General features: G+C 46.1%; 1 protein-coding gene across 1 annotated transcript; it reads right to left on the bottom strand.

The window, feature by feature from the left end:
• Positions 1–74,307: 74,307 nt before the first annotated feature.
• CCR7 (C-C motif chemokine receptor 7) lies at positions 74,308–244,478 on the bottom strand. The gene is made up of 3 exons (XM_078641422.1): positions 244,320–244,478; positions 137,051–137,097; positions 74,308–76,530 (listed from the first exon to the last, which is right to left on the bottom strand). The coding sequence occupies exons 1-3, from the start codon at positions 244,333–244,335 to the stop codon at positions 75,448–75,450; spliced, it is 1,146 nt and encodes a 381-aa protein (XP_078497548.1). The 5' UTR covers positions 244,336–244,478; the 3' UTR covers positions 74,308–75,447.
• Between the last annotated feature and the right edge of the window lie 43,880 nt (positions 244,479–288,358).

Genomic DNA, 288,358 nt, shown 5'->3' with positions numbered 1-288,358 from the left:
ATTTGAGAGTTGCCAAAGAGAGTTTCATGTCCCAGGCAGCGACCAATTCCAATATCTCCAACTCAAACATTGGGTATCCCAGTCTTGGATAAGAGAAGCCACCACCAGAGAATGTACCCCGGTAGAACAGTTGGAACAGAGGGTGGGCAGTATGGAAGGGGCGATTTCCCCTCTCTATGCTTTGCTGCTTGCTACAGTACATGCGCCATGGGCGCGCTACATGCCTTTTTGGGAGCAGGTGGTCGGGAGGGACATTACAAATGAAGAGTGGAAACACTTATGGTCGGATATAACCAAGAGCAATCATTCAGTGGCCTTGAGAGAGGCCCATTACAAAACCCTTTTTGATTTGTACCTCTACCCCACTAACCTAAAAAGATATTTCCACACATCTCCAATCTCTGATGGCAGGGCTGCGGCCTTCTCGGGGATTTCCGCCACATATGGTGGGATTGCCCTACTATCCGAACCTTCTGGGAGGAGGTCCTAACACACATTAAAGACATGCTGGGCTACCCTATTCCGACATCCATTGAGGGAGTGCTCTTGGGCATCAGGGATCCAGACCTAGAACATCGGACAAAAGCAGATAAGGCAATAATGTGGGCCTGTCTAGGGGCGGCCAAGATGACAATTGTGGTGGCTTGGAAAAAGAGGCACCAGCCTTGTCGTTGTAGCACTCCCGTTTATGGGGAATTCTCACTATGGAAAGATTAGCAGAGATTTTCAGCGATGAATATAAACATTTTGAATATAAATGGGGCCCACAGGTTTCCTTTCTCTCACGCGGACTACCCTCGGCAGTGTGCCCGCCTTCTGTACGAGCCATGCACCTCTTCCAGTCCTTGATTAGTCAGGGTACAGGTCCGACTATGTCCCTACGCACATGAGGTGGTCCCGGGCGTTACGGAGTACTAGTTGAGCTAGAGGAGGGCCCTATCATAAAGAAAAACTCTTGTCTGACCTATATTGCTTTGTAAGTGGCCTCCAATAGGCTGATACTCAAGGCAGGTACACAGCACAGCACTTGAACAGACTGATTATTTCAAAAAAGATACATTTATTTTCTTAAGTGTACAAAATATTTTTTTAGAGGTTTTTTATATAAATAACTTTTTTCGTTCTTATCAATACAATTGAACAAGAATATACAATTATTTCTTGTTGTTAATGAACAATAAACAACATGTCATTAATCACAGATACAAAGCTTGTAATCTCTACATCATAATATTGCCTAAAGGACAAAAACAGAGTGACATATACACTGCAATAAATACCACCATAAAATGCATTAACTATGACCCCACTGACAAGCATCCATCAGTCATACTGACCAGTCAAAACCCTCTTATACACGCAACACATTCACACACAGAAATAAATAAAATTATCGTAGGGAATCCTATTCTTTCAAATGACATACACCCAACCATTAATTATGTGGTATGACTTAATCAAGAAGTTATCCACTGGTGTGTTGTCATAGACAGACTTCCCATATGGTTGGTCAACGCACGTTTCGGTGGGTTGAGATTATTACCACCTTCATCAGGACCTTTTTAATAAAGAAGGAATCTCAAAGGTGGACAGGGGTTCTCTTATACAATAAGGAATGCTTCTTCCATCTGAGTTGAGACCAGTAAAGCTTTGGAGCCTATTCAAGGAAGTTGCAGGACCCGACCACAGCGGTGCAATCTGGAGTGGCGGTAAGATAGTCTTAAAGAACCGCAAAGTCACATTCTGCCCCACTGAGAGTTTGCTGATATAAAAAATTTGGAAGCACGCCACAGCAAAAATACTAGGCAGAGGCATATTTAATAGAAGAGTGGGATATGTTCTTCATATTCGGAATAGCTTTACTGGTCTCAACCAGTATCGATTTGATACTAAGATGAAAGAAGCATTCCTTAGTGTATACAAAGCAATATAGGTCAGACAAGAGTTTTTCTTTATGATAGTTGCTATTTCCTCCGTGCTCTTGGACCTTATAGTGTATATAGGGGATACCTTTTTTCTTATCTAGAGGAGGGCTCTATCCTTCTATCTGACACAAGTCTAACTACTCATCATCACATTTTAGAAGAATCACCACCACCAGGGAAGGGGCGGGGTGGGGGTGAGGCTTGGGGTTTGTTTACAATACTTGTTTGTGTTAGTAGCCTAACTGCTTGATGTAACAAATTAGACATGACTTGAATTGAGAGAGGAAGGTGTTGGAACTTCTTAAAAAAGAGAAGCTGAATCTCCATTAGATGTTACTGCTTAAATGAAGTTCTGTATCTTTTCAATACGTTGTATGTCACTTAGAAGTCATGCTGAATAAAAAGATCTTTGACAAAAAAAATCAGAAATACATTTACCTATCTACATAAAATAAAAATCTGTCATTTGAATGTAACACAATGTGCTTTGTAGGAGACGCATTAAACCTCCATGTTACTTTGAGTCAAAACTGTGACTAAACAAAACACTGATCTCTCCAGAAAATGCATTACCCACCATAAAAGATTTTACCATTATTATTATTCTTTCTGATTTACTAGGCACACAAATCTCTACAGCAGATGACGCAGCCTCATAAAATATTTGAAAATTCGGTTTTTGCAAGCATTTAAGCCAGAACAGATTTACTCTCACGTTACTTTTTTTGCTAGCAATTGCTTTGTGGCAGAGTGTTTTTTTAAAATAAAAGTATAAGTTGACTGTCAGGCTGCTTTTTTTGGCTCAGTACAGTGACCCCACCCCCTTTTCATTGCCACACCTTGACCCCCAATTTATGGGTTAATAGAGAAAAGTTTTTCCAATTCCAGCACTGCTGTAAAGGATCACACATAGTAATATTAGTAAGGTTGGAAAACTATCTTAAACAAAGGTTTAAAAGAAGGATGTGAGCTGGTGCCGCACCTTTTTAATCTATTTGTGTCTGATCTGGCACAAAGGCTCAATAAAATCAATTCTCACCCACCGCATCTATTGAAACTATCATTATCACATCTCTCATATGCAGAGGATATGTTGCTAATGAGCCTAAGACTGGAATCCGAAGATCTCTCAAGGAAATGAGGAAATATATTTTAATGAATAAATTAGAAATTAACACATTAAAAACCAAGACTATGCTCATCAGCAATCATCCAACTGCCAATCAGAACATATGGCTAGAGGGTTATCAGCCAGAGGAGGTAACTCGTTATAAATATCTGGGGTTCTACATGGACAACAGACAAAAACCATCAAGCGCACAAAACGTATATGACACAGATAAATAGTGCACTAACATTCGCCTTCAGGACCCTGGAAAAAAATTGAAGGGCATGTCATATAAACCTTTGCTCGTAGTGACTTCAGCCAAAATTCTCCCGACAATAACGTATGCCATCATCGCTTTACATGGTAAAGATTCTGATCAATGAAATAAATTATTGGTTTCAACAAGCATTTGCAATGCAATAGGTCTCGCATTATGAAAGTTTGAGCTATTGGTCTTGTAAATGACAATTTTTTTATTTATGTGTTGGTTTTGAAAATAGCTAAATTAATAGCTTTGTCATTTACAATGCCAATAGTTATAACTTTTGCAAATGTGACACCTATAGCATTTGTAATGCAATATGTTTTGTATTTACGTGACTTAGATGTATTGATATTACATATAACAATGGCTTTTAATTTTTTTAAATAATTAAAACTTAAATACAAGTGATTGTAATTTATAATGGCAATAGCTTAAACTTTTGTAAATATCTTTTGTGAAGATTATGTTCAGTGTATTTTATTGTGATGAAAATCCAAGAACAGAAGTGAAATATTAACATCTTTTTGTGACATTTGTAATAAAGCTTGAAACATTGAGAGAACATATTTGAACCAGTTGTTGTTGAATGGTTGCACAGATTGATGCTGTGATGGTGCTGAGTGGTGCTGTGGTGGTGCTGAGTGATTGGTGGTGCTGAGTGATGCTGTGGTGGTGCTGAGTGATGCTGTTGTGGTGCTGAGTGATGCTGTGGTGGTGCTGAGTGATAATGTGGTGGTGCTGAGTGATAATGTGGTGGCGCTGAGTGATGCTGGGGTGGCGCTGAGTGAGCTGGGGTGGCGCTGAGTGATGCTGGGGTGGCGCTGAGTGGTGCTGTGGTGGCGCTGAGTGGTGCTGAGTGGTGCTGTGGTGGTGCTGAGGGGTGCTGTGGTGATGCTGTGGTGGTGCTGAGTGGTGCTGTGGTGGTGCTGAGTGATGCTGTGTTGGTGCTCAGTGATGCTGGGGTGGGGCTGAGTGGTGCTGTGGTGGTGCTGAGTGGTGCTGTGGTGGTGCTGAGTGGTGCTGTGGTGGTGCTGAGTGGTGCTGTGGTGGTGCTGCGTGATGCTGTGGTGGTGCTGAGTGGTGCTGTGGTGGTGCTGAGTGATGCTGTGGTGGTGCTGCGTGGTGCTGAGTGATGCTGTGGTGGTGCTGAGTGGTGCTGTGGTGGTGCTGAGTAATGCTGTGGTGGTGCTGAGTGGTGCTGTGGTGGTGCTGTGGTGGTGCTGAGTGATGCTGTGGTGGTGCTGAGTGATGCTGTGGTGGTGCTGAGCCTGGCTGGAGACCAAAGTTTGTTTTATCAACCACTTGTTAGACAATTCTCCGATTTAAACAACACCTTTATTGAGCCAAGCACTGGACATCCACATGGAGTTGCCTAAGGCGGAGGAGGAGGGCTTTCTGACCTGTTTCACATGTCCTCCACTCCTCCCACAATCCTGGAATTTAGTAACCCACGTGCTACATTTAGGTATGAAGTCTTGGCGGGAAAGTTCCACCCAAAGCGGGCCTGGCTAGGGGTGTCCGTTCTCTTGACGCACACAAATTCTATGAACAGAACTGCTGCCAGAACAATCCACGCATCAGAGATGTTCAGTCTTGAGCACATAACACCACCGCCATCATTACACTGCGGGACACATCGAGTGCCCCCGGAAATGACTCATCAGTAATTCCTGTCGAGCACGATTAGCTGTGGCACGGGCGGAGGGGAGGGGAGACGGGTGTGCAGACATGTTCCCATCACCATACTACTGCAGGTGCAGAGGAGCAAGGATTTGGGGTAATTTAGGGAAAAAGGGTGGAATAATATAATAGAGGTCGAGGGGAGCGATTCATCGAGTGCTTTAGAGAAAGGGAAACAGGGAGTGACCAAAATAGTGTGAAAACTGGTGGAAACGCATCCTTGTTTATAAAAGGGGTGGGAGTACTGGTGTCCCTTTGCAGGTGGGCATCCACGCGAGCCGGACAAACTAAGCAGAGGTTTACTTTACTGTCCTCGAACAGCTGAGCTAGACGCGGCCATTAAGAATCAGGTGAAAAATGAAGGATATTTTCCAATGCAGCCTTTGCGTTCTGGTACTTGCTCTTAAATGGAATGCAAAACTACAAAGACCAGAATGCAAGGCGAAAAAAATGATTGGATAGTTTCCGTCGCCAGTCAGGCATCAAATAACTCGATATCACTGGTCAAATAAAATTCGATTACCAACGAAGTTTTTTTGAAAATGGGTTTCTCAAGCTCTGCCAGTTAGCTTTAGCTACATTTCAGTGACCTGCCTGCATCTGAAATACATTAAAGCAAAACAGTAAAAGCGTACAACAACACATTTCAGAGACATTGAAAAGTCCCCTTTCTACCGACACACACTTTTTAAAAGAACATCAGGTCCTAGAGAATCATTCATAAAAGAGTAGCAGCATCGACACTTACTCTCTGCAGCCAGAATGGCACTGGAGCTGATGAAAGTAGCCAAAAGTGCCCAGCGGATGCTGGGGCCGTGCGCAGCCATGGTGCCCGCGCTGTGTTGATGGCAGCGGCCGAGGTCCTCGATGTGTCCGCCTGTCCTGTGCGTCCAGGAGTCTGGGGGGTACGGGCTCTCTCGGGACGGATCGCAGCCCGCTGTCTTCTGTCTCTCGCGAAGGCTGAGCTTGCAGATTACAGACCCACGTGCCCCGCTCCCTGCCCAATGACACACTCCGCTCTGAGGCGGGCTGAGCTGGCGGGAGGGCGGTGTGACCTGCGGCAGGCTGCAATGAGAGCCTGATTGCACAGCCTGAGAGCTGTAGGGATGCTGTGAATCAGCTGTTCCCAGTACTGTGATGCACTCTGCGGGAGTCTGGAGCTGTCAGCCAGCTCGGCTTCCTCTGCATATTGTTATAGTGGTGATTTTGAATCAGAAATGCAGTACCACGAGTCCAGCAACAACTACTTTGTTCATGTTTAAGTCAACCCGTTCCATTTTAAAAACGTGGCCGCGAAATGAAAGTAAATAAACGCGGCCGCGAAATGAAAGCCTTTGATGCAGCAGTGGCCGGAGCGGATCCCTTTGATGTAGCTCACGGCCTGGCGGCCGTTAAAGTGCAAGCAATTAGGGGGGAGGAGAAGTGAGGCCAGCGCGCACTGTGCACGCTGGGGAAGCCTGTGGGAGGGAGGCTGATGGCTTTGATGTGGGGAAATGCGTGTGCTTGTGTTCACATGATTTCACGTGAACTGTTTGAAATCCGCCCGATGGTTTGAGAACTTATTTTGCCCACTAAAATTCTCCCCTATCCATTCCTGAGGAATGGGACAGGCTCGACCTAAAAAGGTCTTCCAAATACACCAGTCAGCTTCCCCAGCCCAGGTACGACTTGAATTTGGCCTCTTAAATGAAATGATAGGGAGAAAGTATACCACAATAATGCTATGGTATTAGCTGAAACAGAACACGGCTAACTCTCAACTCAACAAGGCCCTCTGGCCAGAAATGGAAAAGGATAACAAAATCACCATATAATCAATAACCTTTATAACACCTTAAAAATTACTTGCGGAACAAGAACCTGCCCTTTCTGTCCTTCAAGCAAGTGATATATAAATCAGCTAAATGTAATTCATTACTACGCGACAAAAACACGTTCAGTTTGAGCACATACAACTAGATGGTGATAAACAGCTACTAAACACTGGCCCCAGCACCCTACTTAAATATCAAATTTTTGATTCACTGAAAAAACAACTGATGGCCTTCCGGCTTGGGAAACTACCAACGATTGCGGACGAGCCAACTTGGATATATAACGGTCCCAAAACATGCCAACTTTGAGGAAGCAACAAAGAGACTTTATCCACATAATTTGTATATGTTCCAAATTACACATAGCACAAGTTTCAATGTTAAGTAAAGCCTTGACTCTTAGAGGAATAAGGACATGTAGAGCCCTATAATAACAGGGCTAGATCCTGCAAACCCTCGAATGAACTGTAAACTGATTACATTTTTTGACTCTTACGAAGAGGTCCTGAAAATTGAAATCCCATTGTCGAAGCAGAATGAGAAAACTACGAACCTTCGGAACTTCATTACATAGAATTTGCGAGTTTTAAAATCTGCTAATAGAAGCAAAAGGCACAGGAATTGAATAAGTATTATGAATTATAGAACGTAGAAATTTAATTTCGTAGCTCTTGCGAGTTTTAAAATCTGTTAATAGAAACAAAAGGCACAGGAATTGAATCAGTATTTATGAATTATAGAGCATAGACATTTTTTAATACAATAATAGTCTTCAGTATAGGGTACGAATTGTATTGAGGTAACACAATTATCAATCTAGGAATGTATTGTTAATAATGTTGACAACAATTTGAAAAAATGTAAAACCCACAAACTTTTTAATTATTTAGAGATTTTATTGTTCCTTTTTTTGCGAAATATTGTTAAGGTTTTAACTAACTAAACAATAAACATTTACTTACTATCTAAAATCTGCCTCATGTCTACTCTGTGAGTTTTCCCAGCAAGCCCAGTGCCAGAAGCCTGGCAGTAATCAGCAGGAAGAACGTAGGAAAATGTTCACCCAGAATGCAGTGCACCTAAAAACAGAAAGATCAACATTTGTTGCACACCATTTGAAAAGGTGAGCCCCCAGAATGTTAGTCTTTTTGTTCCTGAGCCCCTGGGCCTGCCTTAGCCCCCTCCTCTGCCTTGCCTTGCATTGAAGGAATCTGTAGCACACAATGTATAAGAACAGAAAGAGGAAGAAAGAAGCCAGGCAGAGATTGTTGGTGGAGAGGAGTCGGCTGTATCCAGGTATTCATTCCAACTCTTGGTAAGTACTACAAATCCACCCAGAATTCACCCCGTTCCACTGCAAAAGAAATACTGTGTTTGTCTTTCAACAAAATGCTGCCCCTGTGTTGTGGCATCTGTATGACATGCAGCTCGATCCCAAGGAAATGTTTCCAACTCCCAAGACTGGAGCCAAACGTACTATTACAATCATCTAAGCCCCAGCCTTGCTTGCAAACTATAGCTTCTTTACAAATGGCCTGGCTAAACATTAACAGAAAGAGACATAAAACTGGCAAGTAATTCATGCAACCAAATTTGCAAAGTTGCTTCACAATTTAAAATAAAGTGTATTTCGATAAAATATAGGAACATTTCATCATAGTATTTCAGATTACATCACTGCATTGAAAGACATTTACCAAAAGTGATAGCTTAAATTTTGTGTAAACTTAGAAACATTCATGCCCCCGCCCTGACAACAATACTATTAATAAACTAAGAGGCAGGTCAGTTCTCATAAGGAACATTATATTCTATTAAATCAGACACAAGAGAAACATTCTGTAGGATCACACAATTTGGTCTAGCGAGGAAGCCGGGATTTAAGATTTTCTGCTTTCACGTTGTGTTATTCTGCTACTAGATGGGGCAGTGTTTTATTCCTCCCTTTTTACATGAAAAGTAAATGATTCGTGGTGCATGAGGGTAGAGCATGTGTGGCCAGCAGAAGCTACAGGCAGGTCATTTGCCATGTGCACCTTATATGCTTAGAATTTTACTATACATTGAGCAACATTAAAGTCTATTAAATTAAACACAAGATAGAGATCTGATACAATTTGGCCAAGTTTGGAAGCTAGGATTGATGCCAGGTTTTCTGCTTCCAACTGTACAGTTCAGCCACTAGAAGGACATCTCTTTATTTCTCCTGCTTTACATCAGAGTTTAATGCTTTATCTTTAATTCTTGCCACATGAGGTTGGAGCGAGGGTGGCAGGCAGAAGCTACATGCAATTCAATTGTCATTTGCACTCAATATATGGCCTAGATTATTTTTATGTATGGAACAACATTATAGTCGATTTAATCACTCAAAATAGTCATTGCATACTATTCAAGCTCCAGTTAAGCTTCCACTTATTGCTGTATGTTTGTGAAAGTGCATAGAGCAATGTATGTCACATTTGTCAATTTGAACAGATTGTTTCATATTTGGTCAGCACCCAGATTAATGCACACTTATTTGCCAAATTCTAGAACTCGTGTGCTTGTTTCTACTCTCATCCATGCTGTGAGTGTGGATTGTTCACTTCAAATAAGGGCTGTTCCATAATCCTGCTTGTTCATCAATTACCTAAATATTTCAGATTCGTGCAGGAATATCTAAATGTAAATGTGTTGTATTTTGTAAAGCCCTCAGCTGCCCATGCGACGGGGCATCCCAGCGCTGCACTCATACTGCTGTAGAACCCTTCCTGGCTTTTCCAGGTGAAATGTCCACTCCTGGGCACCCCCATAGTGAAGCCAGGCATCCAAGTGCTGCTGGGGCAGTTGTGGAGATTAAGCAAGCTATTGCCCAGAGTCACAGAGTGGGACTAATGATTAGACTAGGCACCGAGGCGAGATTTATCAGATCCGGGGAGATTGAGTCCAAGAGCCGCCGAGGCGGGAATTGAACCCTGGTCCCAGGCCAGACCTCTGCATCAGGGTCTGCCGCTCTAACCATTGAGCCACGCTTCTCTTCTAAATCTGTCTCATCAAAACAAAAATGACTGGCAAACATTTGAAATTATGTAGGCTTTTTACCAATTCCAATCACTAAATGTGGAAGAGCTGTTTTCTTTGAAAGGAAGACAAGTAATTTTTTAATGCCCTTGAGATTCAAGAGCACTGCATATGGCTGTGTGAATGTTTTCCAAGTTGTTGCCCTGCCTCGGTATGGCTGGTCTTGTTCTTTCGTCTTCTCACAACTACTTGCTTTAGCGATGCTGCCCAATTTGCGGGGTACTGTATCATTACACAATAACACAGGGTAGGTTTGCTGTTACAATGCTCTTAGGTCTTGGAGGCTGATGTAATTCATAGTTAGGCTATGTATGAAGTGAAAGACCATGTGTGCCTCCATAGGTCTGGCTCCTTAAGGATGAGGTTACAGTTAATAGATGAACCCACGGTCAGCGTTACTATGAATAAGTCGGCCTTCTCAGGTGCTCCATGTTGGCAGTAGAACATGTCTAGAATATGCCAAGTTCTTATTAGCAAGCTTAACATACATTCTGATCAGTTGTTGTTTGGTGTGTCTCTCACTGTTCCTACATTCCCACACGTGGGTAGTATGCAAACTAGCAATATTTCATTACAAAGGCCAATTTTTTGTCAGTTGGGACTGGAATTGCGTATGCCCATTTCTTGTGAGTTAACTTTATCACCATTTTCTTCTCATCCTTGGACACGGGGCGGCTTACACTTATTTTGATGTAGTGCTGATAATTCTTACAGTGACATTTATGGTCCATTCTTTGTGTGTGTATTCCTAGTGGCATTGATTCCAGTGTAAGCTCCTTCTAGGTTGCACTGGTGAATGTCAGGGTAGTTTAGATATAATAATGCCAGCAATAAGAACATGAAAGATGCCTGCTGCTAAATATAAAACATAAATGAAGAGCCCCAAACCTTTTCTTATGCTCCTATTGCTGCTGACCAGGGTTACCATTACCTTTTTTCATTACCCTACACAGGCCCCCGCAGTCCCTGCAGTGCTGGAGGCCCCAAGCTCCAGGGGCCCCCCTCAGCACAGCACTTTGGCCAGAGAGCTCCTGATAGAGTCCTTGTAGGGGGGCCACCTCAATTATCGTTACGTCATCGAGTGGTGCCAATGCTGTGCTCTACAGATGCTTATTGATTGACTGACTGCTATTGCGGAGACCTTGCTGGAAACCCATCGAGGGATAAGGGACGCAGATCAAGATTGCATGCTGTACCGAGGGGAGTGGATGTTGTTTGTGTGGCAACCTGGGAATGTGATGTGGGTTCATGGCCTCTCACTGGTGAAACTTGAGGTGATGCTCAAAAAGATGGGTCCTGTCTGTATACATGCCCTAAGGGCAGTATAATCAATCAGGAATACAGACAGGGCCTATCACAGAATCCTTTGATATGTAGAACCCAACATTAATAAATAAAGTTTTCAGTGGTAATTCTGAATGTTTCATATCCAATATCTAAATAGTGCAGTTGATGTAGGAGACCTTCTGATGAAAGTCTGAGGTGTAATGCGAGGGGCAGTATGGGAGGCGCGGGGGTTGGGGGTGGGGGGGGGGGCGACCGGCACGGCGGGGAGGTCATTCGGCGGTGTGGGGGAGAGGCGCACCAGGTTTCTGGGGGGGAGAAGGGGGTGAGTTTGCCTCGGCATGCTGGACTTCCCCGCTTTTTTCTTGGCAGGAGCAGTTGGCAAGGGGCTCGGGTGAGCAGCATGCGGCTCCAACCCGCCGAGAGGATGGGCCGACTCTGCCTAGTACGGGCGGTTGCGCTCCAACGAGGGACCATGTACGGAAGGACAGCGGATGGCAAGGTCGTAGGTCTCCAACGCCCCCCTCCCGATGGGTCGAGCCGGCCGCCGGGGGACGGGGATGGAGTACCAATTTGGCAGGCTACTCGGATTACCAAACAGAGTGTAGGAGGAGAGGGAGCGTGGATTTGGGGGCGCTGATGCAGGCGTGTCGGGACAAGGCGGGTTTGAGCAGGGTGAGCACGGGAGGGGTCCAGGCAGAGCGGTGGGGGGATGGAGATGTAGGTGGTGAGATGGAGTCAGAGGAAGAGGGGGCGCTTCGGGAGGGGGAGGGGGAAACGGTTAATGCTGTTGGCAGTGTTTAACAGGTACGCCCCCGGCAGACGGTGCCGCGAGTGACGGCCCCCCCAACGGAACTGGTGAGGCGGCGGGATCCGGTGCGGACGCCAGCCTTGACGCCAGGTAAGGCGGGTACACGGTTGGGGAGTGGCTCGGGCGGGCCTCATAGAGGCCAGGCGTCTGGTGGTGCGGATGGCGGATGCCAGGTGTCTGTGGGAACGGATGCTGAGGGTGGGGATGTGGTGAGATTGGTGAAGGGCAGCTATGTGGTGGATGCCGGGGTGGGTACGGAGGCGGCAGGCGATGTGGCGGCGGGGAGTACGGGGACGGGAAACGCGGTGAAGTCCGGAGGGCCGGCGGCGGCCAGCGTCTGGGCGAGGGAGAGTTGTGAGGTGCCGGTCAGGAAGCTGCCCTATATGGGGGTAGCGAAGCCGCTGGGGGCGCACCTGTCGCTGGCGACCAAAGAGAAGATCTGGAAAGGGGAGTACGTGGAGATTTTGAAGTTGCTCCACAGGGAATTGATGGCCAAGGAGGGTTCGAAGGAGGAGGAACAGGAGCTGGCCAGGCGACCTAAAGTGCCGGTTACCATTGAGAATTGGTCGGCGGCTTTCCTGATATACGCCAGTGTGTACTGCGAAAAGTACCCCGACAGGTCGGTCGCGCTGTTCAAATAAATGGATGTAGTGCGGCGGGCGCAAGTGACGTACGGAGGTAATGCTTGGTCGCATTACGACGAAGAGTTTCGGGGGCGCATGGCGTCGGATACGGAGGCCAAGTGGGGAGAGTTGGATGCGGACTTGTACCAGCAGACGATGAGTGGGGCAAAGTTTGGCCGCACCATATACACGGCTAGTGGTTTGCCACTGGCGCCGCCCCCCTTTACAGCCCGCCCCACCTGTGGGGGGGTGGGGTCGGCGGACGCCGGGAGTTCACACAGCGTCGGGGCCTGCTGGGATTTCAACAGGGGTTCCTGTCTCCGGCAGGTGTGCCGTTTCAGTCACGAATGCTCCAAGTGCGGGAGAAGACACCCGGTGGTACCCTGCTGGGGGTTGGGGGGAGGCCCCGCGCAGGGCCAGCAGCCGGCGGCGGCGCCAGGTGGGGGGAGAGGGGGCGGTAGAGGGGGGGAGTGCCCTGGGAAAAGGCTCGTACACCGGTTAGGCTAGACAGACTCGAACCTCTTTTGGCGGCTTATCCGCGGACGGACGATGCGGCCGTGCTGTGTCGGGGTTTCAGGGAGGGTTTTCGGTTGGGTTACGAGGGTCCGCGGATCGCTCGGTGGGCAGAAAACCTGAAGTCCGTGAACGCTCACAGAGGTATCGACCGGGAGAAGCTTTTCAAGGAGGTGAAGGAAGGGAGGATGGTGGGGCCCTTTCAGGAGCCGCCATTGCCGGATTTGATCATTTCTCCGATTGGGGTGGTCCCGAAAAAGGAGCCGGGTCAATTTCGGCTAATTCAGCACCTCTCGTGGCCGGAGGGCACGTCATTGAACGACTATATCTCGGTGGAGTTGGCGTCGGTGTCGTACTCGTCCGTGGACGTTGCGAGGCGGCTGGTGACGACGGCGGATCGGGGTGCGCTCATGGCAAAATGCGATGTGAAGTCCGCGTTTCGGTTGTTGCCGGTACATCCGGCGGATCATCAGTTGCTGGGGATCCAGTTTGACGGCTGCATTTTCATCGATAGAGCGCTTCCCATGGGGTGCTCAGTGTCGTGTGCATTGTTTGAGAGGTTCAGTTCCTTCTTGCAGTGGGCTTTTTCCTGGCGCACAGGCTCGGAGGCGATAACGCATTACCTGGATGACTTCTTCCTGGTGGGTCAGCCCAGTTCGACGGACTGCAGGCGGGGACTGGACCGTTTTACAGACTTGATGGGTTACCTTGGGGTGCCTTTGGCGCCAGAGAAGACTCAAGGTCCCAGCACGGTGCTGTCGTTCCTCGGGATAGAGCTCGACTCAGCTGCCATGGAAGCACGCCTACCGGAGGAAAAACGGTTGGTGATGATGGAACTGGTGATGGGCATGTTGGCCAGGCGCAAGGTGATGGTGGGAGAGGTGCAGGTGTTGCTGGGACATTTGAACTTCGCGTGCCGCGTGGTGCGGGCGGGGCGGACCTTTTGTCGTCGACTGGGGTTGGCTTTGTCCGGGTTGTCGTTGCCGCATCACCACGTACGCCTATCGGCGGGCTCGAGAGAGGACCTGAGCATGTGGCTGGCTTTCCTGGGGCGTTTCAATGGGGTGCCATGGCGCCCCCGGAGGACTGGGAGTGGGACGTCACGATGTCGTCAGACGCGGCGGGGGTCGGAGGTTTTGGTCTGTACTGGGCAGGCAGATGGTGTGCGGAGCAATGGCCGGATCACTGGCAGGCGGGGGGCAGGAGCATCGCATTCCTGGAGCTGTTCCCTTTGGTGGTGGCTATGACAGTGTGGGCGCAAGATTTGGCACACAAGCGTGTTTTGTTCAGGGTGGACAATATGTCGGTGGTGCAGGTGGTGAATCGGCAGTCCGCAAGGGAGCAGCAGGTACTGAAGTTGATGCGCGTTTTCGTCTTGAAGTGTTTGGAACATGATATTTTGTTCCAGGCGCAACATGTGCCGGGAGTGGACAATGACATTGCGGATGCTTTGTCCCGTTCACAGTGGCAGAGGTTCCATAGGCTAGCCACGGAGGCGGCGGCGGTCAAGACACAGGTGCTGGAGGAGCTTTGGTTGGTGGGAGAGCGCGGGTCGTTCAGTTGGTGAAGTCGTCCCTGGCCGCGTCCACGTGGAAGAATTATGAACAGGCTTGGCTGGAGTTCCTACGTTTTGGAGCGGTAAGGCAGCGCAGCAAGTGGCGTCGGGAAGAGCAGGTGGTGCAGTTCATGCTTAGTCTGATGGACAGAGGGCTGGCTAGAGTGACGATTGCGGGAAAATTGGCGGGGGTGGCCTTCATGGGCAAGCTCTGGTGAGGTTATGCACCTTCGGCGGGAGAGTTGGGGGGGCGTCTGCTGGAGGGTTGGGAGCGGGAAAAGGGGGCAAGAGTGCGGCAGAGACGGGCAATTACGGAGGCGATGTTGGTGGTCGTAGTGCGACGCTTACCGGCGGTGTGCAGGGACCAGAGGGAGACGGTGTTGTTCTCCACACTGATGTCGTGGATGTTTTTGGAGCCTTCCGAGTGTCTGAGCTGGTGGGATTGAAAGGACGTCCGGGTGTGACATGGGGGTAGGTGGAGTTGCGTGGCCGGGAGGTGGCGGTGCGGCTGCGACGGTCAAAGACAGATCAGCGTGGGGAGGGTACTTGGGTGGTTTTGGGTCCTAGGGGTTCGGAGGCGGTGTGTCCGGCGGCATGGGGAAGGCGGCTGGCGGACGGACAGGTGCAGGAGGGTGAGGAGGTCTTTGGCAGGGGAGAGGGCGGTCGGGTGACGGCTGCCCAGTTGCTGAGGGTCCTGTGGCACGCCCTACGGTCAATGGGTGAGGATCCGAAGGCATTCGGGACACATTCCTTTCGCATCAGGGCGGCGACGGAGGTGGCGCGTAAGGGTTGGGGGAAGGAGGACATTAATAGGCTGGGACGCTGGAAATCGGATTGCTATAAGACATACGTCAGGATGCGGGGGGTAGGTGTGGAATAGACTGGACATGTTAAGCCTGTTGCTGACATATGTATCTTTGCAGGTGCGGTGGCGGGGCCTACTGCGACAGCGATGAGCATATATGTGGTGGGACATTCCTTTGTTAAGAGAGCGGAGAGGGCCGAATGGGAAAAACACAGGACCCTCAATTTGGAATTGGACGTGCAGTTGTTTAGGTGTCATTGGAGGGGTAAAGGGGGCATGCGTTGGCACGAGTTGGTGCCGGTTTTGAACAATGTTGTGCGGGGGGGGGGGGGGGTTTGTCCGGATGTGGTTGTCATCCATTTGGGTGAAAACGATTTGGTACAGTGTAAGGGGCTGGCACTAGTGAAACACATGAAGAGGGATTTGCTGGAGATCAAGAGTAAGTGGGCGGGATGTTACGTCATTTGGTCCGAATTCATTCCCAGGAGGGGCTGGAGGGGGACGGAGAGGCCGGGGGCCATAGACAGGACGAGGAGGAAGATTAACAGGGAGATGCAGGCTTTTTGTGAGAAGGAAGGTTTGGGTAGAATGGAGCACCCGGAGCTTAGATATGGGGCAACATACTTTTTCATGGAAGATGGAGTGCATTTATCGAGGTATGGGATGGAGCTCTATATTGTGCAACTGAAGGAGGCAGTTGATTGGGCGGTGGGGGTGCGCAGGTATCCAAAAGTACAGGGGCCCTACGGGGGGGGTTGAAAGCCGTATGGGGCTTTCGAGTGGCGCTTTTTCCTAGTTAGAGGGGGGGGTAGGATAGAGGAATGAGTTGTCCTGGATAGAGGGTGAGGGAGTTTACATAGGGCAGGTGTTTAAACAGTTGGGGCAGGCGTTTTGGTACTTGGTAATTATGTTTATGTGGTTGACGGGGGAAATGTTTAGGGGTGGGGGTGGGTGTGTTGGTCAGGTATGTGTATTTTTAGTTAGGCCTAGTTTTGTACGGCAAAGGCCAAGGATGGGGTATGTTTTCAGGATGCACCTGTTTCCCAATAAAGCGGCCTTTATCACACTTTATATTGTCTCCAGTCGGTTCTTCCCCTCCCCGTCTCCCGATGGGCCCCAATGGGGCTTTGCGGGGGGTGGCCGACCGGAGGGAGGCTCGCGCCCCGGGGAATTTGGGGCCCCGGGAGGAAGGGTGGGGGGAAGAGATAGGCTAGGGGACAGGAAGCGAGATTGGGCTGGTTGGGCTGGCTAGGGGGATTCGGGCTGCTTTTGGGCTCTTTTTTGGGCTGGGGGCTATAAGATCGGCCATTTTGGGTCACTGTGCACCATTTCATGGGACAGTGACCCAGCAGCCGAAGGGCAGGAGAATTGTTGTCCTGGATAGAGGGGGAGGGAGTGTACATAGGGCAGGTGTTTAAACAGTTGGGGCAGGTGTTTTGGTACTTGGTAATTATGTTTATGTGGTTGACGGGGGAAATGTTTAGGGGTGGGGGTGGGTGTGTTGGTCAGGTATGTGTATATTTAGTTAGGCCTAGTTTTGTACGGCAAAGGCCAAGGATGGGGTATGTTTTCAGGATACACCTGTTTCCCAATAAAGCAGCCTTTATCACACCTTATATTGTCTCCAGTCGGTTCTTCCCCTCCCCATCTCCCGATGGGCCCCAATGATGATGTGTGTGTATTCTTTATGCATATGTATATAGGTAAAATGCATCATTCAGAGAGTTCTACTAATGGTTCAGTTTAAACTTCCATTAAGAATCCCTGGCAGGATTGCCAAGAAAACAAATTAGCAGACATGTTTAAAGAACAAAAATCTGGCTGCTTTTAGATGTGAAAAATAATGTGAATTTTGATTATGATTCACATGGGACATTTTAGATACAATTACTATCAACCATTCAAAAGTATTACTCATTTTATCAACCTAGGAACGACGAAAGACTTATCAACCCTGCTGGGATTCAAACCATTGTCCTGCAAAGCATAACAGCTCTCAGCAGCAAACATCTAAGTCACATGTATGTTATATTTTTTTGTACAGGGCACTAATCACTGCTGTACGCCTGCACCCCTGTAAGCTACCTTAGCACAAAAAATTAAGTGATATATAAAATTTGGTGGTTAAATTGCACTTAGTTGGCCATTTGACGAGATCAGACTGCGTTTCATATTGATCACATCCCGAGTTTGCTTTAAAGCTTTTCATTTTGGAGCCGAACTCGGGCAAAGTGTTCTAATGGTAGTTTTCATAATATAAGCTCCCACAGTGAAAAATATGCTGTGAAGATTATGTACTCACACCGCTTCCTTCAGGTGAATGCAGAATGCCTTCTACCTTCCCTGTTTTCATGCAGAAGACGACTATTTCGGTTTCACTTTTGCATCCATCCAAGAAGGAACCAGTAACCCGAACAACCTCCAAACCCTCTTTTTGAGGATAGGAGAGAGCAGCTTTCCGGAGGAGCGAAAATTGGGGTTGGGGATTGGGAAAGTATGTATATATCTCGCCTCAGTTTGGTTCATGTCAGTACATAGACTGATCCCTTTCGGAAAATTTCTGGATTTTATGTCCACCGTCAATGAGGCTTCTTGGAGTGAAATAACTCAAGTAATTGGACTGGCACCAAATAAATGTTATTAATAAAATGTAAAGCACATTCTTAACATGTCCCTCGCTTGCTCGCCTGATCTGTCAGCGCTTTCCAATAAACAACAGGACTGTTTAAAAGGAGGCATCTGGGGGCATATTAACAAGGGCTTTATCTCCGCTTTTTTGGCTTTAAATGCTAACAAGCATAATCGCATGTTAGCACCCTTTTTCCCGACGCCTTCCTTTGCATCTCTAATGAGATGCAAAGTGGGCATCACTGGGCAGCACAGCCTTGCAAATATCGCTGATGTGCACATCGCGATATTTACAGGGCTGCCCCAGCATTTTAGCACACGTTAGTTTTTGGAGAAAACTGCTGTTTTCTCAAAAACTAACGTCTGCTAAAAACCTGACTTACCCATTCCTAACATAGGGGGTGGATTATGCTGCTACAACCACAGGGTCGTATCAGCAAGGTTATCGCCCTTTTGCAGGGAACATCGCTGTAAAACCAGCGATGTTCCCTGCAAAACGGCGATTTACCCCTCTATCTCTGGAATTTGTATCGCCCTGGAGATAACGCGCTACCAGGGCGATAAATTCCAGAGATAGACGGTGATGAATAACAAAGGGCTAAGCGCCCTTTATGTTATTCATCGCCGTTCCTTGCTGATATGCCCCCTGGTTTTTTACAGGTTTGGAGACGCACAGTTAATAGTGGGCCGGTAAAGTCTACTAGAAAGCTCTGCTCCGGGCTCGGCCCTTATCAATTACAACACTTTAGCCAGCCTTGCCTCCCCGAAGCCCAAGCAATTACAAGTAAACACGCCAGCAGAAAAAAAACAAAATGATATGAGGCAAACTAAAAACGCCCCACGCTTTTGAAACTCTCTCTCAAAAAACAAAAGTAGTGCAGAAACAATACAAAAATGTTTATGCACATTGTTAAAAAGAAGTGAGGCCGATCGCTCGGGGATGGCTAAACTTCGGAAATGCATGACGTATGCATGCCTTAGCAAATGGGGAAGAAGACAAATGGATTAACAATGGTGCAAGCCAATGGGAAGGCTGTAGGTGGGTTGAAGCCTACAACAGTAGTAACACCAGCTCTCGGTTCGAGACTGCGCATGTCTAGAGCCGAGACCTAACAACATCTCTCCACACCTCAACAATCTACAGTATCTCCCAGTCCATGAAAAATGTAAGTTCAAGCTACTCATGCACGCCTATAAAGCTCTATACATCAGCTGTCCAGCTTACCTCAACCAACATCTCAACTTTTATCAACCAACCAGACACCTTCGATCTGCATCCCAGGCAAGAGCACACCTCCCTCGCACAAAGATCAGAAGCGAAAGTCGCTCCTTCTCATATGTCACAGAAAAGACCTGGAACTACCTTCCAAAACACATCACAACTTTCCCCTCCCTCATGAACTTCTGAAGAAACCTCAAGACATGGATCTTCCAGACGAAACAAGCCTGATCTCCTCCTCCCCCTTCAGGCCTGCCCTACTCAGCACCTGGACACCGTCACAGGTGATTAGCTGCGCTCTACAAATTCACATAACATAACATTTAACCAAGATCAAGTAGTGTGTTAAAGAACGAGACCCGAGACTGCAGCTCACTACTACATGCTCTAAAGGTTATAAATGTACAGCTGTACAGAATTTGGGTGAAAATACTATGAGATTCCCCTCTTCTCCCCCAGTCAATATCTACTTCCTTTTTTAATGACAATCTTTCTAAGAGCTTTATATTCATTCTGAATACTCCCAATCATTCCACAATAGGAAGCAGAGGAATACATTTGAAATATCATTGACCAAGAGAACACCGTTTGGCCAAAAGGAAGGGCCAGGAGTAAAACGCACATGATCTCCTAGTTCCAGAGTTTCCAACACTTTCCAACTAGCCTCTTTAAAGGAACTGGGGTGGCATGATTCTGATGGCACGGCCAAGAGATCTCATGGAAATGTCACTATATTTTCAGCCTTACCTAGGCTTAAAATACAGGGTATAACATAAGTATTTGTAAAGCGCATGTTCACCCCAGCAAAGGGGCATCTTGGTGCTGAAATAACAGATGTATATATACTGTTATCCAACTCAATGGTACTCATTTTATCAACCTCAAATGGATGAAAGGCTGAGTGGACCTGCTGGGATTTGAACCTGTGACCACGAGGTCAGACACAGGCCCCTGCAGTGGATGCATTAGTCCACTGAGCAACCAGACACAAATAGTTTGGTAAAGTGGTAAATCTGAGATTATATCCATGGCTAGAACGTACCCAGCAGATCACATTTAGTTCTAACATCTGTCCATCCCAGTGGCGTGCTCACCTTGTTATGCTTCTTGTAAAGGTTTATTAATACCACCATTACCTTTATTGAGCATGTTTTTAGGCTCCCCTCCCCCAATATTTTCATAAACCAGGAAACATATTAGTAGATTATGAGGCCTTTTCTTTAAATCCTGTGGAAATGGGTCAGCATCCATGGTGGGTACTGATACTTACCATTGGTGTTTCAGGGCTTACATCTATTTTATTTCATATGGACAACAGAGGTATTTATTTTATGAACTTGTCTCTAAAGTGTGGCAACAGTGAGCACTCATGCCTTACTCCGGCAGGAGGTAATGGAACTGGAGCAGTAAGACAGAGCAATCACACTCCATAAGCTGAATAGATTCTGATATAATCAACAAAATGTGTTCTGTGATTCATAGCCCTCAGATCACCAACATACATTTTCACACGCTAAGTATCATGCAAAAGTTCCATGGAAGAGGCGTGGCTTTGGCACCAAGAGGTGTGGCTTTGGCGCCAATACGAGATGGCGACTCTCCCGTAAGCTCCAACACAGACGCAGAGCTTTTATCATTGTGGTCCGCAGCCTCTCAGCGCTGGTGGTAATCCTGCATGCCGTTTTGCACCATAAGTGTGCATTTTGAGACCTGTGTGCTTCGATGGAGATTTTCTCCACATAGACATGAGCGGCTGCCATTTTAGACCACGTCGCTCGCATCAGAGCTTTTTTTTTCTTTCTTTTTTCTTTTTGACAGTTTTCAGTGCTTATAAATGCTGTCTAACTCAACTGGGACCTCTTTATTTGCTACAAATCTCAGACCTGGTTGCTGCAAGCGGCGATTTTGTTCCTTTTGACTACTGGTGCTTCCTCTGTGAAGGCATGTCTCCTTAGACATTTCTGTTCAATGACTTTCTCTATTCATAACCTGGGCCTGCATCTCTGATACTCTTATTCTTGCAAAACTACCGTAGCCCTACTCCAGGATACCCTCCAGTTTTTTATTACATACAACATTTGGGAGATCAGGCTTAATGACCTCCGTTTCCTGAATACTTCGTCGTATACCTTTTTTTTTTACTGAACTACTGGGTCTACTATTCACTTCACTGGTGTATGGGCTGGATTTGTTCCTTTCAACTGTTTACGCGGCGTTCAACTCATTATAGCAAAATGGCCAGTAATTTACAAGTGGCTTCCAAATCATCTTCTTCAGGTACTAAACCAAAAAGAGCAAAGAACAACCCTCCTTCTCCTATTTTATCATCCCAGAATCCTGTATTAGACTGTATTCTAGATGAGGTACGTGGTCTGCAACCATTTATGGTTACTGCTAATGGAAAATTTCAGCTAATTGGGGATCGATGGATTGTTATGGAGGGCAAGATATCGGAGTTGGAACAACGTGTGGGAGACCTTCAAGATATAACTACCAAGATACCTATGTTGGAACAAGAAATTCAGAAACTCAAGCTTCACACTGAAGACCTTGAAGATCGAAACAGACGGAACAATCTTTGCCTTTGTCGTCTTCCAGAAATCATTGAGGGCTCTGATCTGATGGTCTTCCTGAAGAAATCTCTTTCAGACTTCCTGGATCTTCCTCCTACACCACATCGTTTGGGATGCCATCAACCTCATTCAGCCAAGCCATGTGGCATCATAATGCTCTTTTTGGAATTCACTGATCTGATGCTAAAGTAAAACGCTGTCTTATTTGGTCTGGTCCTAACCTGTTTATCTCACAAGATGTCTCCAATGCAACCAATGCCCGTCGTAAAGAATTCTTAGCTCTTTGTCCCCAGATGAGACATTTGAGCATTCAATATGGCATTCTACATCCTTGCCTCTGTAAGATCACCTATGAAGGCACCTCAAGTTCTTTTGATGACCCGGTTAAACTGAAAAATTTTCTGCAAAGTATTACAAACCACAATATGGAGACTACTGCTTGATATTTTCAAATATGCTCAATTTTCTTCCACCGAATTTTTTTCTTTTTCCTTAAAATTTGTACTTCTCTATATCTAAAACTAATATCCCTTTTGTTTTGTTTTCTTGTATCTTATTACGAACATTACTAATACTCTTAATTTTCCTACATGGTTGTGCCTCATTTTACCCCTTTGTCTCCATATTTCCCTTTAGTCTGTGGCCACTTATACAACTTTTATAGTCTTTTTCTCTGTTGCTGTTCTTATTCTCAGTGTAAACATGCCCTTAGCTTACCCTTTAACCTTTTCAATTCAGATCTGGATTTTTATCCTTGATCTGTCCTTCTTTTCCCATTTTCTTATTTCCTTTTCCTCAACCCACCCTACCCTTTATTTGACTTTTTAGGTCGAGCATTCGAGACCTCTTGTATATACTTTAGTATATACTTATATGTGTATGTACTTTGTGGGCTCTGGAGATCAGCCCTAGGACTTGTCTACTTCCGCTTAGGGACTTTTTCCATTCAAATGCCTCTATTTAACTGTCTTGATAGCAAATGACCTGCAGAGGTCAGTAAAATGCCAGAATTGCTTTCTGCTGAGGGACTTTCTTTTTTTAATTTTTCCGGCAACTGCCTCTATTTAACTTTCTTGATAGAAAACAACCAGCAGAGGTTAGTAAAATACCAGAATCACTTTAGCATTCCCTAGATTCCAGTCCATAGAAAGTGTCTCCCACGAGCACCCATAGACAATAATCTTTTTTTCAAATCTTGTATTTTCAGTGAAATGACCACCAAAGGCCCTGATTTTATATTAAAAACAGAGCTTTGGACTATACCATTTCCTGCTGAAAAGCGATATTTCACTCCATGTGTTCCTATACCTGGCGTGTCATGCAGTTTGGTGCTTACTTTCCCTCCATGTTAAAGAACAGAAGATGTTTCAGCACCCAGGCTATTGTGCTGCATAGCGAAATACATATAAGGTCCCAAAGGCGAGACCGAATACATTGCAAATGCTTGTTTCCTTCTTGTCTCCCCCTAATACTATTCTTGTCCCTATGTGAGTGTTTTCCCTATTCTTGGTTTTCTTCCTATCATAACTACCTTTTTATATTCTTTGATGGTAGATAAATGGTGTCTCTTAGTCTCTTTTATTGGTCTTGCAGCCTTTTGTAGCTGCTCTCATATATTTTCCCTCACCTCACAACATGTTTAATGTTGTCGCATGGAATGTCCGTGGTCTGGGTCATCTTGTCAAACTGCAAAAGGTACTTTTTAATTTATCTAAGCTTAACACGCATGTTGCCTTTTTACAGGAAACGCATTGTACTGTTGTTGAATCACTTAAACCTCAATGGGTTAATCAGGTTATTTTCTCTCCTGCTGTTAGTCGTCATGGTGGTGTTGCCATTCTATTCCACGAGTCACTGAATGTGCAAATGTTATCAACTGACTTTGATTCGAATAGACAATGGGTTTTGGTTGATGCTGTTATATTTCAAAAGCAAGTCACTCTCTTCAATATTTATAGCCCTGTTAAATGTGACCCTGAATTTCGACAAAATGTTAAATTGAAACTTTCTTCTATTTCTAATCGCAATATCATTGTTGGTGGTGATTTTAATGATTGGTTAGACCCATTTACTGACAGAAAATCTAAGTGTAAGTTTAAACCTGATAAGTCTCACAAAGCCTTTTAATCCGCCATCTACTCTCGTTCATTTGTTGAGGTATGGAAAACCAGTAATCCCGATATATATGAATTCACATTTTTTTCTAATGTACATCATACTATGTCTCATATTGATTATATTATGGTTTCCAAATCATTACTCCCCTCTATTCATACATCAGAAATTGGTTCTATTTTTATTTCTGATCATGCTCCCGTGTTATCTTATTTTGATATGTCTCTCAACACATGTAAACAAGGCTGTTGGTGTTTTATGAATTCTTTACTATCAGACCAAACCTTTATTTTGGAAGCAACCTCTTTTATTAATACATTTTTTTAAATCAATCATTCTATAGATACCTATGTTCATAATAATTGGGATGCTTTTAAGGCTTCCTTCAGGGCTTTCGCTATTGCCTACTCCGCCATAAAGAAAAAGGTATTGAATGCTGAGTGCCTCTCAGCACTCCAAAAGATAAAGGCTCTGGAACATATTTACTTCACCTCTAAATCCTCCTCAAACCTACAGGAACTGATTAAAGCCAAGTCTGCCCTGAATAAGATTGCTACAGTTGCCGCTTGTAATGTTCTTCTTAAAATTAAGTCGAAATACCATGGAAGCCAAAATAAGGCTGGTAAAATGTTGGTCAATTATTTAAAAATCAAATCGAAATGGAAAACTATTGGTCCTATTCACTCTGAACAGAACAACAAGATGGTGTCCTCTGACTCTGAGATTGTAAACACCTTTCAATCCTTTTATGATCTACTATATACAGAAGATATAACTCCTTCTGAATATGATATCAAAACCTTTTTTCAGAGACTCCCTAAACCTCCCTCCATTCCTGGTACTCTCTTACCCCTTGAAAAAGTTATTTCTCTTCAAGAAATTATTGTTGCTCTTAAATCTTTTTAAAAAGTTAAAGCTCCTGGCCCTGGATGATTTTCCGTTGAACTTCTTTCATCCTTTTCCTCTATTTTTTCTCCCAAATTACTAGAACTTTTAAATTCATTTTTGTCTAATTCTAAACCTAGTGGTTCTTTTTTGGAAGCCCTTATGTCATTATACCCAAACCCTGCCCTTTGTAAAAACTACCAACCCATCACGCTAATCAACTACGATTGTAAAATCTTTGCAAAAATCTTAGCATCTCGTCTGGAGAACATCATACCCCTTCTTATTAAACCTGACCAGGCTGGTTTTATTAAGGGCCGACTTGCATCTGACAATGCCAGAATGTTTTCCAACATTCTTGCCCTTGGGAAAAAATATTCCTCTCCCCTAGCAGCCCTGTCGCTTGATGCTGAAAAAGCTTTTTATCGTATAAACCGGCTATTTATGTTTTCTACTCTTCGTTGGTTTGGTTTTGGTCATAATTTATTTCTTACAGCAAACTACTGTATGATGAACCATGTGCTTGTGTGTTTGTTATTGGTCATTTCTCTCCCTATTTTAAACTACATAGAGGCACTAGACAGGGTTGTCCTCTTTGTCTGTTACTTTTTCTCCTTTATTTAGAATCCTTTCTTGAACATATCAGGTATAGCCCCGATATAACGGGTTTTAAATTCAACTCCCAAGAAATTAAACTCTCCGCATATGCAGATGATATCCTAATCTATATGTCCAACCCTGGATCCTTTTTTTACAAGAAATTGCTTTGTATTCCAATGTTTCTGGGTACAAGTTACATTTTTCTAAAACTAAGACTTTATAGCTTAATTCCTCTTGTTATCGCTATATATTTGATAGGATGTCCCCATAAGATTAAATACCGGGGGGTATAGTTTTCCCCCACCATACCTGTTACACTAGCTCATAATTTTACCACCTTAAAACTTAAACTCCATAAGTTATTATCTTTCTTGTTTCCGTTATTTTTATCCTGGTGGGGTAGATTAGACACCATAAAAATGATGATTGTCCTTCATGTTCTTTTTATGCTTTTGAGGTTACCCTTTAAAATTCCTAATTATTATTTTTCCCAGATCACTTCTATCTGTACTAAATTCCTTTGGAATAATAAACATGTTCGTAATGCTCTATCTAAATTAATTCGACCAAAGACTGAAGGCAGTGTACGATTTCCAGAACAACACAAAAGAGAACGGGTGAGTGGGGAAAGTTTGCGCTGGAAAGAAAAGATTATTAATGCAAGACACTATTTGGTAAGCTCAAAAGGATCAGATACTGGTCACCCAACCAGGATCAGACAAAGTGTGACTCCAAAGGGGCCACTTTTGTACAATTTAAACCATGAACATTAGATCCTGAGCTAAAGAACAGTAGTTCAATCAAGATATCAAGTCCCAATTTTTGTGAGTTTTTCCGTTTTATTCTTCTTTGATCTTTTAGTAGAGTTAATCCAATCTTCACACGTACAACAACAACCACTGCCAACACGTGTTTCGTCAAGGTCATCCAAACCAAATGACTTCGTCAGGGCTGTAAATATTACAATAAATATACATAATTACATTCCACTCAAGAAAGGTTGTCAAAAGTCAGAAAAACATTTGCTATTTACATGAAGTAAGCAAAGTGGCTTTCGTTCAAACCCTAAAATAAAATTATTTATAAGGTTACACCACACACCAATTTCACTAAGAGTATCTCCAAATATTCTTGAAAAAACTCCATTGCTTAATATACCATAAGGGTTACAAAGTTCACGTAAAGTGTCTCAAAGTTATTTTGAGAGCATTTCATTGACAAACCATCCAGGCAGGTCAAAGTTCTTATGCAAATTTTAATTCAAAATTCAGTTAGACCCATATCGAACACTCCCAAAGAGAGAAAGGTAAATGAACCAAGAGAAAGAAGAAACGTCTGTGCAAGGACAGATAGCGCTTCCAAACATAAAAATTCAAAAGCAGACACCGTAAAAGACAGAACCATTACGTGACAAGTGACACACGTGATGTTGTTATGAATAAGGGATCGTGTTTCACATAGATTATCATAATACGTTATAACCAGAGTTTGTTCAGAGGGCAAGGGATAGTCACCACACCCCGTGTAGAATGAAATGCAGTAAGCGTGAACTGACTAAAAAGGGATGGGCTCACCCTGGAAATTTCATGAAGCTGTAATGTAGTAATCCAGAGATAATAACTCCCAATTCACAATCTGCAACAAAACTACATACAAAAACATATTGGATGACCCTTCCAGTATCAAAGAGGCACGAAAAAGAGGCAATTTAATAAACACCAACAAATCATATGTATAAATGAAATGTTGCACTTACTTAGTCATGCAACATATGGCGTCTTAATCAGTTTCAAAAGTGTCCTGTCTGTCCAAACACAAACCAAAAGGGCAGATCTTGTCCCATATATCCAGGGACTAAGTAATTCAATATTTTCCCGATAGGAAGGTTACCTAAAAGTCAAATATAATGTAAGCTAGATTAAATCGTCCCCCTTCAAAAGCTAGCGTCAGCACATTACTGCTTCCAAGGCGATAGTGAAAATCAATCGCAAGCATAGTTAATTATCGAAAAAAATACAAGAATACAGCGTTCCTTGAGCAATTAATAACTCTGGAGACGGGCCAGAAGCCAAGAGGAAAAGAAGCGTATATATACCCATATCATAGGGTCGTTAGCCCGATTTATCTACTTAATGCACTTGCCAAATCACTATTGTAGCGTAAGTAGTTCAAATTCAGTTATAAAGCGGCCCCACGTACCTCCGAGTACAGAGAACCACAGGGACAGATTCCTCAATGTAAACCGGCGTGCAGCTACCGCGCCATGTTGCTAAAGCTGTATAAACGTCCAAAGCACGCGACATCAGACCTAGAGATAGGACTAAACGCTATCCAGCTACAAATCTCCGACATCTTGTAATGTCCCAAGTTAACACGCAAGGTATTGAAAATTTCAATAAGGAAATTTAAAAATATCTCAACAGGCACCGTAAGTTGTGCAATCATTAGTTACAAATTCTATTGTGATAAAAGTAGTCCGTCACCACAGCATGAGTGAGCCCAAGTATTACAGCCATACAAACGTTTTGAAGACGGAAGGTAAAACAGAGAATCCATAATTTTCAATTATGTACAAAGATAACATTATATATCTGTTGTGCACGATTTGCTATACATATACAAATATAAAACACAATTTACAAAGTACTTTGTAAATTGTGTTTTATATTTGTATATGTATAGCAAGTCGTGGATTCTCTGTTTTACCTTCCGTCTTCTCTAGTGGGAGTAACTTATATGACTGTTTGTCTTCACAGACTATTGGTTTCCTCACTTTGGGTGTATATTTGTTTTCCCCCTCTTCTTTCTGATATTGTAGTGTCTTTTATCTGGCTCTAATATTTGGTTTTACCTGTGCCTTATGGACGGACTACCTTTAGGATGATAGAGAAAAAATAACTTACAGTTGCACGAATTACGGTGCGGTTTTGGAAAGCTTTTCAGCTCCCCTTACTAAATTTCCCAACACCTTGCATCTTACTCTGGGCATTACAAGCTGTCGGATGTTTGGAGCTAGATCCCGCTCAGCTATTGCAAAACGTTTGTATGGCTGTAATACTTGGGCTCACTCATGCTGTGGTGACGGACTACTTTTATCACAATAGAATTTGTAACTAATGATTGCACAACTTACGGTGCCTGTTGAGATATTTTTAAATTTCCTTATTGAAATTTTCAATACCTTGCGTGTTAACTTGGGACATTACAAGATGTCGGAGATTTGTAGCTGGATAGCGTTTAGTCCTATCTCTAGGTCTGATGTCGCGTGCTTTGGACGTTTATACAGCTTTAGCAACATGGCGCGGTAGCTGCACGCCGGTTTACATTGAGGAATCTGTCCCTGTGGTTCTCTGTACTCGGAGGTACGTGGGGCCGCTTTATAACTGAATTTGAACTACTTACGCTACAATAGTGATTTGGCAAGTGCATTAAGTAGATAAATCGGGCTAACGACCCTATGATATGGGTATATATACGCTTCTTTTCCTCTTGGCTTCTGGCCCGTCTCCAGAGTTATTAATTGCTCAAGGAACGCTGTATTCTTGTATTTTTTTCGATAATTAACTATGCTTGCGATTGATTTTCACTATCGCCTTGGAAGCAGTAATGTGCTGACGCTAGCTTTTGAAGGGGGACGATTTAATCTAGCTTACATTATATTTGACTTTTAGGTAACCTTCCTATCGGGAAAATATTGAATTACTTAGTCCCTGGATATATGGGACAAGATCTGCCCTTTTGGTTTGTGTGTGGACAGACAGGACACTTTTGAAACTGATTAAGACGCCATATGTTGCATGACTAAGTAAGTGCAACATTTCATTTATACATATGATTTGTTGGTGTTTATTAAATTGCCTCTTTTTCGTGCCTCTTTGATACTGGAAGGGTCATCCAATATGTTTTTGTATGTAGTTTTGTTGCAGATTGTGAATTGGGAGTTATTATCTCTGGATTACTACATTACAGCTTCATGAAATTTCCAGGGTGAGCCCATCCCTTTTTAGTCAGTTCACGCTTACTGCATTTCATTCTACACGGGGTGTGGTGACTATCCCTTGCCCTCTGAACAAACTCTGGTTATAACGTATTATGATAATCTATGTGAAACACGATCCCTTATTCATAACAACATCACGTGTGTCACTTGTCACGTAATGGTTCTGTCTTTTACGGTGTCTGCTTTTGAATTTTTATGTTTGGAAGCGCTATCTGTCCTTGCACAGACGTTTCTTCTTTCTCTTGGTTCATTTACCTTTCTCTCTTTGGGAGTGTTCGATATGGGTCTAACTGAATTTTGAATTAAAATTTGCATAAGAACTTTGACCTGCCTGGATGGTTTGTCAATGAAATGCTCTCAAAATAACTTTGAGACACTTTACGTGAACTTTGTAACCCTTATGGTATATTAAGCAATGGAGTTTTTTCAAGAATATTTGGAGATACTCTTAGTGAAATTGGTGTGTGGTGTAACCTTATAAATAATTTTATTTTAGGGTTTGAACGAAAGCCACTTTGCTTACTTCATGTAAATAGCAAATGTTTTTCTGACTTTTGACAACCTTTCTTGAGTGGAATGTAATTATGTATATTTATTGTAATATTTACAGCCCTGACGAAGTCATTTGGTTTGGATGACCTTGACGAAACACGTGTTGGCAGTGGTTGTTGTTGTACGTGTGAAGATTGGATTAACTCTACTAAAAGATCAAAGAAGAATAAAACGGAAAAACTCACAAAAATTGGGACTTGATATCTTGATTGAACTACTGTTCTTTAGCTCAGGATCTAATGTTCATGGTTTAAATTGTACGATTTCCAGACTTTAAATTATATCATACCGCCATTTTAATTCGTCAATTTTATGCTATGTCTAAAGAATAGCATGACTATTCTATCTATACCAACAAGGGTTGTTTTTGAACGTTCTTTCTTACATGACCTTTCTTTTCAGGGTGTTGTTTTCATGTCTAAGTGTACATTCATATCTAAATACCCAATTTTAAAGTATTCCCATCATCTATTACACGCACTATTTACCCAAGGGTATGATTTTTTGTCAATCACTGCTTGTTTCCTCTATTTGGTATAATACATTTGACAAATTCCACCATAAATCATTTTACTTTAAACATTGGAAAGAAATGGGTATTTTTTATGTGTATCTTTTGGTCTCTCATAACTCCATTATATCCTTTCCTCAGTTGCAGGAAAGATATGGCCTCCCTGATTCTTGCCTTCAGCAATATAACCTATTGTTTCATGTACTTCAAGCCTTTTTACTAAACAATAACTTTAAATCCGATGTTACTCCAGTTACCCCTATGACACCTTTATACAATAGTACTTCTATAGATGCATCAGGGCGACGCCAGGCACCCTGAAATTTATCTTGCAAAATACATTAAAAAACAACAATAACCCCTGGTCCATCTACCTAACAACGGCGACAGTCACCCTTCTCATCGACTTGACCGTCTTGAACACCCTACTACTTATGCATCCTGCAGTAAAAAGCATATTGAAAAAACAGATCAAATTCCTCTCGAAGTCTGCGGACTTGGAAAATATTAAGTTCACCCCGTCACTAAGGGCCCCGGCACTATCATACAACAACTACAGCCAATTCGGTCTTCAGGCTCAATCGTATCTCAATTGTACAATTGGGAAAGCCTACATGACGCAAATTCTCGCAGTACACATTAAAGATGGGAAACACCCAACACATCAGGGTCAAAACATCGCGGTGCTATCGCAACGCGACTTTGACATCGCATGGTCGTTCACATCGCATGCTATTACTACGCATGCTACGACCGCGCGAGGCCATTAACATCGCATGCAATTACAACGCATGCGATGTTAAGGTGGCTATAGAAACGGGCTTTTCCGAAAGAAAATTCAAGGGATGCAAACAGTTGTCTTTTAAACGGGCGCCAAACAAATACAAAAGAAACGCAGAAACGGGCTTTTCCAACAGAAATTTATCGGATTAAATTAAAATGCTATGTTAAACAAATGCAAAAAAAAATGCAGAAACGGGCTTTTCCATCAAATGCAAACATACAGCGTGTATTATGCAGTTCCAATGAATGCTATATACAATGATACCTGTTCTATCACATTGTACTCAGTCAATCTACGACATGTGCTAAAATATGACATTTCACAACCCAACTGAACTCAGTCTATATGCACTTAATTTTCCTTAAATGCTCAATGTAAAAGGTACCCACTGAGACATGTCGCAAGCTGCGATGACGTAATACTGGATCGTGTAATGCTGGACCAATCTTTTACTGAAGCCTTACTGGATTCTATACTGTTCTCGACAGGGCAGACTCCAAAAAAAATAAAGACTAACCTCAGGAACACAAAAATAATAACTTCAAAGTCCCTGTCAGTGCGCAGAAAAACATACGGTTTACACAAGACAATCTATGTGGTATCAATCTACTTGCGACACCTAGAACTTTCTCCAAGACTCCTTAGTATGAAACTGCATCCTGTGACTCGAGCAAAATCAGACATAAAACACAAATTTGCGGAAGAGAATCTTGTCTGATGCACATCTCTTTAACGCTTTCGTGCATGAACCAGATCATAGTAGACGCACTGCTTAGCCTCTGGTCTGGACGTTGAGCGTACTTGGCAAAGAATAGACTGTCGATGGCGGTGCCAAGTAAATGGCTGGTGGTCCACTGCACTCTATGGGTTACATCTGGTTAAGTAGATTTTAGTCCTGGCGCGGAATTGTGGTCCATCAGATGTTGTTTAATTGTTCTTTTTCGAAGGTGTAGCTGATGATCATTATATCACTGTAGACTAGTCCCAGCTTTGTAGGAGAAATGAGCACAGAAGCACACCTGACACGAGCACAGAAGCACACCTGACACATGGCGGGGGATGGATGGTGGATGGATGCATGGATGGGTGCTGGGTGGGTGGATGGATGAATGGATGATGGCGGACCGTATGGTGGATGGATGCATGGATGGGTGGGGGGGATGAATGGATGGATGATGGCGGACCGTATGGTGGGTGGATGCATGGACACCTGACACATGGAGGGGGATGGATGAATGGGCGGATGAATGGATGGATGGATGAATGGATGGATGGATGATGGCGGACCGTATGGTGGATGTATGCATGCGTGGGTGGGGGGGATGGATGAATGGCTGGATGGATGAATGGATGGATGGATGAATGAATGCTCAGTCTCGCATGGCGGACCGTATGGTGGATGGATGCATGGGTGGGTGGGGGGATGAATGGATGGATGAATGGATGGATGGATGAATGGATGAATGGATGAATGGATGAATGGATGAATGAATGCTCAGCCTCGCAGATGGGGACGGGGGAGGGGGAGCAGGCATATGGGGTGTGAGCGTGCGCGCATGGCCATACAACATGCATTGTGAGAAATGCCCTTGACATATGAAAAAAATAAGCCACATACAAAAACACACGGACTGTTTTTGGAACCATTTCCAATATTTATTTAACCCTTAGTGTATTTTCCCCTTTCCCCTAAATCCTTAATGTTTTTTCGGGTGGTGCTAATACTAAGTCAAAGGTTTCTTCAATTCTCGTAAGTTTATGTTTTATGTTTGAAACATAAGCCTGTCCTCCCAATTTGCAAATGTCTTTAGTGTTTGGCCTTTCTTTGTCTCATTGACCTGCAACTGTATTTGCACTTTATTCAGAAGGCCGCTGTCATCACACTCGCAAAGCCTGATGTGATTACATTATGCACTTTATCAGGCTCTGACTGGGCTCACTTGAGAAAGAGTTAGGTTAAACATGCCAGTAAATTGATGCGTCCACACATGGGAATGACTGACAAAGAACACTGTGCATGCTGCCAATCTCTATGGCGGGAAGCTACACTTTCCAGGCCAGATTTACTAAATGTTTGGTCTCCTGCAAAGGGATGAAATGGGGATCAAACATCACTCACAGGCAACTTTTTGTGCGCATAGAACTGCTTTGCCTCCTCCCCCTTATTATGTTATGCCAAAGGCCATTCTGGGACGGGCAGCGCAAAAACAATAGGTTTTTGGCCAAAGCCAGATATAATAGTATGTGATTTGGTTTTACATGTAACTTATGTGCTATACCCTCGAGCACACATCTTACATGTTTGACTCCTGTGCTGTCGTTTACAAGTAAAAATGAATATTTATACGGGGGGTGGGAGGCTCCTAGATTACACACCCTATGCCAGAAAATGCTGGCTTGCTTTAGCGACACAGTTCAAGGTGAGCAACACGCATATTATCAATCATTTTTAGTCTGAGCATCACCATGTTTTCGGCCTTCTCACAAGGCGAAACTCCAATTTTTCACACAACGCTCCATTTCATGAAGGATAGGGCCTCTGAGACTGTATTTGTTCTTACTAACATTTCTCTTATACATTGCCCTTATCATTGCTCATTCCATATTTATATAGTTCCACACCAGCGTGTGTTTACGTTTACTGTCACTTATCCTTAGGATTCAGGCCATCTTCATTCGTGTCCACTTCCTTGATTTCTTCATTGAACTGTCTCACTTTTGCCTTGGACCTCTCTCCCTCTCCTCTCCCCTCCCTTTCTGCCCTACCCCGTTGTTTGCTTCTTTTTATTGCTTTTCACTCTTTTCTCCCCCGTCCTGTCTTCTAGCGCTGTCTCCCTGCCTCTCTCTTTCTGCCTCCCTTTCTCCTCCCTCCCTCCCAGTGATGCTCTGGAAGTACATGCCGGATCCGCCCTAAGATCTGTCCATCTAAGCAGCGGCGCATCTATCAGTGTCACCCCCACTGCACGATGCAGCAACAGTTGCACATGGCAGCCGAGAGCCGTGGTTCAGTGGCAAACACTAGCGTAGAGCGCTGTGCACGGATCAGTGAGCGCAGTGCACGGATCACTGAGAGCAGTGCATGGATCACTGAGCACAGGGCGGGCGCAGTATGCAGATCTAAGAGCACAGCAAGCCTTGTCAGGAGCGCATGGTGCACAGTTCAAGGTGTACAGATTCCAGGGCGCAGTGCGGTGCTCCGACCTCTCTTCACAGTGTACAGGTCAGGGCTCAGTGCAGTGGAGCGAACATTTACTGTGTAGAGATTCCAGAGGGCAGTGCAGTGCTCCGTACTCACTTCACAGTGTACCGGTTACAGGGCATATTGGAGTGAAGCAGGCGTAGCCCCGTAGCACCGTAGTGTTAAATAACTAGAACCAATAGAAGTTGGCTCAGGGCACAAACATCGCATCGTTATGTTGCGCGATGTAATGTCGGCGATGTAACGCGCGATCCAATTAAAAGGCCGCATTAGCGGTGCAACAACGCGCGATGTTTAAATTGCCAATGTCATTGCCGTTGCGATTTAAAAGCCGCGATGTAAATGCGCGCGATATCTATGTCCGCGATATCGCGTCATACAACCATTAAAGACTTCAACCCCAACTGGCCAATGCTTTCCAAGATAGTCAAGTGCAGACTCTGTGGCTACAAATCCAAAACCTTTTTACATCGACTTAGCAGTTGTCTGATGTTGCTCGAGCCCCGGCGAACATTATTAAAGCCACTTTTTTTAACCCATGGCATAAGTACATGCAACAACGCAATGAAGTGGATTTTTAGTACCATGGTTCCCCTTGAATTGGCAAGAATAGGCAAATGTTTCAAAGCTGTGCAGGACCTTCTTAAAAACACACAACCAAGCAAAGAGATGCTTGTGGATTGACACTTCTTAGTTCTTGCACCTCGGACATTAGGCATAGTAATGTTTGACCTCCTTGCACTTGAGTTTTAATATCTGTCATGCATTCACTCTATTTTGCTGTTGATTTAAAAAACGTTTACTTCTTGTATAAAAAATTTAAACCTGCTTTCTCATAACAGTTTTTAAATAGTCAAACACCTTAAATTTACCTTGAATGTTACATTTGGGCACCAAGTGCCAGCTACTGCACGGACCCATCATTCGACTATTTTCTATATATGCCTTTTAAATGTTTTATATTGTCCTGGTTTTAAGTAATCTACACAATAAACTTTGTATTGCCTTGCCTACAATAGCACAACTGATTCCACCCCCAGAGCTTCCTTTGTATATAAAACTATGTCTTCCCCTATCACTACGAGGAGCAAATCCTCTTTCGAGCTTTTGTGGGAGAATGATTTATCCCAATCACTATCTATTCATCAATGGGATCAAATGTGGAAAAGCGTTTTAGTACCTCTAAAGGTGCCAATATTGCACAATCTTCATTTTTTATATACAACTAGCAGCCCGTCCCAACGTTGTCCGGGGATGAATTGCTGCCGGCCAGTAGTATATTGTTTTGTAGGATTTCGTTTTGATAGCATTTCTTATCTGTGACAGGCCTGTGAAACGCTCCGATTCACAGTGCACTGCAAATGCACTTAAGAGTGCGCGTTCAGTAGTGTGTGAACTCGAGTTTCCCTACTTTGTTTTTCCTTGCAATATTATATAGCGCGAACTCAACAACATGGCATGAGCACAATTTACATTACAGAAGAACACAATCATTTGTGGTAGGCATGGGGAGACAAAGCGATTTGCCTGGAATCACAGGATGTTGAGCTGATGCCGAGATTCGAACGTAGCTCCCCAGCTCTAAAGTTCGCAATTCTAGAACTTGTGGCGGGAGGTGTGTCTAAAAGTGTATGTCGGTGCTGGCCATCAATGAGAGAGACCTGTGTATTTTTCAAATGGGTGGTGAAAAAATATGAGTATGTTGCTGGAGATGTGGACCGCCGTGCCACCAATGTACTTACCGGGGGAGGGTAAACACCCATTATTCCGCAACTTTCTTTCCGCATACCATCACTCCGCATACTTTCATTACGAAAGTATCATGCCTCCGCAATGCCATTATAACTCATGGCATTACATTTTATATGCTTTTACCACGCATACATTTACAACAAAATTTGTTGTAAATGCATGAATGGTAAAAGCATGTTTTTTTTAATGTTTGGATAAGGTAAGTATGGGTATAGGGGTATATGTTTTGGGGTACTTAGGTATATGTTTTGGGATGTTTGGGTATTTTAAGGGTTCAGATATAGTTTTGGGTTACGGGTTACAGGGGTAGTTTCAGGGTTTAGGGATAGGTATGGGTTTTGAGGTACAGGGGTATTTTTAGGGTTCAGGGGTAGGTTTGGGTTTTGGGGTACAGGGGTATTTTAGGGGTTCAGGGCTAGGTTTGGGTTTTGGGGTACAGGGGTATTTTTAGCGTTCAGGGGTAGGTTTGGGTTTTGTGGTACAGGGTTATTTTTAGGGTTCAGGGCTAGGTTTGGGTTTTGGGGTACAGGGGTATTTTTAGGGTTCAGGGGTAGGTTTGGGTTTTGGGGTACAGGGGTATTTTAAGGGTTCAGGGCTAGGTTTGGGTTTTGGGGTACAGGGGTATTTTAGGGTTCAGGGGTGGTTTTTGGGTACAGTGGTATTTGTAGGGTTCAGGGCTAGGTTTGTGTTTCGGGGTACAAGGATATTTTTAGGGTTCAGGGGTAGGTTTGGGTTTTGAGGGACAGGGGTATTTATAGGGTTCAGGGCTAGGTTTGGGTTTTGGGGTACAGGGGTATTTTTAGGGTTTAGGGATAGGTTTGGGTTTTGGGGTACAGAGTATATTTATAGGGTTAAGATGGGTTAGTGTTTAAGGGTGTTGGGGTATTTTAAGGAGTAAGGGTGGGTTATGATTATGGGGTGCAGGGGTATTGAAAGGGAGTAGGGTGGGATTAGCACACGATATGAGACATGGCATGAAGGGCGAAACGTACCACATGCCCCCAGCGTTTGTCACGCCCCCAGCACACGCCCACAGCACAACGCAGACACGCCCACAAGGGACTACTTTTCTGGCACAGTTCTTTTACCTTTTAAATGTATATGGTGGGCGTCTGCATAGCCTATGTCCTTCTGCTGCAACTGCCCTTTCCAACACTGTATTGGGTGTTGTGATTGGTGCTGTGGTTCCTGAGATTACCCGCCTCAAAGGTTTGGGCTCTCTCTTTATTATATTAGAATAGATAGAGTTGTTATTGATCCCTCCTTCCTTCATACAATTGACCCCTCTATTTCTCCCTTATGCTGGTCATGTCTCTCCTCAGATGGTACTTTGAATCACCTACTTTATTATTGTCCTAAAGTAAATGAATTTTGGAAAGCCATATGGTCTAAATGTTTAATAATGTTTTCATGTAATATTGCATTCTCTAGCCAAAATATTTTTGGGGGGGCTTTATCTGCTGATTTTAATCATCTTTCTGCAAAAACTATTTTATTCGACCTTTTTATTGCTCTTGCATTCAACGTTATACTAACCTGTTGGAAAGATACTTCTAAACTATCTTATTTGGTTTGGTGCAACCTTATTTGTGATGAACATAGAATATCTTTTGTCTCATCTTTTCGTTATCTCCAAAAATTAAATCTGATTTACTTTGGTTACCTTTTACCACTTTTCTATCCTCACACTCATCATTCTCCTAACACTCATGATTTTCTTTATATGTCTTATCTTTTTCCTCCTCTCTTCTCTTTCTCCTCTTTCATCGTTCTTTCCCTCTCCATATTTTTGTAAAAATCTCACATAATATATGTAATACTTTCATTTTTCTTAGCACTAGATTTGTATTTCATTTTTCTATTTTATTAAGGGATTTCTTGTTTAAACAAGTTTATTAACCCTTTACTCTGTTTAACTTGTTACAGCTTCCTTAACTACTGTATTGTTTATCCCCTTCTCTGCGGCGGCTATTCCGCCGCAGCGCTAAGGGGGTGGGGCGGCCGCGCGGCGGTTCCGTGCTTGTGACGGAACCACTCCGTCACGGCTCGCGGGTGAGCTGTGCTTGTGACGGAACGGTTCTGTCATGGCCCCGCCCGTTCTTTAGAACGTCAGCGCAGGCGCGGAATTCGCGCCACGCAGGCGCGGCGGCAGGGCCGTGACGGAACCGTTCCGTCACCAGCACAGCACACCCGTGGCTCGTGACGGAACGGTTCCGTCACGAGCATGGAAGAGGTTAATATCTTCTCATTTTCAATAAAAAAATATTTAACTAAAAAAAGAAATGTGTCATGGAAAGTTGGCCACCCTGGTTATAAGTTGACATCTAAGTGGCTAAAATTCTTGTATATGCGCCATACAGTCCATGTTTTAAGAAACTTTCCATTTAAGAAACTCAAGAATTTAGACAATAGCACATTAAAAGAAGGTAGGTATATATGCATGAGAGACAGTTGCATTTCCCAAGAGGATAGTACCAGCATTATAGGGTGCATTTTTAGTTGGAGAAGAACCCCGTAGGTAAAGGTCAGGATAATAGGCTGAAAGGGGCAGGATCAGGGCTCTGGTTTGACAATGAGAATATTGGTGCACAGCCAGGAAGAGCAATGCATGGGGTAATCACTTGGCAGAGATGTTCAAGGCAAAAATAAAAATAGCAGGTTCCAGCACAGTAGAATAACAGTGAATGAAGGTAAAGATGGATTCAGTGGAGAGTGTTAGCAGTATCAGAAATCGCCTAACTATAGAGATAGGGCTTGTTATATTGGGTGTTTCTGTGATTTGATGTGTTTTCCTTTTGTCAATTACTTGTACAGCTGTCATGTGACCCTGTGACATGGGTGGCAACCAGTCCTGGTTTAGCACTTTAAATGCAGAGATTACTGATAAAATAGTTTAAATATAAAATCAAACTACATGTCCCAGACATTTCACTTTTCGTGCAAAAGATAGAACTTGCTCAGGTGGGTCAAACTTGATGAGGGTCCCCTTGGCAACTTTACATGTATTGTTACAGCTGCCAAGCTGCTGCCGCTCTATGTGTGTGAACCTTTAGCAAGGAGGCCATGACATCTAGTGGACAACTTACCATATGGCACCAGAGATTTCTCACTTTAGCTCTAGTGATCTCATGGGCCCCCTCTTTCTCTCGGTTGTTGAGCCGGGCTGAATAGAGCTGCGAGTGGTAGGCACTTCCTAAGTGCACATGACATTTTGGCCGGCCGTCTCGGCCCGCCAAACAGTCATGTACTCTTTGCATGTTGTCCACCCAGGCTGGGTGGAGAACATGCACAGCCTCCCAGCCCCTGTCTGAGTGCTGAACCACGGTGCTCAGACCATACAGCAGCATTGTGATTGGTCAGGGGAGTCATGGAGACTGTGTGCTTCCTGCTGCCTGGGAGAAGACAAGAGGATGGATGGGAGGCAGTGGCCTGCCGGCCGCATCCAGGTAACTGATTTCTTTTATTCCTTACCCCTCTCCGCTCCACCCACCCTAACTACCCGCATCCCCACAGCTCGTTCGGTAGCAGCCGCTACTATAGCACCTACTTCCATGGACAAGGCATTGAAGCGCTGTACGCCGGGCAGCATTCTGTTGTGCAACTCAAGGTTAATCCTTATTCCAGTATTGTTGGTTATTGTTGGTGACTGGGAATATTATTTTGTGCCCAAGGAAACTATTCCATGTTGTCACTCCAGTTTTGTTGTGGTGGATTAAATTAATAGTAGTGATCTGTGAATTAGTGGGAGGTATGTGAGCTCACGGGCATGGTCAGTGGGATTACTTAATGAGCTGGAGGAGACACGGGATTACTAGGTTACAGGGGTCATGATTCGAAAATATATTTCCGGGATTGCCCTAAATATTATCTGATGACACGAACAGTCTATCTGAATCAAGCCTCACTGAAGGAAGGCATTTACTGTAAATGATTTACGAAAAAAGGATGGATCTACAAATACCAAAATGCATCATGATGGACAAAGGAGGGGGTAGGTAGGCGAATCCTTGCCTCCTCAATCCTTTTAATTCACCCAGTGTAATGGCCGCCTGCAGTCGGAGAGACCGGCAGCCCCGACATTTTGTAAAGCTAACTGCAAGTCACACATAGACTTCATATTAGTCTCCTTGAGTTTATGGTATTTACTCATTGATCTTAAAATAGATGCCAGGACTGAGAGTGATCACTTTTCACTCCAACCGGAGCAGCTTGCCGCCCCTGGAGGGGCTCACAGCCCTTGGGAACTTGCGTGCCGCCCCTGGAGGGGTCCATAGCCCGTGGGTCTTGTATGCTGGCTATTGCACGGGACTCCATTGTCCAGGAGTCCGTGCGTTGAAGACCGGAGGTCCGCCCCCACACACACCGGCGCTATTTAACGTCTCTCGTCTCCCGCATCGCGGGACCGCGCGCGGAGCAGCGCCGGGCCAAGCCCGGGCAAAGGGCGGGCCCTCTAAGGCCCTCAAAGGCCTGAGGAGGACGGGACGGGCCACCTCCCTTGAAATCCTGATAAGAGAAGGTACTGTGATCTACTCTACATTACTCCGTGACTTTCCATGGACACTCTATCTCCCAGTTAAAGACTTTATTTTTGATTAAATTATATCATACTTGTCACGCAAAGGGGGCTTACAATAAATCTATCCCACAGTGGGGCCCGGAGATGGAAAAGTTAATCCCGAGTAGGATGAGATTGCCCACTCTAACTGAAGTTGTCACTGACGAAACTCGCCAACCCCCAGACACTACTCTACCCCTCCAATCTCTCCCATTAACCCCGGATAGCCCGCAAATCTTGTCTTACTGGGAGGATCTCAATGCTTTGTGTGGCACGAATTTCTTTCCAGTAGTAACCCCTTCCCCTGAAAAATGCTCCAGCATCGACACCCCCGTTGATAGACTGCCTGAACCATCGCTATCATCTAAGGGGGTCAACTTCCAAAAAGAAAAGAAGCATGTCGGGGTTAATGACTATGGAAATCAACCTAATGTACAAAAACTATGTGTTGGTCCCTTATCACCCAAAATTAACTCTGTCTTATTTAAGGGGGACGCTGAAAGATTGGATGACCAAGTATCATCACCCCAGTTGCCACTACTGCTTCAGTTTGAGCGAATGTTAAGAATTACAATAGCTCCCTTGGTAGAAAAAATTAATATCCTGGGGGATAGGCTGACAAGCATAGAGAGAATACTTAAAGTTAACTCTTCACCCTTTATAAAAACAGTTACATCCAATTGTTCCAACTCACTCACCGCACCTGAAGTGCTTATGCCAATTAATACCAGGAAAATTGTTCCAGCTGTAAGTCAAACCCCAAACATAAAACTTACAACTGTTACCAAAATTGCCCCCAAATCTGTTCCAGCCGTAAGCCAAACCTCAAACTTAAAACCACCAACTGTTATCAAAATTGCCCCCAAATCTGTGTCAACTAATTACACTGTTGCCAGAGCGGAGCGAAATAGAGTAGCATGTATACATTTACCTCCGGAAGCAGCCCCCTTCGTGCTTGTTCTCTCGGGAATACTTGCACCTACCTATGGGAAACCCGAAAGACATCAGGACCTATTAAATAAGGTCATATTTTGGCTAAACAAAAACAGACCCCTGTTACCCAATCAAGATGGTGGAATCCTGAGCGTTAGAAGGGTGGGTTGGCTAGGGTCACTACCTAAAGATATCCCTGGGGACTTAATTTTAGTTAAATTTAGAAATCGGAACATTGTCCCCCATTTACGTTCCTCCCAGCCCCAAGAAGGAGATGGCCCTATTTCCATCTGGGACTTGCACGATTTTTACCCAAGTACCCCACATATCCCCCTACCAAGATCAAAGGCAGTATACAAATATCTGATGGGAAGGGGACCTCGTGCTTTTACTGGTAGAAGCTCTTCTGCCCCCAATAGATTTGATTTATAGTATAAAAACTGTAATTTCTAAAGACCCCATTAAAGAGGGAATAGCTCACGTATTAACTCAGACGATAAATGCTAATGTTATGTACAGTGCGTTACAATTAAGGAAATGTTTTAACAGGCTGGGCTCATGTCCTTTTTTAACTTGTAGATATATTATTGTATGTATGTTCCTCTGTTTTTATTCTAAAATTGTCTTTTTTATCTGTATGCTTTTATGATTTTTTCATTCAAAAATCGAATAAAGCTAAGTGACACTCCAATTATGGTTAAACCCACAACCCTTTATATCCAACCGTGAAGAGGAGGTCGCACTAAATAGTTCCCCTGTTGATCTTCAGATATCTAACAACAGACGTGCACTAAGATGGCCCTATATCCTGGCTAAAGAAGATGTAATGATAAACATTTACAATACCTTCTCTGATACTGTTGCATCTTGTAAGGAACCCTTATTGGGCAGTCAGGGTGTCCTAGATCTACATTACAAATTGGTTGATGCTCTAGGCCCCCTTCTGAGTAAAGCTTGCAAAAGGGAAAAGACTCCAAATTACTTGGAGTTGGTTAACCCCTGGTATAACAAAGAATGTCGCACAGCAAAGTATCATCTGATCCAGGCTGTTAAAACTAAAAACTCCCATTCTATAAGAGAAAGCAGACATGCATATAACAAAATTCTGACCCAAACGAAAAAGGCATGGGATGATGCAATATGGGAAGATTTACTAATAGCAGCTAAACTGAGAGATCAAGGCACCTTTTGGAGTTTAATTTCAAAAGGGAACAGAAAGGGCAGATCACCCAAGGATCTTTATTTAGATAAAAAACCTGTGCGACCATTTTGCTAAACTCTACTCAGAAGACGAAGAGGGGTCGCTCACACAAAAATTAGAGTGCAATTTAGAATTGAGCATAGCGCCATTAAGATTTAGCATAGAGGACACTATGCAGGCATTAGGGGCTACTAAAGCGGGTAAAGCTCCAGAACCGGATAGGATTCCTGGAGACCTACTAAAACACGATGTGGAAGTATGGGGGCCATACATCAATTTTTTATGTAATTCTATAGTGGCTGGAATGCCAATTCCTGAAAGTTGGAAAGGGGCAGAAATTGTAACAATTTTTAAAAAAGGTGATCGATACGATCCGGGCAATTATCGCCCAATCAGTTTAATTGACCTTTTACAGAAGGTTTTTGCCAGACATATTTTAAATAGACTTACAATATGGATGGACGAGATACAAATAATGTCTAAATATCAAGCAGGGTTTAGATCAAAAGTCAGCACGGTAGATCAAGTGTTTAGGTTCACGTGCATCTGCTGGAAGTATATCAACATAAGGAAGGGCAGTTTGTACGTGGCATTCATAGACTTGCGGGCCGCCTTCGACCTCGTCCCACGGAATCTTCTGTGGATTACACTAAGAGATTTGGGGGTCCCAGGCGAGCTACTTAATGAACTCATCCGACTCCACACAGGGAATTATGCAAAAGTTAGATGGGGAAAGGGAGGCGAAATATCGAAGCCCATACCTGTGACCCGTGGTGTACGGCAAGGCTGTGTGTTGGCGCCCACGCTCTTTTTATTGTACGTTAATGATATACCTATTTATCTAAGGGATTGTGATCATGACTCTCCGAGGTTAGGAGATGAGGCAATTACGGCATTGCTTTTTGCCGATGACACAATCCTCATCTCACAGACCCCGAAGGGCCTTCAAAATCTGGTGAACACTTTTTATGGTTACTGTGTAAAGAAGGGGTTGGAAATAAATTCATCTAAAACAAAATACATGTCAATAAATCCGCAAAAGTCCTTTAGGAAGAATTTGGCCTTAAATAACCAAAAATTGGAATATGTAGAGAGCTTTAACTACCTAGGTATTACACTGGACAGTAATTGTTCATGGAAGGGACACCTGACAAAAAGTAGGTTGACTTTCAAGCAAAATTCGATGCCCATTCTAAAAGTGCATGGAGCTAGTGACTCCAAAGCCATTACGCCGGCACTAGAAGTCTTTAAGGCAAAGGCCCAATCAGCTGCACTTTACGGTGCTGAGGTCTGGGGGCATTGCTGTAAACACAATTTTGAACGTGAAGAAAACCACTTTTTGCGCAGGTTATTAAAATTACCAACTAGAACCCCCCTAGTTCCAGTATTTTTGGATTTGGATCTCAAGCGGACAGATCACCAAGCAGCTCTTAGGCCATTGCTGTATTGGGTAAGGTTATGGACAACCCCGGAGTTGTGTAACTATAAAGATGGACTGATAGAAATTATCCAGATTAATGAGTACAAGAAAATTGCGTGGTTAAAACACATTGAACTTTGGTGTACCAGGTTAGGGCTGTCCCACTTTTGGGACGAACCCAGAATATGAGTTCAGCGTGTAAAAAGTTCTAAAAACTACTTACTGGTCTCATGTTAACGACGTGCCATCTCACTGCCTATCTACTGGCACATTGACTCCGAAATTTTTGTCCATAAAAGATAACGCTGCATTTGAACCGTTTATGGATGAGATAAATCCACCATTAGCAAAAACCTTATATTTGCAATTTAGATATGGGGTATTACAGACTAATGCTCATACATGTAGATGGGGAGGCAAAAATGAGGATAGCATCTGTACCCTTTGCTCATTAAAGGCTAAGGAAGATGATGCGCATCTATTGTTTTTTTGCTCCGCTTATGCGTTACCTAGACAGCGTTGGATAAAACCCTTGTGTAAAAATATGGGTATCAGGACGCATAAAGAGGCTGAGCGTATCATCAAGTCTAATACCTCACAACTTATGGTTTTTTGCATAAGCAGGTTCCTATTCAATGTGTTTCTTATTAGAAAACGTCTTGGTCACAAATTGTAATATAATATTGGAATCTGCAGTCTTCACGTATCGAATTAAACATTGCAGAATGCACTGAGTCCATTTTTTGTAAAATTTGAATGATCTTAAAGTTTTTAAATCTAGGTTTTAATCTGGCTTTTTATCAGGAATTAACCTTTTTTATGGTTTTATCTGGATTTTATGAAATATATTTAATTAATTGTTACAGAATTAATTGTTGCTCTGCCCCACTATATTAACTGTAAAGTGTTATGCAAGTAACAGTTGTTAAGGGTATTTCTATATTTGTCTACAAATGTTTTCTTCTTTGTACTTCCTGCTTTTATGGCTATATTAGCCGAAATAAAGTTGAACTGAACTGAACTGAATTCACCCAGTCATTACAGAAATGAGGATTACCTAAGGAACAAGGGGGGCTTGACGTGAATGTCTGCAGTTACCCCGGAAGTTTAGAGAAGAGAATAATACGCCCCGCCAACCACCCTCCAAAGTGCTTTTGGTATTATTAACTGAATCTTATGTCTGTTGCCTTGCTTGTGCTAGGGCGGTGTTATTACACACACTTCCAATATAGCCTCACAGCGGGTGGTGGGTGGAGTTAAACTGCCCTCGCAACGTCCTCCCTAAGGCTGATTTGGTGGGAACTGCCTACCATTCACCAAGGGAGAGAATATCTACCAAAAAATACGCTAAGCATCTTTTATTTCTCCTCGAAAACTGCAGTTTGTTTTACATTAAACTGCCCTGTGTAGAGTGACCGTATTTGGAAATCTAAAAACCGGGACATTTTACAAACAAAGACTATAATTTTGCCTCGACATAGCTGCACGAAATGACTTCACTAACTGCGTGTTTTGACTTAGAGACCAATTATAATTAGGCATTAAGGCGAAATTAAATGCACTATTTTTCAGACATCTATGTTCATTACATTGCCTTTTGATAAGAGTTGCTAACTAATCCTGCAATCGGAAGACATAAAAAAAGCTTGCCTTCCTCTGTGTTCAGTAAACACTTTCTAAACCGGGCACATGTTGAATTCACTGAAATTTACCAGGGGAGATGGTGAAAGATCCAGGACTGTCCCAGGAAACCCAGAATGTCTGGATATCCTAGCAGAGTATTGCTCGTGTTTTATCCCTTTGAGGTATTTCTCAGATGAATTACTCCTTTATGCTTGGTAAACATATATTTGATTACCAAAAAGTGAACATTTAAATAAGAAATGTTTTTTTACATCATTTCTTTGTCTGATTATTTTTATTGGCTGTTTTTGTGAAGCACTCTTGCAATGAAGATGCTTCTTCTAACAAAACATACAATCACGATCTTCTTCGCTTAGAATGAATATTTTTAAAGTATCACAAAACATGCCTTTGTTTTCATACTTCATCTCTGTTATCATAGGCACAGCAGCATGTGTGTGCAATGAACTGGCTATCCATCGGGTAAAATGACAACCCTTCCCATTACATGTAAATACTGGATTGTTCCTTCTGTATGGGGCCCCAATGTATAGTCCCATTATTGGCAACACACCCCACCCACCACAACACAGTATGCATGCATAAATAAATACACAACACAACTTTTGTTTGGGAAAAATATTGCTGCAGGTTTATTCCATACAAAAGTATGAGATATGGTGGGTTATCTTACGGGCGATCCAAGGGCAGGCAGTTTAACCAACCTATGCTGCCCTGCCCGCCTGATGAACCAAGCACTGTGGAGAACCCAATCAGCGCTATCCTTATGGATGACGTGACACATTGGTCCATTATTACTCAAGCCCCTTTCAGGGCGGAGCGTAGCAAGGCAAGCCCCCGGTTGTTCAGGCCCACAACCGCCTGAAGGATTAACGGGGTGCCAACGTAATTGTTCCAGGACCCTCCCATGAGGCTCCTGGTATTTAGCTCTGGCACCCCTATTGTGGTCTTGCAGAGGTACCCTTCTGTACCCATGTGCTTTCAGATCACTATGTAACTCTGCCAAAGCTCTGGAAGCGGCCCTCGTCGCCTAAAGAGCCCCCCACCAAAACAGATAATTTCTCACCTGCAACCTGCTATTTCCAGGGCCTTCTGTATGTCCAAGAGGAACAGATCCATTCCCACTTGTGACAAGTGAACCCCATCCGTATCAAAATCGCCCTTCACATTCATTTGGATCAGCTCATGTCTGATATAACCAAAGCCCCTTTGGTCTGTGAACTTGCACATTGCACTATTCACCCTATTGCATGAATGTTCCACTGCCTCACTTGACTTGGCCCTATGCCAAACCATGTGCCTAAAAAGCTCACATTGCACCATGTACCTGCTGATCTCCCCCAAGTCAGTCTTCATTGCTTGTAAAGGTGAACCCCAGCCCATGGCAGTGAGGTTGTTGCCTCCTAAATGGATTATCAAGATGTTGGGGAACCTTCTCCTCCCAGTCAGTCCTTGCTTGAACTTGTTCAGGAGGCTACTCCATCTCATCCTGGGGAATGTTCCACTGCCTCCACTGACTTAGTCCCGTCCCACAGTTTGCGGGGATAATCTCAGACCACCAGAGCTCACATTGACCCATGTATTTGCTGATCTCACCTAAGTCAGCCTTCATTGCTTGCCACAATGCCCCTCTATCCACGGCAGTAAGGGCGGTGCCTCTTAAGTGGATCAGCTTGTGTCTGATGAAACCAAAGACCCTTTGGTCTGTGAACTTGTGCATTGAACTATTCACCCTCCTGCGGGAATGTTCCACTGCCTCACATGACTTGGCCCTGTGCCAACTCTGCGCGGGACGATTTCAGACAACCATGGCTCACATTGCCCCATGGCAGCGAGGTCGGTTCTTCCTAAGTGGATTACACAGTTGTTAGGGAAACCTCCCCCCCAGCCAGTCTCTGCTCCGATCTGTTCGGAGCTGCTCCATCTCATTCCGGGGAAGCCTATCCAGATAAACTGTGTCTGGGAAACCGCATGGAGCTATTTATCCTTCTCTGGGAGGTACAACTGCCTCACATTATCTGTAGGAATTTGATGGCCTCCCAGGAGGGAGCTCTACTCTTATCAAGGCTATATTATGGGACAGCAGCACCCTTGTTAGATGACCGCTTTTACAACCAGCCTATCTACTGAGGCTATCAGGGCTAGGAATACTGTGCGTAACTTAAGCAACCCGAAACCTGCCCCCAGAGCAGGCACATACTCCGTTGCAGTTGACCAGACCTTTGCACTGGACCTGTTAAACCATGGTGACCTGGAATGCTCATATTGTGATCCCCAATGCAGTCGCACCACCCTGTTCGGAGTGCCAACTTCCTCCGTCTGCCAGGCTTGCTTAACTAAAGCTTGATCCGTGACCCCTGGAGCTCAATCCAACTGGAGACCTAGTTCACTCTGTTATCCCGGGAATGATTTCCCTCCACAAATTCAACTCCACATTCAGCTTACCTTCTAGTCACCTTAAAATTCCGGGTGGGGCATACATACCCCCCTTGACCGGGGAGTCGTGTGTATATTACCAATGATACTTAGTAGAATCTAGGGTTCCCAGTGTCAATTGGTGATTATCCCGCCATGGAATATGTGACATTGAGCAAGGGAGTCTTCGTTTACTTGCCATTTATCCCTCTTTTCGTACTGTAATTTGGCTTTTACAGTTTAATCGGTGGTATTCACCCTCAGACTCCCAGGCTGCGTAACACTGGTCATGTGCCCAGCTGCTGACGTAATGAGGGAATCTCACGGTTGCAACTTGCAATCAAACAACACCCGCCTGAATGTGCTCAGTTGTAAGCGATTAAGTGCCTAACTTATATCTATTCCCCTTGTAAAGATGCCGTAACCGCATTGGTCATGAGAACCTTAAGAAGCACACAATTTTCACTGGGGCGTATCTCTGAATGAAGAATGACCCAAAACCGCCGTAAGGCCAGAGACACAAATATCTTAAACATATTTACTGGTTTTGCCATTTGGCACCCTACTGGTTGGTGATACGGAACTTCCTACCCAGCATAAGCTGACAGTTTTGCGTTGCCGTCACCCCACCTGTGTCCCTTGAATTACCCTCCATCCTCCAGTGCACCAGTCATACTGCTAAGTGGCCGATTAATTAAACACCCCTCCTTTCATGCCAGACTGTTGCCTGTTTAATCTGTGGCGACTGCACCCAGACATCCCAGGCAGTTGTATTGCTGACAATGTGAGCAGTTGTTGACACGGAGGGAATCTCACGCTTGCACTTGCAGCGATTATTTACATAAATATGATACTGTGTGTCTGAATGAACTATGCACAGGTAATGGATACTCTCCCACATGCATTTGCTGTGAAACATTTTGGACTAGTCCATCAAATCAGCCGTCAACCCCCCTAGGTGGCATCTTGCACTCCCTAACTTCTGTTAGTGTAAACCACGGTCACACCTCCTGTTCAGTTGAATTTAGTAATTCACAACACTGACAACCACAGGGGCCTAATACCGGGCTGTGTATATGCGGCCCAGGATGACCTTAAACAATTGGCTTGGTGTGGATGGTGTTGACATTGCCTAGCTGAAGTGCAATGCCTTTTACAATCACTCCTGACAAGAAGTGCCAATGCAGGTAAAAGTAAGAGTTGTCCGGTCCGCCTTACTTCCTCTCCCAGTTATCTGTGTATAGCGCCTGTTGGAGCATGACGTTTGTGTATTTTGAAGTGCAAGTGTTCCCGTAGGCATGCTGCCACTGGATCAGAGATATCTCTTACCCCGCTTACTGATATTCATTTTAACAGCCACGGAAGGAAGAATGGTTGATTGAACACCACGGGGGTTAGGTCCTAAGACCATGAGGTCAAGTCACCCCCAGACCCAATAGCTGAATCGGTCCAGGTATTCTTTACCATGACCCCGCCTGTGCCCTTTGAACTCACCTTCAAATCCATAAGTGGCCAATTGGCTGACACACCAGCGGGACCTGGCAGTCATATCTAACCTTTATATCCTTACAGCATAGCAACCTCACCGCTGCCAAATGCCTAAGTGCTTGAACATCCGCTGGTCGTGCTAGTCAATACATCTATTATTTACATTAATAATACTGTGCATATGAATAAAACTATGCACTGGCAGCTGAAAATTTCACATGTTAGTACTGTGACACCTATTGGATTTGTCCATCGAATTAAGCCAGTTACCCATACTAGTGAAGTCTTGCTCTCCCAAACATCTACTAATATAACAGGGAGCAGGCAAGACAGTGGGAACAGGAGGACACCACCTGCCTGACGCGCTCCGCTGCTGATTGCCCATAGCTAGCATAGCCCTTCATTTTCCAATTCAAATAAAATTACAATGCTGGTAATTGCAATGCAACCTACTGGTACTAATTTTTATCACACTCACTGAGTGAAAGAATGAGCTAGCTCCGTATGCACTGAACACTACAGATGGTGTTTGCAGCAGGCACATACCCCCATTGAACTGTCTTGTTAGGAAAGGATCTTTGCCTTGAGGAATACACCTCGAACACTATGCCAAATGCAAGGACACATAAGGACATGTGCTAGTGTTCAAATGTGTGACCTATAGTTTATGCACAGTGCTTTGCAGCAGAACCTGGCCCATATCATCAACTTTACACACCTTGGAAGCAAACCTTTGTTACTCACAGATCCTTGTGGTGCATGTCTTAACCCACTGAGCTCTCTTCCAAACGGAAGCCTTTGTCCACCGAACTGCTGTTAAGGTAGCACAAAGTGTTTGTGTTCCTAGAGTGGAAATCTGTAGACCTATTGGACGGGAAAACCTCACCTGATCAAGCACTTAGATTGCAGGCAGCTACAATGCCCCTTCATCACTGTGGGAACGCCTTTATTAAAGCATGGAGACAGAAAATCAAGTGGCATTTAACTGGGCTTTTGAAGTACTGAAAAATTAAAGTCACCTCTTTTAAAGCCAACGTACATAAATAAAATGAAAGGCACCGATTGAAAGACCCTTCCCCGCGACACACGGTCTCAAAGGCCAGATGAAAATGTGAGTCGGATACAAAGATGCCGACTGATTGCCAACCAATCCTGAGTAAGACAGCCAGCTGAGTCCTAGGAGGGACCCCTAGGGACAGTTCGGCGTTGTGCCTCTAGGGAAGGGTACCATCCATTACACCCAGTTCTGAGTGAGCAGCAGCAAATAATGGTCAAGGGCCAGTCATCCGGGATAAATCAGTATGTAGCTCTAGTCTAACATATGCCCCTTGCATTGAATACCAACCGTACCACATCTGGCTGCAAGCTTCTCAGTGCATCCGTGCTCACTGACCCATGGCCAGCTCCCCTGATTCCATCCGCTCATGACTAGGCTTAACAGTGCGATGATAGCGCAAGACTACTTGCCACTAGTCTTTCAGCCAGGCCCCACCACAGGAGCCTTCCACAAGCCATGTGGTCTAAGACATTTGCCTGTGGGGCAGTTGCAACAACACTGCACACCACTCCTGGGCATTCTCTATCAATATTGTATATGGAGTTTCTGGTTGGCCAGGGTATGCACCCAAGCCAGGCAGAACCCCCCACTCCCGTCAGCGAAGCCAGTGAGGATAATTTGCCGCGCCCGAAAGCTGCAAAACGGCCTGTGCTGCAACGAGCCAAAACATGCCTCAACATGGCACAAGACCAGTCTGACCCAGGGTGAAAGGAACCTGCATTTGTATGCCCAGGGTAGCATTTTCTACAGTCCTGAAGATGGTCAAATAGATGACAGCCCATCGACCAAAGCATCGATATTTGTATAGGCAACACTTGTTTGTTATAGTCTCTTGTTTTGCCTGACCTCTATTTCAGAAAAAAGTGTACACAATTGTCAATGAGAAGCCTTTTTTTTGGGTTTTCCTCATATACCATTTTGGGCATTCTTGACGGGAGATAACCTTTCCCCTCACAGTTGGTCATCCTGTTCCAACCCTGATGTTATAGACCAGTACAAAGAAGGGGAGGCTAAATCGCTCAAGTCGCTACTGTTTTCTTAGTCCACTCCATTTCGCACCATAAACCCTGTGTTACTTTGGAGAAAAAGAACCAACAGTGCCCCAAAGAATCATTGGAAGACCAATTACCTGTTACGCCAAGCCACAAGGGCCGCCCAGATCTTATCAAAACTTGTACTATCACATGCCAAATCAGACTCACACGTAAAAATTATATGTTTTAGGCATTCTGAAATGGTTGGAGGATTGACCTCTTTCCAGGCTCTGCATATTTCATGCCTTTAAAGAAGAATAACATAAAAGATGAATCGTTTGGGGAGTTCTTTAAGATTATAGTCTGTCCTCAGTCCAGAGAAGATAGTCCTTGAGGTAACTACCAGTTGTTGTTGGAGGACATCTTACAGAAAATCCTGAATCTTAATCCAATAGTTTCTTATCTCTGGACAGTCAACAAACATATGGAGATCATCCGCAGCAGGGTGCCTACATCTTGGGCAAAGGTATTCCATACTGGTGAACTTAACTAATTTTTTAGGGGTTATGTAGACCTTATACATAGTGTATAGATGATTTATTTTTAGCGCGGCTGGCTTAACCACTGTCTGTAAGATGGTAAAGGAATCAATCCATAGCTCCTTTAAGTTATCAATTTTTGGACTTAACGGGTTACCCCAAAGCTTTTGTAACTCAGAATCCGTTACAAATGAGAAGCCTAGTGAATAATTGTTTTAACATAGAACTTCCTGTTACATTGTGAGCTTGAAAAATTCCAGTACCCCTTGATTTTCAATATGATAACATTTATTTTTCTACTATACACCCGTGTTTAGAAGTATTATTATTATTTTTTGACTAATTTGTTGTATATATTCTTCTGACTAAAGCTGACCTTTTTATAAGTATAGGAACCCTAAACTATAAGAGTTGCTTTATTGACAAAAGAGATTGAAAACTATTTTTTTGCAAACATATAATGAAAGTTTGCTAGAAATGAAACAACTTTAATAACGAAAATTAATCTTACAAACAAATCCCTTGTTGGCACACTGACCTGTTTACTCTCTAGCAAAGTGGCATGTTTGTGTGTCGCCAGACCTAGGAGCATCAAGCCTACAGCAGACGTCCAAGGTTGCCTCTCAAGTTGGAGCAGCATCCGTTCCACCTGTAAGACTTCATGGTCAATCTTGTGGGGCATATTCAGGGTATTGCCCAGACAATGTCGTCTAATCACCACACTGAGGGCGTCACACTCGGTCAGCCGAGAGGTGGCAGTGTACGCCTTTACACCAAAATAGTCCAATATGCTATCATTAAGGGAAGCCCGAAATGGTGGATCTTCCAAAGCAGTGGCTTGTAAGAGCCATGTTGGAAGGGGGAGTGCCATAATCCCAGCAAAGTCATCGAGTTTGGAGATTATTGTCAGAGTGTGTACTACCAAGATGGTCTTTGTGTGTAACATGAGGGATTAGATCTGGCGTGCTAACAAGGTGGTCTACATGGACATGTAGGCTGTGGGCATGGGAGTAAAATGGATATACTCTTGTGAGACCACCAAATGTCAAATAGGTTCCAGTGATGTAGCCGGTTAGCTAAAACATGAGCATTTGAGTTGGCAGTGATGTGGAGGAAAGGTGGGAAGGATCTGTCTAAGTCTACACTAATGACACTGTTAAAGTCACTGCCCAGTAGCCAGGGAAGTCTGCCACATAATGACAAACCCTCAAGGCACCCAAGAACGCCTCAGAGTTAGAGGCATATATTGCTCCAAGCGGCACACAGTACATTTCCAGGCAGCCCTCAACAAAGACATAGCGACCCCCGTGTCTATGACAGTATTTTCTGCAACGAAGATGGCCCCTGCCTTTATCCACATCAAAACCATGCGAGTATAAGTAGAGTAGTTGGTAGAGTATACTTGACCCCTCCACTATTTCTGTAACTGCATGACCTCTACCTGTGAGAGGTGGGATTCCTGCAGGAACGCTATATGCTTCATCCACTGGCACAAGTATGAATACACCGTATATCTACAGGAGCATCCCCTGGACAGTCCATGTTAGTATACCAGTGTCAGTCATTGTAATAGCCGTTGAATGTGTAGAATCCGGCTCACGCGGGGCTAACATAATAGTCTTGATAAAGATGGTTTGAACCTGGACGATACCATCGAAACCCGTCAATGCCTTTTCTCTTATTCTGTGAGATTGGCTGGCACAATAGATGAAATATTTTCAACATATCGAGTTCTAGCTGGAATTTTACCTCGTTATAGATAGGTTTTCATGATGACAAAGTGTATTGTCTTGTATATACTCTCACTTTCTTCTTTTAAAATATTTTTCCTTATTTCCTTTTCCTTATTATGTTTTGTTTCCTGTATATGTAATCTGTGCAGGATATTACCCTGTATTTGTATGTAACATTTGGGATTTAATTCCCTTTGATAATGGGTTTTATTGTATTGAATTAACAATTTTTTTAAAGCATTTTTAATAAATCTATTTACATGAGCTGATTATTACATCCGTGTCACACTGTATTTAGCAAAAGTTGGGAACTTTCCTTTGGACTATCTTTGTGTGAAGTGACGTACGTGGTTTGAATGAATGTGAAGATCAGTTTGCATTATATGGTCCACCAAAGGATACACTGATGTTTATTGAGCCTAAGACGGAACCATATTCCTTTATTGCAAAAGGGGTCCCTCTCACTTGTTTTTGAGGCACCTCATGGTGCCTGACACACGATGCAGGAATGTTTAGGGGGGCACCATAGTTGCCCCCAGGGCAGTATGCGGAGGCCATGGAGGGACCGGGGCCCTGCTAGGGCCCCCAATGTCACTTTTCGACAGCCTTTCCATGTCGGAAAGGTTGACATGGAATGGCTGTCGGAAACCGACATCATAATCCAGACGGGAGAAAAGCTGTCCTTATGGGATTATGGTGAGTTTCCTACCGACCAACAGGCTCCTGGAGCACGTCGGAAAGTGTCAGTCTGTCCCTCCGACTGCTGCCTCTGACCACACACACATCATAATCGTCCGCAGCAGTAGACGGCGGTTGGACCACCATCGTAATTAGGCCCTATATTTTTTTAATGCAGTATAATTTGTAATAAAGCTAAATAGTGTGGAAAATCTGATTATGATGGGTAGATTAGTAAAATGTATGCATTGAATGTATTTATTTGGTAGTTTTATAGTGCAAACATAAGCCAAAAGCAGCAGAACGCTGTAAATGGTCAAAGGCAACCTTAAAATGTCATTACAAGACACGGAGGCTAACATTATGCATTAATCCTCACAAGCAGCCACTTACATCATAAAAGAAGAATTAGAATGCAATAACAGCGTGACAACAATATAAGGCATGAGCAACAGCAGAGCTGTGCCAGATAATCATGCATGCCGACTAACCCGGTATCCTGGCCAGCCGACGGAATCTACATTGTCCGCGGCCGCCGCGACCCGATTCTGGGTTATCGCGTGCAAATCTTCTGCCCGAGGAGCCAGCCTCTATCTAACGAGGCGACTCGGCATTTAGAGGCTTAATTAACCTAAGGCTTTTCATTGAATTTGTCCTGATGATGGTCCCTGATATTTTATAGGGGTCCGAAACGCCGTCGACCTTTTATGCACTTGAACTTAATTGTGATTACTAATGAAATGTCTAGTGCATGTATGTTATACTCTGTACAATTGTACTGTTGATAGAGTAACGTTGTTTCGCCTTACAAAGCCCTTCTCTGCTGTCTACATCACCTCTTGTACTCGCTCTGTCAGTACTGGACACAGGCTTGTTGTCCACTCTGGTTGATTGTTGGATGGTATTTTTATGTGAATTCAATACATAAATCTTGAGTAAAATCTCTGGAAGACCCCTGTCCGGCTGGACATGTCTGTCCTAAAAATATAGATTGACTCTGTCTATATTTTATTCTCGTGATATTCCTTATGTTTGGGACCGCTGTTGTTGTTCAAATGTTTTAAATGTGGCCCGCAAGCAGATAAGTTGCTCCTTTTGCTCTTATATATTTTTCATTGAATGCTTCCTTTTCTCTTATTGATTGACTATTTATGCTGGCTTATATTCATTGAGCTTTCTTTAACTGTATTTGTCTTGTTTTTCCTTTTTGCTTCCTGCCTAGTTGCCTTAGCCCCTGGTCCGGTTCTCTCATGAACCCTTTCTCCCTTTCCCCCCTCCACCGACTTCCAATTTATGGTCGTCGGTAGCTTCCCTTCCCCCTCCCTCCTGTCCTCACCGGATGTGTCTGTGGGCCGTTTCCTTCCTTGCCTCTGGCGCTCGATCGCCAAACATCCTTCCTTCCTCGCTAGCGTTCCCTTGTTTAGTTGTTTTGGCCAGGGTGCCTGCTCCAATTTTTTTCCTCACATTTCGTTCTTCCCCTTAGACGCGCTCACTTCTACCCCTCGCAAGCGCGTCTCCTGTTTCCTTCAAGGAATGGACCTCGGCAGCGGCGGCGTCGCGCATTCTGCCTCACTAGGTCCATTCCTCTGATCTCCCCGCTCTCGGAATACCGATCAGCGGGGAACATCCTTTACCACGAAACTTTTACAACGTGGTACCATTACCACGCAACTTTTACAACGCAATTCGTTACAACGAATTGCGCTGGGGGGCGCTCTAGGATAGGGAATAGTTTTATTTACTATCCAACACCTTACCTACTATCCACGGGGACTGGAGTTGGAATAGTAAATTAAACTATTCACTATCCAACGCCCCCCAACTCAAGTCGTTGTAACGACTTGCGTCGTAAAGGATTCAGAGGGTTCTTCAGAAAGTGAGACAGGACCAGTGCTCCCTGGTCCTGATAACTCCCTTCAGGCCTTCTCAGGCGTGGTTCCCCACAACTTTGGAACTGTCCTGAGACATCCCCTTCCTTATTCCTGCAACTAAAGGCCTGGTTTCAAATGCAAACGGGGAAGATCACCACTTAGTTCTTTCAGGGAGTTTGAACCTTCTTTCTTGGAAAGTGTCAGGCAATCTAACGAGTTGTCCGGACTTTCGTCATCAGCTCGCACTCTCTTTGGAGAATCCTGGGCACCAGGGACTCACTACAGATACAATAACATTTGGAGAAAATGGTTTTGTTGGTGCATGGAGATGAACTTGGATCCCGTGGAGGCTCCTATCGTCAATATAGTTAATTTCCTTGTTGAATTATTCGACAAGGGCCTCTCCTATAGATCCATTAATTGTTACAGATCCGCTATCTCTGCTGGACATTCTCTCGTCAACGGTAATACGGTAGGTAAAAATGTTATTATTTGTTGAATTTTAAAGAGTATTAGACTAAGAAGACCTCTTAGGCCTAAATACCAATCTTTGTGGGATGTTAAACTTATCCTTGACCTCTTTTGCTCATGGCCTGATAATTCTCTTCTTAACAGGAAATATCTTTCCATTAAACTTGCTACTCTTTTATGTTTGATTTCTTGTCGAAGGGTATCTGATGTTAAATCTCTAGATATTTCTAATAGATGTTATGACATGTTTGGTGTTAAGTTTGAAATCCTTAGGAGAACTAAAACCATGTCAGAATCTATCTTCTACCTTCGTTTTGACTTGTTGATTGTATGAAAGAATACGATTCCAGAATGAAAACGTTCGCCCTCAGGGTGCCAATCAACTTCTCATTTCCTTTGTCAAACCTTTTAAACCTATCTCTTCCTGTTCTATCGCCAGATGGGTCAAGTTGGCTATGAGCTTTGCTGGTATTGACCTTTCTAAATTTCAAGCTCACTCTCTTAGAGGTGCTATGGCCAGCAAGTCCTTTTGGTCTAGTGGTAAGTTAGATGTTATCCTTAAAGCTGCTGATTGGTCCATTGCCTCCACTTTTGCTCGTCATTATTGTAAACCCATTGAACACATGTCTGACGTGGTACTTCAAGGCTACCAACATGCATAATGTAGCCTCCTGTCTTGTAATGAAATTGCGATTCTCCTATTAAAATGACCAGAGAATCTGGATTTCATTAAAGACCCGGAGGCTAACATTATCCCACCCGTCCCTCCCTTGGTCGGAATATATTTTCTTATGTTGTTGACTATTTGCATTTATATACTGCTTTATTATTGGTCTTGTTGATGTTTACAATATACATTTGATCTTGCGAGGCTCTTTCAGCCCCCCTTTTAATTTTTTTCCTTTTCTTTTCAGATAATTCGACCTAACGGATTTTCATGGACTTATCTTCGTTCCACACCTTCATCGCTCTCTAGTCCAAGCTTCACCTCGTACTTCCGACTCTTCTTGCTTCATTACATTTAAAAGATGCAGCTCTGTTGTTGCTCATGCCTTATATTGTTGTCACGCTGTCACTGCATTCTAATTCTTCTTTTATGATGTAAGCGGCTGCTTGTGAGTTGCATTAAAAGGATTAATGCATAATGTTAGCCTCCGTGTCTTTAATGAAATCTAGATTCTCTGGTTATGTTAAATAGGAGAATCGCAATTGGCGAATAATAGGAAAGGAAGCTGAGTTGTAGACAATAAGAGCATTGTGATGCAGCATTCTGTAAATAGATGAGTTTTCAACTCTTTCTTAAATTGGAGCAGCATGAGGGCTCTCCAGATGGATACGGGGATGCTATTCAGGATCCTGGGAGCAAAAATGGAAAAGGCCTGTTGTCTCGTATTTTATTTGTTACACTTCTTAACCTGCAGGCCAGTGGTGTCCTGCCTGCTTGTGTGCTGCGACCCATCACAGATGGTGAGCTTCTCTGTAAGATAATTTGGGGTGCTAGATGTGATGGCCTTGTAGATGATGCAGCTGGTATTGAAGATGGTCTGAGCTGACAAGGGAAGTTCCATTAAAACACTTTTAATACCTATATTTTTAATGTTTAATTGCGTGTCTCTGAAGTTATATGATTTTACTGTTAATTGAATTAGGTGACTGACTGACGAGACCTGGTTGCTGCGGCTTCTCTATTCTACAGGATTCGCCTCTTACTAGCAGAATATTAACAGTTGCACAAGAAGTAGTGGAATTAAATAGTCACTATGAGGAAACACTCCCTTCTTTCACTTCACTAAGTGAAATAATACAGAGGTTATGCTATCCTTGACTCGATCCCTACAACACTTGCTTCATGAAGAAAATTTTGAAGAAGATTTTTATGAAAACGTTTTTTTTCATTAAAATTGTTTCGAAAAAGGGTATTTTTTCTTTGGGATGCTTCAGAAAAACTACTTTTTACCAGACTTCAAAATGTGCTTTTTAAGACAAAAACGTTGCCTACATTATGAATTTTGTTAACAAAAATCTTCAATAAGTTTGCAAAAACAAATTTCTCAAACCTTTCTTTATTGATCATCCTTTTCTTGAGAGCCAGGCCAGGCCATGCAGGGGTTATGATACACAATGGGGTATGCAGGGCTCAGGATACATGGAGAGGAATGCAGGGGTCAGGATACATGGTGGCATGCAGGGGTCAGCATACCTGGGGGCATGCAGGGGTCAGGATACATGGGGTATCAGCAGACGTGGCCTCTTGCTCATTTTGCCACTGGATTCAAGCTAGCCTGGCTGATGACGGCTGATTAGCCAGAAACCGGTCCCAGGTTGCTTGTTTCCGGTCCAGGGAAGACATGGCTTGGCAGTTCGGGTTGGACTGTTCCCATGAGGCACAGGGTCAGACTGATTTGCATATGGCCATGTCTGAACTGGGGTGGCGGAGTGAGCTAAAAAATGATGATGGATTAAACCCAGATCAGTTGACTGGGGGTGAGTGCTTGCAATGTTCAACACTCCGTCCATCATCCCCTTTGGTTTTGCTTTGCTCACCCTAAGTTGGCAGGGTATGCCCAGACGTGGGTCCCTTGCTCACTTTGCCACTGGATTCAAGCAAGCCTGGTTGATGACGGCTGATTAGCCAGAAACCGGTCCCAGGATGCTTGTTTCCGGTCCAGGGAAGACATGGCTTGGCAGTTTGGGTTGGACTGTTCCCATGAGGCACAGGGTCAGACTGATTTGCATGTGGCCATGTCTGAACTGGGGTGGCGGAGTGAGCTAAAGAATGATGATGGATTAAACTCAGATCAGTTTACTGGGGGTGAGTGCTTGCAATGTTCAACACTCCGTCCATCATCCCCTTTGGGTTTGCTTTGCTCACCCTAAGTTGGCAGGGTATAAGCCCAGACATGGGCCCCTTGCTCACTTTGCTACTGGATTCAAGCTAGCCTGGCTGATGACAGCATACTTAGCCAGAAACCGATCCCAGGATGCTTCTTTCGGGTCCAGGAAAGACATGGCTTGGCAGTTTGGGCTGGTCTGTTCCCATGAGGCACAGGGTCAGACTGATTTGCATATGGCCATGTCTGAACTGAGGTGGCTCCGTCGATCATCCCCTTTGGTTATGCTTGGCATGTACGGGTCAGCATACATGGGGGGCATGCAGGAGGCAGGATACATGGGGGTATGCAGGGTCAGGATACTTGGGGGCATGCAGGGGCCAGGATACATGGGGGCATGCAGGGGTGACTGCATTCTGTAGTTTGCAGCATCTAGCACACTATATTGTGCATGATCCACAATCTACATGACTGTGTTTTCCTAACTTCAACAGTTGAACAATCTAACCAAATACACAACCACACTTCATCTTTAAATAACCATATTAAGGAGAGTAAATAGCACTAGTATATGTAGTCGACTCTAAATAACAAATGTGCCCATAAATAATAAAACGAAAACAGCGCATGAATGACAAAAACAGTATAACTACCAATATCTGTAAGCATGGCAGTATTACTGATAGTTTGTGAAGCATCGCATTAACCTGTGTGCATGGAAATGAGTGGACACCTATGAAGTCTGCACATTTTGCATGATAGGAACATGACAAACTGCATGACATAGAATCATAACAGCCTGCCTAGCTGTAAACTTGTATACTTCACCAAATCCCAAACCATTGGCGTCCCACATAGTAGCATTGTGCCCATTCACAAAGCGCTCCAGTTCCTCATCAAAGGGGGTAAGCTCTATTGAAAGGCCAAAGCAGTACAGCAGAATCAGTAATCATTTGCCCAACAAGGCTGATTTTTTTAGATGATATCCCACAGATGTTCATAGGTCTCCTTTGTGGGGTAACCTTCAGTTCCAGATGTCAGCATCAGCAGTTGCGGTTGGTGGCAAATCACATTTGGAGGGGGGGGCAAAAAATATACACATAACATATACACTAATATACACATTAACCGAAATATGCACATAAAAAAATCACTTACTTTACACTGCCGCTCGATGTTCTGCAGTACGACCTGGTTGTTCCGCAGCACGTCCTCTGAGCGCGACGCCCACAGCAAACTCTCTCATCCAATCAAGACGCTGTTCTAAAGTGTCTTGATTGGCTGGGGTAGGCTGGCTCCACGCTCCAAACGGCACTGTAGGTCTGTGCCTGCTCTCGAACCCGGCTGTCCAAGACAGGGTAGGAGAGGTTTGAATTGCGCGTGTCGTTTTGGACGTTTCAAGGTAGCCGGCCAAACCAACATGCACAATATAAACTTAAGTGGCCACTCCTCACTGCTGCCAATCATTGGCATTGATTGGCAGCAGTTACGCACTGGCCTGCCCTGCTCTCACACTCTGTTTGCTGGCAGCAAGTGTCAAAAGTAAAATCATTTTATTACCATTTCATTATTGACGCTTTCTGTCCAGCAGCGTGTGTGTGTGTGCGTGTATATGGGGGCGACGCTTCTCCCCTCCCACGGAGGAACCGCAGCTGAGCTAGGCCTCTTTTAATATTGTCTTGAACATCTCTGTTGTGCTGTGCTTTGCCTGACTGATTACCTTGCAGAAGTGTTGTGTTTAGGATGTCCTTCTATCTGTCCTATGCATATATTTTTCCCTTCCACAATAAAGATAGCCAAGTTAAGAGTTTACTGCTGCCGTCTGTGTGACTTCTCCAGGTTAAGAGGTTCAATCCTGGCAAATTCAATCTGGTGTGCCCAGGTTAAAGCTAGGGCTGATAAACTAAGAAGATTTCAATTAGGTTGCAATAACACCTGTTATTTATACTCCTTTGAAAGAACTTCAATGTGAAGTCATAGTCTAAAGAAAGTTAGTGTTATTAATTTCTAACTCATGATACATGTTGGTGGGACCGGTCCGACTCTTTCTAGCATTTAAAGCTCCTACACTAATCTTATATGTATGATTAAAAAGCAGAACGTATCCATAAAACCATTGTTATAACAATGATGTGTATGTAAAACACACAGGACTATAATTCCCTGCACAAAAAATGGCATATGTGCATGCACACATGCAACATTCCTCCTGGGTATCTGTCAGCACGATTTTAAATTGGCCTAATGATCAGGAACCTCAGATCACACAGCTTCTCTTGTTGATGTCATTTTCTTGCAGCTGGGTCGCAGCAATGATTGTATGGCATCAGTGGGGGCCTGCAGGCTTGATACCGCTGGTGTCTTGTATATCATACAACATTTTCCTGATTATGAAAAGGCAGCACGTTAATTTACACAATCGCAAAAACAGAAATGAGCATTATCGAAAAAATGTAGCACTCGAGGGTCCCATGCACTTAGAACTCTTTAATTTGGGCGGTCATTTCTGCCTGGGACATTTTTAGGGCTCGGGCTCTGCGTACGCTGCACATGCAGTGTCGCGCAGCGAGAGTCCTATTCCGGGCAATTTGAAAATGGACTTTGAAATTCCACATAGCTCGTGCGTGTGGATTTCCAAGGTCCATTTCCATTGGCCTTTGCGTGCGTGCTGTTTTTAAACAGAACACGCAATAGGCCATAGGCGGTCGCGTAGCTCCACCTATGGCCTATTGGTGTCTGTTACGCGCACCAGAGGCCATATGTTTTGAATTATCGCGGCTGTTGAGTTGAGACTGACCATCTTGGAACGGTAAGGTTACCACTCTGCTCCGTGTCTCCAGGATACAATCTTTCCCATTTCTGTGCTTTGACACTCTTACTTTTGGGCATTTTAATTGATTGCTTCATTCCACCAACTGAACCAATGCCTCTGAAGAAAATCCCCAGGTCTCGAAAAGTGTTCTCCTGATTACCTTCAATGAGGGGTCAAGTGTACAGAATTTTCAACATTCAGAACAATTTAGATATTTGCAACACTTCAGCAGTATCTTGATAATTAAGATGAACAATAAAATTATCCTTTGTGTGAATTAAGATTTTAATTAAAAATAAAATGTCAGTTGCTGTATCTGGGAAAAGGTACACTGCACTTTAAAGGCTGCCAGACAGAAAATGCCCACAATGCTCTGCGCCAATCCTGCAAACTCCAGGCTCCACCAGCCCAGCTCTGTCAGCTGTATTTGTTAAATGGATACCTGAAAACCGGAGGCTGAGATTAAAACAGTTGTTCAAACAGAAGATGAACAAAACCTTATTTTTAGGTCTGTTTTTTGTCTTTTCCTCTTGTAGAGCATGAACATCAGCATGGGGTAGCTAGTACCCAGTTCCTACTGCTGGCATGCCCTTTGGTACCTCTGATACTGCCCTTGTCCACCCTTCGTCTCAGAGGTCATGGACGCAGCATCTGGAACATCAAACCCTGTAAAAGCCAATATGCCTGACTTACATTCTAACACTGAATTTAATATTTATAAAGCCTGCTACAGTATAAAAAAATGTTTTCTGTATAAGATGCATTGGTTAGATAAATAATTTCATGTAAAATGATTCAGTGTACTTTTCAGATGTAAAATAGTCCTTGCATTGCAAGCTCTCCATAGGAGGCGGAATGATACGCCAAACAGTCAACGGCATGAGGTAAGAGATAAATACTAATCTGGTTGGATCCGAAGCCCACTCTATGTATATTTTAAAGGAATCAGGTCTTGCAAACGGCCGACTGCTAATGGAGACCTTAAAAGTGAAGAGAGCTTTTAGAACCCTGTTTATTTTCTGAAGTGGCCATTCTTGTAGCTCCTCAGTGGCAATAAGAAGGCTGTTGTTGGTGGTCAAATGGTGCATGATATCACTACAACCCCAGGAATTTTAGCAAATTGGTGTCTTTTGATACCTCGTTTTGCATTGCTTTATGATTCAAATGTATCGTCGTCACTAGCATTGCGGCTGCGTCCGGTTGAAACGCTGTATGAATTCTAGAAGGCTCTTTTTACCTTCACCTCTGCTCTTCTTTCGGCATCTTTGTGTAGGCCAAGTTCAAGATAAGGTGAGGAGATGGGCTTTCTGAATGTCTTTTCTGCCTTTCCAGTCAACATAAGGAAGTGTAGGCATTGCAGAGCTCTGCCATACAGCTACCTGCAATAGAAAGTAAATTAACTGAAAATTGGCCTGCTAAACAATGGATATAGACATGGCATCTATCTATCTACAGGGAGAAGGTGACCACCGCGTTTTATCTGCGCTCAGAGCGTATTACTGAATTGCGCTGCGCTGTGGCTCGCGCTTCGCATTTTTAAAAACCCTATTTTGTATTTTCGTTTACCTGTGTTTATTCTGCCCTGCTTTTAGCTTCGCTATTGCTGCGACCCCCCTGGCCCTCACAGCACTATAATACAAAGTACTGCACCGCTACTTAGCGGGTCCGGGCTCCTGGGTTCCTTGAGTCACGTGACTACATCGTGACGACGCCATCTTGGGAAGGCTGGTTCCTTCCTTCCTGCTGGGGGTTAGCGCGCTAGCGCTTGGTCCGCCACTCGCCTACTTAAGGTGAGCTTCAACTCGGGGTCAGCCTGGAGAAGGTGACCACCGCGTTTTATCTGCGCTCAGAGCGTATTACTGAATTGCGCTGCGCTGTGGCTCGCGCTTCGCATTTTTAAAAACCCTATTTTGTATTTTCGTTTACCTGTGTTTATTCTGCCCTGCTTTTAGCTTCGCTATTGCTGCGACCCCCCTGGCCCTCACAGCACTATAATACAAAGTACTGCACCGCTACTTAGCGGGTCCGGGCTCCTGGGTTCCTTGAGTCACGTGACTACATCGTGACGACGCCATCTTGGGAAGGCTGGTTCCTTCCTTCCTGCTGGGGGTTAGCGCGCTAGCGCCTGGTCCGCCACTCGCCTACTTAAGGTGAGCTTCAACTCGGGGTCAGCCTGGAGAAGGTGACCACCGCGTTTTATCTGCGCTCAGAGCGTATTACAGAATTGCGCTGCGCTGTGGCTCGCGCTTCGCATTTTTAAAAACCCTATTTTGTATTTTCGTTTACCTGTGTTTATTCTGCCCTGCTTTTAGCTTCGCTATTGCTGCGACCCCCCTGGCCCTCACAGCACTATAATACAAAGTACTGCACCGCTACTTAGCGGGTCCGGGCTCCTGGGTTCCTTGAGTCACGTGACTACATCGTGACGACGCCATCTTGGGAAGGCTGGTTCCTTCCTTCCTGCTGGGGGTTAGCGCGCTAGCGCTTGGTCCGCCACTCGCCTACTTAAGGTGAGCTTCAACTCGGGGTCAGCCTGGAGAAGGTGACCACCGCGTTTTATCTGCGCTCAGAGCGTATTACTGAATTGCGCTGCGCTGTGGCTCGCGCTTCGCATTTTTAAAAACCCTATTTTGTATTTTCGTTTACCTGTGTTTATTCTGCCCTGCTTTTAGCTTCGCTATTGCTGCGACCCCCCTGGCCCTCACAGCACTATAATACAAAGTACTGCACCGCTACTTAGCGGGTCCGGGCTCCTGGGTTCCTTGAGTCACGTGACTACATCGTGACGACGCCATCTTGGGAAGGCTGGTTCCTTCCTTCCTGCTGGGGGTTAGCGCGCTAGCGCTTGGTCCGCCACTCGCCTACTTAAGGTGAGCTTCAACTCGGGGTCAGCCTGGAGAAGGTGACCACCGCGTTTTATCTGCGCTCAGAGCGTATTACTGAATTGCGCTGCGCTGTGGCTCGCGCTTCGCATTTTTAAAAACCCTATTTTGTATTTTCGTTTACCTGTGTTTATTCTGCCCTGCTTTTAGCTTCGCTATTGCTGCGACCCCCCTGGCCCTCACAGCACTATAATACAAAGTACTGCACCGCTACTTAGCGGGTCCGGGCTCCTGGGTTCCTTGAGTCACGTGACTACATCGTGACGACGCCATCTTGGGAAGGCTGGTTCCTTCCTTCCTGCTGGGGGTTAGCGCGCTAGCGCTTGGTCCGCCACTCGCCTACTTAAGGTGAGCTTCAACTCGGGGTCAGCCTGGAGAAGGTGACCACCGCGTTTTATCTGCGCTCAGAGCGTATTACTGAATTGCGCTGCGCTGTGGCTCGCGCTTCGCATTTTTAAAAACCCTATTTTGTATTTTCGTTTACCTGTGTTTATTCTGCCCTGCTTTTAGCTTCGCTATTGCTGCGACCCCCCTGGCCCTCACAGCACTATAATACAAAGTACTGCACCGCTACTTAGCGGGTCCGGGCTCCTGGGTTCCTTGAGTCACGTGACTACATCGTGACGACGCCATCTTGGGAAGGCTGGTTCCTTCCTTCCTGCTGGGGGTTAGCGCGCTAGCGCTTGGTCCGCCACTCGCCTACTTAAAGCTCGCTTGGAACGTAGCGGTCTAGCGCAGCGGTCGCGCCCTCGCTACGCCTGAGTCTCGCCAGAGTCCTGCCCGTCTGCGCCCGTCAGCGCTAAGGCAGGGCTAGGGCAGGGGACTCTGGATTACTCAGGATGATATCTGTTGAGAACCTGCGTAGACTGCGACACCAGGTACGAGATTGCTGTCATGGCTCCTTGGACCCTCTTAGTGGGCCTTTCCAATGCCCCACTTGTTCTTTTAAACTTCCTATACCGCTATGTATTAACAGTCTCCAGTCGAAGCTTTCGGCGGACACTCAATCAGCCGATACTATAGGCACAGCTAATCAGTCCATCCTTAAAGTTATGCATTTGAATGTTCGATCATTGTCTTGTCACTCCCAAGAAGTCCTTTCGCTGATTTCTGATGACAATCCGGACATCTTTTTCTTTACGGAAACTTGGCTGCACGACCAGTCCATGGCGGTCATTAATCTAGCCCTTCCTGCGGGCTACATTATGCACTCTCTCCCTCGCAAGGCCAGAGGTGGAGGTATCGCAGTTGCGGTAAAAACTTGCTACCCCTGCATCTGGAAACCTATCACCATAGCAGGTTGCGAGAGTGCTCTATTTAACATCTCAGTGAATCCCCATTTCACCTTCACGGGACTTCTAATTTACAGACCACCTGGGCCTGATGCGGCTTTTCGTCAAAGCCTTCCGGAGGTTATCTCCTCCTTAGCTTTAAAGACGGCCAACTTTACGATTATCGGCGACCTCAACCTGCATATGGACGCTCCATTTTCCAACTCGATCCATAGCTTGTTGGCCGATCTTGAGGCGTTCCAACTGATCCAAATGGTGCAATCCCCAACTCACATAGGTGGCCATCTTTTGGATCCTGTTTTGACGAATCTTTCTACGAATATCTCAGTGCTCCATCCCAGACCCATGGCATGGACTGACCACCATCTCATTGAATGTCGTATTGCAACGTCCTGCTCCCTCCCCAAAAACAATCCCTCAGCCAGTCTTAGACGCCCTTGGAGAAACTTAAATTTAGAGCATTTCCATCAGCTCCTGATGAAATTCCATCCTCTACCCCCCACTGAAGTTTCCCGCGGCTACGACAGCTTCTGTGAGTGGCTAAATCACTCACTAGATTTACTCATTCCGGCTAAGTGGAGTAAGACGAGATCCAGTCCTTCTAACCCCTGGTATAATGATTCCCTTAAGACACTCAAAATCTCCTGCAAAAAGGCAGAACGCGCCTGGCGCAAATCGTATGATACTGACCTCAAGGCAGCCTATAGAGCTTGCACTAGAGTGTATCATCGGGCTATATGTACGGTAAGGGCGGCCTTTTACTCTCAGGAGATAAAGAATAGCACCAACCCCACCAAGGTCATCTTCAGGGTGTGTAAGGACCTTACTAGTAAAAGGGCTGATACTGCTGCTCTTCAACCTTCCATGACGCATTGTGAGGATTTAGCCTCATTTTTTGTCCAAAAGGTGGAGGCTATCTATAAGTCATTTGCCCAGCTTCCTATTGCGGAGACTAGCCCTACGTCACTGGTTCATAAACCATTACTCATTATTCCTAGTCCAACTTTGGATGAATTCTCTGCCTTGACGACTAAAGTTAAATCCGGCTCCCCGGACGACCCCATGAAACCCTTTCAATTCCGGGATTTTGCTGAAGGCTGCTTCCCTGCTCTGCATGGCCTTATTAATTTGTCCTTCAGCACGGGTAGTGTTCCTAATGCTTGGAAACAGGCGACGGTTATTCCAATTCTCAAAAAACCCGCCCTTGATCCTACCAAGCCAGAACACTACCGACCTATCTCTCTTCTTCCTTGGCCAGCTAAATTAGCAGAAGCTCATGCCAACGCTATTCTATCTGCTCACCTGCAGGAAGCAAACATTTTGGATAACTCCCAAAATGGGTTTCGTGCAGGCCACAGCACAGAAACTGCCCTCCTGGCTGTGGTGGAACACATCAGGCATCTGTTGGATCTGGGTCAGACGGCGGCACTGATCCTCTTGGATCTCAGTGCCGCCTTCGATACGGTGTCTCACCAGATTCTTTTATATCGCCTGATGGAAGCAGGAGTGGGAGAGGTGGCACTTGAGTGGTTTCGCTCCTTCCTAAAGGATCGAGCCTTCAAGGTTTCCACACCCCCTTTTGTTTCTGCTTCTCACCCCATACTTCAGGGTGTTCCCCAAGGGTCGGCCCTAAGCCCTACCTTGTTTAATTTATATGTTCAGCCATTAGCGGAGGTAGCCCATAGGTTTGGTCTCTCCTTAGTGTCATACGCCGACGACACGCAGTTGGCGGTGGCACTTAATGGCGACTCCAACATGGATGCCCCCACCTTTCAGTCAGCTCTAAAAGCTGTGGCCGGCTGGATGGCGAACAATCGGCTTCAACTTAATGCCTCTAAGACTGAGGTCATTATTTTCGGTAGGGAAAGTGAATTATGGGGAGATCAGTGGTGGCCTTCTGATCTTGGCCCCGTCCCTTCCCCAGTGACTGAGGTTAGAAACCTTGGGGTGTGGTTCGACCATAAGCTCACCTTCACTGCCCACACAAAACGTGTAGCTGGCACCTGTTTTGGTACCCTGCAGTGTCTCCGACCAATCTTTAAGTTTTTCGATGCGGAGACCAGACAGATTATTGTTCAAGCTCTGGTCCTTACCAGACTGGATTATGCTAGCTCTCTGTTTCTGGGCCTTAACCAGGCTGAGCTATCTCGCCTTCAGAGAGTTCAGAATGCGGCAGCTAGGATGCTTGTTGGCCTTCCGAAGTTTGTCTCGGCCCGTCGGACTATCCAGGATCTCCATTGGCTGCCGGTGGGGCAGAGAATTAAGTTTAAAGCTCTTTGCTTAACTTTTAAGATTCTCAAAGCAGCCTCCCCTCCTATTCTTGCACAGACTATCCAGCACTATGTCCCTGCTAGAGCTCTTCGCTCTACTGGATCAAATTTGGCCATTGTGCCACGCTTTAAAAGATCTAGGATGGGCGGACGCTCTTTTTCAGTGTTGGCAGCTACTCTTTGGAACTCTTTGCCTGCCTCTTTGCGCTCTATTCCTGAGCTGCTTCCTTTCAGAAAGGCACTAAAAACCTTCCTCTTTACCACAATCTAGGCCCATTTTTTTTCCCACCTTCTTGTCGTGTTGTGTTATTACTCTCCAAAGCGCCGGGACGCCACTTTGCTGCGGCATCCGAGCGCTATACAAAAATCATATAACATAACATAACATAACATAACATCCCCACCGACTGTTGGAGAAAGTAGGCAAGTAAATAGCTTCTTCATTATTAATAATGAAAGGATCCCCAGTGAGAGCCCATAAAGGCAGATTTTCAGACCTACGTCTCCAAAGAGGCACCTTTTTGTGCATTACTTGCCAGAGATCTTTCCTTTAGGTTCTGAAGTTCGGGTACTTGTGAAAAATAGTAAATCCTGCTGTAGGCGTATACAAAGGGCACTGGAATTATGCGGCAGGAGAGGGCCAAATTATGCGGCAGGGTTGAGTAAATTATGCAACAAGAAAATGCAAATTATGTGGCATAATGCGGCACATTTTGTAAAAGTATTATTTTGTAGTTTTCGAACTTGGTAACCCTGTCCATAGGTTGCACCCCATTAGAACCAGTTTAACACCCAAAATTGCAATATGCAACCGAAAGGTGACCAGTCCAGCTTTGCAAAGGGCCTTCCAATGCGTATCAACATTTAACTGTTTGAGCTAGAAGCAAACATTTTTGGGGGGATAAAATCTGCAGACAATCCAGCTGTTGATGTATTATGTGTCAAATCTATAATTATGTGAAAGTCGCCGTGGCTGCACAAATGCGTGATTCCAGTGACCCTGACTATTACCTTTGCAGTACATTAATAATGATACATTGCAAGTACTGCCCCCACTTGTGGCACAGACCTTTTAGTTTTAAAGGGCCCTCCAGTTAGTGATGTCACAATAGATCTAAAAACAAAATAAAAACAGATGTTTTAATACAAAAGGGTGTTCTGAGATAGTCATCGTTGATGTTTTGGGGAGGATAGAGGATTGCAGAAAGAGAACTAGATTGTTCTCTTTTCCCTGCATGGCCACTTTAAATCATTAATAGGTTTGATGTCTTGGCCATTTTTCAATGCAGGGATAGATGACCCTGGAGGTTTTGAATAGCTTCTGAAACAATTCATCTAATTTTCCTGTCCTGGAAATCAAGTGGTTACTCCATTTCTAAAAGTAAGAACTATGGGGCATATTATCAAGAAGGGCATTAAAATTATCGCCGCTTTAGTGGCAGGAAACTGCCGCTAAAGCGGCGATAATAGCAGTGGCGGCTGGTGACATTTGAAACCGGTAGGGCGTAAACTTTCTGTCGGAGTGCACCGTGGCGAGCGAGTGTAGCGAGCGAGCACGAACATCTTAAGAGGTGGTCGGGGGGTTCAAACGCGAGAAAATTTTGCAAAAAGAGTGGGTAAAGGGGGCATTTTCAAGGAAATTTGAGAAGCAAGATGGTTAATAAAGCAGTTGTGAAAGTGCAGTTACTACATTAATAAAGGGAGCCATATAACAACATGTAGGTACTGACACAAAGTTGGTTTTATAAAAATGGGTCTAATTGGTAAAAATGATAGCACAAGTAATCGAATACATTGGCTTGCAGCCATACAATATTCAGTCAGGTCTATGGGGGAAAGCATGTAATATTGCAATAATTCAGGGTCTGCCACATTACCTAGGAGCTATATATTTCCAAAGCTGAAAATCCTCTGCATATAAAAATGTTGTGCCAAATAGAAAAATGGATGCAGGGTGGTGGAGCATTGCTGCTACAGAAAATGCAGTGCTGGCCTAACTAATACAGTCGGCCTAGTTGCATCTCCAAAGTTGGAAACTTTGTGCCAGTATCTAATAGCCAACATTTTACATGTGCATTAATAACGTGGGTTGCTTCTAACGGTATGATGATACACCAGCATACCACACCCTGTGACATCACAGACCGAATGTTCACTGATGCTCATTGGGACAGAAGACAGCTCACTGTGCCAATCAGCCACTCAAGCTGGCTGCTTTGCAGTTTGTGATGCAATGACAGGTGCAAGTAACCAAATATACAGGTTCCAGTTTCACACATTATTAGCATTCAGTAACTACACGTACTGCTATGAAGCCAGCACCCACTCTGCTAAAATTGGAAAAACAAAGATTAGATTGACATTGCAGATTCTACAATTGAACATGTGTAGTAAATAACACTGCCACGCCTGAAACCTAATTGTGAAGTTATGCTAAGGACCACTGTTCCGCCATAGTATATATTAAACTGCATGCAAAGGACCATTGTCATTCCAGAAAACATGTTATCCCACAGCAAAAGCACAATTACCATGCCGGAAGTCGCATTGCCCAGGGAAGGAGCACAATTCTATCATGCCAGATGAACTAACATGGAAAGGGTACCAGATAGGTTTAATTAAATAAACTCTACCCTGGGAACACATATGAAGCCCTCTTGAGGGGAACCAACCAGATGTTTCGACCGTCCGTCACCTCTTCACACAGCTTTTCTTCCTGATCCAAACATCAACATTCCATGGAAGGCATCACACAACCACTCAGCTAAGGCGGCTCCCAGAACATTCTCCGCCTGAGCACGCACACAGCAACGAATACAGGCAGCACCTCAGAAAAATCATCACACCTAGGCAGAGGCTTTAATGCTGAGGAATTAATATACAGTCCACCAAAACTACGAGGCGCACAGTCCTGCTGTACTCTGCTCCTTTTTCTGAGAACTTCCCTTGCACAAACATGTCTCCCAGGCAAGTAATATACACAACTCCTATTTACATTTAACAGTAGTCACTCTGAGCCCACGAATTTTTGAGTAGTATGGTGAGCATGGCATACTTGTGTGGTGGACATTTGTAAAAAAAAAAAAAACTGAAGCTAACATTTGAATATTTGTCCATCATATTCCTCGTCCTTACTTCGATAGCGCGCAAGAGTCATGACAGTGGCAATAAACCTTGTTACACTGAAATTATGAAAATGTCACACTCACACATAAGCAATCTGAACATGGGATAATGTACATATTTGTTTATAGGCATTCATATTAATAATATATGTTTGGGTAATGAATATGGGGCACTTGTATATATACAAACAAAATTATTAATTTATCTGAGAAGGTGCAATGCAAAGGTTTTCCCAATTTAGTGGTCGCAATGTAATGACTCCCCATGCAATTAATGCAGACTACCTCTCTTTCACGAGACGCCAAGCAGCAGCGTACCCAGGAACAGCCAGGCATAAACCATGCATGCAGATCCACAGACATTTTTATACTATTACTTTTGTTGTGGAAGAGGCCAAGAGGGCTTTGCCTCTTCTGGGTCATGGCCTCTCCCAATTCCAAATGTCGAAATACTACATTGTACTCTTTGCTTCTGCATATATTCTACATATTTAAAATTACACATTTATACATATTTATATATTTTAAAATAGGCATGTAATTCTTTGAATTGGTGTAACTACTAAAACCACCAACTTAGATCTACAGCTAAGGGCATAGGTGATTGGCAGTTCACTTCGCAAAGTGAAAGGTCAAGGATCTTGTTTTAAAATAAATAACCTGCACAGAATTAATGTTTTCACGGATGCTGTTCACAGTTATCCATCTGCCTTTCACTGGCCCTGACTACCGACCTGCAGGAGGCGGAACCATCGTCCTGAAGACTTTCGGTCCGTTTCCAGATCCCACTGACACGCTGGATGAACATGATAAAGGAACGTGCACAGCACTGCACACAATACCGGCCTCGGCATCACTAGGTGACCTGCATCCGGTCTGGGGTAGAAACTTCAGAAATAAATTATGGGCGCACTTTAACCTGCGATGGCGCTGCGAGGCCCCAGCACTGGCAACACGTGAGCTAGTAGACACATGCCTACAACATGAGAGGAATGGCATGCAGGCCAGCAGCTAATGCTGTTACCCGTACTCGGAAGGGCCAAGGGCTGAAATTAAATAATATATGTGAAAATAAAATAAAAAACGTACCGGGTCCGCGCTGGCTGCAGCCTCTGCTCGGGTCCCGTTGGCGCCTGAGGAACAGCCTCTCCGTCCTCTCCGTCCTCCGTCACTGCTGGCAACACCTCGCTCTCAGCCAATCCGATTGACATAGGGCAGTGTTACGCTCTGCCCATTAGGAGACCGAGGCCTTTGCTCAACCCTCGCTTTCATGCCCAGCAGAACAGACACTAGTGCGCATGAGTGGGCACGGAGGAAAATTCGACCTCCGTCCCCACTCATGCGCACTTGTGGTGACAAACAAACATGACGTGGACCGCCCACCCCTTCCGACTCTGAAGGGGTGGGCGGTCCGAGTCATGCTGACTGACATGATTGTTGTCAGTTCAACCTCGGCGTCTTTTTGAACTTGAGTAACCTCTGAGAGTTTACTTATGAAATTGACGCCGAGGGAGCTGCGTGTGCTGGCGGCTTGTGGGGCAACGCCCCAGCGCCCTTAATGGACGCACCGCCACTGGATAATAGGCTTGATAATATGCCGTTGAGAATTGCCATAGAAGCCCATGTTCACACCAGAACATGGGCTTCTATGGGAATTCACAGGGGCATATTATCAAGCCCATTATCGCCGCTTTAGCGGCAGTTTCCTGCCGCTAAAGCGCCGATAATTTTAACGCCGTTTCTTGATAATATGCCCCTATGTCTTCTGTTCAAGAAATTTTGGAAGCATGTCGAGATTTGAGTTCTCCCTTTTGCAATGGACTTTCATTCCGGTTTTAGTAAGAGGCAGCTATTGCTTGCATTGCCCTCCAATCCAGATGTGGAAAGTTCTCTTCATGCCTTTGAAAATAATGAATATTAATTCTATTAACATCCAAGAAAAAACTCTATCAGAAAGTTAGAGATATTGACAACCTTAAAACATTAAGCATGCAGCAACAGATCTTTGAGTTAATATAAAATATAGAGCGTTAGCTTATATTGTTCATATTGTTTCTAGAAATTCCCATTACAGTATGGAAGATTGTCTTAGTTCATGGGTCTATTTGGCACCCAAAGATGCATGATGATTGGTAGCTCACTATTGTATCTCACAAATGGCATGATCAAAATAAAAATGTTGTTTTGTTTGTACCATTGGTCGGATTAAACAGATTTTGCATATCCCACATTTTCTCATTTTGGTACATCACATGCTGCCTCTGCAGTTCGAACATTCAGACCATATTTTTCTCCACTGCAACTTAGACCTTGTACTTCCAGTAATGCAGACAATCTTATGTTATGCTTGTAGATGTAAGTGGGATATTGTGAGGGGAGAGAAGCCTATGGTCCATGTCTAGGCATCAGAGCAAGAGCTTCTCATGGTTCATAGTTAAATTTGCATTAACCGACCCATGAAAGAATGATGACAATATCGATGTTGGATCTGGTCCAACCCTTGGATCAGCTCAAGGTTTTATGAAGCATGATTGTCTGAGTCCGCAGTTCAAGATGATATCTGGATTTAAAGATGTTTTGGTTCTCAAGTTCATTGATACCATCTTCGATCATGGTCTTCCATGGTCATATCATCCATGGTCATTAACTGACAGTCCTTTTTCCACAGAATGTTGTGCATTCATTCAACCCATGTAATCATATACATCAGCAGTTCAATGGAATATCCAGGAGATCAACTTGAGGTCTTTGAGAATTTTTCTTCTCCTGGTGTCAGGTTACTGGTCCACTGAAAAACACCTGTCTGAGGCCCTTTTCACAAACATAATCAAAAGAGACTCTTTCTTTCAATATCTGTGGTGGCCATATTAGAAGAGAGTAACACTTTGGGATCTTCACAAGCAAAAAAGGAGGACTAGCTTGTGCAGAATCTTGTTAACAAGTTTCTAAAGCATCCAGACTTTCTAGATAAGTATAGATGTTTTTACTTCTCTTAGGGGGAAAATGTGGTTGTTGTCTCTGTCTCCATTACAACAGAGATTCTTCTGTGCTGCCTGCAGGTAGACCATTGGAGCAGCTGTTCTTGGTTCAGGCATCCAAGCTCCTTCAGGAGCTTGAATAGGTCATTGCGGAACTTCACACCGATGAAGGCGTAGAGGAAGGGGTTGAGGCAGCATCGAAAGCAGGCCAAGCTATAAGTCACATCGTCTGCAATATCCATCTGCTTGCTCCTCTCACAGTCCAAAGTTGAGTTAAATGTCGAGATAGTCTTGGCCAAAAGGACACTGTTGTGGGGAAGCTGAAAGAGAATGAAAACAATGACCACAGCAATGATCACCTTGATGGCCTTGTATTTCTCAAAGTTCCGTGCCTGCAGGAGAGTCTTGATGATCATGAAGTAACAAAAGGACATTACCAGCAAAGGAACGAGGAAGCCAAGGATGATCTGAGATACTTTTAGGCTTGTTGTGAAGTTCACAGTGTTGATGGAAGTGATGGTGCAGTGCTCCAGATTGTTGGTTTTTTTCACTCCACTGTGGACCATCTCTGGGATAGCGAGAATCAAGGCTACAATCCATATGAGGATGCAGGAGAGCTTTCCAATGAATGCTGTCCGGGGGCGGTGGCGGTGTGCCGAAGCCGCCTGGACAATGCAGAAGTAGCGGTCAATGCTGATGCCCATGAGGAGAAGCATGCCACTGAAGAAGCTCATTTTGAAGACACAGTAGATCATCTTGCAGAAGAAGTTACCAAACCACCAGTATTGTGCAATACTGACAGCCCAGAACGGGAGGGTGAGGAGGAAGAGGATATCTGCCAGGGCCAGGTTCAGCAAGTATAGGTCAGTCATAGTCTTCAGTCTCTTGAAGTAGATGTTGGTGAGCATCACCAGGCCATTCCCAGCAAGGCCCACGAAGCAGATGCCAGCATACATTGTTGGCAAGAACACCGCCCTGAAGTGGCGCACATCCCCCTTCTGACATGGAGACTCATAGTTCTTATAATCTAAGGTGGAGTTGGGATCATAATCATAGTCGTCAAATAAATCAGTAGTATTCTGGACACCAGCACAAAGCTACAAGGAGAAAAGAAGAACATGTTCAGACAGACATTAATGGTATTATATTTTATATCATTATGAAGCGCACAGTTATTCAACCGCCAAGGGAGGAGACAAAAGCAGGGAGAGGCGAGTTCAAGACATATGCAGAGTAGTGAAGGGAATACAGTATACGTCACAGGTACGCCTATTGCAAGCTCCACGTGTTCCTTACTCATTCATTGTGAGCAGGGATCTACAAAATGGAAGTCCCCAGAACCTATGTGAGAGAGCTTGAGCCAGCACCTTGACCCCCAGCAAGGTGCCTACACCTGAGCCGTGGCTATTTGGCGATGATGGTGGGCAGCAGACTAGCTGAGTACTACACCTCCCACTATTATGTTATGCAAAGTCCTGTTATAGGGCTTGCTCACATGCCAATTACAACCACACAGTTAAAGAAACTGAGGGGCATATCAACAAGTGTGCGTTAAAAAATTATCGCCGCTTTTTCAGCCGTTTCGGCCAAAAAGCGGCGATAATTCTAACGCCCTATTAGCAAGGTCAGGCTAATGCGTGAATCCATGCTTCTTCGCCCTTTCCCTTAACGCCCAGCTTTGCATCTCTAATGAGATGCAAAGTGGGCGTTCCTCCCCAGGATAACAGGAGAAATGCCGCTAAGCGACATTTCTCCTATTATCAAGCCTCACGCAAAGCAGCATAGCGACAAGAAAGGTCGCGATAACCTCTGTTATTGCTACTTTCCTTATGCCTGCTTTGAATCTGACTTAGAGGGAATCAAAAAAAGGGATAGAAGAGGTGGTGCTGGTAGGCACCGAGGTGGGCACGTCCTCCTCTTGTCAAGGTATTGATAATCACAAAGGTCCACCTCCTAGAAGGTTCTTGTGCATCCTGTTGGTGTTGGAATACACATGATGTGTTAAAATACCCCTCACACACCAAAAGGGCCCTTGGTGTCATGCTTCATCATCGGGGTCTTTCCGACATCACCTTTTTTTTAATAATACCAGCCAGTGCCTAATAAATAATTTTTCTTTACACTAGGCCAGGTATTTTTTAACATCACCCTATCACCCCTTACCCTACTGACACTCACTCCCACTCACTCACATAGCACCTTCACTCGAAAAGATGCTCCGGCGTAGTCGCTTGTTGCAGCACTGCCCCGTTCGGCAGCCGAGCGGGAAGACCCCGATGATGAAGCATGACACCAAGGGCCCTTTTGGTGTGTGAGGGGTATTTTAACACATCATGTGTATTCCAACACCAACAGGATGCACAAGAACCTTCTAGGAGGTGGACCTTTGAATCTGACTTAGCCATGATATCCAATGGAAGGTGGATATCATGGCTAAGTATGTGAGGCCCTATCAGCAAGCTATCTCCAAAAGTTGTGCGATTATATATATAGTCAATAAAAAAAGGCTAAAAGGCTAAAGATTATAGTTAGGGACATTTTATTTATTCTTTCTATACAAACCAAACTTAAACTACACAAACATTAGAAATTCTAAAGCTATAGTTATACCTCAAATTTACAATTTGTACACCACCTTCAAATTACTATAACTCGCTCACATCCGTACACACTATTGTCAACTCGCTAGCTTTTATTGTTTGTATATTTGTGTTAAGAGTTGTATGGTTATTTCTATTTCAGAAAGAATGGAAGGAAATCTCGTCTAGCTGTGGTGTTTCCTCTTGGCGGGAGCCCCCCTGCCCTTCTCTTCTGAACTGCACCTGGGTATTTGGCTCCTGCACAGATAGAATTTTGTTAAACATTTTTTGTAGGGCATCGTATCTTTGTTTATCTTTTGTCTATCAGTCAACTGTTCTATTACAGGGGATGTTTGCAGTGTGATCCCCCTTCCTTTTTGTTTAATGTGCCTAAGCCCACTTGGTATTTATTCTTGTATGATCGGTCTAATTTGTTGATCCTGATTGGTGGTACACTTTGCTGCATCGATTTTTGCCTGTATGCAGATCCTAGCGCAGTTGTATGTGTATGTGCATTATATATATTGCCCACTTGGGCTTGATGATGTATTTTGAGTTTAGATGTTGTTTGTCTTCTTATGTTATGCCTTATCATTCATTTGATTTTTGACAACATGTTATACACACCACTTGGATAAGTCCAGGCACGATCATTATTATGATTCGTTAGAATAAATTGTATCTACACACCAGTATACTAAGATTGTCCAAGAGGAATATTAGGCGGACCGCATGTATTTTGTATTGCTTTTATTATGTTACTTAAATACTTCCGTATGTTTGGCAGGCAGTTCCAAGATGGCCCCCGTTTTCATATTTACCCAGTCTACTTTATATGTCCTGTATCTTTTGCACTTGATTTATGGTAGCACTGAGCTCTGTTGATCATGTGATCAAGGCACTTGTTGGCCGAAACGTATCATCAGTTTCGTCTATAAATCACACACTGCCACACCCATTCCTGCAAGAGCATGATATTTGATTTTCTTTACAATTGTTTTGTCTTACCATTCCGCTCCTACCCATCTTACACTCCACCCTCACCGGTCTGAGGGATATATATATATATATATATATGATGTCATGAGTGATGTCATCAGTGATGTCATTTGAGATGTCATGAGTGATGTCACTGACCATGTCATGAGTGATGTAATATGTGACATCATCAGCAGTGCATTGCAGACACGCGAGTTATAGTTAGCTGAACTAACTATAAAGAGGGAATTTCAATGGTTTTGTATGAGTGAAATGTCCAGGTAACTATAACATGTGTGAAACCTATGTTTTTTTCTGTGAATTTCTAAAGTTTTCTAAATGCTAATTCCTAACTATAACGTGTGTGAAACCTATGTTTTTTTTCTGTGAATTTCAAAGGTTTTTTAAATGCTAATTCCTAACCATAACGTGCCTAAAACCAATGTTTTTTTGTGTGAATTTCATAGGTTTTGTAAATGCCAATTTTTAAATGTATTAGTTGTTATATTTTTTTATACTGATTTACTACATTGTTTTAAACAATTTATTTTTAGATATTTTATTTTTTTTAAATTACATTACATATTTTTAATGTAAATTGAAAAAAAATGTTTTTAAAAATATTGAAATTGTAATATTTGTTTTTTTATTTTATATTTTTTTAATTTATATATATTTTATATAATAGGCAATGATATACTATGGAAGGAAATTCAAGTTACTGGTAAGTATGGTTAAAATTACTTTTTTTAGATCCATACTGGGCTGAAAGATGCAGCACTGAGGTATCTTCTGATAACAGGTGAGTACATCGGAATTTGTAGTTCGGCTGATTTTAGAGGAATATTTGAAAGTTCCAAAACTCCACACTTAGAAGAATTTCCAAGTGAAACCAGTCAATGTTGGCCTATGGAAGGAAATTCAAGGTACTGAAAGTATGGTTAGAATTACTTTTCAGGATCAGTACTGGGCTGAAAGATGCAGCACTAAGGTCTCTCCTGATAACAGGTAAATAAATCGGAATTCGTAGTTCGGCCGACTTTAGAGGTATATTTTAAAGTTCCAAAACTCCACACTTAGAAGAATTTCCAAGTGAAATCAGTCAATGTTAGCCTATTGAAGGAAATTCAAGTTAATGTAAGTACGGTTAGAATTACTTTTCAGGATCAGTAGTGGCTTGAAAGATGCAGCACTGAGGTCTCTCCTAATAACAGGTGAGTAAATCGGAATTCGTAGTTTGGCTGATTTTATATGAATATTTTAAAGTTCCAAAACTACACACTTAGAAGAATTTCCAAGTGAAACCAGTCAATGTTAGCCTACGGAAGGAAATTTAAGTTACTGTAAGTACGTTTAGAATTACTTTTCAGGATCAGTACTGGGCTATTTGGCCCTCAGGGACCATCAGTATTGAAAGAAAATTAATTCCTCAACTTAAAACACGCCACGGGCGCGTTTGCACAGTGGTGAAGGAAAGGGGCATGGCCTGAAGTGACATGTCTGCAAACACGCCCTGTGGTTAAGTAGGGGAATTAATTCTTCCTCAATCCTGAGGGTCTCTGGGGGCCAACTGGGCCCTGGGTACCCCAATTTTTTCCATTTTTTTAATAAAAATATGGGGATGAGGGTTGCGTGGTCCCCCTCCTGAGGCTTCTTTTTGCCCCGGGACCCTATCCCCAGGGGAGCTGCCTCGTTTAAAAAAAGAAAAAAGAAGTTGTGGAGGGGGGCCACGTCGCCCCCCTCCCGGGCCACCTATGGCCTCGATGACCCCATCCCCGGGGCCTGGCCTCTCGTTGGGGACTGTGGGGGGGTCCCTAATCCCCCCACAGTCCCTGCCGGCTGCCAGCGTCCTGCGGGAGCCGGCATTGCTTTTCTACATGGGGATAAGCTAACATGCTGCTCCCCATGAAGGAACGCAATAGTCTTTGGTTCTTGGAAGAGAGAGCAGGTTTCCTGCTCTCTCTTCCAAAAACCGAAGAAGTTTGCTATGGTAGGGCAGAGGCCGCGAGGCTCCCACCCAACCACCATAGCAAACTACAGTGTCCCGGGGTGGGCTCGCCGGGACACTGCAGGCGCCGGCCCTGGGGGTGGTGGTCCCCAGGGCCACCACAAGGCTCCAGGAGGGGGGCCGCGCGGCCCCCCTCCCAACATTTAGAAAGCCTCGGGGGTGGGGGTGTTGGTCCCTGGGGCTGGGGGGGTCGGTCACGGACCCCCAATTTAAAAATGTAGTGCCTTGGTGAGGGGGCGGTCCCGGGGCATGTAGGGGGGCTTGAGCCCCCCACAAAGATTTTTTTATTTTATTTTTTTAAAAGAAGCCCCGGGGGTGGCGGTCCCCGGGGCTACGGGGGGCCGTGAGCCCCCCCGCATTCATAATGTAAACATCTGCTAAGGAAGGAACAACTGAAGAGACTACTGGGGAAAGACCAATCCTTGCTTCATGATCTGGGGCTGGACTGCAGTTTGCTGTTTTAGCCAAGAAAGAGGTTGTTGGGACTGTGCTGTGTGCGCTGGGTCCCCCTGCTTAAAGAAGACTGTGCTTTGTGCTGTGTCTTGTAACTCCAAGGGCCCGAGGTGAGCTGGCTCCCTGTTTGGAAACACAAGAACATAAATGTTTCTGGAGAAGTTTCAAGCGATGCGGTGAGAGCGTGTTGTGGCAGCTTGAGACCCTGGGAAGGTGTGCCCTGTGATCTTGGAAACACCGAGGACAAGAGAGACTCGGATGTGCTGGGAGCGTGTCATGGTGCATAGAAGACATTGGTGAAGAGCGCCTGCTCAACGTGTGCATTGAGGGTGAAGCGAGTCTCAGACGCACTGGGAGATTGTCATGGTGCACCGCAGGCGTTGGTGAAGAGCGCCTTGTCAGCGTGTGCATCGGAGGTGGAGTGAGACTCGGACGCACTGGGAGCGTGTTGTGGTGCATCACAAGCATTAGTGAGGAGCGCCTGGTCGGTGTGTGCATAGGCGGTGAAGTGAGTCTCGGATGTGCAAGGTGCGTGTCGTGGTGCACAGGAGACGTTGGTGAAGAGCGCCTTGTCAGAGTGTGCATCGGAGGTGGAGTGAGACTCGGACGCGCTGGGAGCGTGTTGTGTTGCATCGCAAGCATTAGTGAGGAGCGCCTGGTCGGTGTGTGCATAGGCGGTGAAGTCAGTCTCGGATGTGCAAGGTGTGTGTCGGGGTGCAGCGGAGGTGTTGGTGAAGAGCGCCTGGTCAGCGAGTGCCCCGGAAGAGAAGTGAGGCTCGGACACGGTGAGCTTGTTGTGGTGTCGGGGGTGCACCGGAGGCGTCGGTGAAGAGCACCTAGATATCGGGGCACCAGAGTTGGAGTAAGTCTCAGTAAAGCAGTGCGCGTGCTTTGGTATAACCTGGGACTGTGGAGGTGATCAGCTGATCATCGTGTGCACCGGAAGAAAGTGAGCCTCTGCAGTGCAGTGTGCGTGTCTTGGTGCCCACTGAGACTGCAGAAAGGTGTGCCTGGTGAGTGTGCACTCAGAGTCGACGTGAAGTCCCATCAGCGTTGTGTGTGTGGCTTCGTGCCATAGGAGACCCTGAGGGTGCTGTGGTGAACGTGCATCCGGAGTAAAGTAACCTCAGGGGCATGGGGTATGTGTGTCCTGCGGCCACTTGAGAGCTTCCTAACAGTTGCAGCCCCGACCGGCAGCCCTGGAGGAGCTGAGCTGCCCGGCCGAGCCGCTCAGGCCCATTGAGAAAGTTCTGCACAGAAAGCCCAGTTCGGGGAAGGAGGAGAGGAGAGTGGGGTCCCGCCCCAGGTAACGTGGATCTCTACCTGGGTGGGGTGCGGGCTCAGACGAACACTCTCTGGGCCTCTCAGCCCATCTGGTAACGTGAGCCTTTGCTTCGGCTCAGATTGGGGCCCATACTGGTCAACAAAGTGGCAGTACTGGGGCCAGAGCGAGAAGCTGCACTTTATATCATCGTGGATACGTGTGGGGGGCAACTGTTATCGAAGAGGCTGATTGTCGTAATACACTTTGCCAATATTGCTGCTAACGAACTGCCGGACTGTCTTATGATGCCTGACATTCTTCCTGCATAACGAAGTATACGATTGTAGCGCTACGCATTGCATTATTTCTCCCTTGCAAAGTACAGGAATTACAGCGGCCCGCATTGCATTATTTCTTCATTGCAATGTACATGATTGTAGCTACGCATTGCATTATTGCATGATTGCAAAGTACATAATTGTAGCATCGTAACCGGAATGCTGCCCAAGACCCAGTGTGGGTTGAATAATTGCATAAATAATGGTGGATTTTACGGGACCCAATGAGGGGAACAAAAGTAATTGACGCATACTATAAAGACCATGATGCACTGTGAACTCACTTACTAAAGAAGTCCTACTATAGGCCAATCAGCAATCACGAGAGAATATAAAGAGGAATGCGTCAACAGTGCCATAAATCCTCCTGTTTTGCCTTTGAAAAAAAAGTGAAATACTTTGAAACGCGGCAGGTGATAAGAATCCTGAAGTGCATTTGCTGGTTTGAGAAATAAAGGTTGTGGGAACCATCTGTTCATCGAGTGCATCCTTGACTCTGAGCAATTCGTTGGAAAAAGTTTACACAGCGGCTCCGACCGTGAAGGACTGCACCACCACATAACTGTAGTGTGGGGCCGGAGGGGCTGGGAACCTTGCAGTACCTCATCGGTACAACAGATTTCATCAAAAGGTAACCAGAATGCTGCCCAAGGTCCACTATGGGTTGAATAATTGCATTAATAATGGTGGTTTTTACGGGACCCACTGAGGGGAACAAAAGTAATTGACATCAGATATCAGATGTCATCAGTGATGTTATCAATGCTGTCATCGTACGTGTCATGAGTGAAGTAACATGTGAGGATAAAAACAGTGCATGACGAGGTCGCAAGTTAAAGTTACCTCATGGGACGAGTTATAGTTACTTCAGTGGGAAATTACCTAGTGAATTTCAGTGTTTTTTTTAGTTTAACATTTTATGTTGTAAGTGATATTTTCACTTAACTATAATGTTCCTTTAAAATGTGTTCTTTTTGGTGAATATCTAAGGTTTTTTTACTATATGTAACTATTACTGTCACTTTAACCTTTGTTTTTTCAGTGAATTTCTAGTTTTTTCAATATAAATTCACCACAAAAGACGACAAAAGGCAAGCCGATTGTCTTTGTCAAGTGGTGCCTACATCAACATAGGAGAGAAGTATATTTTCTTTATCAAGGAGTCAGGACATCTTTGCAATGTCTGTCAAACATTTAATAAAGCAAAACAACAATAAACATGTGTTGGAGTCTTTCTTTTACACTCATCAAACCACATAATGTAGCTCTATGACCAACCGCAAGTGGCCCTTGCATTCCCAAGCTGAAGAGCAAAAGCTCAAGCTCTGGTAATGGTTAAACATGTTAGCAACCTTTCCTGGGGTCTTGTTATATAGACCTCAAGAAACATAGGGTTATTCCTTTTTTTTAATCTCAGGAGCTGCTGCATTCCCTGCAGCCACACCCCCACGCAAAACACTTGAATAATATGTCGATGATGCCCCTGCCCAGATGGGGGCATCACCATGAACCTAAATATATGTATTTCAAACATGTGTATATTTTTATTGCAGGTGTCCCAGCTCCACAGGCTCAATGCCCACAACCCCTATGGTACAGGGGTTGTATGATAGAGGCACGCATAGTTAAACCACATGTGCCTCTACCACACAGCCCAAACCACAAATGCTACTTAACCACGCATTCCTTTACCACGCATACGTTTTCCATGCAATTTCGTGCTATAGGCATGAATGGTAAAGGGGTATGTGTGGCTAAGGTTGGCACTACCCTGACCTCACCACCCCCCACACAGTCCCTAAAACCCTGCTCCTTGACAAACACTACCAAACCCCGACCTGTCCCTAAAACTACCCTGTCTACCCATTCCCATCTCCCTGCCCTAAGGCCTACAACCCTGCCTCTTTATTACACTATACCGACCCTCTCACCCTGTGCTGTCCCTTAAACTACACCAACCCCTTCCCCTGACACCTACCCCGACCCCCGGCCTAAAAATCACCCCAACTACCCATTCCCTTCCCCCCTGCCCCTTAGCTTACTCTATTCCGACCCCCACCCCTGCACTGTCCCTAAAACTACTCCAACTCTTCCATTGCCCTAAAACCTACCCCAACCACTCAGCCCTAAAAACTACCCCGACTACCCATTCCCTTCCACTGCCCTGTGGTCTACTCCGACCCCCCAGCTCTAAAAACTACCCGGCTACCCATTTCCCTCCCCGCCCTAAGGCCTAAACCCTGCCCCTTTGCATATACTAACCCAGGCAAACCCACACTTCCCACACTATAAACCCTGCCCCTTTCCATACACTACCCCGACCCACCCCGCGCTGTCCCTAAAACTACTCTGACTCCCCCCTGCCCCACAGCTCTGAAAACTACACCTCCAGCCCCACTTACCTCACCGCGTATCTTCCTGGTGTCTTCCTGCTTCCACCTTCACCACAGCAGCAGCAGCCAGCAGCTAGACTGCGTACTGCCTTAACCACGCATATTCGTTGTTAAGGCATATGCGTGTTTAAGGCAAGCATTGCTGAGCTTGCGTAGTCGGAATACACATGGTTAAGACTGTTTCCCGGGATGCAGGAGCCTGCAACACTTTTTTTTTGTGAGTGGGTGCCTTGGTCCCACTGTGGTAAATAAATAAATAATACCCTATTTTTGACTGGACATATATCATAACAGATAGCTCAATAAATAAGAGTCAAGATTCGAGGTAGTAGGAGTTTTTGCAGGTTTAATACAGCATAAGGACAGGAACAGGACAACCTGCATAGGAATAGGATTCAGGGCCCAGCAGCTGCTGGGGCTGGGTCTGGGATGAGCGCGCTGCCTTATTTTAACAATACATGAGCATATATACATAGCGCAAACACATAGCATTACATTGCAATAGGCGTAGCAGTGGGTGGAGCAGAAGGCGTGACGCGTAGCAGTCGCGAAAGATAAGAGTAAAAAGAAGGTGTAACTCAGACATGTGATGCAAACGTAACAGAATATGTCATGAATGGGCGGAAACATAGGAGGGGGCTACCTAAGGAGCCGGGGCCTCTAACCTGGTGGTGCGCGCAAACTGGCAATGACGTGTTACGAGGAGAAGCTGGGGGCTATGAACTCTGTGCTAGGAGCAGAGACTAAAGTCTGGAGGGTCGGAGCGACATGTACCTAAACCCTATCTAGTATCTGATGTTTAGGGAACATGTTGATATAAACTAGAAGTCATGAGGGGAAAAGCTAACTGACTCTAAGACTGGAGCATGCATTTATTCTACATATAGTGCGTGATGAAGAATATTAAATGACCATTAAATACAGTATTTCTCTTAACATGGAGCCGCATAGGCTAGACAATGACGGAAACTATTGATGTAGTTCAGTAGCTTAGGAATGCAGAGAAGGAGGACTAAACTGATAGCTGGAATCATAACATAGTCTTGGCAGACTCAGAGGCAGAGCCAAGCTGCACCGGGCACTGCGAGGCAGGAAGTAAGTGAAAGGTCGAGGATACAGGTGGGGGCTGTATCGCTCCTCAGCGAGGCTTCAGGAGACAGGAGCTGAATCTGGTGTCCAGGCCCTTTTGAGGCCTAGAAACGGGGACTTTATAATAGAATAACGTGCACACTGAGAAACGTGGCAACGTAGCTTTACATAGGCCTGATATTCGTAGTATTCACGAGGACTGGAAACTGGCATACTAGAGGAGGACACAACTGTAATTGCATCATTAATCGAACATGGGGAATGCATATGCATATTTAATCATGCACACACAACATATGATGGATGACACGTAGGGACACAGAACATGGCAAAATTTACTTTTCCACATTCCCTCCTTGTCACTACGTTTCCATCAGGAAACATTAATATTCATGATACCATCTATCATTTCATACAGTATCATTTGTTCGTCTCGAATTATCCTGGAACGGGATTTAGAACGGGGCTTGGGACTAGGAATACAAGAGGTAGCACAAATGCCGCAAATCGCAGGGCCACATTGTATACAGAGGCAGCAGCTGAATATGATCGCTACTGCGATACCTAGAAAGGACAGGACTTTCCATCCCCAGGCGGAAATTATATTCCAGAACCAACCGGACCATGTCCAGGTGCCTGGATCTTGGTGTAACAGATGGGCAATTTTATGAAGTCTGGTTATAGCTGAATAAACAGACGGCGCGTTATTTGGAATGAAAATGCAGCAACTGGATCCGATGAGTCTACAGGCCCCGCCCCTATCGGCCAGTATGACGTCAAGGACGAGACGATTCTGGAGCACAACAATTCTCATAAAGGATTGCTCTTCGGTTAAGTTACCTAGAGCGGAGGCAGTCTCATCTACTACAACTTCAAGGGTTCTTGTTAACCTACGAATTAGCTTACTGTTTACAACTGTACCTAAATAAGGGAACACACCTTTATCAATATCAATGAATTGCTCTGCAGCAGTTTCAGTATAATCGACAATCGGGAGGTTTCTCTTGTGTCTAGTATGTACTAGGAAGGAATTCCTATGGTAGTCAGGTGGGGCTAGGAAAACAGGTGGCAGTAGGAAGGCAATGTAACAGGTTCCCTCCCAATCGAGGGGCAGACGAACATATGCGGTTTGACCACAAACAAAATAAGAATGACGTGAAGCTTTAAAAATAGATTTCCCACTGTCACTATACTGGATAATAGTAGTACAATCACTATGTCCTACGTGTACAGAACCATAATTACGGACACATAATTCGCCTTTGACTGGTAATACTGAAATAGCAGGTGAGTCTGGAGTAGTATCAGACTGAACATTCAGGACCATAAAATTCGACGAATAATTACCTAAATTGTACACTTCATTTTCTAGATCTAAACCTGTTCTGTGGGGGAAACCTTGCTTGTCTGGGAAACATGTGCTGTTAAGAAAAGACATATCTGTTGAGGATGACGTTAACGTGGACCATGCTCCACACGAACCATTATGTGAAAAAGGATAAGGAAAAAGTGGCAGAACTCCCTTTGACGTCTGGAAAGGGGGGAGTCGACCACACACCCAACAATTAGTGGCATTGCTGGTCTGATGTGAATAATGCAACATGCGGATAAATGTATTGTTACGCATAGCGAGGCGGTATGAATATTCGTGAGGAGGCAGATCACTAAACGTGTGCTCTACTGTAACATTAGAAGGCTTATTTACATGTGAAACTGGGAAACACAGGTAAAATGCGTAACTAGTGCAGGAAATCATTATGCTGATGAATAATATGAAACTTAGAAAAACGATACATCGGATTGAGTTTTGACTAACTCTCTCACTATGGGGGTCTATTTTATACATGTCAGAAACAGTCTAACCGTTTCACCTAGGGGAGGACTTATACAATCAAACTGACTGACTTATTTTACTAGACCTTAGCTTTTGCTTATACTCCTGCTGCGGAGTTTTCTCTAACAGGGGAGGGGTTGTGTCAATGTCATTTGCGGGACAGTCCTTAGGAACAATGTTTTGACAAGTCTTGATATCCTGGGAAATGTTCTTGGAGACCGGTTTCAATCCGTAGAATTTCTTGACGTGCGAAAGGTGCACCCAGCCGCGGCGTCCTTCCAATTTCACAGCTGTACGGGTGGTGAGGAGGACCTGACGGGGCTCCTTCCAACGTGGCTCCAGCGGACTTGATCTGTCGAAGTTACGTACGAGCACCATCGAACCTGGAACGATTTCATGCGGTGCCACCTCGGTATTGTCTGGAAATGCGGCGGCAACCTGTGAACGACATGAGTTGAGGGCAGACATCAAGGAAGCTAGGTAATCTGTCAGCATATTACATGAAACATCAGTAATACTTCGGGGTCTAGGAGTACCCCACATGTTAGGGGGGCGGCCGAAAACGACCTCATACGGGGACAGACCTGATCTGGAATGTGCGACCATGCGCATATAAAACAAAGCAACTGGCAGAGCTACTAGCCAGTCCACACCTTTCTCTTTACATACTTTGGCGATTCGGATTTTCAGGGTCTGGTTATGTCTCTCTACGAGACCGGCTGCTTCAGGATGGCGTACACAATGAAACTTCCACTGGTACCCCAACAACAGGGAAACGTGCTTCATGAGTTCAGATGAGAATGGCTGACCGTTATCAGAATATACGACTCTAGGGAGTCCATATCGAGGGAAAAACTCACGAACCAACTGCTTGGCAGTGGTCGCGGCTGTGTAATCTGGGACTGGATATGCTTCTGTCCATCTGGACAAAGCGCATACAACTACAAGAACATACTTGAAACCTCGACATCGCTCCATCTGAATATAATCCATCTGGAGGACTTCAAAAGGGTGGTCAGGGGGCTGGAAACCACCTTGTTCCACCGGGACACTTTTACCTGGATTAAACTGACAACATATCATACAGGTACGGACTTTCTGCTTGGCTGCAGCTCGTAAATGCTTGTTGAACCAAATGTTCTGGATACTGTCTAACATAGCTTTTTCTCCTAAATGTGCTGGACTATGTGCGGTATTAATGATGACTTGAACCATAGAGTCGGGGAGAAACCATGTGGCTCTACCCTTTGTTAACCATCCTTGATCTGTCTGGACCCCTCCTTGTTCGGACCATTTCTTGATTTCTTCGGGAGTAGCATGTAACTGGATATCTATGACATCTTGTGTAGGGTCCTTAACTGTCATACATGTAATCGGATCTGGAGTGTGTGTCATGTTAACTGGAATGTCTAGAGTCTGTGCTGTAAGCTTGGCTGTGCGATCTGCTAGATCATTACCTTGAGAAATAATGTCAGTGACTTTCGTATGTGCTTTGCATTTCATGATAGCGATAGATGTCGGTAAATGTATTGCATCTAACAGAGCTTGGATAAGGAAACCATGCTGAATTTTGGTTCCATGAGAAGTCATGAAACCTCTCTCCTGCCAGAGCACTCCAAAGTCGTGTACAACTCCAAATGCGTAACGTGAATCTGTGTAAACATTAACTTTCAGGTTCTTGGCGTGTATACAGGCTTGTGTCAGAGCAACTAGCTCTGCTGCTTGAGCGGACAGGGTATCAATACGGTGTGTTTCAATAACTTCGGTGTCAGTAGTCACTGCATACGCGGCTACTAGTTCTCCTGTACTAGTTCTCATACATGAACCATCCACATAAAGTGTCAGGTCAGGGTCTGGTAATGGAATGTCTGTCAGGTCTTGTCTTGGCTTTGTCGTAATGTTGACTACTTCCACACAGTCGTGTGCGGCAGAATTTGAATTAACTGATGGTAACAGTGTAGCAGGATTCAGGATGTTGCAGCGTCTGATTTCTATGTGTGGTTGGAACAGTGTCAATTCATAACCTGTTAAACGTGCAATTGTCAAGTACTGAGTTTGTGTTCGGTTTAAAAGAACTTCCACGGAGTGTGGGACTTGTACTGTCAAGGTATGTCCTAAGACTATGGAATCACTTTGTCTGATAGCTAGTGCTGTGGCTGCAACTGACTTGAGGCACGCAGGCAGAGCCTGGGCGACTGGATCTAGTGTGCTAGAAAAATAAGCACAAGGCTTGTATTGTCCTGCTTGATCTTGTGTAAGAACAGATAATGCTGTACCTTCACGTTCTGTGACGAAAAGTGTAAAAGGCTTACTGTAGTTCGGTGTAGCTAGAACTGGAGCTTGACATAAAGCTTTCTTTAACTCATTGAAACTAAGTGTATGTTCAGATGTCCAAGGGAGAACAGTCGATACGGCTGCCTCCTGTGTCGTTAACTGTATCAGTGGTTTAGCTAGAAATGCATACTGAGGAATCCATTGTCTGCAATAAGAAGTAAGGCCGATAAAGGCACGTACCTCCTTCTGGGTCTTGGGCTGAGGAAGACTCGCTATTAACTGGATACGGTCTGGTGTCAACTGCCTACCCCTCTTGGACAGTAAGTGTCCTAAGTAGACCACTTGCTGGACACAGAATTGAAGCTTCGAAGGGGACACTTCAAAAAATGGGATACAAACAAACTCAGGGCGCTCCTCTTAATATCAGGGAAATGTGTAACTTATATTCTTAGTCAGATTTGGTGCATCTAGAGGAAGGGCGTGTATCCAACACCCCCGTCTTTCTGTACAAAACAGAAATAGAACAGTACTATACGCCCCTGAGCACACAATTAAATTATAATCATTATATCCAGTAGTCCTTGTGCTTCCAATCAATCAGTAAACCACAAATAGTATAGGAATTGTCATCAAATTGTCCTTCCAAGTTTTATTCCAAATGTTCCAAGTAGATCAAGTTCCAATATATATTTCTTCAATACATCAATTCAAATGGTGAAGGTAAGGTTGCCAACACGTGTTTCGTCGTGTGTACATTCCACACTTGTCGCTATCACCTACATGTTGTCAATTCATATCCACCGATGCATAGGGTGAGTGGAGAACGAGGCGCAAGTCAGTAGCCTCGATAAGTCTAAAAAATCCTATGGTTGTTCAATTAGATAACAAATCTAACCACTGCCAATGCATAAGGAAATAACGGACGCGTTCCATAGTCGAGTCCAAGCCAAAGTAAAATAATTAAACACCTTGTGTAGCCAAGTGTACTATGGGATACCATAAATAAAGAAAGAAAAGGTGTACAGGCAGATTACCCACCAACAGAAGGAAAGACAATTTCCTATTGTAACAGTTATCTAACTATACATTCCGTAACATACACTGAAACATATCAGTAAAACATAATATTTGCTTGCAAAGTTCAGAGGAAAGTAAAGATCCTCTCGGCAGAAAATATCTACAGTTGAGAGAAATACATAAGACTAATATTAGGATCCCAACATTTCTCAACCCATACATTGTCTAGTACATAGAAACAGACACAGTGCATAACATATTTCTTCTCTAATAGTATCACATACATATTATCCTATATGAAGCCAGAATCCTCAACATGGACAATGTTAATCCTGCCCCAAGTAATATTGATACTCATTGTCAATATTCAAACCCCTACTTACTGCCCGAAGCTTCATAATCCAGATTACCTCTCTTCTTCTTAACTTGAGTTGTCTGTTACCACCTCTAGGGTCTACTGCAACATGATCTATTCCATGGTAACTGAATTGGTGTTGTTCCTGTTTATCATGATGTTGTACACTATGGGCTGCAATAGGGTATCTGGTGTCCCCATTCTTCCACGCTCGGAAATGCTCTACCATTCTATCCCTCAGTCTCCTAATGGTGCTACCCACATATATCTGACCGCATGAGCAGGCAATGACATATATAACATAAGTCGTGTCACAGTTGATGAATACATCGATGGCATATGTGTCTGAGCCATTGTAGCTGAATCGTAGTACTTTCTTCTCTGCCCATCTGCATGAGTTACAACGCCCACATTTATGGAAGCCCTTCCTCAGATCATCAAACCACACTTCTCTCCTTGTTTTGATGGGATAACTTGGGCTTAAATCGCTGGCTAGTGTTCTGCCCTTCCTGTACGTAATAGAGGGTTTGGTAGTTATGAATGGCAGTAAATCCTTATCCGCCTTTAGTAGGTGCCAATGTCTGTTAATGATAGAATACAATATACTGGACTCAGTATTATATTGTGTGATCAGCCTCACTTTATCTATACGATCACCAATTGTCTCTTTACTAGCTAGAGTATGCTGCCTCTGTAGATTCTTAGCCCTCCTCCTAGCCTTGCCAATTATTCCTCTGTTATAACCTCTTGCCATGAATCTATTTGACATGTCCTGTAAATTATGTTCAAAGTCCTCGTCTTCCGAGCAATTCCTCCTTGCTCTGGTCATCTCTGAATAGGGAATAGATCTTTTCTGACAGTTTGGATGACAGCTAGTTGCATATAACACCGCATTGCAACTCGTATCTTTCCTGAACATCCTAGAGCAGAGTCCCATATCCTTCACAAATAGTTCAACATCTAAGAATTCTATTCTCTTCATATCAAATTTGGTAGTAAACCGTAAATTAACATCATTCCCATTTAGGTAGTCAAAGAAACAATGTAAGTCAGCAAGCGAACCAGTCCAGATCATGAGACAGTCGTCGATATATCTGCCCCAGTATTGGATATATTCTATCCATCTCTGTCCCCGATGGCCCCAGATCCACTCCGCCTCAAACCACCCCATAAAGAGGTTAGCAAAAGACGGAGCGAATCTGGAACCCATCGCGGTCCCAAGGCGCTGTCTGTACCATCTCTGATCAAATAAGAACACATTATTCTTCAAGACAATATCAGTCATGTCTAACAGCATCCCCGTGTGTTCAAACAACTCTACTGATCTCTTGTTGAGAAAGGTCTCTATTGCTGTAATACCAAGGGAATGTTCAATGTTAGAGTAGAGAGAAACCACGTCTAATGTTACCAAGTACATCCCTTCCTCCCATGTCACATCCGACATAATATTGAGCACATGCTTTGTGTCCTGAATATAAGAGGGCAACGATTGTACATATGGTCTTAAAAATACATCAATATACTGTGAGATCTTTTCAGTGGGTCCACCTATCCCTGAGATAATCGGTCTCCCTGGTGGGTGGTCTCTGTTTTTGTGGATTTTAGGCAACGTATACATACAGGGCGCTCTAGGTGTCGAGACAATCAAATAGTTATATTCATCATTATCCAAAAGAGTCAGGTCATACCACTTCTTGAGGTTGATATTAATACTGGTTTTTAATTTGTCTAAGGGGTTCCCATTAAGTACCTCATAATAACGAGAGTCATTTAATTGAGTATAAATCTCTGCATTGTACTTAGTGGTATCCATGACGACAATATTACCACCTTTATCCGCCATACGAATGGTGATGTCGTCATTATCTCTCAAGGTCCTCAGTGCCGCCCTCTCTGAGCTAGTCAAGTTATCTGGCTTTCTTTGATGTCCGCTCCTAGAGCCCCTATCAATCAATTTATCTATATCCAATTCCACCATCCTGTGAAAAGTATCTATTGTATTGCCTGTACTCAGTTGTGGTGTCCACTTAGATTTTAGTTTCAAGCCACTACTCTCACTCATAAATCTATTGATTTCAAGGTCGTCCAATAGCTTGGCCATCGTGATAGGATCATGTTCGTTTTCTGTTAGTGAAAGTAGTAGTTTGGTTGCATTCGCTCCCTCTATACTCAGATCACTAAGGGTCTGTGAGTATTCAGAACTTATAGCTTCAATAGGTACATGCACAAAATGTTTCTTGATTTTCAACAATCTCACAAACTTATATACATCAATTTTAGCATGATACCAATCTGACGATACATTCGGACAGAAACCAAGACCCTTTTTCAACAAAGAGATCATATCATCAGTGAGAATCAAATTTGACAAATTAATAATCTCCAATTCCCAATTCGGTACATTGGGACTCTGAATTAATCTTTCCACGACCTGAGTCTCATTCCTCTTCTTGGAGCCTGCTGACCCCTTGCCCCTGGATCCTCGTCTTGTCTTGACAGTCCCCCACCTCTGCCTTTGAAGGTACTGTCCCGATTCCCTATTCTTACCCGTTTCACTTCCTCTAAAAAATTATTGCTGTTGTCCTCCACAACTCCATCAGCCTGCAATGCACCTCCCACCTCCTCACTCTCACTGCTAGCCAGCGAGGATAATTCCGTCTCACTCGCACTAGCAGTGGCAGTTGACTTCTGTTTAGATCCCCGGGATTGTTGAATCAGATAATCAAAACGTTTTGCAAAGGTGAAAACGCGGCCTGCTTTATAATCCCTTTCATCCCGTTGTAATTTACGTGCCTTCCTACGTTTAATGTCAGCCTGAAGATCGTTTAAATAATTATCAAGAATAGTATAATTCTTGACAGTAGCCTCAGGCATATTGAGTTCCTTAATCTCCTCCTCAAGTTTATGTATTTCCTCCAGTAATTTCTTGATTTTACGATCCGCATTTTCAATTAGTAAATTCATCAAATTCCTGGAGGATGAGGTTAGTTCCTTTTCCCATCTGTCTAATAGGTCTAATTCCAGGTCTTCGTAGGTAGGCATAATCTGAGATCTGAGACCCCTAGGTATTCTGTTGAGGATCAGATACTGCTTAAGGGTGGCCGCGTCCCACCATTTATTCAGTTCTTGTTTCTTAAGATATTCTAATCTCTTAAATTTCTCCTTAAGTCCCACATTCTTAGTAGGTTGTTGCACATTTGTGGGCTTACTGGTTCTACCAGTCTGTAAATTATTAAACAAATCTTGTGCTTCCTGATCTCTATTCATATTGCTGCTTCCCAATGGGTCTGCACCTGAATTGACAATATAACTTCAAAAAATGGGATACAAACAAACTCAGGGCGCTCCTCTTAATATCAGGGAAATGTGTAACTTATATTCTTAGTCAGATTTGGTGCATCTAGAGGAAGGGCGTGTATCCAACACCCCCGTCTTTCTGTACAAAACAGAAATAGAACAGTACTATACGCCCCTGAGCACACAATTAAATTATAATCATTATATCCAGTAGTCCTTGTGCTTCCAATCAATCAGTAAACCACAAATAGTATAGGAATTGTCATCAAATTGTCCTTCCAAGTTTTATTCCAAATGTTCCAAGTAGATCAAGTTCCAATATATATTTCTTCAATACATCAATTCAAATGGTGAAGGTAAGGTTGCCAACACGTGTTTCGTCGTGTGTACATTCCACACTTGTCGCTATCACCTACATGTTGTCAATTCATATCCACCGATGCATAGGGTGAGTGGAGAACGAGGCGCAAGTCAGTAGCCTCGATAAGTCTAAAAAATCCTATGGTTGTTCAATTAGATAACAAATCTAACCACTGCCAATGCATAAGGAAATAACGGACGCGTTCCATAGTCGAGTCCAAGCCAAAGTAAAATAATTAAACACCTTGTGTAGCCAAGTGTACTATGGGATACCATAAATAAAGAAAGAAAAGGTGTACAGGCAGATTACCCACCAACAGAAGGAAAGACAATTTCCTATTGTAACAGTTATCTAACTATACATTCCGTAACATACACTGAAACATATCAGTAAAACATAATATTTGCTTGCAAAGTTCAGAGGAAAGTAAAGATCCTCTCGGCAGAAAATATCTACAGTTGAGAGAAATACATAAGACTAATATTAGGATCCCAACATTTCTCAACCCATACATTGTCTAGTACATAGAAACAGACACAGTGCATAACATATTTCTTCTCTAATAGTATCACATACATATTATCCTATATGAAGCCAGAATCCTCAACATGGACAATGTTAATCCTGCCCCAAGTGTCCTCCTGTGTCGTTAACTGTATCAGTGGTTTAGCTAGAAATGCATACTGAGGAATCCATTGTCTGCAATAAGAAGTAAGGCCGATAAAGGCACGTACCTCCTTCTGGGTCTTGGGCTGAGGAAGACTCGCTATTAACTGGATACGGTCTGGTGTCAACTGCCTACCCCTCTTGGACAGTAAGTGTCCTAAGTAGACCACTTGCTGGACACAGAATTGAAGCTTCGAAGGGGACACCTTGTGCCCCATCTCGGCTAGGAAATACAGAACCGTCAGTGACGCTCGCTCGCAGTCACGTTCAGAACGAGCTGTGATCAGTAGATCATCGACATACTGGAGCAGGGCAGTGTCAGTTGGCATGTGAATATTGTCTAGTTGTCTCTTAAGTGCTTGACTGTAAATACTAGGACTTTCTGTGAAACCTTGAGGAGCGCGTGTGAACATATAGCTCCTTCCATTTAAACAAAATCCGAAAAGAAACTGGCTGTCTGGATGAATTGGAACACTAAAAAATGCGTTCTTGAGGTCTATGACAGTGAAGAACGTGGCTTCGGAATCAATAGCAGTTAACAGGGAAGAGATATCTGGGACAACTGGGTACTGCGGAATAATACATTTGTTAAGTTCCCGTAAATCAATCACTAATCGATATACTGGGGGTGCATTTGGATCAGTACGTTTCATGACTGGAATGATCGGAGCATTACATACATTGGAGTCAGTTTCTACAACTACTCCTTGAGCCATGAGCTCGTCTATAATTTTGGATAAGGCTGCTACAGCCTCAGGTGGCAATCTATACTGCCTGATTCGTGGTAACACTACACCTGGTTTGAGAGTCACACGATGGGGTGTGATTTGCATGTAACCTACATCAGTTGGACCTTGCGCCCATAAATGCTGCGGAACTTTAGACAGTCTGGAATCAAAATCTCGTAATACATAGTGACCCTTAAAGTCACGTAGGAACAATCGTATTCCCTCTGGGGAACAACATATAACTGCACCTAACTCTTTCAGTGTTTTAATGCCTAATAGATTTTCTGGACATGACTTAGTAAGTAACAGATCAGTAGTGCGGGACAATGGACCTACTTCTAGAGTGACTGGCTTTGAAATCTCATTAACGATAGGCTTTCCTGAAAATCCAAGGGAAACATTTCTTGAGCCTGAGAGCGGAGCCCCTGGAACTTCGGCATGACTAATTGTGGTCCTACTTGCCCCTGTATCAATCAAAAACTTTCTGTCTTTCCCTAATACTTGACTGTGAACATAGGGACCTTCTTGATCTACAGGTATCTCGATGAGAGGCAAGCCTACCTCCCTCTCTAGGCTGTTTCATGAATACTGCTGGTACTCTGGATACTCAGACTGTGCATACTGGTACATCTGCGATGTGACATGCTGTGTTGCAGCAATAGGCTGCGGTGCTGTAACTGTCTGTTGTGCATTCTGTGGCTGAAGAGTCTGTGAAACTTGCTCTTGTCTAGGCGGACGTGGTCTTTCTTTAGTCTTACCAGTAGCTATGTTATGTTTCAGAACTGCACACTCATTTATAAAATGACCTGGCTGTTTACAATAATTGCAGTTCCCTTTAACGGGAGCTGCAGGATGACTGACTTGATTCGGACCCCTCTTCTGACTGTCTTGGGGAACAGATTGTGCAACTAGCACTTTCATTTTCGTGTCTTTCATACGTTTTCTCTCGTGTTCTTGCTCTTCCCTGATTCTATTCTGGTGGTACTGGAGCATCTGGAGCATCTGGGACGGAGTATTTGCTTGCCAGGTACTTTCGACTTTCAGAACTCGGTTTTTAATTGGTGGACTTGAATTCTCGACTAATTTGGTAACGAAAAGGTGAGGGTATGACTCACTACTTGTCTTGAGACCACTGTTGATACTAAAGCACTTTTCAAACCTAGAATAAAAATCACTAATATCTTCATCTTGTTTCTGTTTACAGGCTGAGATTGCATCCCAGTCTTCTTTTCTCGTTGTTAATAATCTGGGTAAAACTTGAATTAATAATTCTGGTAATTCTTTACATTTCTCTCCAAGACCAGTACCTGGTACACGTATCTTATCTTCAGCTTCTAGGACTGCCCAATCTATCTTTTTCTCTCCCACCTCCCATTCTTTTTCCTTTAGCTTTTCATACACCCCTGCGGGCAACAGGACCTTTAACATTTTAATGATATCTGGGTAAGTGTATTCTCCCATACGGAGCATGTCTTTTAATTCTCTATGGAACCCTGCTGGATCTTTGTCATGACAGGGAATTAATTTCTTCATCTCTAGAAGTTCCATCTTTGTGATCGGAGTGTATACAAACACTCGTTGCATTTCGCCACCCGCTCCTCTGACTGGGTGGACTTCTCGTAACGGATTCTGTCTATCTATGTAGAATGATTTACTTTCTGGGGGTGAGACATGAACAAAATGCGGGTTCAAGAATGTTCTATATTTATGACGTTGTTCTAGAATGACACTAATTAAATCGGTACCTAGACCTCTCCATCTATACTGGAGTAACTCGTTCAGGATATCATGTAACGGACCTGGATCAGAATGTTGACCCTCATACAGAGTAATGAGGTGCTGAATCATATACATACCCACCAGTCGTTGCTCGGCTGGGGGCAATTTCAGAAACATTTGTGCCACTATTTCGTCTGGAAAAGTGGTAGAATCAGTAATCCATCGGACTGCTGATCGGACTAGCTCCTGTTCATGCATGGTACTTAACTCACTGTAACCGATTCGTGATTTCAGAATGTGATCGGTAGCTTGGAATACTTGTTCTAGGGAACCTTGTTCTGGTGCTGAATGATGGAAAATTGACTTGTGTTCTAGGCGTAAATGGCGATCTGGAAATCTAGGTTTTCCTACATACGCTATTCTGGCGGTATTCTCATCGTCTTCCTCTTCAGGATCGGAGGTACTTTCTTTCTCGCTTACTTGTGCTGCTTTACGCTGTTCGTGTATCTTTATTATCTCTCTACGGATTTTCTTGTACATACTTTCCATGGCACCAATGGTATTGTGCTTTCCTTCGGCTATATTATCACTCCACTTTGTTAGAGTTTTCATTTCTTCCGGGTCTTTAGACGGGTAATCCTGTTCTCTTATTAGACAGTTAATTAAGAACTTTAATATCATGCGCTGAATCTCGGCTTTCCTTTGAGACATGGCATCACTAATACTTTGTGGGTCATCCCCTGTACGGATGAAACGATATATCCTGTCTAGATCTTCTTTCATATTCGGCAGGGTGACTAGATACTCGGTCACTCTCCTTACGCGTACAGAATATAAAACCATATTAAACTCGCCTGGAACTGGGTCATAGACACATTCGCCAAGGGTTTGCCTGATCTCTGCAACAGACTTATTACTTTTAGGAGTACGCTGTGATGCTTGAGCATGTAATTCGAGTGCTGATAAACGCTTGTATGGCGGCGGGGTTTGAGGAAGACCTCCTCCTGCGGCCCCTAAACTAGAATCATCAACTGATGCTTTCCGTCCTGGCAGGGTCGGTAATTGTAACGTGGGCTGGACTTGTATGGCGGGCTGACCCGGGGGGGCTGTTAAGGGCACCCCGGTGTCTGGAGGAGCAGGAATTACCTGATTTACAGGGACTGACGGAGCGCGAACAGGATTTGCATATTCGGGGACTGTGTCGTCCAGATAGGACGAAATAAAAATATCAGCTGCGGTCGGTTTGTGACGTAGCTTGGTCGGAACTAACGGTGGCGGGAAATTACTGGATGCCTCCGGGGTCGCTTTTGGCAAGCCTTCGGCAAGAAGAGGATACATACCCTTAATGAGGGCATTCCTCTGTCTGTCTGATTGCTCAGTTCTAACTCGTTCACCTATCTCGATTAATTCTCTTTCTTGGGCTCGTTCTTGGGATTCTCTACTTAGTTCTGACTTTCTGATTTCTTTTTCGGTTCTTTTATGAGCTTCTTTACGCCATAACTCGATGGCGTCTTTCTGTGATTGTCTGGCTTTCTTTTTCCATAATGCTTCCTCTACTCGCATGATGCATTCGGCATCCCATGTACCCGATACGGGCCATCTATACTTTTCTTCTAACTGTTTGGTATACTCTACCCATAAATCTAGATACAATATGGCGCTTATGCCATGCTTCTGATACATAAAATGACCTGGACTGTCCCTAGGCGGGACGGGAACTGCTGCTTCCAGCAGACCCTTTCTAGTTTTTAACTGACGTAACTTGGAAAATATGGGCATGACTGAACTGTAATCTAGACACAATACAATACACAATAAACACGATACTTATTTCCCATTCATACCACGACATTAGAATACATGAAAAACATTTAAAATAACAGTTCGGACAGAATACTACCTGGAAATACTGAGAACAGAACACATGAATTTTCTCGAGAACAGAAACTGACTAGAACAGAAACTAGATGCACTGCTGAAACAGTACGAAACTTACCGGTCTCTTAAAGAGACACGTCAGGACCCGTATCCACCGAAGTGGACACTTCGTTTGTGGGACTGTGTACCACCAACCCACAGACCAGAGTCAATTAAATTGACCCTGTCTAGATACCACCCCAGTAACGGTACTCACCGGGCAGCAAGAACGGAAAGCCTCGGACTGGACTGGACTGCTATGACGACGGACGACGAACTTCGGACTTCGGACTTCAGTTACGGGTGGACCTCCGGATACCTCGGACCTTGGACTCTTGGCTTGGGCTCTGGTCGGGACTCGCCGCGTTCCTCCACCGTCTCGTCTGGATGCTGGACCGCCTCCTCCGTCTCCTCCGTGGGCCTGAGGGATACTTGAGCAGAAATATCTGCCACTGCGCAGAAGAGTTCCGTCACGACTGCAGAGGGTCAGGGGGTCGGCGTGGCTTCACCGACGCGTGGGGAAAGGGCAAGTCCCTATTCGGGCGCCATTATGTGGTAAATAAATAAATAATACCCTATTTTTGACTGGACATATATCATAACAGATAGCTCAATAAATAAGAGTCAAGATTCGAGGTAGTAGGAGTTTTTGCAGGTTTAATACAGCATAAGGACAGGAACAGGACAACCTGCATAGGAATAGGATGACAGGGCCCAGCAGCTGCTGGGGCTGGGTCTGGGATGAGCGCGCTGCCTTATTTTAACAATACATGAGCATATATACATAGCGCAAACACATAGCATTACATTGCAATAGGCGTAGCAGTGGGTGGAGCAGAAGGCGTGACGCGTAGCAGTCGCGAAAGATAAGAGTAAAAAGAAGGTGTAACTCAGACATGTGATGCAAACGTAACAGAATATGTCATGAATGGGCGGAAACATAGGAGGGGGCTACCTAAGGAGCCGGGGCCTCTAACCTGGTGGTGCGCGCAAACTGGCAATGACGTGTTACGAGGAGAAGCTGGGGGCTATGAACTCTGTGCTAGGAGCAGAGACTAAAGTCTGGAGGGTCGGAGCGACATGTACCTAAACCCTATCTAGTATCTGATGTTTAGGGAACATGTTGATATAAACTAGAAGTCATGAGGGGAAAAGCTAACTGACTCTAAGACTGGAGCATGCATTTATTCTACATATAGTGCGTGATGAAGAATATTAAATGACCATTAAATACAGTATTTCTCTTAACATGGAGCCGCATAGGCTAGACAATGACGGAAACTATTGATGTAGTTCAGTAGCTTAGGAATGCAGAGAAGGAGGACTAAACTGATAGCTGGAATCATAACATAGTCTTGGCAGACTCAGAGGCAGAGCCAAGCTGCACCGGGCACTGCGAGGCAGGAAGTAAGTGAAAGGTCGAGGATACAGGTGGGGGCTGTATCGCTCCTCAGCGAGGCTTCAGGAGACAGGAGCTGAATCTGGTGTCCAGGCCCTTTTGAGGCCTAGAAACGGGGACTTTATAATAGAATAACGTGCACACTGAGAAACGTGGCAACGTAGCTTTACATAGGCCTGATATTCGTAGTATTCACGAGGACTGGAAACTGGCATACTAGAGGAGGACACAACTGTAATTGCATCATTAATCGAACATGGGGAATGCATATGCATATTTAATCATGCACACACAACATATGATGGATGACACGTAGGGACACAGAACATGGCAAAATTTACTTTTCCACACCACCCAGGAGGGAAGAGCCTGGTAGGAGCATATTATGTTTCTGATCCTGTTTGGAAGGAGCAATCATATGTTCCCTGCCCAGGAGAGCACAGGCAGGGACTTCCACTTCTGTTCCCTGACTGCGCTGTCCCAGGCAAGAAACAATACAGTGTCCCGGGTCATGGGGTCCCCAGGACACGGGCAGCATTGGGGTTCCCAATGCCATATTATAGCTTGGGGAGGGGAGGCCATACGTTCCCCCACCAACTTAATTGTTTTATGGGCCCCGGGAGATGGGGGACCCAAGAGCCTATTTAATTGCTTGGGGAGGTGGCCACATGCCTCTGGGAATCACTGCCAAGTATTGAGAGTCCAGGTATCCCTAACTTGCTCCCCTTTTTTTCCAAAACATGGGGACTGAGTCCCTGAGCCCTACATCTTTGTTCATGTTGTGGCAGCCAATCAGATCACTATCTTTTGATCTGTTGCTTCCGCAGATGTTTTGATTTGCTAATAACTTTAATGCCATTTGGGAAAATTCCCCAAATAAAATTCCCCAAAAAAGTCTTAACATGTCAGCTCATTGCTGGAAATTTTTGGGCTGGACCATCAAGCATGCACTGAGAAAAAGGGGGCCTCCCAAAACCATTACCCCCATGCAATTTACCATAGGAAATTTGAACAGCTTTGCCGCAAAAAAGGCTGAACGAAATTACACCAAACTTTGTAGAAAGCCAGATCCTGATCCCGAAAGTGTACTTTGTGGTGATTTGATGTAAATCCATTCACTAGTTTTTGAGAAATTCAGGCTGCAAATGTAAGTAGATTTCATGCCACTGTTCAACTGTAGATACACCATGGTGGATCCGCAAGCTTAAGCATACGTTGAGATTGGCTGGCTTCACCCTGAAGGAAAAGTTGCAGCCGCCATCCTAGGACTTTGGGACTTGGTCTACAAGTTTAGCAAAATTAAATGAAACATGATATAAGGAGGCAGGATAGCGGTACGAGACCGTCTGGGCCTTGTGGGGAAGGGGCAAAATAAAAAAGACGTGGAGCCATTGCCAGGCCTATTGCGGCCCCTGAAGAATCAAGACAGATCCACAGTGCTACAACATTTTTAATAAGGGGAGTTGGAGGGATGGGATGTTTGCCAAAGGCTGTGTGCATCGGGGAGCTGCCCATTCGCAGAGGTTGGGCACAGGGTCTGGCCACAGAGAAGGAACTGCTCCCAACACCATGTTTCACACAGTGGACATCTCATTTTATTGCTTTGATATATCTATATATCGATCTTTTTCTCTATATACATGTATGTATGTGTATACATATGTGTGTGTATGTATATATATATATACATATATATCGCTCCCCAGTCCACTTGTAGGCAGCATGTGCACTCTTACTGACGGGTGCGACCCTGTGGAAGTGGGTCCACACTTTAAATGCACGCTCAAGTTTCCAAAAAGAAACACGCCGCACTCACGGGACCTCTTTGCAGACTCTTTATTTACAAGGACACGTTTCGGCGTTGTGCCTTCCTCAGCTTGTTTAAAGTCAGCGCAGTTTTTCCTGATGAAGATTTAAACAGGTAGAAGTGATTCCATTGGTGCTTGCTGCTTAGACATAAAAGAGGGCTGCAACCTCGGGACAAAAACTCCTCCCCCTTAGGTGTATTATGGGATTCGAAGTCCGTGAGTATTCACAAAGGGGGGAATGGTTTTTGTCTTGTTTCCACCCGCCTCCACATAGGCATAGCCCCCATTGTCCACAGTTGTCAAGCAGTCCAGGTAACTCTTTACCTTCCCTCTTCGATGACAGATTCCAAGCGCCAAAGTACGTTGCACTGTTCTCAGAGTCTCCTCCGGGGCCCCTCGTCACACCCCCAGGTTCCATGACACTCGACGCAGGAGGTGGTCGTATGGCCGTTGGTCCTCCAGTAATTATGACTGACGACAGTAGTCGGCGGCGGTGCCAGCAATCCCTGTTGGTGGTGCAGCTTGCCTTCATACATATCGCTCCCCAGTCCACTTGTAGGCAGCATGTGCACTCTTACTGACGGGTGCGACCCTGTGGAAGTGGGTCCACACTTTAAATGCACGCTCAAGTTTCCAAAAAGAAACACGCCGCACTCACGGGACCTCTTTGCAGACTCTTTATTTACAAGGACGCGTTTCGGCGTTGTGCCTTCCTCAGCTTGTTTAAAGTCAGCGCAGTTTTTCCTGATGAAGATTTAAACAGGAATCCCATAATACACCTAAGGGGGAGGAGTCTTTGTCCCGAGGTTGCAGCCCTCTTTTATGTCTAAGCAGCCAGCACCAATGGAATCACTTCTACCTGTTTAAATCTTCATCAGGAAAAACTGCGCTGACTTTAAACAAGCTGAGGAATGCACAACGCCGAAACGCGTCCTTGTAAATAAAGAGTCTGCAAAGAGGTCCGGTGAGTGCGGCGTGTTTCTTTTTGGAAACTTGAGCGTGCATATATACATATATATATACACACATATAAATATAAATATTATGTATCAATGTTTTTTAGTTTGATGCCAAAGTTTACAAACAAAAGCAAGGCGTAGCAATGGGGGCATGCTTCTCCCCCAGCTATGCATGTTTACATGTAGGTTGGTGGGAGGAGCATGTCCTCAAAAGGGAGCACAAAGCACTTTATGAACAACATGTTATGCAAATGTGGAGATATAAAGATGATGTTTTCATAATTTGGAAGGTGACTGAGGCTGAGGCAAAGGCATTTGTGGACCTCATAAATGTAAATGAGCTCAATTTGAAATTCACATTTCACATTGATCCTTACACCACCACCTTTTTGGACATTAGGTGGAAATACACAATGAGGCAATTGAAACTAGTCTATATAGGAAACCAACAGCGGGCAACACACTTTCTGCATGCCTCTAGTTTCCATCCACATCATACGATTGCAAGTCTGCCTTATGGGGAGTTCTTGAGACTGCTAGAGCGGGGTTATGACTCTCACAAATTGGATCTTGCAATGAAAAAGGCAAACAGAAAGGATAGGTCCGAGTTGATACAAGTTCCATCTAAAACTATGGCAAGCACCCGCACTTTGACGGATACTCCTAATAATAATGAAATACCATCAGTGAGTTCCTGCAGATTTATTTCAACATACAGTAGGCAGTCACATACAATCAGGAAAATGATTAATACCCAATGGCCAATAGTTTTAACTGATGTTGTTCTACAAGGAGTTTTACCTAGTAAACCTAATTTTACATACCACAAGGCACACTCCATGCCAAGTGATTTAGTGAAAACTAGCCCTAAACTCTAAAATAAAAGTAATTGGCTGTCCCCAAAGAAAGTTTTTTTTAAAATACAGCACATGCCGGGCATGCAAGTTTGGAGTGAATACCACTTCATACTCTAATGCTTTTTCAGATGCTCCAATCAAAATCGGTGGACATTATACTTGCCGTTTATGTTTTGAAATGTACTTGCGGACTGCAATATGTGGGAAGCACAAAGCTTCAAGTACATGCTCGAATTTTACAGCATCTGAGGGACACGGTCAATTCAGACCCATCATACCCTGTTGCCAGACATGTCAAAACAGAGCACAATAACAACCTCAATGTTCTGCAATACTTCATAATTGACAGTGTCCCACAAAACAAGAGAGGACCCTCAGACAACTTGAAACTTATTATATAATAGAGCTCAACACCAAACATCCGAGGGGGCTAAATATCTGTGAGGATTTGCACTATTATCTTTAGTCCTCCAGGTATATTAATTTTGCATGATAAGAAGAAGATTTGATGTGTGGTACAGTGGTTTTTAGTGTTTTTTTAAGGTTTTACATTCTGATTTTTAAATCCATTAAATTATGTTTTTAGTCTTTTTTACATGAATTGTTTTTAGGTTTGTCTTGTGCTCAATTTATATGTGTTTCGCCATAAATTTATAATCTTTTATGAAAGATTGGTTTTATGCTATTTATTGGCGCATTTGCACGGATCTATTAACTTTTCTTGTATTGACTGATAATATCATATTTAATCGCGGATGAGTTTGGTCTGAAATTGGTTTAAATTTGGTTTGGATTTGATTTCTGCAATTTGTCCATGACTTTCCAATCCTTTCTTTGAATACATTTTTCCAAATATACTTTTATGAAACATGTAGTCCACAAATAGATATCAGCTACCGACCAAATTTAATTTACTATAAATTAAAGTTAAATAATTTATTATTTCTTCATAGTAAGTGTTAAAATTAGATTTGAAAGGGCCCGCCTGGCTTTCTCTCTGCCCAACACCTCAACCCATTTACATAGATCCCGGCTGGGATCGTAGGATATTTTAGGATAATCTATTGCAAATATTGGGGTTGATTTAGATTGAATCGTTATTTATAAAAAAAAAACACTGTTATTTGCACAAACACTTCAGCACGTGCACTTTTTTTGGATGTCATCATACTGATACGGTGTTACAACCTGTAGGTTTCGGTTCAGAATCATTGGGACAATTTGTGTATTGCATGAAAACGCAATTGAAAGTAACATGTTATGTTTATAAATTGGAGTTCAAGTAGGAAAATTGATTATGTATTATGCAGTTATGATTATTCTTGAACATTTTATCCAATGGTGGTTTTATATACATTCGAAAAATTAGGTTATTGTGGTTTTATAGGAATGAAATAGGCTCAATGTCTTCATACAGATATTATTTGTTAAATTGTGCAATGCCGAAACATCTATTATTCGAATGTATTGTTTTGAGTATAGAGTTGTACATTATACAGTTTGTATCACCAGTGTCCTTGTTAGTTTAAGCGTGGTTTATAGAGTCTTTCTACCATGTCTTTCTACAGGTCATGTGACTTCCAAACACAGGATTGGTATTTGGTGTTTTAAATCTGTTGGGTCACATGTCACTTTATTCCAGTGAGCAAGGCGACTGAGTTTGCCGAAACGCGTCTGGTTTTTAGCACTTTGCAGTTCACTTCTTAAACTTTGAAAAATAAAAATACCTGCCATTCAAAGGAGAAGAAAGCGTCCGTTTCTCTGTCTTGCCACAAGCATTTGGGAGTTTTGACTCGATATATATATATATATATATATATGTATGTATATGTATATATATGTATGTATATGTACCTGTGCGAATATATCTGTTTGCAATCATATTTATATGCATATATATATTGTAGACTGCCAAGATGTTCCTCTAATTGATTGAGGCCACGACAGGCATGCATGAGCATGCGACAGCCCTTCCAGCCGGATCTCAAGCCATCCCACCACTGACCTCTGAAGCTGGAGTCCTCATGTCCAAAGGAGTCCCGCAACATGTCGTTCTATCAAAAACTAATCGATTGCACAGTACGTTTCTTGTTTCTGAAAATGGCAAGACATGTGTAATCTCGAATTAAGGGTCTTTCCCACATTGTAGGTGTGCAAGAGAGAGAGATAGTGAGAGTTCTCGGCGGAAGGAAGCCTAGCCCAGCATCTTCAGAGAGCATCTCTGTGTCTAACCACTTCCTTCCAACCTTCTGTCTGCAGTGAGGAGAGTGACAACCGAACACAAACACTTGCACAATTGTTTCGCTGTACAGGAAAAGAGAAAACTCTGTATTGCTCAGAGTTGACTGGTTGAGGTCTGATTGCAGTAATGTGATAGCAGGATTAAACGTGTATATTACATAAATACAGGAAAAGAAGGCTAGGTGGGAAGTGAAGCCTAAGGTTGGAAATTAAATGGCTGATTACTATTTTGTTTTTAATCTACCAGATCCATAAGAAATGCTCTATTCAAAAAGGCCCTCAGTTCTAAAGTTTATGAAGTTACTCAAATGTATGTTTTCATCTCCCATTAACCCTTCTGCTGCAGACACATCGCAGAACATTGGCAGTGGTGGCGTTTGAATATGATGCTAATAAAGGCGTTTATGAAGTGCTCTATATGAAGGGTGAATCTTGGCGCTGTGCAATCTGTTGCTTCCAAATTCACTGTAAATTGTAAGGGCCTTATTTATGAGGCCGTGCGTCACTTTTACGTTGCTGGTGCCTCACTTTTTGTGACGCACCAGCGGCATAAAAAATGTGCCTTGTTTCACCATATTTACAAAGTGACGCATCTAGGTTGATGTGTCACTTTGTAAACCCCTGCACCACATTATGCGTTCTGCCGCAAGAAAGGGTCATAGAAGTGACGCAATGAAATCTATAAGATTTCACTGCGCCACTTCTAGGATGCAAATTCGTCAATATCTTACACCTGCCACACAGCAGGCGTAAGACTGACGCAGGCCCTTTCACAAAGGACACATTGTTGGAGTTGCGTCACTTTTGTGACACACTCCAGCAATGCGTCACTTTTGTGCCATACAGATACGTCAGAAATACTGACGTATCTGTAACTCCTTGCGACATGATGCGTCATACAGTAAATATGACGCATCATAGGTGTCGCAAGGAGGGCGTACTGAGAAGTGACGCATTGCTGCTTTCACGCTGCGATGCGTCACTTCTCATAAATGAGGCCCTAAGACTTTAGATGAAGAGATGTGTCTTTTAGAAAAGGTGTAAACCTGGGAAGGGGAGGTTCAGCCTTAGCTCAGCTGCATAGGAATTGCAAAGTCCCATTTATCAACAGGCCATGTGCTCCAATTGACCCTAATCGATTAGAGAGGCTGTGGGGATGCATTCTCTCACGCTACTCAACTAGGAAATCTGTGAGAACCCATGCTCCATAAGATCCTTTACAACTCACTGAGTGAAGTTCCCACATCATGGGTCTTGATATGTCTACACTATTGCAACACAATCTACACTGGCAGTGCTTAATTTGTAAAATAACAAACGTTAGGGCTGTGATCAGGCCACTGCAACACCCATATCCTGCCGTTGATGCCAATGACGGTACCGAAACATCTACTAACCATCTCTCTTGCCTGCAAGTGAGACAGTTCAGATTATTCCATGTCCCCAAAGTTAAAGGTACATTGTATTCATAAACAACCTTTGTTTTGCTCATCTCTAAATTGGATGAGCAGTGCCACCATATGGCAGACTGTCATAAGTGCAGTATTGACAATTAAGTTATGGTGTCGAGCACCAGAAAACTCCTGCTCAGATTAAGCACTGTACACTGGGTTCTCAGAAAAACTTCATGGGGTATAATGGTTACAGAGACAGACTGCAGGACGATCCCTGAACGAGGCATCCCCACCGAAACGAGGCAGACGGTCACCCAGGCCCTCGTCACCAGCCGACTGGACTACGGCAACGCCCTCTATGCCGGAACCACCGCCAAGCTCCAGAAGAGACTCCAGCGGATCCAGAACGCCTCGGCCAGACTCATCCTCGACATCCCCCGACGCAGCCACATCTCCGGACACCTGAGAGATCTGCACTGGCTCCCGATCAACAAGAGAATCACCTTCCGTCTCCTCACCCACGCGCACAAAGCCCTACACGACCAAGGCCCGAGCTACCTCAACAACCGGATCAACTTCTACACTCCCAAGCGCCTCCTCAGATCTACCAACCACGCCCTCGCCGCCGTCCCCCGCATCCGAAGAGCGACAACAGGAGGAAGGTCCTTCTCCTACCTGGCCGCCAAGACCTGGAACTCACTCCCGACTGACCTGCGCCTGACCCAAGACCACCTCTCCTTCAGGAAGAAGCTCAAGACCTGGCTGTTCGAGCAGTAACGGCACCCCCCCCCCCCCACCCAGCGCCTTGAGACCCTACGGGTGAGTAGTGCGCTCTATAAATGTCCTGATTGATTGATTGATTGATTGAGAGTGCTTGCAATGTGACTTAAAATAGCTGCAGAGTTTATTGCGAAATGCAAAATCATTTTCGCTGTGCATGAGGACCAAGATCACAGATTAGTTGCAGAAGTGGAACCAGTCACTTTACATGAAGCAACGTTCAGGCATCCCAAACATCCCACATTAAAGTCTCAGCCCACTAGCTTCTATTTCATGTTCATAAAGTCAGTATCTCCTGCCTCGCTAACTCTACACACACTATCACCTCCCTAGACATCACCCAAAGGACATTAGCCCTGTAACCACAGACAGTTGTTATGTTTATATCTGATGGGAACTACAAGTCGCATGTGTAATGAAGGGATCGTACCATAGAAGAAGACTTGCCTGACGTTATATAACAGAACTGTATCAAATGAAGAAAGCAATTCGTTTTATGATAGGGAGTCAATCGGTGTGCCAAACCAAGTGAAAGACAGAGAAATGCTGCATTCTTCACAGAAATCAAATATCCCACATTCAATATTTTCAGAAACAATTGTCAGTAAAATTCTTAGAAAAGTGAAAGAAAAGTTTTAAAAGTTTACTTTTTTGAAAAGCATAAAAGCATTTTTTCCCCAAAAATCCAGGGTAGCCATTTGACGCTTATCTATTTAACCAGGATGTAGTAGTTAAAGGGCAGGCTTTTCACCCAAAAATCTGAGCAATCCACATACAAGGTAAGGAAGGGCCAGATGTACAAATCACTTGTTCACAAAATATCGGTCACAACTTGCAACCAGTATTTTGTGAACCGGCCTATCTACTAATAGGTTGTTTAGCAAAATACTGATTCCTCGCAAATTGACCTACCTCGTGAATATTGCGACCCACTAGGAATCGCAGCCATCACAGGGTTTGTGGCCACAGTGGTAGCAGTCACCTACAGGGGTCAGGGGATCAGTGCGTGCGAGCGCAAATAAAATAAATTAAAAAAATAATTAAACTCTTCCCTCTGCACCGGACTTCTTTTATCTGCACCAGGAAACTCCCTTAACCAATCCTGGACCTGCTCTCATGCAGCATGACAGGAGTGCCCTAATTGAGGGAGCGGCCTCACTCGGCACCCCACATCACTCTGGAGGCCTGCACTTGTTCTAACCCAGCTGTCTTACCACATCTGGGTTAGAGATGTTTAATCTGCCCATGTGTGGCTGGCCCTCGCAAGACCGCCGGTCAAAAAGACATGCGTACTTTCAACAAGTGCAAAAGGTAGCCCTGCTTCCCCCCCTGCTGCTGTCACTCAGTAGACCCCTTCCTGACGCTCTGTTCAGGGACGGGGGATGAAAAAAAAATGGTAATGAATTACCATTTTCTTTTTCATCTTTGGGGCTATGGGAGTAATTTAAGTAGATTGTTGCTCCTCATCTCCAACGGAGGAGCCACCCCTGTGTGGCCTGCTGGGGTCAGCAGACCACCATGTCTAGGATTGTTTTTAAATTAAGTATTTTTTTCAAATGTAGGGCATATTCCTTAGCGGAAAACAGGATGAGGGTTTTTTTTTAAACAAGAAAAATGTAACAAACATTTTTTAAGAGTAAGCAGTGGTCCTTTGGATCACTGCCTATACTTAGCAAAATATTTTTTCATAATTTTCAAAGGTGAAGGGGTCCCTTAGAGACCCTTTCCTCTCTGCAATTGGCCTACTGCTACATGTTAGTAGCCGACTGGATTTCATGTGCAAAACATTAATACATACAATTTAGATTCAGTATTTGGAAGGGACATCCTGAACACGCCCCTTCCAAATAAACAATTCCCCCAAAACATTTTACCAAAGCACAGTTTGTGGTTTGTACGTACAACATTTTTGTGATCACAAATGACCTGACTGTGAATCGGTCAGTTTTCAACTACAAAAAGCTTTCATGCATCTGGCCCCAATTTCTTTATTTCAAGTTATGTTCTTTTAGTTATAGCCACAGCCTGATATCTCCTGTGAGGGATCCATCCCTCCTCCTACTGCGAATAACTACCAGGCTTCACCCAGCACACACCTCTACATTATGTTACTTTGTTAATTATAAATGGGGGTGGGGTCGCACACTACTCACACACCAGCGGGATTGCCCCTAAGGACTGTGGTAAGTGTAGTTCGTGTTCCGCGATGCATCTTCTTTCGATTCTCTGCTATCTTCGCTATCTTCACCATCCCTGGACACGTGTTTCGGGGTATTTACCCCTCATCAGCAGGGATTAGGCCATGTTCTGGGGTTGCCGGTGGCTGCCAAATATTGCCAGGTTTAGTACCACTCAGGCGCGTAGGTGCGGGGTCCCAGGCTCGTCAGCCAACTGCTCGAGGGAGCTTTAACATTACAAATGGGGGTGGGGTCGCACACTACTCACACACCAGCGGGATTGCCCCTAAGGACTGTGGTAAGTGTAGTTCGTGTTCCGCGATGCATCTTCTTTCGATTCTCTGCTATCTTCGCTATCTTCACCATCCCTGGACACGTGTTTTGGGGTATTTATCCCTCATCAGCAGGGATTAGGCCGTGTTCTGGGGTTGCCGGTGGCTGCCAAATATTGCCAGGTTTAGTACCACTCAGGCGCGTAGGTGCGGGGTCCCAGGCTCGTCAGCCAACTGCTCGAGGGAGCTTTAACATTACAAATGGGGGTGGGGTCGCACACTACTCACACACCAGCGGGATTGTCCCTAAGGACTGTGGTAAGTGTAGTTCGTGTTCCGCGATGCATCTTCTTTCGATTCTCTGCTATCTTCGCTATCTTCACCATCCCTGGACACGTGTTTAGGGGTATTTACCCCTCATCAGCAGGGATTAGGCCGTGTTCTAGGGTTGCCGGTGGCTGCCAAATATTGCCAGGTTTAGTACCACTCAGGCGCGTAGGTGCGGGGTCCCAGGCTCGTCAGCCAACTGCTCGAGGGAGCTTTAACATTACAAATGGGGGTGGGGTCGCACACTACTCACACACCAGCGGGATTGCCCCTAAGGACTGTGGTAAGTGTAGTTCGTGTTCCGCGATGCATCTTCTTTCGATTCTCTGCTATCTTCGCTATCTTCACCATCCCTGCACACGTGTTTCGGGGTATTTACCCCTCATCAGCAGGGATTAGGCCGTGTTCTGGGGTTGCCGGTGGCTGCCAAATATTGCCAGGTTTAGTACCACTCAGGCGCGTAGGTGCGGGGTCCCAGGCTCGTCAGCCAACTGCTCGAGGGAGCTTTAACATTACAAATGGGGGTGGGGTCGCACACTACTCACACACCAGCGGGATTGCCCCTAAGGACTGTGGTAAGTGTAGTTTGTGTTCCGCGATGCATCTTCTTTCGATTCTCTGCTATCTTCGCTATCTTCACCATCCCTGGACACGTGTTTCGGGGTATTTACCCCTCATCAGCAGGGATTAGGCCGTGTTCTGGGGTTGCCGGTGGCTGCCAAATATTGCCAGGTTTAGTACCACTCAGGCGCGTAGGTGCAGGGTCCCAGGCTCGTCAGCCAACTGCTCGAGGGAGCTTTAACATTACAAATGGGGGTGGGGTCGCACACTACTCACACACCAGCGGGATTGCCCCTAAGGACTGTGGTAAGTGTAGTTCGTGTTCCGCGATGCATCTTCTTTCGATTCTCTGCTATCTTCGCTATCTTCACCATCCCTGGACACGTGTTTCGGGGTATTTATCCCTCATCAGCAGGGATTAGGCCGTGTTCTGGGGTTGCCGGTGGCTGCCAAATATTGCCAGGTTTAGTACCACTCAGGCGCGTAGGTGCGGGGTCCCAGGCTCGTCAGCCAACTGCTCGAGGGAGCTTTAACATTACAAATGGGGGTGGGGTCGCACACTACTCACACACCAGCGGGATTGTCCCTAAGGACTGTGGTAAGTGTAGTTCGTGTTCCGCGATGCATCTTCTTTCGATTCTCTGCTATCTTCGCTATCTTCACCATCCCTGGACACGTGTTTCGGGGTATTTACCCCTCATCAGCAGGGATTAGGCCGTGTTCTGGGGTTGCCGGTGGCTGCCAAATATTGCCAGGTTTAGTACCACTCAGGCGCGTAGGTGCAGGGTCCCAGGCTCGTCAGCCAACTGCTCGAGGGAGCTTTAACATTACAAATGGGGGTGGGGTCGCACACTACTCACACACCAGCGGGATTGCCCCTAAGGACTGTGGTAAGTGTAGTTCGTGTTCCGCGATGCATCTTCTTTCGATTCTCTGCTATCTTCGCTATCTTCACCATCCCTGGACACGTGTTTCGGGGTATTTACCCCTCATCAGCAGGGATTAGGCCGTGTTCTGGGGTTGCCGGTGGCTGCCAAATATTGCCAGGTTTAGTACCACTCAGGCGCGTAGGTGCGGGGTCCCAGGCTCGTCAGCCAACTGCTCGAGGGAGCTTTAACATTACAAATGGGGGTGGGGTCGCACACTACTCACACACCAGCTGGATTGCCCCTAAGGACTGTGGTAAGTGTAGTTCGTGTTCCGCGATGCATCTTCTTTCGATTCTCTGCTATCTTCGCTATCTTCACCATCCCTGGACACGTGTTTCGGGGTATTTACCCCTCATCAGCAGGGATTAGGCCGTGTTCTGGGGTTGCCGGTGGCTGCCAAATATTGCCAGGTTTAGTACCACTCAGGCGCGTAGGTGCGGGGTCCCAGGCTCGTCAGCCAACTGCTCGAGGGAGCTTTAACATTACAAATGGGGGTGTGGTCGCACACTACTCACACACCAGCGGGATTGCCCCTAAGGACTGTGGTAAGTGTAGTTTGTGTTCCGCGATGCATCTTCTTTCGATTCTCTGCTATCTTCGCTATCTTCACCATCCCTGGACACGTGTTTCGGGGTATTTACCCCTCATCAGCAGGGATTAGGCCGTGTTCTGGGTTGCCGGTGGCTGCCAAATATTGCCAGGTTTAGTACCACTCAGGCGCGTATACCTGGCAGATATTGGCAGCCATCAGCAACCCCAGTACACGGCCTATCCCTGCTGATGAGGGGTAATACCCCGAAACACGTGTCCAGGGATGGCGAAGACAGCGAAGATAGCAGAAGATCGAAAGATGATGCTTCGCGAACACTTTACTACATTGACCAGAGTCCTTAGGGGCGACACCGCCGGTGTGTGAGTAGTGTGCGACCCCACCCCCATTTGTAACTTTAAAGCTCCCTTGAGCAGCGGGCTGACGAGCCTGGGATTCCGCACCTACGCGCCTGAGTGGTACTATACCTGGCAGATATTGGCAGCCATCGGCAACCCCAGTACACGGCCTATCCCTGCTGATGAGGGGTAATACCCCGAAACACGTGTCCAGGGATGGCGAAGACAGCGAAGATAGCAGAAGATCGAAAGATGATGCTTCGCGAACACTTTACTACATTGACCAGAGTCCTTAGGGGCGACACCGCCGGTGTGTGAGTAGTGTGCGACCCCACCCCCATTTGTAACTTTAAAGCTCCCTTGAGCAGCGGGCTGACGAGCCTGGGATTCCGCACCTACGCGCCTGAGTGGTACTATACCTGGCAGATATTGGCAGCCATCGGCAACCCCAGTACACGGCCTATCCCTGCTGATGAGGGGTAATACCCCGAAACACGTGTCCAGGGATGGCGAAGACAGCGAAGATAGCAGAAGATCGAAAGATGATGCTTCGCGAACACTTTACTACATTGACCAGAGTCCTTAGGGGCGACACCGCCGGTGTGTGAGTAGTGTGCGACCCCACCCCCATTTGTAACTTTAAAGCTCCCTTGAGCAGCGGGCTGACGAGCCTGGGATTCCGCACCTACGCGCCTGAGTGGTACTATACCTGGCAGATATTGGCAGCCATCGGCAACCCCAGTACACGGCCTATCCCTGCTGATGAGGGGTAATACCCCGAAACACGTGTCCAGGGATGGCGAAGACAGCGAAGATAGCAGAAGATCGAAAGATGATGCTTCGCGAACACTTTACTACATTGACCAGAGTCCTTAGGGGCGACACCGCCGGTGTGTGAGTAGTGTGCGACCCCACCCCCATTTGTTACTTTGTTAATTAGTTTCAATATAGTGAATCAAATACCAAAATGCACAGGGAGTCTATTCCAATAAAAAGGAGCCATGTAGGAAAAGGCTCTACCACCACATCTAGGCAAGCAGGTGCGGGGGGATACAGCAGGGCTTTGTCCTTGGATCTTAGAATTACTTTACTTGTGGTGGGTACATACAATTTGATTTTCTATTGGAGATAACTGGGGCCTTTGCCCCTTAAGGCCTTATATGCGAGAAAGCAGATCTTAAAAATGTTCATTTTTTCTCTTACTGGCAACAATTCAGAGCATTCAATGAAAGGGCTGACGGGGTACCCAGGAAAAGATTGAGAATAAGCCTAACTGCTGTATTTTGCACTACCTGTAATTTAGCCACAAGCGTCTCATTTACTGCAGCCAGTTAAGCGTTCTCGTTGTCTAGTCAGCTCACTACCAGGGCTTGAACTAATGTTCTTCTAGCAGAGATCGTAAGGTCGGGAAATATTCTGTGTAGAAGAAGCATATTATGGTAGCACAAGCCTGTGGTACCCAAAATATGATCTTTCATAGAGAGGTCTTGGTCAATTAAAATGCCAAGGCTCTTCACAGATTGTTTGGGACCTGTAATTTAGCCACAAGCGTCTCATTTACTGCAGCCAGTTAAGCGTTCTCGTTGTCTAGTCAGCTCACTACCAGGGCTTGAACTAATGTTCTTCTAGCAGAGATCGTAAGGTAGGGAAATATTCTGTGTAGAAGAAGCATATTATGGTAGCACAAGCCTGTGGTACCCAAAATCTGATCTTTCATAGAGAGGTCTTGGTCAATTAAAATGCCAAGGCTCTTCACAGATTGTTTGGGAGACGGGACTGATCCCAGTTGAGGGGTCCACCATACATTTGACCACAGAGCGATGGCTTTGCCGAACAGCATGATCTGAGTCTTGTCTAAGTTCAACTGTAGATAGTTGTCAGTCATCCAACTAGAGATGGCTAACATTCCCTTAGCAATGCGATATTTGGTTATAGCCAGATCAGAATCGAAAGTGATGATCAGCTGAGTATCATACGCATAGGATATTATTCCAAAGCCAAAAGGCTCAATGATCTTGGCAAGGAGTGCTTTATAAATGTTGAACAAGGTGGGGCTCAAGCATGAGCCCTGTGGTACACCATTATCCAAATGCATCTTGCGGGAGGTATAGGGGCCAAGAGTGATCGCTTGGAATCTGTTGTCCCAAAAATTATGTAACAATTTGAGAGCAGTCCCGTGAATGCCTATCTCATCTCACACAGACTCTTCAACGGCCTTGAATGAGGCATCGTCACATTCTCACACCATCTACACTCAACAATCTACAGCATGCTAAATTAGCCCATGCATACATAGACACAGCGCGTCATTCTTCAATCTCTTTCCTTACACATAGAGCAACCATACATGGAACGTCATTATATCATACTATTTCCGTACATGCAGGACAGATAACAGACATTTCCAACAATCATTTAGAAACAACAAGCCAAACTCGCAGCCCATCTTACTATTTGACAAGCAACAAACAAATGCCCATAAGGATAGCATGCTCAGAAACTCTCTAACATATATAAAAGCCCAGCCCAGCACTCCACCATGCCCAACACCCTGTTGCACTAGCCGGCTAAACCAATGTTCTGTACGTAGTGCCAAGCCTTCTGGATGCAGCACAAGCATCAGATGGAAGATCTCTCATACATAATGATAACAGCCACCAGTATGCACAGGCTGAACTTCTGAAAACACAACATTCAAACACCAGTGCAATCCAGCTCTGTCATCCCTAACATCAGTAAACATTAGCACACCCCATCAGTGTCCTCGTTAGGCATGGTAAGGTAGGAATCACATACAACCCACATTTATGCTCTTCAAAGCCAAGAACCCACGCCCATCCAATCCTCCATTCATACGTAACAGTGATTGACCCCAGCACACAGGAGCTGAAATACATAATCTAGACAACCAATATACTGCTCCTATTACCACTAACCTGGCAAAACATCCCATCTACTGTCAGAGAAATCCACTAGGCCTGAGGGCACAAGCTATATAGGATTGTACTAGGTACATGTAAGTAGGTACACAGGTAAAGTGCTGAACTAATGAGCAGAAGGCTGCAAGAAAATAATAGAATAAGTTCTGAAGGCCATGGCTATCATCAACATAGACTCCAGTACGATGTGTGTTTTTATCACGTGTTCTTCTAGCTGAAAACGTTTCTTTCGTATGCACATCCACTATACAGTCTATACGTTTGGGACAGTTCATATTTCGGGGAACTCAATTTTTGGGCACCTGTCCGTGTGGCTCCTTATTTTGGGATCACAAAATAAATTGATACATTTATATTACGTCTAAATTGAAGAATAGTGAGTTATTTTTCTTACACAATCTTGGTGGAGCGATTTCAATGCGCGTCCGGTGCCGCTTGCCCTTATGTTACACCGGCATACCTGCAGGCCCGCCTATTGGCACCTTAAATTGCGGATGTGTGAGCAGAGAGCCCCTGTTGACACCCAGATAAGCACTACAAGTCTGGCAGCACTTGCACATGTGCTCCAAAATGGCGCCGCCATTACTTATTACTGAGCTGTATTAAGTGAGCTCACAGGCTGTCTTCCAGATGTTTCATCTTCACGGCCAGTGCTTCCTGCTGAAATCGGACAGCCCTGCGGGCGTCTGCGAGAAATGCATTCCTCCATCATAATCGCCATCCGCTTAACTCTTTAATTGTGTGGTATTTATTTTGAACACTTTTACAGCTGCGCAGCAAATAGTGCCAGCTGCACCGTTTAGGCCTTTTACAGCTGCGCAGCAAGTAGTGCCAGCTGCACCGTTTAGGCATTTTACAGCTGCGCAGCAAGTAGTGCCAGCTGCATCGTTTAGGCCTTTTTACAGCTGCGCAGCAAGTATTGCCAGCTGCACCGTCTAGGTATTTTACAGCTGCGCAGCAAGTAGTGCCAGCTGCATCATTTTGGCCTTTTTTACAGCTGCGCAGCAAGTAGTGCCAGCTGCATTGCTTAGGCCTCTTACAGCTTCGCAGCAAGTAGTGCCAGCTGCACCACTTAGGCCATCAATCAGATGTACAGCAAGTAATGCCAGCTGCATTGTTTAGACCTTTGCACAGGTGCACATCTAGTAGTGCCTGCTGCACCTATTAAGCAACTTTCTCCGTGGGGACAGTTCAAACTGTGTCATGACTCCTGCTGCATCAGAGATGGTCTGAATGATGTTGAGGTTGTTGTGCATTTTCTAGACATTGCGAATCAATTTGTGATCCACCCTATGCTCTTTGCCCTAACCTTAGTGTCTCACAGGAGCTTAGGGTCATATAGTAGTCTGTTGAGAACTTGGGCATACATGGCGGCTGGTGCCGAATATAGTTCTATTAGCAGGCTGGTATTAAGTTCAATGTTCTCCAATGGTCACTGGGTGGTAATTTTTATTCTGTTCTACTTTGTCTGTATTTGCTCTGTGATGGGTCCCTACTATCTGCAAATATTTCCCTTGTAACTTATATCTTGTGCCAGGTGGCACCTCATACTCCTAGACGAAGGGCCCAACAAATACCCACCTCACTTCCCTGATGGCACATTAACTCGGTTATTCCACCTTAAACGTTTGGATTATGCGCCCCCTTTTTGCCCTTTTATTTCTCCTCACTACCGCTTTCCCAGTAACACCCCTCTCATCTCTCCCCCACCCTCCTTCGCCTCATCTTCCCAACATGGCCACCTCTCGAGTTAAGTCTGGAGCCAATTGCTACAAAATCATTTATCCTCCCGACCAGACTAAAGCTACAATAAAACGACTGAAGCATAACACTATTGAACGTTTCCCGGACTCCCTTTTCGTTGATCAATTTTACAATGGTCGTCTTCGGAGGCTCAAAAACGATTTAATTTTCTTCAATCGCGACACCCCCTCTTGGTCCAACAGTTTTTACAATTCCCTTAACGTCACCTCCTCCTCCTCCTCTATCCCTTATGGGAAACAACTAAAAATGTCCCCCTCTGAGTGCTTCAATGGCTACCTCACTATCTCACTCTATAACAACGGTACTGTCATGATCCAAGGCAAAGACTCCTGCCTCTCGCTCTTTGACCACCTCTTCCCCTCCCTACTCCCCTCCTCTGCAACCGGGTTTCCCACTGACTCTCCTTCCAGCTCCACCCATTACTCCCTTTCTCCTCCGCCGACCCCACCTCACTCCAATTGGCTGCACTCTCGAGAAGCGCAGGTCGGCCCTCTTCCCCCCCCCCAACTTACCTCATCTCCTATTCCTCCCCCCTCACAGTATGTCCCCTCCCACATTACTTCAGCCTTACCACGAGCTAACACGCTCCTCGTCCCATCTGCACTATCACGATACTCCAAACTCTTCTCCTCCCCCATACTTCTTCCCATCACCCCCCTTTTTAGTCCACCTCTCCTCCAACCCTCTCCCCCAATTAACTTTCCCTATGCTCCCCTTATCCCTCCTTCCATCCCTCCTCTCCACCCCTTCATCCCCTCGTCATTCACCCCGTTTTTGCCACCACATTCCCACTGCATCTCTCTCCTCCCTCCTACTCCTCCAGTACTGTTGCACTACCCCCTTTCCCCTCCTAGTAACCCCTTCCATCTCCCTCCCTCGGGCCCAGCAGCCTCAACTTCCCTTTCTCTCAACCCCCCTCACTCTGCCAGATGACCGTTCCCTCACTGTTACCTCTCCTAACTGACAGGACCTCCACAACCACTGCACCTCTTTTCCTCCCAAACCTCCTACATTCCCATGACGCCACACGGGCCTCTCCCCTCCTACTTCCCTACCGCCGTGTTCCGCACCTTTCTCCCTCTAAATTTGTCCTTAATCCCTCTCCCTCTTGCAACACCAACAATGACAACTCTCCCTTAACCCCCAATTCACTTACTCCCGCTCCCAACCTCCACCTTTCCCCACCTGTGAACCCCACCCCCCAACTCACCTCCTGTCCTCCCACCTCTCCCTGCCTTCCACCACCAATTCCACCCCCCCTTATTTCACTCGAGCCACCCAACCTTCCGTGCTTTACCTCTTTCTCACTGGAAAATACGCTAGGCTCTCTGATCACCTCCATCTCCCAGCTTACAGCTGCCATTTCACTTTTATGCTCTAAGATCTCCACCCCTCCATGCACCTCTACTCCCTCCCAACTTCCCTTGAGATGCACCTCGCCCCCTCACCCCAATACAGCCAAGCTCAACCTTTCGTCTGCAAACGTCGTTAACTCACACAAGCCCTTGAACGCCACCCTTCTCCAAAAGGCATACCCTAGCAACCCCACTATCTACACTATTCCGACCATCACCTCTGTCAGAACAAAGCATCCACCTAAACCCTCCCGAGCACCCCCGCAAATGTACAATATCCCGATCACCCTCCAGAGCCCAAGTGCCCCCGTCACCAAAACAGTCTTGACAGAGCTGCGCTGTATGCTTCACATCTGCAGTACAACACAAACTTGAAATCTCCGATACCATCACCCTTCACAAACTTGACATGCTCTTCCTCACAGAGACCTGGTTCAAAGATACCTCTCACTCTATGTTTGATCTCCTATTACCCACAGGGTATTCCATATTTAGGAATGACAGAACTGAAAACACAGGGGCAGGTGTTGCAGTCATCTTTAGAAACGCCCTCCAACTTAAGGCTTCTCCTATCAGCTCCTCCCACACCTTTGAATGCCTTTCTCTTGAGCTTCAATTGCAACACCGTTCACCACTCAGATTCCATATCATTTACCGCCCGCCTCATAGTGGCTCTTTGTTTATAGAAGATCTCAAAGACTTCATCAGCGACCAATACTCTCAAAGTGACAATCAGACCATCGTGGGTGACTTCAATCTCCACTGGGGCGTACCGCAAGACGCCTCTGCGAACTCACTGGCCACCTTCCTCTCTGCAAATGATCTTGTCCAACACTGCACTGAATCAACCCACTCCAAAGGCGCAATCCTGGACCTTGTTATTTCTAAAGCAGGCATGCTTTCTACTACTACCCCAATTCATGTAGACTGGTCTTACCACCACCTCATCCCATTCTCTCTTCAACTTTCACACTCTATAACTCTTGGCCAACCAAAGAGGGCCATCTCCTGGTTCCGTGATGCCAAAAACATTGATGTCGGTCCCCTCTGTGAATCAGCTTTGCTATCACTCCCAAGGCTAGACCCGAACATAGCTGTTGACGATCTCACCTCCCAATGCCTCACAGTTCTTGCAGCTGAAATTAATAACGTTGCTCCACTCAAAAGCAAAAGGATAAGGCCCACTCCCTCAGCACCTTGATTCAACAAATCCCTTTATGAGGAAAGGAAGCAGCTAAGACTCCTGGAGAAGCAATGGAGGCATTTGCCCTCCACTGACAATTTAGCCATGCTTCGCACAGCAAGATCCAAGTACCACAAGCACATCTTCCTTGAGAAAGCGACGCACTTCAAAACCCTCCTTGACTCCGCCAAAAATAGACCAAAAAAACTATTCGATCTCATCAAGACTCCGAGCTGCTCTCCCCCAACCCCCAAGGTGGAGGATTCTACAAAGAGAGCAGCGGATTTCGCTATTTTCTTCGATGGAAAAGTGAAATCACTTGTGGATCAGGTTGCTCATCCTACACCTCCAGAGGAGCGCAAACCCTTAGCCATTTGGCAGAGCTTTGACCCCATATCTGAAGATGCCCTTCTCAAGTGCATACGCGAAACAAAGCCCTCCAACCATTCTCTTGACCCTATCCCCAGTGCCATTGCCTTTGACTTCTATACCCATTCCCTTTCCTATTGGACCACTCTGATCAACCTCTCCCTCCGGCAAGGCTCCCTTCCTGTCTCCTTCAAAACTGGGCATGTCACCCCTCTGCTTAAAAAGCCCACTGCTGATGCGAATGACCTCAACAACTTCCGCCCCATCACTAACCTTCCCTTTCTGGCGAAGATCACAGAAAGATGTGTAGCAAAACAACTCTGTCGTCATATCAAGGACAATGATCTTCTTGACAATTGTCAGTCCGGCTTCATCCAAAACTGCAGCACTGAAACAGCCCTACTGCAAGTGGTTGATGATGCGCTGAGGATACTCGACTCAGGGGGGTCCTGTCTGCTAATTCTCCTTGACCTTTCCGCAGCCTTCGACACTGTTAATCACAACACCCTCCTCAATATTCTTCAACAGAGAATGGGCATGGAGGGCACGGTGCTTAAATGGTTTGCATCCTTCCTCTCTGACCGATCACAAATGATCAAAATAGCAAACAGTCTTTCTTCTCCTGTGGCGGTGGGTCAAGGTGTTCCCCAAGGCTCTATACTTGCACCCACATTGTTCAATCTCTACTTAGAACCACTGGGAAACCTCCTAAGCAAATCCGGGACTCACTATCATCTCTATGCAGACGCAGACGACACTCAACTCTACCTCAAAGTTGCCTCCACTCATGATCTCTCCATCCTAAGATCTACTCTTGACTCCATTCAAAACTGGATGTCAACTCATCAATTGATTCTGAATCCCTCCAAAACTGAATTCCTCCTCTTCTACTCCTCACTCTCTCCTCCCCCGGTTCAATCATGGATGGATCAGATGAATCTACTAAACAATAAACCCATCATTGTCGACAGCGCAAAATCCCTTGGTGTCATTCTTGACAAAAAACTCAATCTAACTCCCCACATCAATTCTATTGCAAAATCTGCTCGTTACCAACTGCGCCTTCTTTGGGGAATCTGTCGCTTCTTCCCGGAGGAGGACCTTATAACCCTGGTGCAATCGCTGGTCCTCTCCAGACTAGACTACTGCAATTCTCTTCTTACTGGCCTCCCCAAATCTCACCTGTCCCCACTTAAGTCTGTCTTCCATTTAGCAGCTCGTTTCATTTATGGGGCCAAAAGAAGCGATCTCAAAAGGTAGAGAGTTTCCCAGGGACCAGAAAGGACTGGGTATCAACAATTTTAACAAAAAAGGAATCCTTTCTGTGTATCAGTCTTTCTAAAGTGACCAACAGGCCTACACATTTGACTCATTTGCTGTTACTTTTAAGTTTAAGCAGTTTTTCAACATTGGTACACCACACTAGAATGTCATTTTAGTTACTCTCAAAGTTTTTTATTTAAAATGTTTTTTTCGTAAAAACTTTTTTTATGTATAAAAAAGAAGCACATATATATTCACAAACTTTATATCACGCTTTAAGTCATTTAAAAAGTGTGCTCTGTTACACTTGTAACTACTATCTAACAATTCCGGGTTACGGTTTCTAGTTCAGAGTCACACTTGGTTCAAACAATATTTGTGTATTCACATTCAATAAAATCAAAACAATACAATTCATTAATAGTTAATAAGTCCTATTTGTCGACGCGTTTCGGTGCGTAGATTGCATTTGTGGCACCTTCCTCAGGACAGACGAAATTAAAACAAACGTGATAGCTTCTTTCTAAAAAAGGAAAGAATAAGTATAATCAATATATTTTCCTAAAGAGAGTTTTTATTCTAGTTGTGGGCTAATTTACAAGTGGTTGCTTTTGAGTATATTGGGTCCCCTTACTTGAAATTTTAGGGATTTAGGTCCTTGTATTGATCTTTCAGGACTGCTTTGTTCCTATGTGGCGTTACGTTTCTCCTTGGTAGCGCCAAAATCTTATTCTTTTATTCACTTTCTACAAAAAGAAAAGACAAGCAGGGAATTTAAGCTCCATGCTAGAGATAATGGTATTGGCTGTTGCATCCATATTTCATAATTTACTCACTTATAGAGATTTTATATATCCCTTTAAAATATGGGTGTCTGTCAAAGCTGGTACTGTTTTCCAGTCTGGCCCTCAAGCGATTTGGTGGTATTACTTTGCCACGTACATTTGGTGATGTTACTGCGCCTATAGACAACACATTGATTAATTAAAGAGTTTTTAGCCTACTTGTTTGGGTAGATTTGGTTTAGAGGAGTAATTTGGCTGATACTCACCTGGCAAGTATTACTCAATGCTTACACTCTGGCACTTTCTTTATTACACCCTTTCCAGTGGTGTCTGTCAACCTGTATTTGGAGTGACATAGTGGTGTATTTAAGTATCATCACCCCCACCATGTTCTAAAAACCCTATCTTCTGTACTACTGGGGCAATTTGGTGTGTCCTACATACCTTGTTAATTTGACAGGTTTGACATAGGTCCAGAGTGCGCCTTGACTTTTTGTTTGGAGCGAGGTCTGTTCTTTTACCTGGAAGATTAATAGATCATCTTAGAATAGAAGCAGCGACGTATTGATATTCAGTCTATGTATTTCATCTGCCGCCTGGACATGGGCATCTACTGTTTACTTTTCACCCAATGTCTCGCTCTCTAAAACCCCATAATCTTTCATTGTTATTCCTGGGAGCGGGTCCCTTACCCTGCGCCTGTTGTTACAGAGCATTCAGCCCCAATTTGTGTTCATTATTCTCACTGGTGGAAAAAGTTCCCCGCTATTAACCTACTGCTTACGATGGTACATGGACTATTGCCATCCTCCTGCTCAGATAGTGCAGCCCCCATCAGCTATTCCATTCCCTGGACTGTTACCGTCCTCCTACTCTGGTAGCGCAGCCCCCGTCTGCTATTACAGCCCCCGCACGCTTACCTTCTCATTTGCCGGCACCGAGCAATTCGCTTGCGACCGCTTCCTGCTTTGGCTGCTTTCAATTGAGCTAGTAACATTAAGTCCGCCTTAAATACCCGTGCGCATCCTAAGTGGGATAGCAATTATCTCGTTGATTGATGTAAATTGCTTTAATTTCGCGGCAAAATTCGGCGCCATTTTAGTAGTTTTATTAACCCATATAAGACTACCGAGCCACGAGTTCGAGTCCCCCGTGTTCCCGACTCTAATCCTTATTATTTAATTAATTTTATTTTTCAGGGGCATCATGTCCCTGCGCTCACTTTATATCTATGCCATATTCTCTCCATAGTGTTGTTTCGCCACATAGTTTACGTGTATAATTGTCTGCGCCCATCTGTTGGCGCCATTTTAGTAGTTCGCGATGTTTGTTATGAACTACATAGTCTCGAGTTCGAGACTGTGGATGCGCAAACGCACTGTACCACTAACTGAATTTTATATTATAGGTAATTTGGGGTCTTATTTGCTCTACCTCGCCCTGGCATGAGTTTATTTTTCTTATGTTTTTTTGGAAAAAGAGCAAAATTGCTCGTTTTAACCATACATTAATTTCTAGACAAAAAATTTTTTCGCCATACTTTCGATACCAGCGCATGCCTCGTGTCTCAGATGGATACCAATTATTGCATTTTTATGTGATTTAACAAGTGCCATAGTGATGTTAAAAACAATGGATAATTCGTAGTTACTCAGCAATACATCCAATTTGCACTGATATAAAAGGAGTACAGAAGTACATCGTCTATATTACACTTTATACAGACTTAAGTAGAAATATACCTGGATTGAAAAATATACAATTAATTTGCAATGATACAAATGGAGTACAAGGATGCATAGCATATGTTACATTTTATACAGACTTCAGTAAAAGTGTACCAGGGTACAAAATATGGTATCCTGTGGGGTAATTACCGAATCATTCTGTCCCACTCCTCCCGTCCATTTAATCCATGATAGTATGACTTAAATTTGGACATGTAGAATTGTTCCCTCTGTTTACGTTTTTTATTTAAATCGCCCCCTCTTACTGATATCTTGATCTTTTCCAGTATAAACCACTTGATGTCATCTAGACTGTGATTTTGCGCTGTCCAGTGATCAACTAGTGGGGCATTCTTTTTTTTGTTTCTTACTGCGGAACGATGTTCCGTGAGTCGTAGACGCATTTCGCGGCCCGTCTCACCAATGTAACATTTATTACACGGGCAAAGCACCAGGTACACTACATTGGCCGTACGACAATTTACATGTTCGTTCATCCAATGGGTAATGCCCTGCACTTCTAATTTGTCAGTTTTGATGATATTTTTGCAGTGCGAGCAAGAACCACAGGGTAAATTGCCCCTGATGGGGTTGTTGCTTACAACATCTAGTTGTCCTCCTCTTTTCGGTTCTTTAAAGGTTTGTACTAAATGGTTTCTTATGGTCTTATTCCTTCTGTACGCGTATATGGGTTTACTCATAGGTGTTATTCCTACTTTATTTAGTATTGTCCAATTTTTGTTTATCAGATTCTTCACTTTGTTACTAAAGCCATTATAGTCATTTACCATAACTATCTGATCATTACAGTTTTTAGGTTTGGACGATGCTTCAAATAAACTGTCACGATTATAATACTTCGCACGCTTATATGCCTGTTTTATTAAACGGTTTGGGTATCCTCTTTGGGCGAGTTTTGTTTTTAAAAAAGCTGCATGTTTTTCATAACTCGCTCTGTCGCTACAATTCCTCCTTATTCTTAGGAATTGACTAAAAGGTATCCCCTCTTTTTGGCACCTCGGGTGATAGCTTTTATGGTGAAGAAGCGTGTTTCGGTCAGTTGGCTTAACAAATAAGTCTACATTGAGGACCCCTTCTCTTTCGTGAATCTTGATATCCAAAAAATCTACTGACATTTGGCTTTTGTTGGAGGTAAATTTCAGGTTAGATAAACTGTGGGGATCCTAACCTGAAATTTACCTCCAACAAAAGCCAAATGTCAGTAGATTTTTTGGATATCAAGATTCACGAAAGAGAAGGGGTCCTCAATGTAGACTTATTTGTTAAGCCAACTGACCGAAACACGCTTCTTCACCATAAAAGCTATCACCCGAGGTGCCAAAAAGAGGGGATACCTTTTAGTCAATTCCTAAGAATAAGGAGGAATTGTAGCGACAGAGCGAGTTATGAAAAACATGCAGCTTTTTTAAAAACAAAACTCGCCCAAAGAGGATACCCAAACCGTTTAATAAAACAGGCATATAAGCGTGCGAAGTATTATAATCGTGACAGTTTATTTGAAGCATCGTCCAAACCTAAAAACTGTAATGATCAGATAGTTATGGTAAATGACTATAATGGCTTTAGTAACAAAGTGAAGAATCTGATAAACAAAAATTGGACAATACTAAATAAAGTAGGAATAACACCTATGAGTAAACCCATATACGCGTACAGAAGGAATAAGACCATAAGAAACCATTTAGTACAAACCTTTAAAGAACCGAAAAGAGGAGGACAACTAGATGTTGTAAGCAACAACCCCATCAGGGGCAATTTACCCTGTGGTTCTTGCTCGCACTGCAAAAATATCATCAAAACTGACAAATTAGAAGTGCAGGGCATTACCCATTGGATGAACGAACATGTAAATTGTCGTACGGCCAATGTAGTGTACCTGGTGCTTTGCCCGTGTAATAAATGTTACATTGGTGAGACGGGCCGCGAAATGCGTCTACGACTCACGGAACATCGTTCCGCAGTAAGAAACAAAAAAAAGAATGCCCCACTAGTTGATCACTGGACAGCGCAAAATCACAGTCTAGATGACATCAAGTGGTTTATACTGGAAAAGATCAAGATATCAGTAAGAGGGGGCGATTTAAATAAAAAACGTAAACAGAGGGAACAATTCTACATGTCCAAATTTAAGTCATACTATCATGGATTAAATGGACGGGAGGAGTGGGACAGAATGATTCGGTAATTACCCCACAGGATACCATATTTTGTACCCTGGTACACTTTTACTGAAGTCTGTATAAAATGTAACATATGCTATGCATCCTTGTACTCCATTTGTATCATTGCAAATTAATTGTATATTTTTCAATCCAGGTATATTTCTACTTAAGTCTGTATAAAGTGTAATATAGACGATGTACTTCTGTACTCCTTTTATATCAGTGCAAATTGGATGTATTGCTGAGTAACTACGAATTATCCATTGTTTTTAACATCACTATGGCACTTGTTAAATCACATAAAAATGCAATAATTGGTATCCATCTGAGACACGAGGCATGCGCTGGTATCGAAAGTATGGCGAAAAAATTTTTTGTCTAGAAATTAATGTATGGTTAAAACGAGCAATTTTGCTCTTTTTCCAAAAAAACATAAGAAAAATAAACTCATGCCAGGGCGAGGTAGAGCAAATAAGACCCCAAATTACCTATAATATAAAATTCAGTTAGTGGTACAGTGCGTTTGCGCATCCACAGTCTCGAACTCGAGACTATGTAGTTCATAACAAACATCGCGAACTACTAAAATGGCGCCAACAGATGGGCGCAGACAATTATACACGTAAACTATGTGGCGAAACAACACTATGGAGAGAATATGGCATAGATATAAAGTGAGCGCAGGGACATGATGCCCCTGAAAAATAAAATTAATTAAATAATAAGGATTAGAGTCGGGAACACGGGGGACTCGAACTCGTGGCTCGGTAGTCTTATATGGGTTAATAAAACTACTAAAATGGCGCCGAATTTTGCCGCGAAATTAAAGCAATTTACATCAATCAACGAGATAATTGCTATCCCACTTAGGATGCGCACGGGTATTTAAGGCGGACTTAATGTTACTAGCTCAATTGAAAGCAGCCAAAGCAGGAAGCGGTCGCAAGCGAATTGCTCGGTGCCGGCAAATGAGAAGGTAAGCGTGCGGGGGCTGTAATAGCAGACGGGGGCTGCGCTACCAGAGTAGGAGGACGGTAACAGTCCAGGGAATGGAATAGCTGATGGGGGCTGCACTATCTGAGCAGGAGGATGGCAATAGTCCATGTACCATCGTAAGCAGTAGGTTAATAGCGGGGAACTTTTTCCACCAGTGAGAATAATGAACACAAATTGGGGCTGAATGCTCTGTAACAACAGGCGCAGGGTAAGGGACCCGCTCCCAGGAATAACAATGAAAGATTATGGGGTTTTAGAGAGCGAGACATTGGGTGAAAAGTAAACAGTAGATGCCCATGTCCAGGCGGCAGATGAAATACATAGACTGAATATCAATACGTCGCTGCTTCTATTCTAAGATGATCTATTAATCTTCCAGGTAAAAGAACAGACCTCGCTCCAAACAAAAAGTCAAGGCGCACTCTGGACCTATGTCAAACCTGTCAAATTAACAAGGTATGTAGGACACACCAAATTGCCCCAGTAGTACAGAAGATAGGGTTTTTAGAACATGGTGGGGGTGATGATACTTAAATACACCACTATGTCACTCCAAATACAGGTTGACAGACACCACTGGAAAGGGTGTAATAAAGAAAGTGCCAGAGTGTAAGCATTGAGTAATACTTGCCAGGTGAGTATCAGCCAAATTACTCCTCTAAACCAAATCTACCCAAACAAGTAGGCTAAAAACTCTTTAATTAATCAATGTGTTGTCTATAGGCGCAGTAACATCACCAAATGTACGTGGCAAAGTAATACCACCAAATCGCTTGAGGGCCAGACTGGAAAACAGTACCAGCTTTGACAGACACCCATATTTTAAAGGGATATATAAAATCTCTATAAGTGAGTAAATTATGAAATATGGATGCACCAGCCAATACCATTATCTCTAGCATGGAGCTTAAATTCCCTGCTTGTCTTTTCTTTTTGTAGAAAGTGAATAAAAGAATAAGATTTTGGCGCTACCAAGGAGAAACGTAACGCCACATAGGAACAAAGCAGTCCTGAAAGATCAATACAAGGACCTAAATCCCTAAAATTTCAAGTAAGGGGACCCAATATACTCAAAAGCAACCACTTGTAAATTAGCCCACAACTAGAATAAAAACTCTCTTTAGGAAAATATATTGATTATACTTATTCTTTCCTTTTTTAGAAAGAAGCTATCACGTTTGTTTTAATTTCGTCTGTCCTGAGGAAGGTGCCACAAATGCAATCTACGCACCGAAACGCGTCGACAAATAGGACTTATTAACTATTAATGAATTGTATTGTTTTGATTTTATTGAATGTGAATACACAAATATTGTTTGAACCAAGTGTGACTCTGAACTAGAAACCGTAACCCGGAATTGTTAGATAGTAGTTACAAGTGTAACAGAGCACACTTTTTAAATGACTTAAAGCGTGATATAAAGTTTGTGAATATATATGTGCTTCTTTTTTATACATAAAAAAAGTTTTTACGAAAAAAACATTTTAAATAAAAAACTTTGAGAGTAACTAAAATGACATTCTAGTGTGGTGTACCAATGTTGAAAAACTGCTTAAACTTAAAAGTAACAGCAAATGAGTCAAATGTGTAGGCCTGTTGGTCACTTTAGAAAGACTGATACACAGAAAGGATTCCTTTTTTGTTAAAATTGCCAAAAGAAGCGATCACATCACACCGATGTTATCCACCCTCCGCTGGCTTCCCTTCGAGGCTAGAGCTATCTACAAGACCGCTTGTATCACACACAAAGCCTTGCACTCCTCCTCTCCCCGCTACCTGGCGAATAAACTGAAACTCTCTGGAGGCTCTAGACCTTCAGTCACCCCGAGAGCTCCACATGACAGTGCCCAAAACTGATCGAACACAAGCGAGTAAAGTGAAAGCCTTTGACTGAAAGTGTGTGACGTCGTATGTTTCCTGCCCCTCTCCATGGCCAGATTTGAGCTTGCAGTAGAAAACAAAGGGACTACCCCAACCAAAGTCAGTCTGGTGGATTGTGCTAGGGATGTAAATCTACCTGCCGCAAAATCTTTACCTCAGAGGTGGTCGGCTCTGTGCAGAGTTGCCGACTTACGAAGACTTTTATGGATACAGAAAATGTTATTCATTTAGTAGTTTACCTACTAATAAATGTCTTTGTGGATTGGACCCAAAAACATCTCAAATGGGAGTACAATTGGAATATTCAAAGAAAATTCATATACAATTTGTAAAAATATGTAGACATGTGCCCTCTTTCATGTCTACTAATAGGTAGTTAGACATTTCGTGGCCAAGGCACAAATGCATTTAAGAGTACGGGAAAGAATACTCCTATAGTACTACTTCTTGTACTCATAAATTACTTTGTGAATCGACCCAAGTGTATTTTCTGAGGGATTTTCATGTGTAAATTCTTTTCAGAAGGTATTGTACGTTGTCCTTTTCCATGTATTCTCATGGTACCATCCACAAGTGCTTGGAAATGCAATCAACTACTCTAAAGTTGATGCACGCCTTCAACAGATGCTAATCTATGGAAACCGAATGCTTTGCTTAGGTTGGTCAATCAGCCCTCAAACGATTCTTCCAAAAAATATTAATTTCTTAGTGCCCTCACTCACGTAGCTTCATACTGCCTTGAGGTCTCTCCTGCAGAGCACATGAAGCTTCAGTAACTGTACCTATAAAAAATGTTTTCCAGCCAGCCTATTATCTTGAGACTGACCAGTGGTGGCCAGCATGGCTCGTGGGTGGCGGGGAAGAGAGAGTTGCAGGTGGGGGTCGCACGCGGGGTGGTGGTTGTCAGTGGCGGCTCCTCTATAGGGGCGTTTGGGTGCCTCCCCCCTGCTTTCTCGCAGTGCGAGAAGGCAGAAACATAAATGGTAATATCTACCATCTGTTTCTGCCTTCTTGCACGGCGAGAAAGATGAAGATCCTGGTTGAGAGTGGGCGGTGTTTCTCGAGAGTAGGGGGGGAGTGGCTTGCCCACTGTTGTTAATATTGACTGTTTGGGCAGCCTGAGGCCGCCCAAACAGTTAGTATGAACAATAATGGGCAAACCACTCCCCCTGCTCTCGAGAAACACCAACCTCTCTCCCTGTTCTCTTTGTATGCTGCAGCATACAGAGAGAAAATGACCCGGGTGGGGCAGCGGCCTCACCAATCGCAACGCTGCGACTGGTGGTGGGGAGGATGACGAGCGCTGCAGCATTCAAAAAGCCAGACGGCGGGAGCCGGGAGTCTCGGGACATAAGGAAAAGCGGGACGGAGGGTAAGTTTAACTTTTATTTTATTTATGTTTTTCCCTTAAACCCCTCCCGCCTCCTCTCCGCGGCGCGACAACCCCATTTCCACCCCCCCAACCCGCCCGTAATGCCAGCCGCGACTGATGTCACACCCCCAACACCCATATCCCCCCACCTTTCTCCTACCATCTTGGATACATTCCTGCTTTGTAAAAATGTGCTGTGTTTGAAGGGAGGAAGCACAGCTTATTTGTTTCTATTGTAATGTTAAATGCGTTAAGATTAGATGCATTCCACCTCGCTGCAAACGATGCACATTCATCACACACATTCACAGTGCCACACTGGAACCATTAAAAAACTGGTGCACGCTGCCGTAACACCGAAGGGAGCTAATTTTATGGCAAATGTGCACATAGATCGCAAGCAAAAATGCCGTAACTCACGAAAATTCGAGAATCTGGCTCAAAGGGGGGGCTGATCCGATGCACCATACTATAAGTTGTGGTGGGCACAAGAAAAATGTATGTGAATTAGTGCTGTGTGCTTTGAATGGGTGTGTGCATGGGTATGTGCTAGCGAATGATGGGTGTATGTGTGCGCTTGTGAATGGATGGGTGTGAGTGCACATGTAGATGGGTGGGAGTGAGTATGTGTGTGTGGGTGCTTGTGAGGGATGGGAGGAAGGGAGTGTGCTTGTGCGTGCCCGCCCCGCTACTCGTCGACATTACGTGCCGCCACTGGTGGTTGTGCAACATAAAAAAATGTAAAATAAACTTACCTTGCTGCCCGATCCCACGTCTCTGTTCCTGCTCTCCTCGTCGAACTCGAGGAACAGGAAATACAACTAGGCCCCACTGACCATTGGTCTGAGCGTCCTGGTTTGATGTTCAGCCAGGGAATGGGGGCTGGGCATGTTCTCCATGCAGGCTGTAATACATCCTGCATGGAGAACAGGGAAAGTGTGCAAACCACTCCTCCCCTGCCCTGCTCTGAGAGCAGAGCAGCCCTGCCCACCCGCACACCTGCAAAGCAGCATGAAGCATAAAATGATAATAACTCAAAGTTATTTTCATTTTATGTTTCCACTTTGCACTGCTTAAAAGCAGTGGGGTGACGCTCCTCCGCCATAGCAGAGAGCCTCCACTGAGACTGACATGTGCCCTTCACTACTCAAATTGGGTGTTAAACTTTTTTCTGGATTTCTAAAAAGTTCTCTAAGAAACCACAAAAAGCACCTGCTGATTTTTCTGATCCTACAGAAGATGTTTGTCATTATTATCATAACTTGCTCTTGAACTGCATAATATTGATGGGAGGTTCTTTTCATCATCCAAAGATACAAGACTTGAGAATCCTCAGAGACATATTCAGATTGGCCCAGCTGGGTTGTAGAAAGTGGCTTTTGAATCACCATGTGCTTGCCACCAAGCACTATGACTTCTTTGAGGTTGAGCGATTGCACATGGCATAGCTGGTGAGATGTTGTGCAGTGTTCTCAGTCTCCTCATCCTCTAGTAAGAAACATCTGTAGCCCTACCTTCACAAAAATCACGTGTAATGCTGCATGATGCAGCTATATGCACACACATACACTTGTCAAGGAGCTGTCAAGAAGCTACGCACATCTGGAATTACCTCTGCTAATAACCAGTTGCTTCTTTGGATTGGATTGGATTGGATTGAAGGACGTTGAGAATACAGAGAGTATTTCTGGAAGTTGTGTAGTTAATAGAAACAAACTTTGAAATACCTAACCATTTTTACGAACTCTTTTGAGACTGAGGTGTATATTACCTATGTTTTAGCACCGTGTTTGAGTCATAACATGATGCAAAACAACCCTAAATCAATTTTTTATGATTTACTTTCCAGCGCTAAATGTCTTTAGCACTGAAAATTAACTTGAAAGCTTTGCATTACTTAGCACCGAGAGGGCATGGTGTATAGCCGTTCCCATGCAACCACCCAAGGTTCCTGCTGCTTAGCCCTATTTACTTAAAAAAGTAGACAAGGTTTAGAGTCACAAAATAACGCCCATTTCAGATAGGAGCAATCACAGAGAAATGTTTTAATTTATCATTTCTTTTCTGACATTGCATGCGTACTGCACTGTGCAGCACACATACAAAGTGGGAAAAGGTTTAAAGTTAGTCGAAGCATAGTATTATGTCCTGGAAGGTATACTTTCAGTACAAAACGCGTGCTAGACTCATAGAGACACCCTTGCACCTTGGTGCAAAAGTATGTCCGTGGCACACAGCCGCATATTTCTTCAACTGCGTTAGGGAGAGGGGAAGAGAGTGCCATATTTCTGCAAACATGGCGCTCTCCTTCTCATGCAGCGCAGTATTTGTGGCTGCTGCATTGCGCTGCATGACAAACTAGTAAATCTGGCCCCCAGTTTGTTGTATTTGACTTGAAGCTTTCCTTTGGTGGAATAGGAAGGACTATTAAGTCAGGATCATGTATTAATGTTATGAATGTGTCTCAAAGCTTAAGGTATTAGAGTTCTAGTATGTTTTGTAAGAATTGTCAGTGAAGGAATAAAATATTTACATTTAGTTAATTATGTTGCATTACAACACAAGTCATGTAGAAACCGAAGGGCACATGCATCAAGATAAGCTATTGCGATACCTTAATAGCAATTTTAAAGAAATCTCTATTTAGTAGTCGCAATTCCTTATGCATGTAGGGATCGCAAAACAAATAGCGATTCCTACACATTCCCCAATAGCGATTAGCAAGTTGTGATTCGCTATTAGGGAATGCATTCCCATTCATTCCTATGGGCCTCTAGGAAAGTGTTCCAATTTCGCAATTTACCAAATAGGTAATCGCAAATTGAGAATGCAATTGCACGGGTGCTAGAGGGCCTGAGGTCCCCCTGATGCACCCCCAAAAAAGGTAAGTGTGCACATGTGGCGCACACACATGCTCTAAGAGCCTGTGTATGCGCCTCATGACACTTTGAAAAATGCAATTTTGTGCATTTTACTAAGGATTTGCAAATTACCATCAACCTAAAGTTGATGGTAATTTGCAAATCCTTAATGCAAAGTCGCATTTTTAAAATGCTTCATGCATTGCATTTAGGAAATTGTGATTCCCTAAATGCATTCGCAAAATAGGTAATCGCAAAAATTGCGGTCACCTATTTTGCGAATGCACTGAGGTTTGATGCATCGGAAATGGCTTTTAGCGGTCGCAAACGGGCTGATTCTGAGAATCGGCCTGTTTGCAACAAGTAAAAAGCTTGATGAATGTGCCCCTATACTTCATGTCCCACTGAGAGTAAATAGTGAGGAAGCTAGAGGCGTTACTTTATCCACAGCGAGGTATGTTTAGTGAATTAATATGTTTTGGTTACCTGAGGGGTGGGCGAAGAATTCTGCTCCTCCAGCAGAGTTTGTAGAGTATAGCCCACTTCGCGCTCCATGCGGAGCTCAGAGTTCTGAACAACTCTGCATAGTGACGCGGAGCACATTTTTTAATCTTGAGCGGCTCGCTAACGTTAAGTTGGTGAGTGCTCGTGAGAATAAAATGCACGCTAGACCTCTTCCCAGCGATATTTCTTGATGCAGCCGGTGCCCGGTGGCTCGCGTTCAGAAATCTGCTGCTCGTGTTGAGGAAGCTGCCACTCAAGTAGAATGTCTACTCGAGTGGCAGAAAGCAGCAGCGCCCTCTGGCACATATTGCTGTTCGTGCTGATTTTACAGCACGGGACAAACTCCCGGCGGTAAAAATCATTGCGAGCAGCGCATCTTAATGACTCCACCTCTGGCGGAACTCTGCGTAGTGTGGCACCGTTTTTGCAGCACTTTATAGAGTTTCGCAGGGTAAAACTCTGCACAGGCCTGATTACACACCACACATACTTTTATAACAAGTTTTTCCATTGTGTTAAAGGTAAGGTGTACTGCACATTTATTTTTACTAGCATACCATAGAGTCACTTACCTGAAAACTAATAAGTGCCAACCAAACTGAGGCCTGCATCCCTGCACCTGCAGACAAAACAGACAGGAGAATTGAGAAATCTCTCTTTAAACAGGTGCATTCCGAGAGCGGTGCTATCAATAAAAAAGTGGGATTTATTATAAGCAAGCACCGCAACCCTGGTGCCTTTTTAAACATTTGGAAAATAATGTTTTTCCACACATTTTCCTGCAGATAAACTGAACTATACCAAATGTACCTAAGTGCATTAGTTGAACCAGATTTTAATATTTGTGCTGGGTGAACTTGGAACTGCCTTTAAAGAGAGAGCGCCACCCCACTCACTGGACTGGTAGACGCCCATGGCTGTTTAATTATAACAAAGGAATGCAATGCTGACATTCATAAATGTTAATTATTCCTTAGTCCTACCAAATTAAACATGATTTGCAACACAACTTACTTAAAACAAGCATTTGCAATGCAATAGGTCTCGTATTTGCGAGATTTTGAGAGCTACTGGCATTCTAAATGACAATGCCTTCAATTTATGTGTTTTGACAACCTGCAAGCGGTGCATAAAACACGCCCTTTCTACCTGTAGTCCATGTTGACTTAACCCCTTCCCCTTCTTTCTGTGCTGTACCTGCTCTGTGTGTGAGGGAAGCTTGCACTGCTGCTGCCTGTGCTGTACCTGCTCTGTGTGTGAGGGAAGCTTGCACTGCTGCCGCCTGTGCTGTACCTGTTCTGTGTGTGAGGGAAGCTTGCACTGCTGCCGCCTGTGCTGTACCTGCTCTGTGTGTGAGGGAAGCTTGCACTGCTGCCGCCTGTGCTGTACCTGCTCTGTGTGTGAGGGAAGCTTGCACTGCTGCTGCCTGTGCTGTCCCTGCTCTGTGTGTGAGGAAGCTTGCACTGCTGCCGCCTGTGCTGTACCTGTTCCGTGTGTGAGGGAAGCTTGCACTGCTGCCGCCTGTGCTGTACTTGCTCTGAGTGTGAGGGAAGCTTGCACTGCTGCCGCCTGTGCTCTACCTGCTCTGTGTGTGTGGGAAGCTTGCACTGCTGCCGCCTGTGCTCTACCTGTTCCGTGTGTGAGGGAAGCTTGCACTGCTGCCGCCTGTGCTGTACCTGTTCCGTGTGTGAGGGAAGCTTGCACTGCTGCCGCCTGTGCTCTACCAGTTCTGTGTGTGAGGGAAGCTTGCACTGCTGCTGCCTGTGCTTTACCTGTTCTATGTGTGAGGGAAGTTTGCACTGTTGCTGTCTGTGCTGTACCTGCTCTGTGTGTGAGGGAAGCTTGCACTGCTGCTGCCGGTGCTGTACCTGTTCTGTGTGTGAGGGAAGTTTGCACTGCTACTGCCTGTGCTGTACCTTTTCTGTGTGTGAGGGAAGCTTGCAATGCTGCTGCCTGTGCTGCACTGCTGCCGCCTGTGCTGTACCTGCTCTGTGTGTGAGGGAAGCTTGCACTGCTGCCGCCTGTGCTGTACCTGTTCTGTGTGTGAGGGAAGCTTGCACTGCTGCCGCCTGTGCTGTACCTGCTCTGTGTGTGAGGGAAGCTTGCACTGCTGCCGCCTGTGCTGTACCTACTCTGTGTGTGAGGGAAGCTTGCACTGTAGCTGCCTGTGCTGTACCTGCTCTGTGTGTGAGGGAAGCTTGCACTGCTCCTCCCTGTGGGGACACAAGAGGTGCGGGGAGGGAGTGCTTGTGGGGGGGGGGGGTCCGGTGAGTTGATTGAAGGAATGATGAATTTGCGACACCATGCAAATGACGTTAGCTATTCCGGCTCCTCTGACTGTCATTGTGTGTCCTGCTGATGTAGTGATTGTGCTGACGGCAGAATGTTTGCGTTGGTTAAGGCTGGGTATAGCTGAACGCTATGTTCTGGGTCAGTTTTGAATGAATTTATCGATCTTCCTTCTTTTATGAATTACGTGGTAGCACGAGCTGTTTAAAAATTCGAGGGTGACAATGACTGCTTAGGAACGTGCATATCAACAGATTAATAAAGTTTATTTAAATAAAGAAGCACATTGAACATTTTAAGACGAATGCAAACGTCTGGGATGCAGTCTCACAGTCAGAGGCGAAGGTAGGAGGCAGCGGGAAAAAGAAGTCCAGGTCTGTCTGAGAACAGGATATATTACACGGGCCTGACCACGGGCAATGAATTAGAACAAAAGTCAGTTTTCTACCAGGGGTGCCCAGGAAGAGAGGGATAGAAAAGGAGATGAGGGATTCAGGGAAGAGGGGAAAAGCGAACGAGGAAGTAAAATGGAGCAAGGAAGAGGAGAGCAAAAAAAGAGAAGAGAGATCAAGGGACGCATAATGTTGACTAACAGAGCGACAGCGAAAATGAGAATCATAAAGGGGGCGTCAATTTAAAGCAATTAAGCCAAGAAGACTAACTTTGAGCAAGAAAGACGAACAGAAAAAGGCGCGAGAGACAGAAAGGTAACTGTTTAGTGAGAAAAGCATTAAAAGAGAACTCCTGTGGCCACGTTTGATTAGAGGATAACTCGTAATTTAATTAAAAGTGCCGTGCAATTAATAAATAGGGTATGTTCTCGGCCCTAATGTCCAATCATAGTATTCTGTAAATCTTTACAGGTTTTACATGTTGCTACCGATTGCCAATTAAAGATCAGAGTGCTCTGGGGATGGATGAAAGCATGTGTGATTCACTGTGCTTCCGTTGTATCGCAGCTGGTAGCCCATGTAGGCAAATCATTTAGCTGCATTCACAAATGCTTTTATGCTGGACCTGTTGGCTTTACCAAGACTGGTAAAAAGTAGCAAATACGTTTGTTTTATGTATAGACAGCATAAAGGAGGTAACGAACTGAATGAAACAAACAGTGTGATGACAATGTACTTTTCTGGCCTGGGGGAAGCTGGCTGGGGAGGGGGAGGAGAAATGCAAGGAAGTTAGGGGAGGAGAAGCCGAGAAGCCGCAGAGCACACGCTGGGCGAAGCCCTTTGATGTGCTGTGCGGCCGCGATGCGCGCTCTGTGCTGGGGGAGGGCCATTAGGAACAGGAACAGATGGCCATGAAAGTGTATGGGCCAAATGAGCGTGCCTGTACGTGCACTCGAAGAAAACGCCACGGAAAAAAGTAGTGGTTTGACTATCCGATGGAGCACATGAATTCTCCCCCATTTCCCATTGCTTCGCAATGGAAAAGGACGAGACCTAAAAATATTTGTAGTTCAGATGTTCGAACCCTTTACTACTCTTCTTTAACCCTACTATTGGCATCTCTTCTCTTTCTGTGTTTAAGTGTTCCATCCAATTAGCTCTACTAGTCTGCCAGACCGTTTTGTAGATCCGTTTTACTCCAGCTATTCTTTGCTTGCTTCGATGACTATCTACAACTCAGGTGTATGTATTAGATGTGTACTTCACTCCATTTTACATGGAAAAACAATTGAAAGGATATTTCATTGGTCATAGAAAAATACAGTGTATGCAGACATATCTAAAATATTTATCTGACTCAAAATGATATGTTCTTGAATTACTTTAGCCGACTCCTACATGAAATAACATTTGCACAGTACTATTTTAGAGCTTTTTCATTGTATTTTTATATCATATTTGTTCCGTCCGATTGGTTTTCTTATCAGTTCAGATCGTGTTAGCTCAGATGTCATCACAAATATTGTTCTCAGATTAGTCATTACATTATATTCCTATCTTATTTGTTAACTCGTCTGTTTAACCCCATTGTTCTTTCTTAACTCTTCTGTTTCCTTTGGTTGTTTTTCCTCAGATGTTTGCACTGTTCAATGGTTCCTTCATCAATTCTTCTTTCTTAGATCAATTATTCCATTCGATAGTTCCTTAGTTCTTCATCATATAAACTGTACCATCCAATTTCTGTTTCTTAATTAACTTCCAATATATATATATATATATATATATATATATAGAACACCAATGCTGACCACGAAAGTAATCAGCAGGACACATGCTCCGGGCTCATATGAAGGAATTTATTGGCAAAATTGCAGTCGCTTCCTGAAGTCTGTGAAGAATAGTGGCAGACGCGTTTCTGGCCCCTATGGCCGTCCTCAGTGCCAACTCCACAAGTAAAACAAAGTTCCCAGCGCCTTAGAGATTGCCTCAATATCCGCAAGCTCTTGGCTCCTCCTCCTCCAGGTGAGTTCAATTAAAGCGTTGCACCTCCCAGGCGCACTGCCTGATGGAACTTGCAGTCCACGAGGTCCCGTATACACAGTGTATGGGACAACAGACTCACTTTCGTGCCCCCAATTGAAATGAAATGAAATGAAATGAAACAAATATTTATAAGAGCGCACTGCGGCCAAGCGGCTTCCTGGCGCTGAGGAACACAGCCATAATTTGGAAGGGAACCAGGGGGAAGTTAGACAGGAAAAGCCTGAAGGAAGAGAAAAGTTTTAAGAGCTTTACGGAAATGAGAAAAAATAGGAATAGAGCGAATCGAGAGGGGAAGAGAATTCCAGATCTGGGGGGCCCGCACCGAGAAGCGGGTGCCTCCGGTGCGGGATTTACGGAAGCGGGGGACGTGAAGAAGAGAGAGAGAGGACGAGCGAAGAGAGCGACAAGGGGCATGAGAGGAAACTAAAGAATTGATAAAGAGAGGAGCAGATCGGGCATGAGCCCGAAAAGCCAAACAGGCAAGTTTAAAGTGAGATCTGAGGTGAACAGGGAGCCAGTGGAGGGATTTAAGGGCAGGGGTGATGTGGGAGAACTTAGAAAGACGAAAAACAAGACGGGCTGCCTGGTTCTGGATGGCCTGAAGGCGGCGAGTTTCGTAGGCCGGAATGCCTACGAACAGGCCATTACCATAATCCAGGCGGGAGGTGATAAGGGCAGAAATAATAGTTTTAAGGGCATCAACAGAAAAAAACCGGGAAATCTTGCGGATGAGGCGGAGGGAAAGGAAACAAGCAGAGACGACGGCGCTGATATGCGCATGCATAGTAAGATCATTGCTGATCTTAATGCCCAAGGTCCGGACGGAGGAGACTGGGGAGGGAGGGGGGCCAAAGGAAAGGGGCCAGTGAACAGCGGACCAGGGGTTAGAGGGACCACCAGTGAGGACAAGCTCAGTCTTGTCAGGATTGAGCTTTAAATGATTAAAGCTCATCCATTGGGAAATAAAGAGTAGAGTAGAACTGAACTTGGAGAGAGAGTGAGTAGGATAGGACAGATCGAAAACGAGCTGGAGGTCATCTGCGTAATTGTACACAGAGACCCCCAGCTCGAGAAGGGAGGAGATAAGAGGGCGGATGTAGAGGTTGAAAAGAAGGGGGGACAGAGAAGAACCTTGGGGTACCCCACAGGTGACCGGGAGAGAGGGGGCAGAAAAGTCAGAGAGGTGAACTGCCTGTGATCTGCCCTGAAGAAAGGACGCGATCCAGGAGAGGGCGGTTCCCTGGATGCCCGCTGCGCTGACACGGTCGAGAAGAATGGTATGATCGACCGTGTCAAACGCAGCGGACAAGTCCAAGAGAACTAAGGCCTGGGGGAGATTGCTGTCAGCCTTCCCCTTCAGTTCATCCAGGACCGCGAGGACCACACTCTCAGTGGAGTGGCCAGGTCGAAAACCAGCCTGGCGAGCGGCCAAGATGTTATTCTCCTCGATGAAATTCGAGAGACAAGAAGTCACATAGCTCTCGAGGATCTTCCCAAGATAGGGAAGGAGGGAGATCGGCCTAAAGTTCGATGGAAGGGAAGGGTCCAGGCCAGCTTTCTTCAGGATAGGAAGCACAATGGCAGTTTTGAAAAGAGAAGGAACAGAACCCAAAGCCAGACAAGAATTGAGAAGAGTTAAGGGAGGGGTGGGGCAGGAAGTGTAGAGGGATCTAAGGATCCGAGCAGGAGCACAATCCGCCGGAGAACCGGACTTGACCTTAACAAGGAGGTCACGGAAGAGCTCAAGTGATATAGGTTGGAAGTGATCAAAAACAGAAGAACAGCAGAAAGAGTGATCCGGGAAGTTAGGTTCAGGTACAGTCGGAATGTTGGACTTGATGGTGATTATTTTATTAATAAAATAATCATTAAGGGAGTGACAGAGAGATAGAGAGGGGGCGGGGGACAAGCTAGCACGATCGGAGGTGGCAAGACTACGCACCAGTGAGAAGATCTCACGCGATTTATTGGCCGAAAGGGCTACGCGCTCCGAGAAATACTTGGATTTTGCCGCTAAGATGGCCGATTTGTAGCTGTTCAGAAGAGCTTTATAGGCAATGCGAAGATCAGGACAGTAGTTGCGGCGCCAGCGACGCTCAGAGCGCCTAAGTTCTAATTTCAGCGATCTGAGGTCGCTGGAGAACCACTTATGCGCATCATGGGGGCGGGCTGATCTGATCTTTCTGAGGGGGGCGGCCCGGTCACAGGCCGAGAAGAGCCAGTTGTTGATAGCAACCACCTGGTTCTCCACAGGGAGGTTAGTCAGGGTGGGAGCCGATGAAAGTAGAGAAGAAGAGAGATCACTAAGGTCCGTCTTGTTCCAGCTCCGAGCCCAGGTGTTTTTGGGGCGGGAGGCTTTCTCGGGTTGACCTAGGCTGATAGAAAAGGAAATCAAAAAATGATCGGACCAGATACAGGGGGAGATCGAGGTTACCGAAGAGTTACAGCGTAGAGACCAGATCTGGTCCAATACGTGACCATGGGTGTGGGTAGGGGCCAAAACAAGAGGGAGAAAATTAAGACAACGAAGGGTGGCAGAAAAGTCTTTAGAAGAGGAGTCCTCCCTCGGGTCACCCGGCCAAAAGTTAAAATCCCCGAGCAGAAGTAACGAGGAATTGTTAAGAGCCAGCGTGGCCAGGAGATCCTGCAGGGTGGACACAAATGACGGCATACTTTGAGGGGGACGGTAGAGAAGAATCACCGTGAGGGGAACCGGGAGGTTGAGCGAGCGGGCCAACAAGAAATCCACACCAGAAATGCCAGGGTGCGGCAGGAGCTGGAATTGGAAGGAGCGTCGGACTATCATGGCCACTCCACCTCCAGTTTTACCATCAGGGCGGTCGGCACGAAGAGCGTAGTGGGTGTCAGGGAGAATGGCCAGCAGATCGGGGAGAGAGTCCGAGGAAAACCAAGTTTCTGTAAGGAACAGAAAGTCCGGGGCGTCAGTGTCCAGAAGATTGAAAAGAGCAGATTGATTTTTCACAGCAGAGCGAGTATTGAGGAGAAGGGCAGAAGCAAGAGGGAAACCGGGGGAAATACGAGTGAGGGGAGGCGGGAAGGATGTTAGAGGCGGGGAAATGGGCAAGACTGGGCCAGTAGGAGGGGGGACGTAAATACCATGCAAAGATAAAAGTTTAACTGTGGATGGAGAGGGAGAGGTAGAGGCAGGAAACGAAGTGAGTTGAGCAGAAGAATACATCAGAGGACGGGCAGGGTCTGTGGCCCCTGGTCCCGGCCGGTCGCGGACGGGCGCAGACGGGCTTGCCTTAGGCGCGCCTTCGGCGCGCAAACGGCGCGCCCGCTGCGCCCGTCCGCTGCGCGAACGGTAGAGGCACATGATTTATTAGTGGGGAAAGGGGGCGTGGCCAGGAAGTGGGCGTGGCCGGAGGAGCGTCCGCTGAAGGCGGCGGGCAGGTCAGAGTGAAGCCGCGGCAGCGTCCAAGTCGGCTGCGCGGAAGGGAGGAATGAGAGCAAGGTCCCTAAGACAGGTAAGGGGACAGTGAGTTAAAAAGCGCGCTGAGGCGCTACGAGGTGAAAGTGCAAGTTAAAACGACAAAATGTGGCTGAGAGCTCCCGCGGATGGCAGGGGAGCGATCCTTTTGAGGGAGCGAGCTCGTAATCAGCTCCTAAGTAGGTAGCAGCCCCAAGGGGGCGTGGCCAGGAAGTGGGCGTGGCCGGAGGAGCGTCCGCTGGAGGCGGCGGGCAGGTCAGAGTGAAGCCGCGGCAGCGTCCAAGTCGGCTGCGCGGAAGGGAGGAATGAGAGCAAGGTCCCTAAGACAGGTAAGGGGACAGTGAGTTAAAAAGCGCGCTGAGGCGCTACGAGGTGAAAGTGCAAGTTAAAACGACAAAATGTGGCTGAGAGCTCCCGCGGATGGCAGGGGAGCGATCCTTTTGAGGGAGCGAGCTCGTAATCAGCTCCTAAGTAGGTAGCAGCCCCAAGGGGGCGTGGCCAGGAAGTGGGCGTGGCCGGAGGAGCGTCCGCTGAAGGCGGCGGGCAGGTCAGAGTGAAGCCGCGGCAGCGTCCAAGTCGGCTGCGCGGAAGGGAGGAATGAGAGCAAGGTCCCTAAGACAGGTAAGGGGACAGTGAGTTAAAAAGCGCGCTGAGGCGCTACGAGGTGAAAGTGCAAGTTAAAACGACAAAATGTGGCTGAGAGCTCCCGCGGATGGCAGGGGAGCGATCCTTTTGAGGGAGCGAGCTCGTAATCAGCTCCTAAGTAGGTAGCAGCCCCAAGGGGGCGTGGCCAGGAAGTGGGCGTGGCCGGAGGAGCGTCCGCTGAAGGCGGCGGGCAGGTCAGAGTGAAGCCGCGGCAGCGTCCAAGTCGGCTGCGCGGAAGGGAGGAATGAGAGCAAGGTCCCTAAGACAGGTAAGGGGACAGTGAGTTAAAAAGCGCGCTGAGGCGCTACGAGGTGAAAGTGCAAGTTAAAACGACAAAATGTGGCTGAGAGCTCCCGCGGATGGCAGGGGAGCGATCCTTTTGAGGGAGCGAGCTCGTAATCAGCTCCTAAGTAGGTAGCAGCCCCAAGGGGGCGTGGCCAGGAAGTGGGCGTGGCCGGAGGAGCGTCCGCTGAAGGCGGCGGGCAGGTCAGAGTGAAGCCGCGGCAGCGTCCAAGTCGGCTGCGCGGAAGGGAGGAATGAGAGCAAGGTCCCTAAGACAGGTAAGGGGACAGTGAGTTAAAAAGCGCGCTGAGGCGCTACGAGGTGAAAGTGCAAGTTAAAACGACAAAATGTGGCTGAGAGCTCCCGCGGATGGCAGGGGAGCGATCCTTTTGAGGGAGCGAGCTCGTAATCAGCTCCTAAGTAGGTAGCAGCCCCAAGGGGGCGTGGCCAGGAAGTGGGCGTGGCCGGAGGAGCGTCCGCTGAAGGCGGCGGGCAGGTCAGAGTGAAGCCGCGGCAGCGTCCAAGTCGGCTGCGCGGAAGGGAGGAATGAGAGCAAGGTCCCTAAGACAGGTAAGGGGACAGTGAGTTAAAAAGCGCGCTGAGGCGCTACGAGGTGAAAGTGCAAGTTAAAACGACAAAATGTGGCTGAGAGCTCCCGCGGATGGCAGGGGAGCGATCCTTTTTGCTTGGCGTTTACTGCGTTGTCCACCGCAGCGATCCTGGGCACATTATTCCGGCCATACCTTCACACGAGCCCTTGTCAGGCAGCGCAATGCCGCCTCCTCTCTCCCCTTCGCGCAGACACACACCAGCTGGCAAGTACCTCTGCTTGGGGGGGCGCCGCGCTGTGTTTCTCACACCATACCACCAGTTCAGCTGATCACGCGGAGCTCCAGACCGAGAGGGCGTGCCCCTGCCGGTAACAGCCATCCCCGGCTACACATAGAACACCAATGCTGACCACGAAAGTAATCAGCGGGACACATGCTCCGGGCTCATATGAAGGAATTTATTGGCAAAATTGCAGTCGCTTCCTGAAGTCTGTGAAGAATAGTGGCAGACGCGTTTCTGGCCCCAATGGCCGTCCTCAGTGCCAACTCCACAAGTAAAGCAAAGTTCCCAGCGCCTTAGAGATTGCCTCAATATCCGCAAGCTCTTGGCTCCTCCTCCTCCAGGTGAGTTCAATTAAAGCGTTGCACCTCCCAGGCGCACTGCCTGATGGAACTTGCAGTCCACGAGGTCCCGTATACACAGTGTATGGGACAACAGACTCACTTTCGTGCCCCCAATTGCTTGGCGTTTACTGCATTGTCCACCGCAGCGATCCTGGGCACATTAATCCGGCCATACCTTCACACGAGCCCTTGTCAGGCAGCGCAATGCCGCCTCCTCTCTCCCCTTCACGCAGACACACACCAGCTGGCAAGTACCTCTGCTTGGGGGGGCGCCGCGCTGTGTTTCTCACACCATACCACCAGTTCAGCTGATCACGCGGAGCTCCAGACCGAGAGGGCGTGCCCCTGCCGGTAACAGCCATCCCCGGCTACACATAGAACACCAATGCTGACCACGAAAGTAATCAGCGGGACACATGCTCCGGGCTCATCTGAAGGAATTTATTGGCAAAATTGCAGTCGCTTCCTGAAGTCTGTGAAGAATAGTGGCAGACGCGTTTCTGGCCCCAATGGCCGTCTTCAGTGCCAACTCCACAAGTAAAACAAAGTTCCCAGCGCCTTAGAGATTGCCTCAATATCCGCAAGCTCTTGGCTCCTCCTCCTCCAGGTGAGTTCAATTAAAGCGTTGCACCTCCCAGGCGCACTGCCTGATGGAACTTGCAGTCCACGAGGTCCCGTATACACAGTGTATGGGACAACAGACTCACTTTCGTGCCCCCGATTGCTTGGCGTTTACTGCATTGTCCACCGCAGCGATCCTGGGCACATTATTCCGGCCATACCTTCACACGAGCCCTTGTCAGGCAGCGCAATGCCGCCTCCTCTCTCCCCTTCGCGCAGACACACACCAGCTGGCAAGTACCTCTGCTTGGGGGGGCGCCGCGCTGTGTTTCTCACACCATACCACCAGTTCAGCTGATCACGCGGAGCTCCAGACCGAGAGGGCGTGCCCCTGCCGGTAACAGCCATCCCCGGCTACACATAGAACACCAATGCTGACCACGAAAGTAATCAGCGGGACACATGCTCCGGGCTCATATGAAGGAATTTATTGGCAAAATTGCAGTCGCTTCCTGAAGTCTGTGAAGAATAGTGGCAGACGCGTTTCTGGCCCCAATGGCCGTCCTCAGTGCCAACTCCACAAGTAAAACAAAGTTCCCAGCGCCTTAGAGATTGCCTCAATATCCGCAAGCTCTTGGCTCCTCCTCCTCCAGGTGAGTTCAATTAAAGCGTTGCACCTCCCAGGCGCACTGCCTGATGGAACTTGCAGTCCACGAGGTCCCGTATACACAGTGTATGGGACAACCGACTCACTTTCGTGCCCCCAATTGCTTGGCGTTTACTGCATTGTCCACCGCAGCGATCCTGGGCACATTATTCCGGCCATACCTTCACACGAGCCCTTGTCAGGCAGCGCAATGCCGCCTCCTCTCTCCCCTTCGCGCAGACACACACCAGCTGGCAAGTACCTCTGCTTGGGGGGGCGCCGCGCTGTGTTTCTCACACCATACCACCAGTTCAGCTGATCACGCGGAGCTCCAGACCGAGAGGGCGTGCCCCTGCCGGTAACAGCCATCCCCGGCTACACATAGAACACCAATGCTGACCACGAAAGTAATCAGCGGGACACATGCTCCGGGCTCATATGAAGGAATTTATTGGCAAAATTGCAGTCGCTTCCTGAAGTCTGTGAAGAATAGTGGCAGACGCGTTTCTGGCCCCAATGGCCATCCTCAGTGCCAACTCCACAAGTAAAACAAAGTTCCCAGCGCCTTAGAGATTGCCTCAATATCCGCAAGCTCTTGGCTCCTCCTCCTCCAGGTGAGTTCAATTAAAGCGTTGCACCTCCCAGGCGCACTGCCTGATGGAACTTGCAGTCCACGAGGTCCCGTATACACAGTGTATGGGACAACAGACTCACTTTCGTGCCCCCAATTGCTTGGCGTTTACTGCATTGTCCACCGCAGCGATCCTGGGCACATTATTCCGGCCATACCTTCACACGAGCCCTTGTCAGGCAGCGCTATGCCGCCTCCTCTCTCCCCTTCGCGCAGACACACACCAGCTGGCAAGTACCTCTGCTTGGGGGGGCGCCGCGCTGTGTTTCTCACACCATACCACCAGTTCAGCTGATCACGCGGAGCTCCAGACCGAGAGGGCGTGCCCCTGCCGGTAACAGCCATCCCCGGCTACACATAGAACACCAATGCTGACCACGAAAGTAATCAGCGGGACACATGCTCCGGGCTCATATGAAGGAATTTATTGGCAAAATTGCAGTCGCTTCCTGAAGTCTGTGAAGAATAGTGGCAGACGCGTTTCTGGCCCCAATGGCCGTCCTCAGTGCCAACTCCACAAGTAAAACAAAGTTCCCAGCGCCTTAGAGATTGCCTCAATATCCGCAAGCTCTTGGCTCCTCCTCCTCCAGGTGAGTTCAATTAAAGCGTTGCACCTCCCAGGCGCACTGCCTGATGGAACTTGCAGTCCACGAGGTCCCGTATACACAGTGTATGGGACAACCGACTCACTTTCGTGCCCCCAATTGCTTGGCGTTTACTGCATTGTCCACCGCAGCGATCCTGGGCACATTATTCCGGCCATACCTTCACACGAGCCCTTGTCAGGCAGCGCAATGCCGCCTCCTCTCTCCCCTTCGCGCAGACACACACCAGCTGGCAAGTACCTCTGCTTGGGGGGGCGCCGCGCTGTGTTTCTCACACCATACCACCAGTTCAGCTGATCACGCGGAGCTCCAGACCGAGAGGGCGTGCCCCTGCCGGTAACAGCCATCCCCGGCTACACATAGAACACCAATGCTGACCACGAAAGTAATCAGCGGGACACATGCTCCGGGCTCATATGAAGGAATTTATTGGCAAAATTGCAGTTGCTTCCTGAAGTCTGTGAAGAATAGTGGCAGACGCGTTTCTGGCCCCAATGGCCGTCCTCAGTGCCAACTCCACAAGTAAAACAAAGTTCCCAGTGCCTTAGAGATTGCCTCAATATCCGCAAGCTCTTGGCTCCTCCTCCTCCAGGTGAGTTCAATTAAAGTGTTGCACCTCCCAGGCGCACTGCCTGATGGAACTTGCAGTCCACGAGGTCCCGTATACACAGTGTATGGGACAACAGACTCACTTTCGTGCCCCCAATTGCTTGGCGTTTACTGCATTGTCCACCGCAGCGATCCTGGGCACATTATTCCGGCCATACCTTCACACGAGCCCTTGTCAGGCAGCGCAATGCCGCCTCCTCTCTCCCCTTCGCGCAGACACACACCAGCTGGCAAGTACCTCTGCTTGGGGGGGCGCCGCGCTGTGTTTCTCACACCATACCACCAGTTCAGCTGATCACGCGGAGCTCCAGACCGAGAGGGCGTGCCCCTGCCGGTAACAGCCATCCCCGTAATATATATATATATACACAAAACAACAGGTTACCCCTTTTGAGGAGGCCACAGCGGAGGATCACCTTCTCTCCACTGGAACAGCCTGTCACCTTCCATCAGCAGTACGCGGCTCAACGCGTTTCGGGTTTCCCCTTGCTCACGAGCCTGTTAGCAAAAACACACAGCACCTTCCGATGGGAAACACCTGCTTTATTAGGTAGTAACCACCCGATTGGGCGTGTCAAAGCGCTGCAGTCGGCGTATGCAAAACGATGCATTCTGGTCTCAGCAGTCCCATCAAATTCCTTTAACCCCAGTGGGTGGTGTGGGTGTCAATGTTCAAATAGTCACTATTAAAATCCCAGTGGGTGATGTTAGGTAAAAAGGAACCAGGACAGTGGAATTATCGACCCTTCGTTTCGAAGACCTCTGCTCCTTCTGGCAAAAGAAGTCCTTAGTCTGGATCCGCAGCAGAATATGCGGTGGGCCCTCCTCGCGACCGGGAAAGGCCGCTAATTAATCCACAACAACAGGTTACCCCTTTTGAGGAGGCCACAGCGGAGGATCACCTTCTGTCCACGAGGGTTCCACTGGAACAGCCTGTCACCCTCCATCAGCAGTACGCGGCTCAACGCGTTTTGGGTTTCCCCTTGCTTACGAGCCTGTTAGCAAAAACACACAGCACCTTCCGATGGGAAACACCTGCTTCATTAAGTAGTAACCACCCGATTGGGCGTGTCAAAGCGCCGCAGTCGGCGTATGCAAAATGATGCATTCTGGTCTCAGCAGACCCATCAAATTAATTTAACTCCAGTGGGTGGTTTGGGTGTCAATGTTCAAATAGTCACTATTAAAATCCCAGTGAGTGATGTTAGATAAAAAGGAACCAGGACAGTGGAATTATCACCCCTTCGTTTCGAAGACCTCTGCTCCTTCTGGCAAAAGAAGTCCTTAGCCTGGATCCTCAGCAGAATATGCGGCGGGCCCTCCTCGCGACCGGGAAACTCCGCTAATTCATCCACAACAACAGGTTACCCCTTTTGAGGAGGCCACAGCGGAGGATCACCTTCTCTCCACTGGAACAGCCTGTCACCCTCCGTCAGCAGTACGCGGCTCAACGCGTTTCGGGTTTCCCCTTGCTCACGAGCCTGTTAGCAAAAACACACAGCACCTTCAGATGGGAAACACCTGCTTTATTAAGTAGTAACCACCGGAGTGGGCGTGTCAAAGCGCCGCAGTCGGCGTATGCAAAACAATGCATTCTGGTCTCAGCAGTCCCATCAAATTCATTTAAACCCAGTGAGTGGTGTGGGTGTCAATGTTCAAATAGTCACTATTAAAATCCTAGTGGGAAATGTTAGGTAAAAAAGAACCAGGACAGTAGAATTATCACCCCTTCGTTTCAAAGACCTCTGCTCCTTCTGCAAAAGAAGTATTTAGCCTGGATCTGCAGCAGAATATGTGGCAGGCCCTCCTCGCGACCGCGAAAGGGCGCTAATTCATCTACAACAACAGGTTACCCCTTTTGAAGAGGCCACAGCGGAGGATCACCTTTTGTCCACGAGGGTTCCACTGGAACAGCCTGTCACCCTCCATCAGCAGTACGCGGCTCAACGTGTTTCGGGTTTCCCCTTGCTCAAGAGCCTGTTAGCAAAAACACACAGCACCTTCCGATGGGAAACACCTGCTTAATTAGGTAGTAACCACCCGATTGGGCGTGTCAAAGCGCCGCAGTCGGCGTATGCAAAACGATGCATTCTGGTCTCAGCAGTCCCATCAAATTCCTTTAAACCCAGTGGGTGGTGTGGGTGTCAATGTTCAAATAGTCACTATTAAAATCCCAGTGGGTGATGTTAGGTAAAAAGGAACCAGGGCAGTGGAATTATCACCCCTTCGTTTCGAAGACCTCTGCTCCTTCTGGCAAAAGAAGTCCTTAGTCTGGATCCGCAGCAGAATATGCGGTGGGCCCTCCTCGCGACCGGGAAAGGCCGCTAATTAATCCACAATAACAGGTTACCCCTTTTGAGGAGGCCACAGCAGAGGATCACCTTCTGTCCACAAGGGTTCCACTGGAACAGCCTGTCACCCTCCATCAGCAGTACGCGGCTCAACGCGTTTTGGGTTTCCCCTTGCTCACAAGCCTGTTAGCAAAAACACACAGCACCTTCCGATGGGAAACACCTGCTTTATTAAGTAGTAACCACCCGATTGGGCGTGTCAAAGCGCCGCAGTCGGCGTATGCAAAATGATGCATTCTGGTCTCAGCAGTCCCATCAAATTCATTTAACCCCAGTGGGTGGTTTAGGTGTCAATGTTCAAATAGTCACTATTAAAATTCCAGTGAGTGATGTTAGATAAAAAGGAACCAGGACAGTGGAATTATCACCCCTTCGTTTCAAAGACATCTGCACCTTCTGGCAAAAGAAGTCTTTAGCCTGGATCCGCAGCAGAATATGCGGCGGGCCCACCTCGCGACCAGGAAAAGTCGCTAATTCATCTAAAACAACAGGTTACCACTTTTGAGTAGGCCACAGCGGAGGATCATCTTCTGTCCACTAGGGTTCCACTGGAACTGCCTGTCACTCTCCATCAGCAGTACGCTGCTCAACGCGTTTCGGGTTTCCCTTTGCTCACGAGCCTGTTAGCAAAAACACACAGCACCTTCCGATGGGAAACACCTGGTTTATTAAGTAGTAACCACCCGATTGGGCGTGTCAAAGCGCCGCAGTCGGCGTATGCAAAATGATGCATTCTGGTCTCAGCAGTCTCATCAAATTCATTTAAGCCCAGTGGGTGGTTTGGGTGTCAATGTTCAAATAGTCACTATTAAAATCCCAGTGAATGATGTTTGGTAAAAAGGAACCAGGACAGTGGAATTATCACCCCTTCGTTTCGAAGAACTCTGCTCCTTCTGGCAAATGAAATCCTTTGCCTGGATCCGCAGCAGAATATGCGGTGGGCCCTCCTCGCGACCGGGAAAGGCCGTTAATTTATCCACAACAACAGGTTACCCCGTTTGAGGAGGCCACAGTGGAGGATCACCTTCTGTCCACAAGGGTTCGACTGGAACGGCCTGTCACCCTCCATCAGCAGTACGCGGCTCAACGCGTTTCGGGTTTCCCCTTGCTCACGAGCCTGTTAGCAAACACACACAGCACCTTCAGATGGGAAACACCTGCTTTATTAAGTAGTAACCACCGGAGTGGGCGTGTCAAAGCGCCGCAGTCGGCGTATGCAAAACAATGCATTCTGGTCTCAGCAGTCCCATCAAATTCATTTAAACCCAGTGAGTGGTGTGGGTGTCAATGTTCAAATAGTCACTATTAAAATCCTAGTGGGTAATGTTAGGTAAAAAAGAACCAGGACAGTAGAATTATCACCCCTTCGGTTCGAAGACCTCTGCTCCTTCTGCAAAAGAAGTCTTTAGCCTGGATCTGCAGCAGAATATGTGGCAGGCCCTCCTCGCGACCGCGAAAGGGCGCTAATTCATCTACAACAACAGGTTACCCCTTTTGAGGAGGCCACAGCGGTGGATCACCTTCTGTCCACGAGGGTTCCACTGGAACAGGCTGTCACCCTCCATCAGCAGTACGCGGCTCAACGCGTTTTGGGTTTCCCCTTGCTCACGAGCCTGTTAGCAAAAACACACAGCACCTTCCGATGGGAAACACCTGCTTTATTAAGTAGTAACCACCCGATTGGGCGTGTCAAAGCGCCGCAGTCGGCGTATGCAAAATGATGCATTCTGGTCTCAGCAGTCCCATCAAATTCATTTAACCCCAGTGGGTGGTTTGGGTGTCAATGTTCAAATAGTCACTATTAAAATCCCAGTGAGTGATGTTAGATAAAAAGGAACCAGGACAGTGGAATTATCACCCCTTCGTTTCGAAGACATCTGCTCCTTCTGGCAAAAGAAGTCTTTAGCCTGGATCAGCAGCAGAATATGCGGCGGGCCCACCTCGCGACCAGGAAAGGTCGCTAATTCATCTAAAACAACAGGTTACCCCTTTTGAGTAGGCCACATCGGAAGATCACTTTCTGTCCACGAGGGTTCCACTGGAACTGCCTGTCACTCTCCATCAGCAGTACGCTGCTCAACGTGTTTCGGGTTTCCACTTGCTCACGAGCCTGTTAGCAAAAACACACAGCACCTTCCGATGGGAAACACCTGCTTTATTAAGTAGTAACCACCCAATTGGGCGTGTCAAAGTGCCGCAGTCGGCGTATGCAAAATGATGCATTCTGGTCTCAGCAGTCCCATCAAATTCATTTAAGCCCAGTGGGTGGTTTGGGTGTCAATGTTCAAATAGTCACTATTAAAATCCTAGTGGGTAATGTTTGGTAAAAAGGAACCAGGACAGTGGAATTATCACCCCTTCATTTCGAAGAACTCTGCTCCTTCTGGCAAATGAAATCCTTAGCCTGGATCCGCAGCAGAATATGCGGTGGGCCCTCCTCGCGACCGGGAAAGGCCGTTAATTCATCCACAACAACAGGTTACCCCGTTTGAGGAGGCCACAGCGGAGGATCACCTTCTATCCACGAGGGTTCGACTGGAACGGCCTGTCATCCTCCATCAGCAGTACGTGGCTCAACGCGTTTCGGGTTTCCCCTTGCTCACGAGCCTGTTAGCAAAAACACACAGCACCTTCAGATGGGAAACACCTGCTTTATTAGGTAGTAACCACCTGATTGGACATGTCAAAGCGCTGCAGTCGGCGTATGCAAAATGATGCAATCTTGTCTCAGCAGTCCCATCAAATTCATTTAACCCCAGTGAGTGGTGTGCGTTTCAATGTTCAAATAGTCACTATTAAAATCCCAGTGGGTGATGTTAGGTAAAAAGGAACCAGGACAGTGGAATTATCACCCCTTCGTTTCGAAGACCACCATATATATATATATATATATATATATATATATATATATATATATATATATATATATATACATATATATATATATATATATATATATATATATATATATATATATTTTACACGAACAGAAAACCAGCACTCCGCACTTCAGAATTAGATTAAAGGTTTATTTCAGACACTGTTAGAAGCCTACGCGTTTCGAACCAGATGGTTCCTTTTCACGGCAGTGTTAGCAGTTGTCCTACTTTACTTACAATTATATAGCTTTTAATGCTTATCCTGGTGCATTATGGGACATGCAGTTTAGCATTCATTATGCATTGTTATCTACATTTTTTACATTTTTAACATTTTTGCATTATTAGTGTTTTAATGCATTTCAATTGGGGGCTAAGTGCCCTACATTCAACTCTTAAGCACGAGGACAGAGTGTCAAGGCAGTGTGTGGTAGACTGTACAAGTGATGAAATTGTCCTTCTCGTTATAGCCATGTGGTCATGAGTCTGGCTGTGCAGTCAGATGGTATTTACTCGGGCTGAGTGCCCTTCACACTGCCATATCTACAGACACTTTCATATGCTTGTGCATTAATTTGAGAAAGCAAAAAGTTCTTTCCAATGATTAGTTGATAATGGCTAGTAAGTTTATTATTGTTTCAAAAATCCTTTTTGGCAATTTGCTCAGAACAACATTTGTTCATTTTTCCATTTTTCAGAGGTGGAAATAAAGTTCCTCATTTTCGTTCAGTCCCATCGGCTGTCTCGTTTTGAAGCGTATTATCAATCTTGATTCCATTCTTCTTAGATTTTGCTTCCTGTTACCACTCCTTTCATGTTGTTTTGCCGTGGTCAAACCAAAGAAATGAGTATCTTTCCATGTTTTGTTTGTATGGGTCATTAGATGTTTGGCCATGGCATACGTGGAGTCTTTGTTTTGAATTGCGCGAATGTGCTACAACATTCTTTTCTTTAGGGTGCATGTGGTACTGCCAATGTATTGTTTTCCACAGTAACATTGTAGCATATACACTACAAAACTTGTTTCACATGTGATGTGTTCTCTTATGGTAAAAGTCTTGCCTTTTGGATCATTAATTGTTTTCATATTCTTTCCTATCTTACATGCTTTACAGGTATTGCATCTGATGAAGCCTTTCTTTTTCTCGGTGAGCCAGTCGGTCTGTTTCCTCTCTTCGTAATGGCTATGCACCAAATGATTGGCTAGGTTTGGAGGTCTTCTGTAAGTTATTGAAGGTCTATCTCCAATGTTTTTGCCTATATCAGGGTCTTTCTGAATTAGATGCCAGTACTTGTTTAATATTTTGCGAATTTTATAACATTCCTTGCTATAGGTGACGATCATTCTTGGGGGCTCAGCCTTAGTTGATTCTTTGCCCTGGGCGGTACTTAATGGTTTGGGTAACAGTATTTCTGCTCTAGTTTTTGTCCTGGCTTTCACTTCTCCCTGGTGAATGTCTTGGTATTTGTAGCCGCGTTGTACGAATCTCTTCTTGGTGTCTTCCGATGGGAAACACCTGCTTTATTAAGTAGTAACCACCCAATTGGGCGTGTCAAAGCGCCGCAGTCGGCGTATGCAAAATGATGCATTCTGGTCTCAGCAGTCCCATCAAATTCATTTAAGCCCAGTGGGTGGTTCGGGTGTCAATGTTCAAATAGTCACTATTAAAATCCTAGTGGGTAATGTTTGGTAAAAAGGAACCAGGACAGTGGAATTATCACCCCTTCATTTCGAAGAACTCTGCTCCTTCTGGCAAATGAAATCCTTAGCCTGGATCCGCAGCAGAATATGCGGCGGGCCCACCTCGCGACCAGGAAAGGTCGCTAATTCATCCACAACAACAGGTTACCCCGTTTGAGGAGGCCACAGCGGAGGATCACCTTCTATCCACGAGGGTTCGACTGGAACGGCCTGTCATCCTCCATCAGCAGTACGTGGCTCAACGCGTTTCGGGTTTCCCCTTGCTCACGAGCCTGTTAGCAAAAACACACAGCACCTTCAGATGGGAAACACCTGCTTTATTAGGTAGTAACCACCTGATTGGACATGTCAAAGCGCTGCAGTCGGCGTATGCAAAATGATGCAATCTTGTCTCAGCAGTCCCATCAAATTCATTTAACCCCAGTGAGTGGTGTGCGTTTCAATGTTCAAATAGTCACTATTAAAATCCCAGTGGGTGATGTTAGGTAAAAAGGAACCAGGACAGTGGAATTATCACCCCTTCGTTTCGAAGACCACCATATATATATATATATATATATATATATATATATATATATATATATATATATATATATACATATATATATATATATATATATATATATATATATATATATATATATATATATATATATATATATATATATATATATCCGAAGAAATACCCAACCACTTCCAGGAAGCCCCCGGCGAGGAAGGAAACTCAGGCCTCTGCAGCAAAGTTTTTCAGGCAAGAATACTTTTATTTATCACCCCTCCCAACGACGCGTTTCGGGCTATGCATTACTAAGCTAATGCACTCCTTATTACATCACTAATGACATGTTAAATGACATCACATTGATGTCATTACCGATGATAACTCAAATAACATTATTTATTTATTGATGACAGACATTACTGAGGACATCATCCAATGAATATGACTCTTTGGTATTCGCTTATCGTACTGGAAGGTATTCAGAAAGGTACATCTGTACCTAATTTTCCATAGCCTCTAACTGCTAATGATTATAATCTTTTGCAGCATGGTTAGCCTCGTTATGGGTCTTTGGTGTGTGAAGGGAGTGAGCTGTCCATTAATGGCTGTGCACAGGGTGAAGACCATGTGCGGGAGAGACTTGGTGACTCTTCTCGTTGATTGCCCACGAGAAGTCAGCTATCTGCTAAGTGTTTGCTACAGAGTGAAGAGTCAGCATTCTAGGACCTTCATAACCTAAGAGGACATGGATGTTTAGAGGGAGTGAGCACTCCTTTAAGGAATGTGCACAAGGAGAATGCTGTTTCATGTGGGTACTGTCTTACACATGAATGGCTCCTTGCCCACATGAGGTTGGCTCTCCACAAAGTGTTCAGTACAGGGTGAAGGCTGTGCATAAAAAGAGCTTGCTTTACCTTAGGGCCATGTATATCTGAAGGGTAATTTATGCTCTAAATGAGTCTGCGCCATTTAGTACTTACTTTCACATCTGGAATGCTGTAATGGTTTGTAGAGTAATTTGAAGAGCAGTAGGTAGGAAGCTTTCCATCAGTGACGTCATTAGTGAAATCATGTTATAGTTAGGCTTTCTAATAATTAAAAACTATTGTTTTAAAACAACAAAATGAAATTCACCAGTTATAGTTTGGAGCTAACTATAACTTGCACCCTGGCCATGCACTGCTTGTAAACTCGCATATTGCATCACTCATGAATGTTAAATGACATCTTTGATAACATCAATGGTGACATCTCAAATGACATCAGTACTGCGGTACCTTACTGGCGGGCCACCTTGTGTCCCACTGGTGTATCTCCTCATACGCATTACATTTCTTTTCTTATTTTTGGCTAATGGGGTCCCTCTGGCTCCCCCAGGAAGTGCCATGGGGTCTGGGTACCCTGCCTCATTATATGTACCTCTTTACATACAAATTTCTCAAACAGCTGAATGGATTTGCACCAAATCATGAAAAGCACACTGCTTGAGTAAAGTGCTAACTGTTGGTGAAATTCCGTTCAGCCATTTATACTGTATGTATTCCCAAATTGTCTATGGGAATTAACATGGGAAAACAATATTTTGGGACCACCCCTTTTTCTTGGCCCCCACTTGATGAATCACTCCGAAACTTTCCAGGAAGATACCGAGGTAGATGAACTTTTGGAAAGTGTTGTGAAGATTCATCAAACGGCACATAGTTATTAGCAATACACAAAATGTTCTTCCTTGGGAAACTCTGACCTTACTATATTGCACAGAGAATTCCACCACTGTGTTTATTACCTAGTGGCGATAGCCAGTAGGTATATACAGATAGGATTGTTTTCCATAGGGAAATCGCAACATTCTATTGGAAATAACTTTGGCGCCGTTTGAGGAATCTTCCTGAAATTTTCCTTAACTTTGCCTCGTGGCGCTCCGGTCCTTCCCTGATAGTTTGGTGGGGATTCCTCAAGCGGGGGCCGAGATAAAAGGGGGGTCTCAAAACGTGTTTTCCCCATGTTCATTTCCATAGGGCGGTTGGACTCACTTTTAGCCCGAACGGCTGAATGGTTTTCCACCAAACTTGGCAAAATTGTAGGGACTGGTAGCCCGATGTGCCTTTGCTATGTCTCAAGATATGTGCTCCAGTGGTTTTTACGAAAATTAACTTTGAAAAAATATATATTGGGCTACATTGGGCTATATATATGTTAGAGCCCAAATGTAGCCCAATGTAGCCTAATGTAGCCCAATCTAGCCCAATGTAGCCCAAAGATGGCCACCAGAGACAAAAAAATACAAATGTAGCCCAAATATCAGCCAGATGTAGCCCAACTATAGCCCAATGACAGAACATCCCAGAGTGTTCTAAAGAACAACTAGAGCGCTAACAGTCTTACTTATGACAAAAGTATGGCACACCTGAAGTCATCTTGATTGGAATAAAGTGTTAACACTTAAAACATTTAATTTGCAAAGGAACAAAATGAGGGGGTTCATTTTGCCATAGAAATTATGATTAGTGCTGAAGAAAGAAAAATCAGGGCACATTTTGAGTGACTTCTCAAATCCTCTTATATTTCATTAAAAAATTCTGATATGCAGTCTCCCAAGATGGCCACCAGAGACAAAAGAGCCTGTGCTTAAAAACTCTGTTAGCAAAGCAGGCATTTGAGATTTAAAAAACTTTTTAATATATAAAAACGTTATCCGCTAATAGAATTAGCATTTAAAAAACCTTGCGAATTCAATGAAAAAACCATAGGTTTCAGGCCTTATATAGTTAGGAATTAGCATTTAAAAAACCTTGCGAATTCACTGAAAAAACCATAGGTTTCAGGCCTTATATAGTTAGGAATCAGCATTTAAAAATCCTTGCAAATTCACTGAAAAAAACATAGGTTTCAGGCCTTATATAGTTAGGAATTCGCTTTTAAAAAACCTTTGAAATTCACTCAAAAAACTATAAGTTTTAGTGGTGTTATAGTTAGCTGGACATTTTGCTCATACAAAACTATTGAAATTGCTCCTATATAGTTAGTTGTACTAACTATATTTCGCGCACCCGCAATCCACTGCTGATGATGTCACATATTAGATCATTCATGACATGGTCAGTGACATCACTGATGACATCACTGATGACATCACTGATGACATCATCCAGTGAATGTGGTTTGCTTCGTTATTTAAATATGTATTATATATATATTTAACTATAACACCACTAAAACTTATAGTTTTTTGAGTGAATTTCAAAGGTTTTTTAAAAGCGAATTCCTAACTATATAACTCCTGAAACCTATGGTTTTTTCAGTGAATTTCATATATATATATATATATACACATTTCCTTCGAGAACGGAGTTCCGTCGAGCACTCGGTCAAATTACCACAGGAGTCAGGGTTCTCGTGCCAAAGCAAAGAGGTTTATTAACTCATAAACCTTCGTCTGAAGAAAATTTTGTGAGATAGGGTTCTCGTGCCAAAGCAAAGAGGTTTATTAACTCATAAACCTTCGTCTGAAGATATATACACATATATATATATATTTCTTGCCCCCAACAAATGCCCTAGAGCTCCCAGGACGCACACAACAGCTTGCCTGCCATCGGCATAAAATATCAGCTTGCCTACACCATCCGGTGCTTATTTGAGGCCTGACGCGTTTCGTGGCTGGAATGCCACATCCTCAAAAGCCCATCAACATCCCAGACAGAATCAGGTTTGTTGTTTAGCATGCCTTTTTATTGGTAGACAGCACCCAGTGGGCCTGGCTTAGTGCAAATATTCATTTCTACGGCATGCTGGGATACTGAGGGGCACATTAGGATGAGCCCGCCCGCCACCCTATCGGAAAACGGGACCGCCCGCCTTAAGGGCGGGGGTCCCGGGAGTGCCATTAGGATGTGCCCGCCACAGTGGCGGGCACATCCTGTATTTTCAGCATTGTGGCGGGCGGTGCTCTCTGCACCGCCCGCCACTATGCTGAAAATGCATTGAAGCATTTGCATGATGAAAGCGGCAGGCACCGCGCTGTGCCTGCCGCTATCATTATGCAAATGCAGGGGGGTACCACGGAAAGGCATTGAAAAATGCCCATGCAAATATGGCTGGCGGTGTCTGATAGACACCGCCACCAGGTTATCCCTTTTCCGCCCCGGCCGCAAGGCGACCGGGGCGGAAAACAGGCGGGCGGTGTTTCCCACCACTGCGGTCCCCTCCGCCATCGTAATATGGCGGGGGGGAATGCAGGGAAGGATGTCGGGTGGATTGCCTCCGCCAGGGTGGCGGTGGCCACCGCTACCCTGGCGGAGGCAATCCGCCCGACATCCTAATGGGCCCCTTAGTCTTTATCCACTGAGCATTGTTCATTACCTTCATAGGTTTCAATGGGCCATGAATTCGGAATTAATTAACCTCCTTGGTAGGATCCGGCACAGCGAGGACAAAACATTATTCATTAGTTCTGATTCGGTAATTTCTCATCCCAGATACCAGTCCAGATACCGATAAATACAATTGAATCGGGTGAGTCTGAACCTCCAGGTAAAGGACAAAAGGAGCTTAGAAGCCTTTGTTTAATGAAAAATGTGTTTGGGCACTATATTCTGATTGCGTCTTGTCCGCACACCCGCTATGTTCAGTGGTCGGCTGTGTTTGCTGATTGTGAAGGGGGCTGCTGCAGCCAATTCATACGGGAAACTGAGGCATTCAGTAGTGGCATATTTATGAAATGATCACGCAGAATAACGCAGCAGGTCACCTTGCTGCACTGCGAGTTAGGGAACGGGCAGCAAGGGCCGTATTTACCATTATACAGCGCATTCCTGTAATTTTCCAGTGCTGGTGCACGATGCGCTGCCTAGTGCTATCGCAGCCACCATTGTACCATGGTGTGAGGGTGCCTGTGTTAAAAGCAGGACTGTGTTTGTGCAGGAAGGGACACTTTCCTACACAAAAACAGTCCAGAGAGGCATTTTCCTCTTCTGCAGTACACATAGAAAGAGGAGAAAATTAGGAGAAATAAAGATGTTTCTCTTTGTAACGCCTCACCTAGCGAGGCGTAATATTTTGACACATTCCCATTTGGGAATGCGCCATAATCCATGGGTGGATGCGTGATAACACCCATGCTGCACCCACGGAACTCCTCCGCGGGGAAGAGTAACGCAATGTAGCGATTTGCAATGCATTGCGTTACTTTAGATTCCACTCAAGGCCACACAGGGTGGCCTTGCGTGGCTTGATAAATCAAACTTAAGAGTTGCGTCACTCTTGAGCAACATGGCGCAAGGGTGACGCAAATCCTTAATAAATATGCCTCCTAGTTTTTCGCGCATAGTTCACTTGCTTTAAAATAGAGAATACTTTGTTCAGGTTTCTCAGCCCCCACACCGGTCTAAAAGTTCATTGAAATGAAGATTGCCAAAACTACAGCATTGCCCAAAGAAGAGAGCCAGTTCCTGAACACTGCTCATAGGCAAAGATATTCAGGCCTCATTAGGAGAACAGGGGTAAATTGACCCGGTAATACCACCTGGCTATATACCAACACGCCAAACACTGATACTGTATGGGGCGGCATTGCCACCGGTGATGACTACCAGTTTGGAATTATCGGTTGGATCGAGGCCTATTTTGGGGTATTGAAGTTTGCGTACCCTATTACCTTTTTGCCTCTTGCCCGCCTCTTTTCCCAGAGTAGATTTTATTTGCCTGGGGAAATTGACATGGAGAAACCAGCTCAAAAATGGGGTAAAACTGCCATGGTTGTACACTGAATCCGGATACAAACTACCACCTGTACCTGAATCGGGATTACCGATGCACTCATAATGAGGCGACAATTGTTCACAAACTCAAGGAGACCCCAGTGGTGGAGTACCATATTATGATAACCTAAATGTAAATGCAACCTGCCAAAACTGCAGTTGACTTAACCCCTAAAGAGAGTCAATTAAAAGCTGGTTATTGAAACCTCTCCATAGAAAATACCCCAGAACACAACCCGCTCTAGACAAACATGAACACGATTTTTTGGGAGCATAAATATTTTATTCATATACGTTTTTCACCAATATCAGTGTTTTGAGCCGTCTGTAATTCCCTATGCTTTTCACCATATAAAACATCTGATATAAAAAAATATTATAGTAATAATAATAATAATAACAATACATTTTCTAAAGCGCATAGCTACCTCATGTGAGGTGTGCCAGCGCTAACATAACAATTACTACATAGTGTTTTTCACTTGTAGTAATATGAGTTCCAGGGCACGTTTTTAAAATGTCTATTTTTGGAGACCCGGCCATACAACGCAGCCTGTTGGCTCAGTGTCTAACACCTGGGCTTGTCACTGGTCCACCACAACTCTTGTGCAAAAATAGCGAATATCCTCCCGCAGAGACCGAAGCTCAGTAAAGCCATAGCAGTGCCCAGCCAGGCTCACAGAACCGGAATCAACCAGCCTCGCGCGGTTGAAGCGTCTCGTGGGCAGGATGCATCCATCATTCACTGCAGCACAGATGTCAGACCCTACCTAGGGGTCTCTGGCACGCGCCTTACCGCGGACTTACTTAGCTCATGGCAACATCAACACCGGTGGTTCGTTTCCTTTCACTGAAGTCCAGTTTATCACTATCAGCCATGTCACTCGTCTTATACACTTCAATGCTTTATCCCTGTCTCTTTAGGTAAAGTGGCGGCTGGTCCATTGGGGCGCCGGGGCAGCGCCCCGCAAACGAAACAGCTCACTGCAGTTCCGGCCGGCAACAGGAATGTAAGCAGATGAATTGCTTTCAGAATTTGTCTGTTTACATTTCCAGGCCGGCCCGTGCTTCACTTGTGAAAGTGCGCCTTTCAACGCACAGCGCACGTAGGCAAGCAAGCCGCTAGAGCAGGAGTCCAGAAGATGGGCCATCTGACTGCGCATGTGAGTGAGGAGCGTTGCCCCTCACTCACATTCACGACCCATTAGGTATGCTGCGCATGCCTACTTTAGTGCAGGCGTCTAAAGATAGGCTCATGTTGGGGCGGTGACGTGTTTTTCGTTATGTCGCCCCATGCCCTATCAAATGCCAGCCCCCTCCCCCCCCCCCCCCCCCCCGTCGCATCCAATCTCCTGATTTGGCACTGCAGTTAGTTTCCTGTTGAGCGGTAAAAGAAAAGAGCGGGGAGAAGTTAGTTCGCAGGACCGGAGGAGATGCATGGTAAATTCTATTCATTAAATTAACTCTCGCCCCTTCATGCCAGCCGTGACGGGTCAGGGGGTCATTTGCATATGCTTAGGGTGTGAAACGCGTGTGGGTACACACAAGGTACGATATGTGGCGAGTCGACATATAGTTATACTCCAAGATTAAACGTAAGTGCTGCCACCTTTTCCCCGACTGCTGGGAATTAATAAACGTTGCATCCTAGACGCCACATTTTCACTGTAACAGTGATGAGGTTTTTATGGGTGACCACTGACCAGAGAGGTTTCAGAGGATTGGTTTCAAATTGGTTTCCGGGTTATTTAACAACATTAATATTTCTTGTAATGGCAAAAGTCGGCGCAGCGGCACCCATTCACTTTGTTTACTTACTTAGTTACTCACAGCAAAAACGGTTTATGAACTTATTATTGGGGCTCTGCAAAAATCAGCATGAATGAATGATGGATGCAGGATGGATGGGTGGATGCATGAATGATGGATGCAGGATGGATGGATGGGTGGATAGATGAATGGATGCAGGAATGGATGCAGGATGGATGATGGATGGGTGGATGGATGGGTGGATGAATGAATGAATGATGGATGCAGGATGGATGGGTGGATGCATGAATGAATGATGGATGCAGGATGAATGGGTGGATGCATGAATGAATGATGGATGCAGGATGGATGGATGGGTGGATGCATGAATGAATGATGGATGCAGGATGGATGGGTGGATGCATGAATGATGGATGCAGGATGAATGGGTGGATGCATGAATGAATGATGGATGCAGGATGGATGGGTGGATGCATGAATGAATGATGGATGCAGGATGGATGCAGAATTGATGGATGGGTGGGTGGATGCATGAATGATGGATGCAGGATGGATGGATGGATGGGTGGATGCATGAATGAATGATGTATGGATGCAGGATGGGTGGGTGGGTGGGTGGATGGATGGATGGGTGGATGCATGAATGATGTATGGATGGATGCAAGGTGGTTCGGGCTCGCTCGCTGCGGTGCAATATGCAAATTAGTTTACGCCTCACCACTTTCAAATGTCACCAGCCGCCCCTGGGTAAACGGTAATATTACATAGAGCAATCGGGTATCAGTGACAGAGTAAATGTAGTATCATTCATTACACAAGGCCCTGACGTCATACTCACCAGATATCTCTGCGTCACTCGGGCCTGAACCTGAAGCCAGAACTCCCTCAGTCAGCAGAGCAGGTCTCGAGACCCCAGCATTGCTTCGCTTGAAGAGATTCGCCACCTCCCAGGTCAATTTCAACCTCCTAATGGGATCCCTCAACCAGGACATACCAGCCAGCTCCCTGATCCCGACCTCACTTAACAAGAGGTAAGCAGCGGGTGGATCCCCGTGGAGAGCACTCATTAGCAGAGGCTCCCATAAGAAAAGGGAGCCTGCCGGAGAAGCACTGATCCATGGCTGTGTGCTGTCCGGCCTTGGGCCTGGCTGCAATGATCACACAGAACCGAGGTTGGTACAGGCGCAGAATTCTTTATTCCTGGATTTGAAGACTAGTACGGTCAGTAACCACCTCTGGGGAGCTTATCTCCTTCCATGAACTCCTCTCCTCGCCCCCTTTTCTTTGTCCCTCCTCCTCCCACTTTTTGCCCGCTAGCCTGCCCAGGAAGTGGTGGTCAGTATCCAGAGGAGAGACCTGGGCATGGAGAGGCTGTAGGGCCCTATCGCCTCTGCGTTCAAATATGATGGCTGCAGCAGATGTAGTTGAGACTTGGCGCACTAAAGGAAAGCAAGAGTGTCCAACGATAACCACCAGGAGTGACCTGAGTTTTATGGGTCCATGGTAATTCACTGCCATCGTTGACCATACTGTGTCTGGGAAGTCAGATATCCATAATTGCTCCAGTCAGGGAGCCTTCCCTGTTCTCTGATAAATGTGCCATGTCTTGATGGTCTCATCTACCAGAGTATTTATTCCCATAAATAAGACTTTTTCTCATCGTATGCAATTTAAGATCCTGAGGCATCATGTGACCATGTAAAATGTTGTCTTTGGTGAGTTTCCTGAATTGTGGTCTCACTGTGGTGAGGCCTTTTATGTAGCAGAAACGGCAGCTTTCTAGGCATAGGGATCTTAGGTAGTCCACATAAGCTTGGTCGGTTGCTTTGGAGAGGTGCACAGGCACACAGTGGTAATTTTGGACCACTTGCAGATCTTTCCTTCTCACCAGCCCTTGAAATACCACCACATGTTGGCTCATGATTTGATGAGAAGTGTGGCTCAATGGTTAGAGCGGCAGACGCTGATGCAGAGGTCTAGTCCGGGACCAGGGTTCAATTCCCCGCCTCGGCGGGTCTTGGGCTAAAAAATTCCACGGACCTGATAATTCTCGCCTCGGTGCCTATTCCAATCATGGAGTCCCACTCTGCAACTCTGGGCAATAGCTTGCTTAATCTCCACAATGGCCCCCACAACGCTAAAGATGCCTGGCCTCCACCTTGGGGGTGCCCAGGAGTGGACACCTCACATGGAAAGCCAGGATGGGTTCCACAGCGGTATTCGTACAAGCGCCTTGAGACCCTTGCGGGCGAGTAGTGCGCTATACAAGTATCAATTTACATGATGGGACGACGCATTGTAGATCTTGACGATCAGTACTAAGAGTTCTGCCTTAATGTTACTGGCAAGACACTTAGAGGGTACTTCAGCTCGGATCACATGAGCTTTTTCTTGGAGTGAGATGGGGTCAAACATGAGACCCTCACAGAACTTTCCCAGATTTGTCACTCAGCACTTCACCTGAAGACATCTACATTGGATGGTGACAGTTTCAGATGAAATGACATATTGTCGTGCTCCAATGCACACATGATGTTGCGCGTGGCTAAACTGTCCAGAACAAACGTGACAACATATCACTCCACTTGTAGTGCTATGGATACAGTTTTCTTGATTACTTTGGGTCTAGCATGTGAACATGTTCCAATTGGCATTCTGGTGGTAGGATCCATATTTACATGGTCCAACGATATGTGTAAATTTTACATTGCCAACACTGCTAATCTACACCTCAATGGAGTCTCACTTATTCAAGACAGCTTAAGATTAATGTATGCAACTAACTAGTAAATGAATCTGAATCTTATCTAGGGGTGCTTGTTCTTGTTCAATACTCAGTTGCTCTGTAGCTAAGATCGCACTCTGCAAATACTGATCCCTACATTCGTTCATTGCCGACATCAAGTACAGGTACTCAAAGTCTCCTGTTTCTGGGGTGGGTTCAGTGGATGAGGCATGACTTTCATTGTTCATCTGTCTAGTATGATGAGTGAGTTTCTATCCCTGCACATCTGAGGTGTCCCTGCATACTCCTAAAAAGTGGATTTCTTTGTTGCAATTCCGACATTTCTGCAGGGCACAGTGAGAAGCATGCCTTTTGGCATCTGGCCATTGACGGTTGCCTCCAATATCTGAGTTCCCCCCTTCTCAAATACCCATTTAGACTCCTCCAGCCTCTATGTTGACAGTAAGCATCACTGACCATGTGCCAGTGCAGGCGTTTTGGGGTATCATTGCCAGCATGAGTTCCTCCTTTAGAACTCTGTTCCAGAAGGCTGAAGAGTAGCATCTTTCAGTGATTCACAGGCGTACAGCTTTATTATTGTCAAATTTGTTAAATTCACAGGAGGTTAACGATTTTCACAAACTCATGACAAAGTTGTCCCTGGGCTCAGCAGTTCCCTGGTATGTGGTAGTGAAGATGAATCCCCCAAAATTGAGGCTGCACTGGGGATCAAAAGTATAATTTAGGCATTTTGACAGGTGTAAGATCCTTGAGAAGGTGGAAAGGATCACGCAAAAAGGCAGGCATTGTACATTAGCTTCAGGTCTTTTTCTAGATAAGAAGAAACCGATCCAGTTCCCAGAGAGTACAGAAAACAGCTCTCTTCAGATCTCAAATAAAACATTCTCTCACCTGGGATGCCAACCCACAGTGTAGGTTTCCAGGTTGTCATGACAGTATGACATCAGAGGTATCACAGGAGTAAAATGCCACACATCTTCCGCCGTAAACACAGCAAAAGAAAATAAATAAATAAATAAATAAATGCAAGCCAAAACTGCACACTATAACACAGTAGAAAATTATAAAACCAAACTTATACTTGGCAGTTCGGGCTGGACTGTTCCCATGAGGCACAGGGTCAGACTGATTTGGAAAGGGGCGACCGCTCGGTCCCCCCGAACGTATGGATGGGTGCCCGAACCTCCCGGGAAACCATTTTGGGCGGGGTGGGCGTTGCCCGGCTGGTATGCCCAAAGCGGCGTGGCCGGGGCGCGCCTTCCCCCGCCCGAGAGGGGTTGTCCTAGACACCTCGATGGAAGACCACGCCCAGTAGGCGTATCGGGGACGGGTACACGCCCTCCCGCAGAAGGATAAAGGAGTGGGAATCCAGAAGATCGTCCTCTTGTTCCTCGGATCGGAAGGCTGCACCCACTCGTTGCTCGTGAGCCCTCGACGGAACAAGCAGCAATTTTGAACGTGGTAATCCTGTTTTTCTCTTTCAGTTTCAACACAGATTTCAGGACCTCGTGGATCGACCAAAGGCGGAGGACTCGAAACTATGCCTAGCAAGCAAGCAGGAAAGGGTTCCGAGACGGAGAAGATGTTACGCCTATTGTCGAACCGGATGGCTTGTATGGACCGAAAGCTCGGTCAAGTCCAATCGCTCGGTAGAGGTTTGGTGGAGGTGAAGAAGCAATTGGCCGCAATGAACGACCCAGGTCAGCCAAAAAAGGTGATAGGCCCGGCATTGCCGGGAGTTGCCCCCAAGGTTGGGGGGAAGAGTGTCAAAGAGAGGGCGGTTTCGGGGGGGGTCCCAGTGACAGAGGTACCTCTTTTCTCCCCCCGTACCAGTGGATAACCCGGTTCAGACCCCTGATGTAGGCCAGCCGATCCCGGTTGTGATCACCTCTGTCGAGGACAATGAAATACCCCCAGAATTGGCCGCACAATTGACGGCATGGCTCAAAACAAAGGTGGGGGGCACAGCGACCCCGGGGGATCCGGCTGAAGAAGCCAGAGTGTTAATGAGGCAGTTGCCGCAAGCGAGAGATGGCGCGAAGGCGAGTGTTCCTCTTGTTCCCCCACAGGTGGCGCCGGGAGTACCAGCAGCTGGTCAAGAGAAGACGGCGGCAACAACAGCCGATCCGGGTAAGCTCGCATTGCCGATGGTTGGGTAGGGCTCGATACCCTCGAGGCGGGAAAAGGTTGCACAACACATTCCCTTAGCCACAAAAGAGTTAATATGGGGAGACAAGTATGTCAACATGTTTTCATTGTTAACGGACCATCGTGAGATGGAGTATGCTAAAACGCAGAAAGATTTGTGGCACCCTAGTGTTTGGCGCGCCAAGATGGCCGAGTTCAGGGTGGAAGAGACAGTGACGAACTGGGTAAAGGCCTTCTCTATATTTACCGCAGTTATGGGGGAACGTAAACCTGAGGTTATGACTGAGTTGGTTTGCTATCAGAATCGCATTATGGATTTTTATTCAATGTATGAGGGGGAAGAATGGAAAGGCTATGACATGAAGTTCCGTAAAGCAAAAGAATATGATGCTTCTTTGTCTTGGGATTGTTTGGACTCGGTGTCATGGCACAAACAACTCCTGCCAGGGGTGACAGGTACGTCCTCGCCAGGCGGGAGCGGGTCCGGAGGGGTCCGCCAAAAGCCCGGGGTGCCCTTTCGAGCAGGCACAGGTGGGGGCTATCAGCCCAGAGTTGGCGGGAATGGTGGTAAAGGAGGGGTCTGTTGGGGCTTCAATCGAGGCAATTGTAACAGACCGCAGGGGACATGCAAGTTTAAGCATGTGTGTGCCGGCTGTGGGAATTCCTCACACCCGGAGAGTGCATGTAGATCAAAAAATGGCGGGATGGGAGGAAAAGGTGGCCCGAAGCAGGAGTGAGGTGGACCTTTGTGATCGATTGCCTACACCCATTGATCTCATGGTTATGATTCCGTGGTTAAACAAATATCCTGATCATGTCTCCGCTGGGGTGTTGAGGAAGGGATTCTTACATGGCTTCCACATCCCGGCGGGGGAGGTTCGGGGGAACTCCTTTTGTAGAAACCAAGTATCGATATGGCACAACCCAGGTGTGGTAGAAAAGAAAATAGCAAAAGAGGTTGGGATGGGGCGAGTGGCTGGCCCCTTTTCTTGCCCGCCGGTGGCCGGGTTCATATGTTCCCCGTTAGGGGTTGTCCCGAAGAAAGATCCGGGGGAGTTTAGACTCATACATAACCTTTCTACTCCTAGGGGTTCATCGGTAAATAATGCCATTGACCCAGAAGTTTGTTCAGTAAGATATGCATCGTTCGACGATGCCGTGGCCATGTTGAACCACCTAGGCCCTGGGGCGCTGATGGCGAAATGTGATATCGAATCAGCGTTCCGGTTGCTTCCGGTGCACCCGCAGGATCAGCGCCTGCTAGGTTTTGCATTTCAGGGAAGTTATTACATGGATAAATGCATGCCCATGGGTTGTTCCATTTCATGTGCATATTTTGAGATGTTTAGCTGTTTTTTGGAATGGGCATTTACCGAGGCTACAGGGCATAGACATGTTATGCATTATCTGGATGACTTTTTGTTCTTGGGGACAGCCGGGGATACGATGTGCGCACGGGCGCTGTATGATTTCTGCATCCTCATGAATGAATTTGGTGTCCCGTTGGCACCGGGTAAGACAGTCGGACCATCTACTTCACTGGAGTTTCTGGGAATTGAGCTCGATTCTGTGGAGGGGTGTTTCCGACTACCAGTTAAAAAAGTGGTCAAGTTCCAGGCTTCCTTGATGCAATGCCTCGGGGGGGAGAAAGTGACCCTGCACCAGTTACAACAAACAGTGGGTCAGCTTAATTTTGCCTTGAGGGTGATTCCTATGGCCCGCCCGTTTTCGCGCTCTATCGCGCAAGCTATGGGTGGTCTTAAAGAGGCTCACCACCGTACGAGACTGTCTGGAGAGGTTCGCCAGGATATGCGTATTTGGTTGGCATTTCTGGCGGACTTCAACGGTCGAGTCGTCTGGACCTCCCCGCCAGAGTCTTCGGAGGAATTAGGTCTATGGACCGACTCGGCAGGGAGCGTGGATTTTGGCGCCATCTTAGGTGATCGATGGTCAGCACAAACATGGCCGACATGGTGGCACTCCAACGGTCTCACAGGTAACATTGGGTTCCTGGAGTTATTCCCAATTTGGGTTGCTCTGATGACATGGACTGACGACTTCAGGGGTCGCTCAGTGGTGTTTTGGTCCGACAATATGACGGTTGTTGATTGCATTAACCAACAGGCAGCACGCTGCAAAATGATCCTGAGGTTGTTGAAAGAGATTGTGCTGCTGTGCATGAGACTGGATGTACTGTTCAGGGCAAGACATGTGCCAGGTGTACTGAACCATGCGGCTGATGCACTCTCTCGTTCACATATGCAGGCATTCAGGGGTTATCTGCCCACAGCAGACCCGGAGGCAGCTCCATTCCCAGAAGCAATGTGGTTAATCGGTGCCTCGGATTACAAGACCTCGTGGCAGCGAGTCTAGCCCCCAGGACAAGGAAAGCATACGAAGGGGCGTTTCGTTCCTATTGCACATATTTGGGTCCTGCAGGGAGTCGGAATTGGGGTCAGGAGGAATCCGTCCTGGGGTACCTGGTAGCACTACACAGGGAGGGCCGATCAGTGGCAACGGCCGGTAGGCATAGGGCGGCCATTTCCTTCATGGCCCAGGTACACGGCATAAAAGACCCTACAGGTTCTTTTTTGGTGAAGAAAGCCCTTCGCGGCTGGCAGCGCCTTGAGGGTTGCAAGAAAGATACAAGGCACCCGATTGGCTTAGACAGACTGTCTCGGCTTTTAGCAAAGCTGGATGAGACGTGTTCCTCCCATTACGAAACAGTTCTGTTCCGGGCAGCGTTCACGTTGGCATTCCATGGGGCCATGAGGGTGAGCGAGCTGGTCGCAAGGAACAAAAGAGATATGGAGGGAGGTTTGTGCAGGGATCACATCCAGATAAGGGGTGATTCGATGGTAATCATGATAGCCAGGTCCAAGACTGACCAGGGGGCTATGGGAGATAATGTGGTCGTACAGCGCAAGCCTGGGTCCCCCGTCTGCCCGTTGAAATGTGTGGAAGACTATTTGGCGCTAAGAGCGGCCGCTTGGGGGGGGAGCTTGCTACGACACAAGGATGGCACCCCACTGACGAGATTTCAGTTTCAGAGGGTGCTAGCACTGGCAATCGCTGACGCGGGCATGGACCCGTGCGATTTTGGGACCCACTCCTTTAGGATAGGGGCTGCTACTGAGGCTACAGCCAGGGGTCAGAGTGCTGAGGAAGTGAAACGATTGGGCCGTTGGTCCTCGAATTGCTTCAAGAGGTATGTGCGCTTGCACATGTTGTAAGTGATCAATTGACATGCACTCACGTTTTCTGTCTTTTGTTTACTTTGCAGTTTCGCGGGCCTGCCATGCAGGGCGGAATTGGATGTCGACCCTGCATCGAGAGACCAGCGGTCAGAGATCACCGCCTGGGGAGAGGATGGCATGGGTCGTGGGCCACTCATACGTGAGGCGTGCCGGTGACGTATTCAAGGAAGGTGACGCGATTCACGCACCTGGGGAATACGGGTTCAGAGTGGCTTTCCATGGGAAAGGAGGGCTCGTTTTTGACAAATTTGAGTCATTTTTCGAAGGACTTTTAGGGCGGCATAGGTCACCGCCATCTGTAGTCATAGTACACCTGGGAGGCAACGATTTGGTGACACTGGGTAGACGAGTGTTACTTGAACGAATCTTGTCGGCTGTTAGCTGGTTGGCTAAAAGAGTCCCGGGGTGCATGATTGCCTGGTCCCACATGATTCCTAGAAGGAGGTGGCAGGGGGGCCTTTCGGTGTCTGCTCTGAACCATTCAGTTAAACGGGTCAATAATAAGATTGGTAGATTGTTCCGTTCTGCACAGTTGCATGTCATTCCACATGGGTGTATCCGGGGTGACCAAATGTATCTGAACGATGGGGTTCACCTGTCCAGGGAGGGGAATGATTTACTCATAGGAGACTGGGTTGCATGGCTGAGAGGTTTGAGGAAGCATGACCTATAGGAGGAGTTGGGGGGGACCGGATGGTCGGTCAACCATCCGGTCTGTGGCGGTAAGGTCATGATCGGTGAGCAGTAATTGAAAGGTCCCTAGAGTGGGGCGCCACCCACAATGGATGGGAGCGCCCGGGGGAAGACGGCCATTGGCCCCTTCCACGGGGAGGCGGCACCCACTAAGGATGGTGTGCCTAGGGGGAGATGGCCATGGGCCCCTCCCAGGGGGGGAGGCGGTTATATGCCCCTCCTTACTAATTTCCCGGGGGCCGGATATCCGCGACGGCGGATAGAGAGTGTGGGGTTGGGGGGGAGAGTCCACTCTGTCCTTCCTACAGAGACCTCATACGGGAACTCGGACGACCCTTAAGATGGCGTCGAGTAGAAAGGGGGCCCCCACCACGACAAGGGAAGTTACAGTTGGCAATGAGGGTAGAGCCCTCTGCGCATGGGCCGCTCACACAGTGACGGCGGGAGTTTGGTAGTAGGGATCTGACACCGGTTAAGACCTTGCCGTTGGCCCTTAATGCTAGGATGTACAATTTGAATTAGAGTGTATGCATTTTCAGGATATCGAAATGTGATAAATGACAAATTGTACATAATGCATAATGATGAAACTTTTATTTAATGTTTTAAATTTTGTTTCATATTTTAATAAATACGGCCGGGAGGGTGACTCCCTCCCGTCTTCCAAAAGTTCAACTATTGTCCGACTTCCCATCCTTGGGGATATGTGTTGGGAGGGGGTGGCGGCATCCCGGCCATATGGAAAGGGGCGACCGCTCGGTCCCCCCGAACGTATGGATGGGTGCCCGAACCTCCCGGGAAACCATTTTGGGCGGGGTGGGCGTTGCCCGGCTGGTATGCCCAAAGCGGCGTGGCCGGGGCGCGCCTTCCCCCGCCCGAGAGGGGTTGTCCTAGACACCTCGATGGAAGACCATGCCGAGTAGGCGTATCGGGGACGGGTACACGCCCTCCCGCAGAAGGATAAAGGAGCGGGAATCCAGAAGATCGTCCTCTTGTTCCTCGGATCGGAAGGCTGCACCCACTCGTTGCTCGTGAGCCCTCGACGGAACAAGCAGCAATTTTGACCCACCCACCAGCCCCTGATAGCAAAAGTTTGGAGGAAAATAAAGGTTTCTGAGTGATGAAAGTATAGGCCTTTTTTCCTTGGTAGAGTGTATAATGGAACTCTGAGAATAAAGATTTGGTTTGCATTGGAGAAATTTCTTCTTGCAGGAAAAAGTTCAGTGATAACAGTAAAATGAGGTGAAATTTTTTCTTTTAGTAGGTAAACAACTGTCGTATTTATTTGTCGGGCGGTAAGGTCATGATCGGTGAGCAGTAATTGAAAGGTCCCTAGAGTGGGGCGCCACCCACAATGGATGGGAGCGCCCGGGGGAAGACGGCCATTGGCCCCTTCCACGGGGAGGCGGCACCCACTAAGGATGGTGCGCCTAGGGGGAGATGGCCATGGGCCCCTCCCAGGGGGGGAGGCGGTTATATGCCCCTCCTTACTAATTTCCCGGGGGCCGGATATCCGCGACGGCGGATAGAGAGTGTGGGGTTGGGGGGGAGAGTCCACGCTGTCCTTCCTACAGAGACCTCATACGGGAACTCGGACGACCCTTAAGATGGCGTCGAGTAGAAAGGGGGCCCCCACCACGACAAGGGAAGTTACAGTTGGCAATGAGGGTAGAGCCCTCTGCGCATGCGCCGCACACACAGTGACGGCGGGAGTTTGGTAGTAGGGATCTGACACCGGTTAAGACCTTGCCGTTGGCCCTTAATGCTAGGATGTACAATTTGAATTAGAGTGTATGCATTTTCAGGATATCGAAATGTGATAAATGACAAATTGTACATAATGCATAATGATGAAACTTTTATTTAATGTTTTAAATTTTGTTTCATATTTTAATAAATACGGCCGGGAGGGTGACTCCCTCCCGTCTTCCAAAAGTTCAACTATTGTCCGACTTCCCATCCTTGGGGATATGTGTTGGGACGGGGTGGCGGCATCCCGGCCATATGCATATGGCCATGTCTGAACTGGGGTGGCAGAGTGGGCTAAAGAACGGTAATGGATTAAACCCAGATCTGTTGACTGGGTGTGAGTGTTTGATTGGTTCGGATGCTCCGTCCATCACCACCCCCTTTTGTACCACTTTGTTCGCCATAAATTGGCAGGGTATGCTCAGACGTGAGTCCCTTGCTCACTTTGCCACTGGATTCAAGCAAGCCGGGCTGAAGATGGCTGAAATGCCAGAAACCGGTCCTCAGAAGCTTGTTTCCGGTCCAGGGAAGGCATTTCTTGGCAGTTCGGGCTGGGCTGTTCCCATGAGGCACTGGGTCAGACTGATTTGCATATGGCCATGTCTGAACTGGGGTGGCAGAGTGGGCTAAACAACGGTGATGGATTAAACCCAGATCTGTTGACTGGGTGTGAGTGTTTGATTGGTTCGGATGCTCCGTCCATCACCACCCCCTTTTGTACCACTTTGTTCGCCATAAGTTGGCAGGGTATGCTCAGACCTGAGTCCCTTGCTCACTTTGCCACTGGATTCAAGCAAGCCGGGCTGAAGACGGCTGAAATGCCAGAAACCGGTCGTCGGAAGCTTGTTTCCGGTCCCGGGAAGGCTTGGCTTGGCAGTTCGGGCTGGACTGTTCCCATGAGGCACAGGATCAGACTGATTTGCATATGGCCATGTCTGAACTGGGGTGGCAGAGTGGGCTAAAGAACGATGATGGATTAAACCCAGATCTATTGACTAGGTGTGAGTGTTTGATTGGTTCGAATGCTCCGTCCATCACCACCCCCTTTTGTACCACAAACTTATACTTCAACATATAGATTTCAGGAAACAGAGGGGCATATTATGAAGATTGGCGTTAAACTTATTGCTGATTTAGCTGCAGGAAACTGCTGCTAAAGTAGCAAAAATTGCCTTGATAATATGCCCTTGTGAATTCCAATAGAAGCCCAGGTTCTTGTGTTAACCTGGTCTTCTATGGGGATTCACAAGGGCATATTAGCAAGCCCATTATCGCCGCTTTAACAGCATTTCCTGCCGCTAAAGCGGTGATAATTTTAAAGCCATTCTTGATAATATGCCCCATAGTCTTTTAGATAGCTTAGCCTCTTTACAATTCTAGAGGAAAAGCATGAAGAAACACTTGAAGTAGGAACAGCCCTTTCTCCAACAGAAGAACCATCACCACTCGCAGGCCCATTATACAGTGCAACCCTGCTTTAATTCCAAACTCGATGATCTTGTGTCCTGACTGCATTATTGAACACTTTTATGACACAAATGGGCATAGAAAACTTGATTGTGTAACCTGGTTCTCTGATGACACTATGTCACCAACCAGTGGTCTTAACAGACTTCCTGGAATCAAAGTAAGACTTACTAGTAAAACTCTTAGGGCCTTATTTATGAAGACCTTGCGCCGCCGGTGCGTCACTTTTAACATGGGAAAAAGTGACGCACCGGTGGCGCAAGGCTTTCATAAATGAGGCCCTTAGATTCTTCCCTCTTGCCCCACTCAGGAAAGACATTCTTACTGGAAGACGGAGTAACAGACTCTTCCAAGTTCCTCACACAAGATGGTTCCACCATAGTACAAGGAGATCTTCCCCTGAAAAGTACAAAAGGTGGCTTACCAGTTGTACTATGTGGAGTCATCCTATAGGTCTCTACCTTCTTCAGGACCTCCTCCTTCCAATTGAGACCAGAGCTTTTAGCCCCCAAAATGGTTTCCTTTAACACTCTATTAAACCTTTCAACCATTCCATTGGTTTCTGGGTGGTATAAAGAAAATCTCTTATGTTTGAGTCCCAGAATTTTCAAGAAAACATCCATTTCAAGTGAGACAAGTTGGACACCGTTATCAGTGAGAATGGTGTCAGGATAGATCTCTTTAGCAATGAGATCCTCCAAAAACTTTATCACATTCATTGTTTCTACACCAGTGGTAAACTGTATCTCAGGCCACCTGGGCCAGATGTTGGAAGCCAAATAGCGATCACAATTGCCGAAATTCACAGAATTTCCACATTTGCGATCGCAATTCAGCCATGCGACATGTAGGGACAGAAATACCGAATAGCTAAATAAAGAATCGCAAAAAAATAGGAAAAAACTGTTAACGATTCGTTACATAGTGAATATGCTACACCGACTCCCCATTTAGCGAATCGCTAAGTAAGGAATCGCTAAACAAATCACAAATCAAGGTACATAAATTCGCAAGTAGCTAATATTTGAAAAATCGCTATTTAGGAGTCGCAAATTAACACTGATGATTCAAAAGCAAGTGGTAACCAGGTGCACAGCATATAAACATCCCCAGAATGCATCTGCGTGAACACAATGGCGGCCCTACATGTCATTGCCAGGCGGATGCGGATGCAAGCAGCAGCATAGGATCCGGAGACGAGAGGAACACGTACACAGAGTGCGCATTACACTATTCCAACTCACAGAGGCAGAAATCCATGAGCGGTACAAGCTTCACCCAACCACCATCCTAGACCTGATACATGACCTGCACCCAATCCTGGAGCACCAGACACCAAGGGTGCATGCAATATCTCCACATGTACAGGTCTTCTGTTGCCTGCACCTTCTAGTGTCCGGCAGTTACCAGGGGGTAATAGCTGTGGCTGGTGGTGTCTCACAGAGTTGCCTGTCACGCTTTTTCAACACATTCCTGGATGCCATGATGCAAAGAATGCTCCACTATATCCGGCTCCCCAGCACACAGGCGGAACTGTATAAGACAAAGACAGACTTTTATCAGAAGGCCCAGTTCCCACATGTAATAGGGTGCATTGACGGGACACATATATCAATCTGCCCCCCCCCTCTGCTACTGAGTGCATCTACCATAACCGCAAATCAATATATTCAATCCACGTATAGGTCATGTGTGATGCATCTCACATCATTACCGACATTGTTGCTAAATTTTTTGGGAGCATGCATGATTCCTACATCTTCAGGAACAGTGGGATCTATACCCTTCTTGTTTCGGGTTGAATTTGGAGAAGGATACCTTGAAGGTAAATCTATGTGACACACCCTGATATATACCTTTGATGTATCTATTGCTGACTGTGAATAATCTTTCTTCCTTTAACACTTAGGTGATAGTGCATATGAGGTGCGTGCGTGCATTTATCCTGACTCCATACCTCAACCCATCTACCCAAAGTGAAAGGAGATTTAATGTTGCCCATAAATCTACGCGGAATGTTGTGGAGCGTACATTTAGACTGTTGAAAAGCAGGTTCCGCTGCCACCACAAAAGTGGAGGTGCACGGCAGTACCGTCCTCTGATCTGCTGCAAAATAATAGCTACATGTGCCATGCTGCATAACCTGGCCACAAAGAAGGGCACACCCATGGAGCTCACTGAATCAGAGGATGAGGATTGTCCACAGCCTCAGCACAGCACTGCAGGTGTTGAGCAGCACCAGATGTGAGACACAGATGGGCTGAGATCACACACAACTATTTCTGAGTAAGTAATGAGGCAAATCGAGTAACTGCAATTGGTATGGTGTTTTATTGACCTTCAGTCGGGCAATAGGACAGCACACCGCCGCACCATGAAGGCCTGACAGTGCCTTAACAACCCCAGCATGGCATAGACACTCTCCATGCAAATTTCCAAATACCATCATTTGGTAAAATGTGTTACTTCACCCATCTACCAATGTCAGGTGATGCCTGGTATTATTTTCTGCACCCACGTGCAGCACTACTGCGTTCACCAGGCACACTGTCCTCCCTAGAGGTCTGTCCTGTGTCCGGTCCATGCCTTCCACTGTGCCTTCTGGACTCTTGTATTGGGGGAGTGATACTGCTGTGGCTTGTTGCCTCCTCACTTTCCCCATCCCCCATCCTGTGTCAGCGATTTGTGTGGTCTGGAGTACTTCCAATGCACTGGTGACTGTGACCAACCCCCTTGTGATGTCAGGGCTGCAGTGGCCCATCTCTAACTGCATGGCCGCTGAGTGCCTGCTAAGGACAGAGGTGGCATTGCAGAGCCGGTTCACCGCCTTCGTGTACCTATCCATTCTCTGTCTGTCCCTGCACCTTGCCCCCCGTTTGTTGTCCATTTTGCTGCACAACAGTCTTACAGCCTCTGTCATGTTCCGCATGCCCTCAGCCACGGTGTTGTTAAGGCAGTATAAGCCCTCCTTCATGTCCCGTATGTTTTTGTTACTGGCCACCATCTGGTGTTGCATTGACCGCATTGATGTACCTTGCAGAAGCTGCACCTTCAACATCTTCCCCTCCCGACCTGCAAAAACACTGGACTGCTTTCCCTGTGCATCAGGACTGTGTGCCCTTGGTCAGTCTCGTTGGGCACCTGTGTGGCCACGCTCCATGGAGGACTGTGTTCCTGGTGTCTGTTCAGCCTCTTCTTGCATGGACTGTTGGGCTCCCATGTTCCCCTCCTCTGACCCCTCCATCTCCTGGAGGCTACCCACTGTATACCTCCTGGCTCTCGGTGGTGGTGGTGGGGGTGGTGGTGTGACCTCAGCAGGTGACAGGGCCTCCTCATCCTGGGTGTTGGGCTCCCTGGGTGCCTCTTCTGTCTCCCCTTCTGCAACCTGGCGCGCTGGGACGCCTGTGGATACAGAGGGGCAGATTTACAAGCCCCTTGCGCCTCTTTTGCGCCACTGTTGCGTCACTTTTGTGGCGCAGCGGCAGCGCAAAAGATGCACCATGGTGCGGGATATTAACAACGTGACGCATCTGGGAGATGCGTCACGTTGTAAAGCCCTTGGCCATAAGGAGGCGTTCCTGCGCAGGAACACCTCCTAAAAGTGGCTGAGTGAAATCTACAAGATTTCACTCAGTCACTTTTAGGCCAATGCTGCATCAAAACCCTGCGCTGCTTGAAGCAGGCGTAAGGATTGACGCAGCATTTGAAGGATAGGGCACCCTAAAGCCTTGCTGGAGCTGCATCGCACTTGCAACGCAACTCCAGTAATGCGCCACTTTTACGGCACAGATGCTTGACGCATCTGTGCCGTTGTTGCCTCATGGTGCTCCGCATTGTAGCGGAGGCATGGCGCACAATAAGTGGCGCATCCCTGCTGATATGCAGGGATGCGCCACTCAATGTAAATATGCCCCATAATGTCCATTTACTCACTTGTCTAGCAGCATTAGCGTTTCAATAAATTTCATGACTGCCAATCAAAAAACGAACTATCCCCCGCTTGCCTATTTACTGATGGGTGTGACAGGTATTTGGGTACTGTTATGCTATGTGTTAATTGGGACTACATCTCCCATAATGCATTGCTGGTTTTTGGCACATCATGGACTGGTGTGGGATTCATACTGGTTCATTTGGGGATTGGGGTTGGGGGGGCACAGCATGCTGTGCATGCATCTTACCATGTCTGTTGTCCCCTCTGGCTGAGCTGTCCTCAACTCCGATGCCAATGGCGCTCTCCGGCTGGAGGGTGGACTCCACCAATAGTTCCAAGGGAGTTGGTACAAGCGCAGTAGATGTCCCGCCACCTGTCTGTTTGGCTTGCTTGAGCTGGTCAGCCACCCTCTCCTTGGCACGTTTGCGAAGGTCGTACCAGCGCTTCTTAAGTTTGCCTATCGAGCGCGGGGTGACGCAGATGGAATTGATTTTTTCCTGGATCACAAGCCATATTTTTCTCTTTTGGGATTCTGGAACGTGCAGGAAATTTTTGTCGAAGAGCTGGTCATGATCCTTCACCACCTCATCAATTGGTACCTCCAACTACCTCTCACTAAATTTGTGTTTTCTCTTTCTCTCCCCAGCCTCCTTTCCCTTCTCCTGTGTGTCCATGATTGTTTTGAGTGTCTGCAAGGTGGTTGCTGTGCAGCTCCTGGGTTTTTGGTTCTGCTCCCTGCCTCTCCCACAGCTTCAGGCTCAGTGTAACAGCATGTGTCAGGCCACTTCCTGGTTGTGAGCTCATCAAGATGCACCCGATTGGCAGATTCACTAATTAGCAAATTTTTGAAATAGCGAGATCGCTAATATCGATTCGGTAATGCAAAATCGCTAATACTGATACTGAAATGCGAAATCTGTATTTTGTTTTTGCGATTATTACCGATTCTCTATCTTTTAGCAATTTTTAGCTACATCGGACTTTGCGAGTTCTTAATAGCGATTCAGTAAAAATCGCTAATAAGAACTCGCAATTTGGGTTTTACCTACATCTGGCCCTCAGAGAATAAATCCATGAGAACTAAAATAAAAACCTGTTGACCTTCAGAATGAATGGGCCCAAGTCTGTCCAATACCACATCCTTCCACAGCCCATGGGGTAGTTCCCTCACCACCATAGGCTGCACTCTCACCACCTTAGACTTCTCTGACGTCGCACACACTAGGCTGTCTCTAACTACTCTCTCAATCTGCAAATCTATCCCCGGCCACCAGTAGGAGGAGTGAAGCCTCTCTTTGGTTTTTGACATTCCAGAATGGGATTTGTGAGCCAGATCAATTAAAACTCTGCGAAGCTTGAAAGGAGGAACCAACCTAGGTCCACGAAGTAGGAATCCATCACAAACACTCAACTCATCTTTTAAGACCCAAAACTTCGAAGCTTCTTCCGAAGCCTGCTTCTTCGAATGCCGCCATTTGTGAATGAGAGACAGGACTTCAGTCAGTACTGGATCCAAGGTAAATTCAAAATGCCACTGATCTTCATCAATGATTCCCTCACTAAAAAAACAAACATGCACATCATTTTCCTCAAAGTCTTCATCAGAGATAGTCTCATTAGCCTTCCCTACTAATCCCAATAGGGTGTCTGCAAGACCATTTTCAACACCAGGAATATATCTAATGCTAAAATCATACTCCTGTAAAGCAATAACCCATCTGGCTATTCTGCTGGAGACCAAGTCAATTCCCTTCTTGGTGAGTATTTCACAGAGGGGTTTATGATCAGTTTTTTATCAAAAACTTAGGGGCATATTATCAACGGCCAGCGACAATTATCGCTGGCCATGCTTAGTGATAATGAGATTATCTTAGACTATCTCTGCTTTTTATAGCGAGTAATAAACAACGTGTTACTCCAGGATGATAAAAAGTCCAGAGATAGCGAGGTTATCTCCCTTTTGCAGGGAACATCGCTGGTTTTCCAGCGGTGTTCCCTGCAAAAGGGCGATAACCTTGCTGATACGACCCACAGGGTCGTATCAGCACATTCCACCCCCTATTTTAGGGGTGGCTAAGTCAAAAATTTAGCAGATGTTAGTTTTTGGAGAAAACGTCTGCTAAAATGCTAGGGCATCCTTGCTGATAGAGCGAAGCCACGCTATTGATGTCCTGACATGTAGTGTATGTCAGGAACGCCCACTTTGCATCTCATTAGAGATGCAAAGGTAGGCGTAGTGCAAAAGGGTGCTAACATGCTATTATGCATGTTAGCACCCTCGTGTAAATAGGGCAATATTTTTATCTCCGCTTTTTTAGCTTTTTAAGCCAAAAAAGCTGAGATAAAGCCCTTGTAACTATGCCCCAAAGTCCCACAAATATTTTTTTTGTTTCTTAATAGCCCAAAACACTGCCAATGCCTTTCAATGACAGAGTAGCATGACTCAGAATCTTTGAGCCCTCGAGAAAGAAACATGACAGTTCTTAATCCTCCTTCACCCTCTTGTTGGAGAACAGGCCCTAAACCTTTAACACTCACATCAATAGTAATGATGGAGGTCTTAGAGGGGTCAAAGCTTTTAAGCTTGGGAGCACAACTATGTTTTTTCTTAAGAGCAACAAATTCTTGGTCACAAACTTCATCCCATTTTAATTCAACCCCTTTCCGTAAGAGAGTCCTCATGTTGGCAGAGATTTCTGCAAAATGTTCAACAAATTTATTTTAATATTCTACCATTCAGAAGAATTTCATGAGTTCCTCCCTGGAGGATGGGGCTGCCGTGTTAGAGATGGTATTAACCAGGTTGGACTGGGTATAATTCCCTCACCAGAAACATTATGCCCTAACTAGTCAATGGTAGAGGTTCCAAATGTACACTTTTCTGCCTTAATGGTCAGATTGGCATTATCAAGTCTACTCAGGATAACATTGAGAAGTTGTTCATGTTCTCTATCATCCTTGCCGAACACAAGACTGTCGTCCTGGTAGACGTAAACCCCTTCACACCCCTTGAGAGTCTTTTCCATAGCACCTTGGAAGATAGACGCAGCAGACACAAGACCGAATGGCATCCTCACAAATCTAAACGTGCCAAACGGGGTGATGAAGGCCGTGTAATCTCTTGAAGTATCAGCCAATTCTACTTGATGATACGCCGATGCTAAGTCAATCGTGCTGAAGACTTTGGCTCCCCCAAGTAAGACCAATAGTTCAGAAATGTTGGGCAGGGGATAACGATCAACTATGACACACCTGTTTAGTTGTCTCAAATCCACACATAAACGAAGTTAACCATTGGCTTTGCGGGCTGCAGCCACAGGAGTCAACCAATCTGTTCATTCGTCTTCCACAATGATCCCACCCTGCTTAAGTTTCACCAATACTCTCTTTATCTCATCCCTGACAGCCAAGGGTCCATTCTTCACTTTGCAGCTCGAGGGTTTAGCATCAGAGCGCAAGCATATCTCCAGTTTAAAATTTGAGACAACCAAGCTCATTCCTAAACACATTTGGAATTTTATGCTTGATCAGATTTTCAATAGAAGTAACTGAATCCTTCTGAACAGAATTGACATTCATCTTCAACTTAGTAAGACGAGAGCTACCCTGGTCAAAGATAACGCCCAAATCCTCTTGGTAGAACCAACTGATGATACTGTCTCCCTTCTCTGACACATAGACCTTGCCTGAGGCATAGCGTCCTTTATATTCAATGAGACCTAAAAAATACCCACGTAGTGGTATGCGTTCCCCATCATAGGCTAAGGGACAAGTGTCTGGTTTAAGTATAGAAACCTTGCGAACCAGTTTGATTTGGAAGAAGATCCTTGAGATGAAAGTAATAGCACCAGAATCAAAGAGAACTTTGGTAGGTTCACCTTCCACCAAAATGGTATCAATGGTGCAATATTTGTTAGAAACACCAGAATCTACTTTAACCACAATCTGACAAAAAACAAAATCTTCATTAGGATTCTCAAACTCAATACATTTGACATTAGTTGTGAACAATTTTGTTTGACAAACAATGGCTAAATGGCCTTTTTTGCACTTGGAGCACACAGCATTACTTGCAGGACATTTCCTATCATTCACATAGTGACCAAGTTTGTCACATCTGAAACACTTAGGAGTGAAAGATTTACTTTTAATTTTAACCACACTTTCAGTTTTAGGCATATTTTTAGACCCCTCTTTAACAATCTAAACATCAGCTTCTATATCTCTTTAAATTGTGTCCACATATTTCAAAGAGTGTTCAACCCTTTTGGCTACTTGGATGACTTCATTCAAGGAGGGTTCATCCCTCAACCAAAGCTCCTCATGGATACTTTCTATGTTGCATCCCAACATGAATTGATCTCTTATTCTCTCATCCACTAATTCCGCAAACTTGCAGTAAGCGGCGAGTTTCCCTAATTACGTGACATAACTCTCTATAGTCTCACATTCATTTTGTAATCTTCTCGCAAATTAGTACCTTTCTAAAATGGTGCTTACCTTAGGTAGGTAATGTTTATTGAGTTTTTTAAGCAAATTTCAAATTTATTTAGATCCCTTGCTTCTGTATTACAAAGTTCAGAAAGATGATCAAAGACATCTTGTCCCTCGGAACTTAAGGAGTGAGGCAGAAGCAAGGTTCTACACTCAGCACTTAAACTTACACCACAAACCCTGGCATAATGTTCAAACACTCTTTTCCATTTCTGCCATTTAATGGGGGAAACCCCAGGTGGCATTAGAGAAAACGGAGCAGGTGTACGTTCTGCATGATTAACACAAACAAATTCCTCAAATTTTTTTCTTTTGAAATTTAGTCCCAATGAAGTAAAATGAACAGTACCTGAGGTAGAAGTCAATTGTTCACTACCTGTTGAAGAGACAGATCAAAGTAGTTGAGGCTATTGGGTTCTTCTTTCCTTTGAATAAACTTGTACACTGCAGCTGCCGACTATGCCAGTGTAAGATCCTTGAGAAGGTGGAAAGGATCTCGCAAAAAGGCAGGTATTGTAGATTAGCTTCAGGTTTATTTCTAGATAAGAGGAAACCCATCCAGTTTCCAGGCAGTACAGCAAAAAGCTCTCTTCAGATTTCAAATAAAACATTCTCTCACCTGGGATATCAACCTACAGTGTATGTTTCCAGGTTGTCATGACAGTATGACATCAGAGGCATCATAGGATTAGAATCCCACACCAGGCCTTTGTACCTTGTAACTGACTCAGGTGTGAAAGTCACCTGGAAATCTTCCACTTCATCTCACACTAAGTTGAGAAAAAGGCCTCTGGCTTGCGCAGAAGTGTGAATTTTGCATGAGGTGCACATAGTGTGCTCTTTTTCCCATTTGGAATCTTGAGTTTGGAAGCTCATAAGGTTAAACAGTGGTGAGCGGTGGAAGATTCGTCTGAGCATCCCACCTTCCGAACACATGATGCTCATTGCAAAGGCTGTCCGTTGGCCTTCCCTGATCCCCATCTGTTGGACCTGGGATCTCCAAGTCACATAGGGTAGCTTGGCACTAAGTAAGAAGGCCTAACTCAAAGGTACATGTGTTAAATTTGCGTCACACCCTTCGGTAACATAACGTCCATCCACTCAAAAATAAGGACACTACACCAGTTTGGGAAAATACGGCCTGTTTTATAAAAGTTCTCTTTGTGCTCTCTTCTTTCAGGTTCTTAGCAATATTCAGTTACAGTTCATAAAATTTTACTCTACATCTGATTGTTTCCCTTACATATTTACATTTAGCATGTTTGATACCATTCTTCACCCCAAAGAAAGGAGCTACAGCGAAATTTCCTGTATTGAATCAGTGTTGATTGCTTAGCTTATGTTGGATGACACAGCACTATCCAAACCCCTGGTACAATAATGCAAAGCAATACCTTTCCCTTATAATCTCAAAAGGACTACTGGTAGGAAGGTACAGGCCCCAACAACAGGTTCATCAATAACACATTGTTTTCATTATTCCAGCAGCTCTTTTTCTAACTAAAGACAGGTAGGTTATTTCCTTATCCTATACCGCTTTCTTTTGGGTCACAGGGAAACTACCAAGCTCTGGAAAACCCACTTGAGAAACCTTCCCCTCAATTAATCTAATACTACGACCGGGAGATGCCTTGTTCAAGGAAGTCTCTTCCTGGGTAGCCGTTTCGAGATGTAGTTCACGAAGACTGAGTCACCTTGCAGCTGCAGCATGTCCCCTTTGCCTGGGCTGAGTTGGTTTACACGGAGGGAAATAGGGCTTCTGACAGCTCTCCCTCCCCGTCCTGTCAACGTTCCCCGCTTACTTCTTGGTATCGGCAGTTCCGCCCAGCCCACTGGCCCGGGGTCGAATTTCTTCCGCCTGACCTCGTTCTTCAGCTGGTGCGGGCTCCCGGGGGCTGACGGCCTCACTCAGGAGTCGGGACCCGTCTGTCTACCTGACAGGATCCGATACGGCCCCTCTTCAGTACTTCCGACGATGACTCCTCACGCCGGCTCCTTCCCCGTCAAGCTCCGCCTTCACCCGGCTTCACTATCGGCACTTCCACGCCTTCCGACATCACCGCCGATCCGCCCCCAGAGTTTCCGGGGACCTCTGGCGGTGCCTGCTGTCTCTCGCTCCCACCCGGCAGCGCCGGGAATCCACAGCCAGGACACGGGAAGGGAGAGGCGCCTCAACACCAGCTGGCACAATGAAATCTGCACACGGTGAGTCCCACTTCTTCTTCACCGGGTCTGTTCTCGGCCTTCCTCACGCAGCGTGACAGCAAAGGCTTAGTCTGTCAGCGCTGCTGGGTAAGTTTCTTCCGGCACTGCCGAATAGGGGTTCACCGCTGTGATTAGAAATACTGTTCAGTCAGTTTCCTTTCCGCTCCCCTTCCATCAGCATTTGCTCCGTTTACCGGCCAATTAGGGTCAAGAGAAGGGAAGGATTTCAAGCCAATGATGGCATCACAATGGCCGGGCTCGGTCAACTGGAAAGGGGTCACGACAGTAGAGAAGAGCAGCTGACCCGCAGAACAGTCTATCCCCTCTCAGTGCGCCTTCCTCCTTACTAAGTCGCCTCACTCCTCACCAGTTCATGCCACCCACTCTTTTGTCACTCTACAATGGCTGCCCAACATTCCTCCTTATATAGGCGGACCCAGGAAGGTCCAGAAGGGTCCAGAGGGTTCTGGAACGTTCCTATGCTAACCTATGGGTCCAGTCCCTAAGGAAGCAGTTGTGGCAGTTGCTGGCCACCATTTTGTGGGTCTTGTAAATCCAGTCAGGGAGGCGCCTAGGCCTCAAGAAAAAGACTATGAGGGCAAAGAGCACCTAACCCCTAGGTCAACACCTGAAAACCCAGTGGACATAAAAATTAAAGGTTTTGAGGGGCAAAAAGTGGACAAAAAAATAAATAATAATTTGGAGGGACTACCCAAAGGGCAGACAGGTCTAACACGCGTCCCCCCCAGCTGAAAGTGGGGAGAGCTACCCAACCCCTTGGGAGTCCTCATCACTAAGGCGGAAATACCTAGAGAGACCGACTGCATTGGCGTGGTCCACTCCAGGCCGATGTTCCACCCGGAAGTCCATTCCCTGTAGGGAGATGGGCCATCTCAACAGCTTGGGATTCTCTCCCTTTATTTGCATCAGCCAACGAAGAGGTCGATGGTCAGTCTGAACCAGGAAGTGCGAGCCAAACAGGTATGGCCGCAACTTCTTCAGAGCCCATACCACCGCAAAAGCTTCCCGCTCGATTGCACTACACTTCTGTTCCCCGGGGAAGCAGTCTCCTGGACAGGAAGACTACAGGCTGATCCAGACCCTCTTCATTGAGTTGTGATAACACTGCCCCAATGCCATGCTCTGATGCGTCTGTCTGGACAATTAACTCCTTGGAGAAGTCTGGGGCCCTCAGGACCGGTGCTGCACACATTGCCTGTTTCAATTTCACAAAGGCTTGCTGACAAACCTCTGTCCAGACTACCCGTCGAGGTTGTTTCTTGGATGTGAGCTCTGTGAGAGGCGCTACAATAGTGCTATACCCCTTCACAAAGCGGCGGTAGTAACCTGTGAGGCCCAGGAAAGCTCGGACCTCCGTCTCGTCTAGGTCTTGGGGGGGTTCCCAGGCCATGATTGCCTCAATCTTTGCCTGGAGGGGCTGCACTGTTCCCCTACCCACCAAGTGGCCTAGGTACACAATCGACCCCTGCCCAATCTGACATGTACTGGCCTTGATTGTCAAGCCAGCCTGTTTCAGGGCCTGGAGAACAGCTTGCAAGTGACGCAATTGGTCCTCCCAGCTGCTGCTGAAGACGGCAATGCCATCCAGGTAAGCAGCGGAGAAAGCCTCCATTCCAGAGAGGACCTGGTTCACCAGCCGCTGAAAAGTGGCAGGGGCGTTCTTGAGCCCAAAGGGCATCACACAGAACTGGTAGTGGCCCTCAGGCGTGGAGAAGGCTGACCTTTCCTTTGCTCCATCTGTCAGGGAGATCTGCCAGTACCCTGAAGTAAGGTCAAAGGTACTCAGGTATTGGGCAGCTCCCAGCCGGTCAATAAGTTCATCCGCCCTAGGGATCGGATGTGCATCAGTCTTGGTCATTGAGTTCCGTCCCCGGTAATCCACACAGAACCTCAGTTCTGGAGTGGTGCCCGGTGGGGCAGCTTTTGGTACTAAAACCACCGGACTGGACCAGGGGCTACTGGAAGGTTCAATGACTCCTAGCTCCAGCATCTTGGTAACCTCACCATGGATGCTGGCCTTCACCTTGTCTGACAGCCGGTAGGTCTTAGACTTCACTGGTGGGCTGTCTCCTGTGTCCACATCATGGGTAGACAGGTGGGGCCTTCCCGGGACAAGGGAGAACAACGAAGAATACTGCTCCAATATCTGGCGGCAGTCCTCCCGCTGCTCAGGAGTTAGGGATGGGGAGAGAATCACTCCCTCCACCGACCCATCCTTTTCCTGAGACGAAAAAAGGTCAGGGAGAGGCTCGCTTTCCGCTTCCTCTCCTCCATCAGTCACCATCATCAAGATGACCTAGTGCCTCTCATGGTGGGGTTTGAGGCGATTAGCATGTAGCACCCTTAGGGGCTGTCGAGGGGTCTTAAGATCCCCCAGGTATGTGGCCTTACCCTTCTTTTCCAACACCTCAAAGGGGCCTGTCCAGCGGTCCTGGAGAGCACTTAGCTCTCCAAGTTCCATCACCCACACTTTCTGGCCAGGCTCCAACTCCACCGGGTGAGCGTTGTGGTCATACCACTCTTTCATTATTGCTTGGCTGGCTTCCAAGCTGTCAGAAGCTTGCTTCCACAACTTTGCCATTTGGCTCTGGAAAGCCAGCATGTAGCTCACCACTTCCTGGGGAAGCTTCCTGGGAGATTTTTCCCATCTGTCCTTCACCGGGCTGAGAGGTCCACGCACAGGGTGCCCATACAGAAGCTCGAAGGGGCTGAAACCCACTCCCTTCTGTGGCACTTCCCTGTAGGAGAACAGCAAACAGGGTAGGAGGACGTCCCATTTCCTCCGCAGGCTCTCAGGCAGACTTCTTATCATGCCTTCCAAGGTCTTGTTGAACCTTTCCACCAGACCATTGGTCTGTGGGTGATAAGGAGTGGTAAACCGGTAGGTAACTCCACACTCCTTCCACATAGCCCGCATGTACGCTGACATGAAGTTGGTCCCCCTGTCGGACACAACTTCCTTGGGGAAACCCACTCGGGTGAAGATCCCCATCAGGGCCCTAGCCACTACAGGTGCAGTGACAGTCCTCAGAGGAATTGCCTCTGGGTACCGTGTGGCATGATCCACCAGAACCAGGATAAACCTGTAACCAGCTGTAGTTGGTGGATCCAATGGCCCCACAATGTCGATACCCACCCTTTCAAAGGGGGTGCTAACGACAGGAAGTGGTTCCAGGGGAGCTTTCAGCTTCACCCCTGTCTTCCCACTGGCTTGACAGGATACACACGTCCGACAGTATGTGTCAGATGCCACTTTCATCTGAGGCCAGTAAAAGTGGGGGACAAGCCGGGCAAAGGTCTTGTCCTGTCCTAAGTGTCCTGCCAAAGGAATTTCATGAGCCAATTCTAGAAGAAAGGCTCGGTATCGTTGAGGGACTACCAAGGCCCGTGATGAGCCGGGCAAAGGTACCTTGGGTTCACTGTAGAGGAGTCCGTCCTCCCAGTAAATATGGTAGTGCCCTGCAACGTTCCCTGCTGCCTGGGCTTCGGCCTGTCGCCTCAGTCCCTCAAGGGTAGGGCACTCCCTCTGGCCCTTACACAACTCCTCCCTGGTAGGCCCTCCTTCCACATGCCACTCAGCAGGGATAGCTAAGTCCTCCAGGGAGACTACTTCCCCCTCCACGGACTCCTGGCCCACCACCGCAGGTGGCCGATCTGTCTCATGGGGCGTGGAAGCCGAAGCAGGCTTCTCCTGTCTTCGGATCTTTCCCTTTTTGGCAGCGGGCTGGGCCATTGTTCCAGGCTCCAGCCCAGGCGAACTCCCTCTCCGGGTAGTCGCAGACCTTGTGCTTGCACAGGCCCAGTCAGGTGTACCCAGCATCTCCGAATGAGTCCGGTATACCACCTCCTTCCAAGCATTGTGCTCCATGTCATTTCCCAACAGACAATCGACTGGCACGGCAGGGCTTACGGCAACTCGAAGTGAACCTGCAACCCCTTCCCTCTCAAGGGGAACCTCGGCCACAGGGTAGTGGCCCAATCTGCCGTCAGCCATCGCGGCGGGGTGGAGTACATGTGGAATCACTTGCTCTGGAGACACCAGTTGACTCCTTACCATAGTCGTACTGGCTCCTGTGTCTCTCAGAGCCTCCCCTCTTTGGCCATTGATGGTGACCCATTGCCTATACTTTACAGTATTTGAGGGCACCTGGATCTTAGGAACCATCTCCCGATCCCCCAGGGACACTAAGGTGACACCCGCCCACTCACCCCCCTTATCTAAGGGCAACTCCTCCCCGAGCACTACACTCGCTACTCCCGGGGCTCTTCCTCCGGTGGGAGGGGGTGGTCTCTTTGGGCACTTGACATCTCCCTTATAATGTCCAACACCACCACACTCAAAGCAGTGGACCACCCTTGGCTGCTGGCTTTGGCCAGGATGAGGGTTTCTGGGCGGGTTAGCCTTAGGGGTGAATCCAGTTCCCTTTCCCTGGAAACTGTTTTGGGGACCTTTTGAGAACTCCCGCTTTTGATCTCCCCCCTCATTCTTCTGGGGGGCGCCCTGTCCGGCCCTTTGGGAATCCCCTCCAGTCCCCTTCGAGGACACCTGGGTACTTGCCCAGATGTCCGCCTCCTCTGCAAGCTTCCGGGGGTTGGTCAGCTTGCTGTCCACCAGGTGTTGACGCAGCTCGGGAAAACATTTCTCGAGTAGGTGCTCTTTGAGAATAAGGTCGTACAACCCCTCATAGTCCCTCACCTCGCTGCCTTGTATCCATCCCTCTAGTGCCTTCCTTGCGTAGTCCAGGAAATCCACCCAATTCTGTGTGCCTAATTTGTGACTTCCCCTGAACTTTTGCCGGTACTTCTCTGGGGTCAGTCCAAACTTCTTAATTAGCGCCACTTTCATGGTGGGGTAGTGGGTCTGCTCTTCCTGTTCCAGGGCCAATAGTGTATCCCGTCCAGTAGGGGGCATGTATTTGTACAATCCACCCCCCCCAGTGTTTTTCCTGGATCCCATGGGCTCTTAAGGAGACCTCATGGGCAGCCAGCCACTTGGCGATGTCATCCCCTGGGCTGTAGCTGGCAACTACGTCCTTAGGTAGGTACGGTCTGGGTTCCCTGGTCAGTTCCTTTGTTTCGCTGCCACCATTTGGAGAATTGGAGGTCCCTATCTGCAGGGCCTTGAGATCTAACTCCCTGAGTTTCAACTCATGTGCCATCCTCTGCTCCTCTTTCTCCTTTTCCATCTTGGCTAACTCCCACTTTAGCTGTCTTTTTTCCCTCCTGTCCACTAGTTCAGCTTCGGTTAAGCTTCTTCCGGAGACACTGCTGCCTTCCCTTGAAAAGGTCCTAGGTCCTGGTAGTAGGTTCCCCATCTCAGGTTGGAACAATCCATCTACCCCTATGACTGTGTCCCGGTCCGTCCCCTCTTCCTCCTCCTTTCCCTCTCCATGTGCTGCCACCCAAGCCCTCAAACTGGTCTGGAGTTCCCCCTTCTTGGCACCACGCTTAAAAAGAACTCCCATCTTCTGGCAAAAGTCTCTAAGCCGGGCTGCAGAATAGGTTTCCAGTTCCTCCAGAGCAAATTCCATTTTGCTTATGAAAGATATAGGGACAACCATTCGGGAAGAATTGGTTTAAAAGGGGCAATTCGAAGCTACCTCCACCCACCACCAGGAGTAAATTTGGAAAACCAAAAATATAATTAGGGAGTCCGCAAGGAGAAAACTCCAGGTGTAGGACTGTGGAGTACACTTTGTTACCTCAGGGTGGACGCAAACACAGTTCTGATCCCACCGCTAGACACCAATCTGTTGGACCTGGGGTCTCCAAGTCACATAGAGTAGCTTGGCACTAAGTAAGAAGGCCTAACTCAAAGGTACATGTGTTATATTTGCGCCACACCCTTCGGTAACATAACGTCCATCCACTCAAAAATAAGGACACTACACCAGTTTGGGAAAATACGGCCTGTTTTATAAAAGTTCTCTTTGTGCTCTCTTCTTTCAGGTTCTTAGCAATATTCAGTTACAGTTCATAAAATGTTACTCTACATCTGATTGTTTCCCTCACATATTTACATTTAGCATGTTTGATACCATTCTTCACCCCAAAGAAAGGAGCTACAGCAAAATTCCCTGTATTGAATCAGTGTGGATTGCTTAGCTTATGTTGGAAGACACAGCACTATCCAAACCCCTGGTACAATAATGCAAAGCAATACCTTTCCCTTATAATCTCAAAAGAACTACTGGTAGGAAGGTACAGGCCCCAACAACAGGTTCATCAATAACACATTGTTTTCATTATTCCAGCAGCTCTTTTTCTAACTAAAGACAGGTAGGTTATTTCCTTATCCTATACCGCTTTCTTTTGGGTCACAGGGAAACTACCAAGCTCTGGAAAACCCACATGAGAAACCTTCCCCTCAATTAATCTAATACTACGACCGGGAGATGCCTTGTTCAAGGAAGTCTCTTCCTGGGTAGCCGTTTCGAGATGTAGTTCATTAAGACTGAGTCACCTTGCAGCTGCAGCGTGTCCCCTTTGCCTGGGCTGAGTTGGTTTACACGGAGGGAAATAGGGCTTCTGTCAACGTTCCCCGCTTACTTCTTGGTATCGGCAGTTCCGCACAGCCCACTGGCCCGGGGTCGAATTTCTTCCGCCTGACCTCGTTCTTCAGCTGGTGCGGGCTCCCGGGGGCTGACGGCCTCACTCAGGAGTCGGGACCCGTCTGTCTACCTGACAGTATCCGATGCGGCCCCTCTTCGGTACTTCCGACGACGACTCCTCACGCCGGCTCCTTCCCCGTCAAGCTCCGCATTCACCCGGCTTCACTATCGGCACTTCCACGCCTTCCGACGTCACCGCCGATCCGCCCCAGAGCTTCCGGGGACCTCAGGCGGTGCCTGCTGTCTCTCGCTCCCACCCGGCAGCGCCGGGAATCCACAGCCAGGACACGGGAAGGGAGAGGCGCCTCAACACCAGCTGGCACAATGAAATCTGCACACGGTGAGTCCCACTTCTTCTTCACCGATCTGTTCTCGGCCTTCCTCACGCAGCATGACAGCAAAGGCTTAGTCTGTCTGCGCTGCTGGGTAAGTTTCTTCCGGCACTGCCGAATAGGGGTTCACCGCTGTGATTAGAAATACTATTCAGTCAGTTTCCTTTCCGCTCCCCTTCCATCAGCATTTGCTCCGTTTACCGGCCAATTAGGGTCAAGAGAAAGGAAGGATTTCAAGCCAATGATGGCATCACGATGGCCGGGCTCGGTCAATTGGAAAGGGGTCACAACAGTAGAGAAGAGCAGCTGACCCGCAGAACAGTCTATCCCCTCTCAGTGCGCCTTCCTCCTTACTAAGTCGCCTCACTCCTCACCAGTTCATGCCACCCACTCTTTTGTCACTCTACAATGGCTGCCCAACATTCCTCCTTATATAGGCGGACCCAGGAAGGTCCAGAAGGGTCCAGAGGGTTCTGGAACGTTCCTATGCTAACCTATGGGTCCAGTCCCTAAGGAAGCAGTTGTGGCAGTTGCTGGCCACCATTTTGTGGGTCTTGTAAATCCAGTCAGGGAGGCGCCTAGGCCTCAAGAAAAAGACTATGAGGGCAAAGAGCACCTAACCCCTAGGTCAACACCTGAAAACCCAGTGGACATAAAAATTAAAGGTTTTGAGGGGCAAAAAGTGGACAAAAAAATAAATAATAATTTGGAGGGACTACCCAAAGGGCAGACAGGTCTAACACGCGTCCCCCCCAGCTGAAAGTGGGGAGAGCTACCCAACCCCTTGGGAGTCCTCATCACTAAGGCGGAAATACCTAGAGAGACCGACTGCATTGGCGTGGTCCACTCCAGGCCGATGTTCCACCCGGAAGTCCATTCCCTGTAGGGAGATGGGCCATCTCAACAGCTTGGGATTCTCTCCCTTTATTTGCATCAGCCAACGAAGAGGTCGATGGTCAGTCTGAACCAGGAAGTGCGAGCCAAACAGGTATGGCCGCAACTTCTTCAGAGCCCATACCACCGCAAAAGCTTCCCGCTCGATTGCACTACACTTCTGTTCCCGGGGAAGCAGTCTCCTGGACAGGAAGACTACAGGCTGATCCAGACCCTCTTCATTGAGTTGTGATAACACTGCCCCAATGCCATGCTCTGATGCGTCTGTCTGGACAATTAACTCCTTGGAGAAGTCTGGGGCCCTCAGGACCGGTGCTGCACACATTGCCTGTTTCAATTTCACAAAGGCTTGCTGACAAACCTCTGTCCAGACTACCCGTCGAGGTTGTTTCTTGGATGTGAGCTCTGTGAGAGGCGCTACAATAGTGCTATACCCCTTCACAAAGCGGCGGTAGTAACCTGTGAGGCCCAGGAAAGCTCGGACCTCCGTCTCGTCTAGGTCTTGGGGGGGTTCCCAGGCCATGATTGCCTCAATCTTTGCCTGGAGGGGCTGCACTGTTCCCCTACCCACCAAGTGGCCTAGGTACACAATCGACCCCTGCCCAATCTGACATGTACTGGCCTTGATTGTCAAGCCAGCCTGTTTCAGGGCCTGGAGAACAGCTTGCAAGTGACGCAATTGGTCCTCCCAGCTGCTGCTGAAGACGGCAATGCCATCCAGGTAAGCAGCGGAGAAAGCCTCCATTCCAGAGAGGACCTGGTTCACCAGCCGCTGAAAAGTGGCAGAGGCGTTCTTGAGCCCAAAGGGCATCGCACAGAACTGGTAGTGGCCCTCAGGCGTGGAGAAGGCTGACCTTTCCTTTGCTCCATCTGTCAGGGAGATCTGCCAGTACCCTGAAGTAAGGTCAAAGGTACTCAGGTATTGGGCAGCTCCCAGCCGGTCAATAAGTTCATCCGCCCTAGGGATCGGATGTGCATCAGTCTTGGTCATTGAGTTCCGTCCCCGGTAATCCACACAGAACCTCAGTTCTGGAGTGGTGCCCGGTGGGGCAGCTTTTGGTACTAAAACCACCGGACTGGACCAGGGGCTACTGGAAGGTTCAATGACTCCTAGCTCCAGCATCTTGGTAACCTCACCATGGATGCTGGCCTTCACCTTGTCTGACAGCCGGTAGGTCTTAGACTTCACTGGTGGGCTGTCTCCTGTGTCCACAATAATTTCAAAAAGGGGGTGGTGATGGACAGAGTATCTGAGTTAATCAGAACACTCCTACCCAGTCAACAGATCAGGGCTTGATCCATCACCGTTTTTTAGCTCACTGCACCATCCCAGTTCAGAACCTGGCTATATGCAAATTAGTCTGTCCCTGGCCCAGTGCATCATGGGAACAGGGCAGACCAAACTACCAAGCCAATTCTTCACTGGAAAGGAAACAAGCTTCCGGGGACCGGTTTCTGGCATTACAGCCGTCTTCTGTGTCCACATCATGGGTAGACAGGTGGGGCCTTCCCGGGACAAGGGAGAACAACGAAGAATACTGCTCCAATATCTGGCGGCAGTCCTCCCGCTGCTCAGGAGTTAGGGATGGGGAGAGAATCACTCCCTCCACCGACCCATCCTTTTCCTGAGACGAAAAAAGGTCAGGGAGAGGCTCGCTTTCCGCTTCCTCTCCTCCATCAGTCACCATCATCAAGATGACCTAGTGCCTCTCATGGTGGGGTTTGAGGCGATTAGCATGTAGCACCCTTAGGGGCTGTCGAGGGGTCTTAAGATCCCCCAGGTATGTGGCCTTACCCTTCTTTTCCAACACCTCAAAGGGGCCTGTCCAGCGGTCCTGGAGAGCACTTAGCTCTCCAAGTTCCATCACCCACACTTTCTGGCCAGGCTCCAACTCCACCGGGTGAGCGTTGTGGTCATACCACTCTTTCATTATTGCTTGGCTGGCTTCCAAGCTGTCAGAAGCTTGCTTCCACAACTTTGCCATTTGGCTCTGGAAAGCCAGCATGTAGCTCACCACTTCCTGGGGAAGCTTCCTGGGAGATTTTTCCCATCTGTCCTTCACCGGGCTGAGAGGTCCACGCACAGGGTGCCCATACAGAAGCTCGAAGGGGCTGAAACCCACTCCCTTCTGTGGCACTTCCCTGTAGGAGAACAGCAAACAGGGTAGGAGGACGTCCCATTTCCTCCGCAGGCTCTCAGGCAGACTTCTTATCATGCCTTCCAAGGTCTTGTTGAACCTTTCCACCAGACCATTGGTCTGTGGGTGATAAGGAGTGGTAAACCGGTAGGTAACTCCACACTCCTTCCACATAGCCCGCATGTACGCTGACATGAAGTTGGTCCCCCTGTCGGACACAACTTCCTTGGGGAAACCCACTCGGGTGAAGATCCCCATCAGGGCCCTAGCCACTACAGGTGCAGTGACAGTCCTCAGAGGAATTGCCTCTGGGTACCGTGTGGCATGATCCACCAGAACCAGGATAAACCTGTAACCAGCTGTAGTTGGTGGATCCAATGGCCCCACAATGTCGATACCCACCCTTTCAAAGGGGGTGCTAACGACAGGAAGTGGTTCCAGGGGAGCTTTCAGCTTCACCCCTGTCTTCCCACTGGCTTGACAGGATACACACGTCCGACAGTATGTGTCAGATGCCACTTTCATCTGAGGCCAGTAAAAGTGGGGGACAAGCCGGGCAAAGGTCTTGTCCTGTCCTAAGTGTCCTGCCAAAGGAATTTCATGAGCCAATTCTAGAAGAAAGGCTCGGTATCGTTGAGGGACTACCAAGGCCCGTGATGAGCCGGGCAAAGGTACCTTGGGTTCACTGTAGAGGAGTCCGTCCTCCCAGTAAATATGGTAGTGCCCTGCAACGTTCCCTGCTGCCTGGGCTTCGGCCTGTCGCCTCAGTCCCTCAAGGGTAGGGCACTCCCTCTGGCCCTTACACAACTCCTCCCTGGTAGGCCCTCCTTCCACATGCCACTCAGCAGGGATAGCTAAGTCCTCCAGGGAGACTACTTCCCCCTCCACGGACTCCTGGCCCACCACCGCAGGTGGCCGATCTGTCTCATGGGGCGTGGAAGCCGAAGCAGGCTTCTCCTGTCTTCGGGTCTTTCCCTTTTTGGCAGCGGGCTGGGCCATTGTTCCAGGCTCCAGCCCAGGCGAACTCCCTCTCCGGGTAGTCGCACACCTTGTGCTTGCACAGGCCCAGTCAGGTGTACCCAGCATCTCCGAATGAGTCCGGTATACCACCTCCTTCCAAGCATTGTGCTCCATGTCATTTCCCAACAGACAATCGACTGGCACGGCAGGGCTTACGGCAACTCGAAGTGAACCTGCAACCCCTTCCCTCTCAAGGGGAACCTCGGCCACAGGGTAGTGGCCCAATCTGCCGTCAGCCATCGCGGCGGGGTGGAGTACATGTGGAATCACTTGCTCTGGAGACACCAGTTGACTCCTTACCATAGTCGTACTGGCTCCTGTGTCTCTCAGAGCCTCCCCTCTTTGGCCATTGATGGTGGCCCATTGCCCATACTTTACAGTATTTGAGGGCACCTGGATCTTAGGAACCATCTCCCGATCCCCCAGGGACACTAAGGTGACACCCGCCCACTCACCCCCCTTATCTAAGGGCAACTCCTCCCCGAGCACTACACTCGCTACTCCCGGGGCTCTTCCTCCGGTGGGAGGGGGTGGTCTCTTTGGGCACTTGACATCTCCCTTATAATGTCCAACACCACCACACTCAAAGCAGTGGACCACCCTTGGCTGCTGGCTTTGGCCAGGATGAGGGTTTCTGGGCGGGTTAGCCTTAGGGGTGAATCCAGTTCCCTTTCCCTGGAAACTGTTTTGGGGACCTTTTGAGAACTCCCGCTTTTGATCTCCCCCCTCATTCTTCTGGGGGGCGCCCTGTCCGGCCCTTTGGGAATCCCCTCCAGTCCCCTTCGAGGACACCTGGGTACTTGCCCAGATGTCCGCCTCCTCTGCAAGCTTCCGGGGGTTGGTCAGCTTGCTGTCCACCAGGTGTTGACGCAGCTCGGGAAAACATTTCTCGAGTAGGTGCTCTTTGAGAATAAGGTCGTATTTATTTTATTTATTTTATTTTTAGAATTTATTAAGCGCGAACAATTGCCCGCAGGCGTCTCGGCGCTGTATTGTATTACTCACTTGTTTGATACTGAGGATGTTTTTCAGAGGTTAAACAACCAGGTTTTCAGTTTCTTCCTGAAGGACATTAGGTTCGGACATGTTCTTATGATTTGTGGGAGAGAATTCCACAATCTTGGGGCGGCAACTAGGAAACGTCTGTCTCCCCAGTTGACCAGCCTAGTCCGAGGCACTGCCAAGTCATTCTGTCCTGCTGATCGTAGCATTCGAGTGGGAATGTATGGGACAAGATGGTCGCGCAGGAATTGAGGTGCTTGTTGATGTAAAGCCTTGTAGACGATACAAAGTGTTTTAAATTTAATTCGGTTCCTGACCGGGAGCCAATGAAGACTCCTCAGGGATTCTTGTATTGGCTTAAATTTAGGAATGTTCAGGAGAAGTCTGGCTGCCGCATTCTGGATTGTTTGCAATTTCTTTATTATCCTGACTTGTGCGTTTGCAAACAAGCCATTGCAATAGTCCAGTGCTGACAATACCAGAGCGCTGACCAGTGTCTTTCCCACATTAGTAGGAAGAAAAGGAAGAATCTTCCTAACCAGACGTAGTTTGTAAAACGCCGTAGAGGCCGTCTGATTAGCATGAGCCAGAAAATTTAGCTTGTCATCGAAGATGACACCCAAATTTCTTACTTTCGTAACTGGTTTGGGTACGGCTCCAAAAGATGATGGCCACCAGGTTGGGGACCAGCTAGGACTGAGGTGGCCAAAGGTGACCACCTCAGTTTTATCAGAATTTAATTTCAGACAGTTTGCTGACATCCATTTTCCAATGGCCAGCATGCCTGTCTTGAAATTTTCCGCCACTGTTTCCCCATTGTTCCTGACAGCCAGTATCAGCTGTGTATCATCCGCATATGAGGTAAGGTTCATCCCGTGCGCTTTGATGGTATTAGCGAGGTCCGACACATATATATTGAATAGTGTCGGACTAAGGGATGAACCTTGAGGCACCCCACATGGCAGCGATAACTCAGCGGATTCAAACAGGCCCAGTATAACTGCCTGGGATCTCTCTGCCAGAAAAGACGCTAGCAGATCTTTTGCTAGGCCTTGTACACCCATCTTTTCGACACGGTTGACCAGGATTTTATGGTCAACCGTGTCGAAAGCAGCAGATAAATCTAAGAGTACCAACAGTGCAGTGCCACCTTGGTCTCTGATGAGTCGAATGTCATCTGCAGCTTTGATGAGTGCTGTTTCCGTTCCATGATATTTACGGAATCCAAATTGTGTTTCATCGAGCAGGTGGTATTGCTCGATGAATTCCGTAAGTTGAGTATTCATAGTTTTTTCCACTATTTTAGCAAGGAAAGGTAAATTCGCTATAGGCCGATAGTTTTTAAGTTCTGCTTTGTCCAAGCCAGGTTTTTTCAAAAGGGGTTTGAGTAAAGTTTTTTTTTAACTGGTTTGGAAAGATGCCTGTGCGGAACATGAGGTTAATTATTTGGGTAATGGCTGGGATAACCGTATCCAGTATTGAACGAAGGGTGTTTGAGGGACATGGATCCAGGGCTGATCCAGATTTAATTGTTTTAATAATGTCCTGAATATAAACTTCCGTAACCTCTGCAAAACAGGAAAAATTTATACTTGGGGATGGGGTATTTATTTTTTCAAGGCATTGGTTATCGGCTAGATTGAAGGCTGAAAATATGTCATTCACTTTGCTAAAAAAGAATGAAGCCAATGAATCACAGAAATCTTGTGAGCACGGGGGGTTAAGGTCTGGGACACTTCCCGCAAGCTGTTTAGTTATTTCAAACAACTTTTTATTCGAGTTTTTTGCACTTTCAATTTGCTCAGTGTAGAATTTCTTTTTTGTCTCTGTGATCAATAGTTTATATTGGGTTAGCAGGCCCTTGTACACTATCTTATCCTCGTTCTCATACTTTTTCCTCCAAATTCTTTCTTTGTTTCTGCATTGCTGTTTTAGTTTTTTTAGTTCCTCCGTGTACCATGGTGCTGAGGGGGATCTTCTATTCCTGGACATTCTTTTTTCAGGTACCAGTTTGTTGGCCGCCTGGCCGACCCATATATGATATTGATTAGTAGCAGTTTCTGGATCAGTAGCCCATGTGGGTATAGAGTTCTGTAACGCCTCCTGAAGACTGGGAATATTAACGTCTTTCCAGACCTTAAACATTTCATGTTTGGGGGGGAGCAAAGTAGCTATGGGTTTTTTATTCATTAATATTGTGGCCAGTACCAAGTGATGATCAGTCCACGTCATTGGTAGGACATCAGTCACTAGTATATTCTCCAAGTTGGTGAAAATACCATCTAAGGTATGACCTGCGTTATGAGTAGGTCCTTTCACCAACTGAACTAGGCCAAAGATCTCCATTTCAGATAGCAATGAGGTAGTCTCCTTATCTTCGCTACATTCCAAATGGAAATTAAAATCACCTAAGAGAGTCACAGATTTATCCATAGCTGTAGTTTCTAGGATAGTGAGTATTTCTGTGAGAAATTCCGACCGTGATTCTGGTCTTCTGTATAGTAATACACCTTTAAAATTGTGTGAAGGGGACAGATAGATATCGAATTGAAGCGCCTCACATGCCGTTGAAGGAATGACAGTGGTACGAATTCTAAAAGAGTCACGGGCGATTATAGCAACCCCACCGCCTCTCTTACCAATTCTATCTAATCTGTAAGACTTGAAACCTTGTGGAACAGCTATGACGAGGTCCGGGTCAGAGGCTTTGTCCAGCCAAGTTTCTGTCAGGAACATTACATCTATGTTCCTATCAATAAGTACATCGGCTACTTCTTGCCTATGTTTGGCTAATGAGCGTACATTAATGAGGGCTATCGTAAACGCTTGATTTACCTGGATGGAGTTTTCGCTACTGGCTCTTTTATTTAATAGGGGAATGGACATTTGGCAGTGATTACAATCCAATACAGTTTTAGATGATGTAAAGTCTAGGCTGTGCCTTATGCATTTTTCAGTGGCTTGTGGGCGAAGGTCAATCAACGCAGAGCGTGGGTAGGATACTGTGTTTACGCAAACACTATGGCCAGGGGGGGTGGCCCTAGGCCCGTGTCCGGCGCGGACGGGCGCAGACGGGCTTGCCTTTGGCGAGCCTTCGGCGCGCCGCCGGCGCGCCCGCTGCGCCCGCCCGCTGCGCGGACGGGAAGGTAGTCTGTTTATATCCATCCAAGAAGGAGGGAGGAGGGCGGAGGGGCGGAGATCAGTCCCGCGATCCTTCCCCAGGCCAAGATGGCGCCTAAAGATTGTCTAGTGGTGCCTGGCGCCTAGCAACAGTGGCGCTGCCGGACACGAGGGGGGGCCCTGGAGCGATGTGAGTCTCGCTCTAGGTGGGGGCTGCTAAAAAAGCTCCTGATTAAAATATTAACAATGTTTAAAAAACGAGTGTCTTTTTCGTTCAAATAACACCCAATCACAACCAATAAATGCTCAGCGCGCAAGGGAGCGCAAAGAACCCCCGGCTATCCGCCTCAAGGGTGAGTTGTCATACAAATACCACGTAGATCGGTGATATCAGTCCTTAAATCTCCTCGGAGGGCGTAGGGGCGGAGATCAGTCCCTCCTCCGTACAACCCCTCATAGTCCCTCACCTCGCTGCCTTGTATCCATCCCTCTAGTGCCTTCCTTGCGTAGTCCAGGAAATCCACCCAATTCTGTGTGCCTAATTTGTGACTTCCCCTGAACTTTTGCCGGTACTTCTCTGGGGTCAGTCCAAACTTCTTAATTAGCGCCACTTTCATGGTGGGGTAGTGGGTCTGCTCTTCCTGTTCCAGGGCCAATAGTGTATCCCGTCCAGTAGGGGGCATGTATTTGTACAATCCACCCCCCCCAGTGTTTTTCCTGGATCCCATGGGCTCTTAAGGAGACCTCATGGGCAGCCAGCCACTTGGCGATGTCATCCCCTGGGCTGTAGCTGGCAACTACGTCCTTAGGTAGGTACGGTCTGGGTTCCCTGGTCAGTTCCTTTGTTTCGCTGCCACCATTTGGAGAATTGGAGGTCCCTATCTGCAGGGCCTTGAGATCTAACTCCCTGAGTTTCAACTCATGTGCCATCCTCTGCTCCTCTTTCTCCTTTTCCATCTTGGCTAACTCCCACTTTAGCTGTCTTTTTTCCCTCCTGTCCACTAGTTCAGCTTTGGTTAAGCTTCTTCCGGAGACACTGCTGCCTTCCCTTGAAAAGGTCCTAGGTCCTGGTAGTAGGTTCCCCATCTCAGGTTGGAACAATCCATCTACCCCTATGACTGTGTCCCGGTCCGTCCCCTCTTCCTCCTCCTTTCCCTCTCCATGTGCTGCCACCCAAGCCCTCAAACTGGTCTGGAGTTCCCCCTTCTTGGCACCACGCTTAAAAAGAACTCCCATCTTCTGGCAAAAGTCTCTAAGCCGGGCTGCAGAATAGGTTTCCAGTTCCTCCAGAGCAAATTCCATTTTGCTTATGAAAGATATAGGGACAACCATTCGGGAAGAATTGGTTTAAAAGGGGCAATTCGAAGCTACCTCCACCCACCACCAGGAGTAAATTTGGAAAACCAAAAATATAATTAGGGAGTCCGCAAGGAGAAAACTCCAGGTGTAGGACTGTGGAGTACACTTTGTTACCTCAGGGTGGACGCAAACACAGTTCTGATCCCACCGCTAGACACCAATCTGTTGGACCTGGGGTCTCCAAGTCACATAGGGTAGCTTGGCACTAAGTAAGAAGGCCTAACTCAAAGGTACATGTGTTATATTTGCGCCACACCCTTCGGTAACATAACGTCCATCCACTCAAAAATAAGGACACTACACCAGTTTGGGAAAATACGGCCTGTTTTATAAAAGTTCTCTTTGTGCTCTCTTCTTTCAGGTTCTTAGCAATATTCAGTTACAGTTCATAAAATGTTACTCTACATCTGATTGTTTCCCTCACATATTTACATTTAGCATGTTTGATACCATTCTTCACCCCAAAGAAAGGAGCTACAGCAAAATTCCCTGTATTGAATCAGTGTGGATTGCTTAGCTTATGTTGGAAGACACAGCACTATCCAAACCCCTGGTACAATAATGCAAAGCAATACCTTTCCCTTATAATCTCAAAAGAACTACTGGTAGGAAGGTACAGGCCCCAACAACAGGTTCATCAATAACACATTGTTTTCATTATTCCAGCAGCTCTTTTTCTAACTAAAGACAGGTAGGTTATTTCCTTATCCTATACCGCTTTCTTTTGGGTCACAGGGAAACTACCAAGCTCTGGAAAACCCACATGAGAAACCTTCCCCTCAATTAATCTAATACTACGACCGGGAGATGCCTTGTTCAAGGAAGTCTCTTCCTGGGTAGCCGTTTCGAGATGTAGTTCATTAAGACTGAGTCACCTTGCAGCTGCAGCGTGTCCCCTTTGCCTGGGCTGAGTTGGTTTACACGGAGGGAAATAGGGCTTCTGTCAACGTTCCCCGCTTACTTCTTGGTATCGGCAGTTCCGCACAGCCCACTGGCCCGGGGTCGAATTTCTTCCGCCTGACCTCGTTCTTCAGCTGGTGCGGGCTCCCGGGGGCTGACGGCCTCACTCAGGAGTCGGGACCCGTCTGTCTACCTGACAGTATCCGATGCGGCCCCTCTTCGGTACTTCCGACGACGACTCCTCACGCCGGCTCCTTCCCCGTCAAGCTCCGCATTCACCCGGCTTCACTATCGGCACTTCCACGCCTTCCGACGTCACCGCCGATCCGCCCCAGAGCTTCCGGGGACCTCAGGCGGTGCCTGCTGTCTCTCGCTCCCACCCGGCAGCGCCGGGAATCCACAGCCAGGACACGGGAAGGGGGAGGCGCCTCAACACCAGCTGGCACAATGAAATCTGCACACGGTGAGTCCCACTTCTTCTTCACCGATCTGTTCTCGGCCTTCCTCACGCAGCATGACAGCAAAGGCTTAGTCTGTCTGCGCTGCTGGGTAAGTTTCTTCCGGCACTGCCGAATAGGGGTTCACCGCTGTGATTAGAAATACTATTCAGTCAGTTTCCTTTCCGCTCCCCTTCCATCAGCATTTGCTCCGTTTACCGGCCAATTAGGGTCAAGAGAAAGGAAGGATTTCAAGCCAATGATGGCATCACGATGGCCGGGCTCGGTCAATTGGAAAGGGGTCACGACAGTAGAGAAGAGCAGCTGACCCGCAGAACAGTCTATCCCCTCTCAGTGCGCCTTCCTCCTTACTAAGTCGCCTCACTCCTCACCAGTTCATGCCACCCACTCTTTTGTCACTCTACAATGGCTGCCCAACATTCCGCCTTATATAGGCGGACCCAGGAAGGTCCAGAAGGGTCCAGAGGGTTCTGGAACGTTCCTATGCTAACCTATGGGTCCAGTCCCTAAGGTGGCAGTTGTGGCAGTTGCTGGCCACCATTTTGTGGGTCTTGTAAATCCAGTCAGGGAGGCGCCTAGGCCTCAAGAAAAAGACTATGAGGGCAAAGAGCACCTAACCTCTAGGTCAACACCTGAAAACCCAGTGGACATAAAAATTAAAGGTTTTGAGGGGCAAAAAGGGGACAAAAAAATAAATAATAATTTGGAGGGACTACCCAAAGGGCAGACAGGTCTAACACCATCTATCTGTGCAAATGCCCTGTAAAGTGCATGAAGGGCACCCTTGTGTCTGTCAGAAGCTTTTGGGCATTGCCTATAGGGCTCATGGGAGTTGTAGCACCACAGCTTTCACCACAGCTTTTCTGTGTTTTGTTGCTTTGTGGTTGTTGAGTGGATCTTTCTGCTGCTGGGTCCCTTTTTAGGTCTCGCCCTGCGATTGCAGGCCAAAGGCCTGCAGTCGCAGAGCGAGACTATTGTCATCATTCCGGCTTTCAAGGACTCAAGGGGAGCCGGAGAGGACAACAGACTGTCACGCGCACGCAGCAGCAAGCACGCAGCAGCAGCCTGCCAGGATCAGGTCACGCGCTCCGATTCCGGCAGGCTCTTCACAACACACATACAGCCCCCCCCATACACACACACATACATACATACAGAACCCCCTCCCCTCCCGCATACACACACGCCCGCATACACACACGCACGCACACACATAGCAGAGAACCCCCGGCACTTACACACACATCCCCTACCTCGTCTCGGCGTCTTCGCGCTCCCTTGCCCCGCTCCTCTGGTGTGCGCGCGCACCACTAGTTTCGATTCCCGCGTCGGCTCCTCACCACAGGTTTCTATTTAAACAGCCAATCAGGAGGCAGAACTCCTTGCAGACATGCTCCCTCTCTGGTCCGTTGTCATTTTTAACTGCGTCATGTTTACCTTTGTCTAGTCCTTCTTTTATGTCTTTGTCTCTACACCCTTCCACCAGTTAATCTTTAGAGTAGAGCTTTTCTTGTCTGTGTTGCTATTATGATGTATCGCAAAAAAAAACAAGCGTCGGCGGCCGCAGAGGCATTGCTAAGTGCAGTGGGGAGACAGCGTCCCGGATACCAGCACGTCGGAGCCCAGGTAAAGTCCGCGCTATATAAAAGACTGGCCCGTTGCTCATTCGGTTCATGTTTGTTTTTGAAAAGGAAAGCTAGAAGCTGGTTTTGCCCCTCAGTAGAGACGACGACAGGCCAGGCACCTGAGTACTGTGTGCGTTTCTCCCCTGTGCCAGATTCCAACTTGTAATAGAGAGCCCTGGCATCGCCTGACCTTTGTGTGAAGCACGAGGGTAAAAACAATAAGTGTGGGAACTCACCCCTGATTGGTTGATTGAGGTTTTAACGAGGTCTGCTGAGAAGATTGTTCACAAATCAAGAAATGTTTAGTGAGTGAGCCATTTAGTGATACGTGAGCGAATCATTTCTACTCTCTTGCTACTAGCAAACCCTGCCAACATTTTTTTTGTACCCCTCTGACTGAAGTATCTGACAGCTGACTTGAGTATGTGCTTTGGTGGATGATTGTTCATGTTTTCATTGTGATTATGCAATTGCTCCGGCATCAACTTTGAAAACAAGCATTTGCAATGCAATAGGTCTCGCATTTACGTGAGTTTACACTATTAGCATTGTAAATTACAATGCCTTTTATTTATGTTTTAAAAACAAAAACAAAAATAAAAGGTATTGTCATTTACAATGTCAATAGCTCAAACTCGTGTAAATGCGAGACCTATTGCATTGTAAATGCTTGTTTGCTGTTGGGTGGCTTGTCCCTCCGATGGCGGTCCCAGTGTAATTTAATGAGACTCACCTGGCCTTAAGATGGCTTCCTCTTCTAGCAAGATCTGATGTTTGTGATCTCACTGTTGGCTTGCCTCACCCTCACGTGGCTGTTCCAATGCAAAGTAATTCATGGTACTTGTCAGGTTCAGTTTTCCCATGTCCTCCTACTATTATTGTGCCTCATCCAGAGACAGAGAGTACACACAGGACAGTTTTGTTTGTTTGGCAAAAGGGTGATCAATGGTAAAGTGTCAATGGACTCATTCAGTGATCTGGAGGGCACTGAATATTTTGTTTTCAAATTGCTTTGGGGGTTTTGGAAGGAGCATGCAGTGGTAGAGGCTTGGGCCTGCTTTTGGTGTTGGTGGCTTTTCATGAGGCCTCTTTAGAGTTGGGACAGTGAGCATCTTTGATTAATCAGACATTGAAAGGTGTTTCCTGGTTGCCAATACATCCTCTGGGTGTCTGTGGGAAATTACATCTCTAGTATCTACCTACCGCAGAATCTCTTTATGCTTCTCGATTCCGCCGTGGATCGGCGCTCAGAGGGGCACAGGGAATCTGTGCATATTCCCCACCAGGCTGTGCACTACAGACTGGTGGGGAACATGCAAAGTGCGCATGATTGTTTGGCCAGGCCAAGACGATCGGCCAAGCAGTCATGCGCGCTTAAGTGTACCCAGACCACTCCTGTTCCCTGAGCCACCACCCCAACCGTCTTCACCCAGCTCTGCAGTAGCAAAACATAAAATGATAATAATATTGTTATTAGCATTGTATTTTTCCCTTTTTCACTGCTCTACGAGCAGTGGGGTGATGCTCCGTTTTAGCGGAGGAGCTGCCACTGATCCCCGTGAACTCTTCTCTGCCACATTGGGCCTCGTTGCCATAAAAAAATCTCGGCTAACCTTACACCATTTTGTGCACTTCATTTTTTCAACTATCAAACATGCCAAGCTACAAGAAAGGAACTGTTGTATTCTCTCTTTAATCCTTTCCCCTGATCCCATGTATTTTCTGCTGTGAGCTGCTGACTTGTGCCTCCTTCCTCAATCCAGTGCTCTATTTCCCCCTGTTTGCTGATGATCCCACTGTATAATTCTTCTCGATAATTGTTGGGATTCAAGCCTCTGTCTCATCTTCTTTCTTCACATATGTGTAATGTTCAATCCTCCTCCTCTTCTATCTTTTAATAATAAAGCTGAAGATTTTGCCACAGGTTTTTCTTCTGGGGTCTACTGTATGGATCTAATAAGAATCATCAAGTCCCCAAGATCCTGACTTTAATGAAGAGCAGATACAGGCGAATATGCCATAGTCCCAAGAAGTAGGGCTTCACAAGCCCCAAATGACCCTAAGTTGGATAATCAGCACATTCAAATATACTGTACACATCGAACAATTTAATTGAGTTAATTTAAAGGGGTATTACGTTTTGGTAAACAAGAACAGATTACAAAAATCGAATTGCTATAGCACCTTGCTTAGGAATTTTCGCACAGAAGTGTCTGAGTGATGAGGTGGCTCAGAGGGTTTATCACCTCAGTCAGAGGGTTAAGGGCAATATTTACTAACATTTTGCATCATGGCTGTACCCCTTTTGTGGCGCATCCATGATGCAAAATGCTAGTAGATATTTGCAAAGCCACACAAGGTGCAATTTGTGCCTTTTTGTAAAAAGAAAATTATATATATATAACGCAATGCACCAGCTTGCACTGCATTGCGTTACATTTGATTCTGGGAGGCATTCCATGGGTGGAACATGGGCATTCACATGCATTCCCCTATGGATTTCACACAATACCAGATTTACAAAAGTTTATAAACCTGGGATTGTTTTAAATCGATACGCCTCCAAGAGGATGGCGTAACGAGGAGAAAAAACTTATTTTCTCATCAATATTTCCTCTTTCTATGTGTGCTGCAATCTTCAGCACACATAGAAAGAGACAAATGCCTCTAGAGATTGCTTTTGTGCAGGAAGGCATTCCTTCCTGCACAAAAATAATTCTCCTTGTAACTCAGACACCCTTTGCCACGTGGTGCAAGGGTGTCTGGATTGTTGGAGTGTTTTATATAGCTCTTGTTATGTCATTTCTGCACCCATTATTCACTGTTCAAGAAAGTCAAAATAGAGGAGGAGCTTCGCGCGCAACCGTGATGGCCGCGTGAGCACAGGGCTCCCGGACCTTCGCCACCTCCGTCGCTCATCTTTTATCCTGACTACAACGACGGGTCGTTGATGGTGCAACCCAGCTGCCACAATAGTCGTTTTCAGAATCCGGTTTGGACCTCTGGAACCGAAGTTATGGACTACTGAACTTTTGTGGCCTGCTCCTCGGCACTGCCCCGGGCTCGATTTCTTTGCCAGCCGGGCAGTAATTGAACAACATCGGCCGGCCTGAATCTACTTCTGCTCCAGTGTTGGCTTTCGGTTTCGATTTTGGCCTTGAGACCTCCCTTGCTTGGTTTTGTCTCGATTCGCCCTGGGCGCACTTTACTTCGCTATTTTCACTCAAGTACTGTGCTTGCCCTCCACGGTTCGTTGTGTGGCGAGTTGTGCCTTCTCTGTCTCACGAACCCTTTTGGGCGCTTTGAGTGTAGCCATTTTCACCAGATCTCGGGCTCCCCTCGGGGGCGCAGCACCCAAGATGGCCACCAAACCCGAGGTCGAGAAGCGAAAGACCAAGCCGGCTCTCCGTGGGAGCTCCGTGCAGTCTAACGTTATGGACAGATACACTCTTCCCAAGGGCTCACCTGGGGGAGCGAATAAACCCCCGGCGGACGCCGGAGAGGACTCCATGACGGGAGATGATTTGACTCTACGCGACGTCATGGGCGCCATTGCTGGCATGAAGACCTCACTTGGCCAACAATACGAATCCCTGGCCCACAAACTCGACACAGTCGCGATCGATGTCACTCTGGAATGTATGACATAATATCGACCACAAAAATATCGCAATACAAAAATATCGCAACAAAAATATCGAGGACAATAATATCGGGATCCTATCTTCATAAAGGTAAGTACAAAAATATCGAAAAAATAATATCGTAGTACAAAAATATCGAAATTAAAAATATCGTTTTTTTAAATGTATTAATAATAATGTAAAAATAATGTTAAAATACATATAATTTAACAAATATTAATAAAAACATTAAAACATAATTAAAAAATTAAAAGTAATACATATACATTTAAAATAAATTAAAAATTTAATAATTTAATGTAATTTTATTTTTTTTAATTTCATTTAATTGATTTAAATTAAATTTAAATTTATTTTATTTTTACCTTTTACGCCTGTACCCCAAAAACCCAAAACTGACTCTGAACCCTAAAAATACCCCTGTACCCAAAAAACCCAAAACTGACCCTGAACCCTAAAAATACCCCTTTACCCAAAAACTGAAAACTGACCTGAACCCTAAAAATACCCCTTTACCCAAGAACTGAAAACTGACCCTGAACCCTAAAAATACCCCTTTACCCAAAAACTGAAAACTGACCCTGAACCCTAAAAATACCCCTTTACCCAAAAACTGAAAACTGACCCTGAACCCTAAAAATACCCCTTTACCCAAAAACTGAAAACTGACCCTGAACCCTAAAAATACCCCTTTACCCAAAAACTGAAAACTGACCCTGAACCCTAAAAATACCCCTTTACCCAAGAACTGAAAACTGACCTTGAACCCCAAAAATACCCCTTTACCCAAGAACTGAAAACTGACCCTGAACCCTAAAAATACTCCTTTACCCAAAATTAATTAACATTATTTAATTACCAATTAATTATTAATTAACAATAACAATAAAGTAAATATATTAGCACATTAGCTATAATTAATTTAATTTACTAATTAATATTAATTTTTCCCAAATAATTAATTAACAATAAAAAAATTATAGATATTAAAAAATTAATCTAATTAGTGTAATTAACTAATTAATAATAATTAATTACCAATTATTTATTAATTAAAAATATGTACAAAATTATATTAATTAATTAACTAATTAATATTAATTAATTACCAATTAATTATTAATTAAAAATATTTACAAACATATATTAATTAATTAATTATGATTAAATTACTTTCCACCCTATTCCCCTATAAACCCACAACCCGCTCTAATACTAAAACGCAAAATGTTAACAAAATTACTAATTTTCAAACATACATTTCTAAACATATTTAGCAAACATATAAACAACAAAATAAAATACATAACACTAAACAACAAAATTTCGATATTACTAACATACTCGATATTAATCTCGATATTCTGTCTGTCGATATTATGGCACATCGATATTCTATACCATCGATATTAAAACATCGATATTATTGTATATCGATATTTTAATTTCGATATTTTGTCTGACTACCGTCACTCTGATCAGGGCGGATTTGGCCAAGACCAATGAAAAGGTCAAGTCCCTGGATTTGAAGACCTCCAGCCTCACCACCGATGTCGCCGACCTACAAACTGAGGTCCACAACCTGCGATTCTCACACGATTTCTTCTCTCGTCGTCTGGAGGATTTTGAAAGCCGGGCAAGACGGAACAACATTCGTGTAGTTGGTGTACCCGAAAATTCAGAAAACTCAACGGTTGACCTGCTTGTGGAGGACCTTATCGTGAACCATCTCGCACCTAAGGGCCTCAGTAAATTCTTCGCGGTGGAACGAGCCCACAGGGTGCCGGGAGGAAAGCCCAAGCAGGGGGCAACCCCACGGCCCATAATCACCAGGATTTTCAATTTTCGGGATAGAGACGCGATCCTGCAGGCGTCGCGCCTGGGTGGCCCTACAGCCTTTGAAAACACTTCCGTGAGTTTTTACCCGGACTTCACCCAGCAGGTACAGAAACAGCGGATGGGGTTCCAGGGGGTGAAAAGACGGTTGAGAGACAGGGACATGAAGTACGCTATGCTTTTCCCGGCTCGTCTGCGAGTCGTGCATGAGGATCGAACATTCTTTTTTGACCACCCAGAGGCCGCAAGTGACTGGCTTGATACGCTGCCCAGGCGGCAGGAACACTCTGAACATTCCGAAGGGGCCGGGGGCGGCCCGTTGGAGCAGGAATAAGGGATTAGTTTGGCTTCTTGTACTACGTATAGACATTTCAGCTGTGGTTTGATGCTCTACAAACTTGTTTGATAGTAGATAGTCACCCAGGGGTGGGGGTGTGGGGGGGGTGAGCCTTTCCTTCTCTAGGGTTCTTTTCGGAGAATAGTTGTATGTTGGGGCGACAGGCACACTGCAAGTTGGGGTGGCTTTTGAGTCTAACGCAGAGGTGCAGGGTGGTGGGTCTGGTTTAGGTGTTTTCCGGGGGGTGGACGGGGGGAAGTTTTTGTTGTTTAGTTCTTTTCAAGGCAATGTACTGATGGACTCCTGGTTTATTGTGTCGCGCTTGTCGTGGGGTGGGGGCGGTGATTGGTTCTGGGATGGGGGTAGGGGATTGAGGTTGTTGTGTTGGAACGTCAATGGGTTGGGGGACAGGATAAAACGTGGAGTGGTGACACAACTAATACGACGCCTCTCCCCTGATGTGGTGTTGCTGCAGGAGACGCATTTAATAGGCAATACTTGCCACGCTATGAATAGACGCGGTTATCGTCTTCTTGCACACTCTGGGTTTACCTCTGGCTCCAGGGCGGTTGGTATCCTAGTCAGGCGCTCCCTCCCTCTGGAGGTTGACGATATTGTTCTGGATGATAGGGGGCGATATGCTGCCTTTGACGGACGCTGGGAAGGGAGAGTCATCACCCTGCTTTCTGTTTATGTTCCCCCTGGCCTACAGACTACTACCTTTGCCGACTTGGGGAGGGTGATCCTGGGGTTCCCGGAGGGCCACTTGGTGGTGGGTGGTGATTTTAATTCGGTGGTGTCCGGGATGTGTGACCGCCACCCTCCCAGGGAAATTGCGAAATCTCAATCCTGGCTGGGTGGCCTACTGGATACTCTGGGGTTGATTTATTGCTGGAGACTGCTCCACCCGGGGCAGTTGCAATACACATTTCATTCTGGTGCCCATGGTAGTCTCTCGAGAATAGATTACATATTGATGCCTGCTTCACAGGCCTCCTCTATCAGGGAGATCAGACATTTGGCCAGGAGTATTTCGGACCACTCTCCATTATGGTTAGTCATGGACACAGAGCTGGGAACAGATGGCCGGGTGGCCCCGATCAACCCCTGGTATCTCCGCGACCCTAAGACACGGGCGGAGTTGGTCAAATCACTAGACCATTACTTCGCTGAGAATGTGGGCTCGGTATCCTCCTCGGTCTCTCTATGGGAAGCATATAAGACTGTCATTCGGGGCTAGGCACTCTCGTTAATCAGTAGCGTCAAGAGATGTAAGAATGAGGCGGTTGTCTGACTTGAGAATGAAATAAATGACTTGGAAAGAGAATTGGAATTGGGGGTTACTCAGGAAAGGCTACACCTCCTTAGCCTTAAACAGCTTGATTATAGAGCACTGGTTACCGATGCTGCCAAAGTCATGAGCAGAGAGCAGCAGGGACGTGTGTATGATGTGGGTGATAAGGCGGGAAAGTTGATTGCTTGGTTGGATTAGAAAGAGAGGGCTAGTCGTGTGGTTCCGTCGATTGAGAGAATGGATGGAGTGAGAGTGACTGACCCAGCTGAGATTGTGAAGTGTTTCTCTGAATATTTCCAGGCCGTATATTCCCCTGTGTCGGACAGACCTGAGCAGGACTCACATCTGCTTCTGCGAGACATAGCGCTACCCCGCATGTCAGACCCGGAAAGGGAGCTTATCGACGCCACGCTTTCTGTCGAGGAGGTGGCGGTTGCCATTCGCTCGGTGCGGTCAGGAAAGGCCACGGGCCCCTATGGACTCCCCGTTGAGCTTTACAAGCTGCGCCCCGATACCATAGCCCCATATCTCAGATCGATGTTTTTGGAGTCGTTAGAAGCGGGTTCCCTCCCCTCTGATCAAAGGCTTGCGTCTATTGTTGTAATACACAAGGAGGGGAAGACGCGAGACCGCTGTACTTCCTATAGATCCATATCTCTCTTGAACGCTGAGCCTAAGATCTTGGCTAAAGTGCTTGCGAACCGCTTAATACCCGTCATCGGCGACCTGGTTCATCCGGACCAATCTGGTTTCATACCGCACCGCAATACGGCGTTGAACCTCCGGCGTCTGCATGGCGCCCTCACGAGGGAGTCAACGTTACGTGAGCCGGCCATTTTGGCTTCTTTGGACGCCACAATGGCGTTCGATACGCTGGAATGGCCATATCTATGGGCAGCCCTCGCTAAGTTTGGCTTTGGCCCGGTATTCATTAGTTGGGTAAAGTTGCTATACACCGACCCACTGGCACAAGTGGTTGTGAACGGTCGGGTCTCCGCTCCGTTCACCCTTGGCAGGGGAACGCGCCAGGGCTGCCCGCTGTCTCCACTTCTTTTTGCCCTCGCTTTGGAACCCCTGGTGGCCTGGGTGCGGTGGGAGCCGTCGATGAAGGGCATTCGATGGACCCCGGACTTTGAAGACCGTGTGTCCCTATATGCTGATGATATTCTGCTGTATCTCACATCGCCTCGGAAATCGCTGATAGTTTTATTTGACGTGTTGAATTCCTTCCGTAAAAACTCCGGCCTAGTCATCAACTGGTCTAAGTCCTGTGTTTATGTCCTGTCGGGCGAGTCTCCCCTCTTGCCACGTGGATGCCGCATACAGGTGGTGCAGGCGGGATTTAAGTATTTTTGGGGTCTATATCGCCCTAGATCCAGTAGTTCGCTATGAACGTAACTTGCTACCCCCACTTCAGCGCCTTAGGTCTGACGTTGCGGCATGGCGTAGACTCCCGTTGTCCCCTCTAGGGCGGGCGGCACTATTTAAGATGATGTCGCTGCCCCGGTTCCTGTATGCGTTACAGAATACTCTCGACACTGTACCTGCGAGCTATTTCCAGGAGGTCGAAAGTCTGCAAAGACAACTGATATGGGGTGGGCGCCCCCGTATTGCCCTCGCCAAAATGACGCTCCAGTGGTACGATGGCGGAATTGCACTCCCTGACATTCGACGTTATTACTGGGCTTCCCAGCTAGGGGCGATTAACCATTGCACTTACGGTCCTACACCAAATCCCGCGTTCGCAATGGATAAGTGGTTGTTACCTGTCGGGGACTACAATAGGGCGCTATATGCAAGCTCTGCCGGGAAGTCACTCACGGGTCCAACTAAGATAGCTGTGCAAGTCTGGTATCGCGCCACTGCTGCCTTGGGTTGGAAGGATAGATTGACGCGTGCGACCCCACTCTATGCATCAGAGAGATTGGGATCCCTATGGAAGACGAAGGGATTCGATAAGTGGGACATGATTGGTATCTGCAGGGTGAATGATGTGTGGACCAAGGACAGGGTAAGGATGTTTGAGGAGTTGAAGGTGGATTATGAGCTGAATGATACAGAGTTCTTTCGTTACGCGCAGCTCCGGCATGCCCTGCTATTGGTCTTTCCGACGGGTGCCGCTATTCCAGAGGCGTCCCCACTGGAGGACCGTATACTAGACGGATACGTCCCGGACAGTACGATTTTGTTAATTTACAAAAAGCTGATAAATAGCAGGGTTGACCTTCTCTGTCGTCTTCGAGAGGTTTGGACCAGTGATGGTCTGGAGCTAGACGATGAAGACTGGCAGTCAGCAATATCCTCGCCGAAGGAGGTGGCGATTCCGGCACGCCTTCGGTTTGTGCAGCTTAAAATTCTCCACAGGGTCTATGTGACTGGTCCGCGCTTGGTGCACATGGGATTTTCTTTGTACGGGATGTGTAGGCGCGGATGTGGCCTTGTAGGTACCTTTCTCCATATACTCTGGGAGTGCCCGGCTGTGGCGCGTTATTGGAATCGTGTGCATGACATTATGAGTGAGGTTACGGGTGTTGTGTCGATGCCTGAGGCCAGGAGATGCTTATTGAATGTGTGGGAACCGAATGACTATGATGTGGCGCAGATTCGGTGGGTGACCCTGGCCAACATGATTGCCAAGAGAGATATAGCTCAGTTGTGGGGCTCCCAGAGACCGCCCACTGTTCTGGCATGGAAACAAAACATGGATTGGTGCATGTTTAGAGAGAAGACAGTATACGTTGCACGTGGCAGGCCTCGTAAGTGGGGTAAGGTCTGGAGCCAATGGAACTCTTACCGGGGTGAGATATGCACGCCCCCCCCTCACGGACCTAGAGACTGACCCTTCTCCCCCCTAACCCGATGTTTTTAAAATTCCTCCTGCTTCGAATTTCCCTCTCCCTTTCCCCTCCCATGTTGCTGCCAATTGTATTTCATCTGTATGTCTTCATCCCTCGCAGAGCGCCTGACACCTATATGATTGTATTGCCTTGTGTATTTTCTTCTTTCTCAATGTTGATGTTTTCTATTTTAATAAAAAGAAATATTTAAAAAAAAGAAAGTCAAAATATTTGTGTTTTAATATTTCCTGTTGAGATCGTTTCCATGTGTATACTGCTGCTGCTGAATAGTAAACTTTAGGTCCATTATGGTGGAAGTTGGTGCTTTGTAGCTTGTGTGGGTAACTGCTGCGACGGCCTATCTGCACCCTTGGTACACTATGAGATATTTAATGAAATGCAGAAGTGGTGCAAAGGACACTACTTCAACATCCCGCAAATGCATTATTGTTTATGTCAGAATATGTCACAGCTGCAGTATGAGTAACGCAACTGTAGTATGCTGGTTCACAGAGTATTTAAAGGGGGAAATGTAGCCTAGGAATCTGGCACCCTAAAAAGATACTATAGAATTGTTAGAGCCTCAAAAGAGATGACCGAATATAGACACTCTCCTACATATCCCTTGTGATGAGGCGATGCACCGCTGACAGCCAATGTACAATATAGTACAGGAAGGTGAAGAGGGTGAGTCTTAGATATCCTGGGACATATTTACAAGCCTCTTGCGCCACTGTGCGTCACTTTCTTGTAAATAAGGCCTCCTGTATTCTGCTGTTGGGATGGGGTTAAATAAAGACTGAAATGTAATATTCCAGTGCATGACAATTATCACTTTTGAGGCTAACAGACTATTGACATTGTAGACGCCAGTTGCTACTACATCATAACTGCCACGGATAGCTTTACATTCTAAATTTACTCTAATGATGGTTATTTCATTTAGGTTACTATATGCTGTCATATTAATGTCATGTGACCACATCTGAACAATTGGCCGGCTGACCCAAAGAAGCCACACTGGACTCTAGATGCGCAACAGGTTTGAAATAAGATTGGCTTCGGGAGACATCGACTTTGATTCTTGATTTCTATTCCAGTTTAGCACTTCCTTGCCCCGGAGGACAACGAATACCAATTACGAAACTACCCATGCAGGTGCATGGCCAATAAAATGATCACCGCGCCCCTTGTTGAAAAACACATGGATACCCGGCGCGTGCTGTATGGTGCATTACAGTTAAAGGTGTATTTCAGGGAAATTGAAAAACCCAAGGGGCATATTTACAAGGGCTTTATCTCCACTTTTTTGGCTTAAAAAGCGAGAAAAGTGGAGATAAAACTATAGACCTATTTACAAGAGGGTGCTAACATGCATAATCGCATGTTAGCACCCTTTTTCCCAACGCCTCCCTTTGCATCTCCAATTAGATTCTAAGTGGGCGTCACTGGGCGTACCCCGGATGTACTACCTTGCAAATATTGCTGATATTCACATCGCGATATTTACCAGGCTGCCCCAGCATTTTAGCACATGTTAGTTTTTGGAGATAATTATCGCTGGCCATTGATAAAATGCCCCGTAGAGAGTGAATGACATGAAAAGAACCTGCTGCTGTTAACTCTTTTTTTACTTCCTAAAGTGCTGAAAGCAAAACCTACATATTTAAAGCATTTGAAAGCTTGAACTACATCAACCATTGACAAATTACCAGTACTACTCTATAGAGGTAAAGAAATCACCTGTAGTGAGTGCCTACTCAGCGGTAGCTGGAGAGCTGCAGTAGCTCACAAACTACTGGTTGGAGACCCCTGATCTAGACCATGAAGATTTAACAAACAGTACAAGTCAATCTGAGGGCAACTTATTTTTTAGGTCTGGATTAATAAAGCTTTTGACTCCTGACCTTTTGTTACCAAGTCTTTAAAATATACATACTGTGGACTTTGGACTCTCCCAGAGAAGTATATATCGCTCTTACTTCATGCTATCGGCTGCTTGGTGTTTTATTCCGCCTCTTTTAGAGTGTTTTCATTACAATGAATGATGGTCTATTTTACATCTCAAAAGTACACTGAATAATTGCACATTAATGTATCTCACACATTTATTATATACACAAAGCAATCCCTTGGATTTGTGTTTTTTTACTGCAGTAAGTTTTTTTAAATATTTTAGTCGGGATGCATGCTATCCCTGTCCATCTTCCCGAATGAGTTTTCTATTTATTTACCAAACCAAATCAGATTTGTAAAGTAAAAAGAAAAAAGGTGACTGCATAGTTTTGTAAAAAACGCAGTTGATGGACAGAATGTAGAACAATGTCATACATTCACCCCAGTACAAGGATCTGGGCCTAAATCCATCGTTTTTTTGCACTCCACACCACCCTCGGTTAGACACTGGCTATAAGCAAATTAGCTCTGACCCTGTGCCTCATGGGAACAGTCCAGTCCGAACTACCAAGCCATGTCTTTCCCAGACCGGAATCAAGCATCCAAGGACCGGTTTCTGGCTATCAGCCTTCAATCAGCCTGGATAGCTTGACTCCAGTGGTGTGGAGAGCCTGGGACTCACGTCTGAGTATACCCAGCCCACTCGGGGTGAGAATTGCAAAAAACACAGTTGATGGACAGAATGTAGAACAATGTCATACATTCACCCCAGTACAAGGATCTGGGCCTAAATCTATCGTTTTTTTGCACTCCACACCACCCTGGGTTAGACACTGGCTATATGCAAATCAGCTCTGACCCAGTGCCTCATGGGAACAGTCCAGTCCGAACTACCAGGCCATGTCTTTCCCAGACCGAAATCAAGCATCCAAGGACCGGTTTCTGGCTATCAGCCTTCATTCAGCCTGGATAGCTTGACTCCAGTGGTGTGGAGAGCCTGGGACTCACGTCTGAGTATACCCAGCCCACTCGGGGTGAAAATTGCAAAAAACACAGTTGATGGACAGAATGTAGAACAATGTCATACATTCACCCCAGTACAAGGATCTGGGCCTAAATCCATCGTTTTTTTGCACTCCACACCACCCTGGGTTAGGCACTGGCTATATGCAATCAGCTCTGACCCTGTGCCTCATGGGAACAGTCCAGTCCGAACTATCAAGCCATGTCTTTCCCAGACCGGAATCAAGTATCCAAGGACCGGTTTCTGGCTATCAGCCTTCATTCAGCCTGGATAGCTTGACTCCAGTGGTGTGGAGAGCCTGGGACTCACGTCTGAGTATACCCAGCCCACTCGGGATGAAAATTGCAAAAAACACAGTTGATGGACAGAATGTAGAACAATGTCATACATTCACCCCAGTACAAGGATCTGGGCCTAAATCCATCGTTTTTTTGCACTCCACACCAGCCTGGGTTAGACACTGGCTATATGCAATTCAGCTCTGACCCTGTGCCTCATGGGAACAGTCCAGTCCGAACTACCAAGCCATGTCTTTCCCAGACCGGAATCGAGCATCCAAGGACCGGTTTCTGGCTATCAGCCTTCATTCAGCCTGGATAGCTTGACTCCAGTGGTGTGGAAATTGCAAAAAACACAGTTGATGTACAGAATGTAGAACAATGTCATACATTCACCCCAGTACAAGGATCTGGGCCTAAATCCATCGTTTTTTTGCACTCCACACCACCCTGGGTTAGACACTGGCTATATGCAATCAGCTCTGATGCTTGATTCCGATCTGGGAAAGACATGGCTTGGTAGTTCGGACTGGACTGTTCCCATGAGGCACAGGGTCAGAGCTGATTTGCATATAGCCAGTGTCTAACCCAGGGTGGTGTGGAGTGCAAAAAAACGATGACATTGTTCTACATTCTGTCCATCAACTGTGTTTTTTGCAATGTTCACCCCGAGTGGGCTGGGTATGCTCAGACGTGAGTCCCAGGCTCTCCACACCACTGGAGTCAAGCTATCCGGGCTGAATGAAGGCTGATAGCCAGAAACCGGTCCTTGGATGCTTGATTCGGATCTGGGAAAGACATGGCTTGGTAGTTCGGACTGGACTGTTCCCATGAGGCACAGGGTCAGAGATGATTTGCATATAGCCAGTGTCTAACCCAGGGTGGTGTGGAGTGCAAAAAACGATGGATTTAGGCCCAGATCCTTGTACTGGGGTGAATGTATGACATTGTTCTACATTCTGTCCATCAACTGTGTTTTTTGCAATTTTCACCCCGAGTGGGCTGGGTATGCTCAGACGTGAGTCCCAGGCTCTCCACACCACTGGAGTCAAGCTATCCAGGCTGAATGAAGGCTGATAGCCAGAAACCGGTCCTTGGATGCTTGATTCCAATCTGGGAAAGACATGGCTTGGTAGTTCGTACTGGACTGTTCCCATGAGGCACAGGATCAGAGCTGATTTGCATATAGCCAGTGTCTAACCCAGGGTGGTGTGGAGTGCAAAAAAACGATGGATTTAGGCCCAGATCCTTGTACTGGGGTGAATGTATGACATTGTTCTACATTCTGTCCATCAACTGTGTTTTTTGCAATTTTCACCCCGAGTGGGCTGGGTATGCTCAGACGTGAGTCCCAGGCTCTCCACACCACTGGAGTCAAGCAATCCAGGCTGAATGAAGGCTGATAGCCAGAAACTGGTCCTTGGATGCTTGATTCCGATCTGGGAAAGACATGGCTTGGTAGTTCGGACTGGACTGTTCCCATGAGGCACAGGGTCAGAGCTGATTTGCATATAGCCAGTGTCTAACCCAGGGTGGTGTGGAGTGCAAAAAAACGATGGATTTAGGCCCAGATCCTTGTACTGGGGTGAATGTATGACATTGTTCTACATTCTGTCCATCAACTGTGTTTTTTGCATAGTTTTGTAAGCATGTGTCTGCATGGTGCGCACTCCTAGAATGTGATGTGGATGTCAGAGTTAGAAGCATTTTTAAATTCTTCTTTAGACATACTGCACAGCATCTGGCACACTCCACACAGTCGTGGCGGGCATGACTCGCGGGTGGGAGTGTGCAGAGGGAGGGGTGAAGGGGATTGCGCAGAGAGGGAGTTAATTTAATATTAAAAAAATAAAAATTAAACTAACCTTCCCGCGGGCTGGGTCCCGTGTCATCTCTGCTCCTCTCCTGCACTCCTGCCTCGGGCAGGAATGGGAATCAGGCAGCCAGGATCCCACCCCTAAGCTGATCGCAATACTGCAAGCAACGTTGTGATTGGTCAGGACGCCGCCCAGACAAGAGCTAATGGCCCGGCCATGTTCTCCATGTAGGCTGCATTGCAGCCTACCAGGAGAGGGCTGACCAAACCTGTCATGCACACTCAGGAGTGGGCACATCACTCCTCCCCTGCCCAGCCCTGCTCGCAGAGCAGCCCAGCCCACCCGCCTGCAACCAAACCCTTCTGCTTTCTCGCAGTGGGAGAAGCAGAAGCACAAAATGGCAGTTAATACCATTTTATGTTTCTGCTTCTTGCACTGCGAGAAAGCAGTGGGGCGACACTTCTCTGCCCTAGAGGGGGAGCCGCACCTGACACCACAGCATAGCTGAAACCATTGGCAAAGCCAATAGAGCTCAAAGACAAGACCTATTGGGTTTGCCAATGCTTACTTTGCAGAGAAAGTGTTTCGTCACGTCCTGCTCCTGGGAGAGAGATGCAAAATCCATCTTGAAAATTGCATCCTAAATTCAAGTGCCTTTGCATTAGACATCTATTGAGCATGGAGCAATCAATCTATCGGTACTGATTTCTTATGCTGTACTGCCCTCTTTCGAATAGACTGTGTATTACCGAAATACAGTGCAAGCTCGTGAATTTCGCTGCTCCCAATGTCTGAATCCAGCCCATCAAGGAAGTGAGAGCTGTTCATTGGGGAGATAGTGAGGCCACAGTTGTCGAAAGGGGAGCGGTTGATTTCATGCTGGTGTCTTTTATGAAGCTTTAAGAGGTACCACGTCTTGAATTGTTCACTGAGTTTTTTAAGCATCTATATAATCTTGAATTGGTCGTCGGCCGCACATGTTGGGAGCAGAGTTTCTTGTGTATGTTCAAGGTACTTTGATTTAGTGTATGAAGTGCTGAATGGCAGCAGGGGAACTGCTGGTATGGACCTAGAAGATGTCTCCCTCTTAGTATCAGATTTCAGTCTGGCTTTGGGTTTTGCACAGGCCGCAGCCACTGATTGTGATGACTTCAAGGGAATAATACACGTCAGAACCAAGCTTAAACAATTACACTTCTACCGAATGCTTATAAGAGAGATAGGGGCATATTACCAACGTTAAGCGATAGTTATCGCTAACGATGCTTAGCAACGAATTTTTTAACGCTAAGCATCGTCAGAAATTATCGCAGATAAACCTTGCTATTATCAAGGTTTATCGCAAATGCGATAAAAAACGGCCGCAATGCATGAATATCGCTGAAAAGTCAGCGATATTCATGCATTACCGAGCTAATGCTCTTAGCCATGTTATCCAGCTCCCATTGGATAGCATGGATAAGAACTGCTCAGGGCAGGTGTTAGTTTTTGGAGATATTCGGGCTTAGCGCGAATATCTCCAAAAGTTGGTAATAGGAGATAGCGATGTTAGCGACTGTTTCCAGTCGCTAACATCTTGGCACGCCCACTTTTCATGTCATTAGTGATAAATATCACTGACATGCAAAGTGGGGCCCAAGATGGTCGCTATCTCCTACTAGCTGTGGCTAACTGGTGTTAGCGACAGCTAGGTAATAGGGAGATAATTTTATCTCCGCTTTCTTGGCTTTTAAAGCCAAAAAAGCGGAGATAAACCCCCTTGATAATATGCCCCATAATCATTTACAAATCCAGGTGACATCATCGGATGCGTTGTATTTCGAACATCTAGAGACAGATATTCTGGGCGTGATTCTGGACTGCTCAGTTCTAAAGCTGTCACAAACATGGAGAAGCCCTGAGAGTTCCCAAATATAGGGCCCGATTCACAGAACTAATCTGAGACGAAATCCTAAACTTACTACTTTTGGTATTCACAGAAGGCACTGACTACTTTAGGTTAAACTTACTAATTTTGGTTCAACTTACTACTTTTGGTATTCACATAAGGCATTTAGTAGTAGGAAAGTTAGGACTCCTAACTTTACTACTACTAAATGCCTTCTGTGGATACCAAAAGTAGTAAGTTTAACCAAAAGTAGTAAGTTTAACCAAAAGTAGTAAATTCAACTAAAAGTAGTAAGTGCATTCTGTAAATACCAAAAGTAGTAAGTGCCTTCTGTGAATACCAAAGTACTAAGTTTAGGATTTTGTCTCAGATTAGTTCTGTGAATCTGGCCCATAGAGATGAGACGAGCTAAGAGTATTCAGATGACCCGAGGGATTTCTATTGGGGAGAGACCGTGGCGGCAGACTGTGGTATGGTCTGATTTAACAAACGTGATTTAACAAGCGAGGTTTGCTGCTGGAGAAGACACACCTAGGTCTGGTATATGCTCTAAGGGCGTGTTGCGCCCCTGAAACTGTGCTGCGGTCTCACTAAAATGTTCTGTTGGTTTGTCAAATATTGCTCTGTCAAAATGGGGATGTGCTGGTGGCACGGCAAAGCTTTCTAAAAATAGGGCTTTGGTGAAATATGCTGCACATGAACGTGCCAGGGTAACATTCATGCATGTTTCCTTGGAGCTGGAGTTGTAAATGCGTCTGGGCCAGCGTCGAAGTGCAATAAACAAAGTATGGGAACTGTGATCCTGAGTCCAGATGGGGATGGGGTCAGTGAGTGTGGGGATAGGATCAAATGTGTGTCTAAGAAAACATATTCTGTAATTATGTTGTTGGTCTTTCACCATCAAATAAATGGATATAAAACAATGCTCACCTTAAATGAAAAATAAATGCAAGTTAAACTATTCTGTGGGAGAAACACCTTTTATATGGTGAAACCTCTATTGGTAAATGTGATTGCTGCAGAAATCTGTGTGTGTAACCAGAGAGCCACAGAATTTGATTCCAGTTGGTGGGGGAATAGTGAATTGTGTATTTTTAGTGTTACGGGGTTTACACCTTTAACAGCAAGCACTGCAAATAAATATGGTATTACACACAGCGTAAGACAGGCTGCCACAAAATGCACAAAAAATGTAGGTTAAAGACAAAAAAAACTTAGAAAAATAAGATCTGAGTAATATACTGACTGTACCTTGTGCAAACATTTTTTTAAAGCTGTCCATTAAAAGCACACACTTGACATCTCTTCAGGTCACCTTACAATACTTTACATTTCTTTCAGGCAGCAAACACCCTGACAAGAAGGCTTGTTTCTTGTTCAGCTGTCCGTCCCTACCTTGGCTTCCCAGCAATAGAGATTCTCTCACCTTCTACTTCAGCTAAGGCATCTAAAATATCAGAATTAACCGTCCCAAGATGATTGACTTTAATATAAAGTAGGGATTTTTTTTTTCAAATTAATAACTTATGGGCACGTCATGCCCCTCAGACCAGGCCCACTTCGACCTCTGATCCGGACTCGTTGCAATGGGGTGCTCTGAAGGGTGATTAGTGGTAACTGTTGTTGGGAGCTCCATGGCTTCTGGCTCTAGCATGCATGTGACATGATCTATCTAATTTGGATCTATTGGGTGAGTTGCTGTTAGCTCTGCAAAAACCAATTATGTAGCTGGTCTGATGGTGTTGAATTCGTGTAACAAATTATGTGTTAGATTATTACAAAACAAAGAGAATAAAACAATCTAAATCAAACAGTCCATAAATTATCAGGTGTTGATTTGCTTAGTACACAGTACAATTTAACATAGCACAATCAGTTCAATACATGGCAATCTGTTATTGAGTTAAAGCACACTAATAATGCATGTTGATGCTCAAGATGGGAAACTAATATGAAAGTAATAATAACTCACAGTTCATAGCAGGATGTTACCAATTCTACCTGCTTTAAATAACAAAGGTGACTATTTCCTTCTTTATGTACTCAATTTACCAACCTTGGGAGAATGGAGGATCACTCAGCATTGCCAGCATTCAAAATCGTGACCTACAGATTACCACATAGCTCATCGTCTGGCATTCAGTTCACTGAGCTATCAAGGGATTTGTTGCAATGTGACAAGGAACAGGCAATGCATCAAGACTTGAGTTCATCGACATCTCATCACTGTCCCTCTCCTTTCTAAGTAAACAGAGTCTGTATTAATGTAGCAAGCACATTACTCTTCACTGCAACATGGGGGTAATTCTACCTGAAGACTTATATTTTAAATAATTGAACTATTCATGTTTCATATATATAACATTGTATTGCTTTAAATAATACCCGTAGAAATTAGAATGATATGCCATCTCTGGTAAATTCTTTCAGAGCTGCATAGGCGTAGACATCTCAGCCAATCCAAACCCAGCCACCTATTGCCAGACTATCAGGGTGTTTTTAAAGCATTTCCGGTGACTAATCTAACCTGACACTATCATACGGAATCCTGCATGTGAATTTAGCTTGTGAGATATTTGGTCAGTGGTACCAGTAGTACCTGAAACTGTCACAAGGTCCTCTTTAAAGAAGATAGACCAATGAGGACTGTACAGACTGATGCTAAGCTAGCTTTCACCTAGTGCTAAGTCTGACATTCTTTGATAAGATAGTGGGAATGGTCGGTTTTTGCCCTGCTGGACCGCTGCTGGATGTGGCGGTTTTCAGCCACACTTACACAGGCTTCAGCGGGTCATAGGTCTCAGTCTGCCCTAGCCTGTCTTTTTAACGACCTATTAAGGGTTGCTAGCAATGGGGTTACTGGTTGACTAGGTTGTGAGCCCTGCTCAAGCAGCAAACACAATCCTAGCCAGGGAAAGGTGCAGGCAAAAGCTAAATTAACCTGTGTTCACCTTCTGGTACCTTGGCACATAGCTGTCAAGCTTAACTTGAAGGCAATATTTGTGCAACACTTCAAACAGTGAAAACTCCACCCAAAATGATCCCACACCAGGTCTAGAATAATAGTGTAAATCATACCAAATAAAACAAAACCAAAATAGGAAAATTCCAATCAGTAAACCGAAGATATTGAATTTGAAAGTTTTAAGTTGAGATATTGCAAAAAAGCACAAAGCGCCAACAAGGGAGATCTGGTCGCACCGGACCGGGACAAAGTCACAAGTTCAGGCCATCCATGATGAAGACTGGGCAAACTAAAAGGATCCAGTTAGGCCCACTGAACAAAGTAACTTAAATCCTGGTTGCTGAGCGTTGCATGGATCCGGGTCAAAGAAGTGCAGGGCAGCGGAAGAAAGGTCCTGTTACGTCGTCGTCGAGGATTCCGTTGACAGGGATTGCTATGCGAAGTCCTGGCGTCAGGAATGCGACTCGCATCTGGCAATGCATTGGTTCTGAAGAGCTGTGAGGCTCCTATGCGGAGTCCGGCATTGTCTTAAAGGCTGCTGTTGACAAGGGATTCGAGGCACTGGGCCAGAGCCACGTCGAGCATTGAATGATGCATCGTCCAAGGATGGTGAGGGTGCTGCAGGCCTTCTGCACCTGGTACAATCCCTGCAGCAATGACGATGCATCGGTTCTGCTTAATGATACACTGCCCAACAGAGGAGATGCGTCGGTTCGGCTCGAGGATACGCCGTTCAGCAGAGAAGATGCATCAATTCAAAGGTTAAGCACCATAGGGCCACTTCCCAGGGTCTAGGACTGAGGTGGCACTACTTGGCAAGGAAGGCTCACACATAGCAGAGTCCAGGTGCAGATACAAGGTTGTTGGAAGCCTGGTATGTCCCTGAGGCCTATAGATCAGGAAGCCAGTCAACTAGCCCTTGCAGGCATTGTGGATTTTGGGGGTCAGGCGAGGCAGGTTCAGTCCTTCTCACCCAGGCAAGAGGGCAGCAGGTCAGCCCAGCAAAGCAGTAGTACAGCAGAGTAGCAGCCCAGCAGTGTGGCAGTCCTTAAGCAGCACAGCAGTCCTTCTTCCCGACAGAGTATCCACAGGTCCAAAAATTTACTGAAGTGGTGGTGTCTGAGGTCCTTTCTAGGTCTCGCCTAGGCAGCGCATGCGCTGTCTCGTCAAGAGATGCTTTATACAGTATAGTGGGGGAAGCTCCGCCCACTTTTCTCCTAGCTTTACCTATCTTTTTTATTGGCCAAAATTGTAAATGCTGCGTTGTGATTGGTTATCGGCAAGTTAGTCCCGCCTCCTGATGACAATGTTGTAATTTTTCTCCTTCCTTTGCTATCAGCCCCTTTACTTTAAAAAGTATTTTGTTCCCCTGCCTCACCCGTTCCCTCCTGCAGTCTGTGACTTCTCTGCCCACCACCACCCCCCACCCACTCCAGTTCCTGCCTTCTTGGAAGCCCGCATTTTTGTTTACAATGCAATAGGTCTCGCGTAAATACGAGTCCTATTGCATTTGTAAATGTTTTTTTCCCGTGATTGGCTGCCTGCATTCACACTCTATTTTGCCTGACCTGTCCAGACTCTTGTATGCGCGCAATGCTTTACATCGTACGCATGCGTGCCAAAAGTCTGCCTCGGCCTCTTGTTTTAGCCTTCTGCTCGCCGGCGCTAATTTCACTTAACTTAATCTCCCCATGCCTCCAACCCCCGCAACTCCTCCCACCCTTAGCAGCTTCCTCCAATTTAACCCTACAAATAAAACCTCCCTGACACTCCCGCTGCTTTCCCCTCAGCCGAGCTGCATACAAACAAAGGCGAGTATACTCAATGGTCATTTAGTAAGTGATTGTAAAATGTGGAAGCACGTGACCTGACCGCGCTGCTTTCTAGAAAAAACGACCACGTATTTTGGTTTCCTTTTCTGGTAAAAATACATTCTTGCTTTTGCTTGTCTATTTCGAGCTCTGCTCTGTCACAAAACTGCCTATGGTATCCGTTTTCCATTTGTTGGAGAGCAGTGGCCTATGGGATCCCTTAATCTCCCCATGCCTCCCACCCCCACAACTCCTCCCACCCCTAGCAGCTTCCTCCAATTTAACCCAACAAATAAAACCTCCCTGACACTCCCGCTACTTTCACCTCAGCCGAGCTGCATACCTAACAGTAAACAAAAGCGAGTATACTCGATGGAGGTTGGCAGGATATTTTGTGTGGCTTCAGACTGGAGGATGACACTTCTGTTAACACCAGTTCTCTGTCTGCAGGTCGAGGCAGGAAATCTACAAACCAGAGAGCACGTGTGGCATTCGGTGAAAAGCTAAAATAATACTAATATTTTCTTCTCTGGGAATCGCCATTATTTCGCTTTCATTTCATTGCATATGAATTCGATATGGCTCGCTAGAAAAAGTTAGGTGTTTCTGTTTTCTCACTCTGTTCCAGTGAAGTAGAGTTATGCCGTTCACTAGTAAAAAGCACTGTGATCATTTTCAAGTTTCCCTTTGTGTATTTTTTTAGACTTCTTTCTAACTGGATGACGATATTTGCTATTTGTAGCACATAATTGATGTCTTCAGTGGAATGAAAGTGAAATGAATGCATACATTTGCAAATTTGGTGGCATCACAAACCTACTCCTTTGTCGGCAATTAATTTTTCTGAACGAGTGGTTCTGCTTTTATTCGAATGAAGGTTTGTGCTGCCTGGGAAGTAGCCATTTGCAATAACTATAGCAATCAAAGGAGTGGGGGGTGCACCCTTCGCCCACCGGTAGAATGCTCTGTTTAAAAACACTAAAGGGTGGCAAAGTTAGTGATCTTTCAGATGACCATAGTATTGGCACTCAGCAGTTTGGTAGTAAGATCATCTTTCCTTAAAGCAGAAAAAGTCAGTTTAATTTTTGATCAGCGTTGAATGGCCTTTTCTATTGTTATTGATTGTATTTAAACTATGGCTGGATGGATAAATACTTATAAGGTCCCAAAGGCGAGACTGATTGCATTGCAAATGCTTGTTTTATACACAGTTGTGTCTTTGAAGTGGAGAGAAGCTTCTAGAGGCATGTCTTTGAAGTGCACAGATGTCCTACCCGGCTAGCTCTGGCTCCAGACTAACTACATGGGGTGTGCAGCTTTTTGTGTGGGGACAGGTCACAGCCTATTCAGTTGTAAGTGAGGCTGGGTCCAGATCCTCCCTCCCATCCTGTCAGTGATGGCCTGTTCAGTCACACCTAAGTTCCCATTTTGTGTTGCTGACTAGGAGGAATACCCAAAGCCCAATTGCCAACTACACCCAGTAATGTGGCCAGAGGCAGGCTGTAGGCACCAAATGGGCAAGGCAAAAAAATGCCAACTTTCTAAAAGTTAGTCTCCTAAGGGGGAGTGATTCAATTAAGGGCTGTGGAGGCTGGAATCAGAAAATCACTTATCTATAGTAGGTTGCCTCCCAGACAGTGCTTAATTTGTGCCGGAGCTTTCCGGTGCTTAGCACCGGCACTTCATTATCAGCTCCGGGTCTTGACCTGCGTGTGACTGCATAACGTGTGTCACACAATAAAATATGTTTACATTCTCACTTTGTCTCCGTGAAGAGCTGTGCCAGTAAGACATCCATTCCCTGCAGTCAGCGCTGCCGTAGGCACGTCACTGATGGGCTGGATTTGTTCATGTGGGGCTGCGTGACGTCAGGTAGCGTGCGTAACCTTTTTTAATTGTCGCCTCCACACGCCTTATGATCAGGACACACGCATGACGCACAGGCGGTTCAGCACTTTTATTTGAAGTTGCGTGTCGTGCTGCAGCATCTGGTAACCAGAAAGTATTCATTGTTGAAATTGGTAAAGCGGGAGATATGTATGTGTGAGCATTTCACCATTCGCTGTGCACCTGGTTGAGGAGTGTTACTCCACTTCATTAACTACAATATTCATAAATGTGTGACACGAGGGTGGATCACGCGACCCAGGATTACACGCAACAAGTTTCAACCCATAAACCGGATTAACTATGTCAAGACGAAAGATTGGTGTGCACTGTATCATTTCTTTTTACTCAAGTAACACGTCTGCCCTTACCCACATGTAGCACCCATTGGATTACAAGTTAAACAGATTTCATGAAGACTGCACACGTAGGATGACACATCCTGGGAACGGATTTTAAATAAATATGTTGGACTTTCTCGAGTTCATGGACACTTTAACTTTGGGTGATTTTTAAAGTTTTTTCCTTTCTGTTCTCAAACGTTGCGTTTCATGCGCATTTGTGTGGGACAAGAAATTGTAACATTCTAGCATGAGCGTTTTAATTGACATCGCGAGGGACCCGTGTTAGAACACAGCCGCCAGTAGTGCATTATGGTTAATGAAGTTTACGAGGATAGATCCGACAACAGTGGGGCTGTGAATGTTGGTTAATTGTGAGGGGTGGAGCCCCGTTTTGCTAATTAAAGGAGGGGGAACGCCAGACACGAACGGTATGCCTGGCAGGGTTCAGATGGATGCCAGCCTTTGTTTTGGGCACATAGAACTGCCTTTGAATTCACCTAAAATGGGCTGAGGTGGAGAGAGGAAACCGTAAGCATGCAGGTTCACAGTGAGGCCACGGTTTAACTACTTGCCTGAAGCAAAGTAATTGGGGCCTTACCGCAGAATGTGGTGATGGACCACCGAGATTCCAGTCTCTCAGTGAGATTCATAAGCAGGGTCGGATTGGAACCTGCTTAGGCCCAGGCACCCACAAAAAAACAGAGAGTTAGTCTCATTTGAATCTGGCAGGCTATTTTTTGTTTTTGGTTTTGTAGTTTTATATAGCATGAACTCTGCCCATTGGCACTAGGGCACTGTGCATAAGCACCAGTAACATTACACAAGATCCACTTAACTTTTTCTTTTAGGTGAGACACTCTTATTTTAAGGGAGATCACATGATTTGCCCAGAATCACAGGAAGTTGAGCTGACGCCGGGACTTCCACTTCTTTCTGTCAGCAGCTCTGACTATGAGCGACTTCCAATTTGGTTTTTTTCTCTGGGAAAGGTGGTCTCACAGCGAGGCTCTGCAAGAGCTCCCTATTCCCCCTCTCCCCCCATCCCTCCCAAACAAGGTCCAAAAGAGGTGACAGCACCAGGGGCGGATTGGCAAGGCGGGCATTCGGGCATGGGCCGAAGGGCCGGTGCCTCAGTGCCCTCTGTGGGCCGTTTTTTTCTCCCCTGTCCCAGTCCACAGAGAGTGGACTAGGAAAGGGGAGAAAAAAAAACGGCCCACAGAGTGCACGGAGACAGACAGAGAAAATGAAAGCAGCCTCGCTGTGCGGCCGGACAGCGATTGTCAGCTGTGGCCTCTCCTTCACCCCTGCCCTGCCAAGCAATCAAGCTGAGGCTGGGCTGGGGAGGGGTGATTGTTTGCAAGAATCGGCCTTCCTGGGGGCCAGGTGTTTCTCAGGCCTTTGAGCCATTTTCACCTCGGCCCCCCTGGGGCCCATGCAGCCCAGAAACGGTGTTAGTATTAACACCTCGCCCACAGCCCTTCACATTCAGGGCATAGTGGGCGAGGAAGAATGGGTTTTGCTGTGGGGGCCAGGTGATGTTTGGAATTTTTTTATTTTATTTATTTAGTTATGCGATTTTATATAGCGCGGACTTTACCCGAAGGTGTCAAAGCGCTTCACACTAGGAACAGCAATAATACATGAGGAGAAAAATTACAAGTGGACAAATTACAAAAGCAAACGTTAAGTTACATGAATCAAGAGTGACAATAGTGAGCAACCAAAATACATGAGGTAGCAATCGGTACATTACAGGAGGAAAAAGTGATATGTGTGCAGGTTACAAAAGCGTACAAAGTACAAGTAGAGGTATAATACTGCAATAAATGGCAGACACTCCAGCACAAGAACAAACGTTACGTAGGCAATGGTGGCACTTGTGCAAGTATCTAAAGCAAACAAAAGTGAGAGGTAGCATACAGTGTGATACCAGAGAAAAGTGACGTGTGCAAGTTACAAAAGGGTACCATACACAGGTACAAGGGTAATACTACAGTAAATGGTAAACACTCAAACTGCCAGAACACACTGGGAAGGCACTTCCCATGCACCAGCTTCAACTCAGCCTCCCCCCTGGCTACCTGGCTACCTTGGATGACCCAGAAAGCTGTGTTTTGTGCTCTCCTGCCAGGACATTTTCCCGAGGCCTGGAGGGCTGATTAATTTACTAATTGCAGGGGCCTTACCTCTGTTCATGTGCTCCTGAGCTGAAGGTCTGGGGAGGGCTAAGTAGGTTAGTAATAGCAGGGGCTTTGCTGCTTTTCAGGTGCTCCTGTGCTGGAGGGCTGGAATAATATTGTGACAGAAAGGGGCCTTGCTATTTTTTTTAGTTGCTCAGCATGTAGGCCATTGTCACCTTGGCCCTGTGTCCTGTGCAAGAACAGTATCCTCCCACTTTCATTCCTTGTCTGTGCAAATGGTGTTTCATGAAAGGACACGCCCCTTGAATGTGGGCCACGCCCCTTAAATATGGGCCACGCCCCTTGAATGTGGACCACGCCCCTTAAATATGGCCCACACCCCTTAAATATGGGCCACGCCTCTTGAACGTGGGCCACTTTTTTCGTCAGTGCCCGGGCCGAATTGTGATCCCAATCCGACCCTGGACAGCACCCGGCTTAAAACAGGAGCCTCATGCCGAAGGTGTTCACTGATGGAGAACTCAGCTGTGCTGCAAGAATGTGCACTATGCAGATCACATCAATGCATTTTATGTGCATAGCTCTGAGGGTTAGTAGGTTTGTCACAAAAGATCCTTTTGTTTCTGTACAGTTCATTTGTTACAATAATAATCTAGCTCAGTGAGCTATGAACTGCCATCAAACTACAAGGTACAGGTTACAAAGTTATGTTTTTTCAGCCTTACATTTTCTTAACGTTGCTAAAAAGGGTTTGTTTGGGCAGAAGTGAATTCTTATTAGTAAATGTAACCCTAACCACTGTGTTACGTTTTGAATCCCAAGTTTGTGCTTCTCCAGCCCAAGCACTCTTAAAAAATGTCTACACCGGGTAGTGCCCTTGGTCTTATGTAACATTTTCTACACACTGACTTACACATATTCATTGTCTTTATGTGTGTTTGATGTAAAGTGCTCCGACGCCATAATCTGGTATGAGAAGCGCTATAAAACAAATGAAAAACATGAGAAAGGGGCTATGGAGACATGAGGGGCGGGGGACTTCCTATCAAAACTTTACTTGAGAAAGGCTCCTATGCTGAAATTCAGATCGCGTATTACATCTGGCTTTCAGCACTGCCAGTTGAGGATGTGGGTGGAGCCAATAGTGAGTAGGTGGAGCCAGGGAAAGTGGGTGTTGGCCTCCGACAAACATTTGAGCACCTGGACTTCATATTTTACAAATTAAGCACTGCAGACCATCAATTGGTATGAATTATTACCCAAGGATCTGAAACATTATCCTCAGATGGTTTCTCTCATTAACCTCGTTATACTTTCAAGAAATGTTTTGTCAGTGAAGACATCTTTCAAAAATCCCTGCTTCTAGATTGTTGATTTACAGACCTGCACAATTAATGAGCCATGCTTTCATTATGACTTCTTTCATTTCTTTATATTCAATTTAATTTTTTCAATTTGTGAAATGGCAAAGACAAACATTTATATATATAACTGATCGTTGTGTTGACATTTAGTTTGGACATGTGAGCTCGTGACAAACTCACAAAGGAAGTGAAACAAATCAACCACAATTTGTTATGACAAAATACGTTAACTTAAATTACATATATACTAGTGACTAACATCTTGTGGTGCAGAAACATAATTTATATAATACATCTATGACTTATATCATTGTTACTTCATGATAGCACATGGTACAAACATTGCTTTAACAAACGTTACTTTAAAAAACAGTATCATGCGTCCTTTTTATTATGTATTGGGACCAAGTTGCATCATGTTCTCTAATGCTTTCAAGTGATAGTGTTATTTAGCGGCCCTGGGAAGGTCAGAGATATCGATCAAAAGTTTTAAGTAGCGCCCTTCTTTGCACTTACTGCCCATTGCCTTATATGCACTTTTTAGTGGTTCAACTAGTCTCTTGACCTAAGGATGGTATATGCCGACGTGTTTCGACCCTCATGGGTGGACCTCAGTGGTGTTTTAATGGAATATCTTCTTCAGGGCCAGGTGTTCTTAGTGTGGACATGTGTGTTCTTATTAGAGTTGACCTAGCTATTGATTAGGAGGCCAGCTCCTTCGTGGAGGGCAATCTTCGGTGGTGTGCTCAGGAAGGCTGAGCACCTCTTCTTTTCTTACTTTTATCTTGCAATTTTTGCAGGGGAGTTCCTGGAATAGCTGTTGTCTTCTTTGTTCTTGGCGTCGCTCTTTGGAGTACTGAGGCGCGTTACTTCCTGGTTTTACACTTCAGATGACAGCAGAGGTTGAGCGCGCCTATCTAAAAGTGTCATTTTCAGAATTGTAATTTAAAATTTGATTTCACCATTAGGTAGGATTTTAACTTAGTATTCCAGAGGCACTAGACATAAATCAGTTATATCCTCCCATTTGGAAATCACACATATAAAATGTAAAAATGTAATCCCGATGTTATACTATGGCAGCTATAGGCCTTGCAGCAGTGAAAAACAAATGTATGAGTTTTTCACTACCGGGACATGTAAAACTTAAAGGTCCATGTCCTTCTTTTTAAATACATTGTACCCTGCCCTCTGGACTGTCCAGGGCCTACCTTGGGGGCTGACTTATATGTAGGTTTGGGCCTTGAGGAGGTTTACCATACCTGCTCGACATGGCAGTTTAAAACTGTGCACTCAGGCTCTGCAATGGCAGGTCTGAGATATGTTTAAAGGGCAACTTAAGTGGGTGGTACAATCAATGCTGCAGGCCCACTATTATCATTTAATTTACAGGCCCTGGGCACATGTAGTGCAATTTATTAGGGACTTAAAAGTAAATTAAATACACAAATTTGGTGTAAGTCCATTTTACAATGTTTTGGGAAAAAGCAAAAGACCTTTAGCACTGATTAGTAGTGGTAAAAGGTGCAGCATCCTAAGGCCAGCAAACACAAAGTCAGATAAAACAGAAGATCTGAAGGCAAAAAGTTAGGGGAACCATACCAAGGATTCCAGTTCTAACAAGGGTTATATTCCAAAGCTTTTACTATGATGTGCTGGTAAGGAGACTGAGGGGATTTAGGACGGGGGTGACATGATTGAGAGAGCAGTCAGTACTGTTTGATTAGTTTCCAAAGAAGTATTCAAAGGTGAAAGCAAAACCTATTTTGAGAAGTGAGATTCTTCATGCCTATAGAATAAAAAGCACCCTGCCCCGTGACCATCACTCAGTTGAAACTATAATTTCTTAATTGGGGGTTTCTTTGATCTTCTCAACATCGATCAAGATGAAACTTCTTAGAAATGCAAAATCAAAGTCACAGTTGAGGCTATTTTTACAGTGATATGACATTTTCATGTAGCACTTTTAGTGACAGAAAGTTGGTTATATTTGCATCAAAAATTGAGATGTTTGGATGCAGTCTCTCTTTCACACTATCTTTCTGTACTTTCAGATTTACTCACCTACTTTCACTTTTCTAACAGTGTGCATAATTTGCAGGCACAGAGATTTCTGTTCCAAGTATTGTGAGTAATTTCAGAAGCACTGAGGGCTAATAAGCTACTGACATGAAAGTTTCACACTTCATTGTTTGCTACATTCCACCCACTCGCTCACAATTCCCATCAGCAGTACGCGCTCCACCTCTAGTGAGATTCATTCACACACCCCCACGGGCTGTAAGCCTTCGTACCGTAAATAAACAAGCACTGACAAAGCCTGTAGGTCTGGAATTGTCTGCCCGCTTTTCGGCTTTGTCAGTGCTTGTTTTGTCGCGGTTTTGCAAAACATTGTTGGGGAAGCTGCCAGGTCTTAACCAATAAAACATATACGGGCATATTATCAACAACTAGCAAAATGTATCGCTAAATAAGCTTAGCAAAAAAAAATTTATCGCCGCGCATCGCCGGGTTTTATTGCAGAGATAACGTGCTATTAGCAACGTTTATCTCCAAAGCGATAAAATATCCAGCGATAGCAGCGAAATGCGTGAATATCGCTGGAAATCCAGCGATATTCAGGCATTATCACTAATAGAGACTTAGCCTGAATATCCACCTCCCATTGGATATAGAGGCTAAGAACTGGTCTGAGCAGGTGTTAGTTTTCAGCGATATTCGCGCTTAGCGCAAACTTTTTTGTCACTACGCTGCATTGATAATAGGCGATAGCGATGTTAGCAACTGCTTTCAGTCGCTAATAGGTTGGTACGCCCACTTTGCATGTCAAAAAACGGCCGCAAAAGCAGCGATAATTTAATTTTGCCTGCCTTGATAATATGCCCCATATTTTTTGGGTCTCAAGAACAGACATTGCCATAGTAGTCCCTGGAACCTAGGTGATTTGCTTTATGTGTGGAGGGTCTCCTTGTGACAGAGCAAAATGCCATCACTCACTGTGAGGTTAGCCAATGGCTGAACTGGGCTGACGCAATGCCCGATGCTGTATGCTCTTGTTGGAGGAAGACAAATGTGCCTGACATCACAGAAGACCAATGGATAAAAAAGGCTGGATAAAATCCTGTGCAAGTAAATATATTATATATATAATATCAGTAAAATCAAAAGGTCTTACTAAAGCCAGACAAAACTTGCACTGGCAAAGCCAATAGCTCTTGCCTTTGGGAGTGCCTTGGCAATAATTTCAGCAATATGTTACTGTTTATACATTACATATTTTCAATAAGTTACGACTTTGAATTAGTGAATATCTGTAAAATATATTTTACCTTAGTGCAGTTTTGTGGTGGAATTACAATAGACATTACTACGTATTGGCAAAGAAAAGAGGTCCTGGCTCTAAAAGGCTGGTCTATTGGGTTTTCCAATGCTAGTTTGGCACATGTGAGGTGAGACGCATTTAGGTGTCTGAGTGAGTTCTGGATGTGGGAAGGTGTATATAATGGGGTACAATTGACTCTGCCTTTATTCTCAGCTCCGGAGCTGAGCGTGAAGGCAGTGTGAGTCAGTGAACTATAACAGTGTTCAGATTACATGCTCATCCAATCCGGTTGAGAAGTCACATACACAACAGAATGCTCCTCTCCCAATTCCTCAGATTTGCCAAGAAAGGCTAGAACAATTGATGAGCCAGTCTTGGGGCATGGACTGAATAGGCAGGAACCCAAGGACACACTAGTAGGATAGCCCTTCCATTAAACAAAGAACTGCAAAAACCTCTGAAAATTTGAGAGTCTCAAATCTCGCTGCCCTCATATTCCAGTTCCCCATCTACAATGATGGGAGGAGGAGGGATCCAATAAAAAGCATCAGTTTCAAAAGGCTTTCACTGAGAGACATACAAGTTAGGCATAGGATTGTAGTTCACATGTTTAAGCTGCACCCTTAAATTGACCAGACCTCTTTTAGAGACCCCAAACTACATGTTTTCATCCCACTGAAACCACTGTGGTCGACAATAGACTTTTGCCTACAGACAGCTTGAAAGTGTCTTGTAGGCGAGAACTAAAAATTGTAATGTTGTGAAACTATGGAGTCCTTGGAGTCAAATCTAAGACTTGTGACTCAGAAACAAGGGCTCACTGCTTTGCTCCACTGCTGCATCTCTCGGAGGACAGGAGCACAGCTGGTGTTGTGTCACAGGGGGAGTTATGCACTTCAGTGAAAGAAATCCAAGGACTTCACCTTCCCTGCTGTGACACTCCAGGCTGTGATTGTAGCTCCTGGAGGTCTTGGTGCTACTGAACTCCCCTAGAGGTGGAACTGCAGTATTTGTGTCCCCTTGTCATTGATCCAAAAGTCATGCAGGCCGTTTGCTCCCTGGTGCAGTGGATCCAACTATTCTCAGCTACTTTGGGAGTCAAGCACAAAGAGAGAACCATGGGTGGGGAGACAGCAACATGAAGCACATGGGGAGCAGAAGCATTGGGAGGGTGGGTGGTCTAATCATGGAGGGCGAACGAAATGGGCTGGCAGACATAACATGGGGGCAGTGAAAGCATCACCGAGAGCAGAGCGGAAGCAACATGGGGTGCTGGGGGTGAGAAACACGCAGGGCCTATGAGGGAAACAAGCTAATGGGGAGGGAGAGCAGCATAGAGGGGGGAGAGAAAAAGTAAACAGGTGGGACAGTAAAGGGAGAAGGCAGGGGAGAAGCACAGGACAGGGAGATGGTGTGAAACAGATAGTGGAGGGGGTGAGTAGCACACTTGGGAGACAGGTAGAAAACACATGCGCTCTCATGGAGTGCCTTAACAAGGAGAAAAAAGTAGTGCTTGCAAAATGAGCAGTGGAAGGACACAACGAATGTGTCTATGTTACAAGGGGGGTATAAACAGAAGAGTAGGGAAGGAGAGTGACAATGAAGCCGGCCAATGGTAAGCAATGGGCTAACAATTCGTCTCACATCAGACAGTGTATGTGCTGTCAAGTAGATAAGGCCTTAAAAGGGACTTTATGAAAGGGGTACATAAAATTAATAATGTGTTGTAGAACTTTGAAATTTTGGGGGCTCCATTAAAAAAGAACAAAAAGCAGAGAGCCGATGGAGAAGAATAAAATACCCAAACTGAATATGCTCTGAACGTTCTTATTACCGTCTAGCTAGGATATCATTGCTCACCGGTAATTGGACAATTACATCACCACTCTTGTGTAACGCCATATTACTGTTTTGTTCTGACAACATAAACAAAGTGTGTCACTCTCTGCAGACATTCTCAAAAACAACTGCCTGGCTAGGTGGAAGAGCCATGGACTCTGCAGCTGTTCAATGGTCCACTTGTTCTCCGGATAAACCTATTTACCTGAAGATTCACAGGCATAACTGTTAGGGGGACTCAAATGTTTATCTATTGCACTGTCTGATTTAGGGAGCAGAGGGGGGATTTTTTCAGCACGCTGTCACACACTCTAAATACAAAGCTAGGGTTGGTTGTGGCCTGTGCTAAATTGCTAGCCACATACTGGTGTGCTGATTTCACAAGACACAATACACATGTATGTTATGCAGCTGCCTTCAGAGACCTCTCCTCAGAACTTGCACCACTGGCAGGAAGTCATGCGGAGGTGATGATGTGACTGTATACTGTATTTTATGAAGTTACCCCTCCGCCCCCCTCCCCCCCACTATATGTGCAAAATGGATATTGCAAACCTCTCCCTGATGACTCTGATCTGTACATACAGCAGTGCAGTGTATACATAACACATGTTGTACCTCTTCAGTGGGGCTGTAACACTGTGTAACATTCATGTACTCCATGTTTATTTCTGCATCAGCTACAACGCGAGAGCAGGGTACAAGTAGGAAACACATTTATACACGTATTTGTTTAATATTGAGTTTTATATAGCGCCATAATGTTGTATTATAGCCACTACAAATGCCTCACTAATGGAACTATTCACAAATAAGCTACCCCTCACATCACTCGTTAACTTTATGCTCGTCTTTGACCCTGTACAGCGCTTGCTGCCTTTTGGCTGGAATCGCTTTATAGAAATACCGCAGACATACAAACATAGTTTCATACAGTATCAGTTCCGTGTGGCAAGTAAGACATTAGGATATGTTAATATGGACCTTGACACTGGAAAATAGAGACATGGGCATGTGAACTCGGAGACATTAACACTGAGGCATGGAAGCACAAACACTGAGGCATGGAAGCACAAACATTGAGGCATGGATGCAAAAAAACTGACGCATGGACGGTCAAACACTGAGGCACAGACGCACAAACAATGAGGCATGAAGTCACAAACATTGAGGCGTGGACACACAAACACTGAGGGAGGGAGCCACGAACATTGAGTCGTGGAAGCATAAACACTGAAGCATAGAGTCACACACATTGAGGTGTGGACGCACAAACACTGAGGCATAGAGGCACGACCATTGAGGCGTGGAAGCACAAACACTTAGGCATGAAGTCACAAACATTGAGGCATGGACGCACAAACACTGAGGCTTAGAGTCACAAACACTGAGGCATGGACGCACAAACACTGAGGCATGAAGTCACAAACATTGAGGCATAGACGCAAAAAAATGGAGGCATGAAGTCACAAAAATTGAGGCGTGGACACACAAACACTGAGGCAGGGAGTCACGAACATTGAGGCATGGATGCACAAACACTGAGGCGCAGAGTCACGAACACTGACGTATGGACGCACAAACACTGAGGCATAGAGTCACAAACATTGAGGCATGGATGCACAAACACTGAGGCGCAGAGTCACGAACACTGACGTATGGACGCACAAACACTGAGGCATAGAGTCACAAACATTGCGGCGTGGAAACACAAAAACTGAGGCATGAAGTCACAAAAATTGAGGCGTGGACACAAACACTGAGGCACGGAGTCACGAACATTGAGGCATGGAAGCACAAACACTGAGGCGTAGAGTCACCAACATTGCGGCATGGACGCATAAACACTGAGGCACAGAGTCACGAACACTGGGGCATGGACTCACCAACACTGAGGCATGGAGTCACAAACATTGAGGCATGGACGCACAAACACTGAGGCAGGGAGTCACGAACACTGAGGCATGGACTCACAAACACTGAGGCATGAAGTCACAAACATTGAGGCATGGACGCACAAACACTGAGGCATGGACTCACAAACACTGAGCCGTAGAGTCACGAACACTGAGGCATGGACTCACAAACACTGAGGCGTAGAGTCACGAACACTGAGGCATGGACACACAAACACTGAGGCATGAAGTCACAAACATTGAGGCATGGATGCACAAACACTGAGGCAGGGAGTCACGAACACTGAGGCATGGACTCACAAACACTGAGGTGTAGAGTCACGAACACTGAGGCGTGGACACACAAACACTGAGGCATAGAGTCACGAACATTGAGGCGTGGACACAAACACTGAGGCAGGGAGTCACGAACATTGAGGCATGGAAGCACAAACACTGAGGCGTAGAGTCACAAACATTGAGGCATGGACGCACAAACACTGAGGCGCAGAGTCATGAACACTGAGGTATGGCTGCACAAACACTGAGGCATAGAGTCACGAACATTGAGGTGTGGACGCACAAACACTGAGGCATAGAGTCACGAACATTGAGGCATGGAAGCACAAACACTTAGGCATGAAGTCACAAACATTGAGGCATGGACGCACAAACACTGAGGCATAGAGTCACGAACATTGAGGTGTGGACGCACAAACACTGAGGCATAGAGTCACGAACATTGCGGTGTGGACGCACAAACACTGAGGCGTAGAGTCACGAACACTGAGGCATGGACGCACAAACACTGATCCATAGAGTCACGAACATTGAGGAGTGGACACACAAACACTGAGGCATAGAGTCACGAACACTGAGGCATGGACACACAAACACTGAGGCATGAAGTCACAAACATTGAGGCATGGATGCACAAACACTGAGGCAGGGAGTCACGAACACTGAGGCATGGACTCACAAACACTGAGGTGTAGAGTCACGAACACTGAGGCGTGGACACACAAACACTGAGGCATGGAGTCATGAACATTGAGGCGTGGACACAAACACTGAGGCAGGGAGTCACAAACATTGAGGCATGGAAGCACAAACACTGAGGCGTAGAGTCACAAACATTGAGGCATGGACGCACAAACACTGAGGCGTAGAGTCATGAACACTGAGGCATGGCCGCACAAACACTGAGGCATAGAGTCACGAACATTGAGGCGTGGACACACAAACACTGAGTCGTGTACGCAAGAACAATGAGCCACGGAGACAATAACAATGAGGCGTGGAAGCACAGAGGCACAAACTGTGAGACATGTAAACATGAACACGAAGGCATGGAGGTAAGAACTCTGAGGCATGAGGACAAGATCATTGAGGCATGGAGTTACGAACATTGCGGCATTGAATTACGAATACTGAGGCATTTACATACGAACACTGAGGCGTGAAGGCATGATCATTGAAGAACGGACACAGGCGATGAGAGAGGGAAGCACAGGAGGCACTGAGGGAGGAAGGCATGGGATGTGGGCTTTGAGGCATGAAGACACCGCAAGCCCTGCCATTGAAGAGAGTCACAGAGGCAGAAAACACTCACGCCTCGTGAATATCAGCGGTGAGATGAATAGTTCACTTCGGAGCGAGCTCCGGCTAAAAGTAGCATTCTCCGAGAAGGTCCATAAAACAATGTGCGGCAGCAGCTAGACGCCAGTAAATCGAAACTAAAAAACCGCACAAAAATTGCCTTTTTATCAGCGTGCAGGAAGCTTTCTAGGTGCAATTTCACCTGGAGTGCAGAAAATCTGCGCATCGTTCCTGCAGAAGAGCTGAGACGGATCTGGCGCGTGCGGCAGTCTGGGAGTTAGCTGTAAAGAGCACGCAGATCCGGCGCGCGTGGCTGTCCGCGTGTTAGTTGTAGAGAGCACGCACTCGTGGTCGGTGGGCTGAGATGCTCGGTGTAGGGCTGTGTCTGTCCTTAGGGGCTGGTGCTCACTATGTGCAGGGCTGCTTATCCTTAGGAGCTGAAGGCGGCTATGCTGGCGACTCTTGGCAAACACGGGGTGGCTGTTAGAGGCCACCCGGCTAGAAGCTATAAGGGCTGTCATTCTGCTTTAAATGATGAACATCTCTGCTGGATGGTGTGCGTTGTTTGTGAATAACGAGGGAAGAGTGGACAGATGTTTTTGGCCAGTTTGAAGGACCCACAGGGACAGGGTGTTTGTGATTCAGATCCTTGTGTCAGTCTCTTGAAGCGTCTACATATGGTTTAATTTTGACTCAAATTCTGGATTCTTATTGAAAGATGAAAGGCTGCATCGGCCCTGCTGCTGAGATTTAAACTTCTGACATGCAGGTTAGAAGCAAAACCCAGCAGGGAACGCTGTATAACTAAGCGTTAAATATCTTGGTGTTGACTGACACCAGAGACAATAATAACAGATCTAGCCCTTCAAAATAATACAGTAAATACATCAGATATCAGTGAGCACTAACTTGCACAATCACCATAACGAATCCACAAGGTAACACGATTTTTATTTTTTACCAATCTACTAGTTTTTTAACACTACTCGCCGCAAAGCGCTACAAAGCCCCGTTGGGGTTAGTAAGTGCTATATAAATACAATTTGTCATTACAGAAGTGATAACAACAACGCCATGACGAGAACGACAATATTAAGGATAATGACGCTATCTCAATCTTAAATGTTGCCAAAACAATAAAAGTAACACCAGCGACAACAAACGTGAATTATAGAATTGCAACTTTTAGCTTGCTAACTGTTAACTACATTAAAAGTATACTGTTATATTCATTCATTTTGGCAACTGCTGCTACTGCAAGTACTGCTGCTTTGTAGCGCTGTGATTAACAGGTGTTAGGATGCTGCTGGTTGGAAGTGCGCTCCAGACATGTTGGAGTGGGATCAGAGGGTACTCACCGTTGTCTTGAGCCATGGCGTATCCCAGGTTGCTCTTATGCCAGCCTGTACTGTACTGTGTGTATGCGTGTAAGAACTCCGTTCCGCCCTATTATTCTGTTCTCCCTCTCCGCGCCCCCTTCTTTGTTGTGGGGTGCGCTCCAGCGCTCAGCACGTGCGTGAGATAACAAGCGTCTCCGCGCCATATAAAGGCGTTCAACCCTCCCCCGCCCCGCCCCCTGTGCCCGGCGGGGGGCCTTCGAGGCTCAGGTGCTTCCTGTCTGGACAACAGCACATAGCAGCAAACTCACATACCACTTCTAGGCTAGCTTTTAACAGAACACTTTAATTCACCACCTCGGCCCCTGTGGCAAAAAACATGACAGCATCAGGGGAAGAATTATCAGCAGGACATATTAAACATAGAAAAGGAATCAAGAAAACAAGATATACATAAAACAACGACGTAAAACATACGGGGAAATATTACAAAAAGATTTAATAAAGGAACAAAATGAAGAAAGAGGAACTGGTAAATCTGAGGAGAGGAAGAAAGATAGAAGCTGCTGGTAGAAGTACATAGTATACAACAGGGGTGCAACTAGACCCGAACTTCGGGGTGGGGGGGGGGGGCTAACAATCCGAGACAGGGCTGAAACTAGCACTGGTCGCACACATTGCAACAGTCTTTTTTGGCGCCCTCTTCCCCATTTCCTCCTTTTCAATGGATTCTCTCCCTACCAGTCACCGACAATGTATCTCATCTCTCTGTAGCACCTTTCTGACAAACCTTTCATTTTTTAATAGCGCTACTCATAGTTTACTCACACTCAGATTCGTGATCTGTATGGTAAACGTTCTTTGTAGCAGGCACGTTAACCCTCTGCGCTGTGTGGGTGGCAGGAGTACCCATGTGAGTGCACGGTGAGCGATGAGACAGTGTGAGAGTAGGGTAACAGGAGTGACTGCAGGGTGAGTAAGGTGACCATATGAATTTGGGTGCGGATGTAAGTGCAGAGTTGGACATATTAATGCATGGTTAGGGATGGGCTTGTTTGAGTGAGATTTCAGATTGAGTAGTGAGGAGGATGTAGGATCTTATGGCTAACACTGATGTATGCTGTAAATCAGTGTTAGCCCAATAGAATATTTGTAGTTTATTCTAGTTACTTATTTTATTTATATTAGAAATCAATTTCCATATTTACATCAATATGCAAAAAGTACCACCACCTCCATTTTTTCTTATGAATCCAGGAGAGCCACTTATCCCTTGGAAACAATAGAAAGCTGTTTTCATAACTTATGCAATGGTATGTGAAACTTCGTTAAGTGCGGAACGCAAAACAGCCTTATTACTTCATTGTCTTGGTTCAGAAGGCCAAGGAGTTTTTCAACATCTTCCTGATTTATCTCCTGAAATAAGGAATGATTTAAATGAATATGAAATATCTATATGGAAATTGGACTTAAATTTCAAGAGTTTTAGAACGCTATCAGTTTGGTAAGCATATGCAAAAATCAGGTGAATCTGTTGAAGAATATGTTTCTACATTAAGAAAACTTGCTTATACATGTTCTTTTGGTGCTAGTTCTGAAGAAAGACTACGTGATCAATTTATGTTAGACTGTTGTGTAGAGAAAACTAGGGAAAGTTTTTGGCAGAAAGATGACCCATCTCTTTCAGAAGTTATTACTCTTGCAAAGAGTTTTGAACACAGTAAAGCTTGTGTTGAAGTGATAAAAAAAATAGAATAACACCAAAAGAAGAAATTATACAAAAATAAGACTCTGCTCAAATTGTTTCTGTACTCAAGGAAAATATGAATACCTACACTTCACATTCTTCTCAAAAGGATACTGGGAACACCTCACGTCCGCAACAAAAATATTTTACTAATACTTCTCAATACAACCCAGGAAAATGTTACAGGTGTGGTGATGTTTGACATTTTTCCAATTTTAAAGGTTGTGTGGGTTGGAAATCCACTTGCAAGAAATGTGGGAAGAAAGGTCATATTTCAAATTGTTGTCGCAGTTCTGATACTTTTAATTTGAAAAAGAAAATTCAAGAGGTTTCTTGTGAATTTGTGGGGATTCATCGGAGGATGAAATTATTATGCAAATACAAGATGGTACAGGAGGTCCCTGGAAACAGTTGAAATCGATAGGGCACCTGTCTCCATGCTATTTGATTCTGGTGCAAAGATAACATTAACTCCTAAGATTTTCTTTGAGAATAATCTTGAACACAGAGTAAAGTTGCTAAAACCTGATATTTCTCTAAAAGGATATGGAGGACAACCTATTAAATTTGTAGGTTATTTTAATGGATAAATTCAGTTCAAAGATAGGTCTACTGCAGGGAAAATGTATGTTTCAGACCGGGTTGACTCTCTTATTAGTTGGGTTCATCAAAAAGATTTAGGTGTATATTTAGATCCCAATGAGTCTCCCTCAGTCAAATTAAGACAAAACTTTTATGTGAATAGTGTGACTCCTAATGATGTTAAATTTGTAGAGGAGTTTCCTGATGTGTTTGATGAACATCTTGGTTGTATCAAAAAATATATACACAAGATTAAAATAAAAGAAGGAGCTAAACCTGTGGTTAGTAAGGTTAGGAATGCACTATTAATTGTCAAGGAAAAGATGAAAGCTGAATTGGAAAAATAAAAAAAAAATGGTATCATAAAAGAGGATGAAGTCACACAATGGTTGACTCCGGTAGTTATGGTGAACAAGCCCAATGGTGAAATTCGGCTTTGTGTTGATTTGCGCAAGTTAAATGAGAGCGTTGTTGTGGATCACTATCCTCTTCCCAACATAAATGAAATGTTGGTAATGCTGGGGGGAGGTAAGTGTTTCACGACGGGGGATCTTACCTCGGCATATCACCAGGTTAGACTTCACTACGATTCTCAAGATTTAACAGCATTCATCACCCCATTTGGTACATTTAAATATGTTCGCATGCCAATTGGTTTGATATCTGCTGCTGCAGTTTTTCAGCGTGTGATGGAAAAGATGTTGGATGGTATTTAAGGTATTAAAATATATCAAGATGATATACTTATTTATGCTGAAAATGTCTCTATTCACAATGAAAGGGTACGTGAAGTGTTACAGATATTTAAAGAGAATGGTGTTACTTTGAAATCCAGTAAATGCAATTTTTATTTAATGGAATTAAGTTATCTGGGTCACAAGATAACTTCAAATGGTATTGAGACTAAGAGAGAATTGGTTGACACCATAAACAATCTTGTCAGTCCGTCATCAAAAGAAGTTATATTCAAAGTAGCTTTATTCAAGGTAAAAAAACTCATAAAAGCATGATTAGTAAAACTTCCATTTGGTAATACAAATCCAATTCAATTAACAATGACCAACTAGCACATATACTTAAAAATACAGTTAAAACAAATTAACGATATTACACTTTTAAAAACAATCAATTCATTCATGTATTTATGAGGATCTTATAAGATCTTTCGTGCACATCACTCATAAATTCAATTCATTTTTAAAATTTCTAGAATCATTAAAATACTATGTGGAATCAAGTTAGTCATGACATGATTTTTTTCCTAATAGCCCAGACCCATCCGAGATATTTTGCAACTCTATATGAAATAACGGGTAGAGTGCTGGTGCAAATTAATCTCAGTGCCACCGCACTGTCCCTTGTGCGTAGGAGTCTGCAAACAGCTTTTAACCAAACTCGTCTCGGGGTGCTATAAGCTATACATACAAAGAAAAGAAGATGGGGCATAGTTTCTTTATCAGTCTTACAAACCGGGCACAAGTTGGAACTGCCAGAGGACCACCTTCCTGTTAACGATCTTATTGGGAGGGACCCCGCTCTAAGTTGGAAGTAGAGCTTTCTATCTCCCGGTTTTGTAATACCATCCCAATATGACTCTAACTTAGGCACAGCTTTACACTCAAGGAAACGGCCCTCCATGGAGGAGGGATCAGCAATCTTCCAATTTCGATACGCAATCATTTCCCAATATTTTTCTTTTAGTATAACCTTTGATGGGAATGGGACTACTTCAGGGTTCTCCCACAACCCCTTCATACCCATTTCCACTAGATTTTTAGAAAGAACCATTAACCAGGTTATTTTGTGGAAATGATCATTTTTGATTACGTCCAAAAAACCCTGGGCATAGTGGGCAAGTTCAGGTGTTACCCATCACCGTTCCCAGTATAATATTGGGCACAATCTAGCCATATCTACCAAGGCTTTCCTGCCTAGATCATATCGCAGAGCTCTTGGGTAGATTAAACAGGTTACGCAGAAATTTGTTCTCAGCAAGTGTCAAGTTGTCATATCCCCATATCTCAGCACCATATAGTGCCGAGCTTAGGGCTTTTGCCTCGTACACTTGGTGAGCTGGCTGAATAGGCTTAGTCAAGGATTTCTTATGCTCGACGAGTACTGCTCCCGCATTTTGGCGGAGTTTCAAGGCCGCCATTTCAACGTGTTTCCCCCACTTAATGTCCTTGGCCACATGTATGCCCAAATACACAAAATCTGACACCAATTCCACTTTTAGCCCATTCATAAAAAAATTCCCTTTAAAACTTTTGTATGGGTTCGTTTTGGTTTTTGAACTGTATATGTAGCTTGCACACCTTCTATTTTCAAGTGATACTTTCTGTATTTCAACTAAGTGGTACCCAGCAAGAGAGGGTACCCGGAAAAGGTACTCAAAGAGGCAAAACAGAAAGTAACATTAAAAAACAGACAAGATCTATTGCAGAAGGTGCAAAAAAGTTCATCGAACCGTGAGGTGTGTGTGCTGAAGCAATCAACATTAACATCGAAGATCAAGAAAAGTATACTAAAGAGGTGGGAGATGATTGAGCAAGAAGAAGACTTCAAGACGGTTTTTGTCGATAAACCAATTTTCGCATTGTCGAGATCAAAAAATTTGAAAGAACTACTGAAACGTCAAAACGTGCAGGCTTCGCACGAGAGAACAAAAGGAATGCGTAAATGTTTTAATTGTAGCCATTGTGGAAATGTACAGACTGGAGAGACTTTTGCACATCCGCATACAGGGAAACTGATAAAACTCAGACACACTTCAGACTGCAATACTAGTTCTGTGATATATGCCATCAAGTGCCCGTGTGGTCTAGTCTATGTTGGACGTACAACAAGGAAAATTAAGATACGAATCACAGAACATAAGTCGAACATAAGACTAGGGCAGGAAAAATCTAGTCTGGCGCAACATTGGAGAGAAAGTAAACACACTATTCCGCAATTAAAATTCACTGTACTAGAGCAGGTGTTGGTCGAACCCCATGTGGATCCCAACATAAGAATAGCGCAGAGAGAGACATTCTGGATGAGACACTTAAATACCGTGAAACCGGGTGGGCTAAATGAGAAAATTGAATTTTCATGTTATTTGTAATTGCTTGAATAACTGTGGTAATACGATAAGGTGTGAATACAGGATTAGAATTGTGACAAGTGTTAACAACAAAGTGTGGACTGATCCAATTATTATTGGCATTACCTTTATCTTTTTTATTTTTATTTTTATTATTCTTACCTTTTTATTTGTGTTTATTATTATTTATTATTATCGTTCATTTGTATAGTCCTCTCAATTTTTAGGTAGCGATTAGGCAAAGTGGGGAGTAATGGATCATACATGTTAGACTCCGGAGGCTTAGCAAGGGCAAACTTCGAGTCCTCTTTCTATTTTCATGGACGACAATGACAACGTAGTTTGCAACCAGCCAACACGGACAGTAGCGGTGTTGTTTTTGCAGCGCGACGGGTATATTGATATAAACTTATTTCTTAAAAACCTGTGGGATTGTGTCCACATTTGAGTAGCTCTGATTTTTTGCACATTGTACTAACACGGTAAACGTGAAACAGTGGGCGGAGACCACGGTCCACTAATGATGACGGGTTTATATTGCCCGTCATGGCGTCTTGCAGTGCGGCGTTTTTGTGCTCGGAGGAGAGTCGAGGAGTTGAGGACGGCACGAATATTAACATACACGGTAATTTTCGCACGTTAGAGGGTGACAATACCAGCAGAGCGTCAGTAGTTAGTGAGCGTAATCACTAGGGTAACTTGATTTTTACCGTTTTTTTAGGAAGCGAGAGCAGTGCTACTTGAGGGTTCAACCCGATTACCCAGAGAGCAGTAAGTAAAGTAATGACCCATATAACTTGGATTTGGCAGCTTGTAATGCGGTTTGGTTCATTTACACGAGTTTTACCTTTGACTTGCAGGTTAGATATTCCATCTGTAAAATAAGGACACAAATAGCAGTTGTTGTACAGAGGGTACGTTTTTATTTCCATTTTCATTTTCATTTGAATTCCCTGATGTTTGGAGTCATGTTTCTCACTCAGTTGACACGTATGTTGATTGCACTTGTTGGATTCTGATAGCATGTATAGGGACAACCACAGCTTGAAGTACACTAGAGTGCTTGGGAGGGCAGGGAGTGCGGGCACTTTTAAGTTACCTTTGGAAGATTGCTTATGAGATAATTGAATTGATTGTTGCTAAAACAAATGATGTTTTTGTATATATGATTGGTGTTATTTGTCCCACACAGTTAATTCCCCTGACGAAGATGCAATCGCATCGAAATGCATTGGGAAACCATGAAAGTACACAGATGAAGCCATTTCATATTGTTTTGTTGAACTGATGTCATATATGTGAATGTATTTGCAATGATATTGAATTGCAGCATTGGTTAAATAAGTATGGCATATTTATGAAATTATATAAAAGCAATGAACTTGACTAACAAGATTGAATTGTTGTCTTGAAAATTTATTAGTAAGAGGATGTATTACTGGTCTGATTGATTGTTCTAAAAACAGTCTCAGTTAGTTTTGGTTACAGGCTTTAAGAGGTATTGAAGAAACGTAGTGCACTAGAGCTTGTGTGAACAGTGCAGTCCTGCATTAGGCACAGTGGTGTCTGTAAATTTCAGTTAGTTTTGGTTTTTGCCACATTTACCTCCTGTCCATGGTCAGTGCAGAAAAAGCCAGAAGGACATCAGTCAAAGCCAGAAGAACATCAGTCAAAGCCAGAAGAACATCAGTCAAAAGCCAGAAGAACATCAGTCAAGAAAGAAGTTATTACATTTTTGGGTATGACGGAGTATTATAACAAATTTATTCCAAACTTTGCAGAAAAGACAAAGAATTTGAGAGCTCTTCTAAAAAAGGGAATTTCATTTGATTGGAGTGATAAGTGTGAATTAGAGTTTTGCATGGTTAAGGATTTACTTAGAAAGGCTTCCAGTCTTCAAAGTTTTGAACAAGGACATGAGTCTATTGTGATGTCTGATGCCAGCTCGAAAGGCCTCGGGCTGTTTTGTTACAAAGACATAACGGTGTTGAAAGGACTATTTTGTTAATTTCTAGAAGTCTTAGAGGAGCAGAACTGAATTATTCAGTAATAGAAAAGGACGCTTTAGCTGTGCCCTGGGCTATACAAAAACTTAGGAAGTTTCTATGGGGTAACGCATTTACAGTGAAAACTAATCATAAACCTCTAAAGGAAATTCTTTAAAGAAAAGGTTTGGATGCAATCTCGGCAAGGATTAGGAGTTGGGTCATCGGCTTGCAAGAATTTAACTTTTTATTGGAGTGTGTTCCAGGTTTCAAGAATTGGGTAGCAGATTGGTGTTCTCGTTTAGTCGATTCTACTGTTTCAGATGATGACATCAGTGATGAAGAAGAAAATTTGGATGTGTGTGAGCTTAGAGAAGGAATCATTGGTGAAGATGGACAACCATTTTGGAGAGTGAAAGATGAATTACCTTTTCATGGCAGAATTGTGTTCAGAGGAACTAGACCTATTCCTCCACTGTCGTTGAGGGAAGGATTGATTTCCTTAGCTCATGGGAGTCATCCTGGCATCTCAAAAACAAAAGGAAGATTGAGACTTAACTACTGGTGGTCGGGAATGGACATCCAGGTGTTAAGAGTGCTGCAATGCTGATAAAACTTTCAAATGCAGAGTGCAACCCATGATTATATGAGATATTCCAATAGAACCCCGGAAAGAAGTGTCTTTCGACATTTTGGGTCCTATTCGCTTCGGAAGTATTGACAAATATGTATTGGTTCTTTTAGACATGTTTTCGAGGTGGCCAGAAGTTGCCATTACAAATTCCATTGAGTCTTGGGATGTTATAATGTTTCTTAAACAGGTTTTTGAAAGAGAAGGCTTTCCCAATTCAGTTTTGACAGATAATGTTGTGCAGTTGGTCTCCCATGAGATGGAGGAATTTTTGAAAGAAAGGGGCATTAGAAATAAGAAATTGGCCTTATATCATCCCAAGACTAATAGCATGGTCGAAACATTTAATAGAATATCAAAAGAGACCATTCAGCGTGCTGTTTCTAACAATCTTTGTTGGAAACATGAGGTTTTTTGTAAAGTAAAAAATTATAGAATTACTCCTCATTCAAGCACTGGTTTTTCTCCATTTGAATTATTTAGAAGAAGGAGGGCTAATTCTTTGGTATGTCCTCCCTGGGTGAATGATTTAAATGAGGATGGTTTTTCTATTTTTCTAAGAGATGAGTGTAAGGAAAAGAGAGAACACAAGTTGGCATATAGGAAGAACACTTTATTTGATTCACGTAAGGCTACTAGAAAAACAGATGTTCAGGTTGGTGATCTAGTCAAAATTAAGAACCAGCGTGGTGGTGTCAGTAGTTCAGGTTCAAAATATTTATCTCCAATAAGGGTTATCAAACTATTTGGAAATACTGTCAAAACAGAAGATCATCTTATCTGGAATCTGAATTGTGTAGTAAAAATCTTTCAGAGTAAAAATGATGACAGACATGTTGTAAATGTCCCTGAAAAAGAAGTAAGTGGCTACAGCACTAGAGTAAGGAAATCTTCAAGAATATCTAAGAGACCTTCTTATCTGAAGGAAAATGTTTAATTCGCTTGTGTTTTGTTTTTCCTTTCTCTTTTGTTGTGTTTTGCTGGTATGGTTTTGTTTTTTGTTGTTGGGAAAGGAGGGAGGTGTGTAGTATCTTATGGCTAACACTGATGTATGCTGTGAATCAGTGTTGGAAATGTAAAAAAATTAAATACCATAAAACCGGGAGCCCTATTTATAACCCTATTTTGTGTCAAGACTAGTGGGCCCATTAGGATGGCGCACCCTAGCGGTGCTGGGACCAGCCGCCAGTAGTGCGGTGGTCCCACACCGGCAATTAGGATGCCACCACCACCGTGGCGGTGGCATCCTCCATTCCCAGCATTGTGGCGGGCGGTGCTCACAGCACAGCATTGTCAAGCACAAGGTGCAGGTTTGCCACCCACACACTGGCAATGACACTACCACTGGGCAGCCTTTTTGAAAAGGTATTCCCAGCATCGAGTCTCCAAACGTCAGATCGAGCCTAGCAATGCTCGCCTCAAATCCACCTCATGCATCCTATAATTCACCCAAACATAACACCCTATACAACTCTCCAACTTACCTCAAGCCCGCTCTGAATTAATACCCATTCTCAAAGCAGTCAACACTTTATGTATACCCTCTGACCTCTTCAGGACCCAAATCCTGAAGACCCTATCCATTTTCCTCTGTTTGTCCTTTTAGTGTAGGCACCTGTCGACCCTCCTTCACGTTTTCATTGCTGACCCTTTACCACAGCTAAGTATTGATATCAGAGGGGGATCTCTCCAAATGACGAAGTGAAACAGGCAGTCATAGGTATTCAGATTATCAGATATATCCGACACCTACACCAAGAGGCACTGAGGTTTTGGCTCTATAAATGAATCCCGTGGGATGTGATAATATCTACCATCAAAAACACATTAATCAAAACCCTACAGATTGTGGAACCAATGTGCTAGAAATGCCATTGTAATGCTGTCAGTTTTCACTTATCGAATCACATAGGCCAAGTGGGCAAAACGTTTTCTATTAACAGCTTCAACATAATATACATCTTTAATTTGTATCTCTCCGAATTCCAGGTATTATTCACATTCCCGTGTACCTTTTAGGCAAGATGAGACAGGACGAATAATAACAATTACATTCAAATAACATAAAAAACATATACATGACATAAACAGATGCAAAAGGGAAAAATGCTAAATGAAAGCAAGAAATGTGATATATGATAATACTGTGAATTATGTTATTCTCGTAAGTGTATCGCTAATTCTTCATCTGAATTGAGGCCACAAGTCTAAAGATCACTAATGTAGATGTAGTCCATTTTTCTCAGTGCGAATTCCTTATTAACTTCCCTATGGCGGTTCACTACTTTGTCAATACCAAAGAATATTACTTTATTCCACTTTTTTTTTTTTTTTTTTTTTTTTTTAAAACCTTTATCGAACAATGAAAGCTCACAAATACGGGCCTACAACCCCACGGGCTGGCCACAACAGAATGGTCAAAAAACCGCAGCACACGAGAAGAAGATCTGCACAGGATATGACATCAGGAGCACCGGTGAAGCAATAAAAGCCATCGAGCGTTCAGCAAGAACAGGATAATAAAGGTTAATTTTCTAATACGGGGAGGGGAACAAAGGAATAACGGGCCTTATATGAGACCACAAGGGAGGGACCGCGGCAAGCCGCCATTTTATAATCACAGCGTAAAAAATGAAGCCATATAATCAAAGCAAGCAAAGGACAAAAACAGAATCAGACCATCAAGTAGCGACAGTGGCATCAGTCAACCGCGCCCACTCACCACCGCCCCCACCCGAACAGAGAAGACGTGGTCAAAAAGCCCCATCACAAAAACATACAATATGCACCCCAACGGAAGAAAGGGACCTCCATAAAGGAGGAAGGGGAAGAGGGAGAAAGGAACGACAAAAGGGACTTCCGCCAGATCATGCACCCCCAGGGGAAAAACAGGACAAGAAACCGGCGTGCAATGTAACAGAAACACGATACCAAAATAAGCAGCGAACCACAATCAGTCACACACCGGAAGAAAAACAGAAAACCCCCGGGGGAGATACGAGGTGACAGAGTCCCGAAAAAGTGAATACACAAGAGCCATAGAACAAAAAGGGGAAAATAAGGGGGGAAAAAGACCCCCCGACACAGACAGATCCCCCCCACCCTCCCCTAAGCCCACCCTGCACCCCTGCAGAAGGCTACGGCCTACCCCCCCCGCAGCGTGCCTGTCGCCCTAATTAGAACCCGAAATATAGTGGAGCAAGAAAAGTCGGAATTAAAAGACCAAAAAGGGGGAAGAAAGGGAAAGAAGGAAGGGATTAAAGACATACATACACACACACGGGGGAGGGCCGGAGACAGGAGTAAACGCACCCATCCACCCGCCTGGGTTAAAGGTCCAAGTCCTCGGGAAGCCATAGAGTATCAAGCCAAAGTCCAGGAGAACGAACCAGTTACACAGAACCATATCAGGACACAAAGATCATCCAAACCATGCATGAACTACCGCATAAAAAGTCAGTGTTTATCAGCCCTGTCCCTTTTTATCCAGAGCAGAAAAGGTCCGATCCGACGAGGACCCCGCCACAAAGAACAGAAGGCAGACAGCAGGAAAGTCCAACGGCAGTCCAAAAAAGTCACAAGAAGAAAAGCACGGAAGATCCAGGAAAGTCTCAGAATGTAGCAAACGATGCAGGCACAGTTCCGAGGATATATCCAAAGAAACCGACCCATCCGGGCCGGCACAGGAGACATCACCGGGCAGTGGTGATTGAGAGGGACCAGGAGAATCATGAAGGTCCGGCAAAACAAAATCCAGCTCCCGGGCCAGGGGCAGAGGAGGCAGCACAGAAGGAGAAGGTGCCATCAGGTTGCGCACCTCCGGGGCTGCAGCCGGGGCCGAGTCCGCCAGGAGAATTCCAGCCACACCCCGCGACATCAATACTTCCTCCAGCCGTGGGGGCCCGGGAGGCCCGCAGTGAGGAACCATCTCCAAAGCCATGAGAGGCGTGGCCACCGAGAGCCGCCAGGAGAGTAGGAAGTTTAAGATCCCCTTAAGTGCAGGAAAACCTTTACAGTATCCAACACCCGGGCCTTGCGGCGGGCCCCCAGCGCTCGTCCAGGCACGGCCCAAACAAATGGGGTCGGCCGCCATCTTGATAGCCCGAACAGGCCGCGCGGCCAACAACCTCCGCCGGGGCGGCAGTCAAGCAAATGAAGTCCCGCCGACAGGCAGTAGAACACCCCGGCCAGGAAGGGGGGCCACCAGAAGAAGGGGATTCGCCGGCCCCCCAATGTCGCCAGTCCCGTTCTCCGAGTCCGGGCGGCAAAAACAAAATGGCCGGACCGGGGAACAAAGGGGGAGCAAGCCGGACATACGAGGAACCCCCACAATGAAAGGCAGCGCCACCATCCAAGGCCGCCGCCACACAGGAGTCCTCCAGCCAGGAACCTCCGGCTCACACGAACAGCGGTCCTCCGATCACCTCCAGCGCGCCCCGAAGGGCAAGCCCGCAGGCTCCATCCGGCCCAGGAGCCGGGAAGAAGAACCAGGCCAGTCCGATCTCGAGTCCCCGGAATGATCGGGGGGCACTGCACCGGATCCACGGCAGTCTGGACAACCGGAACAAGTGGTAAGTGCCTGCAGTGCGTCGTAATAGCACCACACAGCAAGGAGGGCTTCCCGGGGCAGGATAAATGCAGGATAAATGTGAAAAACACAGGCGGGCGAACGGAGCCGAGCTAAAGCGCGGCCATCCCGGTCGCGAGCTAGGCTCCTCCCCTCCTTTATTCCACTTTTAATTACTTTTCTCTAGAAAGTGTCTTGCAACAGTGTGGGTCTGTCATTATTAGTAATAACTCTTTTACCTTCCAGGGTGTGTTTTTAATGGGAAACGACCTTTACAACGCAGTCGTTACATCACACTACCTTTACAACGCAGTCATTACAATGCAACATCCTTTACATCGCATGCCATTACAACGCAGCCATTACATCACATGTCATCACATGTGCATGCCATTACAACGTAATATAAGGTAAGTAATGGGGAATAATAATTTTTACCCCTACACTATCCAACATTTACCCTACTGTTGCACTCACTGGAGTGGGAATAGTAATTTTTACCCTTACACTATCCAACACTTACCCTACTGTTGCACTCACTGGAGAGGGAATAGTAATTGGGATCCCTACACTATCCAACACTTACCCTACTGTTGCCCTAATAGTAATATGCGGTGTAATGATATGCGTTGTAATGGTATGCGTTGTAATGGAATGTCTTGTAAATGTAGTTTCTAAAAATGCGTTGTGATGGCATGCAATGTAAAATCATGCGTTGTAATGGATGTTGCAATGTAAAAACTGTGTTGTAAAGGCATGTGGTGTAAATGTATGCGTTGTAACATAATACATTTGTGTTTTAACAAGACAAATTGGGCTCCACCCCTATCATCTGTTGCAAGGACATTCCAAGATTTATTCTACAAACAGAGTGTTGCAAGCTATAAACTTGCTAATGCTTTTAATGATCTTGGTGTCAGGAACAGTGTGATGGTCTTTGTCCTCAATGTCCTTGCAGGCCTTACAATTGCAACATATATGAAACCCTAAAGTTTTCACAGCCGAGTTGGAGGTGCGCAAAGGTAGAAACATTTTTGATGGGTCATCTTTCAGAGACTGGGCTCTGCTGAATGCTTCAGCTAAAACCAGTGCTACCCACACGTTTTCACTCAGCCTGTAGGAGGCTCCCATGTTGATTGGCACTCTATGGTGTCCCTTTTGTTGGGGCTCAGTAGCTTCTCTCTTGTGAATGTACAGCCTCCATTAGCACATATTTGAGGTATCTATATTCTCTGAATCTTTCAAGAGTTTTCTCCTGTTCTTGTTCAAAAACACTCTGAACTACAGTTTCTACAGGTGTGGATGAGCTCTCTAAAATGAATGTTCCACTGAAGTTTTGTAGGGTGACAACTATTGGCATACAATAGGCTGGTTCCATCTGCTGGTTTGCAGTATAATGATGTCCGCTGGTGATTGCCTTCTGTTTCCACAAAGATATCAATATAGGTCACTTTTTGTTTGTCTGTTGAGCAGTGGCGGCTGGTAATTTTAGCAGGATGGAGGTGGAATGGGAGACCACCCATGCACACATACACACTCGCGCAAACCCATGCATTCACACACATACCGATTAACAACACTCACTCACAAATACACATACATACATACATTCATACATACACGAAGGCACTCACTAAACACAAAAAAACATAAAACTTACCTTCACTGCAGCTCTCCAGCAGGTATGCCTCGGAGGACTCAGGAGAGTTGAAACCCTACTCTGTGACCTGGAGTCAATGATAGACACTCAGCCATGGGCACTTCAGGGCTTAAAACTGAAGCCCCCATGTCCGAGGATGTCAGTGAAGCTCACCCTCATCATCAAGGGAAGGTCCTCGAGGCACTTTTGCTAGATTCAGGAGTTCACGTCCACAGGCTGTGAAATCCTCAGCCTGGCCAGATTCAGCTCAGGAGTTCACAGCCACAGGTTGTAAAATTCAAAGCCTGGCAAAATTTAGGTCAGGCAGCCAGGTGCCTATGCATTTTGTGCTTGTCTAGCTGCTGGCCGCCTGACCTGAACAAGAAGAGTGTCTAGCAGGCAGACCTTAGTTCAGCTTGACAGACACTGTCCTTGTGGGGGGGAAAAAGCTGGGGGGCATGCCCTTCCGCCCATATGGATGGGCCACAGCTACTACTGTAGAATGGAAATTCAAACTTAAATCACTGCCTTTGAGGGTGCTTAAGAATTCACCAGCACGTTTAATGTCTCCAGACCAAATCACAAAAAGATAATCAGTGTACTTCAGCCAAAGTACTACATGTTTTTTATAGCGGGATATTTGGTCAGTTCAAACTACCTGCTCCTCCCACCTGCTCGTGAACAGGTTAGCATAGCTGTGGTTACAGCAGGCTGTAACTGAACCTACTGATAGAAAGGATTCTAGAAAAGAAAAGTCTCATACACAAGACAAAACTCATGCATACATTGCTGTATTCCAGAAACTGTATTGACTATGTGTTCAAATAATATTTGCAAGCCTGAATACCTTGTTCATTCTCAGTTGAAGCACCCAGTGATGTTACATTAATTGTGATTGTAACATAACCTTTGAGACACAGACTACCATTGATCTTGGACAACACACCTGTCACAAATGGTGCCTGTTAGAAATGGGGGCCGCTAGTTGGCAGTGGTATGCACCCTGTCCAAGTAGGGACCCTTTCTTCTAGTCAGAATAAGGGAGTTACAGACCCAAGATAACCCTGGCGTACCCCCGGTAGCCCGGCACAAGCAGTCAGGCCTATCTCACAGGCAGTGTGTGAAGTATTTCTACATAACACACACAGTAATACAGTGCAAACACTACAAATGGACACCACACCATTTAGAAAAATAACCAATCATTATCCAAACCAAACAAGATCAAATGACAAAAAATCCAACATACATAAACCAAGATATAACTTTTTAAGGGTTAATGAAATTTAGTCCATAGAACTCTATGGATGCATTGATTTTAGCACAAAGAACCTTTGATGCTTCAAAATCCAAGATGAAAAACAGCCGTAAAGGAGGGAAGTGTCGAAAAACACAAGCAACGCGTTGATTCTTGAGTTCTAGGGGAATCAATCAATCAATCACGACATTTATAGAGCGCACTACTCACCCGTAGGGTCTCAAGGCGCTGGGAGGGGGGGTGCCGTTACTGCTCGAACAGCCAGGTCTTGAGCTTCTTCCTGAAGGCGAGGTGGTCTTGGGTCAGGCGCAGGTCGGTCGGGAGGGAGTTCCAGGTCTTGGCGGCCAGGTAGGAGAAGGACCTTCCTCCTGTTGTCGCTCTTCGGATGCGTGGGACATCGGCGAGGGCGTGGCTGGTTGATCTGAGGTGGCGCTTGGGAGCGTAGAAGTTGATTCGGTTGTTGAGGTAGCTCGGGCCTTGGTCGTGTAGGGCTTTGTGTGCGTGGGTGAGGAGGCGGAAGGTGATTCTTTTCTTGACGGGGAGCCAGTGCAGGTCTCTCAGATGTCCGGAGATGTGGCTGTTTCGTGGGAGGTCGAGGATGAGTCTGGCTGAGGCGTTCTGTATCCGCTGGAGTCTCTTCTGGAGCTTGGCGATGGTTCCGGCGTAGAGGGCGTTGCCGTAGTCCAGTCGGCTGGTGACGAGGGCCTGGGTGACGGTCTTCCTGGTCTCGGTGGGGATCCACCAGAAGATCTTCCGTAGCATGCGTAGGATGTTGAAGCATGATGAGGAGACGGCGTTGACTTGTCTGGTCATGGAGAGGGAGGAGTCCAGGATGAAGCCCAGGTTGCGTGCGTGGTCCGTTGGTTTGGGTGCGGTGCCCAGGGCGGGGGGCCACCAGGAGTCGTCCCAGGCGGAGGGCGAGGAGCCCAGGATGAGGACCTCCGTCTTGTCTGAGTTCAGTTTTAGGCGGCTGGTAGTCATCCACTCGGCTACATCTCTCATCCCTTCGTGCAGGTTGGTTCTGGCGGCGGCGGGGTCGTTGGTCAGGGAGAGGATCAGCTGGGTGTCGTCGGCGTAGGAGATGATGTTGAGGTTGTGTTTGCGTGCGATGGCCGCGAGGGGGCTCATGTAGACGTTGAAGAGGGTGGGGCTCAGCGAGGATCCTTGGGGGACGCCGCAGATGACTTCGGTGGCCTCTGACTTGTACGGTGGTAGGCGGACTCTCTGTGTTCTTCCGTCGAGGAAGGAGGTGATCCATTCCAGTGCCTTCTCCTGGATTCCGATGTTGCCGAGGCGCTGTACTAGGGTGCGGTGGCAGACAGTGTCGAACGCCGCGGAGAGGTCTAGGAGGATGAGGGCCGCTGTTTCTCCGTTGTCCATCAGGGTTCGGATGTCATCGGTGGCAGCGATGAGGGCGGTCTCGGTGCTGTGGTTGGCTCGGAAGCCAGACTGTGAGGGGTCGAGGGATCCATTCGTCTCGAGGAAGGCGGCCAGCTGTTTGTTGACGGTCTTTTCGATGACTTTGGCCGGGAACGGGAGGAGCGAGATGGGACGGTAATTCTTGAGTTCGGTGGGGTCCGCTGTAGGTTTCTTGAGTAGAGCGCTGAGTTCCGCGTGCTTCCAGCTCTCCGGGAAGGTGGCGGTGTCGAAGGAGGTGTTGATGATGTCCCGCAGGTGGGGTGCGATGACCACGTCGGCCTTGTTGAAGACGTGATGAGGGCAGGGGTCGGTTGGAGATCCGGAGTGGATGGAGTTCATAGTGGGGATGGTGTCTTCGGTGCTGATCGGAGTCCAGGCGCGGAGGGTGGTGGTGGGTGGCGTTGCTGTGGTCGTGGCGTGCGTCGGTTGGATGCTGAAGCTGTTGTGTATGTCCGCGATCTTGTTGTGGAAGAAGGAGGAGAGGGAGTTGCAGAGGTCTTGCGACGGGGTGATGTCGTTTCCGGCGTTGGGGTTGGAGAGCTCTTTTATGATGTTGAAGAGTTCCTTGCAGTTGTGTGCGTTGTTGTCTAGCCGGTCCTTGTAGGCATTTTTCTTGGTGGCGCGGATCAGTTGGTGGTGTTTCCGGGTGGCGAGCTTGAGGGTGGTCATGTTGTCCATTGTTGGTTCCCTTCTCCACACTTTCTCGAGGGCTCGGCAGTTCTTCTTGGAGCTCTTGAGTTCGTCGGTGAACCATGGGGCTTTTCTGCTGCCGGGTCTGCTGGGCGGGGTCCTCAGAGGGGCGAGTTCGTCCGCGCAGTTGCTGATCCACTTAGTGAGGTTGTCGGCGGCCTGGCTGGGGTTCGCTGAGCCGGCGGGAGGGTGCTGGCTCAGGGAGGCGGTGAGCTGGTCGGCTGTGATCTTGTTCCAGCTTCTTCGGGCAACCTGTTGCTGGTTGTGGTGGATCGTTGTTCTTTTGAAGGTGAAGTGGACGCAGCTGTGGTCCGTCCAGTGGAGTCCTGTTGCGTGGCTGAATGCGATGTCTTTGCTGGATGAGAAGACGGCGTCGAGCGTGTGTCCGGCGAGGTGGGTGGGGGTGTTCACCAGCTGCTTGAGTCCGAGGTTGGCGAGGTTGTCGAGCAGGGTGATGGTGTTACGGTCGCTGTTGTTCTCCAGGTGGAAGTTGAGGTCCCCCAGGAGGATGTAGTCGGCGGAGGGGAGGGCATGCGGGCTGATGAAGTCGGCGATGTCCTCGCTGAATCGTGTGCGTGGTCCTGGGGGTCGGTAGATCAGGGGGCCTCTGAGGGTTGTTCTGGGGTCCGTGTGGATCTGGAAGTGCAGGTGTTCGGCGGTGGTTAGGGTGTCGTCGGTGTTGGTCGTGATGCGGATGGTGTCTCTGTGGATGATGGCGATGCCTCCTCCCGTCTGGTTGGCGGTGCGGTCCCTCCGTGTGATCTTGTAGCCCTCTGGGATGGCGATGGCGATGTCGGGCGCTGAGGAGGCGTTCATCCAGGTCTCTGTGAGGAAGGCGACGTCAGGGGCTGTGGTGTCGAGGAGGTTCCAGAGTTCGATGGCGTGTCTGTGTACGGAGTGGGTGTTGAGCAGGATGCACTTGAGGTGGTTGCCGCTGGTGTTCGGCTTGGGGGGTGCTGGTGCAGGGTCGGTCCGGATGCAGGTGAATTTGCAGGCGTGGCAGCTGAAGGGTCCGTGGGTGTGCTTCGGGGTGGCTCGGTGACATCCCGGGATGTCGCCGGTGTTGAGTGCGAGGAGGTCGGCGGCGTTGTAGGTGCGTCGGGTCGTCTTCCGTCGGTGGGGGCCAGGGATCCTGGCACTGGGCGCGGTCCAGGCGCGGACGGGCGCAGACGGGCTTACCTTTGGCGCGCCTTCGGCGCACAATCGGCGCGCACGCTGCGCGTTCGCACGGTCACCATATATGGCGAAGTGCGCGGGGGGGCGGAGCAGCTGGGAGGCGGGAGCGGGGAGGGTACAGAATGCAAAAAGGGGCGGGGCAATCGGCGGTGGCGGGAAGCGGGGAAGGGGGACGAAGGGAGGAAGCAACACCAGAAGACAATTACAATAATGGGGGAAAACGATACAGGCAAGACAGATGACAAAACTAAGTGACAAAACAAAAAGCGGAATGCAGAAGGCAAATACAACAGGGGCCGGTCAGGCGAGCACGGACCACGCCGTGCGAAGGCAGGGGGGCGTGGTCACGCGGAGCAGCGAGGCAGCAACGAGGCAGTCAGGCAGGGTGGGCGCACACAGCAGCTGGTGGCCGTGCGGCGCGGGGGTGTCCTAGAACTAGGACACACTCACCTGCGTCGCACGGTCGCCATATATGGCCAAGTGCGCGGGGGGGCGGAGCAGCTGGGATGCGGGGGCGGGGAGGGTACAGAATGCAAAAACGGGCGGGGCAATCGGCGGTGGCGGGAAGCGGGGAGGGGGGACGAAGGGAGGAAGCAACACCAGAAGACAATTACAATAATGGGGGAAAACGATACAGGCAAGACAGATGACAAAACTAAGTGACAAAACAAAAAGCGGAATGCAGAAGGCAAATACAACAGGGGCCGGTCAGGCGAGCACGGACCACGCCGTGCGAAGGAAGGGGGGCGTGGTCACGCGGAGCAGCGAGGCAGCAACGAGGCAGTCAGGCAGGGTGGGCGCACACAGCAGCTGGTGGCCGTGCGGCGCGGGGGTGTCCTAGAACTAGGACACACTCACCTGCGTCGCAGGGTCGCCATATATGGCCAAGTGCGCGGGGGGCGGAGCAGCTGGGAGGCGGGAGCGGGGAGGGTACAGAATGCAAAAAGGGGCGGGGCAATCGGCGGTGGCGGGAAGCGGGGAGGGGGGACGAAGGGAGGAAGCAACACCAGAAGACAATTACAATAATGGGGGAAAACGATACAGGCAAGACAGATGACAAAACTAAGTGACAAAACAAAAAGCGGAATGCAGAAGGCAAATACAACAGGGGCCGGTCAGGCGAGCACGGACCACGCCGTGCGAAGGCAGGGGGGCGTGGTCACGCGGAGCAGCGAGGCAGCAACGAGGCAGTCAGGCAGGGTGGGCGCACACAGCAGCTGGTGGCCGTGCGGCGCGGGGGTGTCCTAGAACTAGGACACACTCACCTGCGTCGCACGGTCGCCATATATGGCCAAGTGCGCGGGGGGGCGGAGCAGCTGGGAGGCGGGAGCGGGGAGGGTACAGAATGCAAAAAGGGGCGGGGCAATCGGCGGTGGCGGGAAGCGGGGAGGGGGGACGAAGGGAGGAAGCAACACCAGAAGACAATTACAATAATGGGGGAAAACGATACAGGCAAGACAGATGACAAAACTAAGTGACAAAACAAAAAGCGGAATGCAGAAGGCAAATACAACAGGGGCCGGTCAGGCGAGCACGGACCACGCCGTGCGAAGGCAGGGGGGCGTGGTCACGCGGAGCAGCGAGGCAGCAACGAGGCAGTCAGGCAGGGTGGGCGCACACAGCAGCTGGTGGCCGTGCGGCGCGGGGGTGTCCTAGAACTAGGACACACTCAACTGCGTCGCACGGTCGCCATATATGGCCAAGTGCGCGGGGGGGCGGAGCAGCTGGGAGGCGGGAGCGGGGAGGGTACAGAATGCAAAAAGGGGCGGGGCAATCGGCGGTGGCGGGAAGCGGGGAGGGGGGACGAAGGGAGGAAGCAACACCAGAAGACAATTACAATAATGGGGGAAAACGATACAGGCAAGACAGATGACAAAACTAAGTGACAAAACAAAAAGCGGAATGCAGAAGGCAAATACAACAGGGGCCGGTCAGGCGAGCACGGACCACGCCGTGCGAAGGCAGGGGGGCGTGGTCACGCGCAGCAGCGAGGCAGCAACGAGGCAGTCAGGCAGGGTGGGCGCACACAGCAGCTGGTGGCCGTGCGGCGCGGGGGTGTCCTAGAACTAGGCATCAGTTCTGCTGCTCCCAGCAGGAGAAGTGTTGCGTCGATTCCTTACTGCGAGGAGAAGCAATGCATTGGTTTTCAGAGGCAGCACCTTACTGCGGGATGATGCAGTGGAAAATCCTGTGTGCTAGGTCAATGCGGCAGTGCAACAGGTGCTGTGTTGATTCTTCCAGCCACGGGCTGGTGATGCATCAATTCCTTCAGCTGTACAATAGACCATGCATCAAAGTCAGAGCAGGGGTATCGGACATCAGAGACATGATGCTCTGGACTCGGGCTGTGGCGGTTCTTCCAGGTGCAAACAGGTGTTGTATCAATTTTTTGGCCACACCGAGGTGATGCGTTTGTTTTTCAACCACGCAGTAAGCTTGTGGTGGAAAAAAGGTGCTGAAGGGCGATGCATAGATTTTCAGCTCTTATAGCAGCAAAGCCACCTCCAAAGGCCCAGAATTAGAGTTGGGACCACTTGGCAGGTCAGAACTCCCAGCAAAGGAGTTCAGGGGAGCTGCAGACGAAGTCTTTGATGGCCTTGAGACTTCCAACAGGAGGCAAGCACACAAAAGCCCTAGGAGAACCTGCAAAGTAGGATTCCAAAAAGCAAAGTCCAGTTCTTTCACTGCTCACAGACAGAAGCAGCAACTGCAGGCCAATCAAGCAAAGCAATACAGTAAAGGGGCCAGTACTCCTCCTATCAGCTTGCCACCTCTTCTTCTTGGCAGAGTCCTCAGTCCAGAAGTGTTCTAAAAATGTGGGGTCAAAGGTCCAGTACTTATACCCCGTTCTGCCTTTGAAGTAGGCATACTTCAAAGGAAATTCTTTGTAATCCACAAGTTTCTGCCTTGACGTGACCTGGCTCCTGACACACTACAGGTGGGTGGAGACAGTATTGTGAGAGACAGACACAGCCCTATTCAGGAGTCAGTGTCAACTCCTTCCACCACTGTTGCTCAGGAAGGCATTTCAGCCTGGTGATGAGCAATCAGGAAATGTAGGGCACACATCAGCTCCCTTTGTGTGACTGCTTAGAGTGAATGCACAAACAGCCCAACTGTCAGTCTAAAACAGACTTTGATTCCACAGGCAGGCAGAGGCACGGGATGGTAAGGCAAGAAAATAGCCACTTTCTAAAAGTGGCATTTTCAAACACACAATTCAAAGACCACGTCACAGAAAGATGTATTTTCAAATCCTGAGTTCAGGGAACCCAAACCTCAAGTTTCAAGTACACTAGTAAGGTGTTACAGAGCAGCTCCAATGATAAACTATAGGAGAGATAGCACTTGCAATAATAAAAAATGAGATTGGCAGTATTTCACTGTCAGGGCATGTAAAACATACCAGTACCTATCCTACCTTTAACAGACACTGCACCTGCCAACAGAACTACTGTGGGCCTACCTTAGGGGTGCTGTACATGTAGAAAAAGGTAAGGTTTTGGCCTGGCAAGTGGGTGCACTTGTCAGATCGACGTGGCTGTTTAAAACTGTACTTGCAGACGCTGTAGTGGCAGGACTGAGACCTGTTTGCAGGGCTATTCATGTGGGTGACAAAACTAGTGTTGCAGGCTCACTAATAGCATTTGATTTACAGGATCTGGGCATACACCTTGCAGTTTACTAGGGACTTACCAGTAAATCAAATATGCCAATCAAAAATAACCAATCCTAATCACAATTTACACAGGAAGCACTTGCACTTTAGCACTGAACAGCAGTGGCAAAGAGGCCAGAGTTAAAACACCAGCAAAAAAGAAGTCAGAAAAACACAGGAGGAAGGTAAAAGGTTTGGGGATAACCCTGCTAAAAGGGCCAGGTCCAGCACAACCCCCTTCTGCCCTAATGCCAGGGTAGACAAATTAATACCTTGATGGGCTTCCCTGCTTAGTGTGATAGAATATGGACCCTGGTCCGCAACTGTAGGGACCTGTTCCAGGTGTACTACTCACAGAACCCAGTGGTTTCTCTCTGTCTATGCTCCCAGGGCCCACCAAGCTAACCCATGGGGGACGCTTCTCCTCATCTGTGGACCCCATCTGTGAAGAACCTAACTTTACCTTGCTCACAGATGCATCCCAGCAGGCAGATAGTACCAACATGGCCAACAGAGTGAAGGAGCCCATTCCACCCCTTGGGTCTGACTTCTGTCCACAACCCAGAGAAAACTTAGTTCATAGGGACAAAAACGAACAGAGACAACGTACAGCAATACGTGTCAAGAGAAAAGCCTCAGGCCATCCAGGGGTCTCAGAATTCTGGGGTTTCTCAAAGTGGGGGGCAGTAGCCCCAGGTGCCTTGCACCCTATTTACACTTCACCTCCATCCCACCAGCTCATGGGTGCTTTCCTGAGGCTGGTCCCTCAGCCCAGGGTTTGTTCTCTGCGGCTGACCAGGAGACATGGGTGGCTCTCCCTCATCCTATTCCTCCTTCTGGGGCCCTGTACCATCCGCTTGGGAGAGGTCCCCCCTGATAACTGAACTGTTAGGGTCACCAGTGGTAGCCACCCCTCCCAGTTCCCATGACACCGGTGGCAACTCATTTCCCAGAATGCAGTCTATGGACATCTGTGGACTAACTATGACCCTCCTCTGGGTCACCTCCCTACCCTATTCTAGGAACACCAGGGCCATAGGGTGAAAGAAGTCCTGCACATGGACTGGTGTTACCCTACACACCTGGCTGGTGTACTGTTATGGAGAAATTAGCCTTTTCACCAACATGGTGTGGCTAGCCCTGGTGTCTCTCAGAGCAGTGACTGTGACCCCATTCACTCCCACCCTCAGGGATCACTAACTTACCCTCTGAGCCCACCTCCCATGTAAGGGAGATTATAGCATGGTCTACATCCTGCACCTGGGAACCACCTTCCCATAAGGCCACAATGGTCACCCTTGTGGGGGTACCACAAGTGGGTGATTTCTTTGGATAGGCCGGGTCCCCCTGTTTGTGCCCTAACTGGAAACGTTCAAAGCAGCGGGTTGGAAATGGGATGCCCTGTGCCACCATCCACCAGAACTCCCCCCTGTTTCTCAGAAGGGGCAGGGATTCCTTTCCTCCCCCCTTTCCCTGGGGCCTGTTTGTGCCTCCCTTGACCCCCCCCCCTGGTTCTGCTGGCAGGAGCCTGAACCACCCTTCCTGGCTGGGTCTCCCACATACACCTTGTGACCCTGGTACTCATCCAGCGATCCACCTGCTGAGCAAGCTTTCTGGGGTCTGTCAGCTTGCTGTCAATCAGATACTGGTGCAGATCTGGAAAACAAAGGCTATACAAGTGCTGCCATACAATTAAATTATACAGTCTCTTATAGTCTGTTACCTGACTGCTATTCAGCCAACCACCCAGTGCTCTACAAAAAGAATACACACACTCAAGCCAAGTTTGCGAATCAGACTTCTTGTGTGTCCTAAATTTTACCTTGTACTGCTCTGGGGTGAGACCATACCTAGCGACCAGGGTATCCTTCGTTGCAGAGTAGGTGAGTTTCTCTGCTGGTCCAAGGGCTGTCAAAGTGTACCTCCTCTTTACCTCCATTTGCTTCCACAGACCAGCCCCTCACTGTATGTCAAGGACCTGATACATGTGGAGAGTTGACTCATACCCCAAAAACCAACTGTGAGTCATCCTCCCTTCTGTAATCTTTTACTATATCCTTGGGAATGTACACCCTCCCCCTGGATTGCACCAGACGCACACTGCCACCATTTGTGCTGGACTCTGCTTGCTTGGCCCTGATGTCCAGCTCCTTCATACTCAAGTCATGAGCAAAAGCAATTTCCTTCCCCTAGAGCAAGTGTTTGCTCCTTCTCTTTTTCTTGTTGCTTGTGCTCCATTTCAAACTTTTTACTTTCCAATTCCAACTTTTTGTTTTCCATTTCCCACTTGAGCTTCTCAAGCTCCCGCTCATGCTCGCAGACCTGTCGACTGTCCTCCAGCTCCTCTGGGGACAGATTTCTAGATGACATACTGCTCCCAGTCCTGAAAGGGGCTCCCCCCACAGGCAGTTTCTGAGCTCCAAAATCCCCTTCGTGGCTCTCTACCTCCAGATCCACATCCTCATTTTCAGCCTCCTCAGCTTCTCTTGCTGCCCACCAGGACCTCTGCGCCTTTTGTATTTCCTCTTTCCCAGCAGAACTTTTAACAGGGCTATTAAGATCCTTGCAGGTCTGTTCAACTTGAGGCACTGTATAGGATCTCAGCCTCTCCATCTCAAACACAACTACTGCAACTTCAACCGCTTTCTCACCAAGCTGAGACATGACATGTAGACAAAAACTCAAGGGTTGTCAAAAACAGAAAAATCCGAAAAAACTATGTTGTTTGGTGATCATCTGCGCTAAGCAGAAGGGTACACCAATCGTTGTATGTCAAGTACAAACACAAGTCCTATCCTCACCACTGACCACCAATGTTAGAAATGGGGGTCTCTAATTGGCAGTGGTATGCACCCTGTCCTAGTAGGGACTGTTCCTTCTAGCCAGGATAAGGGAGTTACACACTCAAGATAAACCCTGCTCACCCCATTGGTAGTTTGGCATATGCAGTCAGGCCTATCTCAGAGGTAGTTTGTGTAAAGTATTATTCTTTTTTTACTTTTTTCCGATGGAACCAGCATACATTCCACAATAAATATTTATTCAAAACATAATATATATATCATTAACAACTTAAACATAGACAGTATATATATATAAGATAACAGAAGGAAGGAGAATACAAAGGAAAAAGATATTATACATAACAAATAAAATGATTAGATCTAGGGGGCTCATTACGATGAAGGAGGGACCGCCACCGTCGGGCCGGGGGTCGGCGGTCCCTCCACCTTCCGGCTCCCATTTACCCCACCACATTAAGATGGCGGGGGAATTGCTTAGTGACCATGGTGGTCACAAAGACCGCCTAACACGCTCCCGCCACGGCAATGCTGGTGTTAGCCAACCTTTCCATGGCGGTTCCACTGCCATGGAAAGCCTGGCGGAGGCTGGGTTCTGGGGCCCATTGCCACTTACCACCCTCCCCTCTCTGTGAGGGGAGGGTGGTAGTCACCGCATGGTGCCTGCCACGTTGTGCATGGAAATGCACTACGTGGCATTTGTGCATTGCGAGCTGTGCTGCAGCCGGCAGCGCCGTCCACAATGATCAGGGGCCTGGATATCCCCCCCATAGTGGGGGGCACATCCCAATACACTCAGCTGGACCGCCGCCTTACCGTCGGGTTGTCTCAGCTCCGCAGCGATGGCAGGCAGACTGATGTCCGCCCGCCATCGTAATGAGCCCCTAAGTTTTACTCCATTTCTTTAATTTATCTGTTCCAGGACTACTCCCAATTCAAGCTAGACCAGATCCTTTTAAACTTCATTAGAGATCAAGGACCTCTAACCTCGGCTAGGGCCGCTTCGGACTCATAAACTTGTCGCAATGTTGCCTACCATTCTGTGATAGTTGGTGAAATGGGACTGATCCAGGCTCTAGCAATACATAAGCAGGCACTCACGATAATGATCGAAGATAATGACGCTGCATGGCCCACACAACCTTTCTTATATCCTAAAAGGATTTCTTTATCAGTGAGTTGGAATTTGTACCCTAAATGTTCAGAAAGAAGTGAAAATAAGTTGGCTCAGAATTGCTTTAGAATTGGGCAGTCCACAAACATATGATTTAGATCAGCCTCATACAGATTACATTTCGGACAGTGTGATTTATAAGGGGCTCGGGACAATACCAGTTTAGGTATGCGTTCAGGCGTGTAATACAGCAACCAAATCGTCCTGAAATGTTGAAGCTTAAGACTAACAGAAGTCACTGACCGATCTAAGATTGCTAAAGCCTCCTGTATTTCATTAGCCGTTATCTCAGAGGATAAACGCCGACTCCATCTTGAAGCTATTTGAAAACTATCACCATGTACCTGTGAGATAAGTTTCTGATAAAATCAGCGGATAGAAATCTTATCAGTAGTCTCATATAGACATGCCAACATTTCCAATATTCCCTGTTCTATTTGCAGTTTTCACCCATTCATGAAATAATCTCTTACCTGTAGATACTTAAAAAAAGAATGATGCGGAAGCCCATATTCCTCGAGTGAGTGGAATGAACGAAACCCCTGGTAATCATGCAAATAGCCAAGATTCTTAATACCCCAACATTCCCACCTTTTCTCCACATTCTCATGGAATGTGTCTGGGAATATTGGGTTACCCCACAGTAGTGTATAAATATAAAGTGTAGTTAGAGAGTATTTCTTGAAAATTTCTCACTACATCCATACTATGTCCATTACTATCTTGAACCTAACCCTCTCGTAGTAATTTGGATCTGTGAGTTTGTGAAGTACGAATTCAATAGCATAGCAAGCCACTTGCAAGTTGCAAGTGAGAGCAGTCTACTTTCACACCCTGTTAACAGGCTCTGGATCAGTCCAGAAAATAAAGCTCAATAGTATAATTTAAAATCTGAAAGATTATAACCCCTTTGCTTACATGTTAGTTTAATAAAACATATAGCACATCTGCCCCGCCCATACCCTCCAAATGAAGCTGCCAATCACATTTTCCAGAAGCTTAAGAAAAGAACCAGGTAGCGGAGCGGGATTGAGCTGAATAAATAAACAAATTTGGGTAGTGTGTTAATTTTTATGATATTACACCTTCCTAATATACTGAGAGGTACCCAATGCCAATGCGGTAGTTTGGCCGTCACAAGTTTTAAAAGTGGCTCGGAGTTAAGAGATATAGGGGCAGATGTATGAATGTTTTTTGCGGTTGCAAATGTGAAATCGGCCCGTTTGCAACTGCAAAAAAGGTCAGCCCCATGTACAAACCATATTTTGCAAGTGGCTAACCTATTAGCGAATCGCAAAATATGGCTTGCGACTCACTATTAGGAAGGGGCGTGCCTGGACCTACGGCAGGCGTTTGATACACTCAGATGGGACTACATGTTCGCGGCCATGACAAAATTTGGGTTGCCCGCCGGATTTATAGACTGGGTATCTCTGTTGTACCGGAAGCCTACGGCACGGGTTCGGACCAACAACTGCATCTCTGATCGGATAGACATAGCGAGAGGCACAAGGCAGGGGTGCCCTCTCTCGCCACTGCTGTTTATAATCGCCCTGGAGCCCCTAATGCTGAAAGTCCGAACTATGGCGGCTGCGGTGGGGATTACTAGGCTCAATACCCATCATGTCATATCGGCGTATGCCGACGACATACTGCTCTTCCTCAGAGACATAAATAACCCAGTGACACTGCTGCCGTGGGTCTTTGAGGCTTTCCGCGAGTTATCGGGCCTCGCCATTGATGAGACAAAGTCGTATGGGTTTGGCTTTCGGAGCCCGGTGGCGGGAACACATGTTCAGTTTCCGCCGCACTGTTTCCAGGTGGCGCCTGTAACATTCAAGTACCTGGGTCTCCAGATATACCGGCAACCACAGGACCTGCTGGACGGGAACCTGGGGCGAGCACTGACCAACCTTACTGATCGGGTACAGTTCTGGACTACTTTACCGCTATCGGTGGCAGGGAGGGTGGCTATATCAAAAATGGTGGTACTGCCGCGTCTCCTATACTTCTTCACGAATCTACCAGTCTCTATCCCTATGCCTTATTTTAAGAAACTTAACACTCTATTGCTTGACCTAATATGGGGGAAGGGCAGGAGACGCATAAGTATGACCCGGCTGCAGCTACCCACGGATAGGGGCGGCTTGGGAGTGCCTGATTTATTCGCTTACAGCTGTGCGTGCCAGCTGCAATGGCTAGCTTATTGGTTGGCTGGCCGCAATTTACACGAACTGAACATGACAGAGGACGACAGACTCCGGGGGGTCATACATCGGCTGTTACTGCCAGGGGCCAAGGCACCGGCGTCGACTCCACCCCTCCTCAAACTGGCCCTCGTGTACTGGAAGAGGGCGGTCAGGTATACAAATGGGCGGTCGAATTATGCACCCTCGATACCACTGCTGGGCATACCGCTGGGGACGGGTCCGATGACGGAAAGAAGACTACGGGTGTGGCAGGAGGCGGGGATAAAACAAATCGGGGACTTCTTCTCGGATAACAGGCTATTGCCATATGAGGAGTTCGCCAGGCTTCACCAGGCGCCAAGGGCGCTCTTTCTGCAGCATGCACAATTGGCACACTACATAGGCACCCATTGGGCGGGGGGCGGGGTGGAGCCCACCATCAACACGCTGATCACTATGCAGTACCTCATGGGGGCGGGCGGACACTTGACCAAATGGTTGACTGCTGGGATACGGGAGGGCAGGGCTGACCCCCTACAACCCCTGAAATTGAGATGGGAGGAGGACCTGGAAGTGGCGTTGAGCGTCAAAGAATGGGACCTGGTATTGAAATTGCCGAAGAAAGTGTCTCGGAACCCCAGGTTTAAATATATACAATTGATGATTGTACACAGGGCATACTTGACTCCTCGAAGAATTCACATAATGTTCCCGACTGCGCCCGATACTTGCCCCAGATGCCGGCAGGAAGACGCAGGCATGTTACACATGTTCTGGGAATGCCCTAAGCTGGGACACTACTGGGCCACGATACATCACATACTGAATGATATAGTACCGGATAGACCCTACACATCTGCCTCTTATTGCATGCTGGGGATAGGACACAAAGAGAAAAAGAGAAGTGTGGAGTCCAGATTTGTGGATCTGGCATTGCTAATAGCGAAGAGGTCAGTGGCGATGAGATGGAAGTCGGCAAGGCCGCCAGACATAGAGACCTGGGGCGGGGAGGTGGTCAGGTGGGGCAAGGCCGAGGGACAGGAACTAGGCAGGGAAGAGCGTAGAGGCCTTAGGAAACATCCCATCTCAATGGAATGGAACGCCCTACTCATAGAATTCGAGCAAGGTGTACAGGACCAAGAGGACTAGTCTGAGTCTGTCATCTCTCACAGGGGGATACTACGCCCGTGACCGAATGTACACGGGAGCCGAGTTGCAGACACACTGGGAATGATCTGATACGCATATATGATGCAAACGGGGATCGGTACCCTACTGGATACGGATGGTATTGTACACATTGATGCAAAACCAATACATTGCTGTTATGTGGAATGTTGAGTGCCGGGGGGGGGGGGAGGGAACGGGGAGGCTTTCAGGGAGTTGGGACGTTAACGAACGCAGAAAACGGAAAATGTAAATGTTTGCAATGTATACTGAAATATATGTCACAACGTGGAGAACTACTGTACGAATGTCTATACAATATACAGTGACCTAACTTGCAAATAAAGAAATTTTCAACAAAAAAAAAGGAAGGGGCGTGCCTAGGGCGTCCCTTCCTAATAGCGAGTGCAAATGGCATGTACCATTGTTTTGCGACCGGTGTGGTTGAAAGAGAGCATCTTGGCAAATCAGAACTCCCTGTTGTGTTAGTCTGCAGTTCTGGACTAGAGATGGTGTTACACTGAGAGTTTTGACCAGCCACTGAAGTCTAACCCTCCCCTGGTAATCTTGTAGGAGGCTCTGTATGGCCGGTGTTCGAAAGCAGGGAGACTACGGCTTAGACCTCACCTTTGGAGGTAACACATTTGCAAAGTGGGCTGGCCTTAGAGCCCCCCTTGGAGCATGTCCATACAGAGCTACTGTGATGTAGCCCCTTAGATTCCCCATAAGGGTGATCAAGTACTCCTTGACCTTTTCCCGCTCTGACTTTAGACTGCTTATTACTAGGGAGAATGCTTGTCTTAGCAGCTATGGCCTCCAGGCTTGCTATTAACTCTAAAGATGCCTCCCTAATTTTGGCTGTGTGATCTGCGGTTGCACCACTGGATACACCAGAGTGTGCATCTGATTACGTTGAATTTGACATATTTGGGGTTGCTGGATCCTCCTCTCTAGCTGGCCCTGAGCCTTCTAGGTCATCTTACAAGTTGGAGCCCCAAATGGGTGATTCTCCTTTCCTGCACGGCATCTTGAGAATTTCCCAATGGGAGCAGTGAGAGAGTGCTCTCGGGATCCTACAGCATTATGACATTTATCAACATCTACACTTTGTCCCATACCTTGTTGTAGCTCTTGGTCATGCACCGCAACCAAATCGTCCATTACAGTTGCCTCGCTCCAGTGAGGTTTGATTGTTCAGCTGCCCTTGATACCAGTGAGAACGCAGTATGAATGCCCATCTCCTCACGTTCGGCCTGCACATCGCTTAGCAGAGTGTTTGCCATTGCAGAGACAGGAGTGGGATTTTCAGAACTTCAGGACTGGAGTAGACATGCCACTTTTCCTGACTGGAGCAGCTTCAGGATCGGCTTCCTGACCCATGATCCGGGCTCCCGATCAGTAGCGGGTATTCGGCCACCATGGACTGGTGCTGCCGATGCTGAACCTTCTTCGTTTATGGCAACGTCCGCAGTGGTGATGACTGTGCGGCCACCTCATCCTCCTCATTGGGTGCTTCGGCACTGTGGAGCCATGCTGGGAGCCATTTCTACATAACACACAGTAACACTGTGAAAACACTACAAATGGACACCACACCCATTCAGAACAATAATCAATCATTATTAAACCAAACAAGACCAAAACAACAAAACTCTAACATACATAAGCCAAGACATCACTTTTTAAAGGTTTAAGCAATTCAGTTACGTAGACTCTTTGGATGTGTTGATTTTAGCACAAAGTACCTTTGATGCATCAAAATCCTAGATGAAAAACAGCCGCAAAGGAGGGAAGTGTCGGAAAACACAAGTGATGCATTGATTCTTGAGTCCCAGGGGAATGGAGGTGTCAGTTCTACAGTCTGCTGCACATGAGAGAACTGTTGCATCGATTCCTTACTGCGAGAAGAAGCAATGCATCGGCTTCCAGAGGCAGCACCTTACTGCAGAGCGATGTGGTGGAAACTTGGTATACAGGTGCGATGCGAGGAATATTCTGGCTGTGGAAACCTGGCGCTGGGTCGATGCAGTAGCGAAACACGTGATGTGTCGATGCCTTCAGTCACACAGCAGGGCCTGCGTTGAAGACGGAGCGGGGATTTTGGACGTCGGAGACACAGTGTTCTTCAAGTCCCAAACAGGCGATGCACTGCTTTTTCGGCTCCACCGAGGCAATACGTTGATTTTTCAACTGCACAGCAAGCTTGCTTCAGTAAAAATGCCATTAAAGGGCAATGCGTGGATTTTCAGCTCTTGAAGCAGCAAAACCATCTCCAAGGGTCCAGAAATGGAGTTGGCATCATTTGGCAGGTCAGAACTCCTAGCAGACGAGTTCAGGGGAGCTGCAGGTGAAGTTTTTGATGGCCCTGAGACTTCCAACAGAAGGCAAGAACACTCAAGCCCTGGGGGAAAATGGAAAGTAGGATTCCAGAAAGCAAAGTCTAGTTCTTTCACTGCTCACAGACAGAAGCTGCAACTCCAGGCCAAACCAGCAAAGCAACACAGCAAATGGGGTACTACACCCCCTGATAGCTCTTCAGCTCTTCTTCTTGTTGAGTCCCCAGTCCAGAAGTGTTCTAAAAATGTCGGAGGTCCAGTAATTATACTCCTTTGAAGTAGGCATACTTCAAAGGAAAGTTTTTGCAGTGCACAAGTTCCTGCCTTACCCGGACTTGGCTCCAGAGACACTGCAGGGGGAATCAGCATTTACAGTGCTGTCTTTACATAGCAGTACCATTACAATGCGGTTGTTACAACAACCGCGTTGTTAGTATACGATGCATTTACATTGAAAGTCATTAGATCGACTTGCTGTTGGGGACGCTAAGGTATTGGAAATTAATTCTAACACCTTCCCTACTGTTGTGCAAATTGGAGTAGGAAAAGTAAATAATACTATTCCTAAGTCCAGCGAGCCCCCTACAGCAAGCCGTTCTAATGACTTGCGATGTAATTGTATCGCATATTAACAACGCGGTCATTGTAACGGCTGTGTTGTAAAAGCACGCGATGTAATGCATCGCATCGTAATGTGCTATATTCCTGCAGAGGGGTGGAGACCACATTGTGAGAGGACAGGCACAGTCCTATTCATGTGTCAATGTCAACTCTTCCCACCACTCTAGCTCAGGAAGTCCTATCAGCCTGGTGATGGGCAATCAGGATATGCAGGGTACACCGCAGCTCTCTTTATGTGACTGTCTAGAGTGAATGCACAAACAGCCCAACAGTCAATCTAAACCAGATGTTAATTATACAGGCAGGCAGAAGCATGGGATGCTAAAGCAAGAACATGCCCTCTTTCTAAAAGTGGCATTTTCAAACACAATTTAAACCACCATCACAGAAATCATTATTTTTAACTCATAGGAAACCCAAACTCCAAATTTCCATCTCTTCCCAATTGAAAGGTACACTTGTAAGGTGTTACAAGGCAGCTCCAATGATAACCTATGGGAGAGATAGCCCTTGCAATAGTAACAAATGAAATTGGCAGTATTTCACTGTCAGGACATGTAAAACATACCACTCCATGTCCTACCTTTCACATACACTATACCCTGCTCAAGGGGCTACCGTGGGCCTTCCTTAAGGGACACTTAAATGAAGAAAAAGTGAAGGTTTGGCCTGGTAAGTGGTTGCACTTGCCTGGTTTACATGGCAGTTTAAAACTGCACTTGCAGACACTGCAGTGGCAGACCTGAGACATGTTTGCAGAGATACTCATGTGGGTGGCACAACTGGTGCACAGAATGCAGAACAGTGTCATACATTCACCCCAGTACAGAGATCTGAGCCTAAATCCGTCTTGTTTTGCTCACTTTGCCTTTCTAGTTTGGACCCAGCCATATGCAAATCAGTCTTGACCCTGCGCCCAATGGGAACATTCCAGCCCGAGCTGCCAGGCCAGGTCCTCCCTGGACTGGAAACAAGCATCCTAGGACCAGTTTCGGGGTTTCACCCCTCATCAGCCTGGATAGCTTGACTCCAGTGTCATGGAGAGCACGGGACCCACGCCTGGGCATACCCATCCCACTCGAGGTCGCAAATGCAGAAAGAACCATTGATGGATAGAATACAGAACAATGTCATACACTCACTTCAGTACAGTGATCTGGCCCTAAATCCATTGTTTTGTTGCTCTCCATGTCATTCCAGTTTGAACCCAGCCATATGCAAATAAGTCTTGACCCTACGCCCAATGGAAACAGTCCAGCTCGAACGCTAGGCCAGGTCCTCCCTGGACTTGAAACAAGCATTCTAGGACCGGTTTCAGGGTTTCACCCCTCATCAGCCAGAATAGCTTGACTCCAGTGGCATGGAGAGCACGGGACCCACGTCTGGGCATACCGTCTCACTCGGGGTTGCAAATGCAAAAAGAATAATTGATGGATAGAATACAGAACAATGTCATACATTCACCTCAGTACAGTTATCTGGCCCTAAATCCATTGTTTTGCTGCTCTCCATGTCATTCCAGTTTGAACCCAGCCATATGCAAATCAGTCTTGACCCTATGCCCAATGGACACAGTCCAGCCCGAACGCAAGGTCAGGTCCTCCCTGGACTGGAAACAAGCATCCGAGGACAAGTTTTGGGTTTCACCCCTCATCAGCCATGATAGCTTGAATCCAGTGACATTGAGAGCATGGGACCCATGACTGGGCATACCAATCCCACTCAGGGTGATAAATGCAAAAAGAAAAATTGAGTATCATTTGATTTACTGGCCCTGAGCACACACAGCGCACGTTACTAGGGATTGACCAGTAAATCAAATATGCCAAACCGCAATAACTAGTCATAATCACAATTTACACAGGAAGCACTTGCACCTTAACATTGAACAGCTGTGGCAAGGTACCCAGAGTTCATAAACCAGCAAAAATGAGACCAGAAAAACACAGGAAGAAGGAAAAATGTTTGGGGATAACGCTGCAAAAAGGGCCAGGTCCAATAATGCCAACATATGATCAATGTACCTCAGTATTGCCTCGAATAAGCTCTTGTTCATGGATACAATGAATCTTCTGGGGTTTACTCACATCTTTATGAAACTTGGGTAAAAAATAAATAGTGGGTACTGTAGGAAAGCTATTCTTCAAAGATTGATATTTTAAATTTGGCCAAAATCTCACAATCTCTGAAGATTAGTATGGTGTGTGATGATAATCTGCTTGTAATCAGTCTTCGTGGTTACCTTATACCAGGTATGGTGATCAAGTTGGAGCTATGCTTCTTTCAGGTACAATGCCCTGGTCATTAACATATGTTTCAGCCTTTATCAGCCGGTTTTATTATAATAGACTTATCATCATTAGACTATCAAAGATAATCCTACTTTGCCTGTGTTTCTGTGTGTGTCCGAGATCCTTCTAAGGTATGTAAGATCATACAGAACAGCTTTCTGAAAAGCATAAATAGTATCAAAAAGCATTGTAGTGTTGAATGTAGATTTCGTACATAACCCACTATTACACTTACATCTAAGGGGCCGATTCCAATGCAGTTTTGAAGGCCTCCTAATGGCATTTGCTCCATCCGAAACGGATTTGGAATGTGTCTTTCCGAACAAGGGCCCGATTCTGATCTCAGTCGGAAGGGCTCCGAATTGGATTCCGATCTGGAGCCCTTTGTTGCGACCAAATCATTCCCAGTTCCAAATGACCAAGTAGGAGGCCTGGAAATGCTTAGTGCTGACTGAATCGGTTCCGGAAGGCAGACAGAGAGATAGAGACTTCCGGAGCCGATTCACACATTTCTATGGGCTTGGTCTTCCGAGGGAGCAAGTCTGATTCGGTTTGCCCAGAATGAAAAGGCTGCCGGAATCGGTCTTTGGGATCGTGCAGTTGGCCCCCCTTCACCAGGGGCCCTCTGCATCGGACCCGTGGGGGTACCCATGGGTCCCCTCTTCCCAACCATGCACAGTGCGGTAGGCACCCCTTGGCAGGCACCACAGGGTGCACGATTTCCCCCAGTCACCCCTTTCTTCAATGCGAGTCTGTGTAAACGTTCAGTACACAGGCTCCCATAGAAGTCAATGGGAGTCTGACCGAATCGTATCCGTATGCATTCAAATGCATCGTACTTGTGCGGTCGGACTCCCCCAATCCGAGTCGTACAGAAAGCTTTCCAGAACTTAGTTGTTCACTATGCTTTCCGATTGAGATTGGAGTCGGGTTCCGAATCAGAAAGGTTTGTGACCCACCGATTACGATGCGAATTAGGCATTAGGAATATCTTAATCCAAACCCGACAGCATTCAGAATGACCAAGCCATACGCAGCAGACTCCTCCGTACCTACCGACTGTGTTTCCAAAAGACCGATTACGATGGTGGATTCGGATAGCCTTTTCGAGTTGTGCCGTCCGACTCAAATCAGCAGTCGGAATCAGACTTTGGGGGCCCATAGCGGGCCCCCCTGCACCAGGAGCCTTCTCAATTGGGCCCATATGATTACTCATGAGTACCTCCTTACCAGCCATGCACAGTGTGGCAGGCATCAGGGGGTGCCTGCCACATTGTGCCCGCTTTTCCCCAGCCACCCCTTTCTTCAATGGCAGCCCATGCATTTGGTCAGAACAGAGGTCCCAGTGAAGTCAATGGGACTCCGACCAAATCATATCTCGAAGTATCCGGATGCATCATAATCAGTCGGATGGACTCTCCCGATCTGAGTTGGTCGGAAACCATTCCCAAACCGATTCGGTCAGAATTATTTCCAAAACGCATCAGAATCAGGCCCTAAGTCAATACCCCATTGTCTACAGGTGTCCATTGTCATGGTATTAGACTTAGAGGTGTCCCCCCAAAACATTCTTATTCCAAGCCATGAAATAAATTAAGATATCCAATATCACCAATATTTAAATCAGAATATATCAGTATCTTACTGAGTATTGGTGTCATCATTTTAGAAGAATGATACTTGGCAAGTTTGAAAATGTGTCCATGACAATTAAAACTTTGTTAGGGGCAAAAAGAGAGGCCCAATGTCAATAAGTGTTCTTCCTTGTTAGACAAGACTCTAGATAACAAATCAATAAATGTCTTAAATGTGTCTTTTTCCTCTATTTCCTTGTGCTTCTTGGTGCTCTCTGGTTTGAGTCATGCTCTTATTCTCGCCGAGATCCTACTCTTCTGTTGCCCTCTCTGACATCTTTGCCTCTTCATTTTGCGCATGTGCCTTTTGAATGTCTCCTACCACTTTTTCTCATAAAACAATTTAAATCCATATAAATACATTTTACTATAAAATCATTCAAAAAATACAATAAATACATTTAAACATTGAATTATAAATTAAATTATAAATTCAAACAAATGTGTTAAATAAATTAATTCATATCATTTTCAAATATAGTAGGTTATGATAATTAATGATATTAGATATCAAAACCCCCAAAAATAATATTCTTATACATTCTATTAAAAATGTAAAACAATACAATTATTAAACCATAAAAAGTATATTAAAATACATTACAAAAAATATTAAAAACATGAAGAAATGTAACAAAATAAAATACAATTTAGAAAACAAAAAAAAGTAATAGCATTAAGAACCTATTATCATGGCGGGCGGATCGCCGATCCGCCTCCCAAAACTCCCCGCCCCACAGCCATTTAGCCCCTGCCACATTAGCATGAAGGGGGTTACCGCGGTGGATGGAAAGACCGTCCGCTGCTTTTCCGCTGGTATGCAATTGCCACAATTGCCTGTCGGGTGGAAAAGGCCCATAATACCTTGCAGGCACCGCAATCCATATTATGATGTGTGCGGTGTGCATGCCTTTCCATGGCAGAGACTCTGCCTTGGAAAGGCATGCAGAGTTCATTTGGGGGTCCACTGTGGGCCCCCGGGGGGGTGGTTGCCTGCACTTGGGCGGTACCCATGGTACCCACCTATATTTTCATTCACAAGATGGCAGGCATAGTGCGGTGCCTGTCATGTTGTGCATGCCAATGCCCAACATGCATATATGACATTGTGGCAGGTGCTGCTTACAGCACCGCCCGCCACAATGTTATATATGCGGGATGCCACTGCCAGGGTGGCGGTCGCATCCTAACGGGCACAGCAGGACAGCCGCACCTCTGGTGGTCGGTCCCGTTTACCGTTACGTCCGCCCACCATCGTAATGGGCCCCCTAATCTTTTTTATAAAACAAAAACTAAAATATGCATTAAAAATATTTAGAAATAATAATATTCAATATAAAATAAAAAGACATAAAAATAGTATTCCAATACGTTACTGTTAGTGAAATTCTAGATACATAGGATAAACTACTTATATTTTGGGGGAAGAAATTACATTTACTACTCTAAATCTTATTTAACAGACTTTGAGAAATATCAAAGTATAAGGGGGTCAAATAAAATGGTTCACTGACAAAATATCGAAGGACAACATATTGTGTTCCCAAAATCTCAGAACATAAATATCGATGTCAAAAATATCGACATCCTATCTTCATAATGGTAAGTACTAAAATATCAAAAAAATATACAGTTGTTAAAAATATCAAAGTTAAAAATATATTTTTTTTAATGTATAAAAAAATAATGTAAAATAAATTAAATATAACTATAACTTAAAAAACTATTTAGAATGATTAGAAAATGTTAACAATTATAAGTAATAAATATAATGTAAAAATAAATCAGACATACATATATAAAATGTAATATATATATTTACTTAATAATAATTAATTAATTATTATTTTAATAAATTATAAACTGTTAGCAATATATTAATATATTACAAATTATAAAGACAAATATATATATATGTATATATATATATATATATACGTATATATATATATATATATATATATACATATATATGTATATATATATATATATATACAAACACCTGTAACATTAAAACTACATTTTACACTACATTAAGTGCAAAAGTAGGGAAAGAGTTGGATGGCGGAGGTGAATAAATTACTATTCCCACTCCAGCGAGAGCAACAGTAGGGAAAGTGTTGGATAGCGGAGGGGAATAATTTACTATTCCCACTCCAGCGAGTGCAACAGCAGGGAAATTGTTGGATAGCGGAGGGGAATAATTTACTATTCCCACTCCAATGAGTGCAACAGGAGGGAAAGTGTTGGATAGCGGAGGAGATAAAATTACTATTCCCACTCCAGGATGTGCAATAGTAGGTAAAATGTTGGATAGTGGAGGGGTAAAAAGTACTATTCCCACTCCAGCAAGTGCAACAGTAGGGAAAGTGTTGGATAGTGGAGTGTAATAAATTTACTATTCCCACTCCAGCAAGTGAAATAGTAGGGAAAGTGTTGGATAGCGGACACATACAAATTACTATTCCCACTCCAGGGAATGCAACACTATGGAAAGTGTTGGATAGTGCGGCGGTTAAAATTACTACTCCCACTCCAGCAAGTGCAACAGTTAGGGAAAGTGTTGGATAGCAGAGAGTAATAATTTAATATTCCCACTCCAGCAAGTGCAACAGTAGGGAAAGTGTTGGATAGCAGAGGGATAAAAACCACTATTCCCACTCCAGCGAATACAACAGTAGGGAAAGTGTTGGATAGAGAAGTGGAATAAATTACTATTCCCACTCCAATGAATGCAACAGTAGGGAAAGTGTTGGATAGCGGAGGGGATAAAACCAAATATTACAGCTGTTGAACATATCCCCAATGAAAATAAAAGCAAAACAATTACCAAAAAGATTTATCAATTATTAAATAAACATTAATGATCAACTAATGATTAATTTATTTAAACTAAATTACTTTCCACCCTCTCACCCAAAAAACACCAAAACACACACTTAATTTTTTACACAATTTCCATTATTCATTTTACATTAATACATTAATAACAATTAACAAAAAATCATGAATTGATTTTTTTTAAATTCTCCCCAAAATTTACAACTATAAATCCCACAACTCAGACATCAAAATTATTCCACAATTAGCATATTTCATTTTAATTAATTAATTAGCATTAATTAACAATTAGTTAATTATAAATAATTCACCTCCCACCATATTCCCCTATAAATGCCACCACCAATGCTGTAAACATGACACAATTAACATAATGAATTAACAAATAATTATTTACAATTAACAAGCTAAATAGATTCAATTAATATTACATTAATTCACACAATTAACACTATAAAATAACATTAACTAAACATTATAATACAAATATTTAAAAATGTATTAAAATTAAATTACTTCCCACCCTATTCCCCTATCACCCATAGGATCAGATTTGCTATTCCAACTCCAGTCTGACAAACACTGGGGAAAGTAAATGGATTGGGGAGATCAGATGTATTATTTTAGTTCCAGTCTACAAACATTAGGGAAAGTGCAAACATTGTGGGGGCGGGGGGTAGAGGGGGTCATATTTACTGTTCTAAAATCAATATAACAAACATTGGGGAAAGTACATTTATTGGGGAGACCATATTTATTATTCTAATTCCAGTCTACAAACGTTTTGGGGAAAGTGCAGACATTAGGGGGATCATAGTACTGTTCTTAATCCAATCTGATAAACATTGGGGAAAGTACATACAATAGGAGAGTCAGATATACTATTCTAACTCCATTCTAATAAGTGCTAGGGGATGGGCAAGCATTGGGGGGCAGTCAATTTACTATATTGGCTCCAGTCTAACACACGTTGACAAAAGTGCATACATTGGATTGGTCATATTTGCTATTCTAACTATAATCTACCAAACATTGGAGGAATATATACATTGGGGGGTTCATATTTAATATTCTAACTCCAGTTTAACCAACATTGGGGGAAGTGCAATTATTGGAGATATTGGATTTTCTATTCTAATTTAATTGTAGCAAATGTTGGGATAGTCGAAAACATGGGAGGGAGGGGTCACATTTGCTATTCTAACTCCATTCTAACAAACATTAGGGAAAGTGCATACATTGTGGTGATCATATTTAATATTCTAACTCTAATCTAACAAACGCTAGGGAAAATGCATAAATTGGAAGGGTCAGATTTAGGGGGTCATTAGGATGGTGGGCGGACTTTGCCCGCCCGCCATCCTCCAGGGGGTTGGGACCGCCCGCCATAAGGGCGGGGGTTCCGTGGGGGTTATCACAATGCGCCCGCCACAGTGGCGGGCACATCCTGTATTTTTAACATTGTGGCGGGCGGTGCACTCAGCACCGCCCACCACAATGCCAAAAATGCAGGTATGCATTTGCATACACAAAGCGGCAGGCACCGCGCGGTGCCTGCCGCTTTTTGTATGCAAATGCTGGGGGGTACCACAGGTACCCCCCGTGTGCACCCCCCACCTCGCCTTCACTCTGGGGGCCCGCACGGGGCCCCCGAAGTGAAGACCGCCTGCCTTTCCGTGGCGGCATTGCCGCCACAGAAAGGCATCAGATTGGGCCCATACTAATATGGCTGGTGGTGTCAAACAGCACCGCCACCATATTAAACCTTTTCTGCCCCGGTTGCAAGGTGACCGGGGCGGAAAAGCGGCGGAGGGTCTTTCTGTCCGCCGCGGGCCCCCCCCCCAGCCATCTTAATGTGGTGGGGGGGGGTCATTTCAGTGCGGATGGCTGGCGGATTGCCCCCGTCCGGCCGGCGGTGGCTACCGCCAGCCTGGCGGGAACAATCCGCCCGCCATCCTAATGGGCCCCCAAGCATTCTAATCACAGTCTGACAAACACTGTGGAACGTAAATTGATTGTGGAGGTTAGATATACTATTCTAGTGCCAAAATAGCAATAATTGCACAACGTATGTGTGTACTGCTTGAATGAAGGGGCGTGGCCTGATGTTAATTGAATAGGACGCGGTCTACAGGAGCTCCCAAAAGGGTTCCCGCATCTGGCCCCATCCTGGTGTAAATTTCCGTCCCTGCCATTTTAGGAGGCCCTGGTATTCACAGGCACTGTTTCGTGCACCCCCTGTTTGACCTGTGGTGCGGCCCAGCCTCTGCTGTGCCGTGCGGCGGTGACAAGTTGGCGGCTCCCAGGTCTGCTCTCCTTTGACCTCTGGCACCTCGCTGTTGGAGACACTGACAGGGGGCTCTACTAGGGTTTCATCTAACAGGTTAAGCAACCCCCCCAACACGTGACACGCCTGCGGGGGCCACAGGAGATGCCACACGGAGCCTGTGCATTTCTCCTGGCAGCGCACCCTATGCCAACATGCGGCCTTGGTGCATACGACTGCAATCAGTGGCTCCCTGGGGGAGCAAAGGCTGCCGCAACAGAGGGCAAGGAGCAGTTGCTGGCAGCGGACACCATTGCAGGGCCCCGGCGGATGCCCCTCAGGGCCCATGTATTCTGCTGGGCAGTGCAACCTCTCCTGTGGAGCAGCCGCGATTTCTGAAAACACATTCTGAGACTACCTGGGGGAACACCTATTGGCTCAAGCATCAGGGTGAGTGCCCCAGTCGCCTTTGAAGGGCGGCCTTTAAAATTCGACAGAACTGGGGTATCCCAGAAGCAGCAGTTGGGTGCCCACAAGGTTGTCAGGTGTTGTGGCCAGAGCGGCAGAGCGACTGCATTGTGAGTGGTGGCACTATGACCCCCCCCCCCCAGAGAAGATGCATATTATCAAGAAACGGCGTTAAAATTATCACTGCTTTAGCAGCAGGAAACTGCCGCTAAAGCGGCGATAATGGGCTTGATAATATGCCCTTGTGAATTCCCATAGAAGCCCATGTTCACACCAGAACCTGGGCTTCTATGGGAATTCTCAAGGGAATATTATCAAGCTCCTTATCACCGCTTTAGCGGCAGTTTCCTGCAGCTAAAGCGGCGATAATTTTAACTTAGTTTGTGATATTATGCCCCCTGGTGCGGTGGTCCTCTGGATGAGTGCCCCCATCTTCTTTGGATGACGACCTCTGACACCCAATGCCACAGCTGGGCCTTGGAGGGAGCCAATTAGGGTCCGCGAGATGGACTACTAAAAGAGGAATGTGCGGTTACGCAGCTGTGCTGAGGAGGGGGCTGCTGCACAAAGAGGTGGAACTTCTATGGTTAGCCCCAGAGGTGTGAGCTGACTGGAGCCCCTCCCCCTTTTCTGGGTGCCCCCATCTGCTACAGGGTTGTGGCCACATATCACCAGTTCTGCAGAGCCGTGGGGGAAACAGCCTGTGGCCTAGACCTCTGAGTGCAGACTGAGTAGCTGAGGGACTGTGCCACGGAAGATCCCACTGCCAGACCCCCTGGAGGTGGCAGGCACTGGGGGAGTAGCCTGCCCTGCGCCCTATCACCCCTTCTCCTGATCCTTTGGAGGGTGTCGTCCCCGGGGGGGGGGGGGCAGCTTATGAGGCTGGAAACGCGAAGATCGAGTGGGCCATTGGGAACACCACACTACTGTGTGAGATTAGGAGGGTCCCACTCCCCCCTGCACCGTCTATGGCACAGGAGCAGTGCAGTGAGGGTCACGGACTGCCCCCCGCTGCTGTGCAGGATTTTTGTAGACCCGACCTCAGACTCCAGTTCCATACTTCTCCTCAAGGTGACTTGAGGTACCTCTTGGGGACACTGGGACAGGTGAGACATTCTGCAGGTCTCTTTTACAAGTGGATTGCTGTTTTGCCTCCATGAGTAGGTTCCCCTTGTCTGATGACGTTACGTGAAAGCCCTGGGATCTTCCTTGGCTGCCCTTCTGGTGGCAGCTGACTTTAAACAGCTTCCTCATTACCTGTGCACATTGTCTGCCCCCTGGGGCTTACTGCGGAAACTACCTGGTTGATATTGTTCCCAATGTAACTCCAACTGCTCAGTTCCCAGAGTTACCCTCCCATATCCTTCCCCTGTGCCCATGCAGCATCACAGGGACGGCTCTTCCACATGGGCGGAGAAGCGTCACAATCTGGTTTCAGAGCCGCTCACTCCACAGAGTCGGCTCTAGTCCTTGCTACGGAAACTTTAAGGAAATGCGCGGATGCAGGGCAGACTGCTGCGCTGATCCTGATGGACCTCAGCGTGCCACTTGACACTGTCTGTATCTCATAGTCTTCTTTTAAAAAGAATATGTAGGGGGGGGTGGCCAAGATGGGGACGGGATAGGACGCTTTACACCCGGCTATGGGCCGTCGCCCTCTAGATAAACACAGCGAGGCCCTTTTGGGCACAGCATAGCCCAAGGCTCAATCAGGATCTGTCGGGGAACACACAGGATTGGATCTTGGGAGAGAGAGAGCGGAGACAGGCGTCCTCCAGAGGCCGCCGGAAGAGTGCTCCGGCGCCCGTTGCGGGGTGCCTCAACAACGCGGTGGA

Source organism: Lissotriton helveticus, chromosome 5_1 (assembly GCF_964261635.1).
Source record: "Lissotriton helveticus chromosome 5_1, aLisHel1.1, whole genome shotgun sequence".
Lineage (NCBI taxonomy): Eukaryota > Metazoa > Chordata > Amphibia > Caudata > Salamandridae > Lissotriton > Lissotriton helveticus.
Note: the sequence above shows the minus strand (reverse complement) of the source record. Positions and strands in the feature narration are given on the sequence as shown.

Bases quoted from the DNA above. Each gene is read 5' to 3' on its own strand.
- CCR7 (XM_078641422.1), bottom strand. The intron at 76,531-137,050 runs GTAAGTGACTCT...TTCTCCTTGTAG, and splicing joins TGGCACTTATTAGTTTTCAG to CTTTGTGCTGGTGTCCAGAA.